Source organism: Typopeltis vanoorti, chromosome 7, assembly GCF_054136105.1.
Source record: "Typopeltis vanoorti isolate ZY-2024b chromosome 7, IOZ_Tvanoo_1.0, whole genome shotgun sequence".
Classification (NCBI taxonomy): domain Eukaryota; kingdom Metazoa; phylum Arthropoda; class Arachnida; order Uropygi; family Thelyphonidae; genus Typopeltis; species Typopeltis vanoorti.
Window position 1 is genome coordinate 150,478,515 of NC_143555.1, and position 233,391 is coordinate 150,711,905.

Below are 233,391 nucleotides of genomic sequence, written 5' to 3' on the forward strand. Positions count from 1 at the left end.
TTTTTTTAGCATATTAGCAGCTTCTTTAAGTTTTCTTATATAACTGTTGTTTTCAATCTATGACATCGTCGTTTTTTGCCAGAGTACATCCTGTCCAGTGGAAGTGGTATGGAAAGCAAGACCCGTTTTTTGTTCTCTTTTGTATTGTACATCTTTCTGGTGTTCAGCCATGCGTATTTCTCCAGATCTTCCTGTCTCTCCTACGTAGCAAATCCAGCAAGAGCAATGGATTTTGTAGGCTCCTGGTTTTTAAGAGGATGATGAGGTGGTTTTGGTGAATGTAGGAATCTTGAGATTTTTTTCAAAGGAAGGAAGACTACTTTTATGTTGTGTTTGTTCATCAATTGGGCTAGCTCATCTGTAACATTTTTGATATAAGGAAGCGAGATTGTGTTTTTGTAATCCTGTTTTATTGTGATGTTAGTTGGAGAACTATTATTTCAGTATTTTGTATAACTGAATAATAAAAAATGTGGTGTAATCACCAAAATATATTTTTTGAACCAATTTTCCACAGAAGTCTACGCCTGCAACTTTAATACTGTAAAAAATTTTATCTTTACTTTTATTTTCAAATATGAAAAATTAAAACACAATAAATAATTATAATTTTATATTAAAATTATCTTTAATAAAAATAAATATTAAAAAATTAGTTAACACACCATAAAATTAATATCTTAAAAATAATATAAAGTATAAATAATTCTAAAATTCCACATACACATATAATTCCACAGCCCGCTGAGGGGCTTTGTCTGTGAATGCCTTTCTTCGGAATTTGAGAGATTCTGCTCGGTGTGGGTGGAAGACCCACGCTGAGATGGACGGTCTTTCGCCCACAATTGAGTGGCCTAGGGATCGTCCGAATCCGAATTTTTAGAGATGGCGTAACCTTTAAATATGGCAATGCTGTAGCCAATGAAGTTTTAACTGCTCGGCTATTGCTGTTACCCTCCAGCCATGATGAGAGCTTTATATTTGCTCAATAACACCTAATCCCTACACTGTCCTCTACAGATAACGGGGATGATGAAAAGCATTCTTGCTTTGCCCCTTTAAGCCAGTCCTTATATAAGGACGTTTTGGAAAATCCCATTTTAGAACGTCTCGAAGTAGACGTCGTTGACACGGTCAGACATGGAAAAGAGATATCCATGGATCATGTGGGATTTTGCCAGAAGAATTTTTCCGGAAGATGATATCGGTCTTGTGGCCAAGCAGGTCGACTGAGGCCTCTTTATTAGCTACTACTATCCACTCTACCTCTTCCTCTCTCACTATCTGCTGACCCTCAACAGAACTTTTAGACTCCACAGGCCGGTGACGAAAGATATGAACTCCCATAATATCTATTTCATTTTTTTAGATGTATAGCTCGGAGAATAGTATTCGGAATTGTAATTATAATTATTTATACTATAAATCAGCGTTTCCCAAACTTTTCCTACCATGTAACACTTCACAAATCCTGAAATTCTCACTGAACACCTTGGTTATTTTCTAATGTATTAATTAATTGTTAATTTAGCTGATTTTTATTAATAATAATCATCATCATCATTCCGACCTTAGAAGTCATCGTTTAAGAGGACGTCCTGGTTTTCTTTTTCCTAATGGCTTGTACTTTAAGGCTTGTTTTGGTAATCTTTCTGTTTTCATTCTTTGAACGTGTTCCATCCATCTGTTTATATTTTTTAATTTTTTTAATTACTGGTTCTGGGTTTAATTCTTTCATAATATCTTCGTTTCTTTTGTGATCAAATAGGGTATACTTTGCAGTTTTTCTCATAAATTCATTTCTGCTGTTGTTAATCTTTGTTTGTCTTTTTGTTTTATTGTCCAGATTTCGCTTTCCATACATTAAGACCGGTAGGGCTAATGTATTGTATACTTTTAGCCTGGTTTGTTTTTGAACTAGGTTTGGTTTAAATATAGAGTTAATTACTCCTGTTATTTTTAAATATTTTGCAATTTTTATGTTTATATCTTTTTCATTTTCATATGTGATCATACATCCTAGGTAGTTAAATGAATTCACTTGTTCTAAGATCTTGTTATCTAATACTATTTTAGTTCTTGCTGGATCTTGTCCTTTAAAGGCCATAGGTTTTGATTTTTCCGTTGATATTATCATACCATAATCTTTGGATATCTCATTTAGATTTAAAATAGCTTTCTGTAAGTTATCTTCAGAATTTGTAATTATTATTTGGTCGTCTGCAAAGAGGAGAGTGTTTAAGTTAACTGTAGGTAAAAGTTTAATTCCTTGATGTAAATTTTTACTCCATTTTATTATTATTTCATTTAAGTAGATATTAAAAAGAGTTGCTGAGAGGGGACATCCCTGCCGGACCCCTTGGTTTATCTCTCTTGTATATGATAGCTCGTGATTTAATCTTATTTGTATTTGATTATTTTCATATATACTTGTGACAGCTTTTAGGATATTATTTCGTATTTGTCTTTCTTTTAATAAGTTAAATAATATGTTTCTTTTAACTTTGTCAAATGCTTTTTCAAAGTCAATAAATGCAATATTTGTTTCTAAATTATATTCTCTTCTTTTCTCTATTATTAATTTTAGGCAGAAGGCTGGGTCTATACATGATCGTCCTTTTCTAAATCCATTTTGTACCTCTAGAATAAAGTTTTCGGAATATTTCATTAGTTTGTCATTTAAGATTCTGCTGTATATTTTGTAACATGAATTTAGTATACTGATACCTCTATAGTTTTTAGGGTCATCTCTATTACCTTTCTTAAAGATAGAAATCACGATTGCTTTTTTCCATTCTATTGGGGGGATACCAGTTGAGTAAATTTTATTTAAAAATAATAAGAGTCTTCCTTTGAATCTTGTTCCTGGTTATTTATATAGTTCTGAACCTAGCTTATCTTCTCCAGGTGATTTTCCGTTTCTTGTTTCTTTCAGGCTGATTTCTAATTCTTCTTCAGTTATTTCCTTTTCATTTTCGTTAATTGTTTGCCAGTTGTCTTTTTTAAAATATTTGTCTGTCCACAATTACCAGTTGAGTAAATTTTATTTAAAAATAATAAGAGTCTTCCTTTGAATCTTGTTCCTGGTTATTTATATAGTTCTGAACGTAGCTTATCTTCTCCAGGTGATTTTCCGTTTCTTGTTTCTTTCAGGCTGATTTCTAATTCTTCTTCAGTTATTTCCTTTTCATTTTCGTTAATTGTTTGCCAGTTGTCTTTTTTAAAATATTTGTCTGTCCACAATTCTGTGTAGTAATTTAGAAATTCTTCTAATTTCAATTCAGTGTTTAATTTTATGTTTTCTTTGGTATCTGCATTTAGGTGTTTCAAAATCTTATATACATTGGGTCTTATTTTATGTATATCATGTTCTAAATTAGAAACAAATTTATTCCATGATTCTACATGTCTTTTTCTGACTTCTCTTTTAGCTATGGCTCTTATTCTTTTATATTCTATTTCTTCTTCTAATCTTTTACTGCTTAACCATTTGTGATAGGCTTCTTTTTTCTTTTTGATTATTTCTTTGATTGTATCATCCCAGATCTTCAGTTTTTTTCTTTTATTGAATTTTTTAGTCTTTCCTAAGCTTTCATTTGCTGCTGCATTTAGTATCGTTTTTATATTAAGCCATTCTATTTCTGTTTCTTCATTTTGTTTTATTTTATCTAGATACTGGTTAATTCTTTGTTCATATAGCCATTGTACATTTGTGTCATTCAATAGTCTAGTTTTATAAACAAATGTTTCAATTTTTCTTTCTGTTCTTGTTACTTGTAGCCATTTAGGTGGTAATCTTAATTTTATTTTAACAAGTGGTCACTGCTTATTTCATATTCTCTGTGAACTCTAACATCTAGTGAAAATTTTGATGTCTTTTCATTTAATATGAAGTAATCTAATATTGATTTCCATCCTCTTGCTGCCCAAGTATATTTATGTATGTCTTTATGTTTATAGAAGGAATTCATTATTTTTAGGTTATTATAAACTACAAATTCAATCAATTTTTTATCATTTCTGTTTAGAGTGTGTTCTCCATGTATTCCTATATTATTATTAATTTTCGTGTTTCCAATTCTTGCATTTAAGTCTCCTGCTAAAATTATATAATCATTTTTATTTATTTTATTATATATGTTTTGTAGCTGATTATAAAAATCAATATTATCCAGTTCTCTTCTCTCTTCTGAGGCATATAAACCAATTATTGTTAAATAGCCTCTATTTATTTTTATTCTAGCTTCTGTTATTCTTTCATTCCATAATTTATAATGTTTTAACTGTTTTGAAAGGGAGTTATGAATCCAAATCCTGACTCCTGCTTGTCTTTGGTCTCTGTCGACTCCACTGTATATCACATTAAAATTTTCAGTTCTCATAGTTCCTTTTAATTTCTTTTTTGTTTCACTGATTACTGCTATTTTAAAATTTCTTTCATTTAATAACTGGTCTAATTTTATTTCTTTTTATGCTATTCCTCTTACATTTCAGTTTGCTATGTGTATTATATTTTGTCGTTTCCATTTTCGTTTTCCCTTTTCCATTCCAGGGTCGTTTCCCATAGATTCAATTCGATTATCTTTTTCTGTCAGCTTACAAGTATGGTTATGTTCTCCATGTCAGGGGACTAGCCTGACGATGGAATAGTTCAGTGGTAGGGCTGCTACCTTAAGGTTTCTGAACTCGCCTTCTTCCGAATTTAAACTCATAGGAGGAATAGGGTATATTGAAGGGGAAAGAGTAGATTATAGAAGAAATATAGTAAGGTTTATAGAAAGGACATAGTTGTAAGGCCAGAGATGAAAAGACCCCATGCCCCTCGAGTACTCTAATAGCACAAGGGTCATAAAGTAAGAAGAGTTGGCTGATAAGGCCTTATAGGAAAGTTTGAAGTATAAAAGATTAAAGTAAGTGGGTCTTCCTCAAAGTAGAAGAAGGAGAGGATAGATCCAGCTAGGGGTTCATGGGAGTGCCGCTTCCCTTACAATCAAGATGTTTGCCCCTTATGGCCCTGTTGGTCCACGAGTCCTTATTTAGTATATTCGGATCACACTACCATATATATATATATATATATATATATATATATATATATATATATATATATATATATATATATATATATATATACATACGCACGCGCATTTACACACACACACATGGTGGGCTCTCCTATCCGCCACCCAGGGACGCGCTCTCTAGGGGTTACAGGGTCCCCTGAGAGTTTATTAATAATTAATTATTAATTAATTAAACATAAACATCATTAAATTAATTTATGCTGATTTTCATTCACATATACCATTCTGATCACCAAAAATTTATAATATTATTATAAGTACTTACGAGTGAATCCAGACTTTTCCCCCTGTGTGTTGGTAGTTTTCCCCCTCCTTTTCTACATCCTGGAGATCGCTTTGTAGGTTGATGGTGGATGACTCACTATCTGTTGCGTCACAAACACCTTCAATAAGAGATTTCTTAATACCAAAATTAAACAAAGTCCCTTGCCTCTTATTGATATTAAATTTTAAATCTGCAGGCCTATTACTTTTACAAAATCACAGCAATACGGTTTCGAAACTTTCACCCTACAATACGAACTTGCGAAGAAAGTATTCAGAATTACAAGATTTGAGAACCGGACACAGACTACCTTGATCTTCACTTTTAGTGGAAAACCTTTCTTTATACTTCCTTGCTGATTGGTCACTAACATTTGCAAAACAGATGTTATTTTTTTCATTTTGGAGATGATACGCAGAGGATACGCCGCCCATTGTTGTAATCGGCTTGTAGGCAATTTTTATGATCGGTCATTAACAGTGATATTTTCTTTACCGATTGTGGAAATATTTCGATGAGTGAAAATTAACGATAATTCATTAATATTTCCGCGTTTAAAAATATGCTGCTTGGTAACTCACATTTGCTACATAGATATTATTTCGTTGAGTTTTGAGAACAGAGGATATGCCACCATTGTTATAATCCGCTTGCAGGCAATTTTTATGACCGGTCATAAACAGCGGTATTCCCTTTCCCAAATGTTGAAAGGTTTCGATGGGTGAAAATTAACGATACACAGATGGTATTAGGCGTTCTGGGTCTGAGCTTTTCGACATATTCACAAATATTATTCTCTTTAGAATATTTTCACTATAAAATATTTATTCATGAAAAATGCTTAGAAAACTAAAATTACAAATTCCACTCGTGGAACACAGTGTGGGAAACCCTGTTATAAATAATACTATCTTTTAGTGGTGGCTCACTCACTCTTTCTCTCTATATGTGTATTCAGTTTCATTGTCCAATTTCCAAATTTGATGTTCTGTATCACTCAACTTGAAATTGTTTGCCATTCAAGAAGATAATCTTCGTTTAAGGCTAAATGCTGCTAGCTAGATCTCCCCCTCCTCCTGCTTTATTTTACTGTTCCACGATGATTAAGCAGTGAAGTCAGATGGATCGCAGTATTATTGCGTTGGAAAGATTAGAATGACGCCGCCAATCTTTAAATCTCTTCTAGAAGACAATCTATCTGTCTATCCCAATGGCTTTAACAGGCCTTTAAGGCTCACAACCTTCCAAGCATGCTTGGATTTCGTAACCGAAATACGAGGATAGAATGGTCACCTCTATGCCTCAAGGTATTCTTGGCTGTATCCGTGTGTGTTCACGGGGCCGGTTTGCTTGCTTGCGGGATGAAAAACACCAGATAAACTGGCGGGAAAAACCCTACTGCCCGCGCCAAAGACCGGCTAACTTGGCTATGGCTGAGGAAGATCCTTCAGCTCCTCACGTCTCCGACGGGAATCGAACCTAGGACACTCCTTCCCCAGACATATGGTTGCGAAGCGCAAAGCCACCAGGCTAACCGCGTGGACTAGAACACAAGAGCCTTTAATTTGCTTTCAATTGTGAAAGCTGACTGGTGTCGTACCTATATGGTGGAGTTTCTTCCAAATCACAAAAAAGAAAAAAAACTGGCCCAGACAGATATGATATTAAAACAATCAATCAACAATAATTATCAGAAAGGCAAAAAAAGGACTAAAGTGAGATACTTCTTACTTCTCTCCAATTAAAAATTTTATTAATAAAAATATACTTAATTGTATAAATTAATTATATGTTTAATAACAATAAAGTTGCAATACTAATAAAGTTTTAAAATAATTTTTAAAATATAGTGTTTTCAAAATGACTTAGAATTAAAAAATATAATATATTTTAATATTTTAGCAACACCTTTTAATTATTACGTTGCGGCATAATTTAAGGCTGGAAGAAAGTTATGGCATGTGAAGATGGAGGGAAGGACGGAACTGAATGGTTCCTGACTGAAAAAGTCCTTTTTAGGACTTCCAGGGTAACAAATGGCAATGCTGTAGTCAATGAAGTTTTAATTGAGGCTCGGCTATTGCCGTTACCCAGCCATAACTACGAGCTTTTTAGCTTAATAACACTCCATCCACACAGATAATCTTCATTCAGATGACGGGATAAAGAGTCAAGGACTCAGTCCATCGCCCAGTTCTTTTAAGAACTTTAAGAATGGCATGTGAAGGAAGGTAAAACACTGCCTCTAAATTCCATGTATTTTTCGGGCTTAATTGAGAGGAAGGTGAAATATTTCACGAAATATATATTTCATAGAACGTATTTGTGAATATTGAAAATGCGAAGACTTTTTTTTTTAAAGTTATGAAGGATTTAAACTATTTAAATGTATATAAACTAATCGAAATATAATGGGATATAGACTATGGAATGATACGTGTGTTTCGGAGAAAAAGGTTTTGGCAACTTCTCGGGCTTATAATAAGCAATAAAGATTGAATACTTTCCCATTCATCTGATCTAAGAGGCATTCATTTGTCTGATGCTTTTTTATGCTTTCATCCAACATAACATTGGTTTCAACTCTTCTTGATTCACGTAGCCTGGTAAGCATGTAGTAAGTGGAATTCCACCAAAGATGGAGGTGCAAATATTAGATGGTGTTATGCACATGAATTTCTGAGTGGATGGATTGAGTTTCGTGTAGGAATCTTTTTGTTGAGATTAATGAAGGGTTGGATTTGCTGAAATCTTGTAGCGCATTTGCCAGAGAGGCAGTGATGATAGATGTTAGATTTCAATGTGCAGCTGGCTGATTCTGCTCCTGTGTTGTCTTCTTTAATGAGAATTGAATCTCTTGGAAGTCTTAGATTGTGGTAGATGAGCATCTGTAGCTCTAATAGAGGGCTCAGGAATCGGAGCTTCTGGAGATCTCATTCTAGCTAAAGGGGTAGCCAATTTGTTTGGCTCAGCACGTCTATTCTTTGGGTGATGAGTGCATCCTTTATATTTGGCAGGGTGAGGGCCACTGCAGTTAGCACCCCTAGCCAGAATGGTTTTTGGCTTAGTGCAGGTGCTAGTGGGGTGGCTCTCACCGTAGTTTAGGCACCTGCACTTCACTCTACATAACTTCTGAGCATGACCAAACCTCTGACACCTGTGGCATTGCCCTGCTGAGGCCCTTTTTTCTCAGCGGTTCTGGTGTAATCCGGAGCCCACATATTGATTTTAACTCGTAAATGCTTTTATAAGCATTGTGTATCCCCACTAGGACTAGTGACATCGGGCTCTTATCAGTTCTAATCATTCTGCTGACCTTAATAGGTGGCAGGTCCTGGTAGCAGAGATCAGCAGTTATGTCTTGTGAAACATCTCGGAAGACGACCTTCAGATTCTTCTCCGAGCCGAGGGAGAAGGTGTAGTATTGAGTACCACTGGAGTCTTATGCTTTTGTAAATTTTCTGTTATCCATAATAGTGACGGGCTGGAACTTAACTCCATCGTCCACATTCTTTGCTAAAGTGTATTGTGTTTGAAGTTTAGTCATGGTAGACCTTAAAGATGTCCACCTTTTCTCTAGGAGAGCGATCGGGGACATCTCTTTGGGGGAGGCAGAGGAATCGGAGATGGACCGTCTTCTTCCATTCCAGTGTCTTTGGGGGTGGCTCTGTATTGCGCTTCTTGCGCCTGTGGGTCTCTCTGCTGTTGGAGTCTACCAAATGTAGTTTCTCCTCCATTTGGGCAGCGTATTCGCCCTCATCATCAAAGACAAAGAATATAAATTGAGGAAACCGGGCCACCCGAGCTCAAACATTTTTGAAGCTTTTTTTAGAAAGCTGAGCGCCACCCTTTTGTCAAGCGATTCTATAAAGGTGTCTGGATCAATCTCTCTCATGATGTTGACAGCATGATTAGTCGCAAGTGAAATCCCGCGGGTCTGGGGACCTGTCAGCACAATCCTGTAGACAGGGGGAGGTCTTCTAGTAGCAATTTGTGGAGCAGAAATCAAGAAGTGTTGTAGTATTGTGTGCGTGGGGCGATGATACCGTGAATTTACTTGGCTCAACTCGAATTGCCCACCTTCTTAGAAACCAAAAAAAAAGAAAAAAAACCACCACTGGTCCTCGTGTCGGGTAGGGCCTACACAGCCATAGACCTCGTACACTGGAGGCGGAGACAGTAGGAATAATAAAACTTTCTTTTAGTAGAATAATAAAACCTAAAAGAATGTAGTTATCTAGCGGAAAGAAGTGAACATGTCCCCTCAATCGTCTATTATTTTATTTTAATATGAAAACTTCAAAATTTGATGTTAAAATGGTGTTAAAATCGTCAAAATTGATGTTAATTTAAAGATGTGGCTGAGACTGTCATGAAGTAGGTAGCATAGACAGCGGATGGTAAATCAGCAAACTGTATATAATAACAAAAATAGTTTCTAAAATATATCTAGTAGTTATTATAACAGAAGACATTATAGATGCAGTCATATTTCATAACCAAATATAGAAAAAAGAACTTAATTAGAGCAAAAATTTACATTTTAGTAAATTTATACCCGCATATATATATATATATATATATATATATATATATATATATATATATATATATATATATATATATATATATATATATATATATATATATATATATATATATATATATATATCCTTATAGTCCTTATAAGGACTGGCTGAAAGGGGCGAAGCAATTTGCTTTTCATATTCCCCGTTGTCTGTAGAGGACAGTGTAAGGATAAGGTGTTATTGAGCTATAAAGCTCTGATCATGGCAGGAGGATAACAGCAATAGCCGAGCCTCAGTTAGAACTTCATTGGCTACAGCATTGCTATCCATTTGCTATCCATTGATTCCTATCTTATATATATATATATATATATATATATATATATATATATATATATATATATATATATATATATATATATATATATATATATATATATATATATATATATATCCACAAAGGGTGTACTGGACATTACTAACTTCCTATAGACAGTTTTCTTAAAGAAAAAGTGTCTGTTATCTGTTAGGACTCTAATATTTATCGCAGATATATTTTAGTCAACTAAAGCACTTCTAACTGCATCAGATCTCAGTGTTCCTAAGAGTTCTCTTTTCTGTCATCCTCTCATCATCAAACATCTCATTCGCTAACATCTCTTCTTCCACTCTGTTTAATTGACCATACTAAATTAGATTAGCTCTTCCCAGACATTCATGAATGCTAGCAATACCAAGTTTCTTCTTAATATCTTTGTTTTTAATATGACTCTATCATTGATGCCATCTGTTCAGTCCTCTGGTTTTTCTCAGAACTCTTATAGTATCCGTGGTCCCTAGTCATTGCTCAAGTGCTTTATTTCAAACCCAGCTCTTGGATTCATAAGTTACAATAGGTTTAAATACTGCCTTGAATACTGTAGGTTCGTTGTTTTGGCTAATTTCTCTGTTATTCCATATAAATTTATTCAGCTGGCTACTCATTACACCTGCTTTGCTCATTCTGTTGTCTATTACCAGATTTAATTTACATCTTCATTAAAAATCGCGCCTGTGTAGCTGAAATGTTTTACTTGTTTTATAGGTTCGCCGTTTAGGATGCAGTTGATGTTTTCAATATTTCTGCTAGTCTTTTCATTGTCATTGTCTTTTTAGTGCTGATTTTTATACTACATTTACTACGGCAGTTATTCAATTTAATTAGGGAATCCAGCAATCTTGTACCGGATCGATTTAGAAATATATCATCATGTGAATAAATAGATGAGATTAATGCCTACAAGTTTAATGCCACATTCCTTCCTACTGTGATCCATATTAATGGTATGAATAATGTGCCTCTTCGTCTCATACTTGGTTTAACATCAAACCACCTTCCTCTATCTTCTACAAAACTAATTGCTGACTCATAATGCAAACAAAGACTAAGTATCGCTCGATATAATGTCCCGCTTACACCTCATAACTGTGACATTTTGAAAAGCGTTTCACTTGACACCCTTTTTCATACTGGATTTTACAGATGTACAAAACTTAAATTCAGATCCTTGTTATGTTCCGAGGATTTCTCAACCATTTGTCTTAAAGTGCAAAATCTGATCCTGACAGCCTCTCTTTGTAATTCTCCAAGTTTAGCAATTTTGTCATCATCAAGTAATTCTTCTCAGTTTCGTTTCCCTTTCTTATAAATTAGAACTATGAGATCTCCACTCCAATCATCTGGAATTCATTCCCGTGATCAGGTCCTGTGCAGTGTAAAACTTTTATACCTTCATATTTGAGTATTTCTGGTCGAATATCATCTGCTGAAGCTGCTTTCCACATTTCAAGATTACGTTTTTTTTGTTTTTTTCTATTCTAGTTTTCACGTGCAGTCTTGATTACATTCCTCGGGAATGCTAAATGTTTTCTACTATGTTCGGTAATTTTTTGTTTCGTCTAACAATATTTCACAGTAATTATTACTAAAACATATAAGATATCTTTATCTTCACATTTCACGCCACCTTTTCTTTTTACAGCACTTCCTGATATTTATTTTTTATGTTCTTACCAAATTCTTTTCAATGACTTTTCTTTTTCACATATTTTCGATGCTCACTTCGAGTCTTTCTACATGCCATGAATTTTAGATACGCTTTCTTCTTTTCCCTGACGGCCTCCTTAACTTCCTGAATCCTCCATGGAGTTATTAGTTTTTTCTATCTTTGTAGATGGATTCAACAAATTGTTGTTTCAGCGATGCCTGTGGCTCAAGGTTTATCAAATTAAGACTAGCACAAGGAAAAGAGCGAATAATAAATTTAATAGCCAAATATTTCAACCAGAAAATTGCAGATGCCACTGATGATGATCCGTAATTTTCAGGATGAAATATTTGGCGATTAAATAAAATACGCACTCTTTTCCCTTACGTTATCAAATTAATTTCTTTAACTGCACCAAACTGTTCGTTTTGACCTTGTTTTCAAATTTTCTCATATTTTTATTTAATAATGTTTGAGAGTCTGCAGTTCGCAACTGAAAGCTACTCAAATGGGGTTGTTTTTAACTTTCTTACACCATTTTCTTTTAAATATGATATTAAGCTTTATTCTGCTAGAAAGTGAATGGTGATCACCTCAAATGGTGAGCACTTCATATTTCAAATTATTTGCATATCCTTTCGCTGTCAACAATAAAAGAAAGAAGCAACAGTAAATGAAGATTTTATTTCTTCTGTCTTCTCTCCACGAACCTTTGTGCGCATCTTTATGCTATAACATGGTATGAGTGATGCTTGAATTACCTTTAGCTAGAACATTTCCATATTTAATGTCATACCGTTATCAAAGGTCCAAAATTACATATACGCTTCATCATTTTGGTAATCAAAAATACCATATACAATAATAAATATAAAACAGGACCACTTATGCGCCCTTAGGATCAGAAGTAAACCACAGTACCGCACTATAGAAAAACAGCCAACGGACTAATTCTGATTGCAAGTTGATACATTCAATTAAAATGTAAATAACTATTTAGCTGGAAAAGTACTTTAGTTTATACAGCCACCGTTTCTATTAAACGAATATTTCTAAATTCTCATCAGCACAATTTAATAATACTTATATTTCCAATTTAGAAAAATAATTTTATGTATGCTCGATGATATAATGCTAATAAATTTTATGTCATTTCTAGCGGAATTATGTTTATTTAATATAATTGATGCATATCACACCAACTTATCAATAAGACGAAGCAAGCTCATTGAAAGCTCTACATCTCACTTTATCTATCTTTGTATGTTTACAACATACTTATATTTCGCATTTCAAGTTACAAAATTTCTGAATTTATTAATAACTTCTTAGCGTCTTATTCAAATAGCACGCAGAACGTTACTGTCTGTAAGGGTGAAGCATAATGTGCTTATATTTCCTGCTATCTGATAAGGTTACTGCGTAGGAGAAAGTTTAAGAGCTAAGTGCTCTGCCCCGTGTGGGTGCGAGTTATAGATCCTCGTTAGGAACTAGGATGGCCTTTGGTCATTTCTTTTCTGGAAATATCTGAAGAAATCCGATTCATCATAGTTTGCCGCTTGTTGAACTAATTCATTTGGATATGAAGACGATTTTGAGAAGAACTTTACTGCTGACGATTGCAGGAAAGAGTAGACATAAGGGGTATTCGTGTCCCTATGAAGTTCAACATCTCTGATATACCATGGCTCATTTAGAATAATGCGTAAGCATTTGTTTTGCACTCTCTGCAGTTTAAGGATATTTCTGCTTGACATGTGGCTCCAGGCTGGGGACGTATAAGTAATAATGGAACGAATCATCAACTGGTAGAGGAGCAATTTGATTTTGGTATCTAATTTGCTGTTCCTATTGATTAGAGGGTAGAGCTGGGCTATGACTTTTGATGCCTTTTTACATGAGGCTTTTGTATGTGGGCTGAAGGTTAGTTTTCTGTCCAGCAGTACACCGAGATATTTGGCTCCTGCTTTCCAGGGAATTTTGATATTAAATAGGAAGATGTCTTCTTTAGGAGATATTGAATTTTTAGTGAAAAGCATGGCAGTGCTCTTTTGAGGGTTTACTTGCAATCTCCAATTGCAGAACCACTGCTCTAATTTCAGTAGGTTTTCTTGCAATTTCTTGGTGACAAGGTGCGGTTTAAGAGATCTGGCTAGTATTGCTGCGTCGTCAGCGTAGAGGACAATGATAGAATACATTGGAGTGTGCAGGATGTCCGCCACGAGGTAGATTGACTGTTTGGCTCAGTCTGTCTGTTTTTGGGGTGGTAAATATACCCTCTGTAGTTAGCAGAGTGAGGACCGTCGCAGTTAGCACACTTAGCCGGGGTGTGTTTTGGCTTGGTGCAATTAATTGTTGGGTGGGTCTCGCCAAATTTTAAGCATCTGTACTGAGCTTTGCACAACTTCTGGGTATGGTCAAACTCGTCTAACAGCAAAGTTTGTGAGAAAGAATTAATGAATGTTGTGGGAAGAAACCGCGAAGTTGCTTGGCTCAGCTCGAATTACCTCCCTCCCTAAAACCACATATCCACCACTGGTCCTCATGTCGGGTGGGGCCTGCGCAGTCATTGATCCCATGCACGTTTCTTGCAGAGGGGAAGACAGTAGGAAATCGGGCAGAGTTAGAGTCAGTGCAATGCAAGCTTCACGAAATGCCTCCGTAAATGGTAAAATACAGCCTAAGAAAGCACAGTTTCTAATAGTAGAAAGTAAACACGTCTTATCACCGTAATGTAATCCACTCTATTCAACTTTCAACTTTATTGGGTTAAAGGGTGAAGCAGATGCTTTTCATATTCCCCACTGTCTGATGAGGAAAACTGTGAGAGGGAAAATATTAATGAGCCTGTTGTTCTCCCTGAGTGGGCCTGAGGATTAATCATTGAGGTTGCAGCTTAAAATAGCTTTTGGTCTTTTGTACTTGGTGTAATCTGTTGCGTCGTACTTTGTAGCTAGTTGAAGTAGATTATTAGGATGTACAGGTGCTATTGAAAAGAACTTAGTTGCTATAGTCTGCATGAAGGTATAAATATAGGGGACCTCTGTGTCCCGGTGAAGTTGCACAGTGCGTATGAACCATGGTGCGTTCAAGATTATTCTAGGACATTTATTCTGCACACGTTGTAGTTTGAGGATATTAGTATTAGCAGTATGACTCCAGGCCGGAGAAGCATAGATGAGTACAGGACGATCATGAATTTATATATAAGTAGTTTCATTCTGGTGCTCAATTTGCTGTTTCTGTTTATCAGAGGATAGAGCTGTGAAATGAGTTTTGAAGTCTTTCGACATTGTGACTTGATATGGGAGCTGAAAGTCAATTTTCTGCCCAACAATATGCCATGATATTTGATCTCAGACTGCCAAGGGATTTCAGTGTTAAACAGGAGAACGTGTCCAGTAGGAAGCATTGATCTTCTGGTGAACAGTACGGCTACGTTTTTCTGAGGATTTATTTTGAGTCGCCATTTGGTGAAATATTGTTCAGTTATCAGTAGATTTTCCTGCAGTTTTTTGATTGCTAGGTGCGGTTTTAAAGATCTGGGTAATATCGCTGTATCATCTGCATATAAGGCTTTGATAGATGACAGTGGGTTGTGCGGAATATTACACATATAAATGGAGAAAAGAGTTGGTGCCAGTAGTAATCCTTGTGGGACACCAGCCAAGATGCGTTTTTGTATGGAGAGTGTGCCATTTAACTTAACTTGCATGCGCCTATCATAGAGGTATGATCTGATCATGTGAACCACTTCAAATGGTATTCCAGACGTTATCATTTTATATAGCAAGCCGTAGTGCCAGACTTTGTCGAATGCACTGGCTATGTCAAGGAAAACAGCCCCCGTGCATTGACGCCAGTTAATACCCGTGGTAACATATTCTGCCAATCTGTATACGTGTTGTGTAGTACTGTGAAATTGTTGGAATTCAAATTGCTCCTCAGGAAGAATGTTTAATTTGTGCACTAGTTCTTGGAGTCTAGTGAGAATGACTTTCTCGGCAATTTTCCCTAGGTTGGAGATGAAGCTAATTGGTCTGTAGTTTCGAGGTGATCGCGGATCTTTTCCAGGTTTATGGACTGGGATTACATCTGCTAGTTTCCAGTGGGAAGGAAAATATTTGTAGGTAAGATGGAATTTATAATGTTAGACAGATGCACAATAGCTGTGTGGGGTAGTAGTTTTATCACCCTGTTTGTGATTCCATCAGGTCGAGAAGCCTTTTTGTTTTTAAGCGTATTGATTATGTTGTATATTTCTACAGGTGATGTGGATGCAATTTGACTAGAGCATGTTACAGAAGGTTTGAGCGAAGATCTAACATGTGGATGAACCTTATATATGTGATTGAAGTCGAGATGGTCATATGAGGGTTTGCATTGCTTTTCTGGAGATGATACTATTGCCTCGGCTTGTCTGCGTCGGTATGGATAAGGCTAGTGCCTGTTTGGAGAGGAGGAAGAGGTTTTCTTTTTATTCTTGATGTTTTTGATAAGATTCCATATGCAGTGATTGTCAGGAGAGATAGAATTAAATTTTCCTTCCCAAATTTGATTTGTGTGCGCTGTGAGGGCATCTCTAACTGCAGAGTTGAAACTGTTCAAGATTCTTTTACCTTGAGATGCTCGTGTGTTGTGATATCTTTTTCTTGCTTTGTTATTTTCTCTGATCAAGTTCATAATGTCTTCTGGCAAGTGGTTAGATTTGGGGATAGTTCTGGAAATAGTTACTGCTGCAACGGCAGTGTTGATTTGTTTAGTTAGATACTTTATAGCTGTTTCAATTTCCTCTGTGGATTTAATCAATAGTACAGGACCAATATATTTTAGGATTAATTTGAATAGCTTATCCCAAGGTATATATGAGTGGGGGGGAAGACAGGTTATCCTGGTTTCCCAGCTTTAATAGAATGGGATCAGATGAAAGATCATTTAGAGTCACTACACTGTACTGGAGTCTTACATTCTCTAGGATAGTTATGTCTAGTACATCAGCCCGACCATATGTGTTGTGATAGGTAGACGGTGTGGGGCCTGCCACAACGACATTGTTGGATACAGAGTAGTTAGCGAGGATGCGATCATTTTTATTTGTGGAACGACTATTTCAGATAGGATGCTTGGCGTCTAAGTCGCCAGCCATGATGACAGGCTCTCTGTTGATCAGTACAGCGTTCAGATCTGAAAACAGTAATGTTTTTTGCGTAGGATTATATGCTGCGAAAATCTTTAGTTTGCCCACCTTGCACGTGGGAGGAGATGGGTTTCATTTATCAAGAGTATATCTGGCTGACGCCTTTGGGCGAACTCCCAAATGAGATAACGACTTGTGTGTCCTTTAGAAATCTATTTGTCGAGCATGGTGAGGGGTTCGATATGCTAAAATCCAACAGCATATTTGCCAAGGAAGAGGTAATGATAGCTTCCAGGGGTGTCTGTTTAGGGCAAGTTACATCCGCATATGTCCTAGACTGTTGTTTCTGAGTTGTTCTATTAAGGGCCTTCTGACGTCAGCAGATGGGCTTCTGACACTTTATGTTGATCTTTAGGAAGCTGTGAGGTAGTCTCTGACGTAGGTGTGCTAAGAGAGGAAGAGTATCTTCCTTCTTCTGGTTTTCTATTTCTTGGATTGTGCGCGCATCCTCTGTAGTTGGCAGTGTGAGGACTGCCACAGTTGGCACATTTAGTAGGGGTGGATTTTGACTTGGAGCATATATTTGTTGGGTGGCTGATCCCCACATTTTAAGCATTTAAATTCAGCCTTAAACATTTTCTGGGCGTGACCAAACTTCTGACATCTGTGGCATTGCCCCGTTGAAACCCTTTTCCTTAATGGTTCTATAGTGATTTTCAGTCCAAAGATGGACGTCAGATCATATATGTGCTTGTAGGTTTGACTGATCTCTACTAATACCAGTGGCATTGGAATCAATGCCACTGGCATTAGTAGATAATTCTGTCTCCTGGTCATTCTGCTGACCTTTACGGGTGGTAAATCTTTCTGGTGTAGATCTGCAGTGATTTATTCTGTGGAAACATCTTACGATACACCTCTAATCACTACCTTGAATTTTTTTCTGATCCTAGTGAAAAAGTGTTGTACTGAATACCTCTGGTATTCAATTCAGAGGTTAACCGTATATAATCCATCACTGTCCTGGGTTGGAGTTTAATATTCTTCGCTTGGCAGTACGAGATCTGTTGATTGTACACCATAGCCCTTAGCTACATCCATTTATTCTTTTCACGCAGAATAATCGGGGGTATCGTTTTCCTTGAGGAGGTAGGAGAGTCCGGGACAAGGCCATCTTCTTCCGTTTCATCCGCATTGGGTGGTTCAGAGGCTGCAGTTTTGCGAGCGCGAACCTCCTGATAATCGGTGTGGTCAGTAAGGGGATTTTCCTCAGCAGTTGTTGCTATTTCGCTGGCGCTGTCTTGAAGAAGTTCTAAGAGTTCAGAGTCATTCTTTTATTTCATGAACTACAACTTCATACGCATTTAGACCTCCTAAATTCATAGAAGTAGGAAAACGTAGTCTATTTTACTAAATGTGTAGTACCATAATCGAACAGATATTGTTGAATATTGTTAATAATGAACAGTTTTTTGAACAATATTACAATATTGAACAGATATTGCTAAATGAATTTACATTCCGTCGTGTTTAACTGCGTGTGGTTTCAGGTTCATTAAAAAAAAGGTTTAAGCGAGCGATGTTCAAATTTGAATGTTTCCATCTTTGATTGTAAACATCGCTGTTCTATCAAATAATAAGAGATGGATGTTTCATATAATAAATCTGATCATCTAAATGATCTTTATCGATTTCGACAAAGTTCTCTGGTTGAAAAATCCTGCGTACGAATCCCGTCCAGGTTTAAGATGAGTTAGTCGGGGCTGATTAAGAAGTGGAGAGTTCCCTCCCGGAAACCGGGTTTTCTATAGAATGATGTAGGAAACCGGGTTTTCTATAGAATGATGTAGAAAACCACATTATCTCAATGAATATCTAAATAAATCACAAAAATTATGACATTTTTTTTCTCAATAAAATTTGGAACTGGGGCATGAAGAAAGCAACATTTCCCTACTCCCATGACAAACCCACACCAACAATAGTACACAATATGCTTTGCATACAAGTAGGAAGTACAATAGTAATAATTAACACGAAGGAAATAAGGGATTCATTCAATCCAATACCCTTGGAGGGTAATGGATGGCAATGCTGTAGCTAATGAAGTTCTAACTGAGGCTCGGCTATTGCTGTTACACTCCTGCCATGATCAGAGCTTTAATAGCTCAATAACACCGTATCCCTACACTGTCCTCTACAGATAACGGGGAAGATGAAAAGCATTCTTGCTTGGCCCCTTTAAGCCAGTCCTTATAAGGACTATAAGGACTAATAATTAACACGAAACTACCCATTTCCAACAATCGTGAATACTGTAAGGTTAATCGTTGGCAGTATGAAATATCTGTGTCATGAGAAAGTTTTTTTTTTTTTTTTTTTTTTTTGGCGTTCCTTTAGCATTTAGCTTTAATATCATCACATGGAAACTACAATGATATGTTGTGTTTTGACACATTTTCTTTCGTGAGGTTTGAAATGTATGCATTCAACTAATACTTTAATGACAAAATTTGCTGAATACATGTAGTTGATTCCCGTTTGTTTATCAGATTTCTATTTATTTATTTATTTTTTAAATAGGAATAAACTAGTTCCTACGTCTTGTTAAATCATTGAAATTAAGCATGTATATTATTAATATTGAAATAAATACTATTATTTTATAGAGGAAGGTATAAAAATGAAAACAAATTACTAGAAGAACAAAATGGCTTCCGAAAAGGCCGATCCTGCATAGATCCAATTTTTACTTTAAAATTATTAATAGAAAAGAGAAGAGAATTTCAAAAAGAAACACAGGTGGTCTTTATTGATTATGAAAAAGCTTTTGACAAAATTAGTCGACAAAAATTGTTTAAAATATTAACCAATTTAAACATACCAAACCAACTTTTACAATCTATTCAAGAAATATATACAGGAAATAAAATAGCAGTTAAATTAGAACACACCTCAGAATGGAAAGATATATCAAGAGGAGTACGACAAGGATGTACCCTCTCACCTCTGCTTTTCAATAAATATATAAATGAAATAATAACAATCTGGAAACAGCATAACCCATTTGGTATACAAATAACCCCGCAAATGAAGATAGATACACTACTATTTGCAGATGATCAAATAGTATTAGCTACATCAGAAGATGACTTACAAAGATCATTAAAATCATTAAATGATATCTCAAAGCAATATAATATGACAATATCTAAAGAAAAAACAAAAATAATGGCATTCAAAGGAGAAAACCCAATAAAAAGTAAAATAGTGATAGATAAATAAATACTAGAACAAGTAAACACTTTCAGATACTTGGGATGTGTTCTACCATACGAAGAAGAAAAAGACATAGACACTAAAATATCAAACTTTGTCAAAGTAAATGGCATAATAAACAGTATATTTAAGCCATCCCTGGTACAAAAAGACACTAAAATCAGACTATATAATGTCTTGTCAAAACCAACTCTACTATACGGAAGCGAAACATGGACCATGAAAAGGAAAGATGAAAAACGAATTCAAACAGCAGAAATGAAGTTCCTCAGAAAAACAGCTGGATATACCAAGTGGGACCACAAAACAAATGAAGAAATCTTACAATCCCTAAAAATCAAACCAATTAATTACTACATAAGACAGTATAAACAAAAATGGCTAGAACATTTAAATCGAATGGACAACAGCAGACTACCAAAAATATTATACAGATACAAAATAAGTGGAAAAATAAGAATCGGAAGACCAAGAAAGAGATGGCATGAGACCGGAACAGGCCATATGGCCTATATTCCATGTTAGGAAGAAGAAGAAGAGGTATAAAAATGAACATTTTTTTATTTTCATACGCTACAGTTTTATTACTAAACGTGTTATGATGTTGGATTCATAGTGTAAAGTCACACATTCAAAATAATTATTTTTTACAATATAAAACTTTTAGATTCTTATATTTATTTGAAAAATCCTGAAAAATATTCAAAATGTTTTTGAAATTTCCTTTAAAATGCAAAATTCTTAAAACACCTTAATTATTTTTTGTTCATTTCTCTTTATCAAGGAAGTTGCTTTATCCAATACCCTTGGAGGGTAATGGATGCAATGCTGTAGCCAATGAAGTTCTAACTGAGGCTCGGCTATTGCTGTTACCCTCCTGCCATGATCAGAGTTCTAAATGCTCAATAACACCTTATGCATACACTGTCCTCTACAGATAACGGGGAAGATGAAAAGCATTCTTGCTTCGCCCCTTTAAGCCAGTCCTTATAAGGACTGTAAGGATAAGGTTTTTATGCTCAATGGGCGCGCATATAGCTCACAAACACTCCATTCAAAGTTCTTCCATTACAAGACAAAGGGGAATATGAAAAGCAATTTTGCTTCACCCATCTAGCCAGAAATGTTAATGTTAATGTTGTTTTTACGTGGGATGAAGGAATCAATCGACCGTGAGATGCGGTGATTAATTCATTCGATCCAAATCCCTTGGAGGGTAATGGATAGCAATGCTGTAGCCAATGAAGTTCTAACTGAGGCTTGGGCTATTGCTGTTACCCTCCTGCCATGATTAGAGCTTTAATTGCTCAATAACAGATAACGTAGAAGATGAAAAGCATTCTTGCTTCGCCCCTTTAAGCCAGTCCTTATATAAGAATAAGGTTTTTACGTAGATTACCTTCTCTTTTGAGTTGGGAACGTAATTTCGGAGTTTTTCGAATCGATTATGAATATGGTGTCGGTACGCAATCATTAAAAATGGAGTGGTAAATTAGTGAGAAGTGAATTGGATGAACTTAAATGTGATTGCAACAAAGAAAATACACGAGTGGGACTACGCGAAGGAGTTCGCCATTACCAGATAAGCATATTTGAATATTTTTAAGCATGAACAGCTTAAGTCCTGACGACTTTGTCCAGTCTCTGGACAAAGAAGCTGGTGCACGACCTCCTGAAAAAACTGTTGAAGAAATTTGATGTTGAGTGGCCACCTAAACCTATATTCAACGACTGAGGACTCCACAGAACGGGACGACTCAACACCAGGGGAAGATGAACCTGATAATCTCTGTTCTCACACCAACAGACCATACAGAAACCCATGCTCGAAAAAAGCGTAAAACAGCGGAGACTCAGGTAAACGAGGGGATGGAAGAAGACCCCCCCAACAACGAAAAAGTGCCACCAATTGTACTACTGGAAAAAGAAAGATGGACGGCCCTCAGACCTATTATGCAAAACCAACAAATTGCATATTCCTGGGCAAAAACAGTGGACGACGGAGTCAAAATTCAGCCTGCCACAGTAGGTGACTACAGACAACTCACAAAAACCATGGCTAGTCAGGCATTAAATATCATAATATTTAAGTCGCTGAAGTCAGAGAAAACCTACAAGTTGTGCTCAGGGGAGTCACAGAAAACACCTGCGCAGATGAAATAACCGAAGACCTCCGCCTCCACTCATAACTATATCTCATAGCCAAAAAACCACAAGACACCATCCTGAATCTACAAGACCCAGCAAACTAAACACAAGAAATAAAATTCTACTCTAGAATACAGTGATTCGTCCCATAATTATATACACTCCCCAGCCTGGAGCCATACCTCCAAAACAAACATCCTCAAGCTACAAAGACTACAGAACAAGTGTCTACGAATGATCCTGGACTCCCCCGTGGTTCGTCAGGAACGCCCAGATCGACCGGGACATAAATATCCCCTACATCTCTTCACTACTACGCTCCCTAGCAGAAAAAGTGTTTATGAAGACATCTACGCATCCAAACCAACTAATACAACAAGCCGGAAACTATGACGGTAATGCCCACTGGAAACACAAAAGACTAAAAGTCATCCTAACACCCAATGACGACACATAACCAACTCTGCCCCCCCCCCTCAGGGAGAGCTAAAATAGCTCACAAACCTCTCCCATCACTGCTTCCTAAACAGACAACAGGGAATATAAAAAGCTTCACCCTCTGCGCCATATATGTTTTCTGTTGCTCAGGGGAGTAACAGAAAACATCTGCACAGATGAAATAACCGAAGACCTCCGCCTCCACTCATAACTACATCTTATAATCAAAAAAACTACAAGACACCATCCTGAATCTATAAAAATGGTTTAAAGACTGGCAACTGCAATTAAACCCCCAGAAACTCACACGAAGATACTCTTCACAAGAAGACGAGCATCCCAAAATTGGAAATGCACAGAGAAATAAATTCAAAATTTCTCTGCTTATAACACGGAAAATGTCTCTGAAAATAGTGCACAGCTTGGAACGAAGGTATGGCCACCATAGTGCGAGGAACAAACATCCATGGCGCCCACCTTAATATGTAGAACCTCATTCCACTGTATTGACTGCGACTGCAGCAATCTTTCAGGATCTCTCCACAAGAGTACAACAGATATCAATGAGAATTTCGGACCATTCTTCATGTAGGCATGTAATGAGATCCTGGACTGCTGTGAGGTGAATGTCTCTTGACTTTACCCTATTGTCGTCCACTACGGGGAGCACTTGCAGTTGACTCCATGCGCTTTCATTTCAGTATTGTGTTACTGATTGTTGACCTCGGGTAGTCATCAATTTTTCTGTCCAGATATGTCTGAAACATGGCATCCTATCGCAACGCCTCTTTCAAACTCTGTCAGTTCCCTTCTCGATGTAAGAGTGCGGGTTCACATCATCGGCCTATGAAGGAATCACAGAGGGCAAGTGAGATCGTTCATAGGAGAGGAAGAAAAAAAATAGTGGCAATAACAGAAGAAGTAGAAAAAGGCCTCAGCTTATTCTCATCTTATTAGCTAAAATATCTCTCTTGGCCTCTTTCATCGCGTGCTTAATGCCACAAAGCTCACAGACACTTGTTAGACGGGACTCGAGGGTGAGCGGTACCAGGATGATCTGTCCCTTCGCAGCCATTCACCAGGACGCAGTTGCACTGACTTGGGAGGATCGTTTTGACAGGGAAAAATGGAAAGGTATTTGAAAAATGTTAGTTTTATATATAAAAATTAAATCATCAAAAATTAAAAAACAGTAATAGAATGGATTCAAAATGAATAATTAAATTGGCAACAAAGTAGAAACGAAACGACCAATTCGCAGACAGATTTCTTGCATTGCAGTACTCTGTTGCAAACTAAAAAAGTTTAAGCTTCAAGCAATAAAAAGAATTCTGTAGAACATTGTTTAGAAAATATGCACATTTGAAATGAATTAGAATAATTATTTTCAATACAGAGTAATTAGAAAAATATTATTAAAATTAATATTTTTTAACTACACCAATTTTTATTTCTGTCTATCTTGCCTGAAAAGTGGAGGATTGAATTAGTGAAGTGAAAAAAAAACTTGAAGTGGAAAATAGTTTGCCCTTAATCACACTGTGGATGTGTTTGTGGGCATAAAATTATGGTTTTCACACTACAACAATACTCTTTTTTTTTTTTTTTGCTGTGTGGCTTGAAAAAAGTTCCATGGATAGAGTGGAGTTTCAAATTATGTAAAAATTAATAAATATATGAAAACAAGAAAAATAAATTACAAATTCCTCCCTCCATCCACAATACGAATGCACTAGAGATTTACAATATTTTAAGTGAGTCGCATATAAAGTTGGCTGGAAGGCTTTTAATTTCCTTCTTAAAAGTTATCTGGATATTTCTGAATGCTCCTAGTGTCTATGACCTTTTTATTACACTTGAACCTTTAGTCTCCCCCCCTGACCACATACACACACGAAAGAAAAACCATTCATAGTCAGCTATCTGTGAGTGGCTAAGGGGAGGAGTTCAACCATTACTCTCCCCAAGATTTCCAAAAGTTGCTGATAAACGCTCATTTTGGGAAAAATGTGTTGTTTAATAGTGGATAAATGTATATATTCGGTTTATTAGCGATGAGACATGTCCATGAGGAGAACAGAAGTTTAATATCAACAAATACAACCACTTTAGTACAGCAATTTGTCATGTACAAACATATCGCATTACAGTAACGTAGCAAGAAAAAATCAGAAGACAAGCAGTCCGCTCAACTGACAGCTCTGGATGGATAAAAACACGTATAAAAGGTAAAATGAAAGTCGAGTGTCTCTTTCATCACACAAGACTGTTCATTTCCTTTTGATCGAGGAGTCATAGAAGAAGAGATCGTTCCTAAAGGCCACAATAAGAAGTTATTTCTTGGTACGAGCAGCTCTTGAAACAGCACTCATCAACAATTCCTCGCTTTTTCCTGAGGAAGGGATTCCTCTTACTGACGAAAGACATTGCTGTCTGGCTGTCCAACATTCCCTCTTTGGGTTGAGATTCAGCTACAGAACGCCACCAGAATGCTAAATAAATTACAAAAATTAGATTAATAGTAGTCAGTCGAACGAATCAATAAAAATAGATTAATAACAGTCAGTCGAACGAATCAATATAAATATTGATAGCTGTAAACAGAATAGTTAGTAGTCAAGAATAGGAAAATAAGCTAAATCTTATTCCCGAAGAACACTCAATTTTGAAAAATTTGAAAACTCTCAGTAACAAAACAATAATGCTCATCTATTATTGATTATTTTCAATTAGTGTATAAATGAAATTAATTGGTATATTAATATATTTCTTTTTATATTCTTAAATTAAATAATTTTGGAAATTATTTTATTTTTAAAATTAATTTGTATTTACATTATATATTTATGTATATTGAAAGTTATATTTTAAATAAAAACTATGTAACTAGATAAAAATGCATACTGTTACATGATATTTTTAGAACAGACATTTCATTATATAATGCTAAAACGTATGATCAAAAAATAATCACTTTTAAAACAGAAAGAGTAAATGTTTATAATGGCGGAAAAGTTCCATTTCAAAAAGTTTGAAAATTTTATTATATTATTATATAAAATATATATAATATTAATATAACAATACAAGAATTAAAGAAATTTCAAAATTATTTAATTTAAGAGTTAAGATAGAAATATATTAATATACCAATTAATTTTATATATATTTCTATAATAAGAAAAACAGATTAGAGGTTTGGAGGGTAATGGATGGTAATGCTGTAGCCAATGAAGTCCTAACTGAGGCTCGGCTATTGCTGTTACCCTCCTGCCATGATCAGAGCTTTAATAGCTCAATAACACCTTATCCCTACACTGTCCTTTACAGATAACGGGGAAGATGAAAAGCATTCTTGCTTCGCCCGTTTAAGCCAGTCCTTATAAGGACTATACATTATTTAATTTTATTATGAAATTATGAATTATGAAAGCTGGCTTGGTTGAGTAGTTACTGATAGAATTATTATGAAATTATGAAAGCTGGCTTGGTCTAGTTAGTTACTGATAGAAATTATAAATTTTAATGTTGTAGGTGAGTTGAGTTGATGGTATCCTTGGTAATTATTATATATTATTCACAAGTAGGTTGAAAAAGTACCATCTTGTTTGGTCTAGAGCAGAGGATCCCAACATTATCCCACTTGTGTACCCCTTTTAAACCCATTTCTATAAATTTCAAAATAGCTGCTTTTAAATACTGACATTTATTGTTCCATAACAAATGCTTTGTATTTTGTTTACTTTACTTGTTTTTCCGCCATTACTGATTATTTTTCGTGTATCCCTGGACGGCCCAGCACGTACCCCCGGCGGTACGCGTGCCATCGGTTGGGAACCGGTACACGACAAATAATCAGTAATGATTATTTGTCGTGTACCGGGAAAACAAGTAAAGTAAACTATTTTTCGTTTAAGATAGGCACTGAACGAAAGTGTCAATATTTAAAAGCAGTTATTTTAAAAACAAGGGGTACAATTTATAGAAATGGGTTTAAAAGGGGTACGCAAGTTTTGGGAACCACTGGTCTTTAGAGGTTTCCTAAAAATTCCGAAATCAATCCACAGAATTCAAAACTACATCCTATGGTTAACCGACGCAGCAAGTTAAATGCAAGAAACAAACCACTCAACCAGATGGCAATAAGACCAATATGCCTCACTAGCTTGCAGTCACGCAACTAAATCTGACATCCAAAGATTACAACGAATGCAAAATAAGTGTCTCTGCATGATATTAGATGTGCTTTGTACATATATTACATAACATAATGTGTAATTATCAAGGAAATATATACAATACTGTATAATGTAATAAATATAATGCAACCATTTTCGACATCTGAATAATATATTCAGATGTTGGAAATTGAAAGAGATGATCGTATCATAAGTCTAGTCCGAAGTACTCATTTAAAAACTGTTTGTAAGAGAATTTTATTCCGTAATTCGTAACATAATCATAATATTCGAACGCACCATCATCGTAAACCTCGTTCCTTTTTCCGTTATACTTTCCATCACACAAAACGGAAAGATACTCCGACAACATTGGGCCGCATACTCTGATGTTTCTTCGACTTTGTATCCGATGCTCACTTGGAAGGGCTGAGACGACGAAGAAAAGCGACACACATGCGCAGACAGATGTCATTAACAGAAGAGGCAGCATCTGAAACAAACAAACAAAAATAAAATAAATTAAATCCTGTAATGTTTACTTTCACATTTAAAATATTTTTAATTTGTTGTCGACTATCACTTTCTGTATCTATAGCTTATTTTTATCTTTTCACGATAATTCACCACAGCTTTGCAGGAATTTATGGGGATCCAGTTATTGCAGGAATATATTCTATTACTGCAATAACTTTTTGGTATGTTTTTCATTCTTTCTCCTTGTAAATTAAAATCGAATGATATGGTTCAAAACGATATTTATACCCTGAAATCTATCTCGCTCTTACAAATCAAAACTGTTAGTTTGTCCATCTGCCAAAAGGTGCGACAGAAATATATTCATAACATGTTTAGTTATAAGAATTTCTCCGGTAAAGAAGTCAAAAATCAAATCTCATTAATGAAAAAAATAAATTACTACAAATAAAACATATTTTCATAAACTGAATAGCTTGAGTAAAATGATCGGTGATAGTTTTACAAAGAAAAAGAAAATATAGAATTACTATTCAACTAAAATGATATTTCAAAATTATTTCAGTGTCCAATATTAATGTTAGATTTTACAAGCTTAAATCATATTAAATACTAAACTGGGTTAAAATAAATTAAAAAAAAATAAAATTTATTTATTATTTATTTGAAAATCTTTAAATTGTCCTTTCAAAATAATAGTAAATTAAGGTATAAAGTTTTTTTATGAGTTATGAATTTTCTAAAATAGTAGTTTCGTCAACTTTATTGTTATGTTCTGTTGGCGAGCTGATATAAAGAAACCCCGCATTATTAATTACAAAAATGGTTCGTCAAAGTTGTTCTTAACAGCGCTGTTTGATGCTTTTAAATGCAAACATAATACATGAATGCACACAAAAAATTATTTCTAAAAATTAGTATTTTTATTACTAGTGGAATGAATTTGGAAAATCTGTTTTGATTTTTAAGTTTAATTAGCAACTCTCAATTTCCAAACAATCTTTGAATAATATTTAATAATGTATTTAATCTAGAACTCTTTACATTTCATTCTATAAATTGCAGTATTCAATAATAGAAACGGTGTGTGAAATAATCTGAAGTAATTTAAAAGAAAAATAAAAAACATACATATATATTTGCATTTTTTTCATTTTAAAATATTAAATCTATAATATTTATTAGGAATAATTCAGAAATATGTAATAACATCCCATTCGTATAACATTCACAATGATATTAACGCTTAGTTATTTGCTGGAATATTTACGATGTTCAAAATTTATTTTTCGCTTAACGTTCAATTGCTTTTTCTTGAATTGATGACTAGCTCAATTGCAAACTATTTTACAAAGTTAAGTCTGCGATTTAAGAGAGAAAAATATTTCTCTGAGCTCTCTCTTTGTAGATGGTGTTTGATGACCTTTATAAGGAGTAGACACGTCATCTCATTACCAGCTAATTACCAACCCCATTATTCTCACTCGTCACCTTACGAAAATGCCCATTAAACCCAATAACGACTCCATTGCATTACCAGAGAGAAAAGCGCTTATGTGCTCTTTATGATTAACGATAATCCCTGTTCTAATACATTTGCTAGATGTTTGTTTGAGCCCCGAGCGAAAGCAAACGTTGTGTTATGAAGTGATTTGAGATAGCGGAAGTCAAACATTAGTGCTAATCTGGATGGGTTGGCGCAGATGGTGAGTCTCGAGAAAAAAGATAACTTGCGAACCAAACTCTTTCAGAGAAAACGAAAGCCACTAGATGAAGCGGATATTAGTAATAACAAAATCAATTCGACACACCATAAGCCACTCGTAGGATTTTTATTTGGGCATCTATTTGTCTGCAGTATTTATTGACACCTTGTTACTCGTGCTGATGGCTTAAAATTAATGATCGGTCTAAATTAACCAGGCTGCACCCTGGAGTTGGTGTGAAATCATTATTCACACGTTAATTAAACATTCTTGTGTAGCAATTACCGTGAAGTCCCCCTTTTGTACTGACCAATGCAAACTGTTCTTTAAGGTCTCTAATTGGACGACTTTATGCACGTGACTCAGCTATGATGACTCAAGGCTCGTGCTTCCACAGGAAAAGCTGATTCTGCTCGCTTTTCTGACAATGAATGGATAAATGATTTGCAAAAGTTCGACCAAACACTATCGCATTGTCCAACTTGCAATAGATTACGACTCACAATGCTCTTCTACGAGGCTTTAATTTACTATACATCGCATTAGCATAACATTGTTGGAACATAACATAATATAAACGAACGACTTAAGGCCCTAAATAAGTCCTCTAGCACATCTTAATTCACTAAAGGAAGTACGAAATACTTTTTTTAACTAAAGTTAGGAAATCAGTGAGCAATAGATCTTCATTTCCATAGTCGAGCGCACTTCTTCGCCGTACTTAATAAGAGGGAACAAATATACTATTGCTGTTCTTTCCACTTGAAATATGTAGTCCTGAACTGTCATGTTGAAAAAGGGCATCTTCAGAAAATTTCAAGTATGGGAAAGCAGTTCTGCTGTATGTATTGCAAGTATTGCAGTGTAACTCAACAATAACAACAAATATACCACAAACATGTGGATGGAAAGTATCTAAAGAATAATGGGAACAAATGTGTACACTTTAGAAAATATGAAATATCTACTTGCTACCAGCAATAGACCAAGGGTTTGGACTGCACATGACAGTTACCATTCTTTGCAAAACTCATCTACGATTTTTTAAGATGGTCTGTCACTTCTGTCAGCAACAAATATTCATCTTGTCCATGTATCATACAAATGAAAATTAACTTCATTTAGTGACTGAATTTATTTATGACGAATAAAAAACGATCTACAGGAAAGATAAATTATGTGGTTATAGAATTGTCTGCCCTATATACATCGTTGCACAAGCTGACACACACAGTGTGATATAAAGTCACGGCGTTTACCTATGAAGTTGCGACTTTTTTTTGTTATAAAATAAAGTCATGGCACATCTTGTTATTTGCGAAAATTAGGAAAAACATGTGTGTTACTTTTTTGATTCATAGGAAATAAATGCGTTGAATTATCAATTGGAATTACAGTCGAAGTAGCTACTAAGGCTTCTAATCGAGTGTATTGTTGTCCATTAAGTGCGTGTGTCAATTGGTTAACTCTTTCGAAAACTTTAAAAGTCAAACTATTGCATAATATTCGATGTGTGCTAGTTCTCGAACCAGTTTGTCTGTTTTGGTTATGAAAAACAGGAACCACCAACTCGAGGAATAGTGATTTACGACTCGCTCCTTATTCCATATCAAGTGACCCTTCTGCCGAAATATTCGGTAATTTGACTGATCTTCTGAACAACAAAATAAGATATTGAATTGAAAAGCAATATGCTTTCAATTTTATCTCTTATTCGATATAATTCGTTCTATTTATTTATTTATTTTTTTTGCATTTTTAATATATTCCTCTTCCTCTATTCCGATATCACAACAAAATTCTTTTTATCTACTTCGGTATTTGGGGTACGACATAAGGCATATTTGTTTTCAGCTCATTCTATAACAGATTTGTCTCAAAGAGCTCAAGTTGAAATCCCATCGTTTTTATGTAGAGTTAGGAAAAAGGAATATATTTTTTAAATAAATGCAGCTTTTTTTTATATATTTCGCCTGCCTGGAGAAGATCGAGTAAAAATGAAATAACATCCTTGAGAATATTCAGCATAAAAACCAGTTTTGTACGATCGATCAACCCTGCTTATGCAACCTTTTTTTGTATAACACTTCATCAACATAGCTGAAAATAGCACCACGTTTAACTCTAGGTATGATACTGTTGAATAATACAATACAAGAAAGCAGGCAGCATTAATCCAAGTATAAGTTGCAATAAATATTTTATATTCGGAATATATTGAAAATCTACGTGGCCACAGCACAACAGAAGATCGATCCAAAAATATCTGTAACTTTCCAAGGAAGGTGATCACACGCCATCCTGTTGTATAATTCGAAGGTGTACAATATGTTCATTCCAACAATCAAATACGCTAACAGAATGACACTAGACCTTATGAGAAATTCATATTTAGGGGAACCTGTCAGTCCACCGGCCTGTGAACAACGCCGCTATATTATGCTTGGAATTTATCAATGCATATTTGATAACAGACATGCCTATCCTATCACTATTAGCAAATATAATTTCTCAGTATGACGTCATTCTTCCGGTTACAAAGGCTTTCAAACTTTTCCTAAAGTGGATTAGAAATTCCTATCAGTTATGTAAAAGATTTTAATCATAAGACGTGTTCAGGGAATAGCAGAAATATATTTGGATATTAGGGTGTATTCTAATTATAACTTGGTGATAACAGCTTTATAATATTAATAAAAGATGGACTTATGTGTTGAACAGTCTTTAAAATAGTGCAATACTCGAGACAACCTATGGTGGAAATAGGGCAACTTTGTAAGCTATTTTAATAGAGTTATGGAATGAAAGTTATAAATAATATGTTTCAGAATTATGTAATTAAAAAAAAAATTAGAATCACATCTTCAAGAATAGATGGCAAGAAATTTCTTCATAACCAGTATAATTTCACTAAAAAAAAAGATTGAATGATTGGTCAGGAATCTGCTATCTAAAATTCAAGAATATTAAAAGTTAAAAAGTATAATGATGCATGAATAAATCTTCAGCCGCTAGGAGAGACAGTCTTTAGAAACCTTAAAATTAATCAATGGAACACCAGTCATATTGTCTTATAATTGTTCAAAAGAGAGTTTTGTGTAAAGTGAAAATAATCGATGTAGTTTCGTGAAAACAAAGAATTATGCATATATCAATCATAATGTTATAAATAGGAGGAGCAATAATTTTACGCCGCGAAATATTTCGATTTCAGTAAATATAAATAAATAACATAATGTAGTATATAAAACTTTAAATATACAATCAGACAATATTATTTAATTGTTATTTACAATTAAATAATGAAGAATTTATTTTAAAGATAAAAGACAATATTCAAACATTTCACGCATGCGTACTGATGACGAAGTCTTTTTCTCATTTATTTAAAGCTATTAAGCTTACATTTAATATGAAATTTCTGATGTAAGTAGATTAAAAAAGAATAAATAGAAAAACAATTAAATATGTCATAAAAATTACATTTATTTTTATATTTTAAATAATTAATTAAATCATTTGGAAAAATCTTTTTTTCTTCGTAAGTGATTTTCTTTATGAAACAAATACACCTTTAAAATATTTTTATTGCCATAAAGTACATTTGAAGATAGGAGAGGCTAGATGACATTTAAAGTGATGTGAACAGAACTGTAACATTTGAGACAACGGAAGCTGCAACAAAGCGACCAGTCGGGGGATGCAATAATCGACATTAGCAATACAAGCGATAGCGAAGGGTATTCATTTCGAGTGGAGTTATTGATCCTGTGCAATGAATCGCATTTCCACTATCAAATTTCATTTGGAAAGCTTGGTTTCACTCAATGATCAGCTTCCAAGCAGGAATACTGTGAGTGCGCTAAATCTTTGCAGTGTTTTTCATTTTAAAATGATAGAAAAACAAATGTAGCATTATTCGATATGCTATAAAAGGTCTCTCCCACTTGGAATAAATTGTATTACTAATCAACATGACCTCAGGCAGACTATTAAAGTTCAAATATGCGTGAAATGGAAGTAAACTTGTTGACTTATTTTAGCAGTGTTCTATAGCTACCAGCATAATCGCCTACAGCTAAATAGTGGCTCGAAATTTCTGCGGTTAAACGAATTCGTTCACGTTCATGTAAATGATATAGTTGTATACAGAAAGGCAGCATGTGCACTGGACGTTAGTGATGCGAACAATTTCAGCACGTGGAGTTAATCATTTGAGATAATCCAGTACGGCAGAAGCGGGTAGGCAAATATTAAGGTCTTAAAAATTATTATTTGAAGTCATACGCAAATTATATCAATCCATGTGTGCTTTCGTGTTTCGTTTAAGGCTCCTCATGTGAATAATAAAAGATGAAAAGACGTATACATTGAAAGTAAGTGAAATGTTAACTTGTGCATGCCAGATTTCGGTTTAATGTGAATGTCAAATAGGGTAAAAAGGCTTCATATGCACCATTCATCAACTCATTTAACGCCTTTGTGATACTCCTTTTTGTATGCAATTCCAAGGAGAGATATAAATCTTTTCCCTACTACATACCATGTTTTTGATCCGATTTTTTTTTTTATTAGGGAGGAAAGTGTTTATGACTATAGATTCTACCATAAAAGTCCAAAGAATTTTCAGATAAGCATTAAACTATTCATAACGTTAAACTATGCAGAATTAATTGGCATATCAACTCACCAAAGAACTCATTATTCTCTTTTATCACACTAATTTACTACTATAGTGTTCTGATTTCCATTTGTATGTATTAATAACATACTATCTTCTTCTTTAATAGATTATTCGGTGTGTTCATATACCTATAAACGTCGTCTATCGGTTTAGGGTTGTACCCAGCAGTGGCGGATCGTGGGGTTACTGCCACTTTAGAAATATACATACACACTGTACTTACAGTGTATACGTGTTTGGATAAAATATCAAAATTAGGGTAAAAATTAAAAAAACAAAAATTAAACGTGAAAAAATATTGTTTATTATCGATAAAATTATACAGTTTGGTATAATTCAAAATTACTTAAAAATAAAATCCATTCCTTTAATTGTAATTAAAGGAATGGATTGTAATGTTCAAAGATTTAAAGCGACGGAGTAAACACGATAAGCACTATGAACACTACCACTGGTGCAAACTGCATATAAACAACAGTGGAACTGCATGACGGACAGTGCTGCATTACGCTGATAGCTCGCAACTCACTATGACGTGTATAGGCTTGCGCGCTTAGCAATATGACACTGTGGTAAACACAGTGCCACTAGCGTCCTTCGTCTTTCTAAGTGCTACAAGATGGATTTTTATTATTTTTTATACAAAATAAGAGAATTGCATAGGATTGTTGATGATAAAATTAAATATTACAAACAAATATAAATAAATTAATAAATAGATTTATATATCGAGAAAAATTGGGGGGAGGTGCTGTAGTTCCGTAGTGCCTATGCACGAGCCGCCCCTGGTACCCCAATCTCTTTTTTTTTGATGAACGGTATAACAAATCCTCTTTAGGTAGGCAGCAATATTTTCAAGCTTGCGCGCGCATATGTGTGTGTGTGGTTTGATTCTAGTACGTGGTTAAAGAATTGCTTGATTTTGAGAATAAAAGACGTCAGGGAATTTATTTTACTCATCATCATCATAACACCGATTACGGGTATAGACCATATCGGCCTGTTCCGGTCTCGTTATCCATCCAATATCCTTTTTTTATTTTATTTATTTTTCATATATATGATTTAATTTGAAATTATTTTCCGTCTTCATTTTTCAGATAAATTACTTGATCACAAACAAACTGTGATGTCTTAAGAAATCTAGTACTGTTAAGTATTTAACTATTAATTTAGGTCATAGTAGTTTTTAATTTGAGACAAGATCTGTTCTTTTCACAAAAATAAGTTGACTTCTATTTCCTTCCCTTTACATGCGCCAAGCTCAATTAAATCTATAGTTTCTGAGGTGTTGAGCGACCCCCCCCCTCCGAAACACACACCTTCTAAAGCAAGGAAACCCTGGATTTAACTCTAAACCAAATGATGTAAGCCAGCCTCCTGTAGAATTCAGTTTGAAATGATGGAAAGTTAAGATGAAAAATTCACGTGAGAAGTTTTGGACAGACAGGATGATTATTCCATGCTAAACGAAGTTTCGGTAGGAGTGACCGAAACGTAGGGTATCTCTTCTCAGGGGAGAAGATGGGGGTGGGGCGTGCGGTTCTCAGCGTGACATTTAATCATGGAGAAATGCCGATGCCTTGATGGCAGCTTTGCAATTCCATCAAAGTCTGTGTCATGGACTTACTGGAGGGAATATTTCGATGGCAGCTGTATTATATATATATATATTTTTTCCTTAGCGCTGTTTTATACTAACCGATCCACGTGGTGTATTTCATAAATATACAAAGAATAATAATAATAGAAAATAAAGCATAGAAAAGAAACTCTGAGATCCAACCTGTAGGGAATTCATTGGAGAGTTTAATGTATCATCTCAGAAATTTTCCAAGATAAACTTCACTGAAATGTTTTACCCTCGAAGATGCTTAAAGCAAAAAACTGTGCGTATATTTGTACAGAAAATGTCAAAGTATTGCAATCAAACGAATTTTATTTCAGTGATAGTTTAACAGTATTCTGTATGTCTTCTGTCCTTTTTGAGTCTTCTCCAAGAAAAATAGACTGCAAGATACATATTTCATTAAATATAAGGAAAAGATATCACCCTCGAGACATTTTGGTTTCATTGGCGTTTAAAATGAAACATAAAATATCACCTGGATGATAAGCTGACCTTTTAGGGTGCAACATTAATATTGTGTGTGGACAGAAATTATAGAAGGAAGCTATTCATTTTCTTTTTAAACAGCTGTGGAAATCTGTCTTACTTTGGGAACACTGTGATGAGACCGTTCCATTGAATAACAGAATAAAAGATTAAGCAGGTTTGGCGGATTAGCAGTGGAGTAACACTGATTTGAGCAATTGCTGCTCGTTTTATCGAAGGCTTATCAGAAAGAGAAACAAACTGTACATGCATTTTAATTGGAAATAGCAGTAGAAAAATTATAAGGCAGAACAGACTGTTTAGCACAGAAGACATATCGAATAGCTAAACTGCACCCTTGGGAGAACATCAAGGGATGTTCTGGGCGCACCAAGCGAACTGTGAGTGAATATTTGAGATTCATATACACTCAGTAAGTAAATAAAGTGAAAAGTAGGTTTTGAGAGGAAAAAGAAAGTAGATTCTTCAGAGGCTGAAGAATCTAGATGCAGCGTGTTTATCCCAGGAGAGACTGGAGGCAAATGCTATCTCAAGGAGAGCGATCGATTTTTATACAGCGAGCTGGTTGTTATCAAAACGTAACGACATGTGACTCAAGCATTTTTTCCCAAAGGAAAAAAACAGGAGAGTGTTTTAGCACAGAAAGGTTGGATTGTCATCGTTCCGCTGAAGAGTGGTGTAGATATCAGGGTTTAACGTACAAACTGTAGAAGATCTTTAAGAATGGGATGTGTACACACCACAAAGTTTATGACATACGTTTGCTCAATAGAGGTGAGTGTTAGCAAAACTATGTGTATGGTTTGAGACGAAAGAGATCATTTATGCAAAAGAGAGAGAGAGTGGGTTTTGGGGAATTCCTACATCATCGAAGAAGTCTGAAGAGTGAAAACTGTGTATTTGCGGAAAAATGAAGAGAAGAAAAACCTGTCTTCCATAATGCGCAGCGGATAATCAAAGGAAAAATTGTTAAGTAGTTAGTTTCAAGTGCTACAGCAAAAGTCCCTACAAATCCTTCCGTGAGTTGTGTCCAAAGATGGATAATGTTGAATGAGCGATCTGCAGTAGATCTAGATTAGCGAAATCCATTGGTGGTCACTGATTAATTGGTATGTCTCCAGAAGGCAACGATTAATGACCTTCTCCATTATATTAGAGAGGACTGAGATGAAGGCAATGGATTGATAGCATAATTATCGCTGTTTGTTTTTTTTTGCGAAAAATCCGAAAACAGATTTGACTCCATGCTGTGGGATAGATGCCACATGAATCTAAATCTGACTTCAAAAGAGCTAAACTCAGAAAATTGGTTTTTTTCGTTCTTATTAACGAATATCAGATATACTTTCTAGTTTCTTACAAAAAACCAAGGGTACAAAGTACGTCTTGCTAGTCAATGCAGGAGTAAGATAAAAATGCGAGGAGGAAGTCGCCTTTATTGTTAGGTGTTGTTACAGTAGTGTCATCTGGAAAGAGAAAGAGCGATCGAGAGAAGATGTTAAAGCACAGAAGAACATACTTCGTACCCTTGGTTTTTTGTAAGAAACTAGAAAGTATATCTGATATTCGTTAATAAGAACGAAAAAAACCAATTTTCTGAGTTTAGCTCTTTTGAAGTCAGATTTAGATTTGTTAATGGATATTATGCATGCTGGGTGAATGAAGCGTCTCTCTTAAGCCGCTTGCGATTTTCTGATTGTTTTTGTAATTAGTTAGGCAAAAGGTGAACAATCAAACCCAAGTTAGTTTTAGAGATGAATATATGGATGTCCACAATGATATCTTCCAGGCCCGGTTGGCCGATAGATATCACTTGCTCTTCGATCAACAGACCTTGGATTCGAATTCCACTGTGGATTGTGAATGTCTTTGATCTGAACACCCATTCTTCTTATTGGATTTTCTATGTAAAATATAACAATGAGTTTCGAATTATTTAATCCGTAACCTAACTGTGTCATTGTACAATAGATTCATGACCATTCATAGGTGGGATTCATATAAAAATTGTTTGAATCTGACATAAAGGAAAAATATTGACATTTAATTCAAATGTTAAAATTATAAAATCGTTTATATATGATTGCTGTTTATATTAGAGTTTTGGCACTCAGTACTTGAAAGTTATTTTTTTGAAATAACTATTAAGCAAATGAACATGGTTGCTTAACACTCTATAATGGAATCTATAGAATATATATAACAGAAAGAAATGTGTAATAGATTATATTTCGGATTGATTCATTCAATCCAGTACCCTTAAAGGGTAATGGATGGCAATGCTTTAGCCAATGAAGTTCTAACTGAGGCTTGGCTATTGCTGTTACCCTCCTGCCATGATCAGAGCTTTAATAGCTCAATAACACCTTATCCCTACACTGTCCTCTACGGATAACGGGGAAGATGAAAAGCATTCGTCCCTTTAAGCCAGTCCTTATAAGGACTATAAGGATGAGATCCTATTTCCGGTTTAATTGGAATTAGAGAATTGACCATAACCCTTGGAGGGTAATGAATGGCAATCCGTAGCTAATGAAGTTCTAACTGAGGCTTGGCTATTGCTGTTACCTTCCTGCCACGACCAGAGCTTTAATAGCTCAATAACACCTTATACCTACACTGTCCTCTACAGATAACGGGGAAGATGTAAAGCATTCTTTCTTCGCCAGTCCTTATAAGGATAAGATCCTATTTCAAATACTGCATATTGGAAATGTATATTTCAGATTTTTTTTGCGAAATCTATACTTTTTACATAGAGAATGTCTAATTTTTCCCACTAAACTTGCTAAATCATTATTGTCATCCCACTAAAGCACACATCCTCCTAAATAAGCCATTCATTTTTAATTCCAAATAGAATTTTTTTTTGGGGGGGGGGGGGAGATGGACTGAGTTCTTTCTGATTGAAGAAAATCTATGTGAATGGCGTATTATTGAGCTAAAAGTCATGACTAGGTAAGGGCTAATGGCCGAGCCTCAGTTACAACTTCATTGGCTACAGCATTGCCATTTTTTTACCCTCGGGGTCAACCGATCTAAAATTCCAAGTAGAATGGCAATTCAGTATTAATATATAATAAATACTTTATAAAAAATTAAACGTGTATTTAATTAATATTAATATTTTAAAAGATTTTTAAATAAATTAATTTTTAAGAAGAAACTTAATTTTGTTAATATTTTTACAACTTTATAGAATTATTTCCATTATTTTAAGAATTAATTACGTATGTTACAAATTTCAACATTAGTAACGTAGGTAAACTATTCCACAATGCATTGTCCTGATGTTTGCGGAATATCAGTATAATAGTTTGCAAATATGTGTATTAATCATGTATTCGTCTGCAATAGTGTCAATAAAGTTCATATTCTGCAATGTCGTTTAGCGTGCTCGATTTGTATGATCGGATTTAACTCTCTTCTCCTGCATGTATCCCTGCTATATCTAGACGCACCAACCAGATTGATAAAGTGGAAGACAAGAGAATGGAATTTTCACACATATACTGCCATCTGACGGAGAAAATTGTTTATATAAAAAACAAACGAAAATTGTAAATATGTTTGCAAATATGCCCACAGTTTATTCCCGCAAGAAAGGGTTTCTTATACTGGGACTGACTTGTGAATGTGTACCAGAGAAGGGGAGGGGAGGGGAGGGGTGGGGTTGATTACCATATCATTCACTGACTTGCCAAGTTGACCCATTGAGGGTGGTTAGCGAGAATGAGCGTCCATTCCATTGTGCCAGCGTACTCGAGGATTATATAATTCATTACAGGCTGACGTCATTAGAGACGGATGACTCCCGTTTCATTTCAAGCGGTGCTTCCCGCCGACTTCTCACGTGCGCGTGTCTGCTGCGTTTTGAAGGTCGAGCGCGGCTATCTATCAGTAACCGAAGCGGAATTACTTTTTCGTTCGCGGCCAGTTTTATCCCGACACAGAAACGCTGGCGATTGTTTTCGGTCGTGTCACCTCATCCTCTTCTGACTCAACGACTTCCGCCTCCGTGGGGAATTCAATTAATCATCTTGTGACGCTCGGAGGTGTACGGTAACCAGGGTGTTACTTCACCCCTCCTTGCATGCACGTACCGAGGGGAAAACACGTCCTAAGCAAATAGTGCTACTCGGTAGGATATAATGCGAAATCACCTCCCCCCCCCCTCTCCCAAACACAAGTGCCATAGCCGAACCACAATGCAGGAAGACAACACCGAGTTGCACTTCCTCTAGTAAAGGAGCAGCAATCGAGGAAGTTATGATCATTCCAGCGCTAACCGTAGTCTGCCTCCGTGCTCTACATAAACACCTTGGGTAACTGTAAAGAAAATAACAATAAAAAACGCCCATAATTTAGTTGTGGTTTCTATCTCCATTTCGATTGCACCAGCGAGGAAAAAGTCATTTCTCCAAGGAAGAAATTGAAATATGTAACCAACAGGAAATATAACAGCTTTACATAAGGAAATGGCCCAAGATTCCATAAGGGCTAATTAAAAACTTTTTCTTCACCAGGAATGCCATTGGCAAAGAGATTAGTTTGGTTGCATATGCATACTTTTCCCAACAAAAGCCCAACACACAGAGTAACACAAAAATTGACTTAACTATACATGGATAGATATACGTAAAAGTTATTGTTGTATTAGTTTTCAAATATTAGTTTATTTTGTCAGTTTGAAGACAACAATGTTATGAAGGTATACAACTGAGAGGCAACATGGCTACTGCGCATATAAGTCATTATTTCTTAGTTATAATAAAACTATTAAACCGTATTATATTCTTATTATTTGATTAAAAACATGGTAAGAATTAAATAACACTTTTTTATTCAAATCATTTAGAAACATAATAAGAATTTATTTACAATTTAGATTGCCAATGGATAAAAAAATCACTTAATAAAATTTATATTACCAGTAAATAAAGACAACAAGAAGGTTATTTATACCGATTTTTTTTTCTTTTTGTAAATACTAAATAAAAATCATAGGAGTCGTTATACATTAGGATTATTTCAATTTAAAAACTTTAATATCATTAACAGTAATTATACTACAACATTATTATTATTATTATTATTATTTATTTTTATTTATTTATTTTTTTTTTTTTGGCTAGATGGGCAAAGCTTTTCATCTTCCCCGTTATCTGTAGAAGAAAATGTATGGATGGGGTAATATAGCGCTAAAAGCTCTGATCATGACAGGAGGGTAACAGTAATAGCCTCAGTTAAAACTTCATTGACTACAGCATTACCATCCATTACCCTACCTGGATACCCATTTTAGTTGCCTCGTACGACATGCATGGGCTACAGTAGGGCTATTCTTATCAGTTAAAACTTCATTGACAACAGCATTACCATCCATTACCCTCCCTGGATACCCATTTTAGTTGCCTCGTACGACATGCATGGGCTACAGTAAGGCTATTCTTATCCCGGCCACCACATGGGGTTACAACATTTGATGGGTGAAGCATAAATGCTTTTCGTATTCTCCTTTGTCCGAGAGGGAAGTTCTTTGAGTGGAGAGTTATTGATATTGATCTTTAAGCTCGCCCTGGAAGGGGCAACATTAATAGTCCTTATAAGGACTGGCTTAAATAGGCGAAGCAAGAATGCTTTTCATCTTCCCCGTTATCTGTCGAGGACAGTGTAGGTATAAGGTGTTATTGAGCTATTAAAGCTCTGATCATGGCAGGAGGGTAACAGCAATAGCCAAGTCTCAGTTAGAACTTCACTGGCTACAGAATTGCCATCCATTACCCTTCAAGGGTATTAATCACCGCATCTCACGGTCGATTCAACCTACCTAAACCACGGGCAACATTAATAAAATTATTTGAAATTAATTATACAATATTTTTCATTTAAAGTAAATGGCGTAAAACTTTAAAGATTTTAATTTCTAAAGTCTTGAAGTACTTGAAAGAAATCTTTTTATTTTTGTAAGACATAAAAAAAAGATCAATATTATGTTTAAGAAATTTTTGTAGTAAAAAAATAATCACTGTTTATGTTCATTATTTTTAGGCCAAGGGTAAGGTAATAAAGTACGTTAATACCAAGCTACTAACTTACTATAGGTTACTCCACTTTTTGTATATGGAATTAACACAAAAATTCATTTAAGTTTGGTTTACACAAATTATTTTACTACACACACACACGCACACACACACACGGAGAGAGAGAGAGAGAGAGAGAGGTACTCTCATAAAATTGGCTAATCTTTCTCAAAGGCAGAAGGCTGGAATACCCTTTTTTTTCATTTCCTTTTTTTCTACTTCTTTTTTTTTCTTCTTCTTTATTTCTTTCTTTCCTTCTTTTTTTTTACTGTGAAAAGGCAGAACGATCGTCTCCATTGATTGGACATACCTGGATTTAAATCTCATTTAGAATGCAAGGAATCTTTGTAAGGATTCGGAACTAAAAATGAGTTACCAGGTCGAATAACAAGGTTCTGAGGATTGTACATTTTTACCTCCCAAAACCCAGCATGTCCTTCTTAGCAAAACAGGCAAACGTCAGCGAATAGTCTTAGAGTGGGTGGGGCATTCTTCTCTCGGTTGATAATCAAGAGAACCCTCAAAGTCTTCAGCGATAGCGAATTAGTCGGTCTCATGCAGAGGTAGTAGGGCGTTTATCCCACAAAACAGGCAAAGTGGCCGGAGAATAAACGTAGGTAACATGTGTCACGTACTTTGGCGTCAATTACTTTCTTCGACCGTAGTTGTAATCAAACGAAATCAAACTTTTCATCTAAAGAGTAAATGTCGGGCCAATTCGTGAATGTGCTACGAAAGCGCTGTGGATCACATCCTACCGTGTGCAGACTTTCGGAGTCTCTCTCTCTCTCTCTCTCACACTCTCATCTTGTGTGAACTTTCAAAAAGACATCGTCAACAACTGCGTAGATACGCTTTGCATCCTCTCGTGTGTAGGTCAGATTTTAAAATAAATTAAACTAATACTGATTAGTTAAAGAGTTGCTTACATAACTAATTCAGCATATGATGTGGGTAAAAAACAGAAATGATTTACACTTTTATTCATTTGATTTAGTATTTTTGGTATAGAAAACGAGAGATGTCAAAGGTCACACGTATTTCGGCCGTCAGTAACGTAGTGCGAATGACAAACATCGATAAGTGTCAAAAGGGCGAGCGCCGTGAAAACAAATCTTAATCCTCCGAGCGAGAACTTAACGCTTGGGAATATGCAAAATTGAGAGAAGCACAGCGGCTAAATCCCGGCTTTGGCGCCAGCTAAAAGCACGCGACTTTGTCCGAATGCGATGTCTTTCGTTTCATCTTAATAGCCACGAACATTTCCCAGAAAAGGTTATTGTGCAGCCAACTCTGAGGGTTTCTATGGAATTTCTTTCGTTCAGTTAAAGAATGGCTGCGATCGAGTAATTCATTAGCACATCTCATTGCAGCCCACAGAAATCTATGAACGTGCAATACTGTATTTGGAATTTGTGAAGTGAGCGCTGTTTCTCTTTATCCGCTATGGCATGAGAATGGGAACTTATATCTTCATTGAAATAAATAAATAAAAAGGAACATCAAATGAAAAAAAAATCCTTTCAAAGGCAGTGACTATTTTGTTTTTCTTTTTTTGTTAAATTAAATATTTTCGTCGGTTAGAACCATATAGTTGCTTGGTTACGGATATTATTTGTTTTAATTCCTTTTTTTGCAAGCATATTTCATACAAAAATATATATTTCAATATAAAAAGATAACAAAATTAAAACGTAATTAAAAAAAATTTAAACTCGATATATTTGATTTCTATTTAGTTAAACTCAATCGTACAATCACAGCTTTAAATTCTAAACATAGGTTTAGAATTAATATTGAAGGAAATGACCCGTGTGGTGACCTGGATAAGAATAGCCGCAATATAGCTCATGCATGTCGTACGAAGGTGTTCCTGAAATCCAGCATATCAGGTCTTCCCAGCGGTCCGTAGTGTGTTGGTTCGGCGGGACCTGCTATGATGATGTTTCTTGTCATATCATAGCGGTACCCTGGGAGGGTACCCATTTTAATCGCCTCGGATGGCAATGCCGTAGCCAATGAACTTCTAACTGAGGCTCGGCTATTGCTGTTACCCTCCTACCATGATCAGAGCCTTATATATATATATATATATATAGCTCTTAACACCTTATCCTTACACTGTCCTCTACAGATAACGGGGAAGATGAAAAGCATTCTTGCTTCGCCCCTTTAAGCAGTCCTTATAAGGACTTATGAAATGAGAAAGAATGACACTCTTATTTCTAGTTTTTCCTTAATTAATTAATATTATTTCTTTAATATTATGTTTTCTTTCAGCAACAAAAGAGAAATTGAATTGATTTGAATACATTTACTACATTTATTGAAATTTTTGAATAATACATGTTTGAACGGTATGTATGCCTTAAAGAATCAAATAATTTTCCAGTTTACAATATACATTATTAGTGTGATTAGATAAATACCGTGTTAGACCAATAAAGCGCGCCCACTAACGATTATACAAACAATCAGTAGAGCAGTTTTTTGTCGCTGTGCTGCTCATTTTTTCCTTTTAAATCACAAGAAGGAATCCTTGCTAAGTATTAATCCGGGATTCAATTTTATTCTGAACGGAATAATTTGATCTGATGCTTTATATATACATAGATCAGATTTTTATATAAAAGCACCTATTATAGTAATCTACTGTCCATTTTTGGTTGTACTTATACGTTTAACAAAGCAATAAGCAGAATGATATTTCGAGCTGTTTGGTAGTGTTTCAATGAGAATCTATCGTTTTGCTTTTTTATCTACATTACACATTTGTGGTAATGTAGATAAAAACTTACGAATATTTTATTAGTAAATGATTATTAATTTTGCGAATGAATATGACTATTTTATGAATGCTTAATTGGGGAGGACTTATTATATTGCATCCTAACAGATCTATCCTTTTTTTAACCATAACTTAAAAAAAGTATGCATTTCGACAATCTCCTCAAAGTAGAAAAATACTTCGAGATCGCATAACTGAAGATGCTACGAAGATAAAGAAGAGAGATATGCTGATAACATACGGAATGCGAAAATAACAGATAGCCTACCAAGAACTAATATGAAAATACCGAAGCCCATTTTCAAAGAAGAAGATGGGAATATCAGGTAACAGAGTACGCTATGATAGGCATATAAAGAGAGAGGGAGAGAGAGAGAGAGAGAGAGAGAGAGAGAGAGAGGGAGAGAGTTCAAAGGAAGTGGGATGCACGTCGTGAAGAAATGTTACTGCGATCTTGTCAGGCCTCCTGGATTCAAGTAAAAACATCTGAAAAGAAATTAAGTGGGATAAAAATTTGGAAAGATTTGTATTCGCTTTGCAAATTACACTTTTCTTTTTTGTATTTTATGCAGTTAATTTCCTTCCTGTTTTACGCGTATGCACAAACCATACAGGCTTTGGAAACCAGATATGACAGAATAGGGATGCTTAGCCCTTATTCCATTGCTCTCATATGTCTGTAAATTGCTCGTGTTCTTCAGCGGTTTGCCAGTTTTACGAAACGAGAAATTCGGGATCCCAGGAAAACACTCGGGTTTTTCGTCCAAACTTTCATCCCTTCCACTTCCATGTGACGCCGAATTACTTACCACCTTAATTTAAACTACCCTCTAAAGGTTATTCACGTCCCAGACGGGATTCGAACTAACAATAAACTAAAATAAAAAATATATATATATATTAATTTTTTTTCTTTAAAATATTGCAGACTGTTTTGCAAGATGTAGGAGCTGATGGCCAGTTTAAGCAATAACCTACAATAGTGCGTTTTAAAATTAGGGACATCTTCCCACTCATCGGGAGGTTCATGCAAAGACGTGGACAATAATTACAACATTCAAATTTCGATGGATGTTATCTATCATTAGCCTCTGATACGATTCGGACTTAAATCTTATTGTCTACCAGGAGTTTCGCTCGGTTAGCCTAAGATGTTTTGCACACCAACACTGAACAATACAATAGAAAATCTATTGATGAGACTCTCCGCTAACGAAGAACCAGACTTCCAATCACCTTTCGTTTTACTATGGCTGCTGCTCTCGTATTGTTCTCGTATCGCAAAAGTTCGGACTTGCTTGAGACTTTCGGGGCTTTTGTCCGTAGCTTAATAGGAAGAGGCAAACAAAGAGGAAGGTCCAAAAATTCTTATAAATACAGCAGTCCACCAACCTCGTAATCAACTTCGGTGGATGAAAATTAAATTAGAAATTCAAATAATTCCGGATATAGTCAAGGAGATAGGTAAGGACAGCGAGTTAGAAAGAGCACCTTTGAACTCTTAACTGCTTTTTAAATAAGTGGGGCTAGTTCTGTTATTAACTCGATGAGGCACCTGTGTTAGTTGAGCGGCATTGGACCATTAAAATCTACATAATCGCTGGCATCCACGCCACTTTTTTTTGTTGGTATTTTGGCGACATTTCTAATCGCAGTTCAAGGATGCCATATTTCGTTCTTTAACTCGGATTGTCTTTTAATAAACCTTTTCTTTAAGCACAGTGTGATCACCATCTGATTTCCATCATCGTCGTCGTCCTCTTTATTATTATTATTTTTGTTTTTTTCATTTAGCTATTTGTCTTTCCAATTTCGATGGAATTTTCATCTTAATCCAGTCTTTGATTTCTGTATCTAATAAACGTGACTGCTATACACTCTTCTGCTCTGGTATTTACCTATGTAATTCTTCTTCTCCTTCGCTACACCCGAAAATCTTCAAAGCCGAGTACTCTAATAACAATACGATGCAAATGACACGCAAAGAGAACTTCAAAATCCCAAAATATGAAAGTTTCTGAAAATCTCTTTGTTATTCCTTAATATACGATCGACGTCAATGCAGAATAAACATCAGACAACCTTCGGTCAGCTAAAAGCCTTGTTCCCAATGAGATTCTGTCAAAATAAGGTGGTCAGCCATTGTTAGGAAACGGTATTATGAGACAAATGGCCAATGCTATGTGATTAATATTCTTCGAGGAAATACTCTTGCTTGTTAGATTCAATAAACTATTTCTCACTATTAAACACTATAGTAGTTGTAAAAGCAGACTTGGAAAACGTTTACTTGACGAAACTTCCGTTATATCTATATACAATCTATTACACTGCGTAATGTAGAAAGAGATTTTTAGAAAGTTATTTTTAATAATTTAGTGATAACATCTACCAACATTTTTAAATAAAATATAATAAAACTTTTAAAAACTTTGTAAACATTTTAAAAATGAAATATTTATAATTTTTTAGAGAAAAATTCATTATACACCATAATAATTTAATAATATTAATTATAAAAAGGCAAACAATTGCTTATTTCTTATCTTATCTTGGATTGTGGATGAGAGTTGTTGATGTTGATTAATACCTTTGGAGGGTAATAATGTATAATGTATGGCAATGCTGAAGCCAATGAAGTTCTAACTGAGGCTCGGCAATTGCTGTTACCCTCCTGCCATGATCAGAGCTTGAATAGCTCAATAACACCTTATTCCTACACTGTCTTCTACATATAACGGGGAAGATGAAAAGCATTCTTGCTTCACCCCTTTAAGCCAGTCCTTATAAGGCTTATCTTATCCTGGATGGAGAGCGAATAATATCTATCTATTGTGAGATGCGGGATGGCAATGCTGTAGCCAATGAAGTTCTAACTGAGGCTTGGCTATTGCTGTTAGCCTCCTGCCATGACCAGAGCTTTAATAGCTCAATAACACGTTATCCATACACTGTCCTCTACAGATATAACAGGGAAGATGAAAAGCATTCTTGCTTCGCCCATTTGAGCCAGTCCTTATAAGGACTTTCTTATCCTGACGTGACGTAACAGGAAACGTTGTGTAGAAGAAAAGCAATGTGGAAAGACTGACCAATTAGTCCTCTAACGAAATCCGAAAATTGTAAATAGTAAGTCCTAATAACGACGTAAATAAAATAATGACGTGTTAATAATCAAGTTGAAATATTTAAACCATAAAGTTGTAATAGTGTTAATGATGTGCAGTAGAAATCATAAATAACAAGAAGCTCGTAATTAATTTTTAATTACTAAATTAGATATTAATTAATAATATCTAATAAATAATTACCCGAAATATATTTATTAAATAAAAGAGAGGAAAAAATAACTCATTTAAGAGCGATACGTAAGATGACTTACTTTCGGCATCATTATGGAGAAGTAATGGACTAGATTTAGCCAGAGATGGTAAAAAGGGTGTGTGGAGGAACACAGCTCACGAGGAGATCGACTCGAAACTGACGATCGGGAGTGTGAAAGTGATGCTTATATAGCAAGCAGATTCCACCAGCTACTGTGGCGCTCTCACAGGTGAATAGGCATGTCGAGACGCCCACGTGTATGCGCACGTGCGACTTCCAATCGATAGAAAGATACGCTCATTGGGAGACGCTTATAAACAACACCCTTAGTAGCTGAAGTGCGCTTCCGTAACTGATTTGAACTCATTACGCATTACTTCAAACATGAAAAAAAAATAAATTAAAAAAAAAAAAGTTCACTTTCAATAGAGCTTCAAGTATTAAAAAGGAATGTCTGTTGAATTTCATTTCAATTGAATTGAAATTTCTGTTGAATTTCATTTCTGCATTTTTATTATGTATTTATTTATTTTTATTTATCATGATTTATTCATTATTTATTTATTTATTTATTATTATTATTATTATTATTATTATTATTATTATTTATTCATTTATTATTTATTTATTATTATTATTATTATTTATTTATTTATTTATTTATTTATATTTATTTATTTTTGGGACAGGATAATGGTCCTTTTTTAAGTCATATACTAGTAATCCATGACATATACTCTCAACCCCAGTACCTTCTTAAGAAAGGCGGGGGGGGTGCTGACAGAGAACGTTACGACTAGCCAGCCGCATGGGCATTCAATTGGCGCCGGGATGCCATGCACAATGCAAACAGTCTCACTTTCATGCGTATTAAATATCCTGTTTCGGTATTTCAGGGCACGTTCCTACTCTGGATGCTCGTCTTCAACAGTTCTGTAGGTGATTCTATGGTTTCCAGAAAAAAGGAAACAACCAAATGTATCTCGACGAGTATCCGTTTAAGGTAAAACTGAAAAAACACGCAATTTTATCCATTCGGAGGTGGTAAAATGATCGCGGTCGCTTCGAAGTGCGTGAGTTGCATAAAAAGATGCCTTTGACTTGCGAGAGACCTTTATAGATCGGCTGTGTCATCGGAAATAAGCAAATAAAATGCTGAAATACCAAACCAACGGTTTTGATTTTTTTGAACGTTTTTTGTTATAATTTAACAATAATTATATTATTATTTCAATTAAAGTAAATAAAATTAAAAAGTATAATTTTATTAAAAGAACTTAGAAAAACATAAGGTAAACTGCAAAAAAATAGGATCAATATTCTTACACCTAACACTAAATTAAATCATGAAAAAATATAATGTCTTGCGTCGCTGAAACTTAATGCAATCTATGGAATTATATTAAATTATGTTTCATTTCAATGTCAAATAGCATTATTGCGAAACATTGATCATTAAAAATAAGAATGAAATTTAGTAATTTTTACATCTGTTCCTAACAAAATCACATCATAAATCCATAAATATCGGAAATTACATGTACTTCTCATCCTATCGTCGTTACTGTATAAAAGGCATATTAATTTATTCAGCGATTCTGATTCCAGCAGATGAATTGTGGTACAGAAATACGAAAAACTGCTAGAAGGATTTTCTGACACAGAAATATACACAATTTATTAAAATTTTCAAATACATATTCATCGACCACTACACTAAACTAAGAAGACATAACTTTTTATCTGTTTCTCATCCACTAAAGATTATTAGTAAACCTATACATCTGTTCCGTGGGTGGCTAAGAATGTCCTTCATTTTTTTATCAATTTTATATATTTTTGTAATTTTTAAATTTATTTTTGCATAGTCCGGAAATTCTACTCTAGAGACCAAACATGGAACTTTTTCAAACCAGTTCAAACCTCCAATAAGCAGGAGGTGGTCTCACTCCGGACAATGAAATTCATCTCCCACCTAAAGACAATCACAAACATCCATAGAGAATTCGAACCCGCGACTTGTTGGACAGAGAACCGGTACACTAACCTCTAGGCCAACCTAAAGGATAAATTATATTCTTGAATATTTCCTCTATCAGAAATTACTTGCACTTTAATTGTAGAGTCATATTGTGTGTGTTCTTCCAGTAATTCCGATAAATAAAAATATTTAAAACGTTCGTATGCATATAAATTAGGAACGTGCACATATTTCTTGATATTTTGATATTAATTTGTAAGTTACACAATGGATGTTAACTTGTTAATTATGAGACCAAATAGCACTCTCTAATTGGCAGTTTATTCCATTTTGAATGATATATTCGATCAATTTTCTTGCTTTCAAATTTCTTTGGCTAAATACCTGTAAGATAGTTTATTAATTTAATTATTAGCTTCATTTCTATATTTTATTTCTTTATTTTTATATATTTATCTTATTTTATTTTTTATTTTATTATTCTTGTATAAGCGTTTATAAACATCAATTTAAAGTTATGCACCTTTCACTTTTTTTTTTTTTTGATAATAAACAATTACAAATTTTCCACTAAGTAAACTTAGCGGAAAAAGAGGTGAAAATCGACCCTGAGATGCGGTGATTAACACCCTTGGAGGGTAATGGATGGCAATGCTGTAGCCAATGAAGCTCTAACTGAGGCTCGGCTATTGCTGTTACCCTCTTGCCATGATCAGAGCTTCAATAGCTCAATAACACCTTATCCCTACACTGTCCTCTACAGATAACGGGGAAGATGAAAAGCATTCTTGCTTCGCTCCTCGATTTCTCCTAGTGTGGAATACTCAAATTTCTGATTGTTGATATAAATATTCCTTTATAGAGTTTTTTCTAAAACATTTTCAATGCGCTAATTATTCTCCAAACATTATCAAAAACAAATATTTATGAATACAGATAATTATAACAAGAATAAAAGAAATTTGAATCCTAAACGGTACCACAAAATCTGGCTGAATGTCAGTTAAAATAGTCTTAAATTCCACTCAAAATTTGTAAATGTTCTAATTAATAGATTCATTTTAGACGTACTTTTAAAAATGAACTCCCACATGCATTCATTTCCAAAAATGTCTCATTTTAGGAATTTCGAGTAAAGTATTTGCAAAAAATCATATTATGGTGTTTTTGTTCTATATTTTTCACGGCAATCTAATTACTTTTTCCCTATCAACCGTAAGATTAGTGGATGTTAGACTGAAGCACGCAGATGTACTAGACTCATAGCCGCTAATACCTGTAACGAAAATAGATTGTGTCATTTTATTGACATTGAAGACGGAGTTAAAGTAAGTGGTGATTCTGACAACGTTGAGATCGTAGACGGGGTAGGCGATTAAACTAATAATCCCCTACTCAATGTAGATGAAAGAGAAATTCGATGTGTTTTTATTTCCGTAAAGAAATTCTATTAGCGGTTTAGATTTACTTAGCAACTGAATATATTAATAACCTGCTATTTTTGTTTTTGTTAGTACTATTTCGCGTAATTGAGATATGTATAGGAGAGAGAGAGAGAGAGAGAGAGAGAAAGAGAGAGAGAGAGAGAGAGAGAGAGAGAGAGAGAGAGAGAGAGAGAGAGAGAGAAACCGGTAACTACGATGTTTCCTGTGTGCATATTTGTTTATTCAGGCTTAGAAAGAGTATTCACTGGCAAATATCCTTTAAAATGAATCACCAGTCTTTCGAACAAAGTTCAGACAACTGAAGTCTTTATTGCAGCTAATCCGATGATAAATAAATATCTTCTTTTCCAATTCAAACTCCAGATTTGGCTTCTTATTATCCCAACTCGAATTTCGATTAACTTGCAAAGATCACTTCATCATTGAGAGTTTTATTATATTGTAATGAGTCTACTGTGAACCGGCATTGTACCCAAGCTGCATCAACACATACGTTGCCCTATTGCAAGCTGGTGAGAACATGCATTTCATCTCTAGGCTTCAACCAATGTTTTGTGTTGGTATTGTTATCATTTATGCCACCGTGACAGCTCCCCCTTTTGAAATTCACCTCTCACCTCGGTCCGCTTCACACGCATCATGCATTCCCGAAGGTCATATTTTATAGCTTGATTAAGTAACCAGTCACACACTTTGGGATTCTGTCTCTCCCCCTCTTCCAAATTCCAAACGCAATTGTCGTCACAGCCGAATAGAATTAAATCCAGAGACAATAGCCGGTATTTCCATCTTTGTCACTGCTCTCAATGTAGTCGTAGTGTTTAATTACAAATGAAAGAAGGGGAAGTGCTCTGTTCTCATCATTAATTTTCATTTGCAAAACTTTTCAATTAAAAATGCACGAGTTTAAATCCGTTAAATTCTTTTATTTCCACGAAGCCAGAATCATTAGGCAATGTTGACGACGGCTTCAAATTAATCAAAAATAAATAAAAATAAAAATAAATAAAAAATAGAGAGAGAGAGAGAGAGAGAGAGAGAGGAACGAAAATTTAGATCATTAGGTTGGCACTCGTGAACTGAAAAGAGTTTTTGAAAGTAAAACTTTACATGGATTTTAATTATTGTATTATAAGTAGATAAATTCAAATATACTTACTAGTTGGCGTTGTGATATTTGCGATGCGAGAAATTAAAAGAATGATTTGTAATATATATATTCGATCCTTCGTAGCTTAGTTGGTATAGACCAGGGGTGGGGAACGTTTTTAGTATCAAGGGCGAAGATTGCAAATTTAAAAACTTCCGCAGGCGACTGACAAATTTTTACTCTTATATATAGTGTATGTAGTGTGCAATATATATCTCAATAAGTAAATGTGCAACATTCTCAGCTGATATGGTATCTTTTAATTACAATTGTGTAGACATATAATTATAACAATCAAGCAAAGGCTATATTTAATTTATTTAAATCAGAGAAAGTCTGAACTTTGCCCGCGATTTCTTTTTATTTTAATGGCTGGTCTCGATTTGATGGTTTACATAAAGTATGACGATCATATTTTATGTAATATAGTTATTTTTGATTTTGTATATTTAATTATTTAAATTTAAATAAATTTAATGATGATAAATTTAAATTATCATAAAATTTTATTTACACGAACATACGAGTACATCAGCAAAGCGGTGAATTGAAATAAACTCGCTGGCGAAATTTCGTCCGCGGGCGAGGGGTTCCCCACCAATGGTATAGACGAACGCTTTGGTTGAAAAGACCCGGATTCGATCCCGTTTAGAACGCTAGGAACTTTTATCAGGTCTTTGCAATCAAATGATGAGTTACTGGTCTCATATGGGGGTAGATTGTTTTTCTTTCATAAACCTCAAGTTTTTCCCTTAGAACAAACCTTAAACTGCCCAGTGAAAGCACAGATCTACAAACATAACTTGCCCTTAAGGGGATACATCAGAGGAGTAATGCGACGAATGTATTAATTCATCATCCCTAATCAGAAGACTCTAATCTTCCTAAGGGCCCGATCAGTTGAAGAAGAGCATATATTCATTTTCCCTTGCAAAATGCACAATCACTGGGATATTATTTTTCTATATGTACGTATATAATAACCCTGCTGATTGGACGGATGTTTTTTTTTCTTAATATCTGGAATGCTTACAAATTTTTTAAACAATGAATAAATGGATTATTATCAGTGATAGAAATATGCTTAATATTTTGAAAAGATACAAAGATATAACGTCAAGGTAGTTTGATGGATTTCAATAAAATATGGTAGTTAGAATGTTATTTCAGTACTCAGATGTAATAAGCTATCTCAGTTTGTTTTAAATCAAGTTATTTGGATGAAACAAACTGCTTTTGTTGGATAGATTTTAAATAATCTTCAGTATATTCAGACTCTATCATGATTTGCTGCCAGATATTAATTTATAAAATTAAATTTGTAAAAGAAACAGATTGATTCGAAAAAGGTTATGCTAATATTTAGGCATCACAGCAAGAAATGTAATTGATATTTGATTTAAATGACGCCAGCATCACTTATCATAGCGCTTGCTTATACCATCTCATATCCGATGATATTATAATAGATGATATGGTGACTATATGATAGGAAGTTTTGCTTCCTCTCATTTACTCATACACACTCACCTCTGGATTATTGATCTCATTAACAGTATTTCGTTAATTCGTTTGTGATAGTTAAATAAATAAACTATTTAGTAACTTCGAATTTCAGTTCTCTGTAATTTTAAGTATTTCAGTATTAATATTTTTCAAACAACACAAAGCTTTGGCATAACGTTGAGGAAAAAATCTACTTGGGGAATATTTTCGTGACCAGGGCTTAATGATCTGGGGATACGAAAGAAGAAGAAAAAAGAGATATTCAACACAGGCGTGCTGTTAATCTTAATAATCTTAGCTAAACTTACACCATTATTAAGATATTTGAAGAATTATGTTTAGTTAAGAAAGAAAAACATCTAAAAATATCATGTTAACTTAAGACTGAAACAAGAGAGGGAAATAACTTCCTCAATATTTCGAACTCGCACATGATCTGACGTTCGGGTGCTCGTCAAAGCGATAAGATAATGGGAAAAATTAATTACGGCAGCAGACGGAGAGAAATACATAGCGGCATACATTCCGCCCACTGTAGATATTTCCGACCTCAGTTGCTTTATGTGTTGTTAAATATGGTTTAATAATGATAGTATAACGTGTTCTTTACTATCCTCGACTTATTTATTAATATTTTAGAAATTTAGGAAAAATAAAACATTATGTACACTATGAGTGATTGTATTAAGTTCTTGACAGTCTTGAGGCGCTAGAGTTTTAATATATTGCCGACTCACTTTATGTTTGGTGCGAATAAGATTTAGAATTTCGGTACAAAATCCAACCAGCTCTGGTTGGGTTTTGTACCAGTTGCAACAGATGTGAATCTAGGCTGCTAGGCCCAACAGAATTGGCTTTTCTAGGTTTAGTACAGCAACTTCAGTTTCTATTTTGGATGAAATAGAAGGTGCTGGACCAATAAGATCCGCAATTTTTATGGGTAGTTGAGTTCAGTTTGTGAGGGTTGGATTATTCATAGTTTTTTCTGGTACAACACCCAAATAGAGAAGAATTGGATTATCGTTCGAGCTAAGATCATTAATCACTGTTATCTGATATTGTTAGGGAAAAATAAAATCTGGTCGAACGATCGTTTCATAGTGTCGGTTCGAGGTGACCTGCAACCACAATACCTCTGTTGGTAGGAAAATCATTTAGGATTTTTTGATTTTTATTAATCATTATATGGTTCTAAGTTGTGTGTTTTGATTTTAAATCGTCAGCCGTTATTACTGTCTCGTTGGTATCCAGTAACTATGAAAGATCCGAAGTTGAAATCTATTTATTTGGTGAATTACACTCAGAATAAGTTTTGAGACTGCTTGTACTGGCGGTATTCATTTCTAGACCGATAACCTCCAAGGTTGTGGATGAAGAATTTTTATTTCATTAAAGTTTAGTTGTATTTTAATACAAGTGGCTCTTCCTCCATCTCATCCATATCATTTCTAATAAGTTAATAATTTTCGAGTCTTGGATTATCGGATGGGTGCTGGCGATTTTCGTTTATTAGCAATATGCCAATATCCAAACGGGAAACAAACTCCTGCAGTTCATACATTTTATTAAGGATGCCATTAGCGTTCCAATATAGGATCTATAATGAATTATTGGTGCTCGTCGTGTCACTTATAATTTTATTTGAAGAAAATAATTTGGATATTTTTCATAACTTTGGTTGTCGAATCTTGAGTAGGGTTTGTTTTACTAAATGCAAATAGCATTTCACCTAGGGCAGCTGTTATCATGGCAAATTTATTGGGATTAGATGGATGGTGGTGAACAGAGGAACCTGTTTTCATCTTTACTGCATCAGCATGAGAATTATTCATGGAGACTGACGAGGAAGTTCCTGACTCAGATGTGGATGGTATAGGTTTATTTGGTTCAGCTAGTGGGCTGGATTCTCCTGCCTTCTTTGTTATCATCTGATTAGTTAAATGTTACCTACAACCTTTATAATTAGCTGGATGTAGGCCGCCACAAGTGGCACATTTTGCTGGTGTTGTACGAGGCTTCATACAAGAAACCGAAGGATGTTTTTCTCTACATTTTAGGCAGAGGAACTGTGCTTTGCATCGGCTCCGCGGCTGTCCGTATTTCTGACATCAGTGTCATTGACGGGATGATACCTTCCTTCGTAATGATTCCATTTTCATCACTAGATCACACACACACCGTTTATAAATTGTATATTTCAAGTTTGTCCTTATTAATCTCTACCAGAACTAACGGCACGGACGCCTGTCTCCCCTATGCATTGTGGATACTTTGATGGATTCGAAGCGTGATTTCTCAAATCGGTTGTCACTTCTTCAGTAGCCATTTAATCAACAACCTTTAAGTTTTTTTTTTTTACTTTTTAGTGTAAATGTGTGGTAAAACTATTAGACTAAATCGTTTGCTAGTATTGTTTGAACTCTGTAAACCCCGCAGTATTTCGTACTGTAGTGAATTTGATATGGTTGCTTTTCGTGATGCAGACTAGTTCCAGCCATTTCTCCTTAGATCGGAGGAAGACTGGAAGAATGCGCTCTGTGTTTTTGTTAGTCGAAGCGTCCATCGGTGCAACAGGTTCATTGGTGTCAATGACCTTCGTTCTTGTTTTTCCTATTCACTGCTTCAAATTCTTCTGACTTCTCTTCATCATCTGTGGTTGTTCAAAGTCAATGTCAGTAGCACTGTGAGCTGAGTCATCATTAGCTGGCGACTGAATCAGTTTTATTCTACCTGGACATCTGGTTCAGTGTTCCCATTGCTTTTTCTTAAACAATGAGTAGTTGGTTATAATCGAGATTTGCTAATGATAGGTCTCCCATTGCATTATAAACAAAATAAAAGAAGATGAATACTTACAGCAATGGACTTTCCTTTAATTCATCAAGGCTATTATCCTAAAATAAAGTTTCTCACAAAATACAATTCAATAGCATCACGAACAAAATCTTTTAAAATCGACTCCTGTTATTCCATTGTCAATATTACGGTTATTATTCTTTTTGGGAGATGGACTGAGTCCTTGAGTCTTTATCCCTTCATCTGATTGAAGAAAATATGTGGATGGGGTGTTATTTAGCTATAAGCTCTGGTCATGGCTGGGTAACGGCAATAGTCAATTCTCAGTTCAAACTTCATTGGCTACAGCATTGCCATCCATTACTCTCCCAGGGTATCCATTTTAGTCGCCTCGTACGATATGCATGGGCTACTGTGGGGGGGTGGGTCTTCTTATTCTGGCCAGGACACGGGGTATTATTAAAATTATTTTTATTTTTTTTTGGCTCTAGATAGGTGAAGCAAGAATACTTTTCATATTCCCCGTTATCTGTAGAATAAAATGATGGTGGAAGAAAATAAAAGATGGATGGGGTAATATAGCGCTATCAGCTCTAATCATGGCAGGAGGGTAACAGCAATAGCCGAGCCTCTTCAAACTTTATTGGCTACAGCACTGCCATCCATTACCCTCCCAGGGTATCCATTTTAGTCGCCTAGTACGACATGCATGGGCTACAATGGGGCTATTCTTATCCCGGTCACCACTTTATTTTATATTACACTATCCGTACATTTTCTTCTACAAATAAGGGAATATGAAAAGCATTCTTGCTTCCCATCTAGTCCCCCGCAAAAAATATATATATATAATAATTTCAAGATAAAAATATACGTTTATCTACAATATGTAATGTTAATACCGGGATTTAGTTATGTAAACGATATCTAATTTTAAGTTAATCTAGGATATAATATTGTAATAAAGTATATTTAGGATATAACACTATAATATATCTAATTTTAAGGTAATCTAGGATATAATATTGTAATAAGGTATATTTAGGATATAACACTATAATATGACAGAGAGGAGTTTAGGAGGAGGGCCATAATCGCAAATGACATTATGCGTAGGTTATGCAGACTGTGTGGTGTGCAATTCGTGGACGTGTGGAATGAGTTTGAAGGACGAAAGAGCTTATACAAGATGGATGGCCTGCGTTTGAACGGACTTGGTGTGCGGAGACTGGAAAGAGTGTTTCTGAATGAAGTGAAAATGGATGTGCAAAACCAGGGAAACTAGAACTACCAAGGAGGGGGGGGGGGAATGGATATGCAGACATCAGTGAGACAGATGAGTGTAAGAATGTATATAATGTACCCGAGCCAGCACTAAGGACAAAAAATGGGATTGGGTCATTTAGAATAACGCATCAATATAGGGGTGGGACTAAGGGATCACTGCATTTCATGTATACTAATGCCAGGAGTATTAGGAACAAGAAGGAAGAATTTTTAGCCTTGATTGGCTCTTTCTGGCCACAGGTTATTGGCATTAGTGAAACATGGCTGACGGAAGAAGATATAGTTAGTGGGATAGAATGTGTAGATTACAGTGTGTTTAGGAGGGACAGAGAGAATAAAATGGGGGGAGGGGTATTATTGATGATAGCTGATGAACTGCAGCCAAGGAGAATTGAAGTTGTATCGCAGGATAGTGAAAGGAGCTCATTTGAGGCTATTTGGTGTGAGATTGAGACTGGCAGAATAAAATATACAGTTGGGTGCTGCTATAGACCAGGTGATGGAATAGATGGTGGAGATAGTATGCATAGGGAAATTGATGAAATGAGTCGAAGGAGAGTAATTATTATGGGGGATTTCAACTATGGTAACATTGATTGGAAGGAGGAGAGGACACATGTGAGGAAGGAAAAGAATTTTATTCAATTATTAAGGGATAACTATCTGAGACAGCATGTAATTGAAAATACTAGGGGTGTGAGAGTGCTTGACCTGGTAATAGCATCTGAGAATTTGACTGTAATGAATATGACCATGTTGCCACCTATTGGTGAGAGTGATCATAAGGTCTTGACCTGGGAGGTGGCTAAAGGTGTAGAATTTTCGATTAAGACAGGGGATATGTGGAATTACCGTACTGGCAAGTATGACAAGCTTAGGAGATTGCTTGGATCAGTGCCATGGCTCTAGCGAGGTCCAGCAAGGGCTGGACCTCGATAGAGCATGGGAAGTGGTCAAGGAGCATTTACAGGAGGTAATGGCTGATTGTATACCTAGGGTCCGAATAGTAAAACAAGTAGGGGTTAAATGGGTGAATAACACCATTAAGCTTGAGCTGCAAAAAAAGAAACAACTGTGGAGGGAATTTAAAGAAAGGGGTGACCTGCAGGCACACGAACGGTATAAAGTGCAGGCCAGAAAGGTAACGAGTGTGGTAAAAAAAGCAAAAGCGGATTATGAAAGGAAACTAGCTTTGCAAGCAAAAGAGAATCCCAAACAGTTCTTTCAATATGCTGCAAGCAAGAAAAAAACTGTACACGGCAAAATGATTTCAAGGAATGACGATGGTAAGGAGGTCACTGAATCAGTCGATATAGTGGAGTTACTGAGCGCGCACTTTGCAAAAGCATATCATCCAGGTGGTGACATTGAAAAAATGAAGGAACCATTAGTTTATACGGGAATAGTGATGAATGAAGTGGAGGTGACTAGTCTATTACAGAACCTTAATGTGAACACATCTGTGTGATTGGATGGTATACCGGCATGTGTCTTGCGTGAAGCGGCTAAAGAATTATCAGTGCCCTTGACCATGTTGTTTAATCTGAGTCTCAGGTCTGGTTTAGTCCCGAAGGTGTGGAAAGAGGGGAAAATAGTTTCACTGCATGAAGGAGGATCCAAGACTACGGTTGCAAATTACCGACCGATCAGCATATCAGGAGTCGTTGTTAAGGTCTTAGAGAAAGTAGTCAAGGGAAAAATGCAGGAATGGATTGATGAAAACGAGATACTGTACAGGGGACAGCATGGCTTTGTGAAGGGTAGATCATGCTTCAGTAACTTGCTCAAGTTTTATAACAAAGTGACTGCTGAACTGGATAAGGGAAATGGGTTTACAGTGATACTGCTGGACCTGGCAAAGGCGTTTGACAGGATACCACATGGAATACTAATCCGTAAACTACAACATATGGGAATGGATATAGGATTGGTGAGATGGATAGGTGGTTGGTTGATGGAGAGATATCAAAGAGTAGTTTATTCAGGAGTAGAGTCCAAAAGACGGCCTGTGACTAGTGGTGTGCCGCAGGGTTCTCTTCTTGGACCACTGCTGTTTAATCTGTTCATTAACGATATAGGGAAGGATCTAAGTGTAACAATTCATTTGTTCGCTGATGATGCAAAGTTGTGTAGGGCAATAGTGAATGCAGATGTCACAGTCTTGCAGGATGACTTAGATAGATTGGAGTTCTGGGCTAAGGAGAATGGATGTCAATTTAATGTGACAAAATGTAAGGTTATGCATTTTGGGGTGAAAAGATTAGCAGCAGTATACCACATGGGTGGAACTGTACTCCAAGAGATTGATGAGGCCAGGGACTTGGAAGTGTTGGTGGCTAGGGAGATGAAGTTTAGGGGGCACATTGCAAAAGTAGCTAAATCAGCTCATCAACTCACTTGGTTGTTGAAAATTACATTGACGAGCAGAGACAAGCAAGTTATTGTACCTCTGTACCGAGCCTTGAAAAGACCTCATCTCGACTACTGTGCCCAGATTTGGTCAACTCGGTTCCTTCTTGATGGGGAGGAGGTGGAGATGATCCAGAGGCGAGTGACTAAGATGATAACAGGTCTATGGAATGAACCATATGAGAACAGGTTGAAGATTTGTGGGTTGCAGAAACTAGTTGATAGGCGGAGGAGGGGAGATATGATTGAGACATTCAAATTGCTAAAGGGATTCTATAGGATTAATTCAGAGGATATTTTTGAGATCAGGACTGGTGGTGGGAGAACTAGGGGACACCTATGGAAGCTGGGAAATAGTGTGGTTAGCAGGGGTGTTAGAGCTGGGTTCTTTACTTTTAGAGTGGTAAATGAGTGGAATAAGCTGCCAGAGTCTGTTGTGGGTGCTATGACAGTGAGCGAGTTCAAGACAAGGTATGATAGATACTGTGAGAATGTAATCGCTTAGTTGTGTGGGCATGATGTTTAGGGCCTCCCTCGATGAGTCTAAGGACTCCTGGAGTCTCCCGAAATAATAATAATAATAATAATAATAATAATAATAATAATAATAATAATATATTTATATATATGGCATGATATTTCCATGATAATCGGTTGTAGTATTTCCTCCGGTTTCATGTCATAAAAATGAAATGATCCCCCGCCACACACACACACCAAAAAAAATCCTTTTTTTTTCCCCATCCATTTTAAATCCGCTTTATAGAGGAGAAATACGAAACACGAAAATCATCAAAAGTAAAAAATCATGAAAAGACCAGTAAATCCATCCACGAATAAAATAACAATAATAAATCGAATATTGGTATGATATCTGAGATTAATTATTGTGTCGAAATGTTTAATAAATTAATTTACAAGCAATAATTGCCTATTCTTTATGTATGCGCATTGTATAAATTAGAATGCACAGATGTTTATTTAGAAATATATATCAATATTTATTTCCCAATATTTACAAATATGATTATAATATTTTGTAATTTATATATTAACAAAAATGTACGTATTTTTAAGCGAATGATGGCTGCACAAAGTTCAAGTAATAAAAAGTCTATTAAAGCTGGTGTAAATTATGTCTTGGGAAGATGATATTTAGATGGTTAAATCTGTATTGTTATGATGCAGAGAAATAATTAAATTAAAACGAAATTAACTAGGAGAAATTAAGTAGGAGAATCACTTTTAAGTATTTCACGGAACCGACTTCAGCTTCTGACCTAACGGCCAACCCACACCTTCACGTAATGCGGCCCCTTAGTAGGTATCCACAATGTGAGTATTAATTTGGTACTGTACGAACGAGGGTGAGCTAGCAATTTGGGACTTAGCCGACCGAATTGTTATCTCTATCGGCATAAACCAATGATGGTACAACACGATGAAATTTCACGCCGGATGAAGAGTCACTAGGTTAAAAAAGCTCAAACTATTTTCATCATGGAACCGTGACGACCATGACAAGTCAGCTACTGGAACAAACGGAAACTCAACAAAAGAAGGTTTCAAGATGAGAACCATCAACATAACGCGTATCAATGGAAAGGAAATATATTTCTAAATAAACTTCTGTGCATTCTAATTTTTACAATGCACATATATAAAGAATAGCAATTATTGTTTGTAAATTAATTTATCAAACATTCCGACACCATAATTAATCTCAGATAGCATTAGAATAAAATTTTAGTTACTGAGACGAGGACGCTAAAGGGAGAGTTAATCGACCGTGAGATGCGGTGATTAATTAATACCCTTGGTGGGTAATGGATGGCAATGCTGTAGCTAATGAAGTTCTAACTGAGGCTCGGTTATTGCTGTTACTCTCCTGCCATGATCAGAGCTTTAATGGCTCAATAACACCTTATCCTTACACTCTACTCTACAGATAAGGGAAGATGAAAAGCATTCTTGCTCTTTAAGCCAGTCCTTATTATAAGGACTATATAAGGAGGACGCTAAATGGTTGGCTTGGAACTGGATAAATTAATCGAGTGTGAGATGCGGTGATTAATAATACATTTGGAGGGTAAAGGATGGCAATGCTGTAGCCAATGAAGTTCTAACTGAGGCTCGGCTACTGCTGTTACCCTCCTGCCATGATCAGAGCTTTAATAGCTCAATAACACCTTATCCCTACACTGTCCTCTATAGATAACGGGGAGGATGAAAAGCATTCTTGCGTCGCCCCTTTAGGCCAGTCCTTATAAGGACTATAAGGAGGACGATAAATCTCCCATGTGGTGGCCGGGAAAGAATGCCCTAATGCAAATCCAAGTATGTCGTAAGAGTTTTGCTCTCTCAGGTCTCTTCAGGTTCTCCGGCACGGCCCGCTGAGGGGCTTTGTCGGTGGATGCCTTTCCCTGGAATATGAGCGGTTCTGCTCGGTGGTGGGGTGAGCCCGTCACTGAGTGGAGCCTACGCTGAGTTGGACGGTCTTTCGGCCACTATCGAGTGGTCTAGGGATCGTCCTAACTAATGTTTTTTTTAGCTGGTTTTACTTAATTATCCCCAACGTAGCTCATGCATGTCGTACGAGACGACTAAAATGTGCATCTATGGAGGGTAATGGATGGCAATGCTGTAGCCAATGAAGTTCTAACTGATCAGAGTCTTGCCATGATCAGAACTTTATATGTATAGCTCAATAACACCTTATCCTTACACTGTCCTCTACAGATAACGGGGAAGATGAAAAGCATTCTTGCTTCGCCGATTTAAAGACGATAAACTGGTCACATCCTGCACTAGTAATTAATATTCGGACAATCACGATCGTGGAGCGGAAGGAATTATGATATCATTCAATACCAAACATGATGATAAACTTCTAGATTGGACGCAATTTCAAGTAGGTTACTTCAAAATGAGGATGTTGACAATGAAACGTATTGTGCCTTTCATCCCACAGAAGGTTCTTCCAAGGAAGAAGTGGAGGAATTTTCCGAGGCATTAGAGCAGGCAGCTGATATAAAGAAAATGGAAAAATGTGGTACTTATTAGAGATATAAAGAGAAGAGAAGGAATGAATCCTACCAGGCACAAAGGATTGTTTTGGAAATATTTGGAGAAAATGGCAAAGCTAATAATAATGGTAAGTATATTCTGCATTTCTACTCAGGGCAGACTCGTCATTACTAAAACATAATGTTTCAACATAAAGATGTGCACAGGAAATACGAAAAATATACTGAAATGAAAAGAAAATTGTATGTTGATTTTTATTCTACTTGTAACTAGGGTGATGATCTCTTTCAATTTCTAATCCTGTGTATATTCTCGTATCCTGAAACTGCGTGAAGTTACAAAGGATTTGAAATGTAGCGATGCACCTTGCCCATGTGCTGTCCGTTAACTTCTTTCCAAGCAGTGTATTTCAGTCTACACTTCACTTGTAGAAGCTGCTCAACTTTAATTCTTTTTCCAGAAAATTTCGTACAAACTATTCTTTCCAATGTGATATTCATTTTTATCCGACTTATAACTAAAGTGATGATCTCTTTCAATTATAAATCCTGTGTATCTTCATGGCGTTGCAGCAGATGAGAGTATATGCAGGATTATAAATTGAAAATGATCATCACGGTAGTCTTAAATAGCCTATAAACTGGAGGAATATCACGCTCCAAAGTCAGTGCAATTGTGTCCGGATGAAATGGCTCTGAAAAGGGAACTGACGTAGTCTGATAAAGACTTTGTGATAAGATGCTGTGATGTTACAAACCTATCAGTTCCGCAAATTGTGCAATTGCAGGTCAACAATCAATGATACTCTGTAACCAGATGGAAGCGCAGGGAATCAACTGTAAGTGCCACCCGCAATGGACGACCCACCACAATTACCGAACGTCACCGTAGGGTTTTACGAAGCATAATATGTAAAAATCGCTATTCGTTGTCGGATAGGTTGAATGAGGAATTCTGGGCATCGAATGGAACACGAATCTACACAAAATCGTTCAGAATCACAACATTGATTTCTATGGTAGGATCGCAGTAGGTGCAAGTCCCACATCAAACGAACTAACATGCAGCTTCGGAATGGTTCGAAGAGCGTGTACAGTGAGAGATGGAAGCTTGGAAAGCTATATTATGGTGCGAGGAATCACACTACTCCCTATACCGAACAGATGGACGGGGGTGGCGGATGCCCGGCGAACGTCTCTTACCAGAGTGCGTAATTCCAACTATGATGTTCGGAGATGGGGGTGTGATGGTTTGGCTTCGGATCTCTGTTTATGATTCCACGAACATTAAACGTGAAAAGGGTATCTGAACCTACTTTGTGGAGTTTCTACGAAACTGACCATTGTCTTTTTCAGGCAGGTCTGAAAAAGACAATGTAACTGCGTGGTTTGTGGACTTGAACGTCACCACACTTGACGAGTCTCCACAGAGCCGTCATCTCAACCCTATTGAACATCTGTGGGATGATCTGGAGCATCAGGTGAGGTCAAGGGACGTCTGCTCCACAACAGTCGGGACATCGTTACATGCCTACAGAAAGAATGGTCCAAACTTCCCATTGGCTTATAGAAAGTATGTCCCGTAGGATTCTTGCAATCATCGCAACGAAAAGAGGTCGTACATCTTATTAAGGAAGGTCCCTCATGGCAATGACTGATATAAGTGTTTAAAAACACTCCTGGAAAAGAAGAAAGCATAACGAGAGTTCCTTGGAAATGTAGGTGGATGCCTTTTAATAATTCACAGAAAATCTAAGAGTGTGTGGTAAGAATATAGAAAATAAATGTGAGGAAAGTGGCAAATACAAGGCTAATAAAAGCTTAGAAATAGACCTCTATGAATGGGCCTCTTTTCTTCATCTATAAATAGATGAAGGAAAGAGTATGAGAGGAATCAAAGATGATAAAAAATGACAGAAATGACTCAATAGCATTCTCCCTTTACACACACACGTATTAGATTTGTATTTATATATACTTATTTATATAAAATAAAATCAAACAGTTTTTTTCTTTTAGATAAAAACTTTGATCCATAAATATTATTCTGTGCTTTCTATCAGCTATTGTTAAAAGATGGACATTTCCGTTTAACAATGAGTCAGTCAACAGAGAAGTGAATTATTTCTCTGTTGACTGATTTGGATTTGAAACAATAACATCAGTTTTCATTGCTTTCCATACTCAGATCTAATAGCGACAGCCGTAGACTGATTCCTTACTATACAGCACCATACAGACTAGAGAAAGGAAAATATCTTTCCTTTCCAACTTATCAGGTACGATAAACATTATATCCTTTGTTTTATGTAAACGATAACAAACTTACTTCAATTAATAATTTCAGATACGAGAATCTGAACAATTGTGCTTTGGGCGTAAAGGGAAACATAAACAAATAAATCGGCAATTCTCAAAACGGAAAACAAATATACATTTAACCACACAATTAAATATATTTTTTTATGGACCGATTAAGAATAAAATATGGGCAAATACATATTAAAAATTATACTAAATATTATAGTTAAGAGTGAATTTTAAACAAGAAAGGGGATGCATTAAATAATGATAGAATATAAATGAGATATTTAAGTGATTTTGATTTAAATTTCTAATATTCTATCTCCTGAGAAAATTATATATATATGTATGATAATTATATTCATAGATAGCTTTCTATTTCCATCGCGAACCCAAAGAACTCCGCTGTTTCCTTGTCGTTAGATGAGACTCTCAAGCTTTACAAAAAATTCTGCAGTTGTGATAAAACACTGACATTGCAGTTACCATTAGAAATATAGAAAAATGCTGTAATTTTATCGCTCTTTCTTTTAATTTCAATTTCAAATGTCAGGTTCTATTTATTTTATAAAATAAACCTTTAATTTTATTTTCGTTTTGTAATTAAATCACTTCATTATGAACAGCAATTTTTGAGTACTCCCCTAACCACTAGATTGTGCTTTTCAGCTTTCAGCCTTTGCAAGTGTTCTTTTGCACACACACACACACATATATATATATATATATATACTGCTACTAGCAACGCACTTGCTTTCAAAGAATTCCTCCGTCTTCTGTACTTCCTAACTCTACCGCTATTTGGAGCATGCGCGTTATCTATACATCAAAAGGAGTGATGAAAATGTTGGGGGGTGCGCGTAATCTATCGAAAAATACGGTATATATATATATATATATATATATATACAGTAAAATAAGTTTAATGACTATTACCGAGAGAAAAGATGGCAAGATATATTTAACAAGATACTACTTGTTTACTAGTTTCGTTACAAGAACATCGTCAGGTATCATACTCAAAGAAGTATATAAAAAATTACAGACACTTAAAATTGTACTAACAGAACAAGTGAAAAACAGTAGCATGTTTGAAAAAATGCAAGTATGAGTTCCATACAAACGAATACTACGCGCTGTCGCGAGTGCGCCAGTACTGAACAGAAGCCGTGTGCGTCCGAGAGATTGTAACTTAGGCTGTTGTTGATATGAGAGGAATCTAGAGAAATTTCTCTTGATTCAACAATCTTTCTTTCGAGTTCATCGTAGCACACATGGATATTAGCAGTTTGAGTCCAGTTTACAATGTGCTGGCGGCCTTCGTCTGAGTTAGCAGAAAAGAGAAAGTGGCTAGAGAGAGCGCTAGCTCTAGTCCTGTTATAGGAGATATCTCTACCAAACGTTGTCTTGCTACTTATTTTTCCAAGAAGACCTATCACGAAACACGTTTTTCTCATTCTCTAGACAGTTCATCTTGGAACCATTTAAAAGAAATTAGCACTCTTAAGGCTTCTAAAATACAGAATTTAAACAAAATAAAACTCATTAGAAAATATGATTCTCTTAAATATAATCAAGATAACAAAACTTCTCATTTTGACTCTACCTATCTAAAAAAGTTGTCATCAATAAGTCTTCCCATCAATTATCTTTGGCAGAAGAAAGCATACTTGCTAAAGGTCTCAACTTTGTCACTGCTCCTACATCCATCCCTAGAGAACATCTCTTAACAAAGATAGAAAAGGCAGCTTCTTTATTACCAAAGAAAGACGCCAACCTCCTCCGTATGGAAGCAATTTTCTGTATTAATAAAGCTAGACCTCCACCTGACAACATTTCTTACTCTGAAAGGAAAGCTATCAAGTCCTTAAAAGATAATAGTAACATAGTTATACTTCCGGCAGACAAAGGGAATGCAACTGTCATCTTAAACAAGTCTGATTACCATAATAAAATCTTGGAACTTTTAAATAGTGATACCTACTCAGAAATTGCTAATGACCCTACGATGGAACTACATAATAGAACTAATAATTTATTAAAAACCACCTTAGAGTTACAAAAAAACATTCGGCCTTCTCTTCGGTCGCTTCATCCCTTGATACCTCGACTGTATGGTCTCGCCAAGATTCACAAAAATAACTGCCCACTCAGACCTATAGTTGAGGGCATACACTCTCCCACTTATAATCTCTCCAAATTTCTAGCGAGTTTTCTAAGAAATCTTTCTGGAATTTCTTCTTCACATATTAAAAACTCTGCAGATTTTGTTTCTAAAATCAAGGACATCAAACTTAAAAAAACAGATTTAATGGCCAGTTTTGATATTGTTTCTCTCTTTACAAATGTTCCTGCTCAAGAAGTCCTCGATCTTCTCAAGAATAAATTATCAAAAAAACTCTTTGCTCTTCTCTCCCATTGCATAAAGTCAGGATACTTCAAATATGATAACAAGATCTACTTACAAAACGCAGGTCTGGCTATGGGCAGCCCACTCTCTCCGATTCTTGCGGATATATTTCTCAACGAATTTGAAGGAAAAGCTATTAACTCCTTTCACTTTAAACCAAAAGTCTGGTACCGATATATTGAGGATATTTTCATCATCTGGGAAAACGGCGTCAATAACCTCTATTTATTTTTAGACCACCTAAACAAGTGCCACGAAAAAATCTCTTTCACCTTCGAACTGGAATCGGATGACTGTCTTCCCTTTTTAGACCTCAAACTTACCAGATGTGCTGAGAATATTATAATCTCAATTTTTAGAAAGCCTACTCATACTGACAGATACCTTCATGCTTCCTCCCATCATTATCCTCCACAAAAATGTGGTATTATTTCCACTTTAGCCCACCGAGCCAAATCATTACTTACCGAAGAAACAGAAATTATAAATGAACTCAGTTTTCTTAAAAAAACGTTTATTAACAATGGCTTCTCTCCAAAGAAGATTGACAAATTTCTTTCCCCCAGGCACTCAACTACTACTGAAGATCCCCCTCCCCCAAGAGCCTTCATCTCCTTGCCTTACATCAGCTCTCTTTCACCAAAACTGGCCAAGATTCTAAAGAAATTTAACTTCAAAACGTGCTACACTACGCTTCCAAAACTTCGTTCATTACTTTGCAAACATAAACAGAAACATCTTCCTACTCAGTTTCCAGGAGTCTACAAGATTTTGTGTGATTGCGGAAAGCCATATTATGGACAGACGGCTAAATCCATCCTTCTACGTTTGGATGACCACCGTAGAGATATCTCCTATAACAGGACTAGAGCTAGCGCTCTCTCTAGCGTTCTCTTTTCTGCTAACTCAGACGAAGGCCGCCAGCACATTGTAAACTGGACTCAAACTGCTAATATCCATGTGTGCTACGATGAACTCGAAAGAAAGATTGTTGAATCAAGAGAAATTTCTCTAGATTCCTCTCATATCAACAACAGCCTGAGTTACAATCTCTCGGACGCACACGTTGCTTCTGTTCAGTACTGGCGCACTCGCGACAGCGCGTAGTATTCGTTTGTATGGAACTCATACTTGCATTTTTTCAAACATGCTACTGTTTTTCACTTGTTCTGTTAGTACAATTTTAAGTGTCTGTAATTTTTTATATACTTCTTTGAGTATGATACCTTATGATGTTCATGTAACGAAACTAGTAAACTAGTAGTATCTTGTTATATATATCTTGCCATCTTTTCTCTCGGTAATAGTCATTAAACTTATTTTATAATATTCTAACCGAGTAAAAATGAATTCTCCTAATATATATATATATATATATATATATATATATATATATATATATATATATATATATATATATATATATATATATACAGGGTGTTCGGGATAAATTTGACAGTTTCGTAAGGAAAAAGAAAATCTTCTTTGTATCTATTAAATTTAATGAATTAACAAAAAAACATTACAGGCAGAGTTAATTACAATACTATCAACAAGATTTACTCAAAATAACCACCATTAGCATCGATCACAGCTTCAATTCTGCTTCGGAACCTCGAACAAGCTGATGCTACAGTCTCCCTGGGAAGGGCCGCAAAAACTGTTTTAATTTTATCCATTAACTGGGCTTTTGTATTACTGGAAGTGCGATTGGTGTCTTTTTCAACTGCGCCCCATACAAAATAATCCATGGGGTTAAGGTCTGGGGAGTTTGGAGGCCAAACATTTGGACTGGTGAAGTCGTAGAAATTTTCAGACAACCATTTTTGACTTTTCCCAGAGGTGTGGCAAGGGGCCGAATCCTGCTGCCATACATACGGCCTACCATTGGCTACCCTTGTTATCCAGGGCTTGACTACAGTTAGCAACTCCACGAACAAAGCCCGAATTCCAATGCCAGGGTTCTTCAACACCTGTTCCTGCAGATTTGCGAGGAATTCTGCTGTACGAACGCAATCAGATCGTCTGCTAGGGATCTTTCTTCTTTCTACATCCTCGTAGTCACCATTGCAAGTCTCTAGTTCATGCCTGATTGTTTTTACTGTATTCAGGGAGCATTGGGCAGCAGTCGTAATATCCTTATTTTGATGGCGGGCACGAATCATCATGATACAAGTTATTCTCTTCCATGATTCAGGTGGGTTCCAGCTATCCATTCTTTCTGACATCTTGTATATGAATGAAGAAGGGTCCAAACTTTTAAATGAAGAGAAGTGTGTGTTAATACATGTAACTTACGGAAAAATATAATTAATTATAAATATGTCAAATTTATCCCGAACACCCTGTATATACACCGTATTAAAAATACGGTATATATATATATATATATATATATATATATATATATATATATATATATATATATATATATATATATATATATATATACCGTATTTTTCGATAGATAACGCGCACTCCCCAACATTTTCATCACTCCTTTTGATGTATAGATAACGCGCATGCTCCAAATAGCGGTAGAATTAGGAAGTACAGAAGACGGAGGAATTCTTTAAAATCACGTGCGTTGCTAGTAGCAGTGGTCGAGTTTTTTAATTTAAGTTAAAACAATTGTAAGTATTCCAAATTGGCCGTCATTCCAGGTTGTTTAACAAACAAAAACAAAAACTCCAACCCCTTGATCTTGCTGTAAATAAACCGCAAGATCAAGGGGTTGGATCAAAGACAATTTGCGGGCTAAGTGGGAAGACTGGATGATGAATGGCATCCGTGAATATAACAAAACAGGTCAGATGAAAAGAACGTCCTATAAAGATATAGTTACGTGGATTGTAGAAAGTTGAGATGCTGTAAGTGAAAACTTCGTTAGAAATGGTTTCATTAAAGCACAAGGGAATGCGGTGGTGTCTGCTGACAATGATTATGAAGCTGAAGAAATACCAATTTTTAACGCAATTGATTCTTTCAATATTGAGTCTGATGAAGAATTTTTTTAATTTGAATAGTGTAATGTTCAATGAATATTAAGTACCTCTTCTACCTTAGTTTTGTTATTACATTTGATTTACTTATCATACCTTTCAAATGTATACAGCGCATTTTCATTTTTAAACGAATTTAGACTTTTTTGTATAGATAACGCCGGCGGTATCTCTCGAAAACATGGTATATCCATATCTGTATCTATATATATAGATATAAAAGAACATAAAGAGAGAGAGAGACCAAATTTAAAATTTTTTGAAAAACTCCTTATAAGGACTGGCTTAAAGGGGCGAAGCAAGAATGCTTTTCATCTTCCCCGTTATCTGTAGAGGACAGTGTAAGGATAAGGTGTTATTGAGCCATGAAAGCTCTGATCATGGCAGGAGGGTAACAGCAATAGCCGAGCCTCACTTAGAACTTCATTGGTTGGCTACAGCATTGCCATCCATTACCCTCGAAGGGCAATGGATGGCAATGAATTGGATTGAATGAATCAATCACCGCATCTCACGGTCGATTGATTTCACTCTCTCTGAAGAACTTATCCTTATAAGGACTGGCTTAAAGGGGCGAAGCAAGAATGCTTTTCATCTTCCCCGTTATCTGTAGAGGACAGTGTAAGGATAAGGTGTTATTGAGCCATTAAAGCTCTGATCATGGCAGGAGGGTAACAGCAATAGCCGAGCCTCACTTAGAACTTCATTGGTTGGCTACAGCATTGCCCTCCATTACCCTCGAAGGGCAATGGATGGCAATGAATTGGATTGAATGAATCAATCACCGCATCTCACGGTCGATTGATTTCACTCTCTCTGAAGAACTTATCCTTATAAGGACTGGCTTAAAGGGGCGAAGCAAGAATGCTTTTCATCTTCCCCGTTATCTGTAGAGGACAGTGTAAGGATAAGGTGTTATTGAGCCATTAAGGCGCTGATCATGGCAGGAGGGTAACAGCAATAGCGAGCCTCAGTTAGAATTTCATTGGCTACAGCATTGCCATTCATTACCCTCCAAGGGTATTGGATTAAATGAATCAATCACCGCATCTCACGGTCGATTGATCTCCTCTACCTCCCCTCTCTGAAGAACTTATATAATTATTAAAAAAATGAAGAACTACGTCTTGTTCAGAATGTTATAGAATATTTCTTCAATTTGAAAATTGGTGTGCTATACTATGCCAAAATTTTTTGTTACAATTTAATTATGTAATTAGTTTTAATAAATTTTCCCATAAATACGATTACAGTATATGACTTTTTATTTTAGATTCATGACACAAATTAAGAGAACTGCTGTGCATTTTTAATTAATTCTCCCCAGTTACATAGGAATTTTAAGTAGAACTTTCTAACCTATTCGGTTGCAAAATTACATAACTTTGTATTTGAAAAACAAATCTCTTTCAATGAGAGATTTGTTTTAGGTGAAACCGAAGCAAAGGTGCTGCCAGATAACATAAATTATTAAATAGAATGATAAAATAAGCCAGTCTGAGAATATATTACAGCTTTGAATAGTTTTCAGGGAAACAGCCAGAACCTCTTGAGAACTTTACATCACTGGTATATTAGCAGTATACAATGCTACATTTTTATAAGTAATTTCATGTGTAAAGTTCTTCGTTATTCTAATTTATATATCTTCTCTTTATTCTAATAAATTTCATCTTACATTTCTTTTTCTAATTAGATCCATACCTTATGTTTTTACTTTGTTTGTCAATTAATTCGACCTTTATTATTATTCTCACTTCTGAAACTAATTTTTCATCTTTTTCATTCATATTTTCCATATTATTCTATCATTTCTTTCATATTTCTGTAGTATTAATTTAAAGGAGATATTCTGTAAAACGTTTATTTTGTTTTATCCGCGACTGCACTAATATAAGTGGAAGACACTTCATTGACGATTTCTTTTTTTATCTTTAGTTCGCAAACCAACTATCTTTCATTATGAGTAAGAAATGTTTAGCTTGAGTGTTGTTTTTTGAATCCTGTACAATTTCGCTGGAGTATATATATTTATATATTTTTTTTTTATTTCTGATGCTTCCCTATACTATATTTTACAACTCTGTTCAATCAGATCTTACTCGGTTAAAGGCGTATTTTATTCTTTAGCAGATATGACATTTTCATTCCTGAAGTTTGCAATCGCCTTAAGGAAAAACGTGTTTATCGCAGAAGTCCCTGCGGAGTTAAAGACAGCTGAATGAACATCGGTAGTGCTAAATCTAGGGAATTCTGGGAAATATTTTGGATAAACATAACCTCATACTTTTAAAATAAAATCCTTGTTATATGAATTTCATAATAGAATTAGTCACAAAACGTTGATGATATACAGTAATCCCTCGATTAGTGCGTTTTCGATTAGTGCGTCATTTTATTTCGATACCCAAATTCGATTAGTGCGCCTATATTCATCTTAAAAATAAATGTTACAGATTTTTTAAAAAAATTCTATCTATACATTTTGTATGGCTAACTATTTTAAAAAATCAATCACCAGAATGAAATAATTTAGTTACTGATTTAAAACATTTTACAAAGTTATTTTTAATGACATACTACACTACTTCCATGTACGTTATGTATACTATGTTCCAAACTTTTACCGCCAAAATTTGTCATTTGCTAATTACATAGCATTTTCCTGATCATATCTCGTACCTTCTTTACAATTATTTTCCTTACATTTTTAAAAAAAGTATTTTCCCAACCTTTCATCATGAGTACAAGAATTAGTGAGCAAAAAAGTGAAAGTATGAAAATGATTCAAAAAGTAATCTCATTGGAAGAAAAACTTGAAATAATAAAGAAAGTGAACAAGGTGAGTCCAGGTTAAAGAAAAGACGACAACACAAAAATGGGTGAATCAACTATAAGAGCAATTTTAAGCAAAACTGCTGATAACAAAGTATTATAATGATTGAATTTGAGAGACTTCTTTGTACACGGATCGAAGATTGTAACCAAAAACGGATCCTGCTAAGAACTGACCTTAATAAATCAAAAGCATTAAGTCTCTTTGCAACCGTGAAAGAAAGGGCTATCAATGATGGAAAAGAAGAATTCCACGGTAGTGCTGGGTGATTTGAGCGATTCAAAAAGAGAAATGGCCCTACATAATGTTCGAATTACAGGCGAAGCTGCAAGTGCCGATAAGGAGATGGCCGCAAATTATCCAGAGATTTGAAGAAAACTGTATAATAAGGGGGCTATTGTGACTAAAACAAATATTTAATGTCGATGAAACTGGCCTTTTTTTTTGGAAGCCAATGCCTTCCAAGACTTTTCTGTCTAAATCAGAGAAATCTTAGTATGAGATTTCTCTGATTGAGCAATATCTATCAATATGCGATCCATTTGGAAGCACATTCTTCCACATTTGCAAATGATTTTAGAGGCTTTTCAAATGAATCTAAGTTAATTAAATCTCATGCTGAGAAACTGAGTGATTCCAACCTGCTAAATTTAGATGCACAGCTCGAAGATCCTGAAGAATATAAAGAACATTTAATCGCTGACAAGCCCAAAGAGCTTTCGCCGAAACAAATTTAAAATATTTTTCGTGCAACTGAAAATTTTAAGTAGCAATGCTTAGAGACTGGCCATTGTGAAGAGAGAAGCAGGAAAATTTGCAGACGAGGCAGTCCTATGAGAAAAAGAAACAAAATGCCCTCCAGAATAATATATTCATATTTTAAATATGTTTTATTGTCTTTCAGCTTCACAGTTTTCGTTTAACTAGGCCCTGAGACATACCCTAATTCTTTTATAAAAAAACAAAGGTAAAAAAATAAATTTGAGGAACGAATTATACTTTTCTCCATAGGTTGTTATACTCGATTAGTGCGTTTTCGATTAATGCGCCTGTTTTAAAGAACGCATTAGGCGCACTAATCGAGGGAATTGCTGTATTTAAACATTTCCATAAAGATTCCCTTAAACTACTCGGTTCTACACACAAAAAAATCATTTATCCGCTTTCCGTTGGTTGTTTTTCTAAACTGTCTACCTCGCATTTTTATTTTTCTTCCATCTGGCATCTTCTTCGTTATTCAATCACTCGAGATATTCATCAAGCCACTGAAACATTTGTATTTACTGAACATGCAGACAGATTGAGGAATTTAGACGCATTTCAGTTGAGAGATGGATTCCTTCCCAGGAGCGGGAAGGTCGAACTATTAATTATAAAAGCAATCGTTGTTCAGAGTCTCGATTCCTCTTTCTTTTGTCGTCGGTTTCGAGTATCGAAAAACGTTTTGTTTTATGTTTTATTCACTTTTCAAATTCATGTCTCTTCTCTCCTTCAGAAAGCAGTTTAACGAATCTCAGCAAGAGAGGGAGAGAGAGAGAGAGGAGAGAGAGAGAGAGAATCGGGTTGAAATCAGGTCGAGGTGCAAATTATTTCTTATACATATTTCACCTTTCTTTGACCCTATGTCTTCTCTTTATTCTCGAATTCTCTGTTTTCAAAATAGCATGTTATTTATTAATTACACACACATTCTAAATGTATAAAGAATCCAGATGTGTGAAATACATCTTTTATGCTTCCAATATTTTTTAATTTTTTCCCTATTTATTAATGTACGTTTTCAAGTTTTTTTTGATAGCATTTAAATTACATTGAAACAATTTCTATCATTTTCGGAATTAGTAACGAAATGGATGTTGTTTAATAGTGGAACAGTCGCAGCAGACAGTATGTGCTTAATAAGAGAAAAAAAACCTAATGATCTTTTTTGGGCTGCAGGATATTTGGTGAATGTTGTCGGTTCGCAACGCTACTTAAAGATGAGTATTTTGTTTAATTTTGCTAATAATACTGAATTATTTTGTTGTAGTTATTTGCTTTATACATCCGCGTGATATACGTGGTTACTTATATTTAAGTAGAATATATGTTTATTTCCTTAAAATGTTGTCGTTCTGGCTCCAATCCGTAGCATAACAATGGCGTCCAAGACTTTTTGGATTGGGTGACTTAAAATGCGTTATTTTTCCTTTGTAGAATTTGTAAGACATTATTCTTGAAAAAATTGAAATATCTGTGTGCAACAAGTGTTTTGAGAAAGGGATTGTGGGTAGAATAAGTTACGTGATAGTAGATCAGCGACACTGAGAGAAGACCGGAAAATATTAATATCGGTGAAGTTATTGAAAGTTCGTGGCGAAAGTCAAAATGAAAGTAGAAAAACGTAATTCTTGAGTAACTTGCTTACATGGAGTCCTTCACACTTTAAGGTGCGAGGGTTGCTAGAAGTGAAGAGATTAGTCGAACTGAGAAGAGCAAAAAATCCGAAAGGTCAGAAAGCGGAAGATGAAATGAAGAGAGTAAGGATATGTTTATTGTTTGTTTGTTTGTTCTGGTAAGGATGGTGTTTGGTTTTTCCTAGATATATGGTATAGTTTGCCTTAAATATGTACTTTTTTTCTTTCAGAATATCATTGAATTTGCTCTCTAGTTGCTTTCGTTAAACCATGTTTTGCAGTGTTTCTTAATACAGTTTGAGGCAGGAGAAGATGTTTACTGAGGTCTTTTTTATTATTGTCCGTGTTCCTTTAATTTTTCCTTTAATATTAATAATAATAATAATTTTTTTATTCAAATTAAGGGGATATTAAATCCCACATTGTTTTAAAACCGAACAAGAAACTCAAAGATTGGAATCAAAGAGTTTCATGCCGAATATTTAAACTATATTCGGCTAAAAAATATGGTAAATATATATTTTTTTTAATTTATTTTTTATTGATCTCTCAAAATATTTGCATATAAATAATGAGCATCTTGATTGACTTTCATTATATTATTTTACAAGGTTCAGCACTAAGTGCTACTATATTTTTCACAATGATGAGATTTCAATAATAATGATGATAACAATTTTTTTTGCTATTTTTTAAAATAATAATCACAGTAATAATTTACAATTATATAGTTCAGAGTTACACAAATTCTATAATATTACTTGTTGTAGTTTACTATTCTTTATTTTTTTTAAAGAACATTTTAGCTTTATTAGAATAACAGACATGCTAAGAAATATTTTTTTTTTACATTTTTATTTTATTATTATTATTTTTTATTACATTACATACATTTGATTACATCTGATACATTACTTACATTTGTTTACATGTGATACATACTTTTTTTTTTTTTTATCTTGGATGAGAAGTAATTTCTCAGCTTTCATCCTCGAAGCTTATATGTAAGCTTATCTGAGGGTGACACCAGTTGGTTATTATTTATTGGTTTGTGTTCTGTGTTGGGAAGCTACGAAATCTATGATTGAGAAATTCGCGCGCGTGCACACACACACACACACACATACAATAACTTGGATAGTATTGATGCGTGGCTGAACTGGAAGCCTGAGCGAATATATTGTGTTTCATTAAGTTTGTATGGGATTTTGGGTGCGTGTTTCTTGTTCGTAGTATGTCCTTAGAGCTCTTTTCAGGCTATTGTAGTTTGTGAGGTTTCTGTATTCAAAAGGTAATTTGTTTATCATGGCTCCATGTAGCCTTTCCGTAGTGATTATTGTATTTATGTGTGATATAATTAGTAGTCTGAGGTCTTGTTATACGGTATGTATTTCTGACTGTCCTGTAGTTGGCATCGAAATAATGTTTTAGCAAAGCTGCATAGTGACATAAATGTTTTGCTGTCAGTATTTTGTGTTCGGAGTTTGTTGTGTAGATGGTTTATGTGGCTATTCCAGTTCATATCTGCATCGAAGTAAATTCCAAGGTATCGTATTGTTTCAACATGAGTGATTGTAGTAGTTTCGCTGTTCTGTGTGTTTTTTATGTTGGAAAGGGGATGTTGGGTGGTTATACTGTATATTTGTTGTCAACTTTGTTATCAACAAATTTGTTATCAATAATAATAATAATAATAATAATAATAATAATAATAATAATAATAATAATAATAATAATAATAATAATAATAATATATTTTAGTTTATTAATAATGATTATGAGCGATAATTTGAAAATATTTCTTCTTCCTCGCATTTCCATTCAGAAAGCAGAGAACAAACACCATCGTTTCCTGTTGTCAGGTCAACGAAGCTGCTTCCTCTTCTATTTTCAAACGATGGAATATTGGTGTTGTCATTTAGTACGTATGAAGAATTTTATACCAAAACAGCTTCCCGATTTATACCTCTCTTTTTTGTGCTCTCGTTAAATCATAAAACAAAATAGACGTTGCTATCCATTGCGAAGCTTAAGTCTTGATTTATATTAAAATCCACGATGTTGCCCCATTTACGAACTCGTATTTTATGCGCACCCGCAGCAAAAGTTTTTATTCTACGGTAAGTAATTTCGAGAAGTCCTTGTTGCTCTACAGAGCAATTCATACTTCGCGCTTGACCGTGACTACTGCAGCTGCCTTTCGTCTGATCCTTTGGAAAATACTTCCTAATTAGTTCGGAAGACGCATGTTTGGTTGTTGACGTTTTAAAGTTCTTATATTAATGCTAATTCTATATTTGTTCTGCTTATGAATTCTATTATGATTTTAGCAGTTTGTAGAGTTCATTTCGGACTCATTTCTTGGGCAGTCGATGAGTTTGTGTTCCTTAGAGCAGAAGGAACGAGTGGCTTATACAGTCTCGTATATGATGGTGGATCTTATTGTAGTTAATGCACCACAAACGTTTACATCGTGTGTGGAATCCAAATTCTCCATTTTAACACCAGTCTCTGCATTATCCTCAACATTGAATCGACTTCAGTAATTCGATTTCTCGTGCTAATTTTTTCTTTCTCTGTTTCTTTTTTGTCCAGATAAATTCAACACTGATATTTAAAATAGGTGTTCGCATAATAATATTATAACCATATGATTTCGTTATTTAATTTTGTATTTTAAGATATTCTCTCCCATAGAAAAGCTAAAGCTCAGTCTGTGATGGACGATGGATGCATTGACTTCTAAAGCTGAATTACGCGTTCAAAGAATACGGAATTTGTTCTCAAGTAGTGTCTTATTTGCTGAATCCAGAGAATCCATTGCTCCCTTTGATTGAAAAACAGTGATTTTAATTTCTTATCTTTGAGATGAAGAATATTTCTGTTTGTTTAATTTGAATTTTAGATAGCCCAGCTCATACCGAGATAGCAGGGTTTTTTCTCCCGGAAACTCGGGTTTTTCATCCCGTTCTCGAAGTTGAGGCCGGTTTGCTGTAATCGAAATATTAAACTAATAAAGCATGTTTTTTTATTTTTTTTTTAATTTACTATTTCTGAGTTTTGACTAATTTGATTGTTGAATGCATTGCGATATCTTTTGAAGTAAGTAGGTTTACAGTTTGAAAAAAAAAAGGGAAAATATCTCCAATTTTAAATATAATTTCGCATGATTTAGCAAGCTCAAGTCATCTAGAAAAAATAATTTAGCTGATCCCTCATTGCATTGGAAATAACTCCACATTATTCATTGTGAGTATTGCAGATGATCGAATTTACAATTATTCGGTGCATTTAGAATTGTGCACTTAACATATATTACATTGTATATCCGCGGATGTATACATCCGCATGCAAAGAAAATTAGCCTGTTGTCGAATAGTCTGATAAACACAGTAAACAGTAAATTATTTTTAAAATAAAATAAATATAAAAATTCTTTTATATTACTCATTGATTTTTAGTGCTCTCTAGGGGTTACAAGGTCACCCGCTAACCGTCCCCTGGGTGGCGGATAGGGGAGCTCACCATGTGCGTGTGTGTGTGTATGGTAGGTGGTCCGAATATACTGAACAAGGACTCGTGGATCAGCAGGGCCATAAGGGACAATCATCTTGACTGTCAGGGAAGTGGCACTCCAATGGATCCCTAGTTGGATCTGTTCTCTTCTACTTTGAGGAAGATCCACTTACTTTAATCTTTCGTATAAGGCCTTAGCAGCCAACTCTTCTTATTTTATGACCCTTATGCTATTAGAGTACTCGAGGGCCATGGGGTCTTTTCATTTCTGGTCTTACAACTATGCCCTCTCTATAAACCCTACTATAATTCTTCTATAATCTACTCTTCCCCTTTCAATATACCATATTCCTCCTATAGGAATATGGTATATTCCCATAGGAGAATATACCATATTCCCATAGGAGGAATATGGTATATTGCCATAATTCGGAAGAAGGCTAGTTCAGAAGCCTTAAGGTATCAGCCCTACCACTGAAGTATTCCATCGTCAGGCTAGTCCCCTGACATGGAGAACATAATTCAACTTGTAAGCTGACAGAAAAAGATAATCGGATTGAATCTATGTAAAACGACCCTGGAATGAAAAAGGTAAAACAAAAATGGAAACGACAAAATATAATACACATAGAAAACTGGAATGTAAGAGGAACAGCATATAAAGAAATAGAATTAGACCAACTACTAAATGAAAGAAATTTTAAAATAGCAGTAATCAATGAAACAAAAAAGAAATTAAAAGGAACCATGAGAACCGAAAATTTGAATGTGATTTGCAGTGGAGTCGACAGAGACCAAAGAGCACAAGCAGGAGTCATGATTTGGATTCATAACTCTCTTTCAAAACAGATAAAACATTATAAATTATGGAATGAAAGAATAATAGAAGCTAGAATAAAATAAATAGAGTCTATTTAACAATAATTGGTTTATATGCGCCAGAAGAAGGAAGAGAACAGGATAATACTGATTTTCATAATCAGCTACAAAACATATATAATAAAATAAATAAAAAAGGATTACCTAATTTTAGCAGGAGACTTAAATGCAAGAATTGGAAACAGGAAAATTAATAATAATATAGGAATACATGGATAACATACACTAAACAGGAATGGTAAAAAATTGATTGACTTCGTAGTTTATAATAACCTAAAAATAATGAATTCCTTCTATAAACATAAAGACATACATCAATATACTTGGCAGCAAGAGGATGGAAATGAATATTAGATTACTTTATACTAAATGAAAAGACATCAAAATTTTCACTAGATGTTAGAGTTCACAGAGGATATGAAATAAACAGTGACCACTTCCTTGTTAAAATAATATTAAGATTACCACATTAATGGCTACAAGTAACAAGAACAGAAAGAAAATTTGAAATATTTGTTTATAAAACTATACTATTAAATGACACAAATGTACAATGGCTATATGAACAAAGAATTAACAAATATCTAGATAAAATAAAACAAAATGAAGAAATATAAATAGAATGGCTTAATATAAAAACGATACTAAATGCAGCAGCAAATGAAAGCTTAGGAAAGACCAAAAAAATTCAATAAAAGGAAAAAACCGAAGATCTGGGATGATACGATCAAAGAAATAATCAAAAAGAAAAAAGAAGCCTATCACAAATGGTTAAGCAGTAAAAGATTAGAAGATGAAATAGAATATAAAAGAATAAGAGCCATAGCTAAAAGAGAAGTCAGAAAAAAGACATAGAGAATCATGGAACAAATTTGTTTCTAATTTAGAACATGATTTATATAAAATAAGACCCAATGCATATAAGATTTTGAAACACTTAAATGCAGATACCAAAGAAAACATAAAATTAAACACCGAATTGAAATTAGAAGAATTTCTAAATTACTACACAGAATTGTGGACAGACAAATATTTTAAAAAAGACAACTGGCAAACAATTAACGAAAATGAAAAGGAAATAACTGAAGAAGAATTAGAAATCAGCCTGAAAGAAACAAGAAACGGAAAATCACCTGAAGATGAACTAAGTTCAGAACTATATAAATACGCAGGAACAAGATTCAAAGAAAGATTCTTATTGTTTTTAAATAAAATCTATTCAACTGGTATCCCCCCCAATAGAATGGAAAAAATCAATTATGATTCCTATCTTTAAAAAAGGTAATAGAGATGACCCTAAAAACTATAGAGATATCAGTATACTAAATTCCTGTTACAAAATATATAGCAGAATCTTAAATAGCAAACTAATGAAATATTCCGAAAACTTTATTTTAGAAGTACAGAATGGATTTAGAAAAGGACGATCATGCATAGACACAGCCTTTCGACTAAAATTAATAATAGAGAAAAGAAGAGAATATAATTTAGAAACACATATTGCATTTATTGAATTTGAAAAAGCATTTGACAAAGTTAAAAGAAACATATTATTTAACATATTAAAAGAAAGACAAATACATAATAATATCGTAAAAGCTATCACAAGTATATTTTCATATATATCAAGTATATATGAAAATAATCAAATACAAATAAGATTAAATCACAAGCTATCATATACGAGAGAGATAAATCAAGGGGTCTGACAGGGATGTCTCCTCTCAGCAACTCTTTTTAATATTTACTTAAATGAAATAATAATAAAATGGAATAAAAATTTACATCAAGGAATTAAACTTTCTTTCACAGTAAACTTAAACACTCTCCTCTTTGCTGACGACCAAATAATAATTACAATTTCTGAAGATAAACTACAGAACGCTGTTTTAGATCTAAATAAGATAGCCAAAGATTATGGAATAATAATAGCAACAGAAAAATCAAAAACTATGACCTTTAAAGGACAAAATCAAACAAGAACTAAAATAGTAATAGATAACAAGATCTTAGAACAGGTGAATTCATTTAACTACCTAGGATGTGTGATCACATATGAAAATGAAAAAGATATAAACATAAAAATTGCAAAATATTTAAAAGTAGCAGGTGTAGTTAACTCTATATTTAAACCAAACCTAGTTCAAAGATAAACCATACTAAAAATATACAATACATTAGCCCTACCGGTCTTAATGTATGGAAGTGAAATCTGGACAATAAAACAAAAAGACAAACGAAGATTAACAACAGCAGAAATGAAGTTTATGAGAAAAACTGCAAAGTAAACTCTATTTTATTGCAAAAGAGACGAAGAAATTATGAAAGAATTGAACCAAGAACCAGTAATTGAAAAAATTAAAAAATATAAACATAGATGGATGGAACACGTTCAAAGAATGAAAACAGAAAGATTACCAAACGAAGCCCTAAAGTACAAGCCATTAGGAAAAAGAAAACCAGGATGTCCTCAAAAGAGATTCAAGGATGACTTCTAAGGCCGGAACAGGCCATGCTAGGCCTAATTCCCTGATACGTGATGATGATGATAATGATGATTGATTTTTAGTATTCTGGAAATCAATATATATATATATATATATATATTCTTCAAATTTCTTTCCATTTTCTTTTGCTTTTTCTGATTTAGTGTTTGCTCCACGTAAAATAGGTGCTGTGGTCATTAAAATTTCGTCCTTTCCTAGATGAAAGTTGGATTAGACTCCATTGAAGTTATTCTCCTTTATATAAATCTAATTAGCAAGATTTCAATGAATTCATTCCTGAAAAAAAGGAAGTGCTCTTTCTCGCGGGGGTGCAAGTTTCAAAAGAGATAAAATTTTAAATCCTCTTAAAATCACAAGCGTAATTCAGATTTATTACTGCAACGAGGTAAAGCTAATATATTTATAATTAACTCATGCGAGAAGGTAACATCAAATTTAGTTTAATCCTTTATCCAAGTGTAAGCAAACAATGTTTGCGCATGAAGTATCTTCAGGACTGAGGCAACTCTTAGTAAATGTGGACCAAGCTCTCATCACTCCTTGTCTTAGTACATCTCCATGTGGAGATGTCTAATGCTATGTATTAACGGAAGGGCTACTACTCAGACCGGTTTCGACCTTTATTGAGGTCTCGTCAGTGGGAGCCAGACCCATCATTAAAGGAATGCTGATCATGTACTTCTGTTTACTAACTACAATTTAAGCAGGCAACTTTTAAAATAAACTGGTTTATTGGAATTAGGGTTTAATACTTGTTAATCAGATCTGCTTGCAATTAGAAAACAGCTTCCCGCTGCTGTTTTATTTACAATATTTGGTTCTGTTAGTTCAGTTTCTGAATGCTGTGGTGGGTATATACTTGATCCTGTTTTACTATTTCCGAAATTATTGTCTAACCACTAATGAATTAGTTTCATTACATACTGTACATGAGACTGAGCAGAAGTAAGAGAGTATATGTATTGCAAAGTGGATGGCAGCCAGGAAACAGATCTGGAGCTGGACGGAAATGTCATTAGGAAGGTTAGGAACTTTAGATACTTAGATTCCACAGTGAAAGAGGATGGAGAGGGTGAGAAGGAAGTGGGATACAATTAAGAATGTATTTCGTATCATAAATGAATGTCAGTAATATGATTGCCCTCTCCTTTAGATGGAAGATTATTTTAGATTTCCTCTGCCATCATATAAATTATGGCGGCTATTTTAATTTGACCGATTCTCAGAATTTTTGATTTCCAAGGGTTTTAAAACAACCACATGAAGTTATTATTAAAACACGTAAGGCTTAAGATAACGTATACATTGGTCTTATCATCATCATCATCATCATTAGGTTAACAAGAAACGTGCACATGTCTAAGAGGGAAACTTTAATTTTTTAGTAGCGAATGGTTCAGCAAAACAATTCAAGATACAGAAGACATAAATCTGTCTCGTCACCTCTAATGAAAGAAAGAAGACACACTGTTTTCACAACACTGTATTTCAAGACGATGGTTCAGAGTAACAGGCCATCAATTAAAGTTTGGAATACTGGAAGCTCAAACCTTTCCAGAGATTTTTATTAACTAGGTCAAGCACCATTCGGCTACTTTTTATATGAGATATACATGACTTCTGCATTACTTCAACATTGGTATCTCTCCTAGTTCTGGCTCTCACTGATGATACCTCAATAAAAGTCGAAACCGGTCTGAACAGGAATGGTCCATCCATTATGCATAGCATTTTATACGTCCGAAAGGGGGTATGCTTTACATTATGAGACACATACTAAGGCAAGTGACATATATATATATATATATATATATATATATATATATATATATATATATATATATATATATATATATATATATATATATATATATATATATATATATATATATATATATATATATATAGTTTTATGAAAAAAATTGAATGACTAGAACCGAGATTTAATTAAAAAGGTTTTAATATAAACACACTACTAGTTTCGGCCTGTAACAGCCTTCTTCAGGTGACATTATAAAAGAAAAAACACTAAACATTGAGGGTTAAAATTATCAATAATAAAAGAAACTTCAACAAGACACTAAAGAGGATTGGACTAAACATTAACAGGTTGGTCTTCTTAAAACGTTGCAAATTCCATGCTATCTTTCCTAAATTTATATGCTTTAAGGAAAACATAACAACTGAACGTGCGAAGAGAATCTATCATAAAGCTAAATTGGACCTACTGTCTGAAAGAATATCGGATACTAAACGCACTCTCGCTTTTCTTTTCAATAAAAAAAGAACCATAGCTGAAATACTGGAAGAATCTCTAGATAATGAAAGTTGGCATACCTTTAATACATACTGTGAATCTCAAGCAGCCAGAATACAATATAATAACAAAGTAAATCTTATAAGAAAATTTGAAACGTTAAAGAGATTACAAAATAATAGGAACTCAAAACCACACATCAATATTGACAAAGTCGTTATCAACAAATCCTCCTATATACTTTCAGATGTAGAACAAAGCATCCTTAGTAAAGGTCTAAACTTCATTCCTTCCCTAAAATTAATACCAAAGGAGACACTACTTACAAAAATAGAAAAAGCTGCTTCTTCTCTCCCTCCACAAGATGCAAACCTTCTACGTATTGAATCAATCTTTATTATCAATAATGCAAAACCACCTGCAGACAACATTACTTCAACTGAACGCAAAGCTATTAAAAGTTTAAAAAACAACAGAGATATAATCATCCTCCCTGCAGATAAAGAAAATGCAACAGTCATCCTGAACTCCGAAGATTACAAGAATAAAATGATCGAATTACTACATAATGATACCTACTCAATACTTGAGAAAGATCCAACTCGTGAACTTCAAAATCGTACAAACAACTTATTAAAAACAACAACTGAATTATCCCGAAACGTCCGTTTATCTCTACGCTCTCTCCATCCGTCAATTCCTCGCATATATGGTGTTCCTAAAATCCATAAAGAGAACACCCCATTACGCCCAATTGTAGAAGGTATTGATTCTCCTACATACAATCTTTCAAAATACCTTGCAAAATACCTCAAAAGTTTTTCAGGGAAATCACCTTCCTTTATCAAGAACACTACAGAATTTGTTACATACATCAAGGATATTACAGTTGATGAAAATGACATCATGGCTAGCTTGGACATAACTTCTTTGTTCACTAATGTCCCAACAGATGAAGTCCTAACATTACTCAAGGACAAGTTATCCAAACAAATGTTAGCCTTGCTTACACATTGCATCAGCTCCGGTTACTTCAAATTTCAAGATAATATATACAAACAAAATCATGGATTGGCTATGGGTAATCCTTTATCTCCTGTTCTTGCAAATATTTACTTAGAAGATTTTGAAACCAAAGCTATCTCTTCCTTTATTTTAACACCTAAAGTTTGGAGACGTTATGTGGATGATGTCTTCATTGTTTGGAGCCATGGACATGAATCCCTTATGGTTTTCCTCGAACATCTCAATAGCCGACATCAAAGTATTAAGTTTACTGCTGAGCTTGAAACGGATAATTCCTTGCCTTTTCTTGATGTCAAACTGACTCGCTCTTCTGCTGATAAACTAAAAATATCGATATATAGAAAACCCACACATACCAACAGATATCTGCACAGTCAATCCCATCATTTCCCTCCTCATAAGCTTGGAATAATTTCCACCTTGGGACATAGAGCCGGTTCTCTTCTTGATGATCCAAATGAAATTCTTACAGAAATAAACCATCTGAAAACTTCTTTCGAAGTTAATGGATATTCCAAGAAAATCATTAACAAATTCCTTCTTAATCCTCCCAGACATCACTCAGAAGAAACAAATAGATTCAAAAGCAATATATCTATTCCTTACATAAGTACTGTTTCACATAAATTAGCAAAAGTTCTAAAAAAATACAATATCAGAACCTTGTTCACTCCACTTCCAAAGATCCGTTCCTTAATTAGCCACCCAAAACCTTGTCATCATCAACTCAAATACCCTGACGTATATAAAATATTATGTGACTGCGATATTCCTTATTTCGGGCAGACAGACAAATCTGTCGAAATGCGTATGGAAGAACACATGAGAGACATTACTTACAAGAGACAGCGAGCAAGTGCATTATCAAGTCATATCCTCTTCTCGGCTAATCCTAATGATGATAACCAAAGTCACAAAGTCTGCTGGGAAAATCTACAAACATCTTCCGTTGCAGTGACGAAATAGAGAGAAAAATTGTGGAATCGAGAGAAATCATCTTAAATCCTGTTCATCTAAATAACAACTTAAGCTACAACCTCCCAGATAGTCATTCAGCTGTAATCATGTATTGGCGTTCACGTGATGCAGCAAGCACGCACTCTCCCAACAATGCAACAAATGAAAGAACAGCTTCAAATACAACTACAACGTTTTAATGCTAATTATGTATAAAGACTGTCTATGTTGTTCCTAGTCTTTTAACCCTCAATGTTTAGTGTTTTTTCTTTTATAATGTCACCTGAAGAAGGCTGTTACAGGCCGAAACTAGTAGTGTGTTTATATTAAAACCTTTTTAATTAAATCTCGGTTCTAGTCATTCAATTTTTTTCATAAAACTATGTATGTTAACCGAGTCAATGATCATTCTGTCATATATATATATATATATATATATATATATATATATATATATATATATATATATATATATATATATATATATATATATATATATATATATATATATATATATATACATTGATTGGGAAGAAGTCAACGGACACCCCCATGGGCAAAGTGAATCGTGCCATGTTACGAATCAGGCTAGCTGGTATAAAGTGGGCGAATATGTGCTCCCAAGTCAATGCAACTATATCCGAGTAAAATGGCTGCGAGAAGGGAACTAACAGAGTTTGAAAAAGCGTTGCGATACAAGGCCATGTTGCACCCCTATCTGTTCGGCACATTGTTGACAAATTGGGCTGCCCCAGGTAAACATTAAGTGACAACATACTGAGGTTGAAGTGCAAGGAGTCAACTGCAAGTGCTACCCCATTGGACGATCCGGCACACTTACCGAACGTGACGGTAGGGTGACACAAAGGATCTTCCTCTTCTTCTGCAGCTTGTCCCACTTAAGTAGGAGAAGCTAAACTGGAAAGGTGGAGGAAAGTACTGGAAGAGAGATATGAGACTGAGCAGAAGTAAGACAGTTGCAAAGTGGATGGCAGCAGGAGACAGATCTGGAGCTGGAAGGAAATGTCATTAGAAGGTTAGGGACTTTAGATACTCCGATTCAACAGTGAAAGAGGATGGAGAGGGTGAGGAGGAAGTGGGATGCAGGATACAAGCAGGATGGAGGAACTGGAGAGAGAGATGGCTGGAGTGCTATACGATAAGAGTGTGCCGATCAATGTAAAAGGCAAAATCTACAGGACAGTAGTGAAACCAGCTATGACGTATGCTATGGAAACTTTGACCCCGAGGAAAATAAAATCAGCAGGGTGCGGTGTGACCAGAAAGGATCATCTGAGAAATGCTATGTAAGGGGAACGGTGAAAGTTACGAACTAGGAGCGAAGATACAGGAAATAAGATTGAGATTGTTTGGTCATATGATGAGGAGGGAGGATGAGTATGTGGAACGAAGGTCATGCAGATGAATGTGCATTGGAGGAGGAAGCGTGAGCTGCCAAAGAAGAGACGGAAGGAGCTGGTGGAGAACTTGAGGATCTGGAGGAGGCTGACTGAGAACAGCGATCCTACTTAAATGGGACAAGCTGCAGAAGAAGAAGAAGAAGGATAATATATATAAACCGCTATTCGTCGGAAGACACTTAGAAAGCAGAGTTCTGGACATCGACCGGAACGCGAATCTGCACAAAAACATTCAGAACAGAGGCTCACAACATGGATATCCATGGATAGTAATATTCAAACGCCACATTTCAGGGAACAACATGCGTCGTCTTCAGTGGGTGGTGCAGAGAGCGTGTACAGAGTGACGTGGAAGCTTGAAAAGTTGTGTTATGAAGCAACGAATCCCCCTATACCCTATTCTAGCAGATCATAGGTGTAACGGATGCCCAGTGATCATCTCTTACAAAAGTGCGTACCTCCATGTATGAAATTCGGAAGTGGCGGTGTGATGGTTTGGTCTTCGGTTTCCTGGTTTAGCCTGAGACCTCTGTGGTGCACTTCTAGAGGTATCTAAACATTCTGGAAAATGCGATGATTCCTACTTTGTGGTGATTTTACGGAACTGACCATTGTCTCTTCCAGCAAGACAATGCACCGTGTCATAAGGCTGCTACTGCAACTGCGTCTTTTCTGGACCGGAACGTCACCACACTTGACTAGTCTCCACAGAGCCGTCATCTCAACCTAGTCAACATTTGTAGGATGATCTGGAGCGTCAGGTGAGGTCAAGGGACATCCGCTCCACAACAGTACAAGACCTTATTACATTTCTACAGGAAGAATGGTCCAAACTTCCCCCATTGGCTTATAGAAAGTATGTCCCGTAGGATTATTGCAATCACCTCAACGAAAGGAGGTCGTACATCTTGTTAAGGTGGGCCTCATGGACATGATGGATACAAGCCTCAAAAAACAGTCCTGGAAAAGAAACATAATGAAAGTTCTTAGGAAATGTCGGGATCAGCAATGAAAAACGAAATCAGCAATGAGACTGTCGTAAAAATATTCAAGAGTATTGCAATCTGGAATATCAATACCTGAAGTAGAAAAAGCAATCCAAAATTTCAGTTATGGAAAGGCAGCTGCAGTAGACGATATTCTACAGAAATGCTGAAGAAGAAAAGTTTTGCAGTGACTAAATTCAGAAGACCTGATCAAAATGTCGAATTCCAGTTTATTGCAGTAGAGCTCTCATAGCACGTGAACACTTAGCGTCCACTGCATTATGAACATCATTTCATAACGTGCTGGACCCCATTGTGCCTTAAAAACGGCAAGTGTTTGCCAACTGCTTGTTCCTCCCAGAGCATCTCCGGTTTGATGGGTCTAGGGACTGACAGGTCACGGAATCTTGCTGTCATATCCTTCTAACCACTTCAGGAAGCTATGCGGTTTGTGACATGGCGCGTTGGTTTGTTGGAAGTAGCCATTTAATAATGATGAGTAAGCTGCAGCCATGAACGGGTAACCCTCCTGTCACGCTTCAAAATCGTTCCCATTCTTCTCTAACTTCGTGCATCAATGAGCTATTTTCTTTCAAAGGAGTGCCGTTGGCTTGAAGTTGTGGTTATTACACCAATCCTAAACACTGTCGTGTGTGAAAAGGCCAGAGGACGTAGACGTTTGTGAGATATTGGAAACAGCACCCTTGGTAACAACAATCAAGTCGCTTCAGGAAATAAACTCCAAAAAAACAGAACAGTCTGATACCTGCCGGCCTGATTTATATAGCAAACTGTAGGAAAATATTCAATGTCTTCTGGAATGATCTCTTTTTCCTTAATAAGGACGTGTTCCTAATAAAGTAACCACTTAATGTATAAAAAGGAGAATAAAGCTCAAGGTAAAAATTACCAAGATTTTCATTGCTGATGTTTGAGGTAAAATTTATTCAAGCACACTTGAGGAAAGACTAAGAACAATTGAGAAAGGGAATACACGGATTTGATTTTCACTTTAAGACAAAGTATGAAATACAATAAGAATTTGTATTTACGTTTTATTTATTTTATTTATTTGTATAGATATGAAAAAGGCAGACGACGGGGATCTGAGGAAAACATTTGAAAACGCTACAATTATATGAAGTGAATGGGATATTATACAGAGCAAAACCAAAGTAATATATTCAATAATAACATAATTTAACAATGGGAAGGGCCAGTACACAGACTGGTTTCGATCTTTAAAATATGGGTTGTGGTCCTTTCCATTATGCATTGAATTATGGACAGGCCCGAAAGGGGTGTGTTTTGCATTATACTAAAGCAAGTGATATATATATGATTATATGTGATATATATATATATGTGATATATGTGATATATGTGATATATATATATATATATATATATATATATATATATATATGTGATATATGTGATATATATATATATATATATATATATATATATATATATGTGATATATGTGATATATATATATATATATATATATATATATATATATATTAGGAGAATTTTCATTTTTACTCGGTTGGAATATTATAAAAAAGGTTTAATGACTATTACCTAGAGAAAAGATGACGAGATATATTTCAAAAAGATACTACTAGTTTACAAGTTTCGTTACAAGAACATCGTCAGGTATCATACTCAAAGAAGTATATAAAAAATTACAGAGACTTAAAACTGTACTAACAGAACAAGTGAAAAACAGTAGCATGTTTGAAAAAATGCAAGTATGAGTTCCATACAAACGAATACTACGCGCTGTCGCGAGTGCGCCAGTACTGAACAGAAGCAACGTATGCGTCCGAGAGATTGTAACTCAGGCTGTTGTTGATATGAGAGGAATCTAGAGAAATTTCTCTTGATTCAACAATCTTTCTTTCGAATTCATCGTAGCACACATTGATATTAGCAGTTTGAGTCCAGTTTACAATGTGCTGGCGGCCTTCGTCTGAGTTAGCAGAAAAGAGAACGTGGCTAGAGAGAGCGCTAGCTCTAGTCCTGTTATAAGAGATATCTCTACGGTGTTCATCCAAACGTAGAAGGATGGATTTAGCAGTCTGTCCATAATATGGCTTTCCGCAATCACACAAAATCTTGTAGACTCCTGGAAACTGAGTAGGAAGATTTTTCTGTTAATGTTTGCAAAGTAATGAACGAAGTTTTGGAAGCGCAGTGTAGCACGTTTTGAAGTTAAATTTCTTGAGAATCTTTGCCAGTTTTGGTGAAAGAGAGCTGATGTAAGGCAAGGAGATGAAGGCTCTTGGGGGAGGGGGATCTTCAGCAGTAGTTGAGTGCCTGGGGGAAAGAAATTTGTCAATCTTCTTTGGAGGGAAGCCATTGTTAATAAACGTTTTTTTAAGAAAACTGAGTTCATTTATAATTTCTGTTTCTTCGGTAAGTAATGATTTGGCTCGGTGGGCTAAAGTGGAAATAATACCACATTTTTGTGGAGGATAATGATGGGAGGAAGCATGAAGGTATCTGTCAGTATGAGTAGGCTTTCTAAAAATTGAGATTTTAATGTTCTCAGCACATCTGGTAAGTTTGAGGTCTAAAAAGGGAAGACAGTCATCCGATTCCAGTTCGAGAGTGAAAGAGATTTTTTCGTGGCACTTGTTTAGGTGGTCTAAAAATAAAGAGAGGTTATTGACGCCGTCTTCCCAGATGATGAAAATATCCTCAATATATCGGTACCAGACTTTTGGTTTAAAGTGAAAGGAGTTAATAGCTTTTCCTTCAAATTCGTTGAGAAATATATCCGCAAGAATCGGAGAGAGTGGGCTGCCCATAGCCAGACCTGCGTTTTGTAAGTAGATCTTGTTATCATATTTGAAGTATCCTGACTTTATGCAATGGGAGAGAAGAGCAAAGAGTTTTTTTTGATAATTTATTCTTGAGAAGATCGAGGACTTCTTGAGCAGGAACTTTGTAAAGAGAGAAACAATATCAAAACTGGCCATTAAATCTGTTTATTTAAGTTTGATGTCCTTGATTTTAGAAACAAAATCTGCAGAGTTTTTAATATGTGAAGAAGAAATTCCAGAAAGATTTCTTCGAAAACTCGCTAGAAATTTGGAGAGATTATAAGTGGGAGAGTGTATGCCCTCAACTATAGGTCTGAGTGGGCAATTATTTTTGTGAATCTTGGCGAGACCATACAGTCGAGGTATCAAGGGATGAAGCGACCGAAGAGAAAGCCGAATGTTTTTTTGTAACTCTAAGGTGGTTTTTAATAAATTATTAGTTCTATTATGTAGTTCCATCGTAGGGTCATTAGCAATTTCTGAGTAGGTATCACTATTTAAAAATTCCAAGATTTTATTATGGTAATCAGACTTGTTTAAGATGACAGTTGCATTCCCTTTGTCTGCGGGAATGATAACTATGTTACTATTATCTTTTAAGGACTTCATAGCTTTCCTTTCAGAGTAAGAAATGTTGTCAGGTGGAGGTCTAGCTTTATTAATACAGAAAATTGCTTCCATACGGAGGAGGTTGGCGTCATTCTTTGGTAATAAAGAAGCTGCCTTTTCTATCTTTGTTAAGAGATGTTCTCTAGGGATGGATGTAGGAGCAGTGACAAAGTTGAGACCTTTAGCAAGTGTGCTTTCTTCTGCCAAAGATAATTGATGGGAAGACTTATTGATGACAACTTTTTTTAGATAGGTAGAGTCAAAATGAGAAGTTTTGCTATTTTGATTATATTTAAGAGAATCATATTTTCTAATGAGTTTTATTTTGTTTAAATTCTGTATTTTAGAAGCCTTAAGAGTGCTAATTTCTTTTAAATGGTTCCAAGATGAACTGTCTAGAGAATGAGAAAAACGTGTTTCGTGAGAGGTTTTCTTGGAAAAATAAGCAGAGAACATTAAAATCTCAATTTTTAAAAAGCCTACTCATACTGACAGATACCTTAATGCTTCCTCCCATCATTATGCTCCACAAAAATGTGGTATTATTTCCACTTTAGCCCACCGAGCCAAATCATTACTTACCGAAGAAACAGAAATTATAAATGAACTCAGTTTTCTTAAAAAAACGTTTAACAATGGCTTCTCTCCAAAGAAGATTGACAAATTTCTTTCCCCCAGGCACTCAACTACTGCTGAAGATCCCCCTCCCCCAAGCGCCTTCATCTCCTTGCCTTACATCAGCTCTCTTTCACCAAAACTGGCAAAGATTCTCAAGAAATTTAACTGCAAAACGTGCTACACTACGCTTCCAAAACTTCGTTCATTACTTTGCAAACATAAACAGAAACATCTTCCTACTCAGTTTCCAGGAGTATACAAGATTTTGTGTGATTGCGGAAAGCCATACTATGGACAGACTGCTAAATCCATCCTTCTACGTTTGGATGAACACCGTAGAGATATCTCCTATAACAGGACTAGAGCTAGCGCTCTCTCTAGCCACGTTCTCTTTTCTGCTAACTCAGACGAAGGCCGCCAGCACATTGTAAACTGGACTCAAACTGCTAATATCCATGTGTGCTACGATGAACTCGAAAGAAAGATTGTGGAATCTAGGGAAATTTCTCTAGATTCCTCTCATATCAACAACAGCCTGAGTTACAATCTCTCGGACGCACACGTTGCTTCTGTTCAGTACTGGCGCACTCGCGACAGCGCGTAGTATTCGTTTGTATGGAACTCATACTTGCATTTTTTCAAACATGCTACTGTTTTTCACTTGTTCTGTTAGTACAATTTTAAGTCTCTGTAATTCTTTATATACTTCTTTGAGTATGATACCTGACGATGTTCTTGTAACGAAACTAGTAAACTAGTAGTATCTTGTTAAATATATCTTGCCATCTTTTCTCTAGGTAATAGTCATTAAACTTATTATATATATATATATATATATATATATATATATATATATATATATATATATATATATATATATATATATATATATATATATATATATAATATATATATATATATATATATATATATAATATATATATATATTGTTTATTATATAAACACATTGTGCAATTCTCCAGGATTCACTAACTAAACCGAATGACAACCGTAACAATTTGGCATGGAAATCAGCAATAAACAGACCAAACTATGACAATAGGCAGAGACATAGAAAACTTTAGCTGCATTCTGAATGGAGATCCTATAGAAGAAGTAAAATATTTCAGCTATTTACGCACAGTTTTTTCAGCGAAGATGGCAGGTTAAATCTGGAAATAGACGATGGAATAAGCAAAGCTGCTATTGTGGGTAGCCAGTTGAATAAATTTATATGGAATAAGAGAGAAATTAGTCAGAATACCAAACTAGCTGTATACAAGATAGTGTTCATATCAGTTTTACGTAATAGATCCGAGAGCTGGGTTAGCAATAAAGTAGTTGATCAAAGAATTAATAACAATATTACCTTTTGGCTTGAAAAAACTAATTAAAATTGGTATTTAGGATCTGCATTATAATTTATCGAGTTGTTTCAATGAGACCGTTTTAATAATAAATTTTAATAAATAATAAAAAAATTATATAATATGCCACAAAAGGACTCTTAATTTTGCTTGCAGTAATAAGTACATTTTTTACAGATGTGTATATATGATAACATTATTTTTCACGATTCTCCAATAACGAGATTTTCCTTACTTTTTATGTCACTGAAACAATCTAAATTATTGGAACTAAGTCAAGAAATATTATACATACATACGTACATCACCAATATAATTTATATACATACATACATCACCAATGAGGTATATACATATACATACATCACTCAGGTAATAGATGAATTTCATTAACAGGTGTGCGAACGTGACTCCATTTATTAGCAGTCACAAGTAGTTTAAAACGGTTCCAAGTACATTTTTTAGTGTAGAATTTTCGTTTCACATAAAGGATAAAGAAATATAAAATAAAATAAAAAATTCCACGGTCCTCCTGTGTTTTTTTAATTTTTCAAGGGTGGGAGACATAAAAAATGATTGGTGTAAAATGTATGTTTGTTGTGATTAACAATAAGAAACAGCAACACTTTCACACACGAAAGCTGTTATTAATGCAGAATAAAATTAAAGATCAGAATTTTGATTCAAGTCAAATAGTATTTCTCAATGAGTATTAATTTTTGAAATTTCCAATAAAGATTGGGGAATTTGCATTTCCAACATATATTTTTATGACCTTTTAATGTCTTTCATCTTGAATGTTGTAACTTTTGTAGGTTAACGCAACCCTTTTGATTATTACATTTTATTACTTCCCAAGCATTCTGAAAAACCTACAAAACTACAATTCTAAAAAACCTACAATTCAATATTCAATATTAAATTAAATTTTATCCTTATCCTTATAAGGACTGGCTTAAAGGGGCGAAGCAAGAATGCTTTTCATCTTCCCCGTTATCTGTAGAGGACAGTGAAGGGGTAAGGTGTTATTGAGCTATTAAAGATCTGATCATGGCAGGAGGGTAACAGCAATAGCCGAGCCTCAGTTAGAAATTCATTTTCATTGGCTACAGTATTGCCATCCATTCATTACCCTCCAAGGGTATTGGATTGAATGAATCAATCACCCCCGAAAATCCGAATTAAAAATCCGAATTAAATTTTATACTTTATTGGCCGTTACTTATAAAAATTTTATGCTGGAAACAAAACGGTGTTAAGTTACATTCATTTCCAGTTCACATATTATTTTTATTGGGATATAAAAAATAAAGTTAATTAATTTTAATTAATTTATCATCTCTTAAAGTTTATTTTTATAGACGATTAAAATTATTGATCACAATATTTTAAATAAGTTATTACTTTTTCTTTTACGAATTTCATTCATTCTTACTATGCAAACATTTAACTATTGTTAATCGAAAAAAAATGAATCGTATCGTTATAAGATTTCAATTAGCATTATATACAAAACCATTTAACTTCTTATAATTATGATGAATAAAAAGAAAAGATTTAATAGTACACTATCATTTCGAGTAAGAAGACACACACAAACGCCTTTCGTATAAAAATTATAATAATGATGTATCCGCTAAAAGATGGCGCCACTGTATCGCCTTTTGAGAGTACCATTTATTAAGTAGAGATACTTGAACACCTGATACCATTCGTTCGCTGACAGGAAAAAAAACAACAAAAGAAATAAAATAAAATAAAATAAAATAAAACCGGTCCTTACACGCGCAGAACTGCTTTTTTAGGCCCAATTGTATTAGATATTAGGGATGTTTGTCTAAGTTTGATATCACAGAAACAAGAAATTTACTCAGAATTTCTCGCTATGTTGCTAAAATAATTAACGGTGTTTCTTCCTTCGCAAAACACGCATATTTAGGAGAACATACGCAATTAACTGATACGTCATACAATACTCGATTCGTATCTTTAATTGCTTTAACACTTTCCAAGTAACCAAGCACTTTTAATTTGTTGTTATGCAAAATTGCTCCTCAATGGCATTTGAGTGATGCGCAATATTCGATAGCAAACATTTAACTTTCAATTCTGTCTTGCACTGCAGTTTATTGTCTGCCTAAGGTATACATATTCAAACGCACGATATAAACGGTGCCAAAGATGTACACTGATTAGATTTCTAGTTTCGACTTTTGTACGATGAGCACATTGGCATTGTAGAGTCCCAAATTCTCGTCACACAGCGGGAGCCCCACGTATTGTGGGTGTGTACAAGGATGGATGACCTCGCTGCGGTCACAGTCAGCGGAAATGCTATTCGCCGAGGATAGCAGTTGATGAGGTTGGTGGAGGAGAGAGTCTCTGACTCCTGTGATCTATAGGTCAATGGAATATTAGTAGGGGATTAATTATTTCGGCATCGCTTGGTTTAATAACCTAAGTATCCGGCTGCTAATCAAAATCTTTCAGTGATGCAGAGAATGCCTTCTTCTCGTGAGTCATTCTCTAAACGATGCCATCTTTGATTTTGTGGTTTATCAGGAGTAGATTTATTCGAAAATAAAGGAAATTTACTTTGAAAAGAGACGGGTTATTTAGAAATATGCAAGCACTCGGTCATCCAAACAGCCTTGTTATTCCAGAGGTTAGAGGTTTTGCTTTCATTGCAAAAGGAAGAGAATTAGGTTTGAATACCACTAATATCTTGGACGAGTATCCTCATAAATTTATACTAATTCAGTACAGTAACTACATGCACTGATAGGGGATGCGTTTTAATCGCATTCTTGAATAATAACGTATCGATTCCATCGTATTAATTTCTCATAGAAACATGTCTTTCTTTCTCGGCGTTGCGAACATACCATAATGGAGAAGACTTTACGGGGTGTCATTAATTTATATTTACCTAACGGTTCTCAATAGCACCGCCATCCTGCTTACAGGAGGCCTGAAGTGGCTGAAAAAGTTTCATGTTTGGTCACTAGAGCAGTGCTCCCACACCGCGAATTCACCTCCCACGAACCACTGCTTAAAAAGTGGATCCACTAAAACTTTGCCAACCACGTCGTAATGATCTGAATCGAGTCTGCTAGATTGTAGAAACCGTGTGCTCTGAGCAGTTAATCCTATGTGCGTAGTTTAGTACATGAATTTTAATTGCGTGTGTTCTGGTGGATTCGCCAGCTTCATCACTCAATACTTGTCTTTCTACCAGAGGGGTCATCAAGCAAACTCTGGATAGAATAAGAACGACACTGCTCTTATAAGTGGTACGGTACGGTGAAGCGTTTAGATCATTTTTACTTCATATCAGACGTGGCTTGCCGTTACTACTAAAATAAAACGTGTGACTTCAGAAATATACATTTAAAAATCTCGAAAGATTACGTCATGAGCTTAGAGAAGGCTGATTTGTATTTTAAACATACTTACAATATAAGTATTGTATACTGTACACCCTCTGCCCCAAAAGAAACCAAACTTTTAGAAAATAGAAGACACTAGTGGCGCCACCTATTGTATCTTAATGTTGTCGAAAGCGGCGACCTTCATTAGTGTTGTGTCAACTGTTCTGGTGCCATTTGACATTTGTTTCATTAGAAGCGAGAGCTTAGTCCACCTTTACCACGAGTTGCCTCAGTCCTGAAGATGCTTCAGACGCAAACTTTGTTGGCTTACATTTGGATAAAGGTTTAAACTAAATATATTATAAATTTAAAAAAAAAACTCCAACAGGAAGTTAGTTTCGTTAACTTCTCCTCGGTTATTCCCAGAACTGCTTGTTTCTATAAACCGTCCAAACAGTTTTACTAAAGAAAAGATGAGAGATTTGGAATATTTCAAAGATACGGTTCTGCAGATCAGGACTAATCAGTGGAAAATTTTGATGATAACGTAGCTCCATAGGAATCTATTAATTAAAGATTCCTATGGAGCTAAATTATCATAAGTAATGCACTGGATGTAAACAATTCAAACATTTTACTCATTAACAGAATTTGGAATAATATAACAATTTTTATTATTTATGATTTGCATTATTCATTTCTGTTCCATATAATGTAATGTGACAAATTTGGAAATGGTGCACACAATAGTTCGCAGGCTACGGTTTACAGACATTTGTATTGAGCAATGTAGAGGTAGGCCGTCAAAGGGTGTCGTGTAGGACATGCCATTTCAAATTCAGAGGTGTTCTTCACTCATGAATGTTGCCGGGTCTTTAAAGTTGCTTAATATTTTATAATCAGTTTGGATTGTAAAAAAGATAGTATAATTATGAAATATACTTTTTATGAAATAGTATAATACAATCCAAATAAAAATCACCTCCCGAAATCGAAGCTCAAACGTTATTTCTCCTTCACTGCTAATATGATATTTTCGTTCCTGCATCGAATTATTTGGTTTCTCAGAAAAAACGATCCCATTATCTACTATCGTGAAGAAATATTGACTACACATCGATGATGTCTTGTATTGTTAGTAGACAAACACGTAACGATCAATAAAATTTGTTAAAAAATGAATAAACAAAATTCCCTCATTGCATTGATCATTAAAATCTCATCGTTGCAGATTCTCAATGCCAATTAAAGTGTTTGAGACACTCTTTATAATTAGCCCTCAAAAAAGTGCCGCATTAGTAGATGTATTTAACATACAACAGATTGGTTACCGCCGTGTCTACTTATGCGAAAAAATAAACAAAAGAATAAGTGCAAAAATACCCCTACCATAACTCTACAGTCTAACCTTCTCAATAAAGTTAGACTTTGTAGAGAAAATGATGGTAAGGAAGGATTGAATTGTAAACTCGTTTAAGTTCTGTTAAATTTGCGAATCTAGGAATCCTTCTCCACAATGGAGAATGAAATGTAAATCGAGAACGTGACCAGAGGCTGTGATGGGTTGTGAAAGAGGGGTTAAAATAGCAGCCAAATTCCGGAATAGAGAAAAAAACAAATACATGCATTTGGGAAATGTGTTTAACTCCAAAAGTAATCATTTTATCTGTATAGCTCAGTAGATGTGGCGTTTGCACACCAACGCGCTTGACCGGACGAAGGAAGACTTTGTTTCGAATCTAGTCGTCGACTAGAGGAAATTTTTCTAAGGCTTTTTTCGACCGGTTTCCGAGTTAGTCGATCTCCGGCACAGGCAAGCGGTTTTTCTCTCCCTGAAACTCGGGTTTTTCGTCCCGTAAACTCAAGAAAATCGGTCGTCTCAACCCACACTATTTTCAGACATTACAAAAAATCAACAGTAGAACCTACATTATTTCAGACATTAAATATATTGTGTTAGAGTTAGGGACCACGAGATGGCGGCACTTGTTGAGCTGTCTCTCTTCACTGCGTGCCGCTTAATTAGTGATAGCCTTGGACCAGCTATCTCTGACTGTGGGCACCAGTGGAGATTGAACTGCCCACTCAGTCTGCAAAAATTAGATAGCGCTAAAAAGGCCTCGCCTACTCCCTATACGGGAATAAAAAGGCGTTAGCCGATTTTTTCTTCGATATTTCCTCTACAAAAAAAAAAAAAAAAAAAAAAAATATGTATGAGAACTATTATAAAATTATTATGAAAGCTTAACAGTTTTTTCAGTTGGAAGAGACCTTCAAACGGATCAGTTAGTAAATGTGATTGCTTAAACTTAGAGAATAAAGCGACATTCTGTCGTTTAATCTGTTTTTGTACGTTTTTATTAGCATTTATAGAAAACAAAATATTATCTGTTTTCATTGCTACGTATTGGATGTTATATAAATGAAATTAAAATATAAACATTGTGCAAAAATAGAATTTGCATTTTCACATAAGCTGGCCCACAACTGATTCCAATGTATTATCCTAAAGCTTATGTTGAACCATTTAGCATGGACCGGGTTTCAGGGTGAAGTCGTCGATGGCTACCTCTCCATCAGCTGAAGATCTTTTTGCTGCAAAGAAGCCAAACTGAAAGAAAAAAAAGTTACCTTCAGTCAGTGGTCATGAATTATAAAAGGCATTAAATGCATATAAGAATATAATGTACTAATAATAACGAATCCATTCACTGATTTTTATTTTCAAATTTATATATCGTACCGATGCAGGTTGAGATGTGCATTAGTTCATTAACAACATATCACGAAGTAATTCTGCTTTTCATTTTTGTATATTCTGGCTAAACTGATGATGCAGAAAACTGTAATTCTCCCTGTCATTTTAATATATTAAATATCAATAAGATATTTAATACATCAATAAAGAACGCATACTAATTCAGTCTCATTTTGAAGCAACGCAAATCTTTTCTTGGAGAGTTTAAAGCATTGGTTTTTTAACTATTATAATACAGCTTAAGAAAGAGGTTTTTTTTGCTATTTAAGACGACGCAATTAGAGTATGTGACAATATAATATCACTGATCACTTCTCTGGAATTTAAGGGTCAGTTGTCGCCTACATGACACAATTAGAAGGTAGAATATTTATAACTTGAACTGAAAGGACACGGCTGTAAGATGCTGACACTTCCAAACACAAACACCGTAATCGCTTGTAATAGATGTATGCAAGTATAATTATTACATTTATTATGTTTAACTAGACATAATTATTTTATCACACACAGAGAGATATTAATATAATTAATATCTCTTACCTGTATATTATTATAGATATTATTATGTATATTATAGATATTAATATAATTAATATCTATAATACCTGTATGGATTTCCGTTATTTACATATGAAGTCTGCTGTTCTATTTATAAACATGATATCCCTGCAAATTGGAAGTAGAATCATTATGGCTTTGCATATCTAGTTTTAAAAATCTAGTTTGTTGCATCGTTTAAAAAATATAGCACTTGGTTAATGGGTGAACTGGGCTAAACGAGGTTCCGTGTCTTTGTGATTGAGACCGTTCAACACGAATGTGCATCTGAGAAGGATTGAACGATTTGAAATACTTACTCTTATCAGATCGCTCTTAGCATCTAATTCTGCTTCAAAATTTTCCCATTGGCCGAATGTCTGCTTGGCGGGGATAATTCGCCGGAAATCTGGATCGTAGGCGTAAACGGTGATTTGCCAGGGATTGGTTGTGTATATGCGAAGGGACACACACAATTTTCTGGGGTACTGAATTTCAAACCAGCGACTCATCAAAACTGCTCGACCCCTGTAAGAGAAATCGCGATGCATGACGTACCCTGGAAGAAATGAAACCATTATAGCGAAGCATGTTCGGATCTTTCGATGATATAATTCTCGCGCTTCTAAAAAATAAATGACGTCAGAACATGATTACCTTATATCATTGTATAACGTTTTTTATTTATAAATATCTGAAACTTTCTTTAATATTTTATACGGAAAAAAAGTTTCTTACAAAACTGTAAAACGGTGTAGAAAGCCAGCCATCGTTTTATATAGCAGCATGGTAACAACTTGTGCAATTAAGACATAGGAAACTTAAAAATATGAAAATAAATAATAAATATTTGTATTCTAAATGCATGTAAATTATGAAGTGTTGTTATTGTAAAAATTAAAGGTTATTCTTAAACAAAACATAGTTTTTTCGAAGTTAATCAAAACACCATTTCTGATATAACATAATCTTGGCTAAATATACACACGTAATGAAAGTAACAAGATTTTTTAATAAGTAAATATTTCGTCTTAAGTATCATAAGATATCATAAGACATCTTCAATACAGTTAATTCAAGCAATACTAGGAATTAATGGTCAGGGCGCTTGCTTACGTGCAGTGGCGTGTTATAGAAATAAATTAAAATATATCTGACAAAAAAAATTACAAGCAAGAGGAAGGACCAGCAATGTGGTCTCCCTTACCACGCAAACCACTTTCTAGAACACCTGGAAGAAAAAACCTAAACGCAAACCTAGCCAACAACGTTCTAGAACACCTGGAAGAAAAAAGTTTCATATTTAATCCTAAACCAAAAATCTGGCTACGATACGTTGATGGCGTCTTTGTTTCTCCGGTCATTCTGAACAAGAACTACACTTCTTCCTAGATAAAATCAACATTCTTCATCCGCGCATCAAATTCACCCTCGAAAAAGAATCTCCACAGGGTATCCTTCCTGGATGTACAAATCCGAAGGAAAGAAGATGGTTCCATCTCTATCTCTGTCTATCGAAAGCCGACGTATTCAGTACACTACATTCACAAATCTCTGCTCACCATCCATCTCAGAAATTTGGCATCATTAAATCATTAGTAATCAGAACACACAGATTCTGCTCTTCCGAAGATTCTTTAAACCAAGAATTGGAAATAATCAAAAATACCGCCATACAAAATGGATACAATCCAAAAACAACGCAAAAAACCAACACACTTCCCCGCACACCCACCTAGACAAAAACAAACCCGTAGGATTCCCATACCCTATGTCAAAAGCATCTCGGACTGTCTTTTAAAAATCTTAAAGAAATATAAACTGGCTATTACCTACAAACCATTTAACCAAATCCACAACTGGTTACCTTTTCCTAAAGACAACCTTTCACCTCTTACGCTATCTGGGGATGTACGAGGTCCCATGCTCGTGTAAATTATCCTACTATGGACAGACAGGTCGATCCATCAACAAACGTATTTTGGAACATCACGACCATATCCGTCTCATCAAACCTCAGAAATCTGGCCTCGCACAACACGGAATTGAAAACCCAAACCACAGGTTCCATTGGACAAAAACCAAACTTCTACATAGATCTTCATATAAACATGAACGTTTATATAAAGAAAGTGCTGAGGTGTACGTCACAGACCCAATTTGAACCGTAATGAGTCCGGGAAATTGACATCCTAAATTGTGTAACATAATTTTATATGTTATCTTTTAATGTAATCTTTTTTTTTTGTCAGATATATTTTAATTTATTTCGATAACACGCTACTGCACTCAGAGAGGGATTCCATTGTAAGCATGCGCCCTAACTGTATGTGATTCCTAGTATTGTTGGAATTAACTGTACTGAAGATGTCCTAAGATAGTTAGGAAAATATTTACTTATTAAAAATCTTATTACTTTCGTTACGTGTGTATGTTTAATCATGAATGTTGCACAGTTTCATTATACAACAACATAATCTTGAATTTTTACCATGCAGACTTAAGAGAATTCTATTACCTTGTTGCAACATCATTATATAGTACTGGACCAAAAACTACTTACCCGTTCTTCCTCCTAATGTCAGTCGTATTCTTTCAAAGGAATCATAGTCGTCATCTTCAGGATGTTCACATTCGCATTCGTCTTTCTCGAAGTCGCAGGTGTATTCAGTCATAGGAAGTGGTTTGGGTCGTTTCTCTCCTGCAGTGCAAAAATATGTTCATTAGAGACTTCATCACCCACAAAAAGTCCTTCCAAATGATACGTCTCAATAATAAAATTGGATCATGTACAGTCACCCGTTTTAGCCACACATATTGTTTTGTTACCAAGAATTTAGAAAAAAAGAAACAGACGCATTCCGTAGGCATTTAGCCTATTCTTATGTAACGTCCGACTGTGCTTAGGAAACTCTATTTCATTTCAGAATGCTAACTTACCGAAACACTGATACAGCATGTTGATTCGCTTAATGTCGTTGGCTGTCATGTCCGTGTTATCTCGCTGTAAGGGAATTTCCACTCCTGGGATCTTCGGGGTCATCGTCTTCGATCCAGACTTGCTGAACGAATATTCATCGTACAGCATGATCGATTCGTAGTCAAATTCGGTAAGCAAGAGATTTTCCGAAGGCAGTAGCTTATAAAAATTGTACTCCATACCTGCACAAAGAAAAAAAAAACTCCGTCAGTGAGAAACAAATTTGTTGATGTCAAATCCGCTCGCTTCATTTCAATCCAGCTAAGCCAGTTTCTTACTTTAAAATTACAAACACAAGGATATCTTTGTACGAAAATACAAAGTACTCAGGCGATTATAGGATGCGTATAAATAATAAAATTGGATACAGAAATATTTATGTGCTTCTCGATGAAGATGGACAAAGAATTGATCAGAAAAAACTTGACAAACGAAGAGTATAAAACTTTCTTATAGTTTGCAGTAATAAGAAGTAAAAAGGAGAAAAAATATTTTATTTAGGCATTAAAGTTTCTTATTTCATATAGTAAAGGAAGAAACATGTTATTTTAAAAAAATATAACTTTAGTATATTTAATTACTCACAAAATTGCAAAATATATAATGCTTTTAGTTGCACCTTTTATTTATTACTATATATTTTATCTGTATAAACAATCCATGATAGGAGATAGATTGATCCCCGTGTGGTTGCCGGGATAAGAATAGCACCAATGTAGCTCATGCATGTCGTACGAGGCGACTAAAATGGGTATCACGGAGGGTAATGGATGTCCATGCTGTAGCCAATGAAGTTCTAACTGAGGCTCGGCTATTGCTGTTACCCTCCTGCCATGATCAGAGCTTTAATTGCTCAATAATACCTTATCCTTCACTGTCCTCTACAGATAACGGGGAATATGAAAAGCATTCTTGCTTCGCCCATCTTGTCAGTTCTTTTAAGGAGATAGATTGATCAGCAATCTTAGGTATGCTGATGATACAGTACTCTTTTGTAATGACATGGAAGATCTAGGACAAATTATTGACATAACTAACAAGATCAGAGGAGTTCACCTAAATCCTAGGTGAACTCCTCTGATTTATGGTTCTCAAAGGAAATACAAACAGGGAGGCTCTTGAGAAACACTGGGATCCATTATTAATGTGAAGAATTGCTGTTCAGAAGACATCAGGAGAAGGTTAGGAATGTCTACAACAACAGTCAGAGACTTGTCTAAAATCTGGAAGGATGGATCTATCTCCATGGGAACAAAGTTGAGGATTTTGGATGCAGTTGTTTTTCCAACAGCGACTTATGGATGTGAGACTTAGAACCTGAAGAAGTCAGATAAAAAAACAATATCTGCTTTTGAGATATGATGCTACGAAGGCTGTTGAGGATATCATATACCGAAAGGAGTACAAATGAATGGGTGTTAGAAAAGATCATAGAACTTTATGGCTCCTTAAGGATATTGACAGAAGAAAGTTAAAATGTTTTTGACACATTGAAAGGATGGAAGGAGGACTTCTCAGAACAGTAACAGAAGGTAAAGTTCCTGGAAAAAGAAGAGGGGTTGACTATCAATGGGATGGATGGATGGTGTGTGTTTGGAGCAAATAATCTTCAGAGAGTTGAAGACTCCAGAAAAACAAACATCAGGACTACATGGCGAGGCCTGGTGTGGCACATCACTGAGCATCGGAGTGCCCATACGGCATCTGTGGATGTCCAGTGAACATATGGATAGATAAAACAATCCATGGTTTTAGCATAGATATTAGTCATTCAAAAATGGGCATCTACTGATCTCAAAGCTGTCCACTGGGATGATGAACATGCTACCTCTTGCAGTTGCCATACACTGGTCTTAAACAGAACCATTAAGAGAATAGCTCGTGTTCATCGCATCGCACAAATGCAAATTTCTGTTGCGATACGTTGAATCAGTGAAACCAAAGCGCGTTCATTCTCCTGAATGTCCCTATTCTTGAAAAATATCTACTTTATGACATTTCACATTAACCTCACCAGCTGGATGAATTGTGAGAGTCAATGATGCTCCTAATCAGTAATTAGGTGCGTCATTGCACTCACCACAACATCAACGAATCCTATAATATTCCTTTGGATTAGTACGAACAAGCTGTTTATTTGTTGAAAACAATTGATCATTGAACGATATGTGGTTGTACGCTGTACATATTGTTGTGAGTGAACATCCTGTCCCTCCTGACAACTGGCCTCCATGGTGAGCAGTTGTGTGGACGGCTATGTTTCTTAATGGCCTTTCCGTAAATGTAGCTTTATATGGCGTTTATCAAGTTGGGTTCCACGCAAACACTACAGCATTTGATATTCATCATTCTGTTATCGTAACTTAAATGGAAGCGCTAAGGACGTACATATCGTAAGAAGAGAATTCCGTTCTATATACAGAATTGAAATAGGAGCAAATTGAAGAGCAGAAGTTTAATAAATTCCAAGCCATTTACCTGGTATAATATGCTCCCAAAGGATGTTCAAGTACAGATCTCTGTCTGAGCGACTCTGTTCGTGGTAGAACCCAGCAGCATGGAGTATTTCGTGGATGGCTGTCCCTTTTTCTTTGCAACCGTAGCCCAAAGAGACCACCTGCTCTCCGCCCGTCATCCCAACATCGGAATAACAACTGAAATAAAAACAAACCAATACCCATTCATTAATGTCAATTATACTCAATAAATAATTAAATTATTCGAATTACCTATCGGAAAGTGTCTGCGATTCTTTCAGATGCAGTGTTTGTGTTGGGAACTTCAATACCACCGAATTTGTGAAGTGGTAATGAATCGGTGTTCAACTCAGGATTGCTGATTCGACAAGATCATCAAAAGATGATGAAAAGACTGGAGGATAAGTGTGTTATATTTAACAGGGAGCAGTTAAAGGGATGCAAACCAAGATACTCAATAATAAACACAAATTTCGTAATAGAGCCATTATTTATTGAATACCTCACCTGAAACCTTTAGTTATATTAGATGAATTTATTAATAATAATAATAATAATAATAATAATATTATTATTATTATCGGCAACTCCATGGAGTCCATAGACTCATCGAGGGAGGCCCTGACATCATGTCAAGAACAACTATTCGACATTCACACAGTATCTATCATACTTTGCTTTGAACTCATTCACAGTCATAGCACCCACAACAGACTCAAGCAGCTTATTCCACTCATTCACCACTCTCCAAGTAAAAAACCTAGTTCTAACACCCTTGCCAGCTACATTCTTGCTCAGTTTCCATGAATGGCCCCCTAGTTCGTCCATCACCAGACCTGTTCTGAAAAATATCCTCTGAATTAATCTTGTAAAAACCCCTCAATAATTGGAATGTCTCAATCATATCATCCTTTTTCCGCTTATCAACCAATTTTTGTAACTCAACAGATCTTCAACCTGTTCTCGTAAGGTTCATTCCATAGACCTGCTATTATCTTGGTCTCTTGCCTCTGGATCCTCTCTACCTCCTCCCCATCAAGAAGAAACCCTGGCGCCTAGATCTGGATACAGTAGTTAAGATGAGGGTCTTATCAAGGCCCGATAAAGAGTAACATTAACCTGCTTGTCTCAGTTCGTCAAAGTATTTTTCGGTAACTAATGGATCTGACCAGCTGCTTTTTAGCCACTTTGCTGTGCCTCCTAAACTTCAACTCCTTATCCACCAACACTCCCAAATCTCTGTCTTCATCAATTTCCTGGTGTACAGTTTCGCAAATGTGGTATACTGCTGCTAATCGTTTCACCTCAAAATGCATAACCTTACACTTTGCCATATTAAACTGACATTTATTCTCCTTAGCCAAGTCTACCCAACTATCCAAATCATCCTGCAAAAATTTGACATCATCTGTATTAACTATTGCTCTACCCAACTTTGCATCATTGGCAAATAACTGAACAGTTCCTCTCAGATCATTTAGCAGATTAACGTATGAAAAGAACTATACACTGAGGAAAACTCACTTAAAAATTTTATTAGCATAGAATTTTCGCCTAAGTATCATAGGCATCGTCAGTACAAGATCACAGAATGACAATTAAACATCAACAGACAATTCTAGAAAGGGCTAAAGTAGATAATGAAACATAACTAAAAAGGTGCCAAGTTGTTCTTTTACCCAAGTTATCGTGATTTATTAATTATTTAGATGAAGTCACATATAATTACTAACAAAGAACATCTAATGTTGAAATAAATTCACAAATACGAAAAGGAAATATGGTTATGTGTCAGGTATAAGAAGAAAAGTTATTTTATCAAACATACCCAACTAAGGCTTTGATATGGATAAAGTTCGGATGCTTCTTCGGATCTCTAGGGACAAACTGTAGACAGGTGTTTGCTTCGATTTCTCCAATCGCTTGCATTATGAAGTCTTCCTCATCCTCTAATGAAAAAGACATTAACAATTATGAAGTCTTGTTCAGCCTCTATTGAAAAAGACATTAATAATTCCAATACGTTTCAAGCATTCCGATAAACAAAACAAAAATTGAGCACTCTCATTTCTAATTTCAATAAAGTTATATCCATTTACAATAGGTGTTTGAAGTAATTTATAATATTTATTATTTAGTAACTGAATACTATTTAATTGATAAGAATATTTATTTAAAACGAAATTTTTACATTTAATATTATACAATTTATTATTAAATATGATTATGTTCGTGAATTTTCTTCCCCCCCCTATTCTAGTTAAAGCATTCATAAATAGCTCTCAAAACTAATTCCATTGAAGTAGAGTTACGTTTCAGTTGCTTTAGAACATTATTACATCGTACACATATAGAGTATATTATCCGTTCTGATTAACAGTCACAAATTGATCAATGATTAGATCGATTTGTGATTTGTATAGAGTTAGCAGCTGTTTAAAGGTAACCTTGCGCGTTGAACAGAAGAGAAAACCTAATTTTTTGGAGGCTCAGTAGGAAATATTTGTAATGTGTTTTATATTTCAAGAAAATTTGGACGTTAAACTTTTCCTAGAAGAGAATTCTAGAAGGATTATATAATAATGAGAATTTTATATAGAAATGAAATAATTAAATTGTATGCAACTAATAACAATAACCAATCACTCACCTAGTGCCCAGTTGATGACGTATGGGATCACGCCCATTGGCCAGAGGCGCCCTTCGCTAACAATGCCATTTCTGTCTTGAATCTGAAATAAAAGTGAGCACGTGTCTACATAACACTTCTCGCTTGCATTACAATTGTTTTAGACTGTACAACACTTCTAAGCATATGTAGAATTGTTTTCGATGTTTCGTGTATACTGTCTAGGAGGTATGAAATAATGATCGAAATGGCAGAAATTTAAATTTAACGCCCAACTAAATCAACAAAAGATAACTTACAGCTTTAATGTCAACTCCTGTGATGTCTCCTTGGAATAACACTGAAATAAATAATTCGTTCGTTTTATTATCTCAAAAAATTAACAACCCTCTACAACGATAGGTATTTCAATTCTCTTAAGATAATTATTCTTTTTTATGGGAAATATCTTAATGGAAAAGAAATCGAAAGTCGTTAAAAATATTTCAATGTTTTATATGAATTAAATAAATTTTTACTTCTTTCGTTAGTTATATAAAAATACAAACATTTCCTCTTAAAAGCTTTGTTCTAAAATATTTGGATTTTATGTTTTTTGCTTTATTTTCAAACATTTTAAAATAGCTTTAATATTCTTTATGCGCCTTCGACCAGTTGGCGTGATAATCGAAGTAACAAGATACGAAGAAGATAACGATGTGAAACGAACAGCCGAACCAAGAAGATTAAGTAAATATAAGATGATAATTTGCTTCACCTTCAACAAGTATCTGGATCAGCCACATTAGACACATGTAGGAAGAAACTTGAAGCAAAATTTTAAAATTTTCTTTCGGTATTTTATAATATATTTTACCAAAGCCCGTTTCAGACAATCATAATTACTCTCTGTAGCGAAATTGGATTGGAAAAGATCCATAAAACTCATTTTAAGATTCCTCACGAGAGGAATCTTAATATGAGTTTTGCAATTAACGGTCAGTTAGCCATTAACGGTCATGTGGGGTAGCAGGATTTTATCCTCCCGGCAATTCGCGGGTTTCCAACACGCGTGAAAGCAAATCAGCCATGAGAACGCAATCATTGACAATAAATACTGTTGTCGGGGGTGGTGATGATGATGGGGCGGTAGATGGCGTTGATGCTAGTAGTGTCGTTGTGTGTAGAATTAAGTATTAGAGAGACGGAGAGATTGTGGCGCAGAGGATTGTAGTGCCCTTTCGCAATGAGTACCTTGAACTTCCTGGAGGTGTCATGCAATAATAATAATAATAATAATAATAATAATAATAATAATAATAATAATAATAATAATAATACTCAAAAAAGACAAACTACCAACGACCAACAAAAAACCACCGACATAAAGTCAACAACAAACTATGCATTATCCACCCGTAACAAACAATACAGCAACTGAAAGAAGCACTCTTACAAGTAATTATTATTATAATGACGACATACTAAATAGTATTACTGTAAAAGAAAATTTACGAAAAAAACTCCAAAATTCACCCCGTAACACACATTGACAAACCTTATATAAAAACACAAGAAATAAACTAACAACAAAAATTCGTAGGGCAGACAGAGGCTACTACTTCCAAAAATGCATGGAATATAACGACAACATTAAGCAAACATGGGCTAATTAGTAACTAGAAAAAATAGAACTTCAGCACAAGATTTTATTGCAAACAGCTTCGGTCAGGACACAAACCAAGAAGAACTAGCAAACTAATTCAACTATGCTTTCACAAACAACATCACACAACTCAAAAAAGACAAACTACCAACGATCAACAAAAAACTACCAACACAAAGTCAACAACAAACGATGTATTTTCCACCCATAACAAAACAGGAACTGAAAGAAACACTGCTAAAACTAAAACCAAAGACCACTCCAGGAATAGACAAAATAAGACTCAGAGACCTTATAACTCACTTTGAGCAAATAAATCCAATACTTTTGAGACTCTTGAACATAATATTCGACACTGGACATTATTCCACAACAAATAAAAAGTGCGATAATTACACCAATTTACAAACATGGTAAAAGAAACGATACTCAGAACTACAGACCAATAGCTACACTACCAGTCATCTCAAAAATTCTAGAAAAAATAACACACACCAGACTACAGAACTATTTAGAGAAGTACAACATCATCTCACAAAACCAATACGGCTTTCAGAAAACAAAAAGCACCATTATTTTATTAGAAGACATCGCCAACACAATAAACAAAGCTCTCGACAAAAACAAGTACGCCGTCCTTATTCTGCTTGACTTAACCAAAGCATTTAATACACTACATGACATACTACTCACCAAACTATACTCAATTGGGATAAGAGGAACACTGCATACATGGTTCGAGAACTACCTCTCAACAGAACAAAAGTAACAAAAATAGGTACATGTCACAGTCGGAGTATACAAATAAAACAGGGTGTTCCTCAAGGTTCCATATTATCACCCACTCTATTCAACATATACATTAACGATGTTCACAACATGGCCATAGGAAGCCGAGTATTTCAGTACGCAGATGACACTGCACTACTAGCAATCCACATAGACAACAACACGGCTCTCTCCAAAGCACAACAAGACCTAAATGAAATCACAACATTCTTCTACCAAAACGCAATTGTAATCAACAGCACCAAAACACAGATGTTGATAATACACAACCCAAGAATCATGCGCTTCGAACCACAATCGATACATTGTCACACATACCGCTGCATTAACAACAAAAATACCTGCCAATGTTCCGAAATCAAACCTGTAACACACGCAAAATACCTCGGTCTCTATATAGATTCCCACCTTAAATGGACAAAACATATAGAATACCTACACAACAAACTCCGGATCATCGCAGCAAAACTCTTCCAAGTTAAAGACATTATTCCACCCAACATAAAAAAACTCCTATATCACGGTATCTGCGAATCTCTACTCAGATACGGAATAACAGTCTATGCAAATACATCAAACAGCCACCTAACAAAATTAGAAATACTACACAGGAAAATCGTGTCAATAGTGATCTGGACACCTTACACGCAACAACCAATATCCGACAAGCACATGGCGTTACACAGAATTCTGAGCATTAAAAACCTGAAACACTACATGACATTAACAAGGAACTACTTCAACATCACCTATCGAAACAACAGAGACACATATCGTATAACACGATCTACGACAGTTCTCTACTTCCGTACACCCTTCAACAATTCATACGGTTTTCTTTTGTGAGATCACATCAGATACCCACGCAACTCAACAACCTACCAACAAAGCTAAAACACGTAGATAACTACAGAACATTAAAAAACGAACTCTGGAAAATATACCAACAAAGTTAATATACCATTAACAGTAATATACACATCACAAATCACCAGCATCCAATGCCAACATCCCATACATAAACAGTGGCAACAACATAAATAGTGAAGGCTAAATCCCACTCTCTTCATAAAAGCTAACCCAAGCTTCGAAGTAGGTGGGATTAATTCGCCTCACTTATCTACACGTAATCCTCATAATCAAAGACTACGGATTATGTAACAAATCAGTCAGTAAACTGTATAACAATAATGAAGATACTGATATTAAAAAAAAACTGTGTATATGTAAATAGGCCGTATAATAATAAGCTATGATATTGATATTGAAAAAAAATATGCACATTTATATTTAAAAAATCAATGTGCCTACATTTGTCCTGAACAGAAAATGTAAAATATTCTTTATTGTATATATGTAAATACTGTATGATGATAAATAAAATGTTATTACAGTTTAAAAAAATATTGATACATTTTTCTTTTCAAAGATAATAATGGTTATTATATAATAATTTCATATAAAATCACAATAGTATCAAATATATAATAATAATAAAAATTACAAATAGATACATTTGCACAGATATAATAAACTGATAGTTGCAGAAAAAATTCCAACATTCAATTATTCTAGCAATTAGACGAAACTGTTGCATGGGGACTGTCGCAAACAGCTCGAGTCGTGTATGTGTGAGTTTAGGCTGCTGGAATTAAAAATACTGGGCAGTTTTTAGCAGTCACACAAACATATGCATAATACACAATTTCCAGAAATCCTTACAAAGTATACCTACTAGGAAACTACCATCGCATGTTTCTTATTTCATTTTATTTATGTTTAAATCCTTAAAGAGGAACAGTTAGAAGGACTTTTCTGAAAATCTAGGATGAAATTGCCAAACCAAACACGAAATATTGCTATGGATATTTGTAACCTGGCACAAATATTCTTGTCCCAGGTTACAAATTAGCTTGGTTGGCGAGTGGTTAACGTATCCGCACCCCCCCCCCATTTCCCCGCTAAAAAAAAAAGACTTACGGCTCGAAGTCTACCTTGGGCATGGTGGATCTTTGCGATGTCCTTCATACATACAGAATATACATTCTTTCAAGACGGACTGGATTACATTAGAGAAGTTGACCCATACTCTCCCCCCCCCGCCCATTATGGGAGGAGGCCTTCATCAGCAATGAGATAGAGATCAGGCGCTCTCCTCACACCTCATCAAAAACAAATACTGGAAACTAAGGATACTTAACAATAATTATATTAATTGCCATCCAACGACAAAATGCTCGTATTAAATTCTAGAACAGTTTCTAAACGTATCTAATACGATAAACAAAATCGATTATATAATATTAAAAGGAGATTATGAAATATTTAGAAAAACAAAAAAGTGATAACAATAATAATGATACAGGAATATATGCAAGGCATTCTTCAAACAAAAAACTAATACATTTTTTAGTCAATTACAATCTTCAAGTAAAGAATTCTTTCTGAAAACCCGCATAAATATATGTATTGAACCAAAGGATGGAAATCAATTATAAATGATCTTATTCTACATGAAGCAACCCCAAAATTTTATTTACATGATTCTAGAAAGAGTTTATAAAATAAGAATGGATCGTTCTCTTGTTATGATACGATTACCACCCCAATGGTAACAGTTAATGAAGTAGCACAAAAAAGATGAGATTTACAATTAAAAAAAAAAAAAAACAGATTATTCAAGGATACAAATATTCAGTTATTTCATAAGCAAAAATTAACAGGATAAACGAACACTAAAATACAATAGCAAATGAAATGCCAAATTAACAATTAAAAACTAGCCTTGTAGCTTAGTCGATATAGACGAAGCCCAAGCCCTCTGGGAGGAAAGACCTAGGTTCGATTTTCATCTATAAGGCGAAGAATATTATGTGGTCTCTTTCGACTAAAGGAGAGTTAGCCGGTTTCACACGGAGATCGAGGGGTTTTTTCGCTCGGAGACTAGGAAATTTCGTCCCTCCGAAGAAGCAAACCGGGCCGATTTGCCTGTTCTGAGGATCCTGTGAAAGCACACACTAATTTACAGTCATAAAATATATATATCTAATTCCTCATCAGTGAGTTCACCCCCCCCCCCCCAAAGGGACAGGGGAGAATATATATATCTACTGTCTGTAGATATATCTAATGATCTTAAAATAATAGGATTTCTATATTTTTCTAAAGAATTATGAACTAAAATATAAGAAAAGAAGCGTCAAACAGATAGCGGAGATGATAAAATTATAGCAATGGAAAAACTAGAACCCGCTTTGAAACAAACAAAAATATGGAAAATCACCCTGTTAAGATACGAAGATAAAAACACTCAGAATTATATAAATATAAGAGAATTGAGAGAGAGAGAGAGATTTTGAATGAAGTATATTGAACGTTAACCCGCCAAAGGAATGGCCTACATATATTATGCCCCTTATATCCCCTGTATATAAGAGGCATATCAAGAACCATCAATGATTCTTGATGTGTCTTTTTATATAGAGATATTTCCTTATTATCAACTATTCATCAATAGGTCGTAATAAGGACTCTTTTGCAGTAGATGGCGCCACAGTAGAATTAACATACATCAAAGTATTGTATAAGTTCGATTATTGTCCCCTAGCAATATAATTCGCTTTCTGCACGCCACAAATCATACATATCTTATTATTACTTAATTCCATATGCAATATGCATAAAATTGTTATCTGTATAAGATCTTGGACTAACTTTAGCGCCGAATCTTTGCATAAGATATGTACACCGAGTGGTCAAATTATTAGAAGCACTTCCACATTACCTAAGTGGTGAAGTGTTCTTAATAAAGTGGGCGCTCAGTGTATATTTTTCACTTAAGAAGAGTACTTGAGTTTTAAAATATTTCTGTCCGCCATTTGATAACTTTACATCCAGTTATTGCAACAATTTCGATTGAACAGTTCATATAAACCGCTAATCCGGCCCATTGTTTCATCAGTAAGCGTCATGACCCATCTAGTCCAGGGTAAGACACTTTTCGTTCTTCCCTCCTTTAGCAACCAATTTAACACAAATAAGCATCTTCCACCCATCATAACTTACAACGTTGTGAAGAGAATATGAATGCAAAGTTGTTAACACAACACATTTTCACTGCTTTTTTAATTCAATCCTTTTTTAATTCAATTTTGCAAGTTAAATCAGTTGATATAAAAATGTTTTTATAAAAATCATAAATAAATTTATGGTATTTGATAAGATTCAGTAACTATAACAGTGCATACAATATAATTCGGTTAAAATATATTTGAAGCTTACATGGATATAAAGAATTACAAAATGCTTAAAGTTAAAACAATATCGTATACTTACAAGGATTTTCCATGGCAATTCTCTTCTTGTTCACTAAAATAGGAAAACAATCATTTCATTAACCAGATTTAGTAACAAATTATTAATATCTTTCTATAACTAAGTACTCGTTTTAAATAGATCGGTTGCAATATTTTTCCTATACAAATTGTATAATATGTACATTTTGAAGGATGGGAAATTATCTCACACCAACGTACGCTTCTGTGATTGGAATCAAATACAGTAATCACTCGATTAATGCGCCCCTGATTAGTGCGTTTTCGATTAGTGCGTCATTTTTTTTCGATACCCAAATTCAATTAGTGCGCCCCTAAAATTCGATTAGTGCGCCTATATACATCTTAAAAACAAATGTTACAGATTTTAAAATTTTTCTATCTATACATTTCTATGGCTAACTATTTTAAAAAATTACTCACCAGAATGAAATAATTTAGTTACCGATTTAAAACATCTTATAAAGTTGTTTTTAATGGTACTTACATGTACACTATATTTACATTGTCCTTTTAATATTGTAAAGATGTTCAAAGGTTCGAGTTACCGAAAATTATCGCTAGTTTTCTTTGATGATATTATTAAGTTCAGTGATATTATTATTGTTACTCAAAAATGCAAGCTTAGAGAAATAAAATTTTCCACAATTGAGCTTATTTATGTGTTAATTATTATCCATCCGTCCGGGAATGTTGTCCGACGCCACACTGGCAGTTGTGTTTCCTCGAAATCATGCCAAGTATTGTAAGAGCATTTGTTTCAGCTAATTCGCTTATTTTTGCTATCATTCCATTCATGATTATTCATCTAAATTTTTTACCAAGTTGATCTGAAAATCTTTTTTGTTAAGTAAACATGTTACAGTCCTTATAAGGACTGGCTTAAAGGGCGAAGCAATGAGGGGGCTCAACTCGCCCCAATAGGGAAGGAAGAGGAAACTCCTTACGAATAAATAAAATAAATCATTTTCGTTATCAGTAGACGACAGTGTAGCGCTAAAGTGTTACTTAGCTATTAAAGCTGTGATCATGGCAAGAGGATAACAGCAATAGCCGAACCTCAGTTAGAATTTACAGCATTGCCATATGTAAAGGTAAAGCCGTCTCTAGAAATTCGGACGATCCCTAGGCCACTCAATCGTGGGCGAAAGACCTTTCATCTCACCGTTGACTCCACTCAGTGATGGCCTTCCACCCACACGCCACCACCGAGCAGAACCGCTCATATTCCGAAGAAAAGCATTCACCGACAAAGCTCCTCAGCGGGCCGTCCCGGAGAGCACTTCCCCCGGACACTCAAATTGCACCCTTAAGGCAAACACCTAAGAGAGCGACTCAGTCTCTCGAATCTCTGCGCCCCAGGGGGTAACAGCAACAGCCGTGCTTCAGTTAAACTTCATTGGTACAGCATTGCCATCCATTACCCTCCAAGGGTACTAATCACCGCATCTCACGGTCGATTCTCTCAAAATCTCAAAACACAGACGCAGGACATATATGGCGCAGAGGGTGAAGCTTGACGCTTTTCATATTCCCTGTTGTCTGTTTCGGGAGCAGTGATGGGAGAGATTTGTGAGCTATTTCAGCTCGCCCTGAGTGGGCAGAAGTGGTTATTCGTCGTTGAGTGTTAGGATGGCTTTCGGTCTTTTATGTTTCCAGTAGTCATTACCGTCATAGTTTCCGGCTTGTTGTATTAGTTGATTTGGATGCGTAGATGTCTTCATAAAGAATTTCTCTGCTAGGGAGCGTAGTAGTGGAGAGATGTAGGAGATATTTATGTCCCGGTGGATCTGGGCGTTCCTGATGAACCACGGAGCGTCCAGTATCATTCGCAGGCACTTGTTCTGTAGTCTTTGTAGCTGATGTTTGTCTTGGAGGTATCGCTCCAGGCTGGGGAGGCGTATATAATTGTGGGACGGATCACTGTCTGGTAGAGTAGACTTTTGTTTCTTGAGTTTAGTTTGCTGTGTCTGTTGATCAAGGTATACAGCTGGGCGATAACTTTTGAATCTTTGGTGCATGTGCTATTGATGTGGCTGTTGAAGCATAATCGTTTATCGAAAAGTATTACGAGGTATTTTGTTTCAGTTTTCCAGGGAATTTTGGAGTTGAACAGGGTGATGTCTCCTTTAGGGGATGCTCGTCTTCTTAAAAAAAAGCATGTTCTAGAATTTATAAAAATTATATTAAAATATATAAAAATTAATAAGCGGATTTAAATTTCTTCAAAACATTTTATATGTATAGAAAATAAATTTATTTTAATGATACTTTACGTATTAAAATTTTACTTGCCATCAAATTTATAATAAATGATAAAAAGTTTATTAAAACTTAAAATACATCGAATGAATTACTATTTCTTTCCTTTAATAAAAATATTTCATTAATTACGTCAAGATTGCAGCGACCTCTTGAAGTCAGTAATCTTTTTTTTTTTAACATGCATTGGGCAAACATACGGTTCAAATTCAATAAAAAATATTATTTTTACAGACCACAGGGAACTGGTAGGTGAAATTATTGAACTCATGGCATTCCTAATTTATTTTACTTTTTCTTTAGACACCAAAACATTAAAAGTAAACTTTGCTTTTAAGAGACAATCGCTATTTAACCAGAAGCAGGAAGTGCTATGTAAATATGATGGGTCTTCAAAATAAATACGAAATCCCAATTACAATTCGAAAACTTGGAATTTATAGATTCCCTTGTGTCATTTCTTTACAGTTCCCTCAACTTGTAACTAACTTTGGACTTTTTACGTTAAGAAGTATTTCTCTTCACGTTTTCCTTTAGGGGAAAAAAAAAAAAACAAACAAAAAAACATTTATTTTATAAATTGAAAACAAATGGCGGGCCTTCGGGAATGAAGTTAGGTTTATGGTTTAGTATTAGCAACAGACCTTATGCAATTTGAATTAAATTGAAATATTTTAACACGAGAAAAATAGAAATGAAATAATGGCATAGCTGTGTATAGTGTATTTTTATTTATTTTTAATCACAATCACAAATGATTGGAAATATACAGTACAATTCTTTTGGGAAGGGTTAAGGATTACAACAATTCACCTATAAGAATGTATTATTAAATTAAAGAAGCATCTAAAAATTTATATTAAAAATATATAAAAATTAAATCTCTTAATCTTTCATTTAGATTATTGATATGTGACTGCAAACAAAAACAAAACCGGAAAAACTATTAAGAACACCATATTTAAAGGTCAAGCCGTCTCTAAAAATTCGGACGATCCCTAGGCCACTCATTCGTGGGCGAAGGACCGTCCATCTCAGCGTTGGCTCCACTCAGTGATGGCCTTCCACCCATACGCCACCACCGAGCAGAACCGCTCAAATTCCGAAGAGAAGCAGTCACCGACAAAAACCCCTCAGCGGGTCGTGGCAGAGAACACTTTCCCCGGAGACTCAAATTTCTCCCGTAAGGCAAAAACCTTAAGAGAGCGAACTCAAAACTCTCGAATCTCGTCGCCCAAGGGGGTAACAGCAACAGCCGAACCTCAGTTAAACTTCATTGGTTCAGCATTGCGATCCATTACCCTCCAAGGGTATAAATCAATCACCGCATCTCACGGTCGATTTAATTCACCCCAATCATACGGTCGATTCTCCCACAATCTCCACTCACATCACGTATCACAGCTGGATTGCGAAGGGATTCGTTATCGAAAAACATTTACTTATAGCAATTGTATTAAATTAAACAGACACTTTAAATAGTAAAATTAGTGAAACAAAGAGGAATCGTAAGTAATTATTTAATGCATTAAATTATATATGCCTAATTTACATATACAATTATATTATATACAAATAGATAAATAAATTTAGTCTAATCAGTAATAACAATGATAGGAATGATAATTCATGTGTATTTAATTTAAATTAAGGAAAATAACTTTATTAACTATTTAGAACTTAAATGCAACTTCACACGTTAAGATACAGACCAATGATATTACATATGAACTCTCAGAAAATAAAATCAAACGCAATACTAACTCCATGCTGACTCCCCTACACAAAATCCCACAAGACACAGCAACAACCATATTTGCGCCATTTTGGAAAATCGCAGTCGGACGAGCGATTACCAACATTTATACGACGAAACAGGAGGAGAAATCTCACAGTACGTGTGAAGACGACTCTTTTTTGAGATTACGATTTTCGTTTGGTTGGCTTACATCTGTTTCTTCCCACATCACGTCATGATTTTATCTTTCTTTCTCATTTCTAATTTAAATTCAGTTCTTTTTTTTTTTTTTTTTTCAAATTAACTTCTGTAAATGGTGTATATTTCCAAATAATTACACATTTTCTATACATCTTAAAGCACTTTGTAAATTTTTAATTCACTTTCGAAATATTTTCATTTGTTTTCATAATGAAAACAATTCAAAAACAATTAAAATTTCCAAGAAAAGGGAATGTAGGATAAATAGTAATGCTCTAGAGTAGTTAAATTTCACTTAAATGGAACATACTTTAATTTACTGTATAATTTTATTGACTGGCGGTAGGTGGCGTAACCCAGATTGTGAATCATGTGGCGTGTAGATGAAAGATTAAGTAGAAAAAAACGGCGGATTGCTTAGCGCTCTCTGCAGTCAGGCCTTTGACTCCATGGATGTGACATAATAATAATAATAATAATAATAATAATAATAATAATACTTTTTTAACATTTTATAATGTTTCAGATAAATTACATACATAGATATAATAATAATTATATATACACATATATAATATTTATAATACATTACAATTGTGAATAACAGATACTTGCAGGTTCCTAATATATTTAAATAATAATAATCATTTTTTGAAATAAATAATATTTCTGTTCATTGCTAAAATATTTACACACATATATACAATAGTCATCATTAGTATACTTTTACAAAATTTTTCTACATTGGATTTCAGTTAAGAATTTTAATACTTTGTCTCTGTATTGTGCATTTACAACGCATGTTCTAATATTAACATTATGATTATACAGAATTTTTTTTGAGTGAATAACTAATATCATAATAATAATTTGGGAGGAATTTCTGATTTCTTCCTTAAAGCTTTGCAGAGCTTATCTGAGGAAGATAATAGATGGCGGTGGTTTTGTCGTTAAATTTCTATACTGGTCGCAAGCCAGGTGTTGATTTTACAGTTTTTTGGTACGTGCTTGGAAAGTTTCAACTTCTGCTACACAGTTTAAAGGGTTTTTTTGCATGTAGGGTTGCATTTGGACATGGTGTGTTTATTTGTGTCCTTGTAGTGGTTTTTTGAAAGTGGTTTGTCATAGTGTGTGTGTGTGTGTGTGTGTGTGTGTGTGTGTGTGTGTGTGTGTGTGTGTGTGTGTGTGTGTGTGTGTGTGTGTGTGTGTGTGTGTGTGTGTGTGTGTGTGTGTGTGTGTGTGTGTGTGTGTGTGTGTGTGTGTGTGTGTGAGAAAGAGAGAGAGAGAGAGAAACAGAAAATTCTCTAATTTTCTTTCTCGTTATAATATTTATATAGCGCTCTGTGTAGTCGAACGGCAGGTTGTTTATCATGTTAGGTATGTAGACGTTTCAGGTGGCTTTGCTGTAGTGATTGTTGTACTTATATGTTATGGGTTTGTTGACTGTGGTCTTCTTATCTGGTATGTTGTTCTGGTTACTTTATAGGTTAGTCTGTAGTAATGTTTTAACATGACTGTGTAGTGACATAAATGTTTCACCTTAAATGTTTTGTGTTGTGTCTGTGCTGCCTGCAAAAGTGTGGATACTTCGCAGAATATCAGTTTTACCATTTTATCTTGCAACCATTGTATCCTGATAAGTCTGTAGTCTGTGCAGAAAGCGTATGATGTGATTGCATATCTTAAAATGTTTTCACATAATGCTTTATAGATTAGTATATTTATGTGTGTCGGTGCAATGTCTTTTAATGGATATAGTTTGCATGCAATTATCCTGAGTTTGTTATGGGTACTTTATATAGTTATTCCAACTTTGATCAGCATCGAATAATAATAATAATAATAATTTATCTACGAAATTATCAATTCAGCTTACTTAATCTCCATGCATATATTGATTGCATTCTAATTCTGACTATCAGGAGTTAAATAAATTTATCGCTATTAATCATTTGTACTGTCAATGCTAGTTTTATAATCCTACAAGTATTTAAAATTACAGCTCAAAAAATACACTCACGAATCTTATCTTCAAGAACCTTATCAATTGCCAGCAGTTAGGAACCTGATCAGTAAGTCCCTTTCTTGAATCCATTTCTACAATAATAATAAACAATAATCAGTAAAAACAAAAAAAATGTCGTTTCTTTAATTTCCTATTATTCATGTTCTTTAATGATATTCATAACTTAAAGCACTTCTCACCTCACATCTAATTTAGTATCCATGAACGATGAAAACGTCAGAATTTTTCTATCAATATAAAATATATACAAAAAACAGATAACGGGGATACGAAGAGCATTCTTGCTTCATATATCTAGCTGTAGAAGAAAATGTATGGATGGGGTAATAATGAGCTATAAGCTCTGATCATGGCAGGAGGGTAACAGCAATAGCCGAGCCTCAGTTAAAACTTCATTAGCTACAGCAGGGTTTCCCAAACTGTGTTCCGCGGAAGGTGAATAAGTGTTCCGCGAGAAGTAATTTTAGTTTTCTAAGCATTTTTCATGAATAAATATGTTACAGTTGAAATGTTCTGAGGAGAATAATATTCGTGAATATGTCGAAACGCTCAGACCCAGAACGCCTAATAATATCAGTGCAGCAAATGTTAGTGACCAAGCCGTGTATTTTTAAACGTGGAAGTATTAATGAATTGTCGTTAATTTTCACACATCGAAACCTTTCAACGTTTGGGAAATGGAATACCGCTGTTTATGACCGATCATAAAAATTGCCTGCAAGCTGGTTATAACAATTAGCGGCGTATCCTCTGTTCTCAGAAATGAAGGAAATGCCATCTGTGTAGCAAATGTCAGTGACCAAGCGGCACATTTTTAAACATGGACATATTCATGAAATATCGTTAATTTTCACACATCGAAATCTTTTAACAATCGCGAAAGATGTGCAGCGTATCCTCTGTTCTCAAAACTGAAAGAAAAGACATCTGTGTTGCAAATGTTAGTGACCAATCAGCAAGGAAGTATAAAGAAAATATTTCCACTAAAACTGAAGATCAACGTAGTTTGTATCCGGTTCTCAGATCTCGTAATACGGAATATTTTCTTCGCAAGTTCGTATTGTAGGGTGAAAGTTTCAAAACCGTAGTGCCGTCATTTTTTAAATGTAATTGGGCTGCAGATTTAAATTTTAATATCAATAAGAGACAAGGGACTTTGTTTATTTTTGGTATTAAGAAATCTCTTATTGAAGGTGTTTGTGACGGAACGCATAGTGAGTCATCCACCTCAAGCCTACAAAGCAATCTCCAGGATGAACAAAAGGAGGGGAAAACTACCAGCACACAGGGGAAGAAGTCTGCATTCACTCGTAAGTACTTATAATAATATTATGAATTTTTGGTGATTAGAATGGGATATGTCAATGAAAATCAGCATAAATTAATTTAATGATGTTTATGTTTAATTGATGGTTAATTAATAATTAATGATCAATTATTAATTAATAATAAAAAATCAGCTAAATTAACAGTTAATTATTAATTAATACATTACAAAATAACCAAGGTGTTCCGTGAAAATTTCAGGATTTGTGAAGTGTTCCGTCGTGGGAAAAGGTTGGGAAACGCTGGGCTACAGCATTGCCATCCATTACCCTCCCTGGTCCCGGCCACCACACGGGGTTTTTCCATTTAAGGTGTTAAAATTAAAGTACAAAAATAAATGGAAATTATTATGAATTTTAGGTGTTCAGTTCTTAATTCAATTTGTTATTTTTTTAAATTTTCTTTAAGGAATTTTTGAGTAATTAAACGTTATCTAAAGTTATATTGCAGTATAAATTTTTAAGTTATACTAAAAATATTAAGTGCATTTTTAATATAGTTAGACTCTCTAAGCGAAGACAGTATATACGAGGAATACCAGTCAACTGAAAGATATAAATCGGCACAGAAAGGAGAAACCAAAAACGCACGTAATATCGCATGTTAAAACCGAATAAAAATACTTAACACTTAATAAATATTTAAATTTACATTAAAGTTTAAAATATTTTTAATTTATATTAGAGTATTATTGTATTATAAATTTTTATAGTAATTTAGTATTTATTATAGCAGTATTTAAATTTGTAGTATATTATTAATTTGCCCTTTTGCAATCTACACAATAAAAAAGTTCCGCCAGGTGATGACGTAATGAAGTAGTGTTCCCATTTTACACTTTTTTAAAAGAGTTAATTGGCTGTTTCGTGTGCCTCATCGACTGTCGTACAAGATGATATCACTCATTATTGTGTAGCCTTTATACTAAAATTGGTAAGTGAAATCATATCTTCAATTGCAGGGAAGAAGGCTCTGGTAAACCCACATTCCCATAGGCGTTCAACCTGAGTAAATCAGAACGAAGAAGATGTGGGGTGCGGTCAAGGGGCCAAGTCCTCTGTTGATATTTCTCTTTAAGTGCTGGAAGTTGAACTCTTTGGGGAATACTTCGCGGAAAAGTCTCTTCTAGAAAATCAACGTAAAGGAGAGTAACAGATTCGGTGAGTCTGTACTTCAAAGAGGTACAGACTCACCGAAGGAAATTGCGCACAGCTGCTGTTCGTGTAACTGTAGTTTTAGCACAAATGTGAGATTGAATAACAGATGCTAGTTCTACCGAACAGCTTCCAGAAGAGACAGATTGAGAAAACTGAAAGCCTAGAGAGTGGCGGAAGATACTGTAAGAGAGAGAGAGAAAGAGAGAGAGAGAGAGAGAGAGAGAGGGTGGGTTCATTAATCAACCGAATCAGACACTGTATCTAGAATGATTATGAAGGTTTCAGGTGCATCAGCCCAAATGCGAGAACAAACTTTCATGGTTAGATGGATTTGAGCTTTGTATGATAAGAAACTGGACAGAAGAGAAGATATCTGTGAACGAAAAAAGTATGTCAAATGTTTAGAAGCTGAAGATGATGTTGTTTCCAGAAAAGGATAACATTTGGAGTCAATCTGAGGAAACAAATCTGATAATGACTGCTAAGTTGAGCATTATCAAAAGCAAAGGAGAAGAACTAAGATCTTTTCTTTAAGAAATAAAAGACAAAACTGTGTTTTCGAGCCACTGAACGTAACAAGGTTATCATCGTCCCATTGCAGAATGGAGTCGATGTTTAACGGCATTTATTATAGACGAACTTGAAGTGCTTAGATGGTTGAGCACTTCACCATTCAGGGGAATGGAATGCATTGTCATCAGCAAATGGTTTAGGGGCATTTATGTATATGAGGAAGCAGGGGGGGGGGTTGAAATAACAGAACCCTGAGAAACATCAGCATTAATAAGAAAATCAGAAGAGAGAGAACACCTTCTACCATGAGATGCGTTGAATGAGATGAGGAAATAAAATCGTAAGTCTTTTATAATGGATGGAAAATACACAATAAGATGGTAATTGAAAAACATACCAAGAAATTTTATAAGCTAGTTTTTAAGCCTTCTTCCCAAGTAAGCAAACAGACAGGTAAGTCAAGTTTGCGCCTGATCATAGTTCAAGTCTGAGGCAACTCGTGGTAAAGGTGGAGTAAGATCGGATCACTTTCCTTAGTATTTTTCCCGTAATGCAAAGTACATCCCCTTGCGGAGATGTATGATGCTATGCATTAAAGGCAAGGGCCACTACCCAGACCGGTTTCCCTTTGTTTAAGTGCGGGGAAACCTCTCCAAAAACTAGTAAAATCCCCCGATCACCCAATAATGAGTGCACCGTAGGATCGGAAAGTCAGAAACTCAGCGTTGTTCCCCTAAGTAACAGGCTCCCCCCACCACCGAGCAGAGCCGCTCATTTGCTCATTTGCTTACCTGGAAGGGTAACAGCAAGAGCCGTGCCTCAATTAACTACACAGGCTACAGCATTGCCATTCATTACCCCCCCTCCTCCAACCACCACCACCCTGAACCTGGGTGACAGCAACAGTTGAGTCCCAGTTAAAACTTCATCGGTTACAACATTCTCATTCATCACCCAAACTTCTAACCGGTTTCGACCTTTATTGATGTCTCGTCCGTGGGAGCTTTAATAAAGACCTCAATAAAGGTCGAAACCGGTCTGGGTAATGGCCCTTGCCTTTAATGCATAGCACCATACATCTCCGCAAGGGGATATGCTTTGCATTAAAGCATATCCCCTTGATAAGGAAATACTAAGGGAAAGTGATCGCACTTACTCCACCTTTACCACGAGTTGCCTCGGACTTCAACTATGTTCAGTAGCAAACTTGACTTACTTGTCTGTTTGCTTACTTGGGAAAAAGGATTAAAATCTAGCTTATAAAATTGCTTGGTATCTTTAGCATAGTATATACCCAAGGTAAAACCTTGGATATATACTATATTATATAATATATTAACCCAGCCACTGGGAAGGGAAAATTAATCTTCTCGTTGCCGATCCCAAGCCCGGATAAATGGGGAGGGTTGGCGTCAAGAAGAGCATTCAGACATAAAAAAAAACATCCCAAAACCAAGGATGAAATGTTGAATAACAGAGAAAGGACCACGGCTAGCGTGTACTACCCCGTAAGCGACGCGCAGTTCTGTCGCCCGAGGACTGTGAGAGTGTGCTAGGGCTACTGAACCAAGGACGGATTCGGCTAAAGAAGCGAGTCCAACAGAAAGAGAGTGTGTGTAAAGTAAGAATCGGGTCGCTGAATGTGGGTACGATGGATGAGAAGAGTAGGGAGATAGTGGACATGATGAGAAGAAGGAAGCTGAAGATCTTGTGCGTGCAGGAGACAAGGTGGAAGGGCAATTAAGCAAAGCAGCTGGCGGAGGGATATAGACTGTTTTATAGCGGTGTGAATGAGAAGGGAAGAAACGGAGTTGGAATTATCATCGATAAGGAGCTGAAGGGTAGAGTCTGCGAGGTGTGCCGGAAGCACGATCGGATTATGAGTGTTAAACTTGAGATTAGAGGAAGCGTGGCTGTGATAGTGTGTGGATACGCTCCACAAGTAGGTTTTGATGAGGAGGAAAAAGAGGCATTCTGGTAGACCAGGTAGTAATGGGAATCCCTGATGGTGAAAGAATGATCGTCGGAGCAGATGTGAATAGGCATGTAAGAAGGCGACGAAGCGGTGAAGAAAGTGTACATGGGGGTTGGAGTAGTGGTGAAAGAATTGAAGAAGGTAAACGAATCATAGAATATGTTGTGGCCTTCGATCTGGCTATGGCTAACACTTGGTTCAAGAAGAGAGTTGGGCATCTGATAACCTATAAGAACGGGGATCGAATGAGTCAGATTGACTATATTATGTGCCGTAGGAAACATCTGAAGGAGGTGAAAAACTGTAAAATGATTAATGGAGAAAGTGTAGCGGCACAGCACAGGTTGGTTGTGGTAGACTGTGATATAAAAGGGGTAAAGAAGAATAGACGGAAGTGGTGGGTACAGAGGAGAATAAAGTAGTGGAAATTGGAAGAGGAAGGCCCAAGGAATAAGTTTAAAGAAAAGGTATTGAAAGAAATGAAGTTACCAGAGGATGTGGAAGAATGGTGGGACGTTAATAGTCGGAATATTAGAAAAATTGGAGAAGAGGTGCTTGGTATAACATCAGGAAAGGGACAGCTTGGGGATAAGGAGGGATGGTGGTGGGATGGGTAGGTGCAGTTGGAGATCAAGGAAAAGAAAGAGGCAAAGAAAAAATGGGACATGACTAGAACTAGAGCCAACAAGGAGGCATATAGATTAGCGAAGAAAAATGCAAAGAGAGCTGTGGCAAGGGTGAAGAACTGGAGAGAAATGGTGGTCAAGCTCAGTTGTTGAGAATAGCGAAAGCCAGAGATAAGGCCTCGAAAGACATAACATCAGTGTCAAGCAGATAAAGGATGCCTCAGGAGTAGTATTACAAGAGGAGGACAAAATCAGAGGAAGATGGAAAGAATATTTACGTAAACTACTAATTGAGGGGAATCCGAGAGAGAGGTGTGAGGATGGAGAGGCAAACGAGAGACCGGTGGAAGACATAAGTAGAGAGAAAGTGGATTGGATACTGAGAAAAATGAAGAATCGAAAGGCTTTCGGGTAGACCAGATACCTGGGGAATTGTGGAAAAGTTTGGGCAGTGAGGTCGTGGATATGTTATGGGATCTGATGAGGAAAATAGCCCAACCGGAAAAGATACCAGAGGAATGGAAGAAAAGTATTCTCGTTCCAATCTACAAAGGAAGAGAATATGTTCAAGACTGTGGCAAGTATAGAGGGATCAGTCTCATGTCACACACATCGAAGATATGGGAAAGAGTAATTGAAGGGAAGATACGGCAGGAAACGAAAATTGGGAGGAGTAGTTTGGATTTATGCCAGGACGAGGGACAAAGGATGCCCTAGATTCCTCCCCTCTAAAACCCAAAGTCTGGCTTAGATACGTTGACGATGTTGTCGCGATCTGGTCCCATGGCCGCCAGACATTAGACAAATTCCTTAGCCACCTAAACAAACGCATACTGTTCACAAATTAAATTGAAAAACGCAACAGACTTCCGTTTCTAGATACACTTGTCACACGTCTTCCCTCGGGCAATCTTTCCTTTAATGTTTACCGAAAGCCGACACATACGGGACAATATATACACATAAACTCCTACCTCCACCCAACACAAAAACTAGGTGTCATCAAGACGCTAAAAAACAGAACTCAGATGATTTGTTCCAGTGAACAGGCAATGAAAGACGAATTTAAAATTATTAATAACATACAAAAAAACGGATACAGCCAAAACACAATAAACAAAATTCTCTACAAAACCACAATAAAAAACAAAGACGAACCAGACTACAGTAAAATTATAACCATTCCCTACATTAAAAGAATATCAGACAAAATAAACAGAGTACTACAAAAGTACAACCTCAAAGGCACCTTTAAACCTGCAAAATTAAAAAGCCTACTCAACTCATCCAAAGACCCACTCCCTCCACTAGCTCACTCTGGAGTATACCGGATTTATTGTACTTGCAACATACCATATATAGGAGAAACAGGACGCACTATTCCTATTAGACAAAAAGAACATAAACGAAATATTAAATATAATAATTATGGTGAAGCAAGTACAATAAATCCGGTATACTCCAGGGTGAGCTAGTGGAGGGAGTGGTTTAGATAGTTTTCTTTTGTTACCTTTCCGATCATGCCCTGAATATCTTACACAGAATTGACTGGAAAACCACCAGCTGTCTACATCACACTAGAACATGGTATGAACGGAAATTCAAGGAAGCCTGTGAGATTATCAGCAACCACCCCGATCTGAACGACAATGATGGGTTAAAAATCCCAAACATATGGAAGGTATATATTCGACCTTCCTCACCAAGAACAACTATAAACAGCACTGTAGAAAATCCAGTATTGTAAATCAAAAATAGGAATTGTAATACTAAAAATAGGACAACAATTGTTTCTGAAAGAAAACCATCAAAAAAATGTTTATTCCTGTCATTGTAAAAATAGAATTTAGCTTGATGTAAAAATTTATTTTTTATATTATTTTATTTTATTTTATTAAAATAAAAAAAAATTTTTTTTAATATTTTTTTTCCACCAGAGGTCACGCCAGTAGAATAATATATGATCAAATCATTGTTTCTCTAGCTCACAGTTAATGATGTAACTCAGCTTGTCCTGTATATTTATGTACGCTCCAGATGATGATCTTGATGTGAAGATCGAAACGTCGGGATAATAAAAAAAGTTTTTTTAACATGGTTGTAAATTCCATAAAAAAGTTTAAAATGAACACCCCCCTTCTTCTTCATACACCTCCATACCTCCTGCATGGTCACTCTGTCGTATGCCTTTGCCAGGTCTATAAACATAATGTGCAGTTCCACTTGCATCTCTCTATATTTCTCCATCAATCGCCTTAGCGCAAATATCGCATCCTTTGTCCCTCGTCCTGGCATAAATCCAAACTACTCCTCCCAATTTTCGTTTCCTGCCGTTCCATGTAAAATTTTTTACATGTTCAAAATGTTCCATGTAAAATTTTCAAAATGTTCCATGTAAAATTTAGCAATACGGGGGGGGGATATTGGCGAGCCCATGGCTGTGCCTTCTTTTTGTAAGTAGAAAGCGTTTTACCATACAAAATAACCCGACCGTAATACATGCGCAAAAAGCGCCTTGATATCTGGAGGGAATTTGTTCTGTAGGAGAAGAATTGTGTCATTGATTGGGACATTCGTAAAGAGGACAGAGATGTCAAAACTGACTAATAAATCATCTTTTTCTAATGTAATGTCTTTGATGATGTTTATTAAGTGTTGTGTGTTTTTGATATAGGAAGGGGAATGACGTACCAATTCCTTGAGTGTTGCCGCTAATTTTTTGGCTAAGTGATACGTCGGGCTATCAATTCCTTTAACGATAAGTCTTAGCGAGGTGTTTTCTTTGTGAATTATTGGTAGCCCGTAAATTCTAGGGGAGCGCGCGTAACGAGCTACCAAAAATTCACAAAGAATTGTGCCAGTGAACAGGCACTGAAAGAGGAATTTAAATTTATCATTAATAACTTACAAAAAATAAACAGAACTGTAGAATATCCAGTATTGTAAATCAAAAATAAGAATTGTAATACTAAAAATAGGACACCAATTGTTTCTGAAAAAAAACCCTCAAAAAGAATGTTTATTCCTGCCATTGTAAAAATAGAATTTAGCTTGATGTAAAAATTTATTTTTTATTTTATTTTATTAAAATTTAAAATTTTTTTAAAATATTTTTTTCCACCAGAGGTCATGCCAGTAGAATAACATGTGATCAAATCATTGTTTCTCTAGCTTACAGTTAATGATGTAACTCAGCTTGTCCTGTATATTTATGTACGCTCCAGATGATGATCTTGATGTGAAGATCGAAACGTCGGGATAATAAAAAAAGTTTTTTAACATGGTTGTAAATTCCATAAAACTTTTTAAAATGAATGCTGATCACCGTGTAACCCTAGAAGAAAAGGGGTGTTGAAGAAGTACGTGAGGTTGATGAAGGAGATGTATGAGGGAACAGAAACTCAGGTCAGGTCTAGTGTCGGCATGACAGAAGGGTTCCCCATTGTCGTAGGGCTACACAAAGGGTCAGTTCTGAGCTCCTACCTCTTTGACCCGATCATGGATGTACTAGTGGAGGATGTCAAGAAGGAAGCACCATGGAGCATGCTGTTTGCCGACGACATTGTTCTATGCGAATCATCCCGAGAGAAGCTTGAAAATACCCTGGAAGAGTGGAGAAAGGTATTGGAGGAGAGAAGACTGAATATATGTCAATGGGAAGTGATGAAGATATAATCATACGATTTCAGGGTGAAAGACTCATTTCAGGGAAGAAATTCAAGTACCTTGGGTCGGTCATCGAGAAAAATGGTGACCTGGATGAGGAAATACAGCACCGAATAACATGCTGCTGGATGAACTGGAGGGAGATGAGCGGGGTCCTGTGCGACAAGAGAGTGAGTTGTAAGAGGAAAGGAAAGGTGTATAAGATGGTGGTGAGGCTGGCGATACTTCATGGCGCGGAGACGTGGCCTATAACAAAGGCACAGGAGAGGAAGATGGAGGTAGCAGAGATGCGGATGTTGAGATGGATGACTGGTGTGAGAAAGAAGAACAGGGTAAGGAATGGCTACATCAGAGGGACAGTTAAGGAGGGACCAATTGGCAAGAAGATACAAGAAAGTAGGCTGAGGTGGTTCGGACATGTCGAGAGGAAGAGTGAGGAGTATGTTGGTAAACGAGTGGAGTGTATGGAGTTGGAGGGAAGGAGGAAAAGAGGCAGGATGAAGTTCAGGTGGTAGGATAAGGTGACAGAGGATCTTAGGGAGAAAGGATGGAGTGCGAATAACGCTCTGGACCAGAGAACGTCGAAGAGGAAGGTTAAAGATCAGTGCGCCGACCCCGTTTAACATGGGATAAGTCATAGTGAAAGAAGATACCCAAGCTAAAAAACGTTTTACAAGATGGCAATTGCTGAGGAAGGTGCCGGATCCTGTCGAATGCCTTGGAACCATGTAGTGCCACAGAATATGTTTCTGCAGGCTTTTTCCTGGTACATAATTCAGAAGGGAATCATGCAGTATGGATCTGGATCTTGATTCGCGAAATCAATATTGGTAGTCATTAAATCGCTGTAAACTCTAGAAGTGTGGAAAAAGTTTACTTTTGATGAACTTATCCATTACTTTAGAGAACACCCAAGTTGATAATTGGATGATTAGAAATTCATCACCTTCGTTGTTGGAATTGGCTAGAAGTGGGTGCCGGCCAAGTATGATATACTGCCGAGATAATAAAGAATTTTGGTTTCGTTCAGGAGCACATCTCCTGAACACAACTATTGAGATATGATCAGGGCCAGAACCGTGTTGATATCTGGGTACCAAAAAGACTGATACGAATTTTCTGTCTACTATCAACTATTACGAAAAGCAAGTATTTATGCCTCTAGACTTGTTCCTTCATGGAGTTGGGTTGACTGTTTTGAAGGACAAAAAAAAGCGAAGTTTCCAGAAGAGAAAATCCTCTGCATCCGTGTGAGACTAGTTATCATCATTTGATTGAAAAGAAATGTTTCTGACGTCATAGAGCAGATCTTTCTAACCAAGGAGTTTGTCTACACCAACTGAGCAATGGAGGCTCGTTGCTTCCATTAAAGAATGCATGTTAAAGCAACTCGTAGGAAAGGTGAACAAAGCTTCCACTGCAAATCAGTGTCGTAACTATAGTATTACGATTGAACATCATTATACAGAAGTTTAATATTCATTAGACAATACTTATTCACGCTATTAATTCCCAACGTTTTGTTGTTGGGGTTGGAAGAGGTGCCTCTGCACGATTCTTTGTTGATTGTCGTTCCTTCGCTTTGATTCCCCCAAAATTTAGTTAGTGGACACCTTCTCGGTTGTTCATCAACAAAGATTTCGAATTAAGTGGTCAACGTTGTGGGAATAATTTAATTTTTAAATTTTTGCTTTGTTTTTCATAATTAACATGACTGTAACAAACCCATAGATGTATAATTATAAAATGTTCAGAGCTCTGCTTTCCCAGTTCTTGAGGAATCATGTACTGTAATTGTCCCAATCAGATTCAATGCCCTTCGACAAGAATGAGACAGTCGAAACCACTGATCCGTTGATATTTAAGAAAATAGCAATGGACGATCGTTTTGAGCTTCCTTTAACGATCGTTGTATTGTAAGCATAAATAATTTAAAATACCACAGATTTATTAATATTTATCAGCTCCTGATATAATAATAAAATATAGCATATTAAAAGTTAAATTTATAAAAATGTATTATTCATTAAAATTGAAAATTACATTAAAAAAAACAGCCTGCTATACCTTTTATTTTCATAATTTTGCTTGTTTTATGGAGTGAGATTGTGGTTAGCTAACTGTCGAGTGTTTTAGTGATTACGGAGTTATGTAGCTTTTTTCTTATAAACTGTGATATTGTGGAATGGACTATTTAGAAGTATTAGAAGATACACAGGTAAGTCATTTAAACATGAATAATCTCGAAACGGACAAATTAATCCAACGACTGGACAAAAAAAAAAAACGTTTACTCAATGAAGGGTGGGGAAGACATAAGACCAGAGGAGGAAAAAATTGATTTGGTGGTTTCCCCATTCACAAGAGAGTTTAAGGAAGTACACAACAAAATAAACACACAAGGATGACATCTCCAATGATGACCCCATTAGCTCTCCTAAAGAGAAGATGCCTGCGATATTCTCACGGGAGAAGAACAAGTGGACAACTCTGGTAGCAATCATGAAATAGCATACCATTGGGCAAAGAATGTCGATGAGTGCATTAAAATTCAGCCCGCCGCAGTGAAAGACTTTCGTCACCTAACTAAAACCATTGATGCCCAGAATATCCAATATCACACATTCTCTCTCTCTCTCTCTCAGCTTGGAGAGAAATCTCAACGTGGTACTCCGAGGAGTGACAGAAGATATCAACACTGACGTGATAGCAGCAGATCTCTGCTACCACGGACTACCACCAGTAACAATCAGCAAAATGTTACGTGCTGACAAGAGCCCAATGTCAATCATTTTTCTAGAGATTCAAAACTTCTACTAAAATATATTTGATCTGATATCGATATGTTGCCTCAAGATAACACTTGAACCTTTGAGGAAACACGCTTCTTCAGGTCAGTGCCACAGATTTCAGGCATACTGGCATGCTCAAACACTTTGCAAAGTTGATTATAAATGCTTAAAATATGGTTAAATCCACCACAAAAACAGCTGCACCAAGTCTAAACCCCCCCCCCCAATTACAGGGAATGCATTCATTATTCAAAGAACTGGATGACGAGATGATAATAAATATTTAGAAGTAGACACTTGTGAACCTCGTGTGCAGATAACGGAATCAGAATTTCAATAACCTCATGACGCTCAGCAAAAGGAAGCAGAATCTCTACAACCTCAGGTAGAGGTAAAGAGAGTGAATAACCACTACCAGGGCAGGACCTATGCTGAGGTAACTCGCCCGATGAAGGCAACGGACCAGGACCAAGCACATTCTGATCAGACTGCAATTATTACAGCTTCCCTTGCTACCATGCTTCAAGATTTCAGTAAATCAAATCTTGAATCCCTAACCTCCACAATAAGATTCCTTAAAGAAACAAATTCTATTCTAACGGCGCTCACTAATGAATCAGAAATAAACCGCTCCCAAACTCACTCCAAATCGTCGCTTGGAACACAAACCAACATGATAGTTGAGGTACAGAAATCCGCACAAAGGTACAGTTCAAGCATCGGTGAAGTTTATACATATTTTTCTGTGGAGCTTCCTGCGTGACCAGTATAGGTCCATCATAACTGAATAGTGTTACGAACTGTAGGCCATTTATAATGCAGTCAGCCAGCTAAATCGGGACTTCACCAAAATGTCGGAATTTGAAAAATGAAATGAAATATGAGCTCTTCTTATCGTACCATTGCCACTATACAGAGTGTTCTTTTAATCAAAGCAGGATTCTTTATTCTAGTAGATTTATCATTCTACTTCTCGAAACTTGTAAAAGTAAGGTATCCTCATAATTTTCACCGCTCTAATTTTTTTTTTCTTTTTTTCGAAGTAATCAGCAATAAACTGTTCATACTTTTTGTAATGATACATGTTATCTAACCTTATATTTGAATAAAAAAAGTTAGCTCGTCTTTCCGGAACTTTGAATTCTGATAGTGTATTCTCCTGCCTACTCAACCGTGACCTTAACACGAGGCGATATGTACACGATTCTGACCTTGTCACTCATAGTTTGAATGTTGTGAAATGACTGCCTCTCCCTGATAATATAGTTAATAATTTTTTTTTCTGTACGTATGCCAGCTTTTATTAAAAATGAAACAAAGCAATGGTCTGCAGGAATTAGAGAGAGAGAGAGAGAGAGAGAGAGAGAGAGAGTCTCATGATATAATCTGTGAAAACACAAACATCAGATGGAAATCAACGAAAATCAGAACTATAATTGAAAAACCAAACAAAAAAGAAAAAATCATGCTGAGCAAGAAATTTCACTTTCGCTTTTGAGGATATAAATATCGATACCATCCACCCCTTTGCTAACGTTCAAAATGGAGAGAACAGTATTGTTCCTGTGTTTCGTGGGAATCCATTCAGGAAATCTCGCATGGAGTAAGTATCATTCTTCTGTCTTTCTTATTATTTCTTGCGAAGAGTTTATGCCTGTGGGATACAAAGACAACATGCATGATATATTTAGACTATTTCTTGATTCAAATGTTATTTTTATGAATCTAATTATTATTTATAAAATATTTATTATGACGGTTGTGTGCAGTTTGCTGGCATTGTTTCTGTTCTATAATTCTAGACCTAGTCCCATTCTTGTCATCAACTAGAAAAACACATGGATCCTTTCAGCTGTTTACCAAGGTACTCCATCTACCACTAAGTTGGCTTCCCCTTCCTGCGCAGAAACTTGGGTGTTTATAAACGCAACCCAGAAAAATCAGTTTAAGTTCTTGCAGGCAATAATAAATTAATTAAGGGTTGGGTTTTGCAGTTATCTGCCAAAGAGAAGTCTTAATTAAGAAGATTTTTTCTGTTGCATTTTTGCATAAAAATGACAAACTAATTTTGTTCATCCTGGAGATCGCGTTGCACGCTGATGGTGGATGACTCACTATCTGTTGCGTCAAACACCTTCAATAAGAGATTTCTTAATACCAAAAATAAACAACGTCCCTTGTCTCTTATTCATATTAAAATTTCAATCTGCAGACCTATTACTTTTACAAAATCACGGCACTACGGCTTCGAAACTTTCACCCTACAATACGAACTTGCGAAGAAATTATTCAGTATTACAAGATTTGAGAACCGGATACAACCTACCTTGATCTTCAGTTTCAGTGGAAAAATTTTCTTTATACTTCCTTGCTGATTGGTCACTAACATTTGCAACACAGATATCTTTCCTTTCAGTTTTGAGAACAGAGGATACGTCGCACTTCTTTCCCGATTGATGAAATATTTCAATGTGTGAAAATTAACGATATTTCATGAATATTTCCATGTTTAAAAATATGCCGCTTGGTCACTGACATTTGCTACACAGATGGCATTTCCTTCATTTCTGAGAACAGAGGATACGCCGCTAATTGTTATAACCAGCTTGCAGGCAATTTTTATGATCGGTCATAAACAGCGGTATTCCATTTCCCAAATGTTGAAAGGTTTCGATGTGTGAAAATTACCGATAATTCATGAATATTTCCACGTTTAAAAATACACGGCTTGGTCACTAATATTTGCTACAATTAAATAATTAACTGAGGCTCTGCTATTGCTGTTACCCTCCTGGCATGATCAGAGCTTATAGCTCAATATTATCCCATCCATACATTTTCTTCTACAGATAACGGGGAATATGAAAAACATTCTTGCTTCATATATCTAGCCAAAAAAAAAAAACATCCTAAATATTGATAGAAAAATTCTGACGTTTTCATCGTTCATGGATACTAAATTAGATGTGAGGTGAGAAGTGCTTTATGTTATGAATATCATTAAAGAACATGAATAATAGGAAATTAAAGAAACGACATTTTTTTGTTTTTATTCTATTGTTTATTATTATTGTAGAAATGGATTCAAGAAAGGGACTTACTGATCAGGTTCCTAACTGCTGGCAATTGAGAAGGTTCTTGAAGATAAGATTCGTGAATGTATTTTTTAAAATAATCAGCTGTAATTTTAAATACTTGCAGGATTATAAAACTAGCATTGATTGTTCAAATGATTAATAGCGATAAATTTATTTATCCCAGCAAACGGAGTGGCTTTGTTGATCATCATTATGATTATTTGAAAAAAGAACATGACTGGATAACGCAGTTGCATGTGATCTTTTGTAAGAGATGTCTCTTTTATGCTCTTCTATACGTTGCTCAACAGATTTGTTAGTTTGTCCGAAATAAGGGATATTGCAATCGCACCATAATTTATATACACCTGGATATTTTAAGTTGTGATGAGGAGGCTTTGGATGACTGATTAGAGAACGGATTTTTGGAAGGGTGGTGAAGAACGTCTTGATGTTATATATTTTAAGGACTTTTGCTAATTTGTTAGAGACTGTGCTAATATATGGGATGGAGATGTTGCCTTTAAAATTACTAGTTCCTGTGGTGCACTGTCTAGGAGGATCCAGAAGAAATTTCTTAATCGTTTTTTCAGAGTAAACATTTTGTTTAAAGATAAGCGAGAGTTGATTTATTTCTTTTCGTAGTTCATCTTGTTCATTCAAGAGAGAGCGTGCTCTGTGTCCTAAGGTACATATAGTTTCAAGTTTTTGTGGTGGAAAATGTTGAGAAAGATTATGCAGATATCTATTGGTATGAGTAGATTTTCTGTATATAGAGATTTTTAATCTTTCAGAGCAACGTGTAAGCATGACATCCAGGAAAGGCAAGGAGTTATTATTTTCTAGATCAGCAGTAAATTTTATATTAGGATGTTGGATGTTAAGACGATTAAGAAAAGCTATGAGAGATGTGTGCCCGTGATTCCAAACAATGAAAATATCATCAACATATCTTTTCCAAACTTTCGGTTTAAATGAGAAGGAAGATATAGCTTTCGTTTCAAAATCTTCAAGGAAGATGTTAGCTAGAACTGGGGACAAAGGATTGCCCATTGCCAGTCCTTGTTTTTGTTGATAAACGGAGTCCTGATATTTGAAGAAACCAGAATGAATGCATTATTTTAATAAAGCAAACATTTTTTGGATAATTCGTCCTTTAGTAATGTAAGTACCTCATCTGTAGGAACATTAGTACACAAAGATATAATGTCAAAACTTGCTAGAATGTCATTTTCATTGATGGGAATATCTTTTATATGTGAAACAAAATCTGTGGTGTTTTTGATGAAAGATGAAGATTTATTGGAGAAACACTTGAGGTACTTTGCTAGCCTAACAACACAGAAACGAACGGCAAAAAGAAACTATTACAGCAACAAATTAACAACAGCTCAGAATGACATGAAGGAAACCTGGCACCTGATTAATGAAATGCTGGACAATATACACAGAACCACTGCCTCAGAAACAATAAAATACAGCTTTGCCTGCGACCCCAAATCCCTCAAACAATTGGCAAACAAATTTAATCAGCACTTCGTGAACTCTGTCCAAAAGCTACAAGAAACAACCTTTCCTCACATTCTCCATTAGGTCCACGAGCAAGCCAGTCGATGTGGTTCCTCACAGTAACAAAAGAAGAACTACCACTGGCAATTCAACAAATTAACCCTAACAAAGGACCGGGGATAGACGGAATCGGACCAAAAGTCATCAAGAAACACTCAACCAACCTACGTCCAGTTATTCAAAAACTGTTAAATAAAATCTTCGAAACGGGACACATACCTGAAACACTGAAGACTGCATTAATCACACCCATATACAAACAGGGAAAAAGAAACATTATAAGTAATTACAGACCCATCGCCACGCTATCTGTAATCAACCAAATCATGGAGCGCATCGGGCATCATACCTTGAAAAATTTCAAATCATACCCAAAACACAATATGGCTTTCAAAAAAATAAAGGAACAGCAACACTCCTGGAAGACTTCACAGATCTAATAAACGCTGCATTGGACAAAAACAGAATAACATTAGTGGTATTCATTGACCTAACAAAAGCATTTGACACACTAACACACAAAACCTTGTTAACGAAACTAACCCATATCGGAATCGGAGGTCGTCTACTCCAGTGGTTTAAAGCATACACTAAAAACAGAAAGCACATCACACGTATAGGATCAGCACACAGCAAAGAGGTACATGTAACCTGTGGAGTACCGCAAGGAGCTGTCCTATCTCCCATTCTTTTTAACATATACACACACGACATAAGCCAACTCCCCTTAAAAAGTTAAATCTTCTTGTACGCAGACGACACGGCCATAGTATCCATTCACAACAATTCAAATATCGCTTACACAAATATGCAACACGACATCAATCAAATCACTAACTGGTTAACCGAAAACGTCATATATATAAACTCAGGGAAAACAAAGCTAATGGTATTCAAAACCCCCCAAAACCTGCCCATAGAAACTAAATATCTCACTGTCCAACATTCATCCTCCTATACATAAAGCGCAGAACCTAAAATCACAACCATCACACAGGTGAAAACAACACGTTATCTTGGACTTCACTTCGATGCAGATCAAAGTTGGAATAGCCATACAAACTACCTACATACCAAGCTTAGGATAATAGCAAGCAAACTATACAGATTAAAAGTCATTGCCCCAACCCACATAAAAATACTAATCTATGAAGCATTATGTGAAAACATTTTAAGATACGCAATCACATCATACGCATTCTGCGCAGACTACAGACTTGACAGGTTACAATGGTTGCAAGATAAAATGGTAAAACTGATATTCTGGGAACAACCCACTCTTATGCAGGAAGCACGGGCAAAACACAAAATATTTATGGTGAAACACTTATGCCACTACACAGTCATGTTAAAACATTACTACAGCCTGACATATAGAGTAACCAGAACAACATATCAAATAATAAGACCACAGTCAACAAACTGCATAACATATAAGTACAACAATCACCACGGCAAAGCCACCCGAAATTTCTACGTACCTGACATGATAAACAAACTGCCGTTCGGCAACAGAAACCTAGGAACATACAGAGAGCTGAAACAGGCACTATATAAATATTATAGCGAGAATGAAAATTAGAGCAATTCCTGTTTCTCTCCCCCCCCCCCCACCCACACGCACAAACCTGTGACAAACCCCCTCTCCAAAACCATCACTACAAGAAAATAAAGAAACAAACACACCTAACAAACACACCATATCTAAATCCAATCCTATTTACACAAAAAAAAAGAAGAAAAAAAAGTTAAACTGTAATAGCAGTTGAAGTCGTCCAAGCACGTACCAACAAACAGTAAAATCAACACCTGGCTGGTGACCATTACAGGAACATAACCATGAAACCACCACCCTCTATCATCTATTATCTTCCTCAGATAAGCTCTGCTAAGCTTCGAGGAAGAAAATTATTAACTTGCAAGTATCTGTTATTCACAATTGTAACATGTTATAAATATTATATATATATATATATATGATTATTACAGTATCTATGTATGCAATTTATCTGAGACATAAAAAAAATAATAATTAATAAATAAATAAATTATTATTGTTGTTGTTGTTATTATTATGTATATTCTATATTCAAAAATTCAAAAAATTCTGTATAATCTTTATTGTAAATAAAGTCACTCAATATATTAAAAAAAGCGATAATATCATTAATACAACATTACTATTTAACATGAAAAAAATAATGCAATAAATTATTCTTATTATTAAAAAATTATGTAAATAATTAGTTACATTGTATGTTTATGAGAATTAGGAATATAATATTTTAACTGCATATGTGTAAATAGTAATTTACAAAGATTGAGAAAGTGTGATTATACAACAGTATAATCACACTTTCTCAAACTTTGAAAAAATAAGTAAACTACAACATGTAATATTTAACTTGTGTAACTCTGAATCATATAATTGTAAATTATTACTGCAAACAAACTATGTTATCATCATTATTATTAAAATCTCATTATATGAAGCACTTAGTGCGAACCTTGTAAAATAATATGCTGAATGTTACTGAATGTTATATAGTGAATGTTATACTGAATAGTGTATACTTGATATACTGAATTACTCAAGATGATAATTGCATATATGTAAATATTTGAGAGATCAATAAAAAAAAATTATTATTATTATTATTATTATTATTATTATTATTATTATTATTATTATTATTTTATTCACATAATTGATACACAGTCAAAAAAAGATATTATATAAATAAAAATTTGACTGGTGATTCAGAACAATTCAGATTCTACCCAAGAATCTAAGAATAGTCCGTCCGGTACCATCCTAAAATATGGACCGTTCCAAGTAATGCTGTTTTTTTGTAGGTCATATGGGGTCACTTCATTGATTTTTAATTGCTGTAAATAGTTGGACAGCTTCTTTGAAGTTGCACCAAGTGCACCGATAACTATTGGAATGAATTTGGTGTGTTTATGCCACAGCCGGTCAACTTCGATTGCCAGATCTCGATATTTAGTAATTTTTTCCAGTTCTTTGTTGTTACTGTTGTTATCACTTGGCACAGCGATATCAATATTCCAAACCTGTCGATGTTCTATAATTATGATGTCAGGTATATTGTGTTCCAAACGCCGATCAGTTTGTATTCTAAAGTCCCAAAGAATTTTTGCTGTTTCGTTTTCCAATACAGTCTCAATTTTATGCTGCCACCAGTTATCAGAAGTAGGAAAGCCATATTTTTTGCATACATGCCAATGAACTATTTTGGCCACTTGATCATGGCAGCATTTATAGTCAGTTTGAGCTATTTTGCTGCAGCCACTGATTAGATGTTCCACAGTCTCATCTTTCTGATCGCATAATCTGCATTTCTGTTATTATTGATGTTCAGAATGTTTGCTTTGATTGCATTAATATGTAATGCCTGTTCTTGAGCTGCTAGAATAAATTCTCCTGTTTCTTATTTAATGTATCCGATTGTAGTCATTGCCACGTCTTGTTCACGTCAATTTTGTCGTCAGTATCTCGAAGAAATTGGCCATGCAAGGGTTTATTTATCCAGCGCACATATCGGATATTTGTTTGTTTCTTTTTGTGATCGGATTTGTTTCCTGTTGCTTTCAGAAGACCGTCTTGTGTAATTGCTTGGAGCATTGGCTCAGAGCTATTGCCGGTGTAATTTCTTAAACCAATTTCTTCTTCTTCCACAGTCTGTCTCACTTGCAGCAGGCCCCGTCCGCCTATTCTCCTCGGTAGGTACAACCGGCGAACATCAGTTCGTGGATGTAATGCATGATGCATAGTCATTAGTTTTCTAGTTTTGCGGTCTAGTTTGTCCAGGTCTCCTTTTGTCCAATTTATTATGCCAGCTGCGTATCGGATCGCTGGTATATCCCAAGAAATTTTCTCTGATTGTGTTTAATCCATTTAGTTTTGTTTTCGGAATATTTCTATCTCTTTTGATGTATTCTGATGCTGCCTGTTGTTTACCTTTCGAGTGGAGAATATCATAGGCTTCTAATATTCCCAGGTTTTTATAGTGTTCGTCAGCTGAAATTGCTTTTATATATTTCTCTTGATCAAAATTAAAATTGCTAGTGTCATTAATTTTTTTCTCGTTTAATAGATAAAATGGCGCATTTATCTAAACCAAATTCCATGTTGATGTCCTGACTGAAAATACGAACTCTGTTCAATAAAGAATCTATTTGCTGTGCCGATTTTCCCATCTGTTGTATAAGTCATCCATGTACAACAGATGGGAAATTTTAATATTACATTTAGGAATTTCATATCCAAGTTTTGTTTTCTTCAGAATCATAGACAAAGGTATCAAAGAAATGTTGAAGAGCAATGGTGACAAGGAATCACCTTGGAAAATTCTGGGTTTAATGTTGATATCTCCAAATCGTTCATTATTCACTATTAATGTTGTTTTCAATGATTTCATAGCAGTATCCAGAAACGAACATATGTTTTTGTTAATTCCAAATATTTTTAGTGATGATAGGATCCAGGAGTGTGGGAGGGAAGAATGCTTTCTTGTGGTCTATCCATGCCGTGTTTAAATTAGTTTTTCGTCTTTTTGAGTTTCTGAGAATCATTTTATTAATAAGGATCTGATTTTTGTTCCTATTGGATAAATGCCTTTTTATTCAATCGGATAAATCTGATTATCTGATAAGTAGTGGTATAGCGAATTTGCTATGATTGCAGTGAAAACAGCTTTAGCATAGTTGGTAGGCATGTTATTGGACGATAGTTACTTGGGTCTGCATCCTTATCCTTATCTTTCATGAAGAGAAAAGTGCGCCCAGATATCATGTAGTCTTCCACTGAGCCTGACTGCAACAAATTTTAACCAAAATCCACGTAGTTCGTCTTTGCCAGGTACAATGCAGTTTTTGAATTTTCTAGCTTGAGCGGTGACAGTTTCTTTAGTGATAATGACATTTTGCATTTGTTTTTGTTTCAATTCTGATTCTATTTTTTTAATCCATGAAGCATCTTTATTGTGTTCAATAGGATTATCCCAGATTGACTTCGAAAATGTGAGTGTTTCTTCTTTTTCGGATGAATGATGATTTGAATTTGTATTTCTATGGAAAGACTGAACAATCTCACGTTGGTTCTATCGAAATTTCATATTTTGTACATATTGGTTTTTTCTTGCTTCATATCTTTTAATTTTCTCTGCAGTCGCTGTAATTCTTTGTTTAAGCTCTTCGGTAACTTCAGAAATTGTTTTGTTGGCCAAATTATATGTGTTAATCAGTTTGTTTTTTGATAGATTATTATTATTATTATTATTATTATTATTATTATTATTATTATTACGGGAAACTCCAAGGCATCGTTGGACTCATTGAGTGAGGCCCTAAACATCATGTTCAGAACAGGTATTCAACATCCACACAGTATCTATCATACTTTGCCTTGAACTGATTCACAGTCATGGCACCCACAACAGACACTAGCAGCTTATTCCACTCACTCACTCACCACTGTCCAAGTAAAAAACCTAGTTCTAACACCCTTGCGAACCACACTTTTGACCAGTTTCCATGGATGGACCCTAGTCCTCCCACCACCAGTTCTGTTCTGAAAAATATCCTCTGAATTAATCTTATAGAAACCCTTCAGTAATTTGAATGTCTCAATCATATCCCCCCCCCCTTTTCCACCTATCAGCCAATTTCTGCAACCCACAAATCTTCCACCTGTTCTCATAAGATTGATTCCATAGACCTGCTATCATCTTCGTCACTCTCCTCTGGATCCTCTCCACCTCCTCCCCATCAAGAAGAAACCCTGCCGCCCAGATCTGGGCACAGTAGTCAAGATGGGGTCTTATCAAGGCTCGATACAAAGGAACAATAACTTGCTTGTCTCTGCTCTTCAGTAATCAAGTGATTTGATGAGCTGGTTTAGCCACTTTTGCGATGTGTCCCGTAAACGTCAACTCCCTATCCACCAACACTCCCAAATGCCTGGCCTCGTCAATCTCCTGGAGTACAGTTCCACTAATGTGGTATACTGCTACTAATCTTTTCATCCCAAAATGCATAACTTTACACTTTGCCAAGTCAAATTGACATCTATTCTCATTAGCCCAATCATCCAATCTATCCAAATCATCCTGCAAAATTTTGACATCTTGTGCATTCACTATTGCTCTACCCAACTTTGCATCATCAGCAAACAAATGAACAATTCCTCTCAGATCCTTTACTATATCGTTAATGAACAAATTCAACAGTAGTGGTCCACGAACAGAACTCTGAGACACACTACTAGTCACAGGCCGTCTTTGGACTGTACTCCTGAATAAACTACTCTCTGATATCTCTCCATCAACTACCCTCCTATCCATCTCACCAACCCTATATATCCATCCCCATGTGCTGCAGTTTATTTACTGATTAGAATTCCGTGTGGTATCCTGTCAAAGGCCTTAGCAATGTCCAGCGCAATCACTGTAAATTCATTACCCTTGTCCAGTTCAGCCGTCAGTGTGTTATAAAACGTGAGCAAGTTACTAAGGCATGATCTTTCCTTCACAAAATCATGCTGTCCCCCATACACTATCCCATTTACATCAGTCCATTCCTGTATTTTTCTCTTGACTACTTTCTCGAAAACCTTGACAACGATTCCTGATATGCTGATTGGTCGGTAATTTGCAACAGCAGTCTTGGAACCTCCTTTATGCAGTGGAACTATTTTCCCCTCTTTCCACCCCCTGGGACTAACTCAGACCCTAGACTCAAATTAAACAGAATGGTCAAGGGCACTGACAATTCTTTAGCCGCTTTACGTAAGACCCGAACTAGTATACCATCCAATCCCACAGATGTATTCACATTTAGGTTTTGTAATATATTATTCACCTCCATTTCATTCACCTCAATTCCCATATAGGCTATTGGTTCCTTCATTCCTTCAATATTAGGAATTGCAGGAATGAAGGAATTGCATGAATGCATGATATACACTTGCAAAGTGCTAGCCCAGTAATTCCACTTTATCAACTGATCCAGTTACCTCCCTACCCTCGGTGTAAAATCATTCTGCCGTATACAATTTTTCTTTTACTTGCAGCATATCACAAAAACTGTTTGCAGCATATCACAAAAATTCTCTTTAGCTTGCATGGCTAATTTCCTTTAATAATCCGCTTTTGCTTTTCTTACCACACTCGTTAGCCTTCTGGCCTGTCCTTTATACTGTTTGTGTGTCTGCAGGTCACATTTCTCCTTAAATTCCTTCCAAAGTAGTTTCTTTTTTGCAGCTCAAGCTCAATAGTGTTATCAGAACTCTAAGTATATAGTCAGCCATTACCTCCTTCAAAGGCTCCTTTACCGCTTTCCATGCACTATCAACCTCCAGCCCTTGCACCTTTACATGCCATGGCACCGAACCAAACAATCTCCTAAGCTAGTCATACTTACCAGCCCGGTAATTCCACATGTACCCTGTCTTAATTGAAATTCCTTATGATCACTCTCATCAATTGGTGGCAATGTGGTCATTTTCAATACAGTCAAATTCTCAGATGCAATTACTAGGTCAAGCAGTATCGAACCAGTATATTCCATTACATGTTGTCTCAGGTAGTTATCCCTTAATAACTGCATAAAATCCAATTCCTTCCTCCCATGTGTCTTCTCCTCCTTCCAATCAATGTTACCGTAGTTGAAATCCCCCATAGTGATTACCCTCCTTCCATTCATTGCGTATTATCTCCACCATCTATTCCATCACCTGGTTTATAGCAGCATCAAACTGTATATTTTGTTCTGCTAGTTTCAATCTCACACCAAATAGCCTCAAATGTGCTCTTTTCACTATCCTGCAGTTCATCTTCTATTCTCCTTGGCTGCAGTTCATCAGCAATCATCAATAACACTCCTCCCCCATTCTTTTCTCTCTGTCCCTGCTGAACACACCATACCCCTCACATTCAATCCCACTAGCTTTATCATCTTCTGTCAGCACTGTTTCACTAATGCCAATAACCCGTAGTCTGGAAGTGCCAACCAAGGCCAAAATTTCTTCCTTCTTGTTCCTAATACTTCTGGCAATAGTATACATAAAGTGCAGAAGCCCTTTAGTCGCACCCCTATCTTGATTTTTATTTTTTTTCTAATTTATTATAATTTATTTATTTATTCGTATGGAGTTTTCTCCCTTTTTCTCCCCCGTCCCTACTGGGGCGAGTTGTGCCCCCTCATGGGGGGTTAAGTATTTATGGCTGTAGATCCGTGTGTGTTCACGGGGCTGGTTTGCCTGCTTGCGGGATGAAAAACGCCAGATAAACTGTCGGAAAATACCCTGCTGTCCACGCCCAAGACCGGCTAACTTGGATAGGGCTGAGGAAGATCCTCAAATTTCTCACGTCTTCGACGGGAATCGAACTTGGGACACTCCTTCCTCAGTCATATGGTTGCAAAGCGCACAGCCACTAGGCTAACCGCGCCGACGGTTTCTAATATTAACCAATAGAAAAGCCTGAAAGACTTACTAATATAGACAAAGAGATGAGAGTAGCCATAAAACATATTAGAGCTGATATTGATGAAATCTGCAAAAGCTAACAAGCTGAAGTATCGCTTTAAAATAATTTCCATTTTTTTTCTTTTTTAAATGGAACTTATTTAAATGCGATGGTCCCCAAAACTTGAGGAGGTTCTCCAAATTTTTCTTATAATCAAAAGTGTTCCTTGACTAAGAAAAGGTTAAGCACCACTGCTCTTAACAAAGGGAAACTTTAAGGGTATGGGATGTTTTGCATTTTCATAAATGAAACTAATATGCTCGATTCGCTTGCTTAGAATTCTATCTCAATGATTCAATTTTTTTTATTTGAACATTTTTGGATATAATATAGCGCTAAAGAAGAAAGAATATAATTATTAAATGAATGAATTATACAATTTTCATATTTCAGAGAGGAGTATTCAACCTCCCTTATTGATGCAACCGTTGGCTTTTGACGGTGCACAATTTCCAATGTGCTTATGAGTCAATCGTATTTATTGATATGCAAAGTACTTCTACAGGTGTAAAGAAGCTCTTTATTTATATTTCACGTTATTTATTTATTATTTTAATTGCATTCATTGGCACATTGCTTCCAGATAAGATTATTTCGAATAAGATTTCTGTAAGACCATCACGCAGTCGTGTTGAAAAGGCCATTTCAACACACACCCGGTGTCAAGATGAAGTCATCAATGGCTACCACTCCAGATTCACGTGATTCTTGCTTTGCATAGAAGCCAAACTGAAACAGAAAAAAATTTAGACTTAGACACTCGAGACTAATTTAAAATCACGCTAACATCATGAATAACGTAATATGGAAAAAATCCATTGAAATGCACTTTTTGAGTTGGTTAAAAGCCATAAAGTAAATTTTTGGTGAATTGTCGCGAATACTAGAGTTGAGGTAATAATGGACAGAGTAAGTTTTTATATATTATTTTACTTCATTTTTATTTTCTTACATCTCCCACTCCCTCATCTGTGTATAATTGTTGGCTACCTGATTAGCCTTTTCTCACATATGTGATAGCCGGAAGATGCATATACACAATGTTGTTTTTCTTCTTAAGGGAGGAGTGCTACATCTAGTTTACGCTGAGGATATCAACATAAATGAAAGCACGTCTATGGCCTACTCGGCAATTGAGATGTCGTTTGGTTTTAATCTCGTTTCGATTTTGTCGGAGTAAGAGCGTAGCATTTATGAGACTTACAAAATGAAAGAGAAATACCAATTTCATAGGAGGTGGAAAGATATTCCCATGCATGTTATCCAAACCGATTACAGAACCACAAAGTCTGCAGGAATAATTCTTGCTTCATAGTCTTAGATTCCCTAACATGATTTAAGCGACCAACCCAAAGTTCGTAGACGAATTGAATTCTTAATATCCACACATATTCGAAATATTTTACTGAAAATCAGTTCTTCGTATGTACATATTCCGACTAAGGTAACCAACACAACTTTTCCAAGCCACTTCAGAACTCCAGTAAGTGGGGAACAGGTTCTCACACCCGCAAATGAACTTCAATCCCTTAGGATAATTAATTGGAGTCTCCAAATCCAATTTAAGTTCAAATGATTAAAGAATTTTTATCCTTGATTTTCCACTAAAGGTCTGTTATTCATCTGATACGGTGGTATCAGGTTTTCTCCCCAAACCTAGGTCTTTCATCCGAAAAACAGGCCAGATCAACACACACAATTTAAGCACATCGGACAAAAAATTATGAAATGCTGATTGAAACATGTACATAATTTTTAACTTTATGAGCTAAAGAGTCGAAGATATAGGAAAAGCAAAACTGCTGAAATTTGATTGTGGATGTCTGAGGCATGTATTCAATGCATCTGTGGCATCCTGTATTCTCTTTTACCGTCACCTTACAACCATGTGTCGTAAAGGTGGCGTAAACGAGTGGCAAAAGGTGCCACTCGTAAACGAGTGGCACTTTTTATTCGCCTAGAAATTAGACATTATTTGCAAGAGGTGGCGAAGTTTGATGGAGTGTCTGAATCCATAGTCAGTAGTGTCCATTTACAGCGGAAGAAGTATGGAAACTATCACCGTAGGCGGAGCTACTGTAGTAAAGGCTCTATGATGACAAATCGGGATCGCCGGCATTTTGTACGACTAGCAACAGTTGTACGTTTCCAGATCCGTTAAGCTTCGGCAGTACAATGCTGGACCCAGTAAACCAGTTTCAGAATGAACAGTACGGAGAGAACTGTATGGATTAGGCATTTTCAGTCACGTTGCCCGGATATGTCTTCAGTTAACAACTGACCAGAAGAAAAATCGACTTGCTTGGGCAAAACAGCATTGTCATTGGACCATTTCCCAGTGGAAACGAAATTCGATGAATCCAGTTTTGCTTTTATTACAATGATAGCCACCCCAAGGTCATGGGGAAGGCTGGAGAAGCATTCAATCACGCATATGTGGAAAAGGCTGTGCAAAAAGGAGGTGTCAGTGTCATCTTGCCATTTGTACAGTTTTTGGAAGACGGACACATAGTGGATTCTGAGTTTCAATATGATAACTATCGTGTCCATCGAGCTAGATTTGTGATGGACTGGTTTGCAGAACTTGAGAAAGACGTTCCATATCTCAATATCCAGGAAAATTTGGATGTGCAGGTGATTGGGCTCTGGAACAAGCAGTAGCTCAATAGAAACTACAGAGACAATACTGACGACTGACCTGGACTCTCTTGATAGATAATTCAGGAACTGGCGTCTTCAACCGAATACCAACCAGTCTGAGACCTGCTGCTTCCACCTTAATAATAAACTTGCCAACAGAGAATTTCAGGCTTATCCCTTAATGGACAATTTTTTCGACACAACGGTACCCCAAAGTCTTTGAGAATAACTCTTGACAGGTCTCTGACATTTAAAAACACGTCTTGAACATCGGCTAAAATCAAGACTCGCAAAAATATAATTCAGAAATTGACCGGAACATCTTGAAGAGCCTCTGCGACGACACTTCGATGCTCAGCTCTTGGCCTTGCATTCTCCATCGCCGAATACTGAGCTCTGTTGTGGATCAACACCCATCTGTTTGACAAACAGCTCAATAATACTATGCGTCTTGCTTCAGGGTCAATTAACAGTACACCCATAGAATGGCTCCCTATTTTAAGCCATATTCCTCCTCCACAGCTAAGAAGAGCCAACGCCTTATGTAGGGAGTATAGAAAGATACAAGAAAACTCCGATCTTCCAGTGCATAGAGACGCTTCAAATTTAATAAATAGATTGAAATCGAGATATCTCCCTGTTAGTACTGCTGTAAGACTTCTAGAAGATACTTTTGACGTCTATCAAGAGTGGAGACGCAATGGTAGGTTTTTGCGGTTCTATATACTTGCAGAACCGTCCTTGCATTGAAAAAAAGCCACCTGGATATGACCTTCCACGTAAAACTTGGATGCCACTAAATCGGCTAAGGCCACCACCACGGTCGATGCGCACACTTTTTTACAAGTGTCAGCAAATTCCCCACAATGTGACTGTGGAAGTGAGAAGCAGACCATTCGCCCTATTCGCCAAGAATGCCCACTGAGAGCATACGTAGGAGAGGAACAAGATTTCCTAGTTCCAACACTTGCGACTATTGACTGGATTAATAACTTAGAAATAAACTTGTGACATCTGACTGGTAGAAGAATCTTAATTTTTGTATTTGTAATTTCTACGGGTGTTGTTTATATTTTTAATGTGTTTGTGCTATACGATAAATAAATAAATAAATAAATAGTACATTTTTCGGCGTTATCACGTACCTGGTATTTTGTTAGTTTTGATGTTATAATCGAAAGACATTAAAAATATCTCAATGACGTATGCAAATAATATTCAGATCCTTACAGAATTAAGATATGTGTTAGTGGAACCAAAGTTAAAAAGGCGACAAAATTGGACTGGAAGCTAATGAATTCTATCTGGCGCGTATGTTTTAAGGTCATGAACTTTTTAATAGTCTTATAAAGTTATGTGCTGACACCGTGAATTCTTTTAGCCGGTCTTTGCAGTAATCATTAAATTGCGAACTCATCTACTTGCCTGCAACACACAGATTATTGAAGATCCTGTTTACCAAGGAGAACCGAGACGATAAGTGAGTGATTAAACAACTGTAAGTAAAATATAAGAATATTTACCAAGAAATTCTTACCGAGATTAAGTCGTTCTTAGGATTGTATGTTTGTTTGAGAGTCCTCCATTCTCCGTATGTCTTTCGGGGTTCAAATAAATAGTGACCATTGGGATCGTACCGCAAAACACCTATTTGCCAGGGACCAGATGTATATACACGAACTGACACACATAGTTTTCTGGTATATTGAATTTCAAATGATCGGCTGTATAGAATTGCTTCACCGTGAATAGCACGGTTGGAATCGAGCTGCATTACGTATCCTGTAAGAGTAAGAGGAATCCGATAATTATACTGAAAAAGGCAACTTTTGTTTCATGAGGCTCTACTAATTAATAGACTATCTTGCTTAAGAATCTAACTTAGAAACTCAATTAGAACTATGCATAAGAAAACGCATTATGATTCTGTGATATAAATTATGTTGGGGGCCACATGCTGAATGAAGAGTCTCCAGGTTATGCAAAGTCCCTCCCCTCTGCATCTGGAAACCAGAGTGAGGAGATAGAACGTTTTTAGCTTTGTATCTAAATTAAAGAAACTAAATTATACTTGCGAAGAAATTACATCCCTGTTTAATAATTTCTCCAAGTGTAAGTGAACAAAGCTTGTATACAAGTAAGATTCAAGTTTGTATATGAGAAACCTAGTCATGAAGATACTCCACGAGTTGCTTACGCTTGGATAGAAGATTACACCCAGAATATAATTTCTTGGCAACCATAATGACAGTGAGGAAGGTAAAGGGAGCAACTGGGATAACAACGAAATTCAAGACAGGCACCATAACAAGAGAAGTATCAAAATACAAAGGTGAGGGTAACAGAGGAGTGACATGAATGCCACGTTAACATAACTGGTATTCCTGAGAAGAAGAAAAAGACTCATCGAAGTAAGATACTTTCTAATAATTATAAAAATGATAATATAAGGAAAGAAAGCGATTAGGTTAGAGGCTCAGTACAGTGTAAGATATTTATGAATTTGTATGACAGCTGTCCTGCATCATTATCTTTGGAAGATTCCAAGTGCATGTGGAGAGATTGAAGATCTCGTGGATCAACCTGCTACCGAAACTAGAAAAGACTTTCCGTGCAATCTTTGAAAAGACTGATTTACAAACAGGGAATACCGAAAATCTAGCTAATAATACGAGTTGTCGTGTAATTTTATTTGTAAGAAAAACATCCGATATATTTTTATGAACGGATATGTTACATTTATTAGCTCCTTTTTGTGGTGTGATGAAAGTTTTAAAATCTTAGAATTGTGTGTGAGGTGCTTTCTAATAATAATACCCATGAAAAGATATATTAAGGTAAGAAAGAGAGTGAGTTAGAGACACAGTACTAATCAGTACATTGTAAGATATTTTTGATTTTGTATGACAGCGGCCTGCAATCCTATCTTTAAAAGATTCTAATATATGTGGAAAAATTGAAGATCTCGTGGATCAACCTGCTGCTAAGAAACTGTTTCCAGAAAAACATTCCATATTATTACGAAATTACATTTATTAGATTAAATCATCTCCTTTTTATGATGTAATGAAAAGTTTAACATGTTAAAATGAGATACCAAATATCGACCAATGCGGTATTAAAACCTCTCCCATGGGAATACAAACACACAGACTGCAATTCTTAAATAACGTTTTTCCACGTAAAAGGATTTGTTCGAATTTTGGAAAGCTGCTTTGAGAAGATAACAAACAGTAAAATTTGTGTGATTAATTTAAAAGTAATAATTACTTAAACTTTTCAGAAGAAATCACATTCATGTACAAGGCAGTCTCACTATCCATATGAAGACAGTTATCTAAGTTTAAGGACTCTTATCTCGTTTCAATTATATAGATCGAAATTGTGAAAATGATAATATGTTAGGCATCATAAAAATTAATTCAAATATTCATTTATTGTGCCCGTAACATGTATCGAATCATAATTTAAATATTCAGTAAAACTTTCTGCGTTTAACGAAGAATTTTGTGATCTTACGAAAACAACTTACCCGTTCTTCCATTTAATGCCATACTTGTTCTTTTAAAAGAATCGTAGCTCTTGTCATCCGCAGGTGAAGTTTCGCATTCGTCTTTCTCGAAGTCACAGCTATATTTTGACATCGGCACAAGTTTGGGACGTTTCTCTCCTGTGGTGGCAAAATATGCTTATTAGAAGGAAACAAATTCAGATTACATAAGGAATAGACTTACAAACTGCGAAATGGTGATTTTTCAGTAGCGCCATCTAGAGTATTACATTAGTTCCAGTCATACCATCTAGTAGCCTTGCTAGTGGACGAGAATTCCGTCTCCATTATTATGTAACGCCTATATATTCGTAGTGCTTATTTATAAATATATTTGAAATAGTAAATACTAGCCTAACGTTCATCACAATAAGACTGCACGCATTTGGCTCGTACTTACCAAAACACTGATACAGCATGTTGATTCGATCGATGTCCATGTTTGTCATGTCGGTATTATCTTCTTGTAAAGGGATACGCGCTCCAGGAATTTTTGGAGTCATGGTCTTTGTCCAGTCCTTGCTGAACGCATATTCATCGGATAGCATGATGGAGTTGTAGTCAAATTCAGTAAGCAAGAGGTTTTCAGAAGACAGCAACTTATAAAAATTAAACTCCATACCTGGGAAAACAAAAAAAAAAGAAAAAAAGGCACCATTAAGTATTGCTAAACTAAATAACAGATATGGAATTGTGGATGCACGATTCTATTTCAAGAATGAAAGTGCAAGTTGGAGACAAACCCTTCTATTTAGTTTAATGCAAGCACAGTTTGGGCAAAGAGTAAAATGCCAGTCGAAAATTTTGTAAGGTCATAAGATTTATTCATCATTTGTTTAATGAGATTGATTGGAAATATCGTGTTCGATGAAAGCGGACATTTTTTAATTAACTAGCTCAGCTTTAACTTTAATACCTGTTCACAGTACACATATTTCACAAGCTCATTTACATGCTTTTATCAAGAAACGTTCTGAACAGTTACACATTCATAAAATTCAATGGCATTGGACCGTTTTAGTAGGGAGAGAGAGAGAGAGAGAGAGAGAGAGAGAGAGATACAAAGTAATTTACCTGGGTTGATATTGTTCCAGTGGATGTTCAAGTACTGATCTCTATCCGAGCGACTTTGCTCGTGGTAGAATCCAACAGCATGGAGGATTTCGTGGAGGGCTGTTCCTTTATATTCGCAACCGTCTCCTAAAGAAATCACTTGCGCTCCTCCTGACATTCCAACATCGGAGTAACATCTGAAATAACAACATGGAAATGTCAATTTAGAGCGTGTAAGAATCATCAAAACGTGATGAGTTCTGATCTTTTCTGTAGAATCATCTTTTCTTTCTGTGTAGACACTTGGACAAGTGAAGAACTAAAATACAACCCAAATCTTAGGCAAGAGAATAAACTGACAGTTTTTTTTAGCTCTTCAGATATCGTACATAGCAGGAAAGTGACAGCAAATGAATGCAATAATAATCTCTATCAGAAACTGCTTAAAATAGATAGATAAATTCCATCGTTATATTTGTTTTCACATTTTCCCCATTTCCTTCAGTAGTTTTTTCCATACGTCGCCCACTAATAGGAGTTATTTCACACTGATTTTTAAATAAACTAGCCAAGTAGTGCAGATTTAGCGAATATATTCGAAACAACCTTAAAATATCCCTTCTCAGACTGCATCTGTTGGCACATTCCTGAATACTAACAATGTTAACTTGCTGCGTAATATCCTCGTTTTAATACGATTCTGCCAGAATAAAGAGAAAGCTAGGAAGACCATCTAGAAGATTGGAAGATTCACTAGTGAAATCTATGGGTATAACAATGAAGAGAGAAGCTCCAGATCGAGATCGTTGGAGGCATCTTTGTGACCTGCATTCATGGAGAAATCCTGAGTAAAACACAGGTCCATCAAAGTAATCAAGGTAATATATATAGAATTCTTGCTGGTTCTTTCCTTTTATTTAAGGAATTATCCATTTTTAAATCTTGGTCAGGTTTATTTACATCCAAGACAGCACTCCTTTGTAGGTCTGAAAATGTTTACCATGTTTCTGGCCAAAACATTCTTATTCATGATTATATTAGTTTGTTCATATAATCCAAAGGCCGTAGTGCCCAGTAGTCATGGACACTATGGCCTTTTCATAAGAAAGATTCCGGTAATTGGACCACATGTTTATTAAGCTAAATGAAAATAAAAAACAAACCAGACAAGTCTCGTAAGTCGTTTTACTTACATCTTCAGCGGTCAAAGTTAACTAAAAATTTAAACGCAAGAAATGAGAAATTATTCAAAATAATTCATTATATATATATATATATATATTTTTTTTTTCTATTTATTTATTTATGTATAAAATCTAAACTCCGTATCATTAAATTTTAATTATATGCATATTGTTATAAATATGTTTATAATTATAAACTCGGTATCTCTAAATTTATGTGTATAACACACACACACACACACACACACACACACACACACACACACACACACACACACACACACACACACACACACACACACACACAATAAATATACAAAAAGACCAGTAAAAATTACTAATAATACGAAAATTAAGATTCTTCTGTCAATCAGATATTACAAGTTTATATCAAATTTATTAATCCATTCAATGGTTGTAATTGTTGGAACTAGGAAATCTTGTTCCTCTTCTTCGTATTCCTTCGTATGCTCTCAGTGGGCATTCTTGGCGAATATGGCGAATGGTCTGCTTCTCATTTCCACAGTCACATTGTGGGAAACGAATTTTCTGACACGTAAAATAGTGTGCATATCGAACGTGGTTTGTCCTTAGTCGATTTAGTGTAATCCAAGTTTTTCGTTGATGGTCATATCCACGTGGTTGTTCTACATTGCATGGAAGGTTCTGCAAGTATAGATCTGCAAAAAACCTCCCATTGGCGTCTCCACTCTTGATTGACGTCACAAGTGTCCTCTAGAAGTCTTATAGCAGTGCTAACAGAAGGATATCTCAATTTCAATCTATTTATTAAATTTGAAGCGTCTCTATTCACTAGGAGATGGGGATTTTCCTGGATCTTTCTATACTACCTACATAAGGTTAAAAATTTCATCTATTCGGCGATTATAATGGAACTTAGGTCGATGATCGGTGGCTTAGCGCTGAAGAGTACAAATGCCGCTTCAGCTGAGTTACACAGGCTATTTTGTTCCTTCTACTGGTGGCATTTATGTGGACAGGAATACTCAAAATAACTCCCTGGCTTTTTCGTATATGGGTGAGAGGGGGGGGAGTATAAGATCAAAACAATGATTGATTGAACCTTTACAGATCTCATTGTACAAACAATTTACTGCGACCTCGGAATACAATTTTTTAAAGATTCCCTAGCATTCCCTGTGGTGTACAAATGGCGTCCACAAATGTATGTGGGGAAGAAATGAAAATGCCGCAGATACCACGTACATTCTACACACTTTTGTTATTTCATAACATGCCATATAAAAAAAAAACTCCATCGTAAAAAAAAAACGTAAAAAAACAACAACTCCGCTTTGTTATTCGACAGTCACCATCTTCTTCTTCCTCACATGGAATTTAGGCCAAGTGACCTGTTCAGGTCTCATGTCCTCTCTTTCTTGGTCTTCCGATTCTTCTTTTCCCTCTTATTTTGTATCTGTATAATATTTTTGGTAATCTGCTGTTGTCCATTCGATTTAAATGTTCTAGCGATTTTTGTTTACTGTTTTATGTAGTAATTCATTGGTTTTATTTTCAGGGATTGTAAGATTTCTTCATTTGCTTTTGTGGTCCCGCTTGGTATATCCAGCTGTTTTTTTAGAAATGTCCTTTTTGCTGTTTTTCATATTCATATTTCATCTTTCCTTTTTATGGTGCATGTTTCGTTTCTGTATTGTAGAATTGGTTTTGACAAGACATTATATAGTCTGATTCTAGGGTGTTTTTGTACTACTGATGGCTTAAAAATATTATTTATTATGCCATTTACTTTGACAAAGTTTGATATTTTAGTGTCTATGTCTTTTTCTTCTTCGTATGATAGATCACATCCCAAGTATCTGAAAGTGTTTACTTGTTCTAGCATTTTATTATCTATCACCATTTTACTTCTTATTGGGTTTTCTCCTCTAAGTGCCATTATTTTTGTTTTTTCTTTAGATATTATCATATAATATTGCTTTGAGATATCATTTAATGATTTTAATGATCTTTGTAAGTCATCTTCTGATGTAGCTACTACTATTTGATCATCTGCAAATAGTAGTGTATCTATCTTCATTTGCGGGGTTATTTGTATACCAAATGGGTTATGCTGTTTCCAGATTGTTATTATTTCATTTATATATTTATTGAAAAGCAGAGGTGAGAGGGTACATCCTTGTCGTACTCCTCTTGATATATCTTTCCATTCTGAGGTGTGTTCTAATTTAACTGCTATTTTATTTCCTGTATATATTTCTTGAATAGATTGTAAAAGTTGGTTTGGTATGTTTAAATCGGCTAATATTTTAAACAGTTTTTGTCTACTAATTTTGTCAAAAGCTTTTTCATAATCAATAAACGCCACATGTGTTTCTTTTTGAAATTTTCTTCTCTTTTCTATTAATAATTTTAAAGTAAAAATTGGATCTATGCAGGATCGGCCTTTTCGGAAACCGTTTTGTTCTTCTAGTAATTTGTCTTCTACAATGCTGCTTAGTTTCTCTTTTAATATTCCTGCATATATTTTATATCCTGTATTCAGCAGACTAATTCCCCTATAGTTATTGCAATTGTCTTTATTTCATTTTTTATAGTTTGGGATAATCGGTGCTTTTTTTCCAAGAGTTAGGAGTTTTTCCAGACATCCAAACCATATTAAAAATATCAGAAATCTTTCATTTTGTAACTGTCCTTTTTGGTTTTTATTATATTTCCTATTACTTTGTTCCAGTCTCGTAGTCCTCTTTTTCTAATCCATTTGCGCTTTATTCCTAAGGTTTCTGTTGCTGTTTTTGTGAGAATTTGTTTTAATTTTACCATTCATCTTCTGTGTCACTTGATTCATGTGTAGTTTCTGTTTTTAAGTTTGTGGAATTTTGATATTGTTGTCTAACTTGAGGATCCTGTAAGGAAGAAATTTTGTAGCTTGGCTGGTAAGAATTTTCAATTTTATGTGGTTTTAGCCACTTTGGTTTAAATAGAATTTTTGCTGATACCATATAGTGATCAAAGTTTAATTCAAAGCCTTGATGTGCTCTTACGTCTAAAATTCACTTCGCTAATTTAAAATTTGTGATAACGCAGTCAATTACTGAATTGTAACCTCTGGCTGACCAAGTATATTTATGTATTTCCTTGTGTTTACACATTGAATTCATTATTCTCATATTATTATAAATGACAAAATCGCGCAATCTGCTGCCATTTTGATTACAGGTATCTTCGCCAAATTTACCTATACTTGTTTTGTATTTTTTGTTTCCTATTCTTTCCTAGACAGTTATCATGAAAACCGAACTATAGTTCTACTATTTATTACTTTAACATCAGTAGTCTATTGTAAATGGCAGCTAATACCCTAAGTACGTAGCTCATATATTTAGATATGATTTTTTTAAAATGAGACAATAAAAGTAACACCGAAAGAACAGGTAATATCGTAAATAGACGCACGGAGAAAGAAAGAAAGAAAGTCAATATTTCAAACCTACCCGTCTTTTGATACTATATTAATGAAGTTCTTGTGTTTAGTCCGGTCCCTGGGAACGAAACTGAGGCACGTGTTGTCTTCAATTTCCTTCATCGCTTCCATTATGTTTCTAATGTTCACTGGAAACAGAAGTGAATAAATGTGGTGATAAAATGATTAATATATAATGTTTGGTACCGATGGAATATTGCATTAACTAAGACCTTTAAGATTTCAAATATTTAATTTCCTACAGAAATTGCAGTAGTTTGTAGTTAACAAGTATGAAAAATCATAAAGGGGTTTTTCAAAGAACATTGTATTGATTTAGGATAATTTATGCAAATATTAATATATGCTTAGGCAAACAGTAAGTGAACAGTTTCAAATTAGACATACACATACACAAAAACATAAGTCAAAAATAGTCCTGTAGCCGGATACAATTTCTTCATGTTAGAGATCACTACAGTGCAGCTACCATGTGATTGAAAGGTACGTACATTTCCATCAGAACGGACGCAGTCATTCAAATGGCATTAAAATAAAATATTAGAAAGCTATGCCTCTGATAATATCGTTGATAGGGTACAGCGAAGAAATCACCGATTTTCACTTTTATCAAATGAAAAGAGGGCTGCGTGCGTGCAGTTGACAAGACAAGATGTAAAGACAATACCCGTTCATTTTGAAACAGAGTTTATCCGTGCAACAGTGAAAACTTCTAGAAAGAAAATAGACCGGCCTGGAAGCACTGTTCAGGGAAATCGCTTAAGGAACATAAGGGGAAAATTTATGTATCTTCCTTGGCAAGGACAATCAACGGATTTAATGCTGACTGATCATCCCGCGAATGGAACAGCACGTGCCTGTCGCCAGAGGAATTATCTGCAGCCAAAACGTAAGCAACTGCCGGAAGCAGTCGAGTTGCCATTCTCCAGCATCTCTAACGATCTCATTAAGCGTCTGGCGTAGTCCAAATCCACACTTGAAGTGCGTTTCATGAATAAAGGGACTACTACAGATATAGTAGTGTTGAACACATAATAAACAAGTCAATCGATTCATATAATAGTGCCAGTAGGAGGCTCCAGTCTATTAAACAAACAGCTCGAGACCTAGCGGGAAGGAAGACTCCCAAGTGGTTCGATTATTTTTTATTGAGAACTTTCAATTTGTTGATGCAATAAAAGGGAAGTCGGCTATACTGATAGTGATTTATGAAGGCAGTTTAAAAATTGTTAGTTATGTATTAAGATAAATGCAATCAACACAAAACATAAAGCTCTTCACTTACGTCTTGATCTGTCGATGACGTATGGAATAACACCTTCCGGCCAGAGGCGTCTCTCGCTCACAATGGCGTTCCTGTCTTGAATCTGAAAAGAGTAGATTCAAAAGTGTATTTAAATATGCAAATTTTCTCAAGAAAAACATTTTACAGATTTCAGAGAATGTCACAGAATGACAGGAAATCTTCGCTTGTTAAAAACCAACATCGTTTACTATTTGCTCAACTTACTAATAAAATAATTGTAGCACATGACAGTGAAAGGGACATCGTGAAAGGGATATTTATGGATATTCTACTAAGGAATCAGTTACATTAAAAGTCTCGATATTTCAAAGCCTACACATACTGACAGCCATCTACAATCCTCATGCCATCATTATAAATCTCAAGAATTGGGTATCATTTCCACACTAGGAGAAAAAGTCCGCCGTCCCCTCACTGACAAGAACGAACGTGCCAAAGGACTTCAACATTCAAAAAACAATTTCCTTCATAATGGCTATAATGACCACACCGTCTCCAGACTACTTAGATATGAGACCAAATAAATTTCTAATATGGAATGTAAAACCAAAGTAGTGTTTACCCCCTTTATCAAGATGAGTTCACTATTCCGATCCACAAAACCTTGATATAGGTCACTTCAATATCTGGGTGTTTATTCGATTCTGGTGCGATTGCAGTTCATCTTTCTATGGACAGACAGAAAATGAGCAAGGAACTGAAGAAAACGTCCAAGATATTGAATACCGTAGAAGCGAAGTCTCATCTTATGTGCTCTCTTCAGCTAATCCACAAGACGCTTCATCAATGAGACATCCAGTGTTATGGGATAAATCGGGATTATGACACCGGTGCTATGATGCAGCGAAGAGAAACATCCGGGAGTCTTTGGAAATGGCATTGAATCCTAAACATTTCAATATTAACCCAAGAATGAACTTGTCTCAATACATCCTAGCCACCATTAGCGAAACACGTGAACTTGAAGGTAAACACGCACAATCTTCTGAGCAATAGATATATTTTAAAAATAACTTCAGTCACTTCTATAAATGCATAACATTGTCAGATTTGTTAGTCCTTACAATTAGGATGAAACCTCGTGTTGTCAATTAAAATTAATGTTGTCATATATGGAAAGTGATTAACAAAATTAACAAATGGAATTTATTACCTCGTTGAATACGTTGATATTAGACGTAATTGGAGTAATTGGAATTAAAAATTGTAATGTTTTTTTTTAAGACACTTACCGTTTTAATATCAATTCCCGTGATGTCCCCTTGGAATAATCCTGGAAGAAATGATTCAGAAATTTTATATTAGTAGAAGTGAATCATTCTACAACAATTAAGAGCCTTTATTTGGAAATTTTGCCAACATTTTTCAGCTTCAAGGTTTATAACAAGTATGAAGTTTAACTTCCAGTTGTGTGTTAAATTCAACGCGCTTTGCTTCGTTGCCAAGAAATAAAAAATGAAAATAAATAAATAAATAAAAATAAAAGTTAATAAATGAATAAAAATAAATAAATACAGTCATCCCTCGACTTACGTCCGGGTTCCGTTCCATCCGGCAGGACGTAAGTAGAATCGGACGTAAGTCGATACATTCAATCAACAGAGGTATAGGGGTTAGGGACTTAGCCGTAATAATTATACTCTCATTTAAATGTTTAACCTTATCATAAAACTATACTGGGTGTTACTGCTACTACAAAACAGGAGAATAATCACCGAAATCTTCCTCCACAATCACATCTTCATTACCTTTCCTGTAATGAAAGGCAATGAAGTGAATGGTCAGGCTGTGGTTCCTCTGGTGTAACCTTTTTTTTTTTTTGATGAAAATGTCCAATGTGCTTTGTTTATTCCTCTTCTCCTTTTCATCATATATTTGTCCATAGCAAGCAAATGCATCATGTACTTTCGTTTCTATTATTAAGTAGCGTTCAACATTGGGGGTCCATGTCTTCAGCCATTTTGAGAACATCGCTAAAAGAAAAGAACGTTTCCCTTCACTGTAAATTATTTAAATACCTCTTCCTGTTTCTCTTTTACCTCTCCGTTTTTTTTCGAAAACGAAAAAAAGGGAGAGGTAAAAAGTTCGACCAATCCTTCGTTGGCCATCTCTTCAGGGGAACTTTCTATGAGTTGAATTATGTCATCATCATTCACTTAGCGATTCAGATTGTTTGCTGGGCCCATTATTACGAACTTCCAAAATCATGCACAAACTTTTTTAATGTCTCTTTCTATATGCCACTTATACATTGAGAGGTCACTTCGTCCCAAGCCACAGCAATATTTTTAATTGCATGATAAGCTAAAATAGCTACAGCTTAGGGCCTCGCAATCTGCCGGGGCCTCAAATAAAAAATATATATATAAAAGTTGATAAAAAAATATTCGTAAAAAAATCATTCAAATGAAGTCAGACATATCACGATGATAAAATCTAAATGATTTTAAATATACAAAATATAACAAAAGACGTTTTTTCCTTCTCAAAAACGTATTAATTAAAATTTTTAACTTTAATACTTAAATAATTTTTAATTAATTTTTAAAATCATTATTTAGAAAATTATTTAGAAAATAAACGCATGCTTTATTATTTTTTTAATAAAAATTAAAAGACAATATATTTTCATATATTAAAAAGGCGTTATATTTAAAATTTTTCTGAGACCAGCTGATGCAATTTAAAACACTAGGAGGCCTCTGGGTTTTATATAGCTTAAGGCCTCAGCAAGGAGGCATCCTCAAACAATTTTTGATTCATCCACCACTTCTCATTGCTCCGATAATGAACTGGGAGTATGCTTCCTAATGTTTTTGATGATTCGTGGATTCTCGCTGTGCCATATCAGAAATGGTTTCAGTTTGTATCCAGCCACATTACCCCTCACTGAATCGTAATACAGGCATTAAGAGCTTTGAAACTAGATAACGATTTTAGCTTTTTCTGGATGATTGTCCGATTGAGCATTTTTTTTTCCAGAAAGGACATCTCATCCATATTAAATATTTGCTGTGACAAATAATTTTCTTCCGTAATAATTTTATCTAATTTTTCCACAAATTCCTCTGCAGCCTTCTCAGCATTTCCCATACATTTTCATATTATGCAGCGCAAAAAGCTGCTTGAATCTCATGAACCAACCGGAAGAAGCCTTGAATTTGTAGTCGTAATGTTCCTACTTTCTTCTTCAACATGTTGAAGAGACTTAGTGTCTTAGCGGTTATGGTCATAGTGATAAGGGGTATGCGCTTTTGGTTCAGGTCCTCTATCCATGATGCAAGTAGCTTTTCCATATCACCGATAGGACCTTATCGTTGATTCAACGGAAGCAGATCCTTTCACAGCCTCTACGATTTTATCCTTATTTTACTAAATGGTCGTCACTGTAGAATGAGACCATTCGAAGTCATGTGCGATCACATTGACGGGCATACCAGCTACATGTTGCTTTATAACTTCCAACTTCGTTTCAAGATCATTGCTCGCCTCTTCTTCTGTGATTCTTCACTAGGTTTTTTGATTGTGCGTGTAGAGGCCATGATGCACAAAACAACTCGAAATAGTTAACGATTAATACACAAATAACCCATTTTTCAAACACAAAATCAACAGGCGAACTGTTGAAGACACGTGCCGACTACCGAGGGAGGTTGCCGCTGAAAGTGCTGTTGCACTGTGCATGCTTTACCTTACGCTGGCTTGCGTCTTGTTCGAAAGTATAGCCGAAATTGTTATTTATTCTCTTAGGGGATCACGGACGTATCTTCGAAGGGACGTAACTCGAACGGACGTAAGTCGAGGGATGACTGTATATAAAAACGTCGTTATATGTTTATTCTTAAATGTACTTTGAACCCTCCGATTAACACCCGTTGAAGTAGATACATCGTTCAGATTAAAAAAGAACAAAGTTTCCTATTTTCTTCATAAACGTTTTTATGTATAAATTTGGAATTTACTGTTTATTTCATTTTTAAGTATTTGTGAACTTCATATTTCCATCTAGCTCTGTTTTCTGTATTGTACATGGTTAGCCTAGTGGCTTTGTTTCCCAACCATAGGTCAGGGGAAGGAGTGTCTCGTCTACGACGTGAGGGATTAAGGATCTTCCTCAGCCATAGCCAAGTTAGCCGGTCTTGGGAGTGAACAGACGGAATTTTCCCCGAGTTTATCCTGGGGTTTTTCATCCCAAACAGGCAAACCGACACCTTGAACACACAGGCTACAGGCATAGGATACAGTTCCTAATCCCTCATTAGGAGGGCTTAACAGTCCTAAGGAGCGGTTCGAGGAACGGGGGTGGCCCCACACGAATAAAATAAAGATGACAGAATGAAACACGTCACGTGAATTGTTATTCAAATAGTTATATCTTTTCTCTAAAATAATAACAATGATAATGAAACTTATATTCTACTTTAAATCGAAGATATATTTTTAATTAATTCTGAAATGTTTTCTAAAAGTTTGGAAAAAATATTGGATTCCTTTAATAGTTTGTAATCATGATATTAAAATTAATAAATTAATGAAATTTTAATGTGGAATCGCAATATTTGTTTAAACTCACATGTTGTAATGTGATTTGCCATGGACAGGTTTAAAGAAATGCGTTTCAGACATTTATTTATAATTAACTCTATCTAGATAACGATAGGTCTTAACAAGAACGTTCCCAAAGCTTATTGGAAAGGTAGATACGCGTTCCGTGTCATAATTTGGTAAGGCATTGCTGCTCCAATTTCTGAGGAAATTACATGAAAAGAGGCTTAACCAGTTTACGCTAATTACAGATTGCATTAAGCGAGGTATTGCTGTATATGCAAGGTAGGTCTCAATTATGATCTTAATGAGTGAATTATGACTATATATTGCAATTAAAACTAAAATAATAAAAAAAAAGTGTAATATCAATTTATTATTATTATTATTATTATTATTATTATTATTATTATTATTATTATTATTGAGGCATGTTGGAATAGACGGGTCTCTTCACAGGTGGTTTACAAACTACCTTCAAAATAGAAAGCATATCACATGTATCGGGTCAAACCATTAATTAAGCTAAAGACCGCCATAATCACACCCACATACAAACATGGAAAAAGAAATTTAATCAGCAATTACAGATCAATAGCAACATTACCAATTGTTAATAAAATTATGGAACTCATCATACTAAAGAAACTCACAGCATACACTGAGATCTTTCATATTATCCCCAAAAAACAATATGGTTTTCAGATATATAAGGGAACAACATCTCTCTTGGAAGACTTTACAGACGTAATTAATACCGCCTTAGACAAAAACAAAATGGCCATGGTAGTCTTTATTGATCTAACTAATTCGATACACTTACACATCAAACCTTGTTAGAAAAGCTGAAGCATGGTGGAATAGACAGGCCTCTTCACAGGTGATTTACAAACTACCATCAAAATAGAAAGCATATCACACGTATCGGATCAAACCGAAGCAGAGAGCTACCAGTAACCTGTGGAGTGCCACAGGGGGCTGTACTCTCCCCAACTCTATTCAACATTTACACTCACGATATTAATCAGCTATCACTCAAAGGTAAGATATTCCAATACACAGACGATACAGCAATAATATCCATCCACAATAACGCAAGCATAGCCCAAACAAATATGCAACATGACATAAATCTGATCATAGACTGGCTCAAGAAAAACTCCATACACCTAAACTCAGAAAAGACAAAATTAATGATATTCAGAAATCACTGACTGGATTGATAACAAATATATAACCATCCGATATCCACTTTCCAACATAAAAACACCCAGAACAGCAAAACTACTGCAATCACTAAGGTTGAAACAATACGATACCTTGGAATTTACTTCGATGCAGATATGAACTGGAATAGCCACATAAACCATCTACACAACAAACTCCGAACAATAAGTGGCAAACTCTACAGGTTAAAAGACATAGGCATACGCCTAAAAACACTAATATACAAAGCACTATGCCAAAATATACTAAGATACGCTATTACAACGTATGCTTTCTGTGCACCCTACAAATTAAATAGATTAATGTCGCTACAGTACAAAATGATAAAACTGATCTTTTGGGAACAAAGAGAAAATAACGACCTTATATACATTGCAATGTCAGAACACAAAATACTGACAGCAAAACACTTATGTCCCTACGCAGCTTATTAAAACATTATATATTAAGCAAAACACTTATGTCACTACGCAGCTTTGCTAAAACATTATACCGTAAAACAAGGCCTCAGACTACTAATTATATCACATATACATACAATAATCACTACGGAAAGGCCATGCGAAACTTCTAAATTCCAGGCATGATAAACAAATTACCTTTTGAATACAGAAACCTTACATACTATGAACAAGAAACATGCATCCAAAATACCATACAAACTTAATGAAACACAATATATTCGTTCAGGCTTCCAGTTCAGCGACGCATCAATACATTCCAAGTTATTTGTGTGTGTGTGTGTGTGTGTGTGTGTGTGTGTGTGTGTGTGTGTGTGTGTGTGTGTGTGTGTGTGTGTGTGTGTGTGTGTGTGTGTGTGTGTGTGTGTGTGTGTGCGCGCGTGCGTGCGTGTGTATGCGTGCGAGCGAGCGAGCGCGTGTGTGTGCGTGCGTGTGTGCGTGCGTGCGTGCGTGCGTGCGTGCGTGTGTGTGTGTGTGTGTGCGTGCGTGCGTGCGTGTGTGCGTGCGTGTGTGCGTGCGTGCGTGCGTGCGTGCGTGCGTGCGTGTGTGTGTGTGTGTGTGTGTGTGTGTGTGTGTGTGTGTGTGTGTGTGTGTGTGTGCGCGTGCGTGCGTGTGTATGCGTGCGAGCGCGCGCGTGTGTGTGCGTGCGTGTGTGCGTGCGTGCGTGCGTGCGTGCGTGCGTGCGTGTGTGTGTGTGTGTGTGTGTGTGTGTGTGTGTGTGTGTGTGTGTGTGTGTGTGTGTGTGTGTGTGTGTGTGTGTGTGTGTGTGTGTGTGTGTGTGTGTGTGTGTGTGTGTGTGTGCGCGCGCGCGCGAATTTCTCAATCATAGATTTCGTAGCTTACCAACACAGCAAAAAAAGACAATAAATAATATCCAACCGGTGTCATCCTCAGATAAGCTTACATATAAGCTTCGAGGGTGAAAGCAGGTAAGTTAGTTCTCATCCAAGATACATCATATGTAACAAACGCATGTAATGTAATGTATGTAATGTATGTATTATATGTAAAAAATGTAAGTAATGTATCATATATAATCAAATGTATAAAATGTATATAATAACTGTAACAAAAGTATGCAATATAGAGTGATTATATCCATTGATATTGTATATATAGTGTGTAAAATTGCAAAGAAAGAACTGTAATAATCATCACTATGATTATTATAATAATATATATATTGTAAACAGTTATTGTTATTATTAGTATTTAAAAAAAACTTTATGTACGAGAAAGTATTTTTTATGCATAATTGTCTTCATATAATGTATGTAATTTATCTGAGAAAAAAATTATCATAATATTATTATTATTATTATTATTATTATTATTATTAATATAATAGAGAGGGCGCTGTGTAGGCAGACGCGGATGCATGTACGCTGTATCGCTGTTGCTGGTTTAATAGGTTTAAAGTGTTATTTAACTCATGTTTCTAACTTGAAAGTGCTACTATTTAATTCTACTAGTCACGCTGAAGACAGGAACGACCAAATTCCCAAAATTGGTAAGTAAGATTCAAATTTTCTGCTTTGGAAGTTCATACAGTGTACTGCAGTCACCAGCCAACGAAGAACAAAGGACGTCGCCATTTTAAAAGTCGCACTGTAGTCGCTAACGGGAAGAAATTCTAAAGGTCACGGAGACAGCGAAGTTCAAACAAAATGAGCGGTAACAAATGTAATAAGCCATTAAGCGATGAAGAGGACGGGCCGCATTGTTCCGGATGTAACAAAAAACAACACTTCCACTGTTCAGGGATCTCAGAAAGCATGGGGAAGCAAAAGGAGCCGTGAAACGGACCGAATGGCGATGTCAACAGTGCCATGAGAAAACGAAGAACAAAGACCAGACACCAAAGAAATGTAACGACGCACATCAAGGTAAGCCGCTTCCAGATCCGAAAATTATAGATAACTTTGATTCATTTAAACTCATGGTGAAAGACTTATTAAATGCACACATGGATTAAATTAACAAAAAATTCGAGGAGTATGAACATTACATAAAGTTCAATAACGAGACCTCTGTAAAAATGTTAGGAACCGTGCGAGAAATAAAGACGAAATTAACGGTAGCGATAGAAACGCAAGAAACACTCCAACGCGAAAATGTAGAATTGCGGAAAGAAGTGAACACACTCAAGTGTCAAATGGAACACATGCTACAAAAAAGAAAGAAAAAACGAACTTCGAATTGAGGGAATAACGAAAGAAAATACAGAAGACTTAAGCAACATAATGCAACTGATCGGCAGTAAAATTGGAATTAAAATCGCAACCACAGATATCACCTATATCAACTCTGGCCCACAAAAAAAATAAAGAGAGACCGCCTCCAATCATCGCTCGTTTTACCAACAGAAATCTGAGAGACTCCATTCTTACAGCAAGCAAGAAAACAAGGCCGACAAGAACGATCCTAACTGATAAGAAACTCCAAACACCAATCTATATAACGGAACACTGGACTCCATACTTCAAAAATCTTCTATACCAAGCAAGGAAGACAAAAACAGAGAAAAACTACAAGTTCCTGTGGACAAAGAATTCCCAGATATTTTTGAGAAAGAATGAAAACTCTCGAGTATACATAATTACAAGTGAATCCGACTTACACAGCCTACCAATATAAAACACTAACTCTTTACATCCTTAAGAATAAGATTGGAACTCATTTAAAAACTATATAATGGAGATCTCAAACATAGGTGAACATATCCGGTCAGACAACATAAAATTTAAGGGTCTTTAATTCTTTGAAGAAATGGTCAGACAACATTTCCACCAACGCCAACTTCACTCTCATACACACAAACATCAGAAGTATAAAAAAACACTGGCTTACATTGATAACACAGCTCAATTACACGATGATAAATATACATGCGCTAATACTGACCGAAGTTGCAATAAACAACACAGAAATTTACGCATACAACATAAATAATTATCAAACCTACAACTAATGCAGACCAAACAAAAGAGGACGTGGCATTGTGGCATTTATCAAAGAAAAATACAATGTGACAGAAAAACAAACTCACTTCGAACATGCGGAAACACTAATTTTGTAACTCACAAATAGCCACAATAGTATCAAATACACAATAAACGCAATATACAGACCGCCAGAAATAATCCACTCAGTTTTCTTCACGAGTTAGAAACATGGCTAAGCGGCATCGTACCGCGTATAATACTCAGGCTCATCCTAATAGCAGAGATTAACATAAATACTCTTAACCACGCTTCTTCAACCACTAACACATATCTTGATATACTAAGTCAGTACAACATAAACCCTACCATTAACTCCCAACAAGAGAAGAAATTCTCTATAATTCACTAACACAATCATGCATTGATCATATCAACATACGGGCTTCCATCCATACATATACATCATCAGTAATTAACGAAAAAATTGCCGATCACTACTTTGTCTCAACTTCGTTCTGTTACGTTTCCTACCCCCCCCCCCCCGCTCCCACCGCCACAAAAGTCGACAAAACTGGATCATAATAAAGAGTATTGCGATAAACAAGAAAAAAAAATACAGATTGGAATTCTCTACTTAAAATAAACGATCCTGTAACATTATACGAGAATTTTCAACTAAAGTTCACAGAAATATACAAAAAGCAACTAAACCTACACAAAGAAGGCGACAAACAGACAACAATCCAATGATAAATGACGACATACTAAATACTATTACTGAAAAAGAAAATCTATGGAAAAAACTTAAAAAGTCACCCAGTAACACACATTTACAGACCTTATACAAAAACACAAGACATAAACTAACAACAAATATTCGTAGGGCAAAAAGACGATACTACTTCCAGAAATTCATGGAATATAACAACAACATTAAGCAAACATGGGCTACACTCAACGAATTAGTAACCCGAAAAAAGAAAACTTCAGCACAAGATTTTATTGCAAAAAGCTTTGGTCAGGATACAAACCAAGAGGAACTAGCAGACTCATTCAACCATGCTTTCACAAACAACATCACACAACTCAAAAAAGACGAACTACAAAAAAATATCGACACAAAGTCAACAATAAACGATGTATTTTCCACCCATAACAAAACAGGAACTGAAAGAAGCAATCCTACAACTAAAACCAAAGACCACACCAGGAATAGATAAAATAAGACTCACAGACCTTATAACACATTTTGAACAAATAAATCCAATACTTTTGAAACTCTGAACATAATATTCGACACAGGCATTATTCCATAACAACTAAAAACTGCAGTAATTACGCGAATATACAAACATGGTAAAAGAAACGCCACTCAGAACTACAGAAAAATAGCTACACTACCAGTCATCTCAAAAATTCTAGAAAAAATAACACACACCAGACTACAGAACTATTCACAGAAGTACAACATCATCTCACAAAACCAAATTACTTTATTAGAAGACATCGCCGACACAATAAACAAAGCTCTCGACAAAAACAAGTACGCCGCCCTTGTACTGCTGGACCTAACCAAAGCATTTGACACACTTGAACATGACATAGTACTCACCAAACTATACTCAATAGGTATAAAAGGAACACTGCATACATGGTTCAAGAACTATCTCTCAAATAGAACACAAGTAACAAAAATAGGTACACGTCACAGTCGGAGTATACAAGTAAAACACGGTGTACCTTAAGGTGCCATATTATCACCCACTCTATTCAACATATACATTAATGATGTTTCATAACATATCCATAAGAAGTCAAATATTTCAATACGCAGATGACACAGCACTACTAGCAATCCACACAGACATTAACACAGCTCTCTGCAAAGCACAAGAGAACCTAAATGAAATAACAACATACTTCCACCAAAACGCAATTCTAATCAACGGCACCAAAACACAGATGTTGATAATACACAACCCAAGATTCATACGCCCCGCATCACTATCGATACATTGTCACATATACCGCTGCATTAACAGCAAAAATACCTGCCAATGTTCCGAAATCAAACCTGTAACACACGCAAAATACCTTGGTCTATATATAGATTCCCACCTTAAATGGACAAAACATATAGAATACCTACACACCAAACTCCGGATCATCGCAGCAAAACTCTTTCAAGTTAAAGATATTATTCCACCCAACATAAAAAAAAAACTCCTATATCACGGTATCTGTGAATCCCTACTCAGATACGGAATAACAGTCTATGCAAATACATCAAACAACCACCTAACAAAATTAGAAACACTACACTGGAAAATCATGTCAACAGTGATCTGGACACCTTACACGCAACAACCAATATCTGACAAGCACATGGCGATACACAGAATTCTGAGCATTGAAAACCTGAAACACTACATGACATTAACAATGAATTACTTCAACATCACCTATCGAAACAACAGAGACACATATCGTATAACGCGACCTACAACAACTCTCTACATCCCCACACCCTTCAACAACTCATACGGTTCTTTTGTGAGATCACATCAGATACCCGCGCAACTCAACAACCTACCAAGAAAGTTAAAACACGTAGATAACTACAGAACATTATAAAATGAACTCTGGAAAATATACCAACAAAGTTAAGAATCTATTAACACTAATATACACATCAGAAATCACTAGCTTGCAATGCCTACACCCCACACATAAACAGTAGCAACAGCACAAATAGTGAAGGCTAAATCCCACTCTCTTCATAAAAGCTAACCCAAGTTTCGATGTAGATGGGATTAACTTGCCTCGCTCATCTACAAGTAATCCTTATAAGCAAATGCAGAAATTTGTATGAATAATCACTCTTTCTCAAGGTTAAAAAAATAAAATAAAATAAATAAATAAAAATAAAATAAAAAATAAAAAAGTATACAAAAAATTCTGTGTAATATTCATTGTTAATATTAGAAGAACATGTGTTGTACATACATAATATAAAGGCAAAAAAAGTATTATTAAAAATTTTAATTGAAATCCAATGTAGGAATTGCAGCACTTAGTGCTGAACTCTTTAAAATTATAAGATGCAATGTCACTCAAGATGTTTATTGTATGTATAAATATTTTCTCATTCAAAAATATATTATTATTAATATATAATTATATTATTATAATGCTAATGTGAATTGTGAATAAAAATAAATTGTAAAATTAAAATATAAATGACAAAATGCAAAAATGGCTGTTTAACTGTTTTAATGTAAAAACTGTGCTGACTGTAAATTGGTTTTGTTATTATTATTACTAGTAACATGTAATATTAATTTTAACATTAATTATGGTATTACATTGTCTTAATGATATTTCTTTTAATAACATGTAACAAAATGTATCCTACACTCATCTAATTTCTTTGAACGATAATAAACTGTTTAAACTGTGAAAAAAATATTATGTGACACCTCTAGGGTGTTCAACGAATCATCGAGGGAGAATAACCGAAAGTTGATAGAATTTCAAAGATGACTGAATTTAATTATTATTGTTCATGTCTGTGTATTGCGTTGATGCGCCGGCGATGTTTGGATGTGTAATAATATAAAACTGTACATTTATTAATAAGGGAATATTAAATCCCACATTATTTCCAAGCCGAATAAGCAACTCAAAGATCGGAATCAAAGAGGTTCATGCCAAATGTAGTAAATTATATAATTTTCGGCGGATTATAGCGTAAGCTAAAGCATAGTGCAACAATAGGGCAACTCGTAGCAAATGTGGGTAAAGCTCTGATCACTATTGTTAGTATTTCCCATAATGTAAAACACATCTCCTAAGAGATGTATGATGTTATATATTATGGTGGAAGGTAACTACCCAGACAGGTTTCGACCTTTTATTGAGGTATCATCAGTCAGTAGGTAGACCTATATAATACTGAGGTTATAGCAAAAAACTTATATACTTTGCTGTACGTGTTGTCAAAAGGGTGCACCCATAAATTACTTAAATCAGAGCTCTATCCACCTTTGCTACAAGTTGCCCTAGTGTTGAACTATGTACTTTAGCTTACGCTAAAATCCGCTGAAACTTGTATAATTTACTACATTCGACATGAAACTCTCTGATTCCGATCTATGAGTTACTTATTTCCACATTATTTCCAAGCCGAATGGCTTGGAAATAATGTGGGATTTAATATCCCCTTAATTTAAATAAAGTTACATCGCCGAAGTGAAGCCTACTAGCTCTTTGTATTTAAATAATAATGGTGATGATGATGATGATGATAATGATAAGATAAAGCACTCTCAGCTTTTATAAGACTAGAAGAAAGCTCTTCATGCAGAATATTCAGGGAACTACTTCATATGTGAGAATGGAATTTCATGGCTGAAAGAAAAGCGATTTATAGACAAGTAAAATCTAGTTTTAGTTGCTGGCATGCAGAGAACGTGATGCATGTCACATGTTTATGACAATAAAAAATAGTAATATCGTAAATAGTGAACTCTTGAACCAACGCAGAAATAACGTGAAAATAAAAACATGTTTTTTTAAAAATTCAATTAAAGGAAATAACTGAAATAAATTTAGAAACAGATACAATAATATTTCACGTGCACAATTAGTTTCTTAGAAACGAAGTACATTCTTGAGTTGTTGCGTGCGCAAACCGTCCAAATTAATTGGTTACAGGATTTAGTGATGGAAGTTACAAGTTTGTTAGCTGAGGTTTCCAACAGCATGTTTTTCTGGCAGAAATATAAAAGAGATAACATGTGTAATAATGTTTTACATAATGATTTAACATGTATTGGCTTCTTTTATTGCCAGTGATTAATATATGCACGATTTCCTCAAATATCAACTAGAGTCATCATCATCATCATCATCATACGTATCAAGGATTTAGGCCTAGTATGGCCTGTTCCAGCCTTAAAAGTCATCGTTGAATCGTTTAAGAGGACGTCCTGGTTTTCTTTTTCCTAATGGCTTGTACTTTAAGGCTTCTTTTGGTAATCTTTCTGTTTTCATTCATTCTTTGAACGTGTTCCATCCATTTATGTTTATATTTTTTAATTTTTTCAATTACTGGTTCTTGGTTTAATTCTTTCATAATAACTTCGTTTCTTTTGTGATCAAATAGGGTATACTTTGCAGTTTTTCTCATAAACTTCATTTCTGCTGTTGTTAATCTTTGTTTGTCTTTTTGTTTTATTGTCCAGATTTCGCTTCCATACATTAAGACCGGTAGGGCTAATGTATTGTATACTTTTAGCATGGTTTGTTTTTGAACTAGGTTTGGCTTAAATATAGAGTTAATTACTCCTGTTATTTTTAAATATTTTGCAATTTTTACGTTTATATCTTTTTCATTTTCATAAGTGATCATACATCCTAGGTAGTGTATTTGAATTCACCTGTTCTAAAATCTTGTTATCTAACACTATTTTAGCTCTTGCTGGATCTTGTCCTTTAAAGGCCATAGTTTTTTATTTTCCCGTTGATATTATCATACCATAATCTTTGGATATCTCATTTAGATTTAAAATAGCTTTCTGTAAGTTATCTTCAGAATTTGTAATTATTATTTGGTCGTCTGCAAAGAGGAGAGTGTTTAAGTTAACTGTAGGTGAAAGTTTAATTCCTTGATGTAAATTCTTACTCCATTTTATTATTATTTCATTTAAGTAGATATTAAAAAGAGTTGCTGAGAGGGGACATCCCTGTCGGACCCCTTGGTTTATCTCTCTTGTATATGATAGCTCGTGACTTAATCTTATTTGTATTTGATTATTTTCATATATACTTGTGATAGATTTTAGTATATTATTTGGTATTTGTCTTTCTTTTAATATGTTAAATAATATGTTTCTTTTAACTTCGTCAAATGATTTTTCAAAGTCAGTAAATGTAATATGTGTTTCTAAATTATATTCTCTTCTTTTCTCTATTATTAATTTTAGGCAGAAGGCTGGCTCTATACATGATCGTCCTTTCCTAAATCCATTTTGTACCTCTAGAATAAAGTTTTCGGAATATTTCATTAGTTTGTTATTTAAGATTCTGCTATATATTTTGTAACATGAATTTAGTATACTGATACCTCTATAGTTTTTAGGGTCATCTCTATTACCTTTCTTAAAGATAGGAATCACAATTGCTTTTTTCCATTCTATTGGGGGGATACCAGTTGAGTAAATTTTATTTAAAAATAATAAGAGTCTTCCTTTGAATCTTGTTCCTGCGTATTTATATAGTTCTGAAGCTAGCTTATCTTCTCCAGGTGATTTTCCGTTCCTTGTTTCTTTCAGGCTGATTTCTAATTCTTCTTCAGTTATTTCCTTTTCATTTTCGTTAATTGTTTGCCAGTTGTCTTTTTTAAAATATTTGTCTGTCCACAGTTCTGTGTAGTAATTTAGAAATTCTTCTAATTTCAATTCAGTGTTTAATTTTATGTTTCCTTTGATATCTGCATTTAGGTGTTTCAAAATCTTATATACATTGGGTCTTATTTTATACAAATCATGTTCTAAATTAGAAACAAATTTATTCCATGATTCTCTATGTCTTTTTCTGACTTCTCTTTTAGCCATGGCTCTTATTCTTTTATATTCTATTTCATCTTCTGATCTTTTACTGCTTAACCATTTGTGATAGGCTTCTTTTTTCTTTTTGATTATTTCTTTGATTGTATCATCCCAGATCTTCAGTTTTTTTCTTTTATTGAATTTTTTGGTCTTTCCTAAGCTTAAATTTGCTGCTGCATTTAGTATCGTTTTTATATTAAGCCATTCTATTTATATTTCTTCATTTTGTTTTATTTTATCTAGATACTGGTTAATGCTTTGTTCATATAGCCATTGTACATTTGTGTCCTTCAATAGTGTAGTTTTATAAACAAATGTTTCAATTTTTCTTTCTGTTCTTGTTACTTGTAGCCATTTAGGTGGTAATCTTAATTTTATTTTAACAAGGAAGTGGTCACTGCTTTATTTCATATCCTGTGTGAACTCTAACATCTAGTGAAAATTTTGAAGACTTTTCATTTAGTAGGAGGAAGTAATCTAATATTGATTTCCATCCTCTTGCTGCCCAAGTATATTTATGTATGTCTTTATGTTTATAGAAGGGATTCATTATTTTTAGGTTATTATAAACAACAAAATCAATCAATTTTTTACCATTTCTTTTTAGAGTGTGTTCTCCATGTAATCCTCTATTATTATTAATTTTTGTGTTTCTAATTCTTGCATTTAAGTCTCCTGCTAAAATTATGTAATCATATTTATTTATTTTATTATGTATGTTTTGTAGCCTGATTATAAAAATCAATATTATCCTGTTCTCTTCCTTCTTCTGGGGCATATAAACCAATTATTGTTAAATAGCCTCTATTTATTTTATTCTAGCTTCTATTATTCTTTCATTCCATAATTTATAATGTTTTAACTGTTTTAAAAGGGAGTTATGAATCCTAATCATGACTCCTGCTTGTGCTCTTTGGTCTCTGTCGACTCCACTGTATATCACATTAAAAGTTTCAGTTCTCATATTTCCTTTTAATTTCTTTTTTGTTTCAGTGATTACTGCTATTTTAAAATTTCTTTCATTTAATAACTGGTCTAATTCTATTTCTTTATATGCTATTCCTCTTACATTCCAGTTTGCTATGTGTATTATATTTTGTCGTTTCCATTTTCGTTTTCCCTTTTCCATTCCAGGGTCGTTTCCCATAGATTCAATCCGATTATCTTTTTCTGTCAGCTTACAAGTATGGTTATGTTCTCCATGTCAGGAGACTAGCCTGACATGGAGAACATAACCATACTTGTTATTGCCAGTGATTAATATATGCACGATTTCCTCAAATATCAACTAGAGTCACTAGTACTAAAATAGTGTCCTAAAAAAAGGCAAATAAATTCAACACTTACCAGGATTTTCCATTGGAATCCTCGTTTTGTTCACTAAAAGAGAAAAACAGAACTCACTGCTAATAGATTTTAATGTTTCATGTTGATGAGAAGTTAAATAATGAAGAGAAAAGAAAAAGCTTTTTAAAAATTAATTTCATTTTAACTACAAAGTATTTATTAGTTTAATTTTAGACTAAATATATCATGTCACAAAGTTTCTATTTTATAAATAGAAACTTTGTGACTCATCATCCACATGGGTGTAATGAAAAAGATGGCGGCTAGTGTGTTAGTGTTTCGTGTCATGTATTATTGATGATGAATTGTTAATTTGATTGATATGTTTTAGCGATTTATTTATGATTATTCATTAGTAATAGTAGTTAATTGCTTGCTACCATAAACAGTCACTTCATTGTCCTCAGTGCTTTATCCAGGTAAGTCATTTGTAATTACAAGGGCGATAAGCTAGAAGTTATGCCGATGTGACCCGTACAATTAGACCAATTCTAGAACATAATCAAACAACAGCACCTAAAAACCTAACAGCTGTCATTACGGCCTCACTAGCAAACATGCTACAAAATTTCAGCCTATCAAACCCCACTGAAACATCCACTAAAAGATATCTTCGTGAAACGCAGGTCATCCTCATAGCTCTCATAAATGAATAGTAACAAACTCACTCCAGCATCTCTTCAGATAGTTGCTTGGAATGCAAATGTCCTCAAAAACAAAATTCTGGAACTCCGAGACTTCACATATAGAAATCAACCAAATGGTATATTAATCAGTGAAACTCATTTAAGATCCTCACACAATCCTAAAATAAGGGGTTATCGCCTATACAGAAATGACAGATTACTCTACACAGGCGTCGGCACAGCCATCTTCATTAAAAACTACATTAAGCACCACTCTGTGAGCAACCCTTCAACCACTACCCTTGAAATCACAGGAGTGGAAGCAGTCACCAGCTCCACTGCAAACTGAAAATCTACTCAGCTTACAACCCTCCCCAAAAATCTCTACTACACTCTGACCTAAATGAAATTTCATACGTCAGAGAGCCGATCATTATAGGGGATTTGAACTCCATACCATGCATGGAATTGCTCAACCACCAACAATTGCATCCTTTCCAATTACTTAGGATCTAGCAATGCTTTTGTGGCAGGCGCAACCGAACCAACTCATGTCAGTACGTTTGGCACTACTGACATACTGGATATAGCTATCCTGCAGGATATCAAACTTCAATACACCATTACATCCATGGATAAACTATCATCCGATCAAAACCCAATTCTACTACAGCTGGGAAAACAAGAATACCTGTCTCCTCCTTCTCACTCCTGCATAGCATGGGAAAGACTGTCAACAGCACTGAAGGATTATATTGGACCTGCTCCTCACATACGCATAAAAGAAGTAGAAACTGCAGTTAAAAATCTCACACAACAAATTAATTCTGCTATAAAGGTAGCTTCCTCCTACAAATCTGCCCGCAAGCCAGATCGTTTGCCTGATGACATCATGAACTTGATCAGAGACCAAAACAGAGCCAGGAAAAGATTCCGTAACACGTGTGCACCACAAGATAAAACAAATCTAAACAGATTAAATGGGACAGTAAGAGATACACTCAAAGCTCATAGAGACCAATTATGGGATGAAAGGTTATCCTCCATTTCACTTACTGATCACTCCATCTCGGGACTACTGAAAAATATGAAAAACAAAGACAGATCCCTTCCCCCAATATTCTCTGACCAGGGCCTTGCTCACACAGATGTAGACAAAGCAGAAGTAATAGCACACAATTTAGAGGAGCAATGCAGGCGTTCGTATGGAAACCTTGACTTTGAACACATATGTAAGATTCACAGCATGGTCAGACATTCACTTAAACTTCCTATTACCAGCACTGACCATATTGCACCAACATCCCCCGTTGAGATATATGACATTATTAAAAAATTAAAGAACAAAAAAGATCCTGGGCCAGACGGCATTACTAATGGAGTGATTAAATTTCTGCCCCGAAAAGCAGTAGTGTTCCTGACCAGTATAATAAATGCAATTTTAAGATTTCACTATTTTCCTTCCACCTGGAAACTGGCTGACGTAATTCCTATACATAACCCAGGTAAAGACCCACACCTACCGCAAAATTATCGTCAAATCAGTCTCATCTCCAATCTGGGTAAGGTTGCAGAGAAGGTCATCCTCTCATGACTCCAAGCCTCAGTAAATGACCGAAACATCCTCTCTAAAGAACAGTTTGGTTTTCGGCAACAACATAGTACTACCCAGCAAATCCACAGGATTGTCGAATACATCACCACCAGCTACAACTGGCGCCAGTACAGAGGAGCTGTTTTCCTAGACTTATCCAAAGCATTTGACAAAATCTGGCATTTTGGACTCCTGCACAAACGTATCTCAGCCGGTACCTCACTACAAATGGTTCATTTAATCCATGCATATCTTCCGAATAGATCAATGCAAGTAAAAATCAACGGTTCTACATCCTCCCAGCACCAAATCTTTGCTAGAGTGCCGCAGGGATCTCTACTGGCTCCATTACTATTCTCTATATACATGTCAGACATCCAGCACAATCCGATGACTTCCATTTTTGCCCTATATGCGGAGGATATGGCAATACCTATCAGATCTCTCAGACCCCATTTCGTTACCAGAAAGCTTCAAGAAAACATTCTAAAGCTGAAGGGTTGGTTCTCTAAGTGGAGATTGGAAGTCAACCCCCAGAAAAGCTCAGCCGTTCTTTTCTCGAAAAGGCCAATGTCTCCTATAGGAAATGTGTTACTATTCAATACTAAAATTCTCTGGCAGACGGAAACAATTACCTGGGTGTAATTCTCGACAAAAAAGCTATCTTTCAATCAGCACACCAAGACTGCGTGCACAAAGGCATCTAAAGCCATAGCTCAGATCTATCCGCTAATCAATAGAAACAGCAAGCTCGGCAACAGAATCAAATTGCAACTATACCAGATGATGATTCGTCCTATAATCACCTATGACTCTCCGGCCTGGAGCCACGCCTCTAATGCTAACATTATCAAAATACATCAAAATACATTATCAAAATACAAATATAACATTATCAAAATACAGTGCAGAATAAGTTCTTGAGAATGATTTTGCACGCCTCGTGGTATGTTAGAAACAATCAACTCCACAGAGACACAAATATTCCCTATATTTTCACTTTTCTACAATCCTTAGCTTCCACGTTTTTCCTCAAGACGTCCACACATCCCAATGATTTGGTTCAGCAAGCTGCAGCATACGATCCAACGGACATATTCAAATATAGAAGACCAAAAGCTATATTAGCATCTCATAGCGATGCATAATCTCCATGCCCATTCAGGGCGAGCAAACCGCTCATAAATTTTACCCTCACTGTAACCACAACAGATAGCGGGGAATATGAAAAGCATCTTGCTTAACCTCTAAAGACAAAAATGTCAATTGTCAATTGTCAATCATCCACTCGAAACTGCCTGATGTAATCCCTATATACATAAACCAGGCAAGGACCCATACCTACCGCAAAATGATCATCCAATCAGTCTCATCTCCAATCTCGGTAAGGTTGCAGAGAAGGTCATCCTCTCACGACTCCAAACCTCAGTAAATGACCTAAACATCCTTCCTAAAGAACATTTTGGTTTTTGGCAACACCATAGTACTACCCAGCAAATGTATAGAATTGTGGAATACGTCACCACCAGCTATAACTGGCGCCAGTGCACAGGAGCTGTTTTCCTAGACCTATCCAAAGCATTTGACAAAATCTGGCATTTCGGACTCCTACACAAACTTATCTCAGCCGGCATCTCACTAAAAATGGTTCATCTAATCCTTTGATATCTTCAGAGTAGATCAATACAAGTCAACATCAACGGTTCTACCTCATCCCAGCGCCATATCTTTGCTGGAGTGCCGTAGGGATACCTTATAGTCCTTATAAGGACTGGCTTAAAGGGGCGAAGCAAGAATGCTTTTCATCTTCCCCGTTATCTGTAGAGGACAGTGTAGGGATAAGGTGTTATTGAGCTATTAAAGCTCTGATCATGGCAGGAGGGTAACAGCAATAGCCGAGCCTCAGTTAGAACTTCATTGGCTACAGCATTGCCATCCATTACCCTCCAAGGGTATTGGATTGAATGAATCAATCACCGCATCTCACGGTCGATTAACCATTCCGTAGGGATACCTACTAGCTCCATTGCTTATATACATGTCGGACATCCCGCACAATCCGATGACTTCCATTCTGGCCCTGTATGCGGACGATACGGCAATACTAACCAGATCTCTCAGACCCTATTTCATTACCAGAAAGTTTCGAGAAAACCTTCTAAAGCTGGAGGGTTGGTTCTCCAAGTGGAGATTGGAAGTCAACTCCCAGAAAAGCTCAGCCGTTCTTTTCTCAAAAAGGCCAATGTCTCCTGCAGGAGATGTGTTACTATTCAATACTAAAATTCCCTGGCAGAAAGAAACAAATTACCTGGGTGTAATTCTCGACAAAAAGCTATCTTTCAATCAGCACACCAAGTCTGCGTGCACAAAGGCATCTAAAGCCATAGCTCAGCTCTATCCGCTAATTAATAGAAATAGCAAGCTCAGCAACAGAATCAAATTGCAGCTATGCCAGGTGACGATTCGTCCAATAATCGCCTTTGCCCCTCCAACCTGGAGCCTACCACCTCTAATACTAATTTCAAATTCTAAATACTAATTTCATTATAAAAATACAACGAGCGCAGAACAAATGCTTGAGAATGATTCTGAACGCCCCATGGTATGTTACCATGGGGCGTTCAGAAATTTAGAAACAACTTCATAGAGATACAAATATTCCCTATATTTTCTCTTTCCTACAATCCTTAGCATCTAAGTTTTTCCAAAAGACGTCCATACACCCCAACGATTTGGTTCAGCAAGCTGCAGCATACGAGGCAACGGACATATTCAAACATAGAAGACCAAAAGCTATATTAACCTTCTATAGCGATGCATAATCTCCATGCCCATTTAGTGGGAGCAAACTGCTCATAAATTTTACCTTCACTGTAACCGCAACAGATAGATGGGAATATGAAAAGCATCTTACTTCACTCCTAAAGTCATAAATGTCAGTAGTCAATCATTGTGATCGATAATATCGACCGTGAGATGCGGTAATTAATACCCTTGTACGGTAATGGATGCCAATGCTGTAGCCAATGAAGTTTTAACTGAGTCTTGGCTATAGCATGTAACTCTCCTGCCATGATCATAGCTTCATATAGCTCAATAATACATTATCCTTACACTGTCCTCTACAGATAACGGGGAATATGAAAAGCATTCTTGCTTCGCCCTTTAAGCCAGTCCTTTTAAGGACTTAAGGATCATTATGATCCTAGGCACATACGTTGACAAAAGATTACCAGCTGTACAGAAGCAATCGTTCAAATACATCCTATAATTAACCTATCAGAATATTTTCCTATCAGAATAATGTATTTTGTCGTATTTGTCTTTCTTTCTTTATTTTTATTTTTTCAAAACAGTACAATTACTATTCAGCATCCTCCTTTTGATTTTTGACCCCAAACCACCAATTCGTTTGTAATCAAGAGAAAAGTAATTGACACCATCAAAAAAACAAAACAAGAAATATAATAAAATAAAAATATATAATAATAATTAAATAAAACAAATAAAAAATCCTTTGTGATGCTGCAAAATAAATCCTTCCGATCCAACAAATAATAATAACAAATTTCTTGAAATGACATTATTATTATTATTATTATTATTATTATTATTATTATTATTATTTCGGGCTACTCCAGGGAGTCCTTAGACTCATCGAGAGAGGCCCTAAACATCCTGTCCACACAACTATACAACATTCTCACAGTAACTATCATAGCTTGCCTTAAACTCGCTCACTGTCATAGCACCCACAACAGAGACTGGCAGCTTATTCCACTCATTCACCACTCTAAAAGTAAAGAACCCAGCTCTAACACGCCTGCTAACCACACTCTTGCCCAGCTTCCATAGGTGTCCCCTAGTTCCCCCACCACCAGTCCTAATCTCAAAAATATCCTCTGAATTAATCTTATAGAATCCTTTTAGCAATTTGAATGTCTCAATCATATCTTCCCTTTTCCGCCTATCAACCATTTTCTGCAACCCACAAATCTTCAACCTGTTCTCATATGGTTCATTCCATAGACCTGCTATCATTTTAGTCACTCGCCTCTGGATCCTCTTCACCTCCTCCCCATCTAGAAGGAACCGAGGTGACCAAATTTGGGCACAGTAGTCGAGATGAGGTATTTTCAAGGCTCGGTACAGAGGTACAATAACTTGCTTGTCTCTGCTCGTCAAGGTATTTTTCAACAACCAAGTGAGTTGATGAGCTGATTTAGCTACTTTCGCAATGTGCCCCCTAAACTTCATCTCCCTATCCACCAACACTTCCAAGTCCCTGGCCTCATCAATCTCTTGGAGTACAGTTCCACCCATGTGGTATACTGCTGCTAATCTTTTCACCCCAAAATGCATAACCTTACATTTGGTCACATTAAATTGACATCCATTCTCCCTAGCCCAGAACTCCAATGTATCTAAGTCATCCTGCAAGACTTTGACATCTTCTGCATTCACTATCGCCCTCCCCAACTTTGCATCATCAGCGAACAAATGAACTGTTCCACTTAGATCCTTCCCTATATCGTTAATGAACAGATTAAACAGCAGTGGTCCAAGAACAGAACCCTGCTAGTCACAGGCCATCTTTTGGACTCTAACTCTACTCCTGAATAAACCACTCTTTGATATCTTTCCATTAACCACCCACCTATCTATCTCACCAACCCTATATCCATTCCCATATGTTGTAGTTTACGAATTAGAATTCCTGCTGACCACACTTAGTCACTCGCCTCTGGATCCTCTCCACCTCCTCCCCATCAAGAAGGAACCGAGATGACCAAAGTAAATTGTACTCTGTAAAAAGTACGACAAGGTCATGCTTCTAGTGTTAAATAATAAAATAATATGGATGCGTTAATAGTTAAAATAACAAACTAATATATAGTCATAAAAGGCATGTTAATAAAATACAATCTCAATAATTAATTACATTATAATGATCTTAATCACACACACACACACACACACACACACACACACACACACACACACACACACACACACACACACACACACACACACACACACACAGTGTAAACTATCATTTTACGTTCTGTAACATGGTGACTGAGATAGGAGAATGGTAGGTGATAACAGTAGTATTGCTTTCACTACATAGTGGTAGTAATGAGATTAATAATAACACCATCTACTTCTTCTTGCGTTTCTACATTACTTTAAATGTGATATTCATTTATTTATTAAGTCATTTTATTGTTATTATTATTACTACATTTACGCACTTGTTGAAATATATTGCAATAAGAAACGAACGATAAGTAGTAACAAAGCTATGAGTATTGAGTAAGCAAGAATATCTCATGAGAAATTTTTTTTCATGAGGAAATAATTGAGGCAATCAATCTAACCTAGAACGGAGATTACATTTAGCTATATAAATAAGTATACAATAATAATTAAAGAATCTTCCGAAGGCTTGTATTCACCAAAAAAAAGTATCATCCCGATGCTTCCAGAACTATTTGTAGTCATGGGGCTCGGCTGTCGCTTACTGCTAAAGGTAGGGATCTTAGGCACACCGATTTCTGTGTTATATTTCTGAATATATATGCTTTGTATATATTCAGTTTAACTTTCATCTCATTTCTAACTTCTACCTTACGTGTATAAATGAAGGAGTCTCCATACGCATCTTCTTTTCCACTCCAAGGGTCCTAAGCAGCGTGGACTCCAGCAAAACCCGGAAAATTATATATCTCAATCATTAAAAACTTTTTTTTTCTATTTTAAAATGCTTATTGTCTTGAATTTAGGGACGGCGTATACTGGACATCTTAGCTGGTGGGGCCTACACAGCCATTAGACCTCATGCACTGTTCGTGCAGAGGGGAAGAGAGACGGTTTCGAGTTGATTCAGGGCCAGTGCAATGTGAGAATCATATTGTTCTTGCTGAATTATTTGAATTAGAGACTGAAAATTGCTTAATTATCCTAACACGAGATATGCTTATGCACAGAAGTCATTTTTTTAATCAACAGTTCAGCAACTTGGTCAGTCATTTATGTCGGCGATTCCACGCTGAACCCATCCTGACACGGCTTCTGAAGTTACTCCACTCATTTTCTTGCTTGTTTTTAATTTTTACTGTGAAAAGGGTAAAGAAACTAGTAATAATTTTCACTTCTTACATTACGGTTGAAGAACATCTTTTGTGTTACTTATTAGATGAACCAAACATTTGAAACGATTTAAAGTTTTAAAATATAATTATAACCATACGCATCGCAAAAAGGAAACTTTCATTAACTATCTAAACTTGCTTGGATTCCAGCTAATTTTATACATATATGTAAAATTACAGGAGTTAATTTATAAATAGAATAGCATATTAAAACCACTCTACCAGCCAAGACGTATATATACGTCCAGTTTATCATGGATGCAAAGTGGATATCAAAATTTTAATACCATTGATATTACATTGAAATAGATAATAGATACGAAGCGTATGAGAATGCATATTTGATCCATAATGGCCGGTAAGGAGGCTAAAAAAGAGGATAAATGCTTACTCCATGCTGGTTTCCCCACACAGAATCCCACAAGGCACAGGAACAGCAATACATTCGCCATTTTTGGAAAATGACCATCGGTTGAACTTTGTTGTATTTTATAGTCACAGCACAGAAGGAGAAATCTCACAGTGTGTGAGAAAATGGATTTGCTATTTGCGATTACATTTCTGATGGGAGTTAATTCCATCTGTTTTCTCCCAGATCGCGTCATGAGTTTATCGCTTTTCATTCTTACATGCAACTGTCGTTCTAAATATGTTAACGACAGCATTTATTACTATCGCAGAAATTATATTCAGGCTGTATAAGCAATATTCCTATTCTTGAAGATATTTCATTACAAATAATGTTTACAATGAAATATCTTATATTTATGTTTAGAAAAAGAAATGAATATAATTTTTTGACAAATATGATTTTCATTTTTATCAAAAAGAAACGATTTCTGAACCTTCTATGATCAATAAGATTATAATAAGATGACAAAAACAGTTTTTTATTTCTTACATATACGGCATTTATGAGCTTATTTATGAAATTTGGTAGTACAATACCATTGGAGGGTAATGGATGGCAATGCTGTAGCCAATGAAGTTCTAACTGAGGCTCGGCTATTGCTGTTACCCTCCTGCCATGATCAGAGCTTTATAGCTCAATAACACCTTATCCCTACACTGTCCTCTACCGATAACGGGGAAGATGAAAAGCATTCTTGCTTCGCCCCTTTCAGTTAGTCCTTATAAGGACTATAAAGGTAGATTGTAGCCCAGCTAATGCCTTTGTAATTTAATTGAATGAGTTTGATAGTGAGATCGTAGTGTCGTGACGTTCTCTTCTTCCAATGTTCGAAATCGCCATCTTGTTATGAGTTACTTTCATAAAAAGAAAACAACTAATTATGAATTGTCACCAATCTCAGGTAGAGAAATTTCTATTATACTGCGCCACTCTATCCTTACATTAGTCTATATAAAATAGCAGGATCAATTCACAGATAGTTAGTCAGCAGTCTCCTCATTCATTCAGGCCGAAGTATTTGTTTTCCACTTGGGATTCCCGCAAGATTCGAATTTTAATGAACGGTGCATTGAAAAGGAATTCAGGCAAACACAATAATTAGATTAACAAAATAAAACATTTAATATAAGCTACATAATACATACATAATTTCCACTTCTAATTTCAAACTATAGGATCAAGTTAAACATTAGGTCAATTCAATCACATTAGTTCAATCTTCCAAACCTTCATATACACTTTCTCAGTTTCTGAGTCACAAAGTTCCTACACTTAATTAAATACAATGGAACTTCCTATCTGAATGGTTTTCACACAGTTCTCAGCTATGCTATACGCTTCAAGAACACCGCAGGCACTAATCGCTGTAAATATCTCTCAACAATTCTTATTTTCAAATTCTCATTCGCAAAGAATTTCCTCAGTTAAAGTTAGGTCAAACATAGCGTAACTAACATTCAATTCTTCATGCATTGAAAATAATCAATATGTCAGTCCTTACCAGAAACAGTTCCTAGTACATCAATTACGTTGCAAATAACTTTCAAAATATATTTGTTACACTTAAGAACACATTTATAAGACTTCTCCGCAGTTATAACTAAAACACTATTAATCACGCTTCACAACTCTAGATATCAACTGTAAGGTACTTTAATTATCCTTGTTACCACTCATTAAATGATTGAACACTGTGCAGTTCTCCTTAGGGCGATTTAGAATTAAGTCGCAATTCTAGATTAACTGGGTTTAATCAGAATTCTTTACTGAACGTCCAGCTTCTTCATATTATCTGATTGCGGCATGAAATTCCTTTAATTATTATCGCTGACTTCACCTTCAGCTAACTATAAGATTCACTTCGTCTTTACTCGCTTATAATTATTATCCCCTTTAACTTCTGCCCTTGAGAACTGTTTATTTACTTCCACCTCTCTAGTTTATACCCTTGCTTCCTTTCACTTCAAAATTTCCGTTCCAACCCTTTTGTTACCTCTATATTTTTTTTTATCCTTCTCCTAGCTCACGCTGTTCCTCTCGCGCTTTCTTATTTCATGCGTTTCCATGACAACAAATAAACGTACAAATTTTCGATAATGTTACATAAGGCTATACCACTACATTGAGTTAATAAAAACACAATAAATAGAATATTAGAGCTACTTGATTAACTCTTTCATTTCGTATACAGATAACCATAATAATATTCACGTTACAATATACATATATAAGTTACAATAAATTATACACATATTATTGTTCAAATAATTAATGGCTGATTAAATTCAGAATAAATACTTAAATAATAATTCTTAAATAAGGATTAATAAGTAACTTTTATACAAGTCATGATTAATATATAATAAACAATGTTAAATGTGAATGAAAACAAAACAAAGTACACAACATAGTTTCATTCACAGTTTAACATAGGCTCACTCTTTCTTTGAAAATTTTTTTTTTTTTTTTTTACATTAGGCTCCTTCATGGAGGAATTAGATTACATATTTCTTTTTCGATTTCTTAAGTAGTACCTAGTTTGAATAAAACTTGGTTCCTTATTATGTTTTGTACATTTATTCTCACTCTCTTTCTCATTAAATTTCTTGTCACCTTCATTATTAAATTCCGCGTGTCTTCTATGTCTGTAGTATGGGATTGTCTCTTCCGAATTAATCTCATGTTCTCCATTAGAAGAATCAAGATTTAGTTGTTTCACAATACGGTGTTTTGCTCCATTAAATGGATTTGTCACTTTCGCAAAATTGACTTCAACTGTTAGATTATTATTATTGGCAATTTCCGATTCAGATTTGGTCTCTAATATTTGTTGTTCATCAATGACAAGTGGTGTGTCAGTTTGATAGTGCACATCAGAGTTATCATCACTATTCTTCTCAGACAATTGATTTACAGATGCCTCTCCTTTAGTAGATGGTCCATTTTCATGTAGCAATCTAGACTGCTTTTTCTGATGCCTAGTCTTACCATAATCAAGAATTTCATTTCCTTTGCTACATCTCCTCTTATTCATCAGGGATATTTCCTTCTTAGAAAAATCACAAGAGAATTGAGATTGTAGATTGTAGAAAAGGTAGATTGTAGCCCAGCTAATGCCTTTGTAATTTAATTGAATGAGTTTGATAGTGAGATCGTAGCAACTGTGTAGAATCCATTAAAATAATCTGCATTAATCTTACTATAAAGAGTAGCTATGCATTCTGTTGTACATATCTGTACAGCCCGTTCCACAGGCACCAATCCTCTTCATCTTAAACAAAAGAAGTACTTCTTCAATGACTTAACCGCCATAAGGTACAGAGAAAATTAATAAATGAAAAACCCTTCTAAATATCTCAAAATCATGTTTATCCAGATTTTTAGAGTATTTACAGAGGAAATATTTGGCTGCACCTCAATCAGTAAGTGTTCGATTAGAATTTATTGTGATGAAAGCTCTGGACCGACTGGTGCATCGATATTGCTTCACAACATTCAAAATAAGATACAACAGGCTTACACTGAAATAAATCCTCTCTACAGAAATACGTTATTGCACTTATCACTAAGCTATTCACAGTACCAAAATACGTGGCTTATTGTACCTTTGGAAATGAACAGCAATACATTTTCACACGTATTCGTATATTTTTGGGCAGGGGTTTCCAATTCATTTCTTTTGTGGCTAACTTTCACGCATGCGTGAAACTTCTGCGGTTTCACAACAATGCTGAAATATGAAATGGAGCTTACATTTGTTTTACGTCTTGATTTCGTTCGGTAGCTTGTTTTACACGATATGACGTCATGCCTTAAGTGGATTTCGATCAACTGTCAGGTATACTATCGTTTTTCAAAAGCGCCCTAACAAAAGAAAGTATGTTTTTTTTAAAAACAAAAACTAAAAAAAAAACCACATGTCCCTTAAAGAGAAATGTATTTTCTCTTTAAGAAAGAATAAACGTATTTTTCTGTAAGATAAGGTGCATTTTCATACTGATTCATATTAATAATATTAGTTTTCCATCTCTTTATGAAACACAGATGTAGGGCAGCCATGACAGTGAGTTTTAAGTCAGGTAGCAAGCTACTCACTAATCTTATTTTACAAGAATCCTTACTGCCGTAAAATGCCATAAAATCACGAAAATTCACTCTCTTGCAAATACTAAGTTAAATTGTTTCATATGAATTTCAACGATGAAAGATAAAATAAATAAAATGATACAGTGCAACTCCTTCTTATTATTATCACCACATCTGTGAACTGACCATTGGCTTAGATCCCTTGATAGGGTTAAATGTAACTAAAATAAGCAAAGAATCACTCAACATCAAGAGATCACCATGCACACTAGTAACGGGTCTAGGGCGGTCCAGTGAGTTAATCAGGTCTCTTGAATGTCAAAGGTCAAGTGCACTATCGTAATTTCTGTCCTGATCGGAGGAGATGCCAGACCATCCGTTGCCGTAAAATCGGTGTCCCTGTAATTAAGGTCACGAAATGAAACACGCCTACACTAGAAAAGTAGATTTCAGTGTCATTATCTAAACTAAATGAAATGAAATAATCTTAATAATTAAGTACATCATTATAATTTTCTTATATTGTATTGTGAACTGTACACAATCATCACTGGCCACAATAAAATGGAGATTTCTACCGTTAAAGGTCTGTTTAGCTTATTTAACCGACCAAAATTAAAGAGAAAGAAAAAGGCAGAGAATGGCTCAGTTACTAAATCGGGTGTTAGGTTTTTGTCACGTTATGTACACGAGTAATACTGCGATCTTTGGCTAATTTTATTCCCCGCAAATAATCCCACCAGTCAGAGGAACATCAAAATGCTCGTCCTTCTGACAAAAAAAAAAAAAAAATCCGGTCTGGTGAGCGAGGGTTGCATTTCCGCCCACAAACCAAAAGGATAAATCGCACATTCGTGTGAAAATGGCTTTGTTATTTGCGATTACAGTTCTGATCTGGTTGGCTAAGATCTGTTTCTGACCAGATCATGTGATGAGTTTATCTTTCTCATGGATGCAGATTTTCTTTGTCGTCATAAATATCTTTAAGATAACATATATTTGTATTTTTACTGTTTTATATATCCATTACATTATGGAGAAACATAACTTCCTCTGACAGCAATGAACAGAAGCATTTAATGAAGGCTCTACCTGGCCTATAATCTCACCGAATTATGAGCAGGGAATTGAAGAGGATCGGTATTGATAGTCACGTGCCCATACTGAAACCCTGATTTTTGCGAAGGCTCTAATTCAGAGGCCGAAATGTATTTTGGAGGTGATGTTTCGCAAATTATGTTGTAATCGTAACTGAAATATGACAAATTCCAAATGTGTTGAAGGAGATGCACTTACCGTCCAGATGCTCAGTATTACTTCAAAAGAATCTTATATTGGATACTCAGGTTCATTCATAATAATTCGGTTCTCCCCCCCCCCCTTTTTTTTTGACAAATATTATCAGAATTAAGATTATAGTTAAATGATATTCCTGCTATCGTAAACATTGCTTCATTAAATACTGATGCGCATGCTAAAGGCATCATTCGCAGATGTTACAGAATTATTTAAACAGAGTCCCCATTCAAATTTCCATTAATGAAAAAAATTCTAAGTGAAAAGGAGGACAATCGTCCTCGCTAGTAATTAATCTTTTTTGTGGAAACTTTCGCATGGAAAATTTCTCTATGAAGCTAGTTTTAGGTCCTGAAGGATGGCGGTGATAATTTAGAGGATATTTGTATTATCTGGAAACATATTTCCAATTGAAATATCTTTGTCTCTCTCTCCACAATGATCTGTTTTAAATGTTCTTTATTAACTAAATAAAAGAAAGTAAAATCTGTTTCGAAATCTTGAGATGAGAGCACTGAACAATAAAACGAAATAATAAATGACAGAAGCTACTTGAATTATTTTTTCAACAAATATGGTTATGTAACAGGTGTAGTCCATACATTGTAAGCCCTTATTCTCATCCTTTCGTTATTAAATGAAACTAAACTTCAGGGTGGCTAACAAACCTATCCAGAATGTCCGACATTTTAAGATTTATGAAAGATGACTTTCTTTTTCAAAATACTCAATAGTTTCAAAAACATTTTGATTTTGTTCATGTAGATACATCGGTGACACGAGTCCTAGCTTATCTACTTAAAACTATAAATTATAGCCAGAAGCAGTCCTTTCATCGTAGTCTCACGTATTGTACTGGAATAGCATTCAGAAAAATAATCATCGCATATTGAATTTGGCAGAACCATCATTCATTATTTAGCCATCGTTAGCAATGAGCCTTGATCAAATTTGCATATGGCACTAATTTTATTTTATTGTATTACGTATTACCTAAAACTAAATATTAAATAAAATAAGACTTTAATAAATATTAATTAATTTAAAAATAAAAATTAAATGAAACTAAAATTTTATTTGAACCATTTTGGATATAATAGCGCTACTGAAGTAGGAATAGAAATTATTTTTTTTGACGATGAATAAAGTAGACGATTTTCATATTTCTGGAAAGATTATTCAACCTCCTTTACTGATGCAACCGTTGGCTTTCAAATGTGCTTATGACCACAATTTCAAATGTGCTTATGAGTCAATCGCATTTATTGATATGCAAAGTGAAGGTGTAAAGAAACTCTCGATTTATATTTCACGTTATTTATTTATTTTTAATTACATTCACTGGAACATTGCTTCCAGATATGCCCTATCGAATAGGATTTCTATAAGACTATCATGCAGTGCGAATTGGCGGTGGATACAGTACATCGAGGCCATTTCAACACGCACCCGGGGTCACGCTGAAGTCATCAATGGCTACCTCTCCAGAATCACGTGTTACTCTCTCTGCATAGAAGCCAAACTGAAATAGAAAAAATGTACATTCAGTCACGCTAGGATAATTTAAAATCACGCTAACGTCATGAATAAAGTAATATGGAAAAAATCCATCGAAACGAAATTTTTTGGGGTTAAAAGATCATAAAGTAAATTTTTAATGAATTGTCCGGAATGCTAGGGTTGAGGTAACAGTGGATTGAATAAATGTTTTATATTATTTTACTTCAATTTTATTTACTTACATCTTTCACTCCCTCATCTGTGTATAATTGTTGGCGATCTGATTAGGTTTCTCCCCAAAATTCGCGTCTTTCATCGGACAAAACAGGCCAGAACAAAACACCCAATTTAAACACACTGGACAAAAATTATGAAATGCTGTTTGAAACACGTAAATAATTTTTAACTTTATGAACGAAAAATGTCGAACATATAGGAAGAGCAAAACTGCTGGAATATGATTGTGGATGTCAGAGGTGTGTATTCTCTTTTACCGTCACCGTACAACCATGGGTCGTAAAAGGTGAGGTTAGTGAGTGGCAAAAAAGTGCCATTGTTTTTCGCCGAGCAAATGGACATCCCTTGTAAGAGGTGGCGAAGTTTGTTGGAGTGTTTGAATCCATAGTCTGTAGTAGTGCCCATTTACATTGGAAGAAATATGGAAGCTATCACCGGGTGGAGTACCGTAGTAGAATCTTTGTGATGAAAAATCGCGATCTCAGGCGTTTGGTATGATTAGCAACAGCTTAAACGTTTCCCGACTCACAAGAACTGCTTCAATAGTATAATGCTGGACCCAGTAAACCAGTTTCAGAACGAACATTACGGAGAGAACTGCATGGATTAAGCATTTTCAGTCCTGTCGCCCGGATACGTCGTAAGGTAACAACTGTTAAGAAGAAAAATTGACTTGATTGGGCAAAACAGCATCGTCACTGGATCATTCACCAGTGGAGTTGAATAATTTGGTCCGATGAATCCATATTCTGCTTGCATTACAAAAATATTCACTAAAGGGTCATGCGGAAGGCTGGAGAAGCATTTAACCTCGAATGTTCCAAAGAGCTTGCAAAAAGAAGGTGGCAATGTGATATTTTCGGACTGCATTTCAAGTGCTGCAGTTGACCCATTCGTTTAGGTGTTCAATCGTGTGAAATACGTTAATTCTCCAACACTTTTAAATAAATAATTATTGCCATTTGTCCAGTTTTTGGAACAAGAAGGACACAGTGGATTCTGAGTTTCAAGATGATAACTCTGGTGTCCTTCGAGCTCGAATTGTGATGGACTGAATTACTCGACCAATCGCCCTATCGGAATGTTAATGCAAGAATCTGGGCCATGTTAGAAAGGGCCGTAAAGAAGAAACATCAAGACCCTGCAAATTTGGTGGAATTAAGGGATCTTTTAAGCAAGGAGTGGAATAACCTTGAGAGGCATGTGACAATGAGTCATATTAACAGTTGATATGACTCTGTATTAAGTAGTCTTAAAATCTTAAGGAATATGGAACAAGTAAAGAGGAATGTAAGGAATAATTTTTATCCGGGGTGTTTTCATATATCGGATGATACAGGAATAAAGACTAACCACCCTATTCAGTCGCGTATGGTTTAGAATATCTGAATGGTATCCTGTGGACCCACTCTACGCATTAGCGTAAAATATGCGATCAGTAATTATATGCTACAGCATATTTTCCGGCATTATCACGTATCTTCTACTTCATGTTTTAATCTCCTTCGACGTTGTAATGGAAGGAGATTAAAACTATTTCAACTAACGCAAATAATATTCCGATCCTTACAGAATAATTTCTTCTTGCTTCTTTAAAAAACCATTAAGAGAATTTTCCCCATCTGAAGTTGCGATAGTCGTTCCCTTGAGGAGTAGGAGGAAAGACATGCGGCAGTGGAAAAAAAGTTAAAAAGGTGACAAATGTGGACTGAAAGCTAATGAGTATTAGATCTATCTGTCTCTTATGTTTTAAGGTTATCAACGTTTTAATAATCTTATAAAAGTACATACTAACACCGTGAATTCTTTCAGCCAGTGATTGCAGTAATCAGTAAATTGTGAAACTCATCTACTCGCTTTCAACGCAGATTATTGAAGATCGTGTTTACCAAGGTAATCTGTTACGACAAGTGGCTGATTAAACAACTCTAAGTGAAATATAAGATTAAATTCTTACCGAGATCAAGTCGTTCTTAGGATTGTATGTTTCTTGGAAAGTCTGCCATCGTCCGAATGTCCTTTGCTGTTGAATTAAAAAATTCCCTTCGGGACCGTACCCCAAAACACCTATTTGCCAGGGACCACTTGTGTATACACGAACGGACACACACACGCTTCTGGGATATTGAATTTCAAACAGTCTGCTGTGCAGAAGTGCTTCACCGTAATACGCACGGTTGGAATGGAGATACATTACGTATCCTGTAAGAATAAAAAGAATGCGATTATGTATACTGAAAAATACTACTTTTTGTTTCATTAGACTCTACTAATTATGGAACGATCTTGCTGAAGAATCTAACTTACAAACTCGGTGAGAATTATGCATAAGAAACGCATTAGGATTATGTGTTACACATTACAATGGTGCCTCATGCTGAATGAGGAGTTTTCAGGTTATGCAAAGACCCTTCCCTCTGCATCTGGTAACCAGAGTGAGGAGATAAAAAGTGTCTAACTTAGTTAGAAACTAAATTATACTTACGAAGAAATTACATCCTAGTTTAATAATTTCTCCAAGTGTAAGCAAACAAAGCTTGCCTACAAGTAAGATTCAAGTTTGCATTCGAATAACCGAGTGGCAAAGATGCTCCACGAGGTGCTTACACTTGGATAAAAGATTCCACCCAGAATATAAGTTCTTGGCAACAAATGTGAGCTACTGGGATAACAAAGAAATTGAAAACAGGCACTATAACAAAATAGGTATCAAAGTAAAAGGATGGGGTTAGAGAGGATTGACATACCGTAAATGTTATGGTACCATAACTGGTATTACCGAGATGAAGAAAAAGACACATCGAAGTGAGGTACTTTCTAATAATAATAATCATGAAATGATGTTTTAAGGCAAGTAGGAGATTGAGTTAGAGACTCAGTACTAATCAGAACAATATAAAATATTTATGGTTTTGCATGCGAGATGTCCTGCAGCCCTATCCTTGAAAAATTCCAAGTGTATGTGGAGAAATTGATGATGTTGTGGAGCAACCTGCTAAGAAACTGGAAAACATTTTCTGTGTAACGCTTGAAAAAAGGCTGACTTACAAAATTCCAAACCAAACCAAATACCAAATCATATCGACGAGCGATGTACTAAAACTTACCCCAAGCGAACAGGACGATCAGACTGCAATTCTGAAGTCATTCAAATAATGTTTTCACCTAAAAGGATTTATTCGAATTTTGAAAAGCAACTTTACAGAATATATCACATTCATGCTCAAGGCAGTCTCACTATCCATGTATAAAGATAGCAAATCATGTTTAAGAACTCTTATCTCGTTTCACTTAGATAGATCGAAATGACTGAGGTTCAAAATCGTAATGTGTTGGGCATCGTAAAAATGAATTGAAATGTTTCTTTCTTTTGTTTTGCGGTTAACATACATCGAACCATAATTTAAATATTCAGTAAAACTTTCTGCGTTTAAAGAAGAATTTTATGGTCTCCTTACGGATACAACTTACCCGTTCTTCCTCCCGATGTTATTCTTGTTCTTTTAAAAGAATCAAAGTTATCTGCAGGTGAAGTTTCGCATTCGTCGTCCTCGAAGTCACAGGTGTATTTCGACATCGGCACAGGTGTGGGACGTTTCTCTCCTGGGGTGACAAAACATTCTTATTAGAAAGACACAAATTCAGATTACATAAGGAATAGACTTAGAATCTGCGAAATGACGCTTTTCAGCAGCGCCATCTAGTGAATTACATTAGTTCCAATGATACCATCTAGTCGACTATGCTAGGTAACTAGAATTCCGTCTCCATTATTATGTAGAGCCTATATTTTCATGGTATTTACTTATAATTATACTAAACCAGTAAATAATAGCTAACGTTCATCACAAAAAGATTGCTCGCATTTAGCTCGTACTTACCAAAACACTGATACAGCATGTTGATTCGCTTGATGTCTTGGTCTGTCATGTCGGTATTATCTTGTTGTAAAGGGATACGAGCTCCAGGAATTTTTGGTGTCATGGTCTTTTGCCAGCCGTTGCCGAAGGCATATTCATCGTACAGCATGATGGAGTCGTAGTCAAATTCAGTAAGCAAGAGGTTTTCAGAAGACAGCAACTTATAAAAATTAAACTCCATACCTGAGAAAACAAAACAAAGCACCATTCAGTACTGCTAAACTAACTAACTGATATGGAATTGTGGATGCACGTGTTTATATCACCCCCTTTATTCAGTTTAATTGAAGCACTGTTGTATGGAGATAAATGGAAAGTAATTTACCTCGTTCGATATTCTCCCAGTGGATGTCCAAGTACCGATCTCTATCCGAGCGACTCTGCTCGTGGTAGAATCCGACAGCATGGAGGATTTCGTGGATGGCTGTTCCTTTATATTCGCAACCGCTTCCTAACGAAATCACTTGTGCACCTCCTGACATTCCAACATCGGAGTAACATCTGAAATAACAACATGGAAATGTCAGTTTGGAGCGTTTAAGAAACATCGAAACTTGATGAGTTCTGATCTTTTTCGTAGAATCGTCTTTTCCTTCTGTTTAGACACTTGGACAAATCAAAGACCCGAACCAGAACCGAAATCCTAGAGCACAGAATAAAACGGACAGTTTTTAGCTCTTCGGATATCGTTGATAGCAGGAAGGCGACAGCAAATGCAAGAATGACTGTTTATCAGGAACTGCTTAAAATCGATAGATAAATCCAATATTTTTTTTTTTACATTTTTTCCATTTCCTTCAGTAGTTTATTCCATACTTCTCCCACTAACAGGGAGTTACTTCACACTGAGTTTTAAATAAACCAGCCAAGTGCAGATTTAGCGAATTTTTTCGAATTCGCTAAATCCAACAAATCCAACAAAGGTTCTTCACACTATGAACGGGAATCGAATTCAGTTCTTTCCGAACAAATGGCTTTATGTATACCGATTTAGTTAAGGAAACCTTACAGGTTAACATTTTAAATAAAAGACTTGCTGCTGTCTTCGATCATATTTCCTTTTCGGCGTGTTCGCCTATTCCAGTTATATTCCATTTAATACTGTGAAGTCCTTTATCACGTTTATTAACTTGCCATCACTCAATAGTAATATATGTAGAATTCCTGCTGGTTGTTTCTTTTTATTTACTGAATTATCCATTTTTAAATCTTGGTCAGGTTTATTGCCATCCAAGACAGCATTCCTTTGTAAGTGTGAAAATGTTTCTGGCTAAAACAGTCTTATTCGTGATTACATTAGTTTGTTATATATATATATATATATATATATATATAGTTTATGAAGAATTGAATGACTAGAACCGAGATTTAAGTAAAAAGGTTTTAATATAAAAACACTACTAGTTTCGGTCTGTAACAGCCTACTTCAGGTGACATTATGAAAGAAGAAAAAACACTAAACATTGAGGGTTAAAGGACTATGAACAACATAGACAGTCTTTATACATAATTAGCATTAAAACGTTGTAGTTGTATTTGAAGCTGTTCTTCGTTTGTTGCATTGTTGGGAGAGTGCGTGCCTGCTACATCACGTGAACACCAGTACATGATTACAGCTGAACGACTATCTGGGAGGTTCTAGCTCAAGTTGTTATTTAGATGAACAGGATTGAAGATGATTTCTCTCGATTCCACAATTTTTCTCTCTAGTTCGTCACTGCAACGGAAGATGTTAGTAGATTTTTCCCAGCAGACTTTGTGACTTTGGTTATCATCATTAAGATTAGCCGAGAAAAGGATATGACTAGATAATGCACTGGCTCGCTGTCTCTTGTAAGTAATGTCCCTCATGTGGTCTTCCATACGCATTTCGACAGACTTGTCTGTCTTCCCAAAGTAAGGAATATCAGAGTCACACAATATTTTATATACACCAGGGTATTTGAGTTAATGATGACAAGGTTTTTGGTAGGTAATAAATAAATTAATTCATATGTGGAAAGTATTTTATCTTGGGTAAGACTAAATGTTAAAGATACCAAGTAATTTTAAACCTGGTTTTACTCCATTTCCCAAATAAGCAAACAGACAAACAAGTCAAGTTTGCGCTTGCAAGTGATGCAAGTCTAGCTGATCCTACAGGTAGTGCAAGTCTAGGCAACTCGTGGTAAAGGTGGTATAAGCTCTGATCACTAATCTTAATATTTACCCTTAATGCCAAGACACATCTCCTAGAGGAGATGTATGAAAGAACGTCATACATCTCCGTTTTACTTGGGAAATGGAGTAAAACCAGGTTTAAAATTACTTGGTATTTTTAACATTTAGTATACCCAAGGTAAAATACTTTCCACATTTATATCTACTACTGAGATTTTTATTTAATAAGGTTAAAACACCTTATAGTAACTTGTTCTGGTAAAATACGAATAAGCTCTGTATTACTAAATCTTGATATTTCTAGCTTGGCTCCCACTGATGAGACCGCAATAAAGGTCGAAACCGGTCTGGGTAGGCCCCCCCCCTTGCCTTTAATAAAAACGTTACAAATACGAAACTTAAGATTCTTCTGTCAATCAGATATCATAATTTTAGATCTAAGTTATTAATACAGTGAATAGTCACTAGTCGCAAGTGTTGGAAGTAGGAAATCTTGTTCCTCTCCTTCGTATGCTCTCAGTGAGCATTCTAGGAGAATATGGCGAATGATCTGCTTCTCACTTCCGCAGTCACATTGTGAGGAACGAATTTTCTGCCACTTGTAAAAAAGTGTGCACATCGACCGTGGTTAGTCCTTAGCCGGTGTAGGGTGACCCAAGTTATGCGTGGAAAGTCTTATCCGGATGGTTGTTCTTCAATGCAGAGAAGGTTCTTCAGGTCTTGATCTGGAAACGACTCCAATTGGCGTCTCCACTCTTGACTGACGTCGAAATTGTCCGTCCTCTAACATTCTCATAGCAGTAGTAATAGGAGGATATCTCAATTTCAATGTATTTATTAAATTTGAACCGTCTCTATGCACTCAGAGTACTCTTAATTGACCCTGAAATAAGATTCATAGTTTATTTAGCTGTTTGCCAACGAGATGAGTGTTTGCGTTGTCGATCCACACCGCCGAATACAGAGCACCGGTGTGGATCACCGTTGTTGATCCACACCGGTGCTCTGTATTCGGCGGTGGAGAATACAAGGCCAAGAGCTGATCATCTAAGAGACGTCGCAGAAGTTTCCCAAGGTGTTCCTGTCAACTTCTGAATTATATGATGATGAAGGCAGTTCCGGTTGGTGGAGACGGAGAGTTGTAAAATAGGTGCTATCCCTCTATTAGTCTTTGGACTTCCTGGAGGTGTCAAATAATAATAATAATAATAATAATAATAATAATAATAATAATAATAATAATAATAATAATAATAATAATAATAATAATAATAATAATAATAATAATAATAATAATAATAATAATAATAATAATAGTATTGCTAGTCATAATTTTAGCCGATGTTCATGCGATGTTTTTTTAAATGTCAGAGACCTGTCAAGAGTAATTCCCAAGTACTTTGAGGTATTATTAAGTCGAAGAAGTTGTCCATTAAGGTAAACCCGAAGTTCTCTGTTGGCAAGGTTATTATTAAGGTGGAAGCAGAAGGGCTCAGACGTTTTGGTATTCGGTTGAAGACACCAATTCCTGAAATATCTACCACGAGAGTCCAGGTCAGTCGTCAGTGTTGTCTTTGTAGTTTCTACTGAGCCACTACTTGTTGCCAGAGCCCAATCACCTGAATATTCAAATTTTCTGTAGCCCATAGAATTACTCTTATTGTCTGAAGAAGCAGAGAATTCAGAAAGTACCAAAAATGAAGTTAAGGAGACAGTTCAGTGTTTTGAATATACCTTGTCATATGCCTTTTTCAGATCCAGAAAACTTGTGTACAAAACCCTCTTATATTCTCATGATTTCTCAATTAGTTGTATTAAAGTGAAAATCTGATTCCAACAGAACAAGCTGCTACAGGTCAAATAGCTTGTTCTTCACCAAGCTTCCCTTCTTCAATTTTTGTTATTCTTTCCTCAAGTATAGTTATGACAGGAAAACTTAGCAATGAAATCCCTCTGTAATTCTCACATTCAACTTTATATCCTTTTTTATGATGGGTACCATGAGAGTTCTAACTCCAACCATCTGGAATTCGACCTTCTGTCCAGGCCCCCTGAATTACTCTGTGCAGCCACTGCAAACTTTTATACTTCCGTAGTTAAGCATTTCTGGTGGCAATCATTTACTCCCGCTGGCTTTATACATCTTTCTCTATCTCAAGTACTTACACTATATATATGCCGGATTGCATTCTTATTAAGTGTTTTCTGCACTGTGCTGTCACCGCATGTCTTACTTAAGAGTATTTCAAAGTAATTGCTCGAATCATCCAGGATATCTTTATCTTCAATTTCAATTTCACCTTCTTGTATTACCTAATTCCTCTAATATACGTTCCACAATTTCTGTGGTTGTCAACAGCATCAAGAACATTTTGACACATTCCTAATTTTTATATTCCTATCGAATTCTTTTAGAAATTATGCAATTGGAATGAAAATAAATAATTTAATAACTAAATTAAATATTTACACGCCGATGTTTCGCCAGGTCAAGCGAACATTACCAAAGGCACTTTAAAGATACACATTCAACGAAGAATGGACAGTGTCTCTCCATGAGGGTCATTTGAGATTTCAGCGTACTGAAGAAAATGGTGATGCGCCAAATTTGTGTAAGATGATACCAACATCCCTATTGCCGTTGGTATGTTCGGCATGAGGGGCTCATGTTCTGCAGAATATGAGCCGCTTCCAAGAACAGTCTGTGATTTGAAACAATATCTTTGAGATGGCCCGGAGAATGCCAAGTCATCTTTGAGATGGCCTGGTTTTCTCCGGCCTGATGAAACGGTATTCTTCCAAGGCATGTCGTGATCCTCGCGTTTGGGTTGCCCAACAAATTTTACTCTACATGTTCTTCTCTTTTTACCAAGGGGTCTGTCCAGTCTGTCCAAAATATTGGATTTCACATTGACAGTATTGTAAACAAGTGTGAAGAAGAGATGATCTGGCGATCCTAGAATTATCTCAGAAAGGTGGGGACTTTTTACACAGGTTTAAATTTGTTGTAATTTTGTGTTGTTTTAGGAGTGAGTCCGGTCAGTCTGTTGTACCTTTAATGTAGCGTAGGATATCGTATATGCATATTCTAGTTGGGGAGAGCGAGATTTGTATTTTCAAGGAGCTGGCAAGGTGTTTCTGTTTTACTGAGTAGAGCCTGTTTTCCAGGTGCAGTGTTGCTCTTGAGGAGCAAATTCTCTCTGGTATAGAGGCGAAGCTTTGAAAATTACAAATTTCTGGATAGGATGGTATAGTGATGCGAGGGGACATTTAGGTGTATGTGTGTTAAACGATATCTTGCTGATATACGTGAGTGGTCGGAAAAGTTCTCGGCCTAGACCATAGATGGCAATAATATTCGCAAGATTGTTTTTTCAAAGTTGGTACACCTGTCATAAGCATCGTCGTGAAATTGCAAGTCATTCTATCAAGTAGTTTGTTTTATACAGCTGTCTGAAGCAAAAGTGTTGTCTGTTGAAATGGATAAAATTGAGTATGGTGCGGTTAAAAACTCCTTTGCAAAAGAAGGTTTAACGCCAATCGAAATTCATTCAAAGATCATAAAAGTTTATGGCCACTTTTTTCGTTCGTTTTCGACAATTAAGAAATGGGCTGCCGAGTTTAAACATGATCGTACCTGCCTCGAAGTTGATCCACGTGAAGGTCGTCCAAAAAGCGTAACAAAACCAAAAATGATTGATCAAGTGCATGATATGGTATTAGATGACCGGAGAGTCAAAGTGCGTGAAATTGCTGCGACCATAGGCATTTCAAAAGAACGTGTAAGATATCTTTTGCACGAAGAATTGTAAATGAAAAATCTTTGCGCAAGATGGGTGCCGCGCTTGCTCACAACTGATCAAAAATGCACTCGCATGAAAATCTCTGAGAAGTGCTTGAAGCGTTTTAAAAAGAATAAAACTGATTTTGTGCATTGATTTATTACTATGAATGGGACTTGGATTCACCTTTACACAGCAAAATCCAAATAGCAATCAAAACAGTTGACAGAAGCTGGTGTTCAGCGCCAAAGAAGATAAAGTCTGTTTCATCAGCAAGAAAGGTCATGGGATCGGTGTTTTGGGATTCTAAAAGCATTTTGTTTATTAATTATCTTGAAAACAGTAAAACAATAACCGGGGAATATCATTCCGATCTTTTAACTAGACTAGACGAAAACAATCGTGAGAAAAGACCCGGTTTGCAGAAAAAAAAATCATCTTTCATAAGGACAATTCACGTGCCCATGAAGGTGTGTTGGCATGGGAAAATTAAGGGATGGGATTTGCACTATGAATTGTTAGGTCATCCACCCTACTCCACAAATTTAGCTCCCTCTGACGTCTTTCTCTTCCCAAAACTAAAATTCTTCCTCGCTGGTCAGCGTTTTTCTTCGAATCAAGAGATGATTGCAGCGGTAGAGGGGTATTTTGCAGATCTTACTGAGAACCACTTCAAGGACGGGATAATAGCGCTGGAGCATTGCTGGAATAAATGTGGTAGTTCTTACGGGAGATTATGTTGAAAAATAAAAATAATTTTGGAATTATAAATTCATTTTTTTAATTGTTAGACCGAGAACCTTTCAGACTACCCTCGTATGACAGCTTAAAATATCGACGGAATTTACTAAGTTTGTGTAACTGCAATATGCTGTATTTTGGTCAGGATGAAAACCCACTGAATCAGATTTATAGGAGCCTGTTCGACGTCACTTATGGCAGAGTTAGAACCACCGCTATTTCAGTCATGTTCTTGAATGTACTCGTTGTAATAGATTTCACGGTTGATATGAAGACAGATGGATAAGAAAATAACTATTTATTAACTTAAGAGCTAATATTTCGCTGGTATTATATCCAGCATCTTCAGAGCACACAACACAAAGTTTGTTACAAATGCAAGACAACCACAATCCGGTGTAACAGTGGGGGGGCTAGTATAAGTAATAGCAGCGTGCAACACAAGACTAAATTCCTAATATGGCGCCATCTAGGTTAAAAAAAAATTTCAAAGTTTTGAAATAGTAGTCCAAATAATAGTCTTAAAAAGTTTTAAAAAATAAAATAAAATAAAAATAAAATAAAATAAAAGTAATAAATATTAATTTGGTCTTAGGAAGACTGTCTCCCAAATCTTTGATAGATTTATACAGCCATACTTGTTAAGGTTTGGAGTGTGTTTTAAGGCTTCTGTTGATTCCAGGAACAACCTCTCTGACTTGTAGAAGCTTCTGTGCATTACTTTTGTTTCTTTCCAATTGATCCTGTGTGCACGGGTATCCAAAGCATGGTCTGCCAGACCAGAATTGCCATAGCGAAAGTGTCGGATATATTTTTTGTGTTCACTGAGGCGGATGTCCACAGTTCTTCCTGTCAGACCGCAGTAGGCTTGATGGCAAGAAACAGGGCACTTCATAGACTCCTGGATATGATAAAGGAGAGATTATGTCCTTAGGTGAACGGATGAGAGTTGTTAATTTTACATAAGGTTTAAATACTGTGCATAGTTGGTGTTTGTTAAGCACCCTAGATATCTTTTCAGATGTGCCTTTAATGTATGGGATGGTGATAGTTCTGTTGTAGTCTTTTATGGTAGATGGAGGGGATTTCTCTGTAGCATTTAGTATGTTATCTATCTTATGGGGATTATAACCATTGGTCAGGAAGGTGTGACGTAGGTGAGAAGGTTCAGCAGTGAGAGCCATTGGAACAAATTGCTCTAGCTCTATGTTAGTGCTTTTAAGATACCATATTGTTGAGAAGGGTGAGAGTGTGATTGTTTGTGTAAGTATCTCCCGGTATGTGTGGGTTTTCTATAAACTGAAAATGATAAGGAACCTTCTGGAAGACGTGTGATCAGTGTGTCCAGGAAGGGTAGGCAGTCATTGGCTTCTAGTTCCATTGTAAAGTGGATTTTAAGGTGCTGACTATTTAGATGCACTAAAAATGTATTCAATGTATCTGGGCCATGTGGCCAAATAGCAAACACATCATTAACATAACATAGCCAGAGACCAGGTTTGAGAGTGGCTGTGTTGATAGCTAATTTTTCCAGATGTTCTATGTAGAAGTTGACTAAGGGGGGAGAAAGGAACTACTATTTCTAAACTTTGAACTTTTTTTTTAAAACCTAGATGACGCCATATTAGGACTTTAGTCTTGTGTTACACGCTGCAATTACTTATTCTAGCCCCACTGTTACACCAGATTGTGGTTGTCTTGCACTTGTAACAAACTTTGTGAAGGTTTAAGTTAATAAATAGTTATTTTCTTATCCATCTGTGTTCATATCAGTCGTGAAATCTATTACAACATGTCTGATGAATACACAAGCCTATCCACGCGTTGAATGTACTCACCCCGATGATGAAGATTCTACCACTCACTCACTGTTCTGGGATAAATCAGAAAACATTTTTAGATGCTACGATGAACTTGAGAGAAGAGTCGCAGAATTGATAGAAATTGCCCTGAATCCAAGACAACTTAAGAAAAATCTAAGCTATATCCTCTCTTATTTTTACTACTCAGTAATTAAACTTTGGCATAAGCGAGAGTATACCCACATGAACATGCTCAACAATAATACAGGATCCCAAAACCCTTCTGTTGTCAGCAATCCGTGCGTAACGTAATATATAGCCGTTCTTCTCTAGTAATGTATATATTTTTGCATTTCTGTTTTCATGTTATGCACCTGATAAAGTTTTCTAGGTAGACGAAACTAATCACGCATTCCAGATAACAAATAGATGTTTTTCTGTGTTGTTATACGTCGGTTTCAAAGTGGATATTAGATCGAACATTATTTCAAAGGCCAATGTTTGTAGACACTATGAAAGTTTCATACATTGACATTTCATAAGTTAGTCTTCGGACTGGAGTAGACAGCTGATAAGTGCGGACTGCTGTAGTTAGAGTGAACTGTTCTTGTTCATCAGATACTTTTAAACCATCGCAGTTGATACGGCAACACTGGATTAATAATAATTTATACTACAGATTAATCGAAGCTTCTAAGCACATTCTAATAGTTATTAATATTAACATTAAAAGGTATGTTTTGAGAATTTACTAAGAGAAATAAAGCTGAAAACAAATCATCTGATATCGTTATCATAATTCCCACTCATCTACGATATTTGCTATCCTTCCTAAAGTGATGTACGCTTTACACTGAATCAGTTAATACCGATTTACTTTTGAGGGTCCTGTCTCCCCAATGCCAATAATCTGAGTTTACAACGTATTCACCAAGGCACAAACTCAAATTCTTTGTTTTTTATAAAAAAAATCAGCTAACACCTTTTATTCCCTCATAAGGGGTAGGCGAAGCCATTTTAGCGCTATCTAACTTTTGGAGACTGAGGAGGAAATTCAAATTCCACCGGTCAATCACAAATAGATTATCCGTAATTATGACTAAATTTTAAGTAGCATGTAGTGAAGAGAGGATTAACAAGTTCCGCCATTTCGTGATCCCTAAAACAATATTTTTAATATCTGAAAAATAGGGGGTTCAACACTTGTCTTGAGTTTATGGAACGAAAATCCCGATTGCCGATTAATATGCTAAAGGTTGACTACTGTTGAAGAAAGGTTAGAAAAATTTCATCTAGTCGGCGACTAGCATGGAAAGTTGATTTTCTGTGGCTTAGTGCTGAAGAGTGCAAATGCCGCTTCAGCTGAGTTACACAGGCTATTTGTTCCTTCTACTGGTGGCATTTATGTGGACAGGAATACTCAAAATAACCTCCTGGCTTTTTCGTATATGGGGGGAGAGGGGGGTAGAAGATTAAAAACAATGATCGATTGAACCTTTACAGATCTTTTTGTACAAGATCTGTGCAGCTAGTTCTCTCCTTCCTCAGTCCATACTCATATTTTTACATATGATTTCTTTAAATTAGACAATAAAAGTAACCGAAAGAACAGGTAACATCGTAAATAGACGCACGGAGAAAGAAAGTAAGAAAGTCAATATTTCAAACTTACCCGTCTTCTGATACTATATTAATGTAGTTCACGTGCTTCGTCCAGTCCCGAGGAACGAACCTGAGGCACGTGTTGTCTTCAATATCCTTCATCGCTGCCATTATGATGTTTCTAATGTTCACTGCCATATTCAAAGGAAAACAAACCCAAATCAGAACACGGAAGTGAATAAATTTGTTGATAAAATGATTAACATATAAATTTTGGTACCGGCAGAGATGAAAGCTTTTAACTAAGACTTTTAACTAAGACCTTTAAGATCTCAAATATAAATTTTCCAACAGAAATTGAAGTGGTTTGTAGTTAACAAGTATGAAAATTCACGAAGGGGTTTTTCGTAGAACACTGTATTGATTTGGGATAATTTATGGAAATATTAATATATGCTTAGGCAAACAGTAAGTGAACAGTTTCAAATTAGACATACACATATACAAAAGCAAATGTCAAAAGCAGTCCTGTAGCCAGAAACGATTTCTTCATGTTAGAGGTCACTACAGTGCAGCTAACATGTGATTGAACGGGGCGTACATTTCTAGCAGAAGGGACGCAGTCATTGAACTGGCATTGAAAATAAAATATCCTAAAGCTATGCCTCTGATTATGTCGTCGACAGGGTACTGCGAAGAAATCACCAAGTTTCACTTTTGTCAAATGAAAAGCGGTCTGCTGGCTTACAGTTGACAAGACAAGAACTAAGGTGTGTCACAGAACATGCGAGAAATGACAAACGTTCATTTGGTACGATGAATTCCGATTTTAGTTGTATGGTGCTGATTATAGGACTAAACGAATGGCATTTCTGTAGATTAGCAAAGGAGAGTCTTTTTTTCCTATCCGTTTCACCCAACCCCCCGATATCTGAGTATCATTATTTAAATAAAACGTTTTTCACAATACCTGCTGATTTTCAGAGTTTATCCGAGCGGCAATGAAAACTTCTAGAAATAAAATGGACCAGTTTCAGGGAAATAGCTTCAGTAACATCAGAGAAAATTTTATGTTAATTCCTGGGATGATCAACCAGCCCAATCAACGGATCTAATTATGCTTGATCATCCCAGGAATGAAACAGTACGTGCCTTTCGACAAAGGAATCGTCTGCAACTAAAACCTAAGCAACTACAGGATGCAGTTGAGTTACCATCCTCCAGTATCTCTAACGATCTCATTAAGCATCTGGCGTAGTCAACATCCACACTTGGAGTAGTTTTCATGAATGATGGAGCTACTACAGACCTGATAGTGTTGAATATATAATAAACAAGTCACTCGGTCTATATTACAGTGCCAGTAGGAGGCTTCATCAATTAAACGAACAGCTCGACCTAGCGAGAAGGATGATTCCCAAGTGGTTCGATTATTTCTTATTGAGAACTTTCAATTTGTTGATGCAATAAAATCGGCTATACTGACAGTGATTTATGAAGGCAGTTTTAACATTTTAAGTTATGTATTAAGATAAATGCAATTAACACAAAACATAAAGCTATTCACTTACGTCTTGATCTGTCGATGACGTATGGAATAACACCTTCCGGCCAGAGGCGTCTTTCGCTCACAATGGCGTTCCTGTCTCGAATCTGAAAAGAGTATAGTCCAAAGGTTATTTAAACCTGCAAAGTTTCGGCAGAAAATATGTTACAGATTTCAGAGAATGTCACAGAATGATAAGAAATCTTCTCTGGTTAAAAACCAACATCGTTTACTATTTGCTCAACTTGCTAATAAAATAATTGTAGCAAATGACAGTGAAAGGGTTATTTCTGAACCTTCTACTAATGAATCGGGTAAATTAAAAGTCTCGATATTTCAAATGCTTTCACATACTGACAGCCATCTACAACCCTCATCCCATCATTATAGATCTCAAGAATTGGGTATCATTTCCACACTAATAGAAAAAGCCCGCCGACCCCTCACTGACAAGAACGAACTTGCCAAAGAATTTCAACATTCAAAAAACAATTTCCTTCAAAATGGCTATAATGACCACACCGTCTCCAGCCTACTTAGATATGAGACCAAATAAATTTCTAATATGCAGTATAAAACCCAAGTAGTGTTTACCCCCTTTATCAAGATGAGATCACTGTTCCGATCCACAAAACTTTGATATAGGCCACTTCAATATCTGGGTGTTTATCGGCTGTGGTGTGATTGCAGGTCATCTTGCTATGGACAGACAGAAAAATCATTTCAACAAAGTACTGAAGAAAACGTTGAAGATATCGAATACCGTAGAAGCGAAGTCTCATCTTATGTGCTCTCATGCGCTTTTTTCAGCTAATCCATAAGACGCTACATCAATGAGACATCCAGTGTTATGGGATAAATGGGAACTATTACACACCTTAGCTATGATACAATGGAGAGAAAAATCTTAACCCAAGAAAAATATTAACCCAAAAATGAACTTGTCTGAATACATCCTAGCTACTATTAGCGAAACTCGTGAACGTGAAGATGCACACGCACTATCTTCTGAGCAAGGGATATATTTTAAAAATAACTTCAGTCACTTCTATAAATGCATGAAATTGTCAGCTTTCTTAGTCTTTACAATTAGGATGAAACCTCGTGTTGTCAATTAAAATTAATGTTGTCATATATGGGAAGTCATTAACAAATGAAGCGAATTTATAACTTCGTTGAAGACGTTGATATTAGACAAAATTGTAGTAACTGGAATTGGAAGTTAACTGTAATTTTTAAAAGACACTTACCGCTTTAATATCAATTCCCGTGATGTCCCCTTGGAATAATCCTGAAATAAATGATTCAGAAATTTAATATTACTAGAAGTGAATCATTCTACAACAATTAAGAGCCTTTATTTGGAAATTTTCCAACATTTTTCAGCTTCAAGGTTTATAACAAGTATGAAGTTTAACTTCCAGTTATGTGTTAAATTCAACGCGCTTTGCTTCGAAAAATAAATGTTGCCAAGAAATGAAAAATAAAAATAAATAAATAAATAAAAACAAAAGTTAATAAATGAATAAAAATAGATAAATAAATAAATATATATAAAAAGTCGTTATCTGCTTATTCTTAAATATACTTTGAACCCTCCGATTAACACCTGTTGAAGTAGTAGATCATCCAGATTAAAAATGAACAAAGTTCCCGATTTCCATGTGTCGAGATCGAGAAGGACAAATCGACCGTTAGATGAGGTGATTATTATTACTCTTGGAGGGTAATGGATGGCAATGCTGTAGCCAGTGAAGTTCTAACTGAGGTTCGGCTATTGCTGTTACCCTCCTGCCATGATCAGAGCTTTAATAGCTCAATAACACCTTATCCCTACACTGTCCTCTACAGATAACGGGGTAAATGAAAAGCATTCTTGCTTCGCCCCTTTAAGCCAGTCCTTATCCTTATAAGGAACTATTTCCATGTGTCGTTTATCATAACATGGCTCTCATTATCATAACAAATATGTTACAGATTTTCTGTAACATATTTTCATAACATATAACATAACTGAGGAGCTTAAGGATCTTCCTCAGTCATAGCCAAGTTCGTCGGTCTTGGGCGTGGACAGCAGGGTTCCCCCCTCCCCCAGTTTATCCTGGGGTTTTACATTCCTCAAAAAAAGGCAAACCAGCTGCTGAACACACAGGCTTACAGTCATAGTATACAGTTCTTAATCCTTCATTAGGAGGGCTCAACAGTCCTAAGGAGCGGTCGAGGAACGGGGGAAACCTAACGAGAATAAAAAATAAATGATAGAATGAAACACATGTGGCGTCACCTAAATTGTTATTCAAATAATAATTTTTTTCTAAAATAATAACAATGATAATGAAACTTATATTCTACTTTAAATTAAATATATATTTTTAAATGATTTTGAAAAGTTTTCTAAAAGTTTAAAAAATATACTAAATACCTTTAATAGTTTTTAATCATAATATTATAATTAATAAGTTAATGAGATTGTAATGTGGAACTGCGATATTTGTTTCATCTGTCTAAATTATGTTGTGATGTGATTTACCATGAACAGGTTTAAAGAAATGCGTTTCAAACATTTATTTATACTTAACTCTATCTAGATTACGATATGTCTTAACAAGAACGTCCACAAACTTTATAGGAAGACGCGTTCCGCGTTGCGTAATAATATAATTTGGAAACGCATTGTTGCTCTAATTTTCGAGGAAATTACAGGAAAAGAGCCGTAACCAGTTTACGCCTATTGCAATTATATATTGCAATTAACTGAAATAATAAAAAAATAAGTGTAATATCAATTTATTGTTATTATTAATCATCATTCTTGTGCAATAACGTGTCATCACGGGAGACAAATTATCCAAGTAATATCTATCGCACCTCCTTGAAACATCAACATACAAAGCACTGACACAGCTCTGGCTATCCGTCTAATTTTCAGCACTCTCTAAGCGAAAATTCTAATTCGTGTACAAACTACACTCTTAAAACACTTCTCCTGCATCAACTATAAAAATACTTTAAGTAACTTAAATGTTTCTATCACATTTCCTCTTTTTTTGCCTATCACCCAACTTCACAAGCGCCCAATCTGTCCTCACAAATCGTCATCATCTTGGTGATTCACCTCTAGATCCGCTCTACTGCTTTTTCATCTCCAAGAAACCCAGGGGACCAGACGTGAGCGCAGTAAACACGATGTGAACATATCAAGACCGTATAAAGAGGTTTATACGGTCTTCCTATGTTCACATCGGGTTTACTATTCTTCTACAGCCAAATACTCCAATGAGCTACCATGGCAACTTTAGCGATATGATCTCTAAACTTAAACTTTCGGTCTACCAACCTTTCCCCCTAAATTCATGACTGATTTCGTCTATTTCCTGGAGGTGCCATAGCAATTGATATGGCTATATTCAGAATATGTACAAATTAACAATTAAATTGAATTTTTTCATGTATTCCCATAAGTGAGGAAAGTGTGCTCCCCTGTTACTCTTACAAATCTGAACACGTTTTCCATAGTAAAGTAAATATAACCTAGTATAAATTATGAATTTGGGGAATTCGTAAAGTTCATGAGGTTTTCATCTTACATTGACTTATACCTACGGATTGAATACATAATAATGATAATTTTTTAATATAATAATTAATTTTTTATTGATCTGCTAAAATATTTACACATACAATAAACATCTTGAGTGACACATTGCAACTTATAATTTTACAGAATTCAGCACAAAGTGCTACATTTTCTACATTGGATTTCAATTAAAATTTTTAAAAATACTTTTTTGCCTCTAGATTATGTATTTACAACATATGTTCTTCAGTAATCATCTTTAGTGACATTCCAACTTGTAATTTTTCCAAAATTCAGCACTAAGTGCTGCATATGTGATTCAATTTCTACATTGCATTTCAATTAAAATTTTGATAATAATAATTTCTTGCATGTATATTTACAACACGTTCTTCTAATATTAACAATGAAGATTACATGGAATTTCTGAATAATGGATTTTGAGAAAGAGTGATTATTCATACAAATTTCTGCATTTGCTTATAAGGTTTACTTGTAGATGAGTGAGGCAAGTTAATCCCACCTACTTCGAAGCTTGGGTTAGCTTTTATGAAGAGAGTGGGATTTACCTTCACTATTTGTGTTGTTGCTACTGTTTATGTATGGGATGTAGGCATTGGATGCTGGTGATTTGTGATGTGTAAATTAGTGATAATGGTTTCTTAACTTTGTCGGTATATTTTCCAGAGTTCGTTTTTTTAATGTTCTGTAGTTAACTACGTGTTTTAGCTTTGTTGGTAGGTTGTTGAGTTGTGTGGGTATCTGATGTGATCTCACAAACGAACCGTATGTGTTATTAAAGGGTGTGGGGATGTAGAGAGTTGTCGTAGGTCGTGTTATACGATATGTGTCTCTGTTGTTTCGGTAGGTGATGTTGAAATAATTCCTTGTTAATGTCATGTAGTGTTTCAGGTTTTTAATGCTCAGAATTGTGTGTATCGCTATGTGCTTGTCGGATATTGGTTGTTGCGTGTAAGGTGTCCAGATCACCTTTGCCACGATTTTCCTGTGTAGTGTTTCTAATTTTGTTAGGTGGCTGTTTGATGTAATTGCATAGGCTGTTATTCCGTATCTGAGTAGAGATTCACAGATACCGTGATATAAGAGTTTTTTTATGTTGGGTAGAATAATATCTTTAACTTGGAAGAGTTTTGCTGCGATGATCCGGAGTTTGGTGTGTGGGTATTCTACAGTATATGTTTTGTCCATTTAAGGTGGGAATCTATGTAGAGACCGAGGTATTTTGCGTGTGCTACAGGTTTGATTTCGGAACATTGGCAGGTATTTTTGCTGTTAATGCAGCGGTATGTGTGAAAATGTATCGATAGTGATGCTGAACGTATGATTCTTGGGTTGTGTATTATCAACATCTCTGTTTCGGTGCCGTTGATTAGAATTGCGTTTTGGTGGAAGTATGTTGTTATTTCATTTAGGTCCTCTTGTACTTTGCAGAGAGCTGTGTTAATGTCTGTGTGGATTGCTAGTAGTGCAGTATCATCTGCGTATTGAAATATTTGAATTCTTATGGATATGTTATGAATATCGTTAATGTATATGTTGAATAGTGTGGGTGATAATATGGCACCTTGAGGTACACCGTGTTTTACTTGTATACTCCGACTATGACATGTTCCTATTTTTGTTACTTGTGTTCTGTTTGAGAGGTACTTCTTGAACCATGTATGCAGTGTTCCTCTTATACCTATTGAGTATAGTTTGGTGAGTAGTATGTCATGTTCAAGTGTGTCAAATGCTTTGGTTAGGTCCAGTATTATAATGGCGGCGTACTTGTTTTTGTCGAGAGCTTTGTTTATGGTGTCGGCGATGTCTTCTAAAAAAGTAATGGTGCTTTTTGTTTTCTGAAAGCCGTATTGGTTTTGTGAGATGATGTTGTAGTTCTGTAGTCTGGTGTGTGTTATTTTTTCTAGAATTTTTGAGATGACTGGTAGTGTATCTATTGGTCTGTAGTTCTGAGTATCGTTTCTATTGCCGTGTTTGTATATTGGCGTAATTACTGCAGTTTTTAGTTGTTGTGGAATAATGCCTGTGTCGAATATTATGTTTACGAGTTTCAAAAGTATTGGATTTATTTTTTCAAAATGTGTTATAAGGTCTGTGAGTCTTATTTTATCTATTCCTGGTGTGGTCTTTGGTTTTAGTTGGAGGATTGCTTGTTTCAGTTCCTGTTTTGTTATGGGTGGAAAATACATCGTTTGTTGTTGACTTTGTGTCGGTAGTTTTTTGTTGATCGATGGTAGTTTGTCTTTTTTGAGTTGTGTGATGTTGTTTGTGAAAGCATGGTTGAATGAGTCTGCTAGTTCCTCTTGGTTTGTGTCCTGACCGAAGCTTTTTCCAATAAAGTCTTGTACTGAAGTTTTCTTTTTTCGGGTTACTAATTCGTTGAGTGTAGCCCATGTTTGCTTAATGTTGTTATTATATTCCATGAATTTTTGGAAGTAGTATCGTCTTTTTGCCCTGCGAATTTTTGTTGTTAGTTTATTTCTTGGGTTTTTGTATAAGGTTTGTAAATGCGTGTTACTGGGTGACTTTTTAAGTTTTTTCCATAGATTTTCCTTTTCAGTAATAGTATTTAGTATGTCGTCAATTATCCATGGATTGTTGTCTGTTTGTCGTCTAGTTTGTGTAGGTTTTGTTGCTTTTTCGTATATTTCTGTGAACTTTAGTTGAAAATTCTCGTATAATGTTACAGGATCGTTTATTTTAAGTAGGAAATTCCAGTCTGTATTTTTTACTTGGTTATCGACAATGCTCTTTAGTACGATCGAGTTTTGTCAACTTTTGTGGCGGTGGGAGGGGGGGGGGGTAGGAAACGTGAAAAACGAAGTTGAGACAAAGTAGTGATCGGCAAATTTTACGTTAATCACTGATGATGTATGTATGCATAGGAGCCCGTATGTTGATATGATCCTTGCATGATTGTGTTAGTGAGTTATTGAGTAATTCTTCTCTTGTTGGGGAGTTAATGCTAGGGTTTATGTTGTACTGACTTAGTATATCAAGATAGGTGTTAGTGGTTGACGAAGCGTGGTCAAGATTATTTATGTTAATGTCTGCTATTAGGATGAGCCTGTGTGTTGTACGCGGTTCGATGCCGCTTAGCCATGTTTCTAACTCGTGAAGAAAACTAAGTGGATTATTATCTGGGGGTCTGTATATTGTGTTTATTGTGTATTTGACACTATTGTGGCTATTTGTGAGTTCCAAAATTAGTGTTTCCGCATGTTCGAAGTGAGTTTGTTTTTCTGTCACATTGTATTTTTCTTTGATAAATGCCACAATGCCACCTCCTCTTTTGTTTGGTCTACAAAAGTTGTAGGTTTGATAATTATTTATGTTGTATGCGTAAATTTCTGTGTCGTTTATTGCAACTTCGGTCAGTCTTAACGCATCTATGTTTATTATGGTATAATTGAGCTGTGTTATCAATGTAAGCCAGTGTTTTTTTATACTTCTTATGTTTGTGTGTATGATAGTGAAGTTGGTGTTGGTGGAAATGTCTGACCATTTCTTCAAAGAGTCAAAGACCTTGAAGTTTATGTTGTCTGACTGGATATGTTCGCCTATGTTTGAGATCTCCATTATATAGTTTTTAAATGAGTTCTAATCTTATCTTAAGGATGTAAAGAGATGTGTTTTGTATTGGTAGGCTTTGTAAGTCGGATTCACTTGTAATTATGTATACTCGAGAGTTTTCATTCTTTCTCAAAAATATCTGGGAATTCTTTGTCCACAGGAACTTGTAGGTTTTCTCTGTTTTTGTTTTCCTTGCTTGGTATAGAAGATTTTTGAAGTATGGAGTCAAGTGTTCCGTTATATAGATTGGTGTTGGGAGTTTCTTATCAGTTATTCTCGTTGTTGTCGGCCTTGTTTTCTTGCTTGCGGTAAGAATGGAGTCTCTCAGATTTCTATTGGTAAAACGAGCGATGATTGGTGGCGGTCTCTCATTATTTTTTTGTGGGCCTCAGTTAATAGAGGTGATATCTGTGGTTGCGATTTGAATTCCAATTTTTCTGCCCATCAGTTGCATTATGTTGCTTAAGTCTTCTGTATTTTCTTTCGTTATTCCCTCAATTTGAAGTTCTTTTTTTCTTTCTTTTTTGTAGCATGTGTTCCATTTGACACTTGAGTGTGTTCACTTCTTTCCGCAATTCTTTATTTTCGCGTTGGAGTGTTTCTAGCGTTTCTATCGCTACCGTTAATTTCGTCTTTATTTCTGGCACGGTTCCTAACATTTCTTCAGTGGTATCGTTATTGAACTGTATGTGATGTTCATACTCCTCGAATTTTTTGTTAATTTTATCCATGTGCGCATTTAATAAGTCTTTCACCATGAGTTTAAATGAATCAAAATTATCTATAATTTTCGGATCCGGAAGCGGCTTACCTTGATGTGCGTCGTTACTTTTCTTTGGTGTCTGGTCTTTGTTCTTCGTTTTCTCACGGCACTGTTGACATCGCCATTCGATCCATTTCACAGCTCCTTTTGCTTTCCACGTGCTTTCTGAGATCCCTGAACAGTGGAAGTGTTGTTTTTTGTTACATCCGGAACAATGCGACCCCTCTCCTTCATCGCTTAATGGCTTATTGCATTTGTTACAGCTCATTTTGTATGAATTTCGCTGTATCCGTGACCTTTAGCCTTTCTTCCCGTTAGCGACTATAGTGCTACTTTTAAAATGGCCACGTCCTTTGTTCTTCGTTGGCTGGTGACTGCGGTACACTCTATGAACTTCCAACACTGACAATTTGAATCTTACTTATCCGATTTTGGTAATTTGGTCGTTCCTGTCTTCAGCGTGACTAGTAGAATTAAATAGTAGCACAATCAAGTTAGAAACATGAGTTAATTAACACATTAAACCTATAAAACCAGCAACAGCGATACTACGTACATGCATCCGTCTGCCTACACAGCGCCCTCTGTGGGGTGCTATAATAATTTTTTTTTTTTTTAAACATTTTATTATGTCTCAGTATAAGTTACACAAAATACGAGGCTAATCTTCTTGAATGGCAGTCAGTCTCAAGTAGAGTAATGTGGGCAAATATGAGAATGGGGAACTGGACAATGAGACTAATTTGTGCCTATGGTCCCACAGAAGGCTCTACTAAGGTAGAAGTGGAGGAATTTTTTGAGGCTTTAGAAAACGCAACTGACACAATGAAAAAGGAAAAGTTGGTCCTTGTTGGGGATCTAAATAGCAGAGTAGGAAATGATTGTGAGACATACAAAAATATTTTGGGAAAATTTGGAGAAAAGAGCAAAGCTAATAATAATGGCAAATATCTGTTGTATTTCTGCTCAGGACATGGACTGGTTATTACTAACACCATAAAATGTGCACAAATTCACATGGAGAGAAGAGGCTAGGAATAAGAAAAGTCTCATTGACTATGTTATTGTTGATAGTGATGTGTTTTCCCTGGTGCAGGACACCAGAGTGTACAGAGGATTTGAAATTGGAAGTGATCACTATTTAGTCTTGAGCAGGATAAAATTGAATTTCATATTGAAAAGAATAACATGTAAGAAAGTTTCAAAGCGAATAAAAGTTGAGCAGCTCTCAGATGTGAACTGTAGACTAAAATACAGAAAGATTATTGAAAAGAAAATGAAAGAGTTTGAGAACAGGAATCAAACCTTGGAGATTCAGTGGCAAACTCTGAAGAAAACATTGATTGATTCTGCCAGAGAGGCATGTAGTGAGGTTGTGTGCAAGGATAAAAACATTAGAACTCCCTGGTGGAAACAGGATGTTAAAGAGGCAGTGAAGGAAAAGAAGAAAGCATATCAAAAGTTCCTGGCAAATAAGTCAGCTTTTACTCTTACAGAATACAGAGACAAATGTAAGAAAGCTAAACAGTGTGTAAAACTAGCTAAACAAAAGTCATGGGAGGACTTTGGCAAGAATATAGAAAATAAATATCAAGAAGGTGGCAAAATATTCTGGAGGTTGTTGAAGAAGCTTAGGAATGGAGGAAAGAGTGCTGTAAAAGGAGTTAGAGATGATAAAGGTGACATGAAAACAGGAGAAAAATATATCCTTGAAGTATGGAGTAATTACTTTCAAAGACTGCTAAATGAAACAAGCAGTGATGACAGCACACTGATAAAAAACACTGACCAGGCATGCAGTCAGGAATACATATCCATACTTGAAGTAGAAAAAGATCAAAGGCTTGAAATGTGGAAAGGCATCAGGAGTAGATGATATTCGACCAGAAATGCTGAAGTATGGTGGTATAAAAGTCTTATAGTGGCTGCACTGCATAGTTCAGAAAGCCTGGACAGAGGGACGAATTCCAGATGATTGGAGTAGAGCTCTCATAGTACCCATATATAAAAAGGGAAATAAAACTGAATGTGAGAATTACAGAGGTATTTCCCTACTGAGTGTTCCTGGCAAGATCTATGCAAGTATACTTGAGAAACGGTTGAGAAGAATTGTGGAAGAAAAGCTTGGTGAAGAACAAGCTGGATTCAGGCCAAATAGAGGCTGTCAGGATCAGATCTTCACTTTACGAGAAATAGTCGAGAAAGCATGGGAATACAACAAAGATCTGCATTTAAGTTTTGTCGATTTGGAAAAGGCATATGACAAGGTGCCAAGAGAGAAGCTATTCAATACGCTGCAGTTATATGGTGTCAATGGGGCATTATATCAAGCAATACTTAGTCTATATTTGAGTTGTAAGTCAGCAGTTAGAATTGAAGGAAGTACAGGAAGATGGTTTAATGTTAAATCTGGTGTGAGACAAGGATGTACATTATCCCCCCTGTTATTCATTATCTATATGGATCACATTATGAAGGAATGTGGTATTAAACCTGATATCAAAATTGGAGATGTTAATGTCAGCTCTTTGCTTTATGCGGATGATGTTATACTTCTAAATAAATCCGCTACAAGTCTGCAAGAATCTCTGACTAAATTGAATAGCTGTTGTAATAGATATGGTATGAAGGTCAGCAATAAAAAGACAAAGACAATGAAAATAGGCAGAATCATTAAAAATGTCAACTGTGTTGTGAATGGAGAACCTGTGGAACAAGTAAAACATTTCAGCTACTTAGGCACGATTTTTAATTAAGATGGTAAATTAAATATAGAAATAGACAACAGAATCAGCAAAGCTGGTATGGTGGGAAGTCAATTGAATAAATTCATATGGAATAAGAAATAAATTAGTCGGAACACTAAATTAGCTGTATACAAGACAGTGTTCAAACCAGTTTTAACTTATGGATCTCAGAGCTGGGTCAAAAGTAAAACACTTGACCAAAGACTAGAGACCGCAGATATGAGAGTACTGAGAAAGATTAGAGGCGTGAACAGATGGCATCAATGGCAATATCATATTAAAAATGAGGATATTAGGAAAGAACTTGACATTGTCAGCATCCAGGAATGCGTTAGCAGAGCTAATCTCAGGTGGTATGGTCACTTAAATAGAATGGGAGAGGAAAGATTAGCAAAACAAGTGTTCTCTGCCAGGTTGGCAGGAAAACGACCAAGAGGAAGACCAAGATATAGGTGGATTGATACGGTACAAAGTGCCTTAGACGATAGAAATATAAGATCTGAAAATGTTGTAGTCTTGACAAGTAACAGACTGATTTGGAGGAAAATTGTAGATAGGAAGTTAGTAATGATGTAATTTTTTTCATGTAGTACTGTCATATCCTGTACACCCCTTGAGGGTACATGGCAGGAATTTGATAATGATGATGATAATAAGTTACATACAATAATAATATTTACAGTATTTACAATAAGGATTATACAGAATTTATTATTTTTTTTATGTCTCAGATGAATTGCATACATAGTTGCTGTAGTAATTATATATATATAATATTTATAACCCATTACAAGTGTGTATAACAGATACTTGCAAGTTAGTAATTTTCTTCCTCGAAGCTTAGCAGAGCTTATCTGAGGAAGATAATAGATGATAGAAGGTGGTGGTTTCATGGTTGTGCTCCTATACTGGTCACAAGCCAGGTGCTGATTTTACTGTCTGTTGGTAAGTGCTTGGAAGACTTCGACTGCTATTACAGTTTAACTTTTTTTTTTTTTTTGTGCAAATAGGGTTGGATTTAGACATGGTATGTTTGTTTCTTTGTGTTCTTGTAGTGATAGTTTTTGAGAGGGGGGGTTGTCATAGGTTTGTGTGTATGTGTGTTGGGGGAGAGAGAAACAGGAATTGCTCTAATTTTCATTCTCGCTATAATATTTATATAGTGCCTGTTTCAGCTCTCTGTATGTTCCTAGGTTTCTGTTGACGAACGGCAGTTTGTTTATCATGTCAGGTACGTAGAAGTTTCGGGTGGCATTGCCGTGGTGATTGTTGTACTTATATGTTATGTAGTGTGTTGACTGTGGTCTTGTTATTTGATATGTTGTTGTGGTTACTCTATAGGTTGGGCTGTAGTAGTGTTTTAACATGACTGTGTAGTGGCGTAAGTGTTTCACCTTAAATATTTTGTGTTTTGTCCGTGCTTCCTGCATAAGAGTGGGTTGTTCCCAGAATAACAGTTTTATCATTTTATCTTGCAACCATTGTAGCCTGTTAAGTCTGTAGTCTGCGCAGAATGCCTATGATGTGATTGCATATCTTAAAATGTTTTCACATAATGCTTTATAGATTAGTATTTTTATGTGGATTGGGGCAATGTCTTTTAATCTGTATAGTTTCCTTGCTATTATCCTAAGCTTGGTATGTAGGTAGTTTGTATGGCTATTCCAACTTTGATCAGCATCGATGTGAAGTCCAAGGTATCGTGTTGTTTTCACCTGTGTGATGGTTGTGATTTTAGTTTTGCACTTTGTGTATAGGACGATGAATGTTGGATAGTGAGATATTTAGTTTCTATGGGCAGGATTTGGGGGTTTTTGAATATCATTAGCTTTGTTTTTCCAGGGTTAATATATATGCCGTTTTCGGTTAACCAGTTAGTGATTTGATTGATGTCGTTTTGCATATTTTTGTAAGCGATATTTGCATTGTTGTGAATGGATACTATGGCAGTGTCGTCTGCATACTGAAAGATTTTACTTTTTAGGGAGAGTTGGCTTATGTCGTGTGTGTATATGTTATATAGAATGGGAGATAGGACAGCTCCTTGCGGTACGCCACAGGTTATATGTACCTCTTTGCTGTGTGCTGATCCCATACGTGTAATGTGCTTTCTGTTTTTCGTGTATGCTTTAAACCACTGGAGTAGACGACCTCCAATTCCGATATGGGTAAGTTTCGTTAACAAGGTTTTATGTGTTAGTGTTTCAAATGCTTTTGTTAGGTCAATGAATATCACTAATGTTATTCTGTTTTTATCCAATGCAGCGGTTATTAGATCTGTGAAATCTTCCAGGAGTGTTGCTGTTAATTTATTTTTTTGAAAGCTATATTGTGTTTTGGGTATGAATTGAAATTTTTCAACGTATGTGGAGAGTTTCTGATGTAAAATGCGCTCCATGATTTGGTTGATTACAGGCAGCGTGGCGATTGGTCTGTAATTACTTATTATGTTTCTTTTTCCCTGTTTGTGTATGTGTGTGATTAATGCAATCTTCAGTGTTTCAGGTATATGTCCCGTTTCGAAAATTTTATTTAACAGTTTTTGTATAACTGGAAGTAGGTTGGTTGAGTGGTTATTGATGTCTTTTGGTCTGATTCCGTCTATCCCCGGTCCTTTGTTAGGGTTAATTTGTTGAATTGCCAGTGTTAGTTCTTCTTTTGTTACTGTGGGGAACCACATCGACTGTGTTGCTCGTGGACCTAGTGGAGAATGTTCGTTTGCGTGAGGAAAGGTTGTTTCTTGTAGCTTTTGGACAGAGTTCACGAAGTGCTGATTAAAGTTGTTTGCCAACTGTTTGAGGGATTTGGCGTCGCAGGCAAAGCTGTGTTTTATTGTTTCTGAGGCAGTGGTTCTTTGTATATTGTCCAGCATTTCATTAATCAGGTGCCAGGTTTCCTTTATGTCATTCTGTGCTGTTGTTAATTTGTTGCTGTAATAGTTTCTTTTTGCCGTTCGAATCTGGGTTGTTAGGAGATTCCGTTTTCTTTTGTATTCAGCTTTTAAAGCGATATTGTTCGGCGACTTCTTAAGTTGTTTCCATAGCGCATCTTTTCTTTATATGTCTGTTGGTATGTTGTCTGTTATCCATGGATTTTGTTTCGTTTGGGAGTGTATTTTTATTTTTGTTAATGCTTTGTTCTATATTTTGTTAAATGCAAGTTTATATATAATAATAATAATAATAATAATAATAATAATAATAATAATAATAATAATAATAATGACGATGATAAGATAAAGCACTCTCAGATTTTATAAGACTAGAAGAATGCCAACTTTATTATTATAAATGCTACATGCAGACTATTCAGGAAATGACTTCATATGTGAGAATGGAATTTCAATGCTGAAAAGAAAAGTGATTTATGGACAAGTAAAATCTAGTTTTAGTTGCTGGCATGCAAAGAACGTGATGCATGTCACATGTTTATGACAATAAAAATAGTAATATCTGAAATAGTAATCTATTAAACCAATGCAGAAATAACTTGAAAATAAAAACATGTTTTTTAAAAATTCAATTAAAGGAAATAACTGAAGTAAATTTAGAAACAGATCCAATAATATTTCACGTGCACAATTAGTTTCTTAGAAACGAAGTACATTCTTCTATGTAACAACAACGTTACTGGCTTGCTGGGTGAAGCATAAAATGCTTTTTATTTTCCCCTTTATCTGTGTCAAGAAGCTTGATGGGGGGAGGTTATGAGTCTTATGCTCACACTTTGTGAACTATGGAGTTAGCTCTGTTCTGCTGAAAACAGAATTGCCTTAGGTCTTTTATGTTTGTGATAGTCATGTTCACTATAACTGGAAGCTTGTCTGATTAGTGGATTGGGATGAGAATGTGGCTTGCTGAAGAACTTTTCCGCATGGTCATGAAGGAGAGAACGGATGTCAGGGGTTCCGGTTTCTCTGTGGATCTGCGTGTTTCTGACGAACCATGGGGCGTCCAACATCATCCGCAGGCATTTGTTTTGTATCCTCTGTAGTTTCCGGATGTTAGATTTGGATGTGTGACTCCATGCCGGGGATGCATACGTGATTACTGGTCGAATTACCATCTTATATAATAACAGCTTGTTGCGTTTATCCAATTTGCTGTTGCGATTGATCAGGAGATAGAGTTGGACTATGGTTCTGGATGTCTTTGTGCCTATGAACTTGATATGGCTGTTGAAATTTAGCTTTTTGTCTAGCTGTACTCCAAGGTATTTGGCTTCTGTCTGCCATGGTATCTTTTTACCGAGGAGTTGAATATCATCTTGGTTGAAGGCTTTGCATCTGGTGAATAGTATAGCTGAGCTTTTGACGGGGTTTACTTCTATCCTCCAGTCGGAGAACCATTTCTCTAGCTTTGTGATGGTATCCTGGAGACGACTGATCACCAGGTGTGGGCGGAGAGATCTTGTTATTATGGCTGTGTCGGCAGCATATAGGGCTGTGATGGTAGTCCTCAGGTTCTGAGGAATGTCAGCCACGTAGATCGTGAAAAGTAAAGGAGCCAATAGAGATCCTTGTGGTACCCCTGCCAGGATTTGGCGCCTAGTTGAGATGGTGGCATTTATTTTTATCTGCATGGATCTGTCAGTGAGGTATGATTTTATTAGACGGGTAAGGTTTGTTGGAATGTTGGCCTGAATGAGTTTGTAGAGTAATCCTTGATGCCATACCTTATCAAAGGCTTTGGCAATATCCAGAAAAACTGCAGCTGTGTGAAGGTACCAGTTGTATCCTTGAGTGATATGCTCCACTATTCTGTGTATTTGTTGCACTGTGCTGTGCATACAGCGGAAGCCAAGTTGTTCGTTTGGAATTATTCCTAATTGGTCTGATTTTTCTTGTAGTCTTGAAAGGATAATTTTTTCAGCAATCTTTCCTAGGTTAAAAGCAGGCTTATTGGACGGTAGCTTTGCGGGAGTTGTGGATTGTTTCCTGGCTTTTTATTGGTATGATGTGGGCTGTTTTCCATGCAGTGGGGAAGTGTTGTATCCTCAGTATTGAATTGGTTATGTTAACCAGGTGTATAATAGCCTTTCTAGGAAGTAATTTGATGATTCTGTTAGTAATTCCATCTGGCCCTGTAGCTTTTTTGTTGTTTAGATGTTTTATGATGTTGGTTATTTCAACTGGAGTAGTGGGGGTGATGCTGGCTGGTTTGTCTTCGGACTGTCTTAAGGTACGCTTGACCTGCTGGTGGACTTTATATACGTGGGTGATGTTTATGTTGTCATATGATGGGCTGCATTGTTTTTCTAGGTTGTCTGCTATTGCTCCTGCTTTTTCTTTATCAGTGTGCGCCATTCCATGAGCAGTTTGCATGGGCGGTAGGGGATTGTGTTTGGTGCGCAGAATCTTCAGAAATTTCCATATTGAGTGATCTTCTGAATTGAGTGATGATAGTTTATTGTCCCAATCCTGATTCCTGTGGATTTGAAGTGCTTTTATGACTTGGTTGTTCAACGTGTTCAGAGTTTTCTTGTCCTGTGGGGCTCTTGTGTTGTGGTATCTTTTCCTGGCTTTGTTTTTTGTTCTGATGAGGTCCATTATGTTTTCTGGGAGCCGACCGGATGGGTGGTTGGTTGTGGTTTTGGTGACTGCTTCTAGTGCTTTTTTAATTTGCTTGTTAAATTGCTTATTGCTTCATCTATTTCTTCTTTTTTGTGGATGATTGGTACAGGACCAATGTATTCTGGAAGGATTTTAGCTAGCCTATCCCACGATATGAAAGTGTGCTGGTGGGCCAGTTAGTCTTGCGTGCCAAGTTTGATCAGGATTGGGTTGTGGTCGGATGATAGTTCACTGAGCGTCTCTAGTTTGTATTGATAACTGATGTTTCTAAGGATAGCTATGTCAAGTACATCTGATCTGCCATGAGGGCTGTAATGGTTGTGCTCAGTGGGTCCTGCTACCACAACTGAGTTAAGTGTTGAATAGTTGTGTAGTATGCGTCCACTTCTGTTGTTGGTGGTGCTGAACCATGCTGTGTGTTTGGCGTTCAAGTCTCCTGCTATGATGGTGGGGTCTGTGGTGCCAAGGACTGCATCCAGGTCTGTTGTCAGTAGAGGGTTGCTTGGTGAGTTGTAGGCAGCAAATATCTTGAGGCTTCCAGCATTGTTTGTGTGGACTTGTATTCCTGTGGTCTCTAGGTTTGTAGTCTGTGGGTTGGATATGGCATTGTGGTGGAGGTACGGTTTGATGTAGATGGCAGTGCCTCCCCCTCTGGTGTTGAGTCCATCCGTTCGGTATATTGTGTATCCTCTCACTTTTGGGTTGTTGGCAGGTTTTAGGTGGGTCTCGTCGAGCAGCATTATGTCCGGGTTGTGTCTTTGTGCGAATTCCTGTAGTTCTAGTGTCTTGTTAGTGAGGCCGTTGGCATTCCAGGCTGCAATTAGAAGCGAGTTGAGTTTTACTTTGGTTTTATTCATTGTTGAATGCTGTGAGTATGGAATGGGTTCCTTGCAGGAATCTCTTTGTGGAGGATGGAGTTGAGTTTGTTCTGCTAAATTCCTGCAGCATAGTGGCTAGCGAAGCAGTCAGTATTGCTGTGATGTTGGAGTCTATTTGATTGCTTTGCATTGTGTCCTTTGGCCGGGCGACTTCTGCATAGGTCTTGGTGGGAGGTTGAGCCCTTTCCTGACTTTTGTGGATAGGGTTTTGTTGGTTTGATGACTGTGCAGCTGAGATGCTTTGAGTGGTCCAGATTGGGGGAGGTTGGACGGGTCTTGTAGTTCCGTGATTTCTGAAATGGTGGTTGCATCCTTTGTAGTTTGCTGGGTGGGGTCCTCCACAGTTGGCACATTTGGCTGGTGTGGTTCTTGGTTTTGTGCATGTAATGGTTTGATGTTTCTCGCTACACTTCAGGCATCTGAACTCGGCTTTACATAGTCTTTGGGCATGGCCAAACTTTTGGCAACGATGGCATTGCCCTGCTGATGTCCTTTTTCTGAGTGGTTCTGTTGTTATCTTAAGTCCACAGACCGCAGTTATGTCATAAATTCGTCTTTGTGTGTTCTGGATCTCGACCAATACTAATGGCATCGGTTATTTATCGGATCTGTACATCCAGCTGACTTTGATTGGTGTTAGGCCCTGCAGGGTAAGGTCTGCCGCGATCTCCTCAGAGGTAATGCCTTCGGTGACACCTCGCAATACAACCTTTAGATTTCTTTCGCTGCTTAGTGCGAGGGTGTGGTACTGCAGTTTGTTGTTGTCCATCATTTTTGTTATCCCTCTGTAGTCTGTGACTGTTGTTGGTTGAATTTTTACTCTTTCGTCGGTATTTCTGGCCCAGGAGTATCCAATTTGATGTTCTCTCAGGTTTCTTGCAACTGTGGTCCATTTTTCCTTTTCACGGAGAATTACCGGGGGGACCTTTTCCCTTTTTTCCGGCACTGTTTGTGAGGGTGTTTCGTTTTCCATATGATCATCCTCGATTCTTCGTCTTTTGTTCGTTTGTTCTTCTGTGAAGACTGTCTGACTGTGGCTGTCGGGTAGGGAGATGGATGTGTCGTTGATCTCTTCTACTTCGTCCTCTATATCTTCGGATTCTTCTGTTTGTGTGTACAGGTTTAGGAAACCTGGCCATTCCGTATCGAATTTTTTAAGCAATAATTTAAACAGTTTTAGTGCTTGTTCTTTGTTTAGATACTCTAGAAGATCAGTAATATTATCCATGTCTGTTTTATTCGTTGTTATATCTAGCAGGTGGTGATTGGGGAATTGCTTATGATCGCAATTAGAAATCCCGCAGGTCTTGAGACCTGCCAGCAGAAATTTTGTAGCGGATATTGCAGATTAAAAGGATTGCCAGCAATATCGAGCGATTAGCTAAATGCGCAAAGCAATAGCATATGAATTTCAGAAAATGAAGAACGCTTACCTCAATAAATATCATTCAAAACTATCGCACTGATCAAAACGCGTCACTAATACGCGAGCCGCCATTTGCATTCTCTCGAAAACCATTTTTCTATGTCTCGCATGCGTAAAACTTACAAATTAATTGGTTACAAGATTTAGGACGGTAGTTACAAGTTTGTTAGATGAGGTTTCCAACAGCACGTTTTTCTGGCACAAATATAAAAGAGATAAAATGTGTAATAATGTTTTACATAATGGTTTAACATGTATTGCTTCTGTTATTTGCAGTGATTAATATATGCACGATTTCCTCAAATATCAACTAGAGTCACAAGTACTAAAATAGTTAAACAGTGTAAAAAAAAAAAAAAAGGCAAATACATTCAATACTTACCAGGATTTTCCATTGGAATCCTCGTCTTGTTCACTAAAAGAGAAAAACAGAACTCTCTGCTTATAGATTTTAATGTTTAATGTTGATGAGAAGTTAAATAATGAAGAAAAAAGAAAAACCTCTTAAAAGATAATTTGGTTGTAACTAAAAAGCGACTATTAGTTTAATTTTAGACTAAATATATCACGCAAAACTTCTACACCAGAGTATGTTTCACATAGATTATTATAAATAGAAAATTTTTGCCGCATCATTGTGATGATGTATTTGAACGACTGCTTCTGTTCAGGTGGTAATCTTTTGTCGAATTATGCGCCTAGGATCACAATGATTAAAAAACATTCTCCTATCTAATGATAGGAGAATGATTTTCTGCGAATTATGCGCCTAGGACCACAATGATTAAAAATCATTCTCCTATCTAATGATAGGAGAATACCTAAAGATGAGCTTAAAGTTCACAAACTACCTATAATCAAACAAATTACCTCAGAAAAGGGAATATGAAAAGCACATGCTTTTTTTTTTCAAAACAGTTCAGCACCCTCCTTTTGATTTTTGACCCCAAACCACCAATTCGTTTGTAATCAAGAGAAACGTAATTGACACCATCAGAAAAACAAAACAAAAAACATAATAAAATAAAAATATATAATAATCATAATAACTAAATAAAATATATAAAAAAAACTTTGTGATGCTGCTAAATAAATCTTTCCAATCCACCAAATAATGATAATGAATTTCTTGAAATGGCACTGAAGTGTACACCGTGAAAACTGATGCTTCTAGTGTTAATTAATAAAATAATGTGAATGCGTTAATAGTTAAAATAACAAACTAATATACAGTCATAAAAAGCATGTTAATAAAATACACTCTCAATAATTAATTACATTACGATGATCTTAATCACACACACGCAGTGTGAACTATCATTTTACGTCCTCTAACATGCTGACTGAGCTAGGAGAACCGGTAGGTGATAACAGTAGTATTCCTTCCACTACATAGTGGTAGTAATGAGATTAATAATAACACCATTACGTCTTCTTGCATTTCCACATTACTTTAAATGTGATATTCATTTATTTATTAAGTCATTTTATTGTTATTATTATTACTACTATATTTACACACTTGCTGAAATATATTGCAATAAGAAACGAACGATAAAGAGCTATGAGTATTGAGTAAGCAAGAATATCTCATGAGAAATTTTTTTCACGAGGAAAAAATTTATATACATACACACGATAGGTTTTTAGTTGGGTCTAGGTCAATGAAATGTGAGAATCATATTGCTCTGGCAAAATTATTTGAATTAGAGACTGAAAATTTGCTGAATTATCCTAATACGAGACTTGAATGTACAACAAATTATGCTTTGCACAGAAGTAATTTTTTTAATCAACAGTCCAGCAACTTGGTCAGTCATTTATGTCGGCGATTCCACGCTGATCCCATCCTGAAAATAAAACAGCCTTTGACACGATTCTGCAGTTACCTCTTCACTCATTTTCTTGCTTGTTTTTAATTTTTACTGTGGAAAGGGTAAAGAAACTAGTAATACTTTTCACTTCTTACATTACGGTTGAAGACCATCTTTTGTGTTACTTATTAGATGAACCAAACATTTGAAACGATTTAAAGTTTTAAAATATAATTATAACCATACGCTTCGCAAAAAGGAAACTTTCATTAACTATCTAAACTTGCTTGGATTCCAGCTAATTTTATACATATATGTAAAATTACAGGAGTTAATTTATAAATAGAATAGCATATTAAAACCACTCTACCAGCCAAGACGTATATATACGTCCAGTTTATCATGGACGTATATATACGTCCATTTTAATACCATTGATATTACATTGAAATAGATGATGGAAGCGAAGCGTATGAGAATGCATATTTGATCCATAATGGCCGGTAAGGTGGCTAAAAAAGAGGATAAATGCTTACTCCATGCTGGTTTCCCCACACAGAATCCCACAAGGCACAGGAACAATACATTCGCCATTTTTGGAAAATGACCATCGGTTGAACTTTGTTGTATTTTATAGTCACAGCACAGAAGGAGAAATCTCACAGTGTGTGAGAAAATGGCTTTGCTATTTGCGATTACATTTCTGATGGGAGTTAATTCCATCTGTTTTCTCCCAGATCGCGTCATGAGTTTATCGCTTTTCATTCTTACATGCAACTGTCGTTCTAAATATGTTAAACAGCATTTATTACTATCGCAGAAATTATATTTAGGCTGTATAAGCAATATTCCTATTCTTGAAGATATTCATTGCAAACATTGTTGGCTTATATTCAGAAAAAGAAATTAATACAATTTATTGACAAATATAATTTTCATTTTTATCAAAATAAAATAATTTCAGAACCTTCTATATTCAATAAGATTATAATAAGATAATAAAAACATCTTTTTATTTCTTAAATATAGGAAATATATAAATTTATTTATGGTTTGTTGTTTGTCGATGTTATTTTTTTTTACCAATCCTCTGATCACTATCTTAAGGTTTTTTTCACTTTTTAGTTGGTAAGTATGGTATGGTAATTTTTGTTCATCCAAAAGCCTGGTGAGCTGGCGGTAGTCAGTTGTTCCTTCGGGCTGTATACGGACGCCATCATTTGTGTTTTTGGCTGATGAGGTTATTGTTCTTCATCATTGGTGCAAGTGATGACCATTTTTCTTTAGATCTCAGGATTACTGGTGGTATCCTGTCTTTGGGCTGTGTCAGTATATCTGTCTCTGTTCTTGCACAAGATAGCACTGATGTGTCCATTTGATATACTATTTCAGGCTCTGCTGCTGGTGAACTCTTCTTACGCTTTTTTCTGCTGACAACCTGATAGTCTGTAGAGTTATCTGAGTCCACTAGGGGCTGGTCATTAACCGGTGACATAATCTCTCTGTATCCACCTCTTCTACTTGGTGGATTGCCACCTTGCCTGGCCATTTCCTTTGTAGAAGGCCTCCAATATTTTAAAGACAGCCAAAAGCTGTTTGAAATCAAGCTCGTCATATGGAGAGTTCATAGTTTGGCTTGAGAGAAACTAGCAGTTTCCCGGGTAATCCTGTAGACTGCGAGTCTACTAGCAAATCCCGTAGACAGCTTAGAATAAGCATCTACCAGCATAAAGTTAGTCTGTTATAGGAGACTATCCTAAAAAACGAGGAAAAAGGAGTTTCAGGAGCTTACTTGGACACAGTGCAGCGATCTACCTCCCTAAAAAAACCATTCAACCACCAGTCCTCATTGCGGGTGGGGGCCTGCCGGCCATTAGACCTCTGCATATTTCATACAGAGGGGGAGATAGTAGATCACGAACTGTATTAGTTCCAGTGCAATGCGAGCTTCCCGAAAAACCCTATATAACAATCAACTAGGCAGAGTCTAATGGAATACGTCCGATCACAGTGACAGCAAAAACCCGACCCAGAATTCGACTACTTCTCACTCAGAATTCTCAGGTAGTGATAAGAGGATTGGAAAAAACATAACATCAGAAGAGATAGCTACTGACCTCAGATCACAAGGCTTGGAGCCGATCAAGATTTCTCGTATGTATCGAGCAGACAAGCGTCCCATGCCTCTGGTCTTAGTGGAGATCAGTAAAGATCAGAGAGAAATCTACGATGTCAGAATAGTCTGCAACTTGGTGATCAGGACTGAGCCACTGAGAAGAAAGGCGTCGGCTGGTCAATGCCATCGCTGCCAAAAATATGGACATGCGCAAATGCTATGCAGAGCAGACTACAAATGCGTAAAGCGCGGTGCGGTGACAACCATCCCTCGCACACTTGCATCAAGCCAAAGACCATATCTGCTGAATGTGCGAACTG

General features: G+C 35.6%; 2 protein-coding genes across 2 annotated transcripts; both read right to left on the minus strand.

The window, feature by feature from the left end:
• Window positions 1-101,507: 101,507 nt before the first annotated feature.
• LOC150105196 (uncharacterized) lies at window positions 101,508-187,952 on the minus strand. Its single transcript, XM_090395136.1, has 19 exons — window positions 187,892-187,952; window positions 179,126-179,158; window positions 163,222-163,262; window positions 161,969-162,050; window positions 160,694-160,811; window positions 156,055-156,230; window positions 155,381-155,602; window positions 154,963-155,100; window positions 152,968-153,212; window positions 121,340-121,391; window positions 117,315-117,347; window positions 110,845-110,885; window positions 110,567-110,648; window positions 109,745-109,865; window positions 107,918-108,093; window positions 105,400-105,621; window positions 105,023-105,160; window positions 102,780-103,018; window positions 101,508-101,772 (listed from the first exon to the last, which is right to left on the minus strand). Exons 1-19 carry the CDS (start codon window positions 187,950-187,952, stop codon window positions 101,689-101,691), a joined length of 2,304 nt encoding a protein of 767 aa, XP_090251262.1. The 3' UTR covers window positions 101,508-101,688.
• Window positions 187,953-194,595: 6,643 nt separating this feature from the next.
• LOC150105197 (astacin-like metalloprotease toxin 1) lies at window positions 194,596-231,539 on the minus strand. Its single transcript, XM_090396190.1, has 10 exons — window positions 231,492-231,539; window positions 229,524-229,556; window positions 211,835-211,875; window positions 210,610-210,691; window positions 209,109-209,229; window positions 199,277-199,452; window positions 198,913-199,134; window positions 198,503-198,634; window positions 196,989-197,233; window positions 194,596-194,816 (listed from the first exon to the last, which is right to left on the minus strand). Coding segments are annotated over exons 1-10 (1,137 nt in total). The 5' UTR covers window positions 231,493-231,539; the 3' UTR covers window positions 194,596-194,732.
• Window positions 231,540-233,391: the final 1,852 nt, after the last annotated feature.

Bases quoted from the DNA above. Each gene is read 5' to 3' on its own strand.
- LOC150105196 (XM_090395136.1), bottom strand. From the start codon at position 187,952: ATGGCGAATGTATTGCTGTTCCTGTGCCTTGTGGGATTCTGTGTGGGG. The intron at 163,263-179,125 runs GTAAGTGTTGAA...CATTTCTTCCAG, and splicing joins GATTCCAATGGAAAATCCTG to GATTATTCCAAGGGGACATC. The intron at 117,348-121,339 runs GTTAGTATTGCG...TTCCTATTTTAG, and splicing joins TGTAGGGGAGTCAGCATGGA to TGAACAAGAAGAGAATTGCC.
- LOC150105197 (XM_090396190.1), bottom strand. The intron at 210,692-211,834 runs GTAAGTGTCTTT...TACTCTTTTCAG, and splicing joins CGGGAATTGATATTAAAGCG to ATTCGAGACAGGAACGCCAT. The intron at 197,234-198,502 runs GTAAGTTGTATC...TTATTCTTACAG, and splicing joins AACATCGGGAGGAAGAACGG to GATACGTAATGTATCTCCAT.